The 288,358-nt window shown below is 41.2% G+C and overlaps 2 protein-coding genes and 3 pseudogenes across 11 annotated transcripts; 3 read left to right on the forward strand and 2 right to left on the reverse strand.

The window, feature by feature from the left end:
• The first annotated feature begins 515 nt into the window (after nt 1-515).
• On the forward strand, nt 516-164,207 carry ZMYM2 (zinc finger MYM-type containing 2). 10 transcript variants are annotated; one of them, XM_036296745.1, is made up of 27 exons: nt 517-759; nt 1,495-1,563; nt 51,769-52,273; nt 52,535-52,628; nt 67,397-67,682; nt 69,733-69,898; nt 70,685-70,897; nt 91,259-91,330; nt 97,551-97,701; nt 98,167-98,282; nt 101,912-102,028; nt 104,497-104,647; nt 107,520-107,692; nt 117,383-117,548; nt 118,203-118,237; nt 121,165-121,269; nt 123,598-123,727; nt 124,431-124,546; nt 127,041-127,212; nt 128,768-128,893; nt 129,950-130,044; nt 132,104-132,272; nt 132,454-132,605; nt 160,161-160,275; nt 160,910-161,161; nt 161,477-161,597; nt 163,321-164,207. In XM_036296745.1, the coding sequence occupies exons 3-27, from the start codon at nt 51,779-51,781 to the stop codon at nt 163,511-163,513; spliced, it is 3,981 nt and encodes a 1,326-aa protein (XP_036152638.1). In that variant the 5' UTR covers nt 517-759; nt 1,495-1,563; nt 51,769-51,778; the 3' UTR covers nt 163,514-164,207. The 10 variants fall into 10 exon arrangements, 9 of the variants coding, with proteins under 9 accessions (XP_036152640.1, XP_036152644.1, XP_036152638.1 ...); XM_036296742.1 differs by having other exon boundaries at nt 518-759; nt 51,769-52,628; XM_036296748.1 differs by lacking the exon at nt 121,165-121,269 and having other exon boundaries at nt 518-759.
• Nucleotides 22,607-22,843, reverse strand: LOC118649558 (annotated as a pseudogene).
• Nucleotides 164,208-181,145: 16,938 nt separating the features above from the next.
• Nucleotides 181,146-182,596, forward strand: LOC118650544 (annotated as a pseudogene).
• Nucleotides 182,597-218,756: 36,160 nt separating this feature from the next.
• Nucleotides 218,757-249,552, reverse strand: GJA3 (gap junction protein alpha 3). The gene is given in 6 exon segments (XM_036301735.1): nt 218,757-220,057; nt 220,060-220,248; nt 220,251-220,400; nt 220,403-220,488; nt 220,490-221,302; nt 249,376-249,552. Coding segments are annotated over 5 exon segments (1,383 nt in total). The 5' UTR covers nt 221,287-221,302; nt 249,376-249,552; the 3' UTR covers nt 218,757-219,896.
• A 6,275-nt stretch (nt 249,553-255,827) lies between these two features.
• LOC118651186 lies at nt 255,828-257,604 on the forward strand (annotated as a pseudogene).
• Nucleotides 257,605-288,358: the final 30,754 nt, after the last annotated feature.

Below are 288,358 nucleotides of genomic sequence, written 5' to 3' on the forward strand. Positions count from 1 at the left end.
GCCCGAGCGAGGGCAACCGGTCCGGCCTCAGTGTCTCGGACCGCCCCGACACAGGGAGTCCCCTGACCGCGGCAGGTCCCGCGGCTACGAAAGTCGGGCCGCTGACCCTACGGACCCGGTGGGGGCGGGGCGGGGGGCGGGAGTGAGGAGGGAGGATCGCGGCCCAGGCCACAGCCACCTTAGGGGCCAGGGAATGGAAATACAGGGGGCGTGGCTTACTCCTGACGGACAGCCTCACGGGCCATCCCTTCATGGGATTCCTGAAGGAAGACCGACTCAGCCAATGGACGCGCCCCAGGCACGCCCGGCAGGCCCTCGCCAGCCAATGGGGATGCGGAGGGCGGAGCGCGCTCGGGCTCAGCCCGCCGCCGCCTCCGCCTTCGCCTGCTCTCAGCGCTAAACCCGGGACTGGACCGAGCGGAGTTGTGCGCGTCGCCGAAGGGGGTGGGTCGGGGGAGGGGAGGTTCGTTCCGCGAAGCCGCAGCCAGAACCGGGTGAGGCTCGTCCCCGCGGTATTAGCAGTCCTGGCCCGCGGACGGTGGGGGTGGCTCGGTGCAGCGCAGCCTTGGGAGGTGGAGGCGGAGATGGGAGAGGGCGGCCTCTGGAGCCTCCCACCGGCCGGGGACTAACCCCCGCGGCGCGGCCGCCGTCGTCGGTGTGCGTCCTACCCGGGAAGCTGGTCCGGCCTCGCTCATGTCACGGCACCGTCGCATGCGGCCCCTTTGCCTGCGGGCTCGCTTGCGAGGCCGGGAGGGCCGGGTGAGGACGCCGGGTTGGGGGCGCTCGGCGGGGGCGCGGGCATTTTCCTTTCTCTCCGGGGGGGGGGAGGGGGTGGTGTGGCGGGGAAGGGGCGTTAGGTCTTCCCGCTCCCGGGACTGCGCCGGAGCTCGGGGTCTCCAAGTTTGGGGGTGAGGGTCCGCGTCCGCGCCGGGCCCTGCTCCGTGCTCCCCTCCCCGGCACTGCGTGGCCCTGCCCCGCACGTATTGTTTGGCTGGGTCTCTAATGGCGGACGGGGAGACAGCGCAGCCGGTCGCCGACTGCGGGGGTTGGGGGGGGACAAGTCTCAGGCCCAGGGCTAAGGCTTGGGGCAAATACGGGAGCTTTCAGCCCAGCGGCGATGTGAGCCGCTCCTAAATTGGAGTTGGTGCCCGGAGTGACGGGAGAGACCCCGGGTGGGCCCATTTGGGAGAAAATGCTGGCGTCGAGGCAACGTTTGCCCTTCCCCCGCTCTCTTCCCTGGGGCAGGTTGGATGCCCTCCACCTTCTCCCTCCAGATTTTGCATTTCACTTGGGTGTTGGGACCAAATTCATATTTTACGCCATTTTGCTCCGCTTTACGTACAAGGGATTGTTGGTCTCGTGTTGGGCAGTGATAACAGAAGGACCGAACCTCCTTGACCTCATATTCCCTTTTCTTTTTCTCGTGGGAAGGGCTGGTTGTCCTACCTGGATAGCTTGTTCTTGATACATTTCTCGTTTTTCCTCTTACCCCAGGAGCAGGAATCGCTTTGAACTCCGTGTGGTGAATTTTTGACAGAAAGTGAGAAGGAAAACACCCTCATTGTGAGTCCTTTGCCCCCGATTTGTCGCTCTTAGAGGAAGTTGTCAGGTTGTAGGTGTTCAGACCTGGATCTTGTCTGTCCAGGTGTTTTGAGGGGGAGGAGCTTTCCCTGGCGGCAGCTGCCTGGGTAATAATTGGGAGTGGGTGCTGCTGTTGCACCGCTGCAGATACTGCTTCTGCTGCTGCAACACAAACCTCAGGTCCTGCAGCTAGCTGCTCACATTACCCAGAGGTGGGTTGGTGGGAAGGAGGGCATATTTCTTGCGCCCTCTAGGGTTCCACAATGGGAACTGAAGTTATTTCGTTTTGGTATGCAAGAAACCATCCTTTACATTTTTTCTACCTTTACAATGGCAATTCATCGAAGGGATCGGAAAAATAGGAAGAACCATTTAACTTTTTGTTTGTGTCTGATTTAAAACTCATGCTTTTACTCTTAGGGTTCATGAGTTGGTAGGTCTCTTTCATGTCTTTGATTAGGCATAAGTCCACTCCTTTAGTACTCCTAGTTCAGCAACTAGTATGCTAATCACACCAGCCCATTGCTCTCTGAGTTCCCCATCTTCTGTGCTCAGTAGTCTTCACTTGAGTCATTCTTTTTTTTTTTTTAATAAATGATTTAAAATTTTTAAAATAGAGAGAGAGAAACATCGATTTGGTGTTCCACTTATTTCTGCATTCATTGGTTGATTCTTGTATACTGTGACTGGTGGTTTAACCAACAGCTACTTGGCCAGGGCTTCACTTGAGTAATTCTTAAATATGTTAACTGAGTTATGTTTAGTGCTTGTAATTTTGCTGATTTTAAGTCGGTCTGGGAATGTTCTAGATAATAAGACAAACATAACCAGTCAAAACCTCCCTCATTTGAAGTTAGTTACAAAATATTAGTGAAGTTAGCATTCTGGACACATTGTATCTCGAGCCCATTGACAGTTGATATCGTAACTTGAAGATCTCTGTCAGAGGTGAATCATAAGTTTAGCTTATACTTAAGTAGAGGCACAGGTGAGGTCCCTCAGCCTGGCCTGCGCCCTCTCCCAATCTGTGATCCCTCGGGGGATGTCAGACTGCAGTTATGGGATTGGGCGAAACTGGCAGTCCATTATCCCCCAAGGGATGTAGTGGTGCCAAAGCAGGAGGCAGCTGGAGAGGCTCCCATGGCCACAGCTGCACTCACCAGCCATGACCTGGCTTCTGGCTGAGCAACACTCCGGCTATGTAAGCACACTGACCACCAGGGGGCAGATCCTGTGTTGAGCATCTGCCCCCTGGTGGTCATTGGGTGTCATAGTGACTGATCAACCAGTCACAACGGTCCTAAGGGTCGCTTAGGCTTTTATATATAGAAATTATTAAGTCGCAAATGGGTCAAAAGACAGTTCATTGATGACATATTTGCTGAATACTCATTGTTAAAGATGTGAGGATGATAGCTTATATTAAATAGGTATCATTTAGGCGCAGTGCAGGACACTTTCATGTATTATTTCACTTAATCTTAACAGGTAGACTGGGGGTAATTAAAATAGTATGTATTGGCCTTGTCGGTTTGGCTCACTGGATAGCGCGTCGGCCTGTGGACTGAAGGGTCCTGGGTTCGATTCCGGTGAAGGGCACATGCCCAGGTTGTGGGCTTGATTCCCAGTAGGGGGTGTGCAGGAGGCAGCCGATCAATGATTCTCTCTCATCGATGTTTCTGTCTCTCTCCCTCTTCCTTCCTCTCTGAAATCAATAAAAATATATTAAAAACAAACCAACAAAAAAATTCCTTTTTAAAGAAAAATAGTATGTATTGAGCCCCTATTGTGTACCAGCACAATTGTAAGCTAAATTTTAAAAAAAATTTATTTAGAAACTTTCAAATTTATGATTAAGAGTAGTATATTGAATTTCTGTGTACCTATCATGTACATTTTGTAGTTTCCACAGATGTCCAAACTAATTTTTAACATGTATTAAGTAATTTAGTCTTCATGAAAACCCATTGATATAGGTACTATTTGTTTTTCTAATTTGTAGAGGAACAAAAATAATGCCAAAATGTCATTCTTGTTTTGCTTAAGGATTTAACTCAGAATTAAAAAGTATTTTAAAACACCAGTTAATGGAGTTTTAATATGCCAGTCAATAAGATACAGAGAACCTGACAATTTTTAGTTGACTTTGCTTAAATAAGTTCTTTATTATACTTAACATTTATTGGGCAGTTACTGTTAGGTGCTATTAGATGTACTTACAAAGTATCTTTACAGTTAAAATATTTTGCATAATTATGGCATCTTAGAGCATTCTTTTATTTTTTATTTATTTTTTAAAATTTCTTAAAAAATGGAGTTTTAGAGAGATAGGAAGGGAAAAAAACATTCATGTGAGAGAGTAACATTGATTGGTTGCCTTCTGCATACCCACTGACCGGGGATCGAACCCACAACCTTTGTATGTACCCTGACTGGGAATCAAACCTGTGAATGAAGTTCAACCAACTGGGACACTCTGACCAGGGATAGTGCATTCTTTTTTTTTTAAAATATATTTTATTGGTTTTTTATAGAGAGGAAGGGAGAGGGATAGAGAGTTAGAAACATCGATGAGAGAGAAACATTGATCAGCTGCCTCCTGTACACCCCCTACTGGGGATGTGCCCACAACCAAGGTACATGCCCTTGACCAGAATCAAACCTGGGACTCTTGAGTCCGCAGGCCGACGCTCTATCCACTGAGCCAAACCGGTTAGGGCAGTGCATTCTTAATAGTATGAATCACCCTCCCCTCCCACCTGTCCTTTTAACCAATTGGAGGAAACGTACAGCATGGTCCCTACTTTTCCATGTTCTAATGTTTAATTTCATGGGCTAGACTTTATACCTCATTTGATGAGACAGTCCTTTATCACTCAGATGTCACATAGGTGCTGACATATGGATGTTTCAGATTTTTCATGGATATGGAGCTTGATATAACATCTTGTACAATTGTTTATAGTCTATTTTTTTTAAATCCTCACCTGAGTATATGCTTTTATTGATTTTAGAGAGAGAGGGGGTGGGGGAGAGAGAGAGACAGAAACATCAATGTGAGGGAGAAACATCAATCACATCAATTGTTCACCTCCTGTTTGTGCCCTGACCTGCAACCTTGATGTATTGGGTCGACATTCCAAGCAACTGGCCAGAGCCTTAGAATAAATTTCTTTTTTTCTAGAATAAATTTTTGTATACCATTGAAAAATATTATTTAGAGTTAAAAGATGTGTGTATAGGGGTTTGCAAAATCACTTGATCACATGACTAGTTTGGGATTTGTTCTAACATTGAAAATTAAAAGTAATAAAATTTAAGGAAAATTCATGGTCTTTAATTTGGAAGAGGGTATACTGTTGGGGATTTTATTTTTACTGATTTGGTCAGTGTCCTGTAAGTATTATTATTCACTATTTTAAGAAATAATTCAAGAGTAAACTTTTGATATTAGAATAAATAGATAATGAATATGTAATAGATCTGGTTTTAACAAAATTAGTATATTTCATTATGTGTTATCTTGTTTTGTTATCCTTCTTGAAGAGTTATCAGATTATAGTTAGAGAATTTCAGCTATTTTTTTAAATACCAATAGGCTGCCAAGGATCAGGTTTCTCTTTGCTAGTGGTTCTGGATTTTTTTCCCCTCTCAGTATAGTTCCTAGTGAATTTGAAGTTAATTTTGTGAATTTAAAGTTTAAAAATATACACCTAAAATAATTACATATTGTTGTATGTCAGTTAAATCTTTAATAAGCAATGTGTAGAATATTTTATCCTTAAATTATTAAATATTTTAGTATGATTCTGTTATTAAAAGTTAATGTTAAATTTAATTTTAAGACACTTTTACTAGGTATAGAATTGTTGCAATATCAAATTAAAGAAATTATGAAAGGTCTATTGTAATTCTTGCAGTAAACTTATTTCTTTCTAACCATTTAGATTGAATAGGAAAAATACTTAAGTGCCTATTTTCAGTAAAATGGTTATCACATAGTTAGAGGTTACAAATAGAATTTATAAAATGTGACTAGCCTGGCCAGTGTTGCTCAGTGGTTGAGTGTTGACCTATGAATCAGGAGGGCACAGTTCGATTCCTAGTCAAGGCATATACCTGGGTTGTGGGCTTGGTCCTCAGTGTGGGGTGTGCAGGAGGCAGCTGATCAATGATTCTCTCTCATTATTGATGTTTCTAGCTCTCTCTCCTCCTCCCTTCCTCTTTGAAATAAAGGAAAGTATATTTTAAAAAAGTAAAAAATAAAATGTGACTAATTCAAGGAGACAAACTATTCAGGTTTTTGCTTTGCTTTCTTTTTACTATATAGCAATGTCATGTGTATATTACTTTTGTTATAGTAACCTACATTCTTTGTATGGATTTATTTTTGTCTGAATTTGGAACTGAAATTAGGTTTTCTAACTAAAAATATTAAAGAAACTTTTCTTGTAATGCTGGAACAGTTTTATAATACATCTTTTGACTAGGAAGAGTGTTTCTTGGATTATTGAGTTGGACTAAATAATTCAGGCTAATCAGGGCAGCGTATAAGTCATTTGTTTAACAAATTACATATTACAACATGTACTATATATCATGCATACAAAAAAGATGTTTTCTGTTAACAGTTGGCTAGCAATTTCTTTGCCTCTTTGCTCAGACAAGCATTACATGTTGACTTTGAATGGTACACTCCAGAACCCTAATTTGGAATTTGTAAGTTGTTGGTTAGGTCCAGTGTATGTCTTAGTGAATTGTGCTTTCAGTTCTATAGAATGAAGGAAATGTTAGAGTGGAAGTGAAAATTTAGATTAAATTAAACTTTTATTTTATCTAGTTGTTTTAGATTGATATTTGTATTTTTTTCTTTGAAGGTTGTCATATTTTATTTTAATTGTTCTAGTTTATTTTATTTCTGGCTTTAACATGTATGAGAATTCTTTTTCAAAAAAATAAAATCTTTATAGTAGAGAGTACTACAGATTTCTCCCCTTGTCTCCCCACACTGCCTCCCTCTATCCGTTTCCCTCCCCACCCCAGGCCTTTACCACCCGACTGTGTCCTTAGGTAAGATCGTTTGTTAATCTCTTCCTGCCCCCCTTCCCCTTTCCCTCTGAGATTCGTCAAATCTGTTCCATGCTTCCATGTCTCTGATTCTATTTTATTGGACCAGTTTATTTTGTTCATTATATTTCTTATTGTTCATTTTGATTTTTGGATTCAGTTGTTAATAGGTATGTATTTGTTGCCGTTTTATTCTTCATATTTTTGATCTCTTCTTCCCCTTCAACATTTCATGTAATACTGGTTTGGTGGGGATGAACTTCTTTAGCTTTTTCTTGTCTGTGAAGCTCCTTACCTGACCTTCATTTCAAATATATATTTTTTATTGATTTCAGAGGTGAAGGGAGAGGTAGAGATAGAAACATAATGATGAGAATCATTGATTGGCTGCCTCCTGCACGCCCCCTTCTGGGGATCGAGCCCACAACCCTGGCATGTACCCTTGATTGGAATTGAACGTGGGACCTTTCAGTCCTCAGGCCCATGCAGCCACTGAGCCAAACCGACTAGGGCTGGCCCTCAATTCTAAATGAGAGCTTTGCTGGGTAGTGTAATCTTGGTTGTAGGTTCTTGCTATTCATCACCTTGAATATTTCTTGTCACTCCCTTATGGCCTGCAAAGTTTCTTTTGAGAAATCAGCTGATAGTCGTATGAGTGCTCCCTTGTAGGTAACTAACTGCTTTTCTCTTGCTTCTTTTAAGATTCTCTCTTTGTTTTTAGCCCTTGGCATTGAAATTATAATATGTCTTGGTGGGTGTGGGCTTCTTTGGTTTTCTCTTGTTTGGGACTCTCTGTGCTTCCTGGACATGTAAGTCTCTTTCGTTCAGGTAGGGGAAGTTTTCTGTCATTATTTCTTCAAATAGGTTTTCAATATTTTGCTCTCTCTGTTCTTCTTCTGGCAGCCCCATGATGTGAATGTAGGTACGCTTAAAATTGTCCCAGAGGCTCCTTAAACTATTTGCATATTTTTGGATTCTTTTTTTTTCTTCTCTTCTGATTGGGTGTTTTTTGCTTCCTCAATTCCAAATCATTGATTTGATTCTCAGAATCCTCTACTCTACTGTTGAATCCTTATAAATTATTCTTTATTTCAGTTAGTGTATGCTTAATTTCTGACTGGTTCTTTTTCATGTCTTTGACACTCTCATTAAGATTCTTGAAAATCTCATTAAGATCTTAAGTAAACTTATAACCATGGTTTTGAACTCTGTATCCAGTAGTTTGCTTGCTTCCATTTTTTCCATTTGTGACCTGTTTCTTTGTCACAAATCAATGATGCTGCCTCCTGCACATGCCCCATTGAGGATTGAGTCTGCAACCCGGGCTTGTGCCCTGATTGGAATCTAACCGTGACTTTGTGGTTCATAGGTCGACGCTCAACCACTGAGCCCCTCTTTCTGGGCCTGGACCTATTTTGTTTGTCAATTGATTTTGTTCATTAGCTTCCACATATGTGAGATCATGTGATATTTGTCTTTCTCTGACTGGTTTATTTTTCTTTGTATAATAATCTCCAGGTCTCTCTATGCTGTCTCAAAGGGTAAGAGATCCTTCTTTTTCACTGCTGCATAGTATTTCATTGTGTAAATGTACCACTGCTTTTTTATCCATTCATCTACTGATAGGTACTTACTTGGGCTGTTTCCAGATCTTAGCTATTATAAATTGTGCTGCTATGAACACAGGGGTGCATATGTTTTTTCTGATTGGTATTTCGGTATTTGTAGGATATATTCCTAAAAGTGGGATCACTGGGTCAAATCGCATTTCCATTTTTAAGTTTTTGAGGGAACTCCATACTGTTTTCCAAAGTTGCTGCACCAGTCTGTATTTCCACTGGCTGTGTGCCTAAGGTTCCCTTTTCTCCACATCCTTGCCAGTACTTGTTGTTTATTGATTTATTGATGATAGCCATTGTGGCAGGTGTGAAAGGATAACTCGAGTTGTTTTTAATTTGTATCTCTCTGATCATATTGACATTGAGCTTTTTTTCATATCTATTATCCATCCATATGTCCTCTTTGGAGAAGTGTCTATTCAGATCCTTTGCCCATTTTTAAGTTGGATCATTTGTCTTCCTAGTGTTGAGTTGTATTAGTTATTTATATATTTTGGATATTAACCCTTTGTCAGATGTATCATTGGCAAATATGTTCTCCCATACTTTGGGTTCCCTTTTTATTTTGATTATGGTTTCTTTGCGTAGAAGATTTTTAGTTTGATGTAGTCCCATTTGTTTATTTTGTCCTTTGTTTCTCTTGCCCTAGGAGATATGTTGGTTAAAATTCTGCTATGTAAGATGTCTGAGATTTTGCTGCCTATGTTTTCTTCTAGGATTTTTATGGTTTTGCGACTTACATTTAATTTGGGAAAATTGGACAGGTACATGCAAAAAAATGAAACTAGACCACCAACTTACACCATACACAGGAATAAACTCAAAATGGATAAAAGACTTAATGTAAGTTGCGAAACTATTTTTGCCTGTTTTAACATTGTATATCCTGTTTCTTAATCAAATGAGTTTTAACACCTGCCTAGGAAGTCATTTCATTTTGTATCTCCAAATAGTTTTATGTTGCTCATCAAAGATAAGCTTCTGTTCAAGTTAATCTTTGTCTTCCATGACACAAACTCCTGACTTCTATTATTCCCTTGTTCTCTTCATTTGTATATCACCTTTTCATCCTTGATGTCCTTGCTCAGTGGTTTTTATCCAGTCTTCCTCCTAATTCGTTTTGCACTTAAAAGAAATATCACACAGTATCAGTAATGGCATCCTATGTTCTCAGTCTAATTTTGGTGTACTTATTTGAGGCATAATCAAATTTTAGTAAAGTTAAATTTGGTGAGATGCCATGTAGTGTGGTTTTAATTCTATTTTGGGACTTCACATGCAAAGAGGGAATTAGTGGGTCTTAATTTTGCAGCTTTTCTGCCCTAAATCAGTTTTTATCACTTGAGTGTTGGTAGGGGACATAAGTTTGGAGTCAGGTTGGTGTTCAAATCTGCCTTGCCCAGGAAGGAACTTTTGGTGAGATGAATGTCTTCTAAAACTAGATTGTGGTGATAACTGCATAAGTAGTATATAAATTTCTTAAAACTTACCAAAGTTTTCACTTAAAATAAGTAAATTTTATTGTATGCAAATTATCTCACCTATCTATCTATCTATCTATCTATCTATCTATCTATCTATCTATCTATCTAAAAGCCTAAGTGACTGGCTGACTGGCTGGTAGCTATGATGTGCACTGACCACCAAGGGGCAGACGCTCAACGCAGGAGTGGGAACCACAGGCATGGAAACATGGAACAGACTGATGAATCTCAGGGGGAGGGCGGGAAGAGATTAACCGAAGATCTTATATATATATATATACTAGAGTTCCAGTGCACGGATTCGCCCTGGTACATGGATTTCTGCACCAGTTTTGGCCCAGTCCCCTTGGCCTGGCCTGCGGGGATTGGGCCAAAACTGGTTCTCTGACATTCCCTGAGGGGTCCAGGATTGCGAGAGGGTGCAGGCGGAGGGACCCCAGATTTGTGCACTGGGCCTCTAAGTGCCTCAATAAAACTTTTGCTCTACTATTTACCAGTTGGTAATCTCTGATGAGTCATTTAACCTCTGAGTCTTATTTTATTCATTTGACATAAGAATATAGTGATGCCTGCTTTCCTAAACTTGCATATGAGATTACGATTAACAATAATATAGGCTATGTGACTGCCCAATAGTAGGTGCTCAGTTAACAACAGCTACAGTTATTTGTACAGACTAAACGTGAATTAGTTGCTACCACTGGTACAGTAAACTCACTGAATGCTCATCTGATAGTAAAGAGAAGGATTCTATCTTCCTCTTGACCAGCTCCCCACTGCTGGCTCCTATTTTTTTTTTTAAATAAGTCTTTATTGTTCAGATTATTACAGATGTTCCTCTTTTTCCCCCCCATTGCTCCCCTCCAGCTGGTTCCCACCCCACCCCACCCCATGTCCTTACCCCTCCCCAGACCCCCCCGTCCTCGTCAATAGGTGTAAGATTTTTGTCCAATCTCTTCCTGCACTGTCCACATCCCTTTTCCCCCGAGAATTGTCAGTCCACTCCCTTTCTATGGCCCTGATTCTATTATATTCAGCAGTTTATTCTGTTCATAAGATGTTTTATTCACTTGATTTTTAGATTCACTTGTTGATAGATATGTATTTGTTGTCACTTTGTTGTTCATAATTTTTATCTTTACCTTTTTCTTCTTCTTTCTCTTCTTAAAGAATACCCTTCAGCATTTCATATAATCCTGGTTTGGTGGTGATGAACTCATTTAGCTTTTCTTATCTGTGAAGCTCTTTATCTGACCTTCAATTCTAAATGATAGCTTTGCTGGGTAGAGTAACCTTGGTTGTAGGTTCTTGCTATTCATCACTTTGAATATTTCTTGCCACTCCCTTCTGGCCTGCATAGTTTCTGTTGAGAAATCTACCCTCAGTCCTATGGTTACTCCCTTGAAGGTAACTAACTGTTTTTCTCTTGCTGCTTTTAAGATTCTCTCTTTGTCTTTTGCCCTTGGCATTTTAATTATGATGTGTCTTGGTGTGGTCCTCTTTGGATTCCTTTTGTTTGGGGTTATCTGTGCTTCCTGGACTTGTAAGTCTATTTCTTTCACCAGATAGGGGAATTTTTCTGTCATTATTTCTTCAAATAGGTTTTCAATATCTTGCTCTCTTCTTCTGGCACCCCCATAATTCAGATGTTGGTACACTTGAAGTTGTCCCAGAGGCTCCTTACACTGTCTTCATATTTTTGTATTATTTTTTCCTTTCGCTTTTCCAGTTGGGTGTTTTTTGCTTCTTTGTATTTCAAATATTTGCCTTAATTCTTGGGATCCTCTAGTCTGCTGTTGGATCTTTGTATATTATTCTTTATTTCAGTCAGTGTATGCTTAATTTCTGATTTTTTTTTTCATATCCTTGAGGGTCTCACTAAATTTCTCGGAGGTTTCTAGAGGATTCTTGAGTAACCTTATAACTGTAGTTTTGAACTCTATATGCAGTAGTTTGCTTTCCTCCATTTCTTTTGTTTGTGACTTGTTTCTTTGTCTCCGCATTTTGGTTGCTCCCCTCTGTTGATAGAGTGGCCTTGTGTGGTAGATGTCCTATAGGGCCCAATGGCTCATCCACCCCAATTACCTGAGGTGGACACTCTTGGTGCACCCCTTTGTGGGCTTTGTGGACAGTCTTGTTGTAGTTAAGCCTTGATTGTTGTAGGTATCACTGGGAGGAATTGACCTCCAGGCCAGTTGGCTGTGAGGACCAGCTATGTCTACACTGGAAGAACTGCTGTGCTGGAAATACCCTTATGGGGCAGGACTTGCTTCAGTGGGGCTTTGGTGCTTACTGAGTCTGCCTCTTGAGTGTGTCCCTTATGGATCTGAGGAGTTGTAATCTAGATGGTCCCACTCTGACCACTGAGTACACTGGCTCTTGGATCTCCAAGGAGGTACAACATCAGCCACTGCCTGAGGCCACCCAGCAGGAGCTACAGAGAGATCTGCAGATTCCTCCTCTTTGTTTGGGGTTTGGAAGTGCCCATATGAGGCCCAGCTGTGAAGCAAGGTCGGCTGCTGCTGCTGAACCTTGGGCCCTCTTTTGGAAGCTTTGGAGCTCTCTGACCCAGCTGCAGTTTGACAGGTTTTTAGAGGGAGAAAGGCCAGGCCATTCACATGCAAAAGCTGATCTGCACAGCTTGGGTGGGGTTGTAAACTGAGTGGGGCGGGGTCTCAGGGAATCACCAGGGCCGAGCAAACAGCAATGGTTGCCTGGCAGCCCTGCCCTGATAAGTCCCTGGGTCTCTGTGTCCCGTGGCCCCGTGCAGGAACAATGACTGCTGCAAGCACCTTTGTGAGAAAGCCACCCTCACGTTCCGGCCGGATGCCAGACAGTCCAGTTTCTCTCTGTATGAGTCTGGGTCCCCAGTTTCTTGCCCGTTATTGGAGTTCAGAGCAGTCAGGAACTTGTATCTCCGTCCCGATTGAAAAAACAATAGCGTACCCAGCTCCCAGCCCCTTTTGCGCGAGCCTCCGTACCTCTGCACTTCTGCACCTCTGCACCTCCTACCCTCTTCAATGTGTTTTTCTCTTTCCTTCTAGTTACAGAATTTCCACTCAGCTTGCCTTCCCATGGTTCTGGATGATAATCATTTTGTCTTTTAGTTGTATTTTTAATGTGGTTGTGCTTGGCAGCAAGTTCAGGTGTTTACCTATGCCACCATCTTGGTTGTCAGTCAGCAATTGACATTTTTGATGCAAGTCTGATACTCTTGAGATCCCTTCCCTGTCCTTATAATTATAAAAGTATTCAGCTGATTAATGTTTGTATTCTCTTGGTCAGTGTATGAGATCAATTCACAAGTCTTAGGGTTCTGTATGATTAAGGGATGATGTGGTACAATGAATTGTATGTAGACTTTAGGTACAAACTAGTTTTGCTGCCTGTATGCCAGGTGTATGCCATAGGAAAGTTATCTGATAACAGAATAGTTTACTCATCTGCAAAATGGGGTCATAATACATTTAAGATATGCATTATAAGGTACATTTTAAGGTAGTTTTGATGAGCCTGGTACAATATATCTATAAATGGTACTTCTTATTGTATTAGATGTGGGATGAAATTGATAGACAAAAAAGTAGAACTCAAGTTATGAGGAGTTAAATAAAGGGGAGATATAAAATAAGACTTACTGAGCACCTTAGCTTCAGAGGCTTTCATACTACTAGATGATTAAAAAAATGCAAATTTCATTGAATTGTAAATGATTGGATATACTATTTACTTTCTTCAATTTGTTCATTAAGACAGAAAAAACAGATTTTCTTTGGTGTATATGTACAAAGGGCTTCTGAGATAAGGAGGAGCCTTTCACGAACTAAAAGAAGGCTTTTGCTAAACACAGATGCTTAATGAGCAAGGTGCAGAAGAGTGATCCTTAGGTGAGGCCTAGCATATAGTCAGGGGTTACATCAGGCAGGAATCTTATGGGTCAGGGGAACAATCTTACGTTTTCTCCTATGTACTAGGTGTACCAGTTAATAATGGCGGATTTTGTAATCAAAGAAAACACAATAATTTCAAAAGAAACATCAAAAGTGATTTATTCAAAGTAATATCCATCGCTAGCTACAGATTTTCCCCATCTTTCAGGTAATTTGTGGATACTGTCCCAATAGAACTTTTCTTGTTTTGAGGCAAACCATTCAGAGACCCAATTTTCCACTTCTTCGAATGTTTTGAAGTGCTGCTCAGAAAGTGCGTGTGCCATCATCGATCAGAACAAGTGGTAATCTGAAGGAGCAAGGTCTGGTGAATATAGCAGGTGGGTTAATACTTCCCAGGCAAGATCTTTTAACATGTCTTTAACTGGTTTTGAAGTGTGTGATGGTGCGTTATCATGAAGCAAAATTACTTTGCTGTGTCTTCTGGCCCATTCTGGTCGTTTCACGATCAAAGCGTGGTTTAAATTGATTATTTGTTGTCGGTAGCGATCAGTACTAACGGTTTCAACTGGCTTTAGAAGCTCATAATACACCACACCTTCCTGATCCCACCAAACGCAGAGCATTGTCTTCTTTCCGAAGCGATTTGGCCTTGCAGTCGATGTTGATGCTTGACCTGGATCAACCCATGATTTTGTGCGTTTGGGATTCTCAAAATAAATCCACTTTTCATCGCCAGTCACAATTAGACGCAAAAAAGACTGTGTTTCGTGCCGTTGAAGCAACATTTTACTGATGACTTTTTGGTTTTCCATTTGTTTTTCGTTCAATTGATGTGGCAACAATTTTCCTTTAAAATTTTTCCCATTGCTTGTAAACAATCAGATATTGTTTGCTGAGCAACGTTTAATCTTTGTGCAAGTTGTTTTTGAGTTTGACATGCATTTTTATCCAATAATGCTTAAAATTGTTGGTCTTCAAACTTTTTCGGCTGACCTGTACCTTCTTTGTCTTTCACATTGAAATCGTCACTTTTAAAGTGTTTAAGTCAGGGTTCACAGGATCTTGAGATGGAGCATGTTCACCATAAGCTTCTCGAAGTATATGATAACTTTTTCTTCAAAATAAAGTAATGAATTGAAACTTTCGCAAATACTCTTGTTTTGGCATGAAATTTGACATTTTTAAGCATAAAAATATCTGTGATGTTAACACCTTCAGAAAATTTGACATATGAAGTTTTGAAGCTTGCTGTCAATACAACTAAATAGCATACATATCAGATCGCATATATATCAACATATGTGTAACTCCCATCTATTGAAAAAAATCCGCATTATTAACTGGTACACCTAGTACACTGGAAAGCCATGGGAAAAGTAATTGGGGAATCTTAAAAAAGTAATCCAGCAGAAAAATAATAATTGCAAGGGCTAGAGGGGTGTCAGAAGATATAAAAGTGGGCAGTTTCAAGATTTATTTTGGAAGTAGAATAGAGTCTTGGGGATGGATGACAAGGCTGCAGATGAAGAGAGGAGAAGAAATTAAGAATGAACTCCAGTCTGGTTGCCGTGGATCAGTGGTTGAGCATCTGTCTATGAACCAGGGTGTTAAGATTCCATTCCTGGTCAGGGCACATGCCCGGGTTGTAGGCTCAATCCTCAGAGTGGGGCATGCAGGAGGCAGCCCATTGATTATTCTCATCATTTATATTTCTCTCTTTTTCTCTTCCCTTCCTCTCTGAAATAAATAGAAAATATATTTTAAAAAGTTAAAATTACTTGAAAATACCTTGGTGTTAAATTTTGGTCCTATGAGAAAAGAGATTATTTCTTACCCCTAGAAATTCTACACCCTAGAGATAACCTGAATGAATTAATTGGCTTATTTATTTATTTATTAGACCAAAAGGGATTTTTGTTTAGACTCTATCATAACCCTTAAGTAGTTTTTTAGAGTGTTCATTACTTGATTCCTAGCTTCTAAAGCCCTTAGTAGCCTTGTTTCAAATATGTTAAGAAAATTTTGTAAGTAGACTATATGCAGTACTAGGAAATAATCTGTTATGTCATCTTTCACTGGTCCCCTGGTCCTTTTCTTCACTTCTCCAGAGAGTAGTATTATCAATTTAGCATGTATTACTGCAAATCCTTTTATGTTGATATACTATCATGTACCCATAAGAATTTTATAGTAAAATTTGTGTGTCCATTTAAAAAATATGTATACTATATGTATTTTTCTACCGCTTTTTTCACTTAGCTGTATGTCTTAGATATTTTTTGGAGTTAGTACATAAAGATCTAGGTCCTTTTTTTTAAACTGTTGTGTGACATTTCATGGTATGGATGTAACACAATTTAGACATTTTATTGTTGAAGTAGGGGCCCAGTGCATGAATTCGTGCACCTTGAAAGGGACTAGGCCGCAAGGCTGTGGTAGGCTCAGGGGCGGGTCTTGGCCCATCCTCCATGACCCTGCCTGGCTCCTCCTGCTGTGGCCCCCGGGCCCCTGTCTGCTGGCAGCTCCGCTCCTGCTGCTGCCGCTCTCATGTGCTGATAGCGCCGGCCCCGCTCGAACCCGCTGACGGAATGGAATGATTGGGGCTGGCGCCAGCAGTGGGTACGAGCAGCGGCTGCTGCCCCAATTGTCCTTCAGGAGCAGGGGGAGGTGTAGAAGCCCTCAGGGGTGATCAGGGCCTGCAGCAGCTGCTCTCACCCACTGATGGAGCAGAGTGATCAGGACTGGCACCAGGCGCCGGCAGCCGGTGTGAGTGCCAGATGGGAATGCAGCACACAGGAGCAAAGAATTTTCAGTAACTATCAGTGGCTCACCTCGATGACAGCAACTGGCGCCTCCACTCATCTGCTCCACCATCACACCTCGGCCAATGCCCTCCATGTTCCACACACACCCCCTTGTGGTCAGTGCACATCATAGCTACTGGTTGTTTGGTTGTTTCAGTTGTTCCACCATTCGGCTATTTACATATTAGCCTTTTATTATATAGGAGTAGTGGCCTGGTGCATGAAATTCGTGCATGGGCTTGGGTGTCCCTCAGCCTGGCCTGCACCCTCTCCAATCTGGGACCCCTCAGGGATCGGGCCTAAACTGGCAGTCGGACATCCCGCTCGCAATCCGGGACGGCTGGCTCCTAACTGCTCACCTGCCTGCTTGCCTGATTGCCCCTAACCACCTTGCCTGCTGGCCTGCTCGTCCCCAACTGCCCCCTCCCCCTGCTGGCCTGCTCGCCCACAACTGCCACTCCTGTAAGCCTGATCACCCCCAACTGCCCCCCCTGCCGGCCTTATGACCCCCAACTGCCCCCCCTGCCGGCCTGATCACCCATAACTGCCCTCATTGCTGGCCTGATCATCCCCAACTGCCCGCCTTTCCGGCCTGCTTGCCCCCAACTGCCCCCCTGCCAGCCTGCTCACTCCCAACTACACCCCCTGTCTGCCTGATTGCCCCCAACTGGACCCCCTCCTGTCGGCCTGACCACCTCCAATGGCCTCCCCACTGGCCTGATCACCCACAGCTGCTGTCCCATCCTGGCCTGATCATCCACAACTGCCCTCCCCTCTTGGCCCCTAACAACCTCTACCTCGGCCTGCCACAATGGACTTGTCCAGAAGAACGTCCGGAAGGTCTCCTGGAAGGTCTCCCAGTCTAATTAGCATATTACCCTTTTATTATAGATAGAGTCCTGGTGCACAGGTGTTGGGCCAGCTGCTTTGCCCTGAAGGGTGTCCCGGATCAGGGTGGGGATTACCTTGGGGGTGTGGTGGCCTGAGCGAGGGGCCTCTGGTGGTTTGCAGGCTGGCCACACCCACATTTGGGTGGGGATCCCTACTGGGGACAGTGCCAGCCTGGGTGAGGGGCTGGGACCGTTTGCAGGCCAGCCACGCCCTCATGGGGTGAGGGTCCCTGCTGGGAGGGCATGGCCAGCCTGGGTGAGGGGTTCAGGGCTGTTTTCAGGCTGGCCACGCCCCCCAGTGGGGACTCCCACCCTGATGGTGGTGTGGCCAGCCTGGGTGAGGGGCCGAGGGCTGTTTGCAGGCCCCTCCCTCGGTGGCTGGCCCGGGCGACCCAAGCCTCCCGTGTGCTCAGGCTGGCTCAGTGGCCACCACCCCTCCTTCAACCGCTGGTCAGGGTGGGCGGGAAGCTTGGGTCGCCCCCTTGTTCCGGCCTGCTCCATGACTGCTGCCCACAGGCCCCTACTTCTGTGGCTGGCTCAGGCGGGCAGGAAGCTTGGCTTCCTCCGTTGCTGGGGGCAACCCAAGCCTCCAGCCCTCTCCAGGTGGCTTTGTGGCCACCACCATCTTTGTACCACTAATTTGCATATTCCCGCCTGATTGGCTGTGGGGTGTTGTGGAAATATGGTCAATTTACATATTTGTCTATTAGTGTAGATGTTTAGTCTATTTTCAATTTTTTGTTACAGATAATATTGCATAGAATATATTGTGTAGTAGTTTTTTTGGGTTCATGTGTGTTTTCTCCAGAGGAGATTCTGAGAGTAGGAATTGCTGAATCAGAGTATATACATATTGTATATTTTAGTAGGTATTGTCATAATGCTTTCTACTGGACCACTATGCTGACTGCATTTCCACTATTTCTATACATTCTCGCCAACACTGGATATTATTAAATAGTCAATTTAATTTTGTGTTCTTTTAAAGTGTGAATATCAATTATTATATATGTTATAACCACATACATTTTATTTTATATATACATATATATTTTAAATTCTCACAGTTGATATTTTTCCATTGATTTTTAGAGGGGGGTGGAAAGGAGGGAAGATTGGGGAAGGAGGGAGGAAGAGAGAGAGAGAGAGAGAGAGAGAGAGGGAGAGGTGAGAAAGACACATTGATTGGTTGCCCCCCTACTTGCCCTGACCTGGGCTCGGTGAGCCCATAATTGAAGTATGTGCCCTTGACCAGGAATCAAACCCAAAAGTCTTCAGTCTGTAGGCCAACACTCTAACCCAGGGTTGGGCAAACTTTTTGACTCGAGGGCCACAATGGGTTCTTAAACTGGACCGGAGGGCCGGAACAAAAGCATGGATGGAGTCTGTGTGAACTAATATAAATTCAAAGTAAACATCATTACATAAAAGGGTACGGTCTTTTTTTTTCTTAGTTTTATTCATTTCAAACGGGCCGGATTCGGCCTGCGGTACGTAGTTTGCCCACGGCTGCTCTAACCATTTAGCTAAACTGGCTAGGGCTATATGGTGTTCCTTTGCTGTGTAAAACATTTTATAATGTAATAGGAAAATTCAGTTCACTATTGTAAGAAATAGGAATAACTATAACAAATATGCAAGATTTTTATGGAGGAAGTTGTAAAATGATAGCATAGACCATACAAGAAAACTGGAATTGAAAGATATGCATACTATGTCTTGATGGAAAGACTTCAGTAAGGTAGAGACCCTAATCAACTTCCAGTATATATGCATATGATTACCAAGTAAGATAAAACAGGCTTAACTGTGAGAAGGAAGTCTCTTTCCTTTTCCCCCTGATCTATCCACACAGTTCTCTTCCCTAGAAACAAATAACTGTTGTCATTTTCTTAGATATTTATCTAGAAATACTCTGTGCATACATGTATGTATGTTGTGTGTATGTCTCTGTGTGAGCTTATCCATTGTTCTGTCCTTCATTTGCAGTTAATTTATGTTGAGGTTGTTCCCTATTAGTTTGTAAGTACATGTAGAGCTAGCTGCCTCATTGTTTGCAAGGCTTCATAATATTTCATTGTATGTCGTTATTGTCATTTATTTTATCAGTTGTCTCTTGAGAGACATTTAGGGTGTTTCAGTCTTTTTATAATGTATATCTTTTTCCATTTCGTTCTTAAAAACATTAGATAATATATTTGTAAGAAGGATGCCTAGAAGTGGAATTGCTTGGTCAAAGAAATATTTTTCAGTTGCCCTCCATAGAAATTGTACTAGTTCAGCCTTAGCTGGTTTGGCTCAGTGGATAGATCAGCGGCCTGTGGACTGAAGGGTCCCAGGTTCGATTTCGGTGAAGGGCCCATGCCTGGGTTGCAGGCTTGATCCTTGGTAGAGGGCATGCAGGAGGCAGCTGATCAATGATTCTCTCTCATCATTGCTGTTTCTGTCTTTCTTTTCCTCTCCGAAATTAAAAAAAAAATATATATATATACGTATATGTGTATATGTGTGTGTGTGTGTATATATATATATATATGTAAAAAAGTTGTACCAGTTCATACTTGTTTGCCCTATGAGACTCTCAGTACAGTTAAACCTTTTGATCTTGTACATGTGGTAAGAGAAAATTGGCAGCCCTTTTTTCTTAAACATTTCACACATTTAAGAGCATTTGTATCTCTTTTTCTACGGAACTGTTTTCCCTTTTTTTGCCCTTTATTCTCTTTGATTGTTGGTTTTATCTCATTGATTCCAGGACCTCTTTGTCTTCAGTTTTTTAGGGTATGCTTTGCAAATATTTTCTTCATAGTTAATCATTGTGCATGTTTGTGATTCCCCCCCCCCCCCATATGGATGTCTTCTATTTTTTTTCTTTAAAAAAAGTTCTGATAAAATATACTAATGTAAAATTTACCATTTTAAGTGTACAGGTCAGTGGTATTAAGTATAATAAAAAATCATCATTATTTTCCAGAACTTTTTCATCATCCCAAATAAACTACCCATCCTATATAATAAAAGCCTAATATGTTTGGAGGTTCTAGCAGGGGAGCGCAGCTACTCGTATACCCTTGACCGAAGACCGGTCCTCTCCTCGGGGGGGAAGGTCGTCCTCTTCGACCGAGCGCACAGCTTCGGGAGGGACGCACATGGATCGGTGAGGGAGGAGGGGGACACCCGCCTAGCCAGCCAGATCAGCCGAATCAACCCTGGCGATCAATGGGGTGACAGATGTCGCAGCCAGATCGCCTTCACATCCAAGCCTAATATGTTAAGTGTCCAGTTGTCCAGTCGTCTGTTCAACCAATCAAAGCATAATATGCTAATGATGTGCTAAGGCTGCTTAACCACCCACTATGATGTGCACTGACCACGAGGGGGCAGACAGTTGGCTGGTTGACCAGTTGCTATGATGTGCACTGACCATCAGGGGGTATACGCTCCGACTGGTAGGTTATCTTGGAATGAGCGAGACGGGCCGGACATGCCCTGGAGTCCTCCTTCAGTCCCTCCCGGCTGGCCATCCTCCCGTGTCCCTTCCTGGCTCTGATTGTGCACTGGTGGGGTCCATCAGCCTGGCCTATGCCTTCTTGCAATCTGGGACCTCTCGGGGGATGTCGGAGAGCCAGTTTCAGCCTGATGCTGCAAACCAGACCAAGGGACTCCACTGGTGCATGAATTTGTGCACTGGGAGTCTAGTTAGACAATAAAGCCCAATACCTCTTACCCCCAGCTCCTGGTGACTTCTAGTCTACCTTTTTATCTCTATGAATTTGCCTATCCTAAGTACCTCAAATAATTGGAACCGCCCTGACCGGTTTGGTTCAGTGGATAGAGCATCGGCCTGTGGACTCAAGGGTCCCCGGTTCGATTCTGGCCAAGGGCATGTACCTTGGTTGTGGGCACATCCCCAGTGGGGGGTGTGCAGGAGGCAGCTGATCGATGTTTCTAACTTTCTATCCCTCTCCCTTCCTCTCTGTAAAAATCAATAAAATATATTTAAAAAAAATAATTGGAACCATAAAATATTTGTGTCTGGCTTATTTCACTTAGCCTAATGTTTACAAAGGTCGCCTATATTGTAGCATAGGTCAGAATTTCTTTTCTTTTTAGGGCTGAATAACCTTCCATTGTATGTGTATACCTACATTTTGTTTTCCCATTTATCTGCTCATGGACATTTTGGTTGTATTTATCTCTTGGTTATGGTGCTATGAACATTAAATGTGCAAAATTCTTTTTGAGATCCTGCTTTCATTTCTTTGGATATATAACCAGAAGTGGGATTGCTGGATCTTATGGTCATTCAATTTTTAATTTTTGGGTAACTTCCATACAGTTTTCTATGGCTGCTGCACCTTTTTACACCCCCATCCACAGTGCACAAGGGATCATGTTTTTTCAAATAACCAACCAATCGACCTTTCAGTTTCTCCACACTAACCTTGTTGCTTTTGTTTTGATAGTAGCCATCCTAATGGATATGAGATATTTCCTGGTTTTTATTTGCATTTCCCTAATGACTAATGATGTTGAGCATCTTTTCATCTGCTTATTGGTCATTTTTATATTTTCTTTGTGGTTGGGCAAGTATCTGTTTAAGTTTTTTGCCCATTTTTGTTTTGTTGTTGCATTGTAAGAATTCTTTACATATTCTGGATATATTAATCCCTTATCTGATATATGATTGCTAATATTTTCTCTGATTCTGTGAGTTGTCTTTCATTCTCCGACACAGTGTTCTTTGCACAAAACTTAAAATTTTTTTTCAGCTTTGTACTTTTGTATGTTTTTCTATTACTAACTAGTAGTATCCTTTCTTTCAGGTTGAACCAACTTTCTTTAACATTTCTTATAAGGCTGGATTAATGATGAACTTAACAAAACATTTGTTTTTCTGGAAAATTATTTTCTTCAATTTTGAAGGAAAACTTTGTTGGGTAGAGTATTCTTATTTGGCAATATTTTTCTTTCAGCTCAAGAGTTTTTTTAAATGCAACATACAGACTTTTTAAACAAAAGTAACTGTTAAAGTCAACCAGGCACTTATATTAAAAGAAAAAGTAATTAGAAGAAATTTTATCTTAAACACCTTACAGTAACATATTGTAGTTACATTTAACTGAGCTCTGTTGCCGTGAAGAATTCAGCTCATGCACAGGTATGAATGAGTGATTTGTACATTTTTCAACTATTCAGGGAACACTACCTTATATACACATATACATTAAATTTGAAAAGATTTAACTGACGATTCCTAGTTATATTTCATTTTTCTTGATTTTTTGGAAGAGGTCATCTAAAGAGAAGAATATGTGGTTCTGGCTCAGGAATCATGTAATGAACCCAGCCTGGACTCTGGTGGACACCAAGTCTCCTCCACTCCTCTTCTGACATCAGAATGGTTTTGGGTACTTGTTTGGAAAGTTCTCTGGGTAACATGACATGCCACTTGTAGTGCTAGTTGAACTGTTTGTCCAAGTAGTAGATTTGCTTGTGGGCCATCCTGCTAGCAGGTTGGGAAGAGTCAAGCCAAGGCAACAATTTGACTACCTTGGCTCAAAATTTTAAATTTTGTTTTCTAGTTTATCTAATTTTTCTTTTGTTGCCTATGCTTTTGATGCCATATCCAAGAAATCATTGCCAAATCCAATGTCATGGCACTTCCTCGCTATGTTTTCTGTTAAAAGATTGTGTGTGTGTGTGTGTGTGTGTGTGTATGTGTGTGTGTGTATGTATGTATATATATATATATATATATATATATATATATATATATATATATGGTTTAAGCTCTTAAATGTAAGTCTTTGATCTACTTTGAGTTAATTTTTGTATGTGGTGTAAGGTAAGGGATGTACTGAAATCTTTTGTTGTGACGATTGACTTTTACTCATTTATGGTCTTAGCACCCTTATTAAATTGTTTGACCAAATATCTTAGGATGCGTTTCTGGGCTTTGTATTCCATGCCATTCATCTGTATATCTGTCTTTATGCCAGTATCATGGTATTTTGATTTGTTGTAGCTTTGTAGAAAGTTTTGAAATCAGGAATTGTGAGACCCCCCTCTAGCTTTGTTCACTTTTTCAAGATTTTTGTCCCTTGACATTTCATATGGATTTCAGGATGAGATATCCACTCTGCCAAAACATGCTTTGGATCTTGATAAGGATTGCATTGAATCTGTAGTTTGGTATATTGGTAGTATTGTCATTTTAACAATGTTTATCTTGTAATCCATGAACATGGATTTCTTTCCATTTATTTGTATTTTTAACTTCTTTCAGCAGTGTTTTATAGTTTTCATTGTGCAAGTGTTTCAACCTTTTGGTTTAATTTATTTTTATGCATTCTTTTAAATGTTATTATAAATGAGTTTTAATTTTTTTGAATTGTTCATTAGTGTATAGAAATGCAACTGATTTTTGTATTTAAAAAAATTTTAAAAATGTTTTTATTGATTTCAGAGAGGAAAGGAGAGGGAGGGAGAGAGAGAGAGAAACATCAATGATAAGAGAGAATCAGTCGATCGGTTGCCTCCTGCATAGCCTCTTGCACAACCCCTACTGGGGATCAAGCCTGCAACCCAGGCATGTGCCCTGACTGGCAATCGAACTTCATGACCTCCTGGTTCATAGATGAACATTCAAACACTGAGTCACATGGGCTTGGCTGGATTTTTTGCATGTTTATATATTCTGAAACTTTGTATGTTTTCTACATATAAGATTATGTCATCTGCAGAGATAATTTTATTTTCTTCTCTCATTTGGATGCCTTTTAGTCTTTCCTTTTTACCTAATTAATCTGGCAGGGACTCCCAGTACTGTGTTGAGTTAGAGTGGTGAAAGTAGGCATCTGTGCCTTGTTCTTAATCTTAGAGGAAAAGCTTTTGGTTTTCACCACTGAGTATGATGTTAGCTGTGGGTTTTTCCATGTGTGACCTTTATCATGTTGCAGAAATTGTCTTTTCCTCCTAGTTTATTGTTTTTATCATGAAAGTATTTGTCAGACGGTCCCTGCCCCCTTCCCATTTAGATGACCAGGTGTTTTTCCCCCTTTAGTCCATTACTTTGATTTCCTTATATTGAACTGTCATAGCATTCTGGGATAAATCCCACTTAGTCAATATATAATCTTACTATGCTTCTGAATTTGATTAGCTACTTTAGTTGAGGATCTTTACATCTATATTCATGAGTAATATTGGCCTGTAGTTTTCTTGTAATGTCTTCATCTGAATTTGGTATCAGGCTAATGCTGGTCCCATAGAATGAGTTAGGAAGTGTTCATTCCTTTCCAGTTTTTTTGGAAACAATTTGAGAGGATCAGTGTGAATTCTTTTTTAAATATTTGGTAGCATGTATCAGTGAAGCCATCTGTTCCTGGGCCTTTCTTTGCTGGGAGATTTTTTTCCTCAAAGATTTTTTTTTTTTTTAAATTGATTTTAGAGAGAGAGAGAAAAACATCAATTGGTTGCATTCCACATGTGCTCTGACCAGAATCGAACCCATAACCTGGGTATATGCCCTGACCAGGAATCTGACCGGTGATCTTTCGGTGCACGGGAAGATGCTCAACCAACTGACCCACAATAAACAGGGCTGCTGGGAAATTTTTGATGACTGGTGTAATCTTCTTACTTGTTACAGTTCTAAACAGATTCTGTATTTCTTACTAAGTTTTTGTAGTTTGTATATGTCTAGGAGTTTGAATATTATTATGGTTATCCAATTTGTTGGCATACAGTTACTTTCTGTATTTCCTTATGATTTTGTTTATTGCTGTAAAATTGATAGTGATGTCCTATTTTCTTTTTCTTTTTTTTTTTTTAAATACATTTTATCGATTTTTTACAGAGAGGAAGGGAGAGGGATAGAGTTAGAAACATCAATCAGCTGCCTCTTGCACACTCCCTACTGGGGATGTGCCTGCAACCAAGGTACATGCCCTTGACCGGAATTGAACCTGGGACCCTTCAGTCCGCAGGCTGATGCTCTATCCGCTGAGCCAAACCAGCTAGGGCGTGATGTCCTATTTTCATTCTGATTTTAATAATTGAGATTCTTTTCTTAGGTTAAAGATTTATTTATTTAATAATTGTTTAGTGTTGAAAGTATTACATGACCCGTTTTTTTCCCCCCATTGACTCCCTCTAGCCCGCCCCTACCCCTGTGCCAGGCCCTCACCGCCCCCTTGTCTGTGTCCATAGGCCATACTTATTTTCTACATATATATAGAAGATAAGCATGGGAGTTGACTGGCCGACTGGTTGGTAGCCATGGTGTGCACTGACCATCAGGGCCAGATGCTCAATGCAGGAGCGGAAACCATAGGCTTAGAAACTTGGAACAGACTGATGAATCTCAGAGGGAAGAAGGGAGGGGGTAGGGCAGTAAGAGATTAACCGAAGATCTTACATACATACTAGAGGCCCAGGTCCCTCGCTGTGGCCTGCGGCGATCGGCCCGAAACTGGCTCTACAACATCCCCTGAGGCGTCCCCTGAGAGGGCACAGGCCAGTCCGAGGGACCCCACAGGTGCACAAATCCGTGCACCGGGCCAATAGTATGCATATAAGGTCCTTGGTTGATTACTTCCCATCCTCCCACCCTCCCCTGCCTTCCAAGATTCTGCACTCTTTTCCATTCTTCCATGTCTCTGGATCCACTCCATTCATCGGTTTATTTTGTTACTTATGTTCCACATATAAGTGAGATCATGTGATACTTGTCTTTCTCTTACTGGGTTATTTCACCTAGCACGATACTCTCTAGGTCCCTCCATGCTGTCTCAAAGCGTAAGAGATTCTTCTTTTTACTGCTGCATAGTATTCCATAGTAGAAATGTACCATAGCTTTTTTATCCACTCATCTCCTGATGGGCACTTGGGGCTGTTTCCAGATCTTAGCTATTGTAAATTGTGCTGCTATGAACATAGGGGTGCATACATTCTTTCAGATTGGTGTTTTGGGTTTCTTAGGAATATATTCCTAGAAGTGGGATCTCTGGGTCAAATGGCAGTTTCATATTTAATTTTTTGAGGACACTCATACTATTTTCCATAATGGCTGAACCAGTCTGCATTCCCACCAGCAGTGTACTAGGGTTCCCTTTTCTCCACATCCTCACCAGCACTTGTCATTTGTTGATTTGTTGATGATAGCCATTCTGACAGTGTGAGGTGATACCTCATTGTCGTTTGAATTGGCTTCTCTCTGATGATCAGTGACTTTAAGCATTTTTTCATACGTCTTGGCCATCTGTATGTGCTCTTTGGAGAAGTGTCTATTTAGGTCCTTTGCCCATTTTTTAATTGGATTGTTTGCTTCCCTTTTATTAACTTGTATGAGTTCCTTATATATTTTGGATTGACATTTATTAGGTGTATCATTGCGAAATATGTTCTCCCAGCAGTGGGCTCTCTTCGTTTTGTTGATGGTTTCTTTTGCTGTGTGGAAGCTTTTTATTTTGATGTAGTCCCATTTGTTTATTTTCTCCTTAGTTTTCATTGCCCTAGGACCGTGGTCGGCAAACTGCGGCTCGCGAGCCACACGCGGCTCTTTGGCCCCTTAAGTGTGGCTCTTCCTAAGCCTTAGGAGTACCCTAATTAAGTTAATAACAATGTACCTACCTATATAATTTAAGTTTAAAAAATTTGGCTCTCAAAAGAAATTTCAATCGTCGTACTGTTGATATTTGGCTCTGTTGATTAATGAGCTTGCCGACCACTGCCCTAGGAGATGTATCTGTATACATATTGCAATGAGAGATGTCTGAGATTTTGCTGCCGATGGTTTCTTCTAGGATTTTTATGGTTTCATGACTTACATTTAAGTCTTTAATCCATATTGAGTTTATTCTTGTGTATGGTGTAAGTTTGTGGTCTAGTTTCCTTTTTTTTTTGCATGCATCTGTCTACTTTTCCCAACATACTTTATTAAGGAGAATGTCTTGACTCCATGGTATGCTCTTGCATCCTTTGTCAAATATTTATCAAGTATAATGTTTTGGATCGATTTCTGGGTTCTCTGTTCTGTTCCATTGATCTATATGCCTGTTCTTGTTCCAGTACAAGGCTATTTTGATTATAGTGGCTTTGTAGTACTAGTATAACTTGAAATCTGGTATTGTGATTCCTCCAACTTTGTTCTTCTTTCTCAAGATTGCTGTAGCTATTTGGGGTCTTTTTTGGTTCCATATAAATTTTTGGAGTATTTGTTCTAGATCTGTGAAATATACTGTTGTTACTTTAATAGGGATTGTATTGAATCTATAGATTGCCTTGGGTAGTATGGACATTTTAATGATATTAATTCTGCCAATACATGAATATGGTCTATTCCTCCACGAGTTTATATCTTCTTCTGTCTCTTTTTTCCTACGTCCTGTAATTTTCTGACTGAAGATCTTTTGCCTCCTGGGTAAGTTTATTCCTAAGTATTTTAATTTTTTTTTGTTGCAATGGTCACTGGGATTGCTTGTTTAGTTTCTCTTTCTGAGAATTTATTATTGGTGTATAAAAACTCTATCAATTTTGGGGTGTTGATTTTGTATCCTGCTACATTGCCAAATTCTTTCATTAAATCTAGTAGTTTTTTGGTGGAGTCTTTAAGGGTTTCTTTGTACAATATCATGTCACCTGCGAATAATGAGAGTTTTACTTCCTCCTTTCCAATAATGATGCCTTTTATATCTTCTTGTTGTCTGATTGCTGTGGCTAGGACTTCCAGTACTGTGTTGAATAAGAGTTGTGAAAGAGGACATCCCTGTCTTATTCCTGCTGTTAGGGGAAATGGTTTTAGATTTTGCCCATTGAGTATGATGGTTGGAATTTTAATTATGATGTTTCTGAGCATGGGCCTATTTTGATTCTTCTTGCTAGGGACTCTCTGTGCTTCCTGAACTTGTGTGACTCTCCTTCACCAGGTTAGGGAAGTTTTCTGCCATTATTTCTTCAAACACCTTCTCTTGCTCTGTTTCTTCCCTTTTTGGCTCCCCTGTTATGTGAGTATTGTTATGTTTTAGGTTTCCCCACAACTACCTTACACTGTCCTCCTGTTTTTTAATTGTTTTTTCCTTTTGGTTCTCTGATTGAGTGATTTTTTTTCAACCCTGTCTTTCAATTCACTGATTCAATCCTTAGCTTTCCCCTTATCTGCTGTGTATTCCTTCCAATGTGTTGTTTATTAGTGCTATATCATTCTTTATTTCCGACTGTTCTGTTTTCATAGTTATTGATCTCTTATGCTGTTTAATATCTTTACCATTATTGTCTGAACTCTAAATCAGATTAATTTCTTCATTTCATTTATCTCTTTTGGAGAATTCTCTTATTTTCATTTGGGTTTTTTTTCTTTGGCTCCCCATTTTGGGTGTCTATGTGTTAGATAGATCTGCTACGACTTATAATTTCTAGTGCAGGGTAATGTCAGACACTTTCTGATTAGCTCTGCCTACCTTGTTTGGGGCTATCAGTAATTCACAGCTTGTGGCTCCCTCTGCCTTGGCTTGATGCCTTTGGAAAGGACCAAGATGTGCACCAGCATCTTCTTTTTCTGGATCCATTCAGGCCCAGAAGGAGGTCAGGCAAAGACTCAAAGCCTTCAGAGATCCACCTCTGCCTACATCTGATTGTTATAAGTTTTGATTCGCCTTAGTCTATAGACCTCAGATTGGGGCAAGAGTTCTTCCAACAGGGTGTTGCGATTGCCTTTCCTACAGGCCAAAACCACCTGGGATAGCAAAGGTCTGCCTGAGAAAGATGTCTTCCGCAACTCAAGGGAATGACTTATCACAGGAAACCCGGGTGTCTGCCTTCTGAGCTCTAACTCTAGAGCCCCCAACCCTGGACTCTCTTTACACAGCTTTAGTCCACTCTGCCCTCCCTTTGCGGTGGAGCCCAAAGTGAATGGCTGCACAGGAAATTTTATGCATTGGCCCTTTAAGAGGATGCCTGCATTTCCAGTTGTCTCTCACTGGCAGACATCATTCCTGTTGCTTTTCTCAGCCAGGTCTCATGTAGGTACCTTTGTTCTGGTTCTGTGTGTTGGGGAGGCCAGCTTGGGGTTTAGACCCCAGATTTCTCTGTGGCAATGCCCCTCAGCTGATATATCTCTTTATATCAGCGGTTCTCAACCTGTGGGTTGTGACCCCTTTGGGGGTCGAACGACCCTTTCACAGGGGTCGCCTAAATACATCTTGCATATCAGATATTTACATTACAACTCATAACAGTAGCAAAATTACAGTTATGAAGTAGCAACGAAAATAATTTTATGGTTGGGGGTCACCACAACATGAGGAACTGTATTAAAGGGTCGCGGCATTAGGAAGGTTGAGAACCACTGCTCTAGACCTTCAGCTGCTGTCTGGGAGTCCGGCCACCCTTTCGAGACTCTGCACTTCCTGCCAGTCTCTGTTCAGTCTTCATTTCCCGTTTTTGGTTATGAGGGTTTTTTCCAGTTAGCCTTCATTTTTCAGGGTTCTTTCCAGCTAGCCTTCAGTTCAGTTTGGTCCTGGGAAAGAGTCAGTGTAGCTTCCACTTATTCTGCCACTATTCAATATTGTCTAAAATACATTTTCTTTTCCACAAGGGATAAGTAGAACTTTATTTTAAATAAACATCTGCACTCTGTACACAGCCCTTAGAGTGGGGCTCAGTCGTCGGCCCTAAAATAAATTTTTATTGATGTCAGAGAAGAAGGGAGTTGGATAGAGATTTAGAAATATCCTATATAACAAAAGCCTAATATGCAAATTGTCCCCTCAACTGGGAGTTCGACCACTTGCTGTGACATGTGCTGACCACCAGGGGGTGTCCTGGAACAAGGCAGGCATCGGCAGTGTGGCGCTTGCTGCGGGAGGCAGTGGAGGCGCTGCTGGTCCCAATGTGCCCCAACGAGAGTGGGACCTTGGCGGATGGTAGGGCAGGTGAGCAGGCGGTGCCAGGCCAAGGTGGGTGCTAATGGGGGCCGGCTCGCCCTGCCGATTATCCCGCAGATGGCGAAGAGCATCTGGCAGGCCCTGATTGCCTGATTGGGGCTGGGCTTCGGGCTGGGACTGGGGGTGGGTGGTGGTGACCAACCTCCCGTGGCACCTGGGCAGGGGGCTGAGACCTCTTGCCAGCTGCCTGGGGATGGGGTGATGGGGACAGAGGTGGGGTGAGAATGTGGGGTGTCTGCCGAGCTCACTTTCACTACCCCTGCTACCCTCCTTTGGGACACCAGGGCTCACACGCTGGGGAAGCCTTTGTGCTCAGGTGCCAGAGGCCGGTGAGGAGGCCGCCCCGTACCCGCATGGCCTCTTCCGGGTGAGTCGGTCTGCAGCTGCTGGGACCACAGGGGCTGGTTGGGCTCCCAGTGGGTTTGTGTAGGAGCCGGTTTGCAAGGCCGGCCTGGAGAGAGCGCACTGCCCACCCGGCTTCCATGCGGCGCTTGGGCAGTGCACAGGCCCACGCTGTGCCTTGGCCCATGACATCTGGCTGCACTCACTGTGTCTTCGTGTGGGGACTTGGGTGCCATGACTCAGGCAGAGGGGGAGCGCGTGGGGGCCCGGGGACCCAGGTGCTGCTCAGGACCCAGAGGTCAGCTGGGATCTGCCCTTCCATGCCAGACGCTAGCTATTTGATCGCTGGCCAGGCCTAGGGACTGCACCATTCAGAATTTTATGCACCGGACCTGTAATTAATGATAACAGAGAATCATTGATTGGCTAACTTCTGTATGACCCCAGGGGGGATTGATCCGGAAACCCAGGCATGTGCCCTTATTGGGATTTGAACCATGACCTCCTGATTTATAGGTTGACACTCAGTCACTGACCTAAACCCGCCGGCTTCGGTTTCTTTATTTTTTTTTTCAGTGTCTTTTAATTTTCTGAGGTCAGGTCTTTTGCCTCCTTGGTTAAAATTATTTATTCCTAGTTATTTTTTATTGTAATTGTAAATCAGATTGTTATGTTAGTTTCCTTTTGTGATAGTTCATTATTGGTGTATAAAAATGCAGCTGGTTTCTGAATATTTATTTTATATCTTGCCAAATTATTGCATTCATTTATCTGTACTAAAAGTTTTTTTTTGGTGGAATCATTAGTGTTCTCTATATACAGCATTATGTCATCTGCAAATAAAGAAAATTTTACTTCCTCCATTCCAATTTGTATGCCTTTTATTCATTTTTCTTGTCTGTTTGCTGTATAGTACTATACTGAATAAGAGTGGTAAAAGCGGCCGAAACCGGTTTGGCTCAGTGGATGGAGCGTCGGCCTGCGGACTGAGGGGTCCCAGGTTCGATTCCGGTCAAGGGCATGTACCTGGGCTGCGGGCACATCCCCAGTGGGAGATGTGCAGGAGGCGGCTGATCGATGTTTCTCTCCCATCGATGTTTCTAACTCTCTATCTCTCTCCCTTCCTCTCTGTAAAAAATCAATAAAATATATTAAAAAAAAAAAAAGAGTGGTAAAAGCAGACATCCTTGTCTTGTTCTTGATCTTAATGGAAACTCTTAGTTTTTCCCCATTCACTATGATATTGGCTGTGAGTTTGTGATACGGCTTTTATTATGTTGAGGTATGTTCCAACTTTGCTGAGAGTTTTCATCATAAGTGGGTGCTTGTTTTATCAGATGCTTTTTCTGCATCTATTGATATGACCATATGCTTTTTATCTTTTAAAAAAATATTTTTATTGGGAGAAACCAAGATGGCGGCATAGGTTAACGCCGGAGATTGCTGCCTCGAACAACCACTTCAAAAAACAACTAAAAGACGGAACGGACATCATCCAGAACCACAGGAAGGCTGGCTGAGTGGAAACTCTACAACTAGGAGGAAAGAGAATATCATACCCAGACTCAGAGGAGGCGCAGTGCTGAAGTGAAATACTCAGGTGCGGAGTGCACGCGGAGCGGGCTGGCGGCGGAGGGCGCGGTTGTTGTTTTCAATCGGGAGGGAGTCGCAGACTCTGAGCTCCAGATCCCGGCGAGTCTCTAGGGACCCAGACTCAAACGGGAGAAGCGGGACTGTCTGGCTTCGGTCGGAAATCGAAGGCAGCTTTCTCTCTGAGGTTTGCAGCGGTTGCTGGGACTCTGTGAGGCAGAGCCCCTAGGGATGGAAATGAGAGCAGCCATAACTGCTCGCTCCGCCCCGCCCAAGCCCTGCGCAGAGCCATTTGCCGGATAGCCTCAGGCAAACGCTAGATTAGCACCGCCCTAGAGATCCAGCACAGAAGCTCTCCCACTGCAGACATAGCTGACTCTCATAGCCAGTTAGCCTGGAGGTCAAATCACCCCCACTATTGCCGACAACAATCAAGGCTTAACTACAACAAGACTGCGCACAAAGACCACTAGGGGGTTCACCAAGAAAGCATAAAAAATGCGGAGACAAAGAAACAGGACAAAACTGTCAATGGAGGATATTGAGTTCAGAACCACACTTTTAAGGTCTCTTAAGAACTGTCTAGAAGCCGCCGATAAATGTAGTGAGATCCTCAAGAAATCTAATGAGACCCTCGATGTTAGGATAAAGAACCAACTAGAAATTAAGCATACACGGACTGAAATAACGAATACTATACAGACTCCCAACAACAGACCAGAGGAGCGCAAGAATCAAGGCAAAGATTCGAAATGCGAAGAAGCAAAAAACACCCAACCAGAAAAGCAAAATGAAAAAAGAATCCGAATATATGAAGATAGTGTAAGGAGCCTCTGGGACAGCTTCAAGCGTACCAACATCAGAATTATGGGGTGCCAGAAGATGAGAGAGAGCAAGATATTGAAAACCTATTTGAAGAAATAATGACAGAAAACTTCCCCCACCTGGTGAAAGAAATAGACTTACAGGTCCAGGAAGCGCAGAGAACCCCAAACAAAAGGAATCCAAAGAGGACCACACCAAGACACATCATAATTAAAATGCCAAGAGCAAAAGACAAAGAGAGAATCTTAAAAGCAGCAAGAGAAAGAAACTCAGTTACCTACAAGGGAGTACCCATACGACTGTCAGCTGATTTCTCAACAGAAACTTTGCAGGCCAGAAGGGAGTGGCAAGAAATATTCAAAGTGATGAATGCCAAGAACCTACAACCAAGATTACTTTATCCAGCAAAGCTTTCATTCAGAACTGAAGGTCAGATAAAGAGCTTCACAGATAAGGAAAAGCTAAAGGAGTTCATCACCACCAAACCAGGATTATATGAAATGCTGAAAGGTATCCTTTAAGAAGAGGAAGAAGAAGAAAAAGGTAAAGATACAAATTATGAACAACAAACATGCATCTATCAACAAGTGAATCTAAGAATCAAGTGAATAAATAATCTGGTGATCATAATAGAATCAGGGACATAGAAAGGAATGGACTGACTATTCTTGGGGGGAAAAGGGTGTGGGAGATGCGGGAAGAGACTGGACAAATATCGTGCACCTATGGATGAGGACAGTGGGTGGGGAGTGAGGGCGGAGTGTGGGGCGGGAACTGGGAGGAGGGAAGTTATGGGGGGGAAGAAAGAGGAACAAATGTAATAATCTGAACAATAAAGATTTAATTAAAAAATATTTTTATTGATTTCAGAGAGGAAGGGAGAGGGAGATAGAGAAACATCAATGATGAGAGAGAATCATTGATCGGCTGCCTCCTGCATGCGCCCTACTGGGGATCGAGCCTGCAACCGGGGCATATGCCTTCGACTGGAATCGAATCCAGAATCCTTGAGTCCGCAGGCTGATGCTCTATCCACTGAGCCAAACTAGCTAGGGCCATATGCTTTTTATATTTAATTGTGTTTATGTGGTGTGTGACATGAATTGACTTGTGGAGATTGTACAAACCATGATAACAGCAATAAATTTCTCTTGTTCATGGTGTATGATCTTTTTAATATATTGCTGAATTTTGTTTGCAAATATTTTGTTGAAGTTTTCTGTATCTATGTTCATTATGCATATTTGCCTTTCATTTCCTTTTTTTTGTAGTGTTTTTGTTTGGTTTTGTAATCAGTATAATGATGGAATGGTACAATGAGTGGGAGTCTTCCATCCTCTTGAATTTTCTTTTAGCCTCATGAGAGGATTTTTTTGGTATAGATTTTTAGAGAGATGGAGATGGAGAGAAAAGAGTAAAAGAGAGAAACATCAGTGTGGGAGATAAACATTGATGGGTTGTCTCACTCCTGTACATTCCCCAGCAGGAAATTGAACCTGCAACCTTTTGGTGTACATGATGACACTCCAACCCACTGAGCATGCCAGCCAAGGATTTAGTTTTTGGAATATATTCAGGATGGGTGTCATTCTTTTTTGAATCTTTGGTAAATTAAACTGTGAAACCATCTGGTTCAGGACTGGTGTTTGTTTCGAGTTTTTGTACTACTACATTTATTTCGTTGGTTGGTATTGGTCTGTTCAGATTTTCTTTTTGTTGAAGATTGTGTGTTTCTAGGAAATTACTCATTTCTTTCAGATGGTGTAACTTGTTGACATATAGTAGTTCATATAATCCTTTGTATTTTCGTTGTCTGTTGTCACTTACTGTCTTTCATTTTTGGTTTATTTATGTGTGTCCTATCTCTTTTGTTCTTGATGAATTATTGTTAAAGTTTTATCCATCCTGTTTATCTTTTACAGAACCAGCTCTTGGTTTTATTGAACTTTTATGATTTTTTAAAGGCTCCATTTTGTTTATTCTTCTGTCACCTTTATTATTTCCTTTCTTCTACTTGTTCCTTTTGGTGTAAGGTTAGATTTTTCTTGTGGTAGGCCTGTATTGTCTGAATTTTACTCTAGGTACTGCTTTTGCTGTGTCCCTTAGATTTGGGATTGTTGTGTTTTCATTTTAATTTGTCTTAAGGTGTGTTTTGATTTCTTCCTTGATCTCATTGTTAACACATTTATTGTTTAGTAGAATATCATTTAGTCACCATGTGTTTGTGTGTTTTTCAGTTGTTTTTTTAATTTATAATTAAAAAAATTTTTTTACTGATTTTTTAATATATTTTCTATTTTTTTTTTAAAGAGCAAGGAAGGGAGAGGGAGAGAAACATCAGACAACTGCCTCCTCCACGCTCTCCCCTGGGGATTGAGCCTGGAAGCTGGGCATGTGCCCTGACCAGTAATTGAATCTGTGACCTCTTACTGCATGGGATGATGCTCAAACAACTGAGCCATATCTACTTGGTCTGTTTTTACCATTTAATTGATTCATAGTTTCATATCATTGTAGTCAGCGAAGATGCTTGAAAATGATTTCAATCTTCTTAAATCTATTGATTTATTTTGTGACCTCACATGTGGTTGGTTTATCCTAGAAAATGTTCCATGTGCACTTGAAAAAAAAGTTCATTTTGCTGCTCTGTCGTGACATGCTCTAAAACTATCAGTTAAATTCATCTGGTTTCATTGCTTCTTGGCTTTTTGGCTAAAGTAAAGTGCAAATTGATCTGTTGTTATGTGTCATTTAAGGCTGCTGTACCCTTTTGATTTTCATTTTGGAACATTATCCAGTGATTTCAGTGGGGTGTTAAAAAGTCCCCTATTATGAGCATATTTCTATCGACATCTTCTCTATCCACTATTATTTCCTTCATATACTCAGGTGCTCTTGTGTTGGGTGCATAAATGTTTACAAGGGTTATATCAGTTTTTAAAAAAATATATTTTTATTGATTTCAGAGAGGAAGGAAGCAGGAGAGAGAGATAGAAACATCAATATGAGACAGTAATTGATTGGCTGCCTCCTGCACAAGCCACAGTGGGGATAGAGTCCACAATTCGGGAATGTGCCCTGACTGGTTTACAGACTCTCAACTACTGAGCCATGCCGGCTGGGCGGGTTATATTGTCTTCATGTATTGATCTCTTTATCATGATGTAGTGTCCTTTTTTGTCTTTAATTATAGCCTTTATAGGAATTACTACCACCCAGGTATATTTGTTCATTTGCATGAAATCTGTTTTTTCAACCCTTTACTTTCAGTGCCTGTGTGCTTTTTGGTCTGGGGTTTCTCCTATGTAGGCAGCATATATATGGGTCTTGTTTTCCTATCCATTCAGCAACACTATGTCTTTTGATTGGAGCTTTTATTTATTTTTATTTTTTATTTTAAATATATTTTTATTGATGTCAGAGAGGAAGGGAGAGGGAAAGAGAGATAGAAACATTAATGATGAGAGAGAATCACTGATTGGCTGCCTCCTGCATGCCCTCCACTGGGGATCAAGCCCGCAACCTGGGCGTATGCCCTGACCAGGAATTGAACTGGCGACCTCTTGGTTCCTGGGTCGATGCTCAACCGCTGAGCTACACCCGGCTGGGCTTTTGATTGGAGCTTTTAAATCATTTACATTTAAAGTGATTATTGGTTTGTAAGGCTTTATTGTCATATTATTCTTTATAATTATTAAGTTCCTCTTTTTGTTTTTTTTTCTTAAGTCCCTTTAGCTTTTCTCATAATATTGTTTTGGTGGTATTGAATTCCTTTGGCTTTTTCTGGTCTGGGAAGCTCTTTATTTGTCTTTCAGTTTTCAATGATAGCCTTGCTTCGTAAGAGTAGACTTGTTTATAAGTCCTTGTTTTTCATCACTTTGAGTATTTTGTGCCAATTTTTCTGGGGTCCTGTTTTCGATTCCAGTCAAGGATATGTAACTTAGTTGCAGGTCCTCTCTGGCTCAGGCCCTGATCAGGGCTCATGCAGGAGGCAACCAATAGATATGTTTCTCTCACATTGATGTTTCTCTCTGTCTTTCCCTTTCCCACTCTCCCTAAAACAAAAATTAATGGAAAAATATCCTCAAGTGAGGATTAACAACATCAAAAGATTCTCTCTTTGTCTTTAACCTTTGCCATTTTATTATTTTTTTAAATATATTTTATTGATTTTGTACAGAGAGGAAGGGAGAGAAATAGAGAGCCAGAAACATCGATGAGAGAGAAACATCGATCAGCTGCCTCCTGCACATCTCCTACTGGGGATATGCCTGCAACCCAGGTACATGCCCTTGACCGGAATCGAACCTGGGACCTTTGAGTCCACAGGCCGACGCTCTATCCACTGAGCCAAACCGGTTTCGGCATCCTTTGCCATTTTAATTATGATGTGTCTTTGTGTGGGTCTCCTTAGGTTTATCTTGTTTGAGACTCTCTGAGCTTCCTGGATTTGTATGTATTTTTAGGGAAATTTTCAGTTACTATATCTTTTTGTGTGAGGGGGTCACTATTCCTTCAAATAGTTTCTCAGTCTCTTGCTCTCTTTCTTCTCCCTCTGTCTCTCTTGTGATATGGATGGTGTTACACTTGGTGTTGTCACAGAGGTTCCTTAAACTGTTCTCATGTTTTAAAATGTTTTTTTTTTCCTACTCTGATTTGATTGGCTATATTTTGCTAACTTGTCTTCCAATTCATGATTTAATCCTCTGTTTTATCTAACCTACTTTTGTTTTTTTAATCTTCACCTGAGGGTATTTTATCCATGGATTTTCTAAAAGTGGAAAGGAGGGTTGGACAAGTAGGGAGGGAGAGAAAGAGAGAAACATCGATGTGAGAGAAATACATCTATTGTTGGTGTTTTGCACATTCCCTGACCAGGACCAGAGATAGAGTGTGCAACCCAGGAATGTGCCCTTGATCCTTTGGTGCGCACGTTGACGCTCTAACCCAGTGGTTCTCAACCTTCTGGCCCTTTAAATACAGTTCCTCATGTTGTGACCCAACTATAAAATTATTTTCATTGCTACTTCGTAACTGTAATGTTGCTACTGTTATGAATCGTAATGTAAATATCTGATATGCAGGATGGTCTTAGGCGACCCCTGTGAAAGGGTTGTTCGACCTCCAAAGTGGTCGCGATGCACAGGTTGAGAACCGCTGCTCTAACCACTGAATTATGCTGGCCAGGGCTATCTAACCTACTTCAAAAAATTTTTAAATTTTTAAAATATTTTTATTTCAGAGAGGAAGGTGAGGAAGAGATAAAAACATCTTAACTATAGATATAAAAGGCTAATATGCTGTGTCCGACTGGTTGCTATGACGCGCACTTACCATCAGGGGCAAGGTGTTCAACGCAGGAGCTGCTGTGACGCGCACTGGCCATTAACAGAGAAAAGGCACCGCGGACCTGGCACCCACAAAGCAACACTTTGCTTCCCCCAAGTGGGACATAGGCCTTGCCACCACCCCAGAGTGATAGCCTACCAATTTGCAGCAGATGCTGCCGAGACCCCATGGCGCAAAATGCAGCCCACAGCCCAGCCCAGTCTTGAAATGGTGGCTGTGGGAGCTGTTTAATGATGTCATGTAGCAACACCCGGCTTCCTCTTCCTAGTGATGACTAGCCTCCTTGCAGTGTCTTCAGCCCAGTAACATGACTTGCTTTATAGCCAGGTGCAAACATTTTACACGTTAACCAAATGTCTGTGAAGTGTTTTCCCATGCTTTATCTCATTTGATCCTCATAGAAGTCCTGGAGTAGGTAGATAGGAGACTTAGTAGAATCCTATTTTCTTTTCATTAGCTAGAAAACGGAGATTTAGAAAACTTAGAAACTTGACCCGACTGAAAGAAGTAAGAAATGGTGAACCTTGAAAATGACTTCAGGTTCTCTCACTGCACAGAATATAGTCAAACACTGCTGCAGTTAAATATTTTACTCATTGTTCTCCCTGTGTGATCTACAAGAATAATCTGCTTTGTGTTGATATTTACTGCTACAACCAGTATGCCACACTGGCCAGGCCTAACATAATTTTGATTCTTTCTTGTATATTCAACGTTTTAGATAATCTTTATTTCTCATTGGTGCATTTTAATGGTTTCTTTGTTATCTACATACTTTTTGATAATTCCCACCTGAGGATATTTTTCCATTGAATTTTAGATAGAGTAGAAGGGAGGGGGAGAGACAGAGAGAGAAACTTTGATGTGAGAGAGATACATCGGTTGGTTGCCTACTGTATGCTCCCTTGACCTCAATCAAACCCAGGAAACTTTTGTCCATTGGCCAATGCTCCATCCACTGAGCCAAACCAGCTAGGGATCTTGGTTATTTTTTATACTTATTATTTCTTTGTTTAAATTATCACTGAGGTCAAGCATTTTTCTCTAAAGTTCCTGGAGGATCCTTATAACTATTATTTTGAATTCTTTACCTGGTAGATTACTTGCCTTCATTTCATTTAGTTCTTTTTCTTTGGATCTTTTCTGTTTGTCTCATTTGTGTCATGTTTCTTTTCTCCCTATTTTGGCTGCCTCTCTGTATTTGTTTCTGTGTATTAGGTAGATCTGCTATATCTCCCAATCCTGGTAGGATGGCCATATGTAGTAGATGTCTTGTGGGGCTTAGTGGCACAGTCTCCCTGATGACCTGTGCTAGATGATTCTTCATTTGTTTTTAAATCCCTGATTAGCGAGTCAGGTTATTTTAAAAAAATCTTTATTATTGAGAGTATTAGAGATCCACCTCCCCTTCCCCCCGACCCCCGCCACCTTCCCTCCTCCATCCAGTTTCCTGCCCTGCACCTTCACCACCCTGCTATCTGTGTCCATAGGTAAGATTTTCGGTTAATCTATTCCTGCTCTCCCCTCACCCCCTGCCTTCCTTCAGATTTGTGAGTCTGTTCCATGCTTCCATGCCTCTGATTTTATTTTATTCACCAATTTGTTTTGTTCATTAAATTTCTTGGTCGTTTATTTTGATTTTTAGATTCAACTGTTGATATGTATTTGTTGTCAGTTTATTCTTCAAATTTTAGTTCTTTGTCTTCTTTCTTCTTTCTTCTTCTTCCCTCCTCTTTCTCTTCCTCAAGAATACCTTCGAAGATTTCATGTAATGCTGGTTTGGTGCTGATTAACTCCTTTAGCCTTTTGTCTGTGAAGCACTTTATCTTACCCTTAATTCTAAATGAGACCTTTTCTCAGTAGTTGTAATCTTGGTTGTAGGTCCTTGCTGTTCATCACTTTGAATATTTCTTTCCACTCCCTTATGGCCTGCAAAGTTTCTGTTGAGAAATCAGCTGAGAGTCGTATGGGCACTCCCTTGTAGGTAACTAACTGCTTTTCTCTTGCTGCTTTTAAGATACTCTTTTTGTCTTTACTCCTTGGCATTGTAATTATAATATGTCTTGGTGCAGACCTCTTCCGGTTCCTCCAGTTTGAGATTCTCTGCTTTCTGGACTTGCCTGTTTCTTTCACCAGATAGGGAAAGTTTTCTGTCATTATTATTATTATTATTAGTACCAGAGGCCCAGTGCATGGATTCGTGCACCGGTGGGGTCCCTTGGCCTGGCCTGCGGGTATTGGGCTGAACCGGCTCTCTGACATCACTTGAGGGGTCCCGGATTGCGAGAGGGCGGTTCTCGGGTGATGCACCCCAGAATTGAGCTCTCTCCTCTCTGGTTCCAGGTGCATCACCCAAGAACTGCAGCTGCCAAGTCACCGCATCTTGGCAGCTGCTGTGTAGAGAGTCTGCCCCCTGGTGGTCAGTGCGCATCATAACTACCGTTCAGATAGTTGAAGGGTTGGACGTTCGCTCAGGCTTTTATATATATATATAGACTAGAGGCCCGGTGCATGAAATTCATGCACAGGGTGGGTCCCCTCAGCCCAGCCAGCACCCTCTCCAATCCAGGACCCCTTGGGGGATATCCCTCTCACAATCTGGGACCGCTGGCTTCTAACTGCTCATCTGCCTGCCTGCCTGCCTGATTGCCCCTAACTGCCCCCCCCCCCCCGCCAACATGATCACCCCTAACCACCCCTGCCTGTTGGCTTGATCGCTTCTAACTGCCCCTCCCTGCTGGCCTGGTCGCCCCCAACTTCTTCCCACACCCTACCGGCCTGGTTGCCCACAACTGCCCCCCTCTGCCGGCCTGGTCGTCCCTAATGGACCCCCCCCCCCCCACACTGGCCTTGTTGCCCTTTACTGTCCCCCTCTGCCAGCCTGGTTGCCCCTAACTGCGCCCCCCCCTCACTGGCCTGGTCACCCCACAACTGCCCCCTGTAGTTATGGGGATTTCTCTTCCTATCTCTGGAATCCTTGGCAGGGCGTCTGGTGTGGGGCTGGGATCACTTGTTTCTCACGCGCATCTCTGCAAAGACGATGCCTCTTCCCATAAAAAAACCCAGCACACATAGGTGTCGGACCAGCTGTTCGGCACCTCTGCCCGTACTACCAGTCTCAGGGTACTTTCTACTTTACTTCTCTAGTTGTAGGACTTCATTTCAGCTCGATTTCAGCTGTTCTGAATGATGATTGTTGTTTATTTTATTTATTTATTTTTTCAAATCTTTATTGTTCAGATTATTACAGATGTTCCTCTATTTTCCCCCCATAGCTCCCCTCCACCCGGTTCCCAGCCCACTCCAGGCCTCCCCCTACTCTACGGACCTCATCCATAGGTGTAAGCTCTTTGTCCAATCTTTTTATGCACACCCACAACACCTTCCCCCTGAGAATTGTCAGTCTGCTCCCTTTCCATGACCCTGATTCTATTACATTCACCAGTCTGTTCTGTTCATAAGGTACTTTATTCATTTCATATTTAGGTTCACTTATTGATAGATATGTATTTGTTGTCACTTTGTTGTTCATAATTTTTTCTTCTTAGAGAATACCCTTCAGCATTTCATGTATTACTGGTTTGGTGGTGATGAACTCCTTTAGCCATTTTTTGTCTGTGAAGCTCTTTATCTGACCTTCGATTCTAAATGATAGCTTTGCTGGGTAGAGTAATCTTGGTTCTTTCTATTCATCACTTTGAATATTTTTTGCCACTCCCTTCTGGCTTGCATAGTTTCTGTTGAGAAATCTGATGACAGTCGTATGGGTACTCCCTTGTAGGTAACTTGCTGTTTTTCTCTTGCTGCTTTTAAGATTCTCTCTTTGTCTTTTGTCCTTGGCATTTTAATTATGATGTGTCATGGTGTGTTCCTGTTTGGATTCCTCTTGTTTTGGGGTTCTCTGCGCTTCCTGGACTTGTAAGTCTATTTCTTTCATTGGGTAGGGGAAGTTTTCTGTCATTATTTCTTCAAATAGGTTTTCAATATCTTGCTCTCTCTCTTCTTCTGGCATCCCTATAATTCGGATGTTGGTACGCTTGAAGTTGTCCCAGAGGCTCCTTACACTATCTTCATATTTTTGGATTCTTTTTTCTTTTTGCTCTTCTGGTTAGGTGTTTTTTGCTTTTTCATATTTCAAATACTTGCCTTAATTTTTGGGATCCCCTAGTCTGCTGTTGGATCTCTGTATTATTTTATTTATTTCAGTCAGTGTATGCTCATTTTCTGATTGGTCCTTTTTTTCATATCTTTGAGGGTCTCACTAAATTTCTTGGAGGTTTCTAGAAGATCCTTGAGTAACCGTGATTTTGACCTTTATATCTAGTATTTTGCTTTCATCCATTTCTTTTGTTTGTGACTTGTTTCTTTTCACGCATTTTGGCTGCTTCCCTGTGTTTGTTTCTATGTACTGGGTAGCTGCTAAGTCTCTTTCAGTTGATTGAGTGGCCTTGTGTGGTTGGTGTCCTATAGGGGCCCAGTGGCTCAGCCTCCCCAGTCACTTGAGGTGGACGCTCTTGGTGCACCCCTTTGTGGGTTGTTTGCATAGTCTTGTTGTAGTTAACCCTTGATTGTTGTTGGTATCACTGGGAGTTGACCTCCTGGCCAATTGGCTGTGATGACTAGCTTTATCTACACTGGAAGATTTGTTGCACAGGAGACACCCTTATGTGGCAGGACTTGCTTGAGTGGGGCTTTGATGCTCATTGAGTCTGCCCCTTGAGTGTGTCTCTTATGGATGTGAAGAGTTGTAATCTGGTATGGTCTCACACTGACCACTGGGTACACTGGTTCTTGGATCTCCAAGGAGGTGCAAAATCAGCCACTGTCTGGGGTGCCCAGCAGGAGGTACAGAGACATCTGCAGATTCCTCCTCTTTGTATGGGGTTTGGAAGTGCCCAGACGAGGACCAGTTGTGAAGTAACACAGGCTGCTGCTTCCGGCCTTGGCCTTCTTTTGGAAGCTCTGGGGCTCTCTGACCCAGCTGTAGTTCGACAGATTTTAGGCAGAGATAGGATAGGCCATTCATATGCAAAAGCTGACAAACACAGCTTGGGTGGGGTTGTAAATTTGGTGGGGCAGGGTTTCAGTGAATCACCAGGGTGGAGCAAACAGCAATGGCTGTCAGTCAGCCCTGCACTGGAGAGGTCCCTGGGTCTCCATGTCCTTCGCACCCGTGCAGGAGCAATGATCGCTGCAAGCACCTCTGAAAGAAAGCCACCCTCGCATTCCTGTCCCGATCGATGTCAGACAGTCCAGTTTCTCCCAGTGTGTGTCTGGGTCCCCAGAGTCTCACCCGGAACTGGAGTACAGAGCATGCGGGAGCTTGTATCTCCCTCCCGATTAAAAGAGAGCATCCAGGTGCCAGCACTTTCTGCACCTTCGTATCTCCTACCAGTCTCAATGCGCTTTCTTCTTTACCTCTAGTTGTAGAACTTCCACTCAGCCAGCTTTCCCGCTGTTCTAGTTGGCAGTTGTTCTGCCTTTTAGTTGTTATTTTGATGTGTTTTTGAGAGGCAGCAAGTATTAGTGTTTACTTATGCCTCCATCTTGGTTCTTTGCTAATTGTTCTGTATCTTAGTTGCAATTTTGATATGGTCATGGGAGGCAGCTAGTACAGGCATTTACCTTTGCCACTATCTTAGTTCTAGCCAGTCAGTTTGGATTTGACATTTCTTTCGTTTAAAAATGTGTTTTTTGAATATTGATTTGTGTTACTGCTTTATTGAATGGCTATAGTCTTTTTTCAATTAATAAGAGCTTTGCTATATACTTTTGTGTTTAATACCTAATTACATATTACATTGTAATTATCAATATTCAGATTATGACTTACCACTTCATTTGTTATAAATCACTTGGCTCATTTGAAATATAGTTTTGGAGGAGAGCTTGTGGATACCCTGGACTGTCAGAGAGTCGAATCAGTGGGTTCTAAAGCAAATTATGCTTGAAATGTTGGTGGAGGCAAAAGTGACAAAAAGCTGTCCGACTTTGGGCACAAAATGTGAAGGCCAGTTTCTTTGAAGAAGACAGTAGTTCTGGGGAAAATAGAAGGCAGAAGGAAAAGAGGAACACCAAATATGAGATGGGTTAACTGCATGAATAAAGCCATAGACGTGAGTCCACACGAGCTGAGAAAGGACTATTTATGAAATGACATTGTGGACATCACTCATTCATATGGTTTCCAAGAGTTTCAGCTGCCTCAATGCCTTGTAACACATACCACTTCCTGGCTGTGGTCTTGGGCACCTTGATTTTGAGGATAGGTTTTTAAAAAATCTGTGATTTTACTTCCATTTGTAGTTTTAATGTTTTACTGATATGGCTATTTGGTCATAATATTTAAATTAATGTTAGTTACTTTTGGATGAATGTACTTTTATTTTAAAAAATTTAAGTTATGAACATTTTGAATCGGATGTTTTTCAGCATATTTATACTTTCATAACTTTCTGCAATGGTAATGTTAAAAAGTTTTTTATGGCCCTGACTGCTTTAGCTCAGTGGATATAGCGTTGGCCTGCAGACTGAAGGGTCCCAGGTTTGATTCCAGTCAAGGGCATGTACCTTGGTTGCGGGCACATTCCCAGTAGGGGGTGTGCAGGAGGCAGCTGATTGATGTTTTTCTCTCATCGATGTTTCTAACTCTCTATCTCTCTACCTTCCTCTCTGTAAAAAGTCAATAAAACATATTAAAAAAATTATTATTTTTGCTTAATATTAACCCTTGAATGCCAACCAATATCCTTTAGGAACTGTGCTAAAATTGCCAAGGCATTTTTGCTGACTTTACAGGAAAAAAATTATGAATCACAAGTAAATGAAGTTACATATTCAAAAACTTAAGGAAACCTTTACTACATTGATATATTTAGCAGTATCATCATCACTAATAAAAGCAGCCTTAGAACTGGATGCCATTTTGAAGCTTGATTAGTGCTCCTGGCACTTTTGGCGAAAGAGAGGAGGAGCACGATTGCGTTCCCTGGCACTCTAGGGGTTAAGTGAGGATCTTATGAAGGTTTCTCTTAGCATTGTTTTACCTTAAAGTAGCCTTATTAAGGAGCTATCTTATACAACAAAGAGGGAATATGGAAATTGACCATCACTCTGCCACAGAGTAGGGGGTTTCCGTTACACAAGATGGCCGCACTCACAGTGGAGGCCAAGTTCTGGTAACGAGCCTTAACGAGCAATCAGCAGAGACCTGAGGCTCTGCCCCTCCTACCCCGCCCCCATGGGGCTTGACGGGATCTCAGGCTGTGTCCCCCATCCTGGCGCCAATCTGGGGGACCTCTGGCTGCACCCGTCACTCGGAAAGGCTTGATGGGAAGAACCAGGCCAGCAGACCTGAGGTCGTGCCCCCCGCGCTGGCGGGGCTTGACAGGGGACCTCAAGGTGTGCCCCTGTCCCAGTGCTGGGCTAGGGGACCTCAGGCTGCTCCTCCTGCCCTGGTGCCAGGCTGGAGGACCTGAGGCTGCTCCCCCACTTGGCGGGCTTGACAAGGGATCTCAGGCTGCTCCCTTTGCCCCGGCGCCAGGCCGGGGGACCCAAGACTGTGCCCCCCACCCCGGCGCCAGGCCAGGGGACCTGAGACCACGCCCCCACCCTGCGGGTCTTGACGGGGGACCCCAAGGTGCGTCTTCCCGCCCATGTGCTGGGCCTGGGGACCTCAGACTGCTCTCATCGCCGTGGGGCTTGACGGGGGACCTGAGTCTGCTCCCCCTGCCCCTTGGGGCTTGATGGGGGACCTTAAGGCAAGCCCTCCACCTGGAGGGTCTTGACAGGAGATCTCAGGCTGTGTCCCCCACCCGGTGGGGCTTGACAAGGGTGGGACCAGCTGGTCTGGATCTAGCCCAATGTGGGGGGTTGGCCAGGTCTGGGTCTTGTGTGATTTTGAGGTGCATGTGGATGGGTGGGGACTTGACTCTGGGTCCCGTGGTGCGCCCCAGACTCTGACAGGAGGAAGATTTTCATATACATTTACTGATTTTCTTTCATCTCTGACACTTCTATTATAGAGAAAGGGCAAATAGCAATATTAAAATATTTCCACTAATCCCTTTTAATGTGCATGAATTTCGTGCACTGGGCCACTAGTTTTAGAATAATGTGTATATAATATATTGTTTGAAAATATACTTAAAATGCCTTAATATTTGGAATGGAAATTTGTAGATCTTTGGATAAAGCACAGGTTTTTGAATAGAATTATCTATTTTAAGTAGATATAAGTGTATGTTTTGCCATTTTCTGTGATTAGTATGTCTTCCATCCTGACACAGACACAGCACTTGCTTGTTCTAAGTGGAACGAAGACTGATTTAAAAAAACATATATATTGATTTCAGAGAAGAGGGGAAAGGAAGAGAGATAGAAACATCAATGATGAGAAAGAATCATTGATTAGCTGCCTCTTGCATGCTCCCTACTGGGGATTGAGCCCGCAACCCAGGCATATGTCCTTGATGGGAATTGAACCTAGGATCCTTCAGTCCGCAGGCCGGTCCCCTGAGTCAGACCAGCTAGGGCATGAATATGGATTTTGGAATCAAGCTTTGTACATTGTATTTGAGTTCTGAGGTTGTTTTAGAAGTTTGGATAGTTTCAACTAATGTGCCTGACATATTGTTTTGTTATAGAGAAACTTTTATATCTATTTTATTTAACTCAACAGGGTTATTGTCACTGTTAAGTGAAAATAAAATAAAACCTTTTCTATTAATACTGAAATGAATTGGTTATGGTGCTCTCTAGATACTAGAACCTGGTTTAACCAGGATGATTAATGGTGAGAGAGAAACACGGTATATATAAAATAAAGGGACTAAGATTGTATATCTTGAGAATTAAATAATGATGTTACTTAAAAATGACTGGTTATTAAAGTAAACATATTGATTTTTTGGCTTATAGCCTTTCCATAAATACCTGGGACAAATGATACAGTCTATACACAGTATTTCATAAAAATAGTTGGCATACCCTTATTTAATGTCTGAAAAGTAGTTATTCTGTGTCCCTCTTGTATCAGGAGAATGGTGATTACTTAATTTCAATGCTTGATCAGCTTTATCTGATCTTCTCTTTTTCCCATTATTCATTCAGGTGCTTAAGCTACCTGAAATTCTTTGTTGATTAGTGCGGAACCTAAAATACAACTTGTTGAAAACTTCCTGACTCTTCCAGCAAACTACTCTGTTAATACAGTGTGCTCCTTCTAGGGTTTTTTTTTTTCCTATGAATTCACATAAAAATATATGTTTTAGGAAAAACATATTGTGCAAGTATATTTGGATTTTGGGGAATACATAATGTTGTAGTAATACTTTTGTGTTCTGTGACTATTTTTCAGTCTATAGTATGTTTGCAGGTCTTTCCATGTCAGGAAGATCTGCTTTTCAAAAAACCCTAACCCTAATATTTTCTTTCATTTTCCATCACCACTCTTATTTTAGCTGTCATCATCTCTCACCTGGACCAGTGGCCCTCTGGTTTTTTCTTTGTCCATGTAGCCATTAGAGTGATCTATTAAAAACATGTGTGAGATTATGTTAGCCTTTTGGTATAAATGCTGCAGTGCTTCCTGTTACGGCAAACTCCAGGCTGTTACCTTTAGAGAAGTCATGATTTCTGATGGCAGGCATGCTTACCTGTTTGGTTTATTGATTTTCCCAAGTGCCTAAGACAGTATCTTGCACATACTAGGTGTTTGGTAAATCTTTGTTGAATGCAATTAAATAATGAACTTGTTTTCCTTGGTGAGTTGTTGCTCTGTGTTTTTTTGTTTCATGTCATATTATTCTTTCTTACCTGCCTTGTTCCAGCCACGCTGGCCTTTATTCTGTTGCTTGATTTTTTTAAAAAAAAAATATATGTTTATTGATTTCAGAGATGAAGGGAGAGAGAGAGAGTAAAACATCAATGATGCGAGAGAAGCATTGATCGGCTGCCTCCTGCACGTGTCACACTGGGAATCAAGCCCACAACCCGGGTATGTGTCCTGACCGGGAATCTTACTGTCATCTGATTCACAGGTCGACACTCAACCAGTGAGCCACACTGGCTGGGTTCTGTTGCTTGAATTTACCAACCTCATTCCCTTTAGGCTTTTTTTGGCAGGAGCTGGAATGCTCTTCCTACGATTTTCCCATAGTTGGATCTTTCTTGTCATTTCAGATTTCAGTGTAAATGTCACCTGCTCTCATAGAGATATTCTCTGATCACCAATGAAAAGTAGTTATTTCTTTATCACTGTGTTGTCACTCTGTTTTTTTTAAAATGCTCTCCTGAGGATATGTTTATTGATTTTAGAGATGGGGGGGGGGGGTTGGAAAGAGAGAGAGAGAGCGAGAGAGATGGGAAGATAGACATCAATGTGAGAAACATTGATTGGTTGCCTCCTATACTCCTGACCGGGGATTGAACCTGCAACTTGTTTTGGTGTAGGGGACAACACTTCTCCCAACTGAGCCACCTGTCCAGGGCTCACTCTGTTTTTAAAATAATTAAATTTATCTTTAAAAAATAAGTGAGAAATCCTGTTCAAAAATTGAGAAAATGCAACAAATTAGACTGTGTGGAATTTCTCCATCCCTATGTCCCATCAGCCAAAGTGATATTGTTGTCTTCATCCTTCCAGAGGCTCTTCATAGCAACATAAGCAAATGACTCTATATATATATATATATAAAGTGTTCTTAACCCAATCTTTTATATTTTATTTTTTTATATATTTTATTGATTTTTTTACAGAGAGGAAGGGAGAAGGATAGAGAGTTAGAAACATTGATGAGAGAGAAACATCGATCAGCTGCCTCCTGCACACCCCCTACTGGGGATCTGCCCGCAACCAAGATACATGCCCTTGACTGGAATCAAACCTGGGACCCTTCAGTCTGCAGGCCGACGCTCTATCCACTGAGCCAAGCCGGTTAGGGCCCCAGTCTTTTTTTTAAAAAGTGGTCTATGGCCCGGCCGGTTTGGCTCAGTGGATAGAGCGTCGGCCTGCGGCCTGTGGATTGAAGGGTCCCAAGTTCGATTCCGGTCAGGGGCATGTACCTTGGTTGCAGGCATATCCCCAGTAGGGGGTGTGCAGGAGGCCGCTGATCGATGTTTCTCTCTCATCGATGTTTCTACCTCTCTATCCCTCTCCCTTCCTCTCTGTAGAAAATCAATAAAATATATTTAAAAATAAAAATAAAAAGTGGTCTATGTTGCTTTATTCGAGAAAGGATTACAAAGGGTTCAAGAATTGGCATTGGGGCTCTTAGACCAGGCTTTAAGACTTCTGCAACCAGTTTCCTCTCATCAGATAACCTACTCGATGAAAATGAGGCTGCATTTATAAACCACTTCAAATTCCCATCCATCAGATCTGAAAATTATATACAATCTATATTCTCCTGTCATTATTTCCCCCTTGTTTTTTCTTGCTGTTTTGTCTCTGAGATTTAGGTAATTCATGTTCAAGATTAGTTCTGCTATCTGTGCCTATGACCTTATCCTCTCCATTTGCTCAAGAACTTATTTTCTTTCTTTCTTGGTTCTTTACTGTTAACTGTGTGCTGTCTCTTTGGCTTCAGTACAGCCCTGTATATATAGTAGGTATTCAGAAAGTATTAGTTGAATATAGCAGAGTGGTGAAGAGTTTGAACTATTGAGTTATAAATGCCTGGGTGTGCATTCTAGGTGTGTGGCTTGGGCATGTTTGTTAGCATCTCGAAGCCACTTTAAAATGGGACAAATTTTATAGCTATATCAAGGGTTGTTTTGAGGCTATACCTAAAAAGTGGATTGTGTTTATTTCCTATAGTTGTAGCAAATTACTGCAAACTTGAGGGTAAACAAGTTTACTTAAAACAAATTTTTTCTCTCACAGTCTGGTAGTCAGATGTCAGAAATCAGTGATCCTGGGCTCATTAAGATGTTAGCAAGACCATGTTTCTTCTGGAGGCTTTGGGGGGAGAATGAGTTCCTTGCCTCTTCTACATTCTAGTGACTGCTAGCATTCCTTGGCTGCATCACCCAGTCTCCTCTAATCTACCTCTATGGTCACACTGTATTCTCTTGTACCTATACCAGTGATGGCAAACCTATGACACGCGTGTCAGAGGTGACACGCGAACTCATTTTTTTGGTTGATTTTTCTTTGTTAAATGGCATTTAAATATATAAAATAAATATCAAAAATATAAGTCTTTGTTTTACTATGGTTGCAAATATCAAAAAATTTCTATATGTGACACGGCACCAGAGTTGTTAGGGTTTTTCAAAATGCTGACACGCCGAGCTCAAAAGGATCGCCATCACTGATCCTATACTGTATTCTCCATCCAACTTTCTTTGATAAAGGCACCTATAGTTGCATTTAGGGCCCACCTAGGTAATCTTAGTTTCAAATCCTTAATCATATTTTCAAAGAACCCCCTGTTTTTTCATATAAGGTAACATTTATAGGTTCTAGGGTTTAGGATTTGATATCTTTTGGGGCCATTTTACAGACTAATACATATAGAGTGTTCCCCAAAAATGTATACACACTTTGAATAATTATTAATTTCAATGGGTTAAATTTGAAAAGAAAGAAACATTAATTGAGCTGTCAGAAAAAGGTGCCTGGCAAATAAAGATTTAAGCTTTCAGGATAGGGTGAAGAAAGAGTTCAGATTTTTTTAAAAAACATGTTTTTATTGATTTCAGAGAGGAAGGCAGAGATAGAAACATCACTGATGAGGGAGAATCATTGATTGCACGGTCCCCACTGGCAATCGAGCCTGACACCCGCGCATATGCCCTTGACCAGAATCGAACCCAGGACCCTTCAGTCCACAGGTGGATGCTCAAACTGGCTAGGGCAAGATTTCAGATTCTTACAAGGGTTTAATCATACAGCTACATGGGAGCCCGGGAGGATAAAAATCAGGGGTTATATATATAAAAAAAAAAGACGAGGTAAGGGAAATTAGGAACTAAACCATACTATTTTATTGAATACAGAGGGATAAATGTATAGCGCAGGGATTTTTATTATCATATTTTGGTTATTTTCCTGCTCAAGTGTAAGAGGGTTTATATGTTTTCAGTTTTAGTTTATAGAGCAAATAGTGTGAAGGAGAGGAGGTGGTGGAGCTGAAAATTGGATAATTACCTTTTTCTTATTGCTAGAGTTTCACATGTAAACTTTATGAAATGATTAGTGAATAAGAGAAGATCATAATGGATATCAAAATTTTCTGGGGTATTATATAAGAATCATTCTCATTTAGAATAGAAAAGAAAGGGAACTTAAAAAAAAAATTCCTTCAATTAGAGCAACATAAAATGTTATGTCCTGACCACTTATAATTTTTCTTTTTTCTATCTCCTTAACAGGTTCCTTGGCATGGACACAGGTTCAGTGGGAGGATTAGAACTGACTGATCAGACTCCTGTTTTATTAGGGAGTACGGCCATGGCAACTAGTCTCACGAATGTTGGAAATTCATTTAGTGGTGCACCTAATCCTTTAGTTTGTAGATCTAATAAATTTCAAAACTCATCAGTGGAAGATGATGATGATGTTGTTTTTATTGAACCTGTACAACCTCCCCCATCTTCTGCATCAGTGGTTTCTGATCAAAGAACCATAACATTTACATCATCAAAAAATGAAGAACTACAAGGAAGTGATTCCAAAATTCTTCCTTCCTCAAAAGACTTGGCTTCTCAGAAGGGAAATGTAAGTGAAACAATTGTCATTGATGATGAAGAGGACATGGAAACAAATCAAGGGCAAGAGAAAAATTCCTCCAATTTTATTGAACCTCGGAGACCTCCTGAGACTAAAAACAGAACCAATGATGTGGATTTCTCTACTTCCAGTTTTTCAAGAAGTAAGGTAAATGCAGGAATGGGTAATAGTGGTATCACCACAGAACCAGACTCTGAAATTCAGATTGCTAATGTTACCACCTTAGAAACAGGTGTAAGCTCTGTGAATGATGGCCAATTAGAAAATACTGACGGGCGAGATATGAACTTAATGATTACACATGTAACATCACTGCAGAATACCAACCTGGGAGATGTCTCTAACGGACTGCAGTCAAGTAATTTTGGTGTTAATATGCAAACATACACCCCATCTTTAACTTCACAGACCAAGACTGGAGTAGGACCTTTTAATCCTGGTAGAATGAATGTGGCAGGAGATGTTTTTCAGAATGGAGAATCTGCAAGTCATCATAGTCCTGGTAAGCCATGAGTGATATTCCACCCCATGTAAATGAATTTGAACTTTGGCTGTTGCTTTTTCTATTGTAGTAATTGCTGCCACCTTGGTTAGTTGATTTATGTAAGGTATATTAGTTCTATTGACTTCTAAGTTTGAAGTCTTAACTAATCAGAGAGTAAAAACACTTATAGTATTTCTCCATAATTATTAGAATATCAATCACAAACTTATATGTCTAATGGATTAAAAAAAATACTCTTTATATTCCACCACTAAATTGTAACAATTTGGCATTTTATTTGTCATGTACTCATTTTTTGCTTGTATATTTTTAGTTTTAGTTGTGTTTTTTAATGTGTAGAGAACAAAAAGATAAATAGCACACTTAAGGAAAAATATAATATGATGTAATTGCATTTATATTTGTTTTACTTTCTCTGTTAATTTTGACTACCTATCTGATTTTAATTTTTACTTAGCTTCTTATTATATTTTTTATATTTGAAAGTTGAAATTTTATTCTGTGGGTAGCTTTGCTCGGTGAAAACGTTGTAAGAATTCTGGCTTTCTCATGACCATGTTTGTGGGTGTCACTTTCTCTTTCACTTGTCCCTAAGCCTGTGTGTGTCTGTCTCATTCTTTCATCATTTTAGGCTCATTAGCAACTTTGTCAGCCTAGGAATTGTGTACAATAACAAGAAATGATTAAACTTAGGCTGTGTAGAATCCTATATAATAGAAGCCTAATATGCTAAGTGTCCAGTTGTCCGGTCAGCCGTTCAACCAATCAAAGCATAATATGCTAATGAATGCTAAGGCTGCTCAACTGCTTGCTATGATGAGCACTGACCACCAGGGGGCAGACGCTCTGACCGATAGGTTAGCTTGCTGCTGAGGTCCGGCCAATTGGGACTGAGCGAGATGGGCCAGACACGCCCTGGAATCCTCCTGTGGTTCCTTCCTGGCTGGCCAACCTCCCGCATCCCTACCCGACCCCGATTGTGCACCAGTGGGGTCCCTAGGCCTGGCCTGCACTCTCTCACAATCCGGGACCCCTTGGGGAATGTCAGAGAGCTGGTTTAGGCTCGATCCTGCAGGCCAGCCTGAGGGACCCCACTGGTGCATGAATTTGTGCACTGGGCCTCTAGTACTCTATGAAATGCTAGTCATATTTCTTTTTTTTTTTAATTAAATCTTTATTGTTCAGATTATTACAGTTGTTCCTTGTTTTCCCCCCATAGCTCCCCTCCACCCGGTTCCCCTCCCATCCTCCGCGCTCAACCCCCAACCACTGTCCTTAATTCATAGGTGCACGGTTTTTCTCCAGTCTCTTCCCGCATCCCCCACACCCCTTCCCCCCGCAAGAATAGTCAGTCCACTCCCTTTCTATGCCCCTGATTCTATTATAATCACCAGTTTATTCTGATCATCAGATTATTTATTCACTTGATTTTTAGATTCACTTGTTGATGGATGTGTATTTGTTGTTTATAATTTGTATCTTTACCTTTTTCTTCTTCCTCTTCTTAAAAGATACCTTTCAGCATTTCATATAATACTGGTTTAGTGGTGATGAACCCCTTTAGCTTTTCCTTATCTGTGAAGCTCTTTATCTGACCTTCAATTTTGAATGATAGCTTTGCTGGGTAAAGTAATCTTGGTTGTAGGTTCTTGGTATTCATCACTTTGAATATTTCTTGCCACTCCCTTCTGGCCTGCAAAGTTTCTGTTGAGAAATCAGCTGACAGTCGTATTGGTACTCCCTTGTAGGTAATTGGTTGTCTATCTCTTGCTGCTTTTAAGATTCTCTCTTTGTCTTTTGCTCTTGGCATTTTAATTATGATGTGTCTTGGTGTGGTCCTCTTTGGATTCCTTTTGTTTGGGGTTCTCTGCGCTTCCAGGACTTGTAAGTCTATTTCTTTCACCAGATAGGGGAAGTTTTCTGTCATTATTTCTTCAAATAGGTTTTCAATATCTTGCTCTCTCTCATCTTCTGGCACTCCTGTAATTCAGATGTTGGTACGCTTGAAGCTGTCCCAGAGGCTCCTTACACTATCTTCGTATTTTTGGATTCTTTTTTCATTTTGCTTTTCCGGTTGGGTGTTTTTTGCTTCTTCGTATTTCAAATCTTTGACTTGATTCTTGTGATCCTCTGGTCTGCTGTTGGGAGTCTGTATAATATTCTTTATTTCAGTCAGTGTATGCTTAATTTCTAGTTGTTCCTTTATCATAACATCGAGGGTCTCACTAGATTTCTTGAAGGTCTCATTAAGTTTATCGGCGGTTTCTAGAAAATTCTTGAAAAACCTTAAAAGTGTGGTTTTGAACTCTATATCCAGTAGTTTGCTTTCCTCCCTTTCTGTCATTTGTGTCCTGTTTCTTTGTCTCAGCATTTTTTTATGCTTCGCTGTGTCGATAGAGTGGCTTTCAGTGCTAGGTGTCCTATAAGGCCCAGTGTCTCAGCCTCCCCTATTACCTGAGGTAGACACTCTTGGTGCACCCCCTTGTGGGCTTTGTGGACAGTCTTGTTGTTGTTAAATCTTGATTGTTGTAGGTATCACTGGGATGAATTGACCTCCAGGCAAATTGGCTATGAGAATCAGCAGTGTCTATGGTGGGAGAACTTCTGTGCTAAAGACACCCTTATGGGGCAAGACTTGCTTCAGTGCGGCTTTGGTGTTCACTGAGTCTGTCCCCTGAGTGTGTCCCTTGTGGATCTGAGGAGTTGTAATCTGGATGGTCCCACTCTGACCACTGGGTACACTGGCTCTTGGATCTAAGGAGGTGCTAATCTAGCCTCTGCCTGAGATTATCCAGCAGAAGCCAGCTGTAAAGCAATGCAAGTTGCCCTGGGGCCTTATGCCAGCTGCAGTTTGTTAAGTAATTTTCAGATTACAAAGGGCTGGGCCTTTCATATGCAAAAGCTGAGAGCATGACCCGTTAGTTAATAAGACTACAGGGAACTTTTCCCCTCATTTTTTAATTACAGATTTTTCAAACACTCTCTAATAATTAGACATTACTATTGTAACCAAAAAAACAACAACACAGAATATAAAAGAAATATGACGAGAGAAACGAAGATGGCAGCATAGGTAAACACTGGAGATTGCTGCCTCGCACAACCACTTCAAAAATACAACTAAAAGACGGAACGGACATCATCCAGAACGGGGTCCCAGGAGGTCAACAGGACGGGCGGAGCGAGCAGTATGGCTGCTCTCAGTCCTGCCCTCAGAGGTCCCGGCAATCGCTGCGAGCGCCTCCGAGAGAAAGCTGCCCTCGAGTTCCGACCGATGCCAGACAGTCCAGTTTCTCCCGTATGAGTCTGGGTCCCCAGAGAATCGCCCGTAACTGGAGCATAGAGCTTGAGACTCCCTCCAGATTGAAAAAGACAATAGTGTCCTCAGTCTCCAGCCCTCTCTGCATGCACCTCCGCACCTTTGTATTTTACTTCCGTACCGCACCTCCTCTGAGTCTCGGTATGCTTTTCTCTTTCCTTCTATTTGTAGAATTTCCACTCAGCCAGCCTTCCTGTGGTTCTGGATGATGTCCGTTCCGTCGTTTAGTTGTATTTTTTTTTTTTCACACACACACACACACACACACACACACACACACACAAGTGGCCAGCCTAGTAGTTGTATTTTTGAAGTGGTTGTGCGAGGCAGCAATCTCCGGTGTTTACCTATGCCGCCATCTTGGTTTCTCTTGTCATATTTCTTTTATATTCTTTTTTTTTTTTTTTTTTTTTAAAATAATAATGACTAATTATTAGAGAGTGTTTGAAAAATCTGTAATTAAAAAATGAGGGAAAAAGTCCCCTGAAGTCTTATTAACTAAAGGGTCATGCTCTCAGTGGATGTCTTTCAGTCTTTTTCCTTTGTGTTTTTTAATCTGGTTGAAATGCAACTCTGTATAATTTTGATTCCAGTTTTCCTCCCATTTGTTATTACGTTGTATTTTCTCAAACCATTAACATATGAAAACAGTTTTAATGTCTGCATAATGATTGGGTATGAATATATCATTCCCATACTTGACTTTTTCCATATTTGCTATTATAGGTATACCATCAACATCTCTGTTCAAATTTCTGATTATTTCTTTGGAGTATATTGTCCTGTCTCCCTAAATATTGATGGTCTAAAATAGTGTCTGGTTTATAGAGATTTTGAAAGAAATGTCTTTCTTATTATTCAGTTTTGAAACATTTTCATGCTTTCGAAGACCCTTGACACTGTGTGTGTGTGCGCGCGTGTGTGTGTGCGCGCGAGCGCGCTTATATTTGTAGGGCATTTTTACGTTGCAGAAATATATTGTCATACTGCCTTCTGGAAAGTTCTTGCCAATTTGTACTACTACCAGTTGTATGTTAGAGCGTCTTTTATTGTAACCTTCCAGCTCACATAAAAGTTTAAGAAATGATGATGTTCAATTAGTTTTAAATTGGCTATTTTGTCTCGTAATTATAAATGTATAAAAATATGAGTATGAGAAAGAAAAATCATTCTCACCATTGAGAATGGTATATTTAATTCTAATCTGAGATCATAGTATAGGTATAGTTTTTCAAACTCTCCCCTCCTATACTACTCCTTTGAATGCCTAGTAATAAATCTTAAACTTTTGACTATGTCAAATATGTTTGATTTTGTTAATTCTCTATTTAGCTCGGGTCCAAGTTTTACTATGTAAATAGCTCTTTAGAATGTTCTTATTAATGTATCTGTGATACGTATTGCTTTAGGAATATTGCTGGTTAAAGGGACAGATTGTAAGAGTTGTGTTCCTCTTTACTCAAACTCTTACACAAGGCAATGTAAAGTACTCATGAGAAAAACGAAACATATACCTGCTCTTGAATTTATGAATCAGCTCTTATATTTATTTGCTGTTTTTATTCGTGATAGAGAGTTGTAAAATTTTGGCTATATGTGATACAGAGTTTTAAAATTTTGGCTCTCAGACTGATTAAACTGCTGTCCCATGATGTGAAATGATTAGGTACCTTCTAGTCCTAAAAGTTTTTTTGGTGTTGCAGGAGGTGAAATTTGAAAATAGGGGAAATGTAAGAGCTGAAATATAGTTAAAGGGAGCCATTACATTATTTATGTAGGGCCTAAAACTAAACTGAAAATAAAAGCACCAGGCTTTTAAAATCAAGTTAATAGATGCCTTAAGTTTAAATAGATTCCTTTAAGTATATATGGAAATGATAAGACTACAAATTGAAAATTTGTAGGGAGTTAGAATTTGTGTTGCAAAAAGCTATTCCTTCTAGCATATGTTCAAATATAGATTTTGTTTGAAGGCCTCTCAGAAGGTAGAATTGCCATTTCTTTCAGTGATTTCTTTCTTTGTCTTCAATATTATTGTTATCCATTTATTAAAACTGGTCAGTTACCCTGATGATAACAGAATAACAGGATCCAGAAAAAACTCTATTTATTCTTCGTATAAAGTATGTATGTTTTTTGGTGGGGGGAATTGTGGAGTAAAGTAAGATTTGAATAGCAGTGTATGCAGCCTGTTGAAACCATTAGTTATGGACTGGGTCAGCAATATGAAATAGCCTTCTTTAGTTTTTTTTTCTTTTTCCTTTATTGACTAAGATATTACAAATGTGTCTTTATCCCCCCAATGTCCTCTCATCCCCCCAATCCTGCCCTCACCCTCACCCCCTGTTGTCCACATCCATTGTTTATGCTTATATGCATGCATACAAGTCCTTTGGTTGATCTCTCCCCCTCACCCCCATCCTCCCCTACCTTCCCTCTGAGTTTTGAGCATCTGATCGATGCTTCTCTGTCTCTACATCTGTTTTTGTTCATCAGTTTATGTTGTTCATTATAATCCACAAATCAGTGAGAGCATGTGATATTTATCTTTCTCTGACTGATTTATTTCACTTAGCATAATGCTCTCCAGCTCCATCCATGCTGTTGCAAATGGTAGGAGTTCCTTCTTTTATACAGCAGCATAGTATTCCATCGTGTAGATGTACCACAGTTTTCTAATCCATTCATCTACAGATGGGCACTTAGGCTGTTTCCAGATCTTAGCTATGGTGAATTGTGCTGCTATGAACATAGGGGTGCATATATCCTTTCTGATTGGTGTTTCTGGTTTCTTGGGATATATTCCTAGACGTGGGATCACAGAGTCAAATGGGAGTTCAATTTTTAGTTTTTTGAGGAAACTCCATACTGTCTTCCATAGTGGCTGCACCAGTCTGCATTCCCACCAGCAGTGCACAAGTGTTCCTTTTTCTCCACATCCTCTCCAGCACTTGTCGTTTGTTGATTTGTTGATGATAGCCATTCTGACAGGTGTGAGATGGTACCTCATTGTTGTTTTGATTTGCATCTCTCGGATGATTAGCGACTTTGAGCATGTTTTCATATGTCCCTTGGCTTTCTGAATGTCCTCTTTTAAAAGGTGTCTATTTAGGTCCTTTGCCCATTTTTTGATTGGATTGTTTATCTTCCCTTTGTTGAGTTGTATGAGTTCCCTATAAATGTTGGAGATTAAACCTTTATCAGAGATATCATTGGCAAATATGTTCTCCCATGCAGTGGGTTTTCTTGTTGTTTTGTTGATGGTTTCTTTTGCTTTGCAGAAGCTTTTTATTTTGATATAGTCCCATTTGTTTATTTTCTCTTTAGTTTCCATTGCCCTAGGAGCTGTGTCAGTGAAGAAATTCCTTCGGCATATATCTGAGATTTTGCTACCTGTGGATTCCTCTAATATTTTTATGGTTTCCCGTCTTACGTTTAAGTCCTTTATCCATTTTGAGTTTATTTTTGTGTATGGTGTAAGTTGGTGGTCTAGTTTCATTTTTTTGCATGTGTCTGACCAAATTTCCCAGCACCATTTATTGAAGAGACTGTCTTGACTCCATTGTATGTTCTTGCCTTGTTTGTCAAATATTAATTGAGCATAGTGGTCTGGATCAATTTCTGGGTTCTCTATTCTATTCCATTGGTCTATATGTCTGTTCTTGTGCCAGTACCAGGCAGTGTTGAGAACAGTGGCTTTGTAATACAGCTTGATATCTGGTATTGAGATCTCTCCTACTTTGTTCTTCTTTCTCAGGATCCCAGCAGCTATTAGGGTTTATTTTATTTCCAGATGAATTTTTGGAGAGTTCTCTCTAGATCTGTGAAATATGCTGTTGGTATTTTAATGGGGAGTGCATTGAATCTATAGATTGCTTTGGGTAGTATGGACATTTTGATGATCTTGATTCTGCCAATCCATGAACACGGTATGTTCTTCCATCTGTTTATGTCTTCCTCTATCTCTTTTTTCAATGTCCTGAAGTTTTCTGGGTAGAGGTCTTTTACCTCCTTAGTTAAGTTTATTCCTAGGTATCTTAATTTTTTTGGTGCAATGGCAAATGGGATTGTTTTTTTAATTTCTCTTTCTATAAGTTCACTATTGGCGTATAAAAATGCCATAGATTTCTTGGCGTTAATTTTGTATCCTGCTGCATTGCCAAATTCATTTATTAGGTCTATTAATTTTTTGATGGAGTCTTTAGGGTTTTCTAAGTATAGTATCATGTCATCTGCGATGACAATTTTACTCCTTCTTTTCCAATTTGGATGCCTTTTATTTCTTCTTGCCTGATTGCTTTGGTTAGCACTTCCAGTACTATGTTGAACAGGAGTGGTGAAAGTGGGCATCCCTGTCTGGTTCCTGTTCTTAAGGGAAATGGTTTTAGTTTTTGCCCATTGAGTATGATGTTGGCTGTAGGTTTTTCATATAAGGCTTTTATTATGTTGAGGTATGATCCCTCTATTCCCACTTTACTGAGAGTTTTTATCAAGAAAGAGTGTTGGACTTTGTCAAATGCCTTTTCTGCATCAATCGATAAGATTATGTGATTTTTGTCTCTCAGCTTGTTTATATGATGTATCACGTTTATTGCTTTGTGGATATTGTACCAGCCTTGCATTCCTGGAATAAATCCCACTTGGTCATGGTGTATGATCTTTCTAATGTAATGCTGGATCCGGTTTGCTAGAATTTTGTTGAGGATTTTAGCATCTATGTACATCAGGAATATTGGCCTGTAATTCTCTTTCTTTTTGGTGTCTTTATCTGGTTTTGAGATTAGAGTAATGCTGGCTTCATAGAATGAGCTTGGAAGTGTGCCTTCCTCTTGAATTTTTTGGAATAGTGTGAGGAGGATTGGCCTTAGTTCTTCTTTGAATGTTCGGTAAAACTCCCCTGTTAAGCCATCTGGTCCAGGGCTTTTGTTTGCTGGAAGCTTTTTGATGACTGTTTCAATTTCATCAGTAGTTATTGGCCTATTCAGGTTTTTTGATTTTTCCTGATTGAGTTTTGGAAGCTTGTATTTTTCTAGGAATGTCTCCATTTCATCGAGGTTGTCCAGTTTGTTGGAGTAGAGTTGTTCGTAGTATTTTTTGACAATCCTTTGTATATTAGTAGGGTCTGTTGTTACTTCATCTCTTTCATTTCTGATTTTGTTTATTTGGGTTCTTTCTCTTTGTTTCTTGGAGAGCTTGGCGAGAGGTTCATCAATCTTGTTAATCCTTTCAAAGAACCAGCTCTTGGTTTCATTGATCTTTTGTATTGTTTTTTTGGGCTCTGTGTTGTTTATTTCTGCTCTGATCTTTATTATTTCCTTTCTGGATACTGTGGGCTTTTCTTGTTGCTCTCTTTCTAACTCTTTGAGTTGTAGGGTGAGATCATTTATTACCACTTTTTCTTATTTTTTGAGGTAGGCCTGTAGATCTATGAACTTCCCTCCCAGGACTGCTTTCGTTGGGTCCCATAGATTTTGGATTGTTGTGTTTTCATTGTCATTTGTTTCCAAGATGCTTTTTATTTCTTCTTTGATCTCTCTGGTAACTCATCAGTTGTTTAATAGCATGCTATTTAGCCTCTAAGTGTTTTTTTCTCAATGTTTTTATTGTAGTTGATTTCTGGTTTTATGCCATTGTGATCTGAGAAGGTGCTTGTTCTGATTTCTATTCTCTTGAATTTGAAGAGACTTTGCCTGTGTCCTAAGATATGGTCTATCTTTGAAAATGTCCCATGTGCACTGCAGAAGAATGTATATTCTGTAGTTTTGGGGTGAAATTTTTTGAAGATGTCAATGAAGTCCATCTGATCTAGTGAGTCATTTGGGATTGCTGTTTTTTTGCTGATCTTTTGTTTAGAGGATTTATCCAGTGGGGTCAGTGGGGTATTAAAATCCCCTACTATGACTGTATTGCTATCGATTTCTCTCTTGATATCTTCCAGAAGTTGTTTTATGTATTTGGGTGCTCCTGTATTGGGTGTATATATGTTTACCAGAGTTATATCTTCTTGTTGAATTGCTTCCTTTAGTATTATGTAGTGGCCTTCCTTATCTTGTTTTATGGCCTTTACTGTGAGGTCTATTTTGTTAGCCATAAGTATCGCAACCCCAGCTTTTTTCTCATTTCCATTTGCCTGAAAAATTTTTTTTTCTTCCCTTCACTCTCAGTCTGTGTGAATCCTTTGTTCTGAGGTAGGTCTCTTGGAGACAGAAAATATATGGGTCACCTTTTCTTATCCATTCAGATACCCCGTGTCTTTTGATTGGTGCATTTAATCCATTTACATTTAATGTTATTATTGAAAAGTACTTGTTTGTGGTCATTTTTATTCTTATTGTTTGTGTTTCTTGTCTTTTTGTTTCTTCTTTTTATAGCAGTCCCTTTAGCATTTCTTGCATTGCTGGCTTGGTGGTAATAAACTCTCTTAGCCCTTTTTTGTCTGTGAAGCTCCTGATTCCACCTTCAATTTTGAATGATAGCTTTGCTAGGTACAGTATTCTTGGATTCATTCCCTTGCTTTGCATCACTTTGTATATTTCATTCCATTCCCTTCTTGCCTGGTGTGCTTCTGTTGAGAAGTCAGCTGATATTCTAATCGGTGATCCCTTGTAGGTAACTTTCTGTCTCTCTCTGGCAGCCTTTAAGATTCTTACTTTGTCGTTGGTGTTTGCCAATTTAATTATGATGTGTCTTGATGTTGTTCTTTTGGGGTTCATCTTATTTGGCACTCTATGTGCTTCTTGGAGTTGTGTAGTTTTTTTCTTGCCAGTATCAGGGAAGTTTTCTGTCATTATTTCTTCAAACAAGTTTTCTATTCCTTGCATCTCCTCCTCTCCTTCTGGTACCCCTATTAAGCGAATGTTGTTTCATTTGCGTTGTCCCAAAGCTCCCTTAGGCTCTCCTCTTGCTTTTTAAGTTTTTTTTCCAGTTGCTCTTGTGTTTGTGTGTTTTTTCCTACCTTGTCTTTTAATTTGCTGATATGGTCTTCAGCCTCTTCTAGTCTGCTGTTTAAGCCTTCCATTGTGTTCTTTATTGCAGCTATGTCATTCTTCATTTCCTCTTGGTTCCTTTTCATGCTGGTGACATTCTTATTCAGTTCCTTATAATTCTCATTGAGTTGTGTGTATTTGTCATCCAGCTGTTTGAGCATCCTTATAACCATTACTCTGAATTCTTTCTCTGATAAGTTAGTAGCCTCAGTTTCATTTAACTCCCTCTGGTGACTCCTCTTTTTCTTTCCTTTGTGGATTGCTTTTTTGTCTTCCCATGTTTTGCTGTAATGTTTTAACTGTCGCTCCGATTGCTTTGCTACCCAGTTTCTTTTGGGTATGGTGCTACTGGTGTGACCTCTCAGGTCTCCTGGGCTTGGTAGTCTAGTGTAGCTCCCTACTTGAGCTATTTGGGTTCTCTTGATGTAGGCCTGTGAGGTGAAAAGGAGCAAGTGAGGTGTCTAGAAGTCAGCAGCCATGGAGGGGGTGTCCCAATTTTTGCTTTCTTGTGCCCTTGATTGAAATCATGCGTGCCCAACGGGGACTCACAGTGGCACCCAGAAGCTGTCTGTTGGGGTGGTGGGGCTTAGGAGGCTTGTGTTCTGGAAAGGCGTGACTGTGGTGTCCAGAGTTCTGTAGTTGTGTGGTGGGCAAACTCAGCTTTTGCTGCTGCCTCCATGGTTGGATACACGCGATCTCAGCGGCAGTTTACAGGGGCACCTGTGGTGTGTTTGCCTGCAGGGTGTACTGACACACTCTGAAGGGCCCTGGCTCTGAAGCCACTGGATTGCAGTGTCTGTGGGCAGCTATCCCAGAAGAGGGAATTCAGCATTTCTACAGCCCAGAAATGCACCCCTGTTTGTTTTAAGTACATGTCCAGCGGGGCTCACGGTGAGGCTCCAGGGCTGCCTGTGGAGAGGTTGTCTTGGGAGTCCTGCATGCTGGGAAAGCATGCAACTGTGTAGTGTCCAGAGTTCTGCAGCTGTGGGGTGAGGAAACTCAGTTTTTGCTGATGCACCTATGGAGGATAGGCGCTCATTCCCGGTGGTGGTATACAGGAGCACCCGCAATGAGTTTGCTAGCGCAGGCGCACTGAAGCACTCTGAAGGGTCCTGGCACGGTTAATTGAGGCGTCTTTGGGCAGGTATCCAGGATGGGTGAATTCAGAATTTCTACTGCCCAGGGGAGTGCGTCCCTATTTGTCCAAGATCGGACCCAGTGGAGGCTCACTGCGGCTTCCCAAAGTGCCCTGTGATAGATGGGCTCAGGGGGAGTGAGCAACTGTGGCAGTGCCTTTGCCGTGCGCTGAGCTCTGACGCACTCTGAGAGACCCTGGCTCTGAAGGGCCCTGGCACTTAAGTTGCGCAGCTTGGTGTGTGTGGGCAGTTAATCAGGCAGAGGGAATTCAGAATTTCTACTGGGGGGCAGTGCGCCTGTGTCTGTACAAAATCACACCCAGTTGGGGCGTACAGTGACTCCCAAGAGAAATCTATGGAGTGGTGTGCCTCGGAGACCTGCGTGCTGGAGACACGCAAATGCGATGTCGGAGGTCTGCCGCTGGGAAGGGGTGGCTGCACTTACTGCTGTGGGCGTGGTGCTCCTTTGGATGTGGAGATCCCAGGGTCTGCGAGTCTGCGGGTGGGCAGCAGGATTTTGGCTGGAGTGGCTGCTGGGTCGCGGGCAATATCCCAAGCCTGTCTGGGTGGTGGTGCTGATGAGTTCCTAGAGGCCGCTCTCCCCTTCAAGATGGCGTGGGCTCCGTGCCTGAGTCCCGCAGTCCCGGGAGTGCCGCAGCGGTGGTAATCTCTCCCTGTCCCAGAGAGCGTGGTCTCTTCTTTAGGTTTTTGTAGTAAAGAAGTTTCCCTGCCCCATAGGTGTGGCTCAGTGATTGAGTTTCTACCTGTGAACCAGGAGGCCTCATTTCAATTCCCTGTCAGGGTCCATTCCTGGGTTTTGGGCTCTAATAGGGGGTGTGCATGAGGCAGCCAATTAATGATTCTCTTTCATCACTGATGTTTCCTTTTTTTGTTTGTTTCGTTAATCCTCACCTGAGGATATTTTTCCATTAATTTTTAGAGAGAGTGGAAGGGAGAGGGAGAGGCACAGAGAGAGAAACATAGATGTGAGACAAACAAATCAATTGGTTGCCTCTTGTACGCACCCCTGATTGGGGTGGGGGATCGAACCTGCAACTGAGGTATATGTCCTTGATGGGACATTCCACAGGTCGACACACTATCCCTCGAGCCAAACTGGTTAGGACTCATTACCGATGTTTCCCTTCCTCTCTGAAATCAATCAATCTCTCTCTCTCCATACATATCCTATGTAATAAAAGCCTAATATGCTAAGTGTCCGGTCGATGGGTCAGCCGTTCAACCAATCAAAGTGTAATATGCTAATGATATGCTAAGGCCGCTCAACTGCTCGCTATGATGTGCACTGACCACCAGGGGGCAGACAGTTGACTGGTTGAGCAGTCGCTATGACATGCTCTGACCACCAGGGGGCAGATGCTCCAACCAGTAGGGTTAGCTTGCTGCTGGGGTCTGGCCGATTGGGACTGAGCTAGATGGGCCGGACGCACCCTGGAGTCCTCCCACGGTCCCTCTCCAGCTGGCTGACCAACCTCCCTCATCCCTCCCCAGCCCTGATCATGCACCGGTGGGGGCCCTTGGCCTGGCCTGTGCCCTCTCACAATCCAGGGCCTCTTGGATGTTGGAGAATCGGTTTTGGCCTGATCCCACAAGCCAGGCCGAGGGACCCCACTGGTGCACGAATTTGTGTACCAGGCCTCTAGTATGTGTGGCAGAGGGAATATATATATATATATTTATGTGTGTGTAAAAGAAGACTTTCTCCCTCTTTTTTTATAAAAAAAAAAAAATTAGTTTCCCTGAGTTTTGGCTATATTTGTACTTGCTATGGAAGGAAAGTAATGGCTTATCATTGGAAGTTCAGCTTTTATGTATGGAAGTTCAAAATGTAGAAGAAACTAGAAATGAAAAAAGTTATGATATCAAAGTAATGGAAATTAGAAGTGGTGGCCTGAAAACGTTTCATAATGAAAACAAGTTTATGCTGTTGGTAGTGTCATGAGAAGTCTGTGGTACTATAACTATGCAGAAGCTGCAGACTGCAGCTAAGTGCCGAAGCAGCTCACTATTAAAGATGGACAGATGAATACCTGCACTCCAGTGTTAATGAGACATGTACCTTCAATGCTATGATATGCTGAACTGTTAGCAGTGTAGAGCAATATGTTGGATTGGTTACTATATATATGTTGATTTATGTCATTTCTGTGTAACACTTTAATTTTATTTGCTATTATGTGGTATATTTAGAGGCCATGAAACTGAATGTATGTATGGAAACACTGTTCTTAAAAAGATGTTTTGAATATAATCATATATAAACATACCTGTATTATATTTGTCAATGATTCTGGTTGATCAAGATTTTATTGTACTTTTGTGTTGATGTATGTGTTCCTTGCTTATTTATTACTCTGCAAATTAGTTCTTCCTGTTTAAGAACTAAAGGCTAGCCATAACCGGTTTGGCTCAGTGGATAGAGCGTCGGCCTGCGGACTGAGGGGTCCCAGGTTTGATTCCGGTCAAGGGCATGTACCTTGGTTGCGGGCACATCCTCAGTAGGGGGTGTGCAGGAGGAAGCTGATCAGTGTTTCTCTCTCATCGACGTTTCTCTCTATCCCTCTCCCTTCCTCTCTGTGGGAAATCAATAAAATATATTTAAAAAAAAAAGAACTAAAGGCTAATATTTTTAGTGCTTCCTATGTGCTAGTCATGGTTTTTTCATTTTATGTTAGCATTCATATCATCTTGGTACCATTTCCAGCTTAGAGGAGACTTGGGCATAGAGTTTAAGTAACTTCGAGGTCTGATAAGTGATGGAACCTGAATGTCAACTAGTCATTTAAAATTTTTTTTATCCTCACCTGAGGAGTGAGGATATTAATTTTTAGAGAAAATGAAGGTTGGGGCGAGAGGTGAGGGAAGGAGAGAGAAAGTGAGAGAGAGAGAGAGAGCTAGAGATAGTGATAGAGATAGTGAGAGAGAGAGAGAGAGAGAGAGAGAGAGAGAGAGAGAGAGAGAGAGAGAGAGAGAGAAACGTTGATGTGACAGAGACACATCGATTGGTTGCCTCCCACTGAGTCGGGGAGGGGGAGTGCAGGGATGAGACTTGCAACCCAGGTATGTGCCCTTGACTGGGAATCAGACCCGAGACCCTCCTGTGTGCTGGCCGACGCTCTAACCACTGAGCAACTCCTGCCAGGCCTCAATCAGCCATTCTTCTCCAAAACATGTGTTTATTACCTTTCTGCTATGCTGCTGCCTTATTAATGTCTTATACTTGTACAAAATGAGAAGTTAAAACTGTTTCTCTGATACACATTTCATTGCTCTTTCTTGTGCTTTTTTTTTTTTTTTTTAAAGATTCTTGGATTTCCCAATCAGCTTCATTTCCTCGAAATCAGAAACAGCCAGGGGTGGATTCTTTATCACCAGTGGCCTCGCTTCCTAAACAGATTTTCCAGCCTTCTGCCCAACAGCAACCCACCAAACCAGTAAAAGTCACTTGTGCAAACTGCAAAAAACCTTTACAAAAGGGACAGACAGCTTATCAACGAAAAGGATCTGCTCACCTCTTTTGTTCTACCACCTGCCTTTCCTCCTTCTCTCACAAGCCTGCTCCAAAGAAACTGTGTGTTATGTGTAAAAAGTAAGGTTTACTTTTAAACATAATTCCATATAGTTGAATATTGGTGGTATAAAATTTTAGGAAAACTGTTAAAGTCTTAGAGACGAATTATTCTGTTTTCAAAATTGTTAAGCAAGCTGATTGAATCTTAAAGCTAAACTGAAATTTGTAATGATTTAGAGCAGTGGTTCTCAACCTGTGGGTCGCGACGCCTTTGGCGATTGAACGGCCCTTTCACAGGGGTCGCCTAAGACCATCCTGCATATCAGATATTTACATTACGGTTCATAACAGTAGCAACATTACAGTTATGAAGTAGCAATGAAAATAGTTTTATGGTTGGGTCACAACATGAGGAACTGTATTTAAAGGGCCAGAAGGTTGAGAACCACCGATTTAGAGGGTTCTCTCTCAAGCCCAGGTAGCTTATGATTAAAAGGCTTTCTATTTTATAGAGTTTGGTATAGATTTTATAGTTAATTTTGTCTGCAATCTTCATCGACTCCTTGAATTTGTAAAAATATATATTTATATTATTAATTAGATATAATTATTAGGCAGTTTATATATGGTTAGTCCTGTATTAAAATAGGTATGTGTTTATGTGTGTTTTGAACATTAACTCATTAGAATAGTCACTGTTTCAAGGTTCAGATACCAGTTTTCTGACGGCCTTGGAGAGATAGGATGCTCTCTTCTGCCAATTTTTCAGTCTGCCTTCACTAGTTAAAAATAAGTGAAATATGCAAGGTCAAATCAGGTGGATTTTCTTGTACCATGTCTTGGAGGAGCCCAAATTTGGGAAGATATTTTTGATCTTAGAATTTTGGAAAAGTCTTAGTGCTCCATACGAGTTTAATAAAGTCAAATATTGGAATAATTGTTATACACTTTTTAGATTGCTTTACAGTAGTAATAAAAGACTTACATGCTGTAATATAGCATCTTGAAATTGAGAATTGAAGGAAAACTTCAATGGTTATCAGTATTGTCATTTCCTAACATTTTTTAAAAAATCGGTTTTTATTAATTTTTAGGGAGAATGAGAGAGAGAAACATCAATGATGAGAGAGAATCATTGATTGGCTGCCTCCTGCATGCCCCCTACTGGGGATCGAGCCTGCAACCTGGGTATGTGCCCTTGAACGGAATTGAACCTGGGACTCTATCCTTTCAGCCAAACCGGTTAGGACTCCATTTCCTAACATTTCTAATTACAGTTAGAGAGCTGTATAGAATGGTAGGTGGGGCTATTTTTATTATGTTCCTGTGACCTAGATATCTCATGCTTTATACTTATCCCAAGTGAGGGGAATTGAATAGGTATTGTAACTTAATAACTCAATAAATTGGGCCTTGACATTAAACTCTATATAAATAATAACAGCCATTTTGTTTTTTAAAATGTTACCAATATCTGAAAGCCTTGTTAATGAGCTTAAGGATAAATTGGGTGTAGTGGCAAGGACTTAACAATATAAAATAGTTTGCTTGTATAGAAATTAAAAATGTCAGTTACTATTATGTTTGATTTTTTTTTTGTTAATCCTCACGAAAATGTGTATATATATATTTTAAAAAATTTTTAAATTTCTTATTGATATTTAGAGTGGAAAGGAGAGGGTGAGAGGGATAGAAACATCAACGGTGAGAGAGAATCATTGATTGACTGCCTTCTGCACACTCCCATACTGGGAATTGAGCCCGCAACCCGGGCGTGTGCCCTCACTGGGAATTGAATCCTGACCTCCCGGTGATTCATAGGTCGACAACGCTCAACCACTGAGCAATACTGCCCGGGCACCAAATGTATTTTTTCCATTGATTTTTTTTTTTAGAGAGTAGAAGGGAAGGAGAGAGACAAGAGAAACATGGATATGAGAGACACATAGTTGGTTGCTTCCCGGGGCAGGATCAGTCCTGCAATGGAGGTACGTGCCCATGACCAGAATCGAACACATGACTCTTTAGTCCTCAGGCCAATGCTCTAACCACTGTGAAAAACTGGCTAGGACTGTTTGATTATTTTTAAAAATAGAATTTTACTTTAAGTTGTTCCTCTTATTTTCAGAGATATAACTACAATGAAAGGAACCATCGTTGCTCAAGTGGACTCAAGTGAGTCCTTCCAGGAATTCTGTAGTACGTCTTGTCTGTCTCTCTATGAAGACAAACAGAATCCTACTAAAGGAGCTCTAAATAAATCAAGATGTACAATTTGTGGTAAACTAACAGAGGTTTGTACTTTTGTGCTTTATCACTTGATTTTAACTTTTGGAAATATTTTTAACTTTATATAGCAGTTATAATCTTTCATTAGTGTATACCTTAAAAGTGAGGGTATATAAAAATTGATCTGATGAGTATCCCATTATGTAATCTGATTCTCCCCTAGTGAGAATAATTTAGGAAAAATTAAAATATAATATGAATTGACTTTTTTCCTGAGGTTGGGAGAACTCACAGACAAAACCACCATGTTTAAATCAATAGGCTGACTAAATAAATAAGGCAACAATCTTGCTTAAGAAGTAGAACAAATGAAGTTTGGTAACTTCACATTGTTAATACGGTATTAAAGTGTTGGCATTTAATTAAAAAAAACTTGTGTGAGCATACCTCATTTGAGTGATTTGTAATAATGGTTCTCTCTCCTCCTTTTTCTAAAGTAGTGCACTTATTTATAGTTCCTTTTGGATTTATCTGAAGATTTCCAGTCTGTTTGTTTTAGAAGTTTTATAACAGCAATATTCAAACTGGGTTGTTTTGTATTATTTTTAGATACTGCTAGAGAACTTTGTAGTTATGTCACTGGTGGTCCTCTCCACACTATACATGTATTCCTTGGGTGTATAAAAATGATTCAAGGAATAATGAAATATGTGTTATATTTCGTTTTTGCTTAAACAAGCTTTTCACTAAAACATTAGTGAGGCATTTTTTTTCAATGGGAGTATCTTGTTATTTGACTACTTGTCATAATCATTTGCTTTATAAAATTTTGTTTGTTGTTTTTCTTTTAGATTCGCCATGAAGTTAGCTTTAAAAATATGACTCATAAGCTGTGTAGTGACCACTGCTTTAATAGATACAGAATGGCCAATGGTCTGATAATGAATTGCTGTGAACAATGTGGAGAGTACCTGCCCAGCAAAGGTGCTGGAAACAATGTCCTGGTGATTGATGGTCAGCAAAAGAGATTTTGCTGCCAAAGTTGTGTCAGTGAATACAAACAGGTAATTCTTAATCTGATCAAAACCCACCACTCTAAAAAACACACACAAAAACCCCCACCATTCTTCTGAATGTATTGTAAATGGCTCTAATTGTTTTCTCTAATAGCATTTATCAACCAGATTTTTCTTGGAATCTCATTCCATTATTGTCTTCACATCTCAAATAAATACTATAAAGATAATTGGATATAAATTGTGATGTTTACATAAAAAGGTAAATGCTATAAGAATTACTCAAGAATTCTCTTTTTTAAATATCTTGCCTTTATTTTATTTATTTATTTATTTATTTATTTATTTATTTTTCTTCACCTGAGAATAGCTTACTGATTTTAGAGGGAGAAGAAGGAAAGAGAGAGAGAGAGGGAGGGAGGGAGAGAGAAAGAATGAAACATTGATTGGTTGCCTCCCGTAGAAAGAAAGGAAGAAAGGAAAGGAAAGGGAAGGGAAGGGAAGGGAAGGGAAGGAAAGGAGGAAGGAAGATGAAGGAAGGAAGGAAGATTGGTTGGTTGCCTCCCGTATGCACCCCAATCAGGGATGAAACCTGCAGCCTTTCTGGTGTACCGGATGGTCCTTCAGTCAACTGAACCTTCTGGCTGGGGCATGATTTCTCTTTTGAATTTTCTTTTGGGTGGTTGTAAATATGATTTCTCTCTCTTTTTTTTAAATCCTTACTGAGAACATTTTTTCCATTGCTTTTCAGAGAGAGTAGAAGGGAGGGAGGGAGCAGGAGAGAGAAAGAGAGAAACATCAATGTGAGAGCGACACATTGACTGCTTGACTCCCTCTCACACTTGATTGGAGTGCAGGAAGTGAACCTGCAATGGAGGTATATGTTCTTGACTGAGAATCGAACCCTTGACTATTAGGAGTGCAGGCTGCCACTAACCATCGAAAGACATTGGCCAGGGAGCAAATATGATTTTTCACATTGTTAAAGCTAGCTTAGGACTGATCATCTCATTTACTTTTCAGTTTTAATGTTAATTAAAAAAAAATCTTTAGCTTTGTAAGTATTGCATATGTCCCCCTTTTTCCCCATTGACCCCTTCTAGGACCAACCCTCTCCCTGCCTCCGGGCTTCACCACCAATTGTCTGTGTTCATGGGTTATACATACAGTATATGCATACAAGTTCTTTGGTTGATCACTTCCCCCACACCCTCCACCACCTTCCCTCTGAGATTCTGCAATCTGTTCTATTGCTTTTTTGTTGGTGGATCAATTTTGTTTATCAGCTTATTTTGTTCACTAGATTCCACATATGAGTGAGATAATGTGATACTTGTCTTTCTCTTACTGGGTTATTTAGCTGAGCATAATACTCTCCAGGTCCCTCCATGCTATCTCAAAGAGTAAGAGACCCTTCTTTTTTATTGCTGCATAGGATTCCATGGTATAAAAGTTCCATGGCTTTTTTAACCCATTCTCACTGAGGGGCGCTTGGGCTGTTTCCAGACCTTAGCTATTGTAAATTGTGCTACTATGAACATAGGGAAGCATACATTCTTTCTGATTGGTGTTACTGGTTTCTTAGGATATATTCCTAGAAGTGGGATCCCTGGGTCATATTTAATTTTTTGAGGAAACTCCATACTGTTTTCCATAATGGCTATACCAGTCTGCATTCTCACCAGCAGTATACTAGGGTTCCCCTTTCTCCATATCCTCACCAGCACTTGTCATTTGTCGATTTGTTGATGGTAGCCATTCTGACAGGTATGAGGTGACACCTCACTGTCGTTTGAATTTGTATCTCTCTGATGATCAGTGACTTTGAGCATCATCCTATCTAATCAAAGAGAAACATGGTAATTAGCCGTACCTCCGCTACCCTTCCCATTGGCTAATCAGGGCGATATGCAAATTAACTGCCAGCCAAGATGGCGGCCGGCAGCCAGGCAGCTTGAAGCGAACATGAGGCTTGCTTGCTTCAGTGATGGAGGAAGCTAACGTTCCCCGCCTGCCACTGCCGGCCTCTGAGCTTGCAGTTTAAAACATTGTTACAAATATAGAAGCAAAACAAAACCCCAGAAACCTGCTTTCAGACAGCCAGGATCTCAGAGCTGGAGTTGAAACAGTGTTTCGATTATAGAATCCAAACAAACCAGATACCTGCTTTCAGCAGCCGAGGCCTAAGAGCTGGAACCAAGCCTCAGAGCTAAAGCTGGCCCAGAATAAAAGAAAAAGAAAAAACGGAGCGATTGGGAGCTTCAGTCACCCGCCAGCCTGAAAACAGCCCTCAGCCCCTCATCCAGGCTGGCCAGGCACCCCCGTGGGGACCCGCACCCTGATCCAGGACACCCTTCAGGGCAAACCAGCCGGCCCCCACCCATGCACCAGGCCTCTATTGTATATAGTAAAAGGGTAATATGCCTCCCAGCACCGTGATCAGCGGAGCCGCGAGGCCTCCCGGCACTGGGATCAGCGTGACGGGGCAGCGCCCAAACCCCCAGATTGCCCTGCGGTTCTGTGTGTGACGGGGGCGGGGCCACAACCTCCCTGTCCGCCCTGCTCTGTTCGTGAGAGGGGAAGGCACCCCAACCCCCTGATCATCCCTGCTCTGTGCTCGATAGGGGGGAGCTCCCCAACCCCCTGATCGCCCTGCGGCTCTGTGTGTGACTGGGTGTGGTGCCTCAACCTCCCCCGGCCCCCCCCCCCCCCCCCCACGGTCCCTGCTCTGTGTGTGATGGCGTAGAGCCATAATCTCCCCATCGGCCCTGCCCTGAGCGTGACTGAGGGTGGCATCGCAACCTCCCGATCCGCCCTGCTCTGTGCATGACAGGGTGCGGTGCCCCAACTCCCCAGTCAGCCCTGCTCTGAGCCCGACCAGGGGCTGCTCCTAGGGATTGGGCCTGCCCTCTGCCACCCAGGAGCGGGCCTAAGCCAGCAGGTCGTTATCTCCCGAGGGGTCCCAGACTGCGAGAGGGTACAGGCCGGGCTGAGGGACCCCCCCTTCCCTCCCCCGAGTGCACACATTTTTGTGCACCGGGCCTCTAGTATGTATATAAAAAGCTAACATGCAAAGTCTCCCCTCAGGAGTTCGATTGCTCACTATGACATGTGCTGACCACCAGGGGGTGGCATGAAATGGAGGAATACCCCAACTGACAGCTGGGGGAGGAATGCCCCGGCTGGCAGAAAGAAGGCCCCCATCGCTGACCAGGCCTAGGGACCCTACCCGTGTACGAATTTTGTACAATGTTCCTCTCTCTCTATATATATAAAAGCCTAAGTGACTGGCCGACCAGCTGACTCACTGACTGGCTGACCAACCGACCAACCAGAAGCTGTGATGCACAGTGACCACCAGTGGGCAGATGCTCAACGCAGGAGCTGCCGAGCTGTGTTCACTTGGCAGCTGCGGTTCTCAGGTGATGCACTGGAACCAGAGAGGAGGGAGCCCAATTACTTGGTGTGTCACCCAGAACAGCCTTCTTGCAATCTGAGACCCCTCGGGATGTCACAGAGCCAGTTTTGGCCCGATCCCTGCAGGCCAGCCTGAGGGACCCCACAGGTGCACGAATCTGTGCACCACGCCTCTAGTTTAAGTATAATATGCCAAAAATCAGGTAGAGGTCAAAGTGGAAAAAAACTTACGTTTTGTGTGTGTGTGTGTGTGTGTATGTGTGTGTGTGTTTTCTCTAGTCCTCAGTACTGATTGTATATTCAAGAAGATTATGATCGATTTAATTAGGGATAGCTATAGTAATAAAAGTGTAATATGCAAATCAACTGAATGACTGAACAGCAGAACGACCATCTGGACCACCTTCTGAACAACCACGCTATGACATGTACTGGCGCCAGGTCAGCCAAGGCCAGTGCGATGTGATTGGTCGGGGGGCCCCGCCATCGCCCTGCAGACGAAGGCACAGGCCACCCTCTGCGGGGCTATCAATGGGGGGGCTCTGCGATCAGTCGCCCCAAAGAGGGAGGCGCAGGCCACTGGCCGATAGGGCAATCGATGGGGGAGGGAGGACTCCATGATTGCCCTAAAGAGGGAGGCCCGGGCTATCTGGTTTGCAGCACTGTGGTGGGTGGGCAGGGGCCTCCCTCTGTGGGGCCATTGATCTGGGGGCCCTGGGATCAATCGCCCCGCAGAGGGAGGCCCAGGCCAGCCAAGTGATTGTACCTCACACCTGTCGCCTGCAGAAGGAGGTGACCGGTGGCTGGGAGGTTGGGGGCAGTGCCGCACAGATGGCAAGCAAAGCCCTGATAGGCCCTGATCACCGGCCAAGCCTAGAGACCCTCCTTGAGGGCTCCTGGATTGCGAGAGGGCGCAGGCTGGGCTGAGGGACACCCCCCCTCCTGTTCAGAGATTTCATGCACCGGGCCTCTAGTCTATATATATAAACGGCTAATATGCTAAGTGTTCATCCAGGTAAATCCACGTAGCAACGAGCGGCTTCCTCTCCCTAGTGACAACTAGCCTCCTTCCAATTTCTTCAGCCCAGGAACACACAACTTGCTTCATAGGTGGAAATATTTTACACTAACCAAATGTCTGTGAAGCATTTTCCTGTGCCTCATCTCATTTGATCCTCACAAAGGTCCAGGAGTAGCTAGATAGGGGACTCGATGGAATCCTATCTTCATTAGCCGGAAAACGGAGATTTAGGAAGCTTAGAAACTTGACCTGACTGAAAAGAAGTAGGAAATGGTGGACCTTGAAAATGACTTCAGGTTTTCTCACTGCGCAGAGTATAGTCAAACACTGCTGCAGTTAAATATATGACCCTTCTCCCTGCGTGATCTATCTTTTTAAAAAACATATTTTGTATTGATTTTTTACAGAGAGGAAGGGAGAGGGACAGAGAGTTAGAAACATCAATGAGAGAGAAACATCGATAAGCTGCCTCCTGCACACTTTCCACTGGGGATGTGCTTGCAACTAAGTTATATACCCTTGACCGGAATTGAACCTGGGACCCTTCGGTCAGCAGGCTGACACTCTATCCACTGAGCCAAAGCAGCCGGAGCGCTCCCCACGTGATCTATAATAATAATCTGCTTTGTGTTGATATTTACTGCTGTGTTGCTGACAATTACCTGAAAGAGAAGTTGGGGTGCTTCACTGGGCTGGAAAAAGTGTGGCTACATAAGAAAGCAGGTTTAATTAAGCAAGATTATTCTATATCTGTAAAAGGCTAAGTTGACTTGTGCATACGGGGTGCATATAAATCTCTTGCTGGCGCCAATTGCACATGTGTGTTTTGATCTGTCATTGTCGATTGTGAATTTGGTTGACACTTCTATTATAGAGAAAGGGCGAATAGCGATATTAAAATATTTCTTGTAATTCATTTACTTTCAGTGTGCATGCATTTGTGCACTGGGCCACTAGTTTTTTCATAAGTCTCTTGGCAATCTGTATGTCCTCTTTGGAGAAGTGTCTATTTAGGGCCTTTGCCCGTTTTTCAATTGAATTGTCTGTCATCCTTCTGTTAAGTTGTATGAGTTCCTTACATATATTGGATGTTAACCCTTTATCAGATGTATCATTGCCATGTATGTTTTCCCATACAGTGGGTTCTCTTCATTTTTTTTTGGTGGTTTCTTGCTGTGCAGAAGCTTTTTTATTTTGATGTAATCCCATTTATTTAGTTTCCTTTGCCCTAGGGCAGTGGTCGGCAAACTCATTAGTCAACAGAGCCAAATATCAACAGTACAACGATTGAAATTTCTTTTGAGAGCCAAATTTTTTAAACTTAAACTATATAGGTAGTTACGTTGTTATTAACTTAATTAGGGTACTCCTAAGGCTTACGAAGAGCCACACTCAAGGGCCAAAGAGCCGCATGTGGCTCGCGAGCCACAGTTTGCCGACCACAGCCCTAGGAGATGTATCCATATACATATGTTGACACGAGAGATGCCTGAGATTTTGCTGCGTATGGTTTCTTTTGGATTTTTATGGTTTCACGACTTTAAGTTTTTATCCATTCTGAGTGTATTTTTGTTAATGGTTTGAGTTTGTTTCATTTTTTTGCATGTATCGTCCAGTATTCTCAACACCATTTATTGAAGAGCCTCTCTTGACTCCATCGTATGCTCTTGCCTCCTTTGTCAAATATTAATTGAGCGTAATGGCTTGGGTGGATTTCTGGGTTCTCTTTTCTGTTCCATTGATCTATATTCCTGTTCTTGTGCCAGTACCAGGCTATTTTGATTATGGTGGCTTTGTAGTATAACTTGAAATCTGGTATTGTGATTCCTCCGACTTTTTTGTTCTCAAAATTGCTGCAGCTATTAGGGGTCTTTTTTGATTCTAAGTAAATTTTTGAAGTATTCTAGATCTGTGAAATATGCTGTTGTTATTTTAATAGGGATTGCCTTGAATCTGTAGATTGCCTTGGAGATTATGGACATTTTAATGATGTTATTTTTACCAACCCATAACACGGTATATTCTACAATTGTTTATATCTTCCTCTCTCTCTTTTTTCAACATCCTGTAGTTTTCCAAGTACACGTCTTTTGCCCTCCTTAATTTTAAGTTCATTCCTAAATATGTTATTTTTTTTTGTTGCAATGATAAGTGTGATTTTTTGTGTAGTTTCTCTTTCTGAGAATTCATTGTTGATGTATAAAATAGCCATCAGTTGTTAGGTGCTGATTTTGTATTCTGCATTGCCACATTTATTTATTAAATCTAGTAGTTTTTGGTGGCATCTTCAGGGTTTTCTATGTGCAGTATCATGTCATTTGCAAGTTATAAGAGTTTTGGATGCCTTTTATTTCTTTTTTTTGTTAGATCACTATGGCTAGGACTTCCTGTAACTATGTTGAATAAGGGTGGTCAAAATGACATACCTGTCTTGTTCCTTTTCTTAAGGGAAATGGTTTTAGTTTTTCCCATTGAGTATGATGCTTGGTGTAGGATTGTCATATAGGCCCTTTGTCATGTTAAGATATACTCCCTCTATTTCTACTTTGCTGAGAATTTTTATCATATATGTGTGTTGGATTTTGTCAGATGCTTTTTCTGTACCTATCAATATGATCACGGGATTTTTGTCTTTCAATTTGTTTATGTTATGTATCACGTTTATTGATTGACAAGTATTGTACTAGCCTTGCATCCCTGGAATAAATTTGAGTTGGTCATGGTGTATGCTCTTTTTAATATATTGCTGGATTCTATTTGCTAATATTTTGTTGAGGATTTTAGCATCTATGTTCATCAGGGATATTGGCCTGTAATTCTCTTTCTTTGTAGTGTTTTTATCAGGTTTTGGAATTAGGATAATGTGGCTTCATAATAAGAGCTTAGAAGTGTTCCTCTTGAATATATTGGAATAGGTTGAGGAGTATAGGTGTTAGTTCTTCTTTGAATGTTTGGTAAAACTTCCAGTGAAGCCGTCCCGACCTAGGGATTTTTTTTTTTTTAAATATGTTTTATTGATTTTTTACAGAGAGGAAGGGAGAGAGATAGTTAGAAACATCGATGAGAGAGAAACATCGACCAGCTGCCTCCTGTACACCTCCCACTGGGGATGTGCCCGCAACCCAGGTACATGCCCTTGACCGGAATCGAACCTGGGACCCTTCAGTCCACAGGCCGACGCTCTATCCACTGAGCCAAACCAGTTTTGGCTCCAGGGAGTTTTTTGATGACTGCTTCTATTTGCTCACTTGTGATTAGCCTATTCGGGTTTTCTGATTCTTTCTGATTCAGTTTTGGGAGATTGTATTTTTTCTAGGAATTTGTCCATTTTACCCACATTGTCCATGTCGTTGGCCTATAGTTGTTCATAGTATTTTCTTTTTTTAATATATTTTATTGATTTTTTAAAGAGAGGAAGGGAGAGGGATAGAGAGTTAGAAACATCGATGAGAGAGAAACATCGATCAGCTGCCTCCTGCACACCCCCCACTGGGGATGTGCCCGCAACCAAGGTACATGCCCTTGACTGGAATCGAACCTGGGACCCTTCAGTCCGCAGGCTGATGATCTATCCACTGAGCCAAACCGGTCAGGCCATAGTATTTTCTTAAAATCCTTTTTATTTCTGTGGTGTAAGTGGTTACTTCTCTGCTTTCATTTAATTTATTTGGGTCCTCTCTGTTTCTTGATGAATCTCTGTAATGGTTCATCAATCTTATTTATCCCTTCAAAGAATCAGCGCTTGGTTTCATTGATTTTATTGTATTGTTTTCTTAGTCTCTATGTTATTTATTTCTGCTCTAATCTTTATTATTTCCTTCCTTCTACTTTCTCTGGGCTTTTCTTATTGTTCTTTTTGAGTTCTTTAAGTTGTCGGGTTAAATAGTTTATTTTTAATTTTTGTGTGTTTTGTGGTAGGCTTATAGTCCTATGAACCTCTCTCTCAGGACTGCTTATGCTGTGTCTCAGATTTTGGATTGTTGTGTGTTCACTTTCATTTGTTTGCAGATCTTATTGGTAACCCATTCATTGTTTAATATCATGCTATTTAACCTCCAGGTGTTTGAAAGTTTTGGGTATTTTTACTGTAGTTGATTTCTAATTTCATTCCACTGTGGTCTGAGAAGATTCTTGATATTACTTCAGTCTTCTTGAACTTGTAGGGACTTGTTTTGTGTCTTAACATGTGGTCTGTCTTTTTTAATAACCCATGTGCACTTGAGAAGAATGTATATTCTGCAGCTTTGGTGTGAAATGTTCTATAACAGTGGTTCTCAACCTTCCTAATGCCGCACGCGACCCTTTAATACAGTTCCTCATGTTGTGGTGACCCCCAACCATAAAATTATTTTCGTTGCTACTTCATAACTCTAATTTTGCTACTGTTATGAATTGTAATGTAAATATCTGATATGCAGGATGTATTTTCATTGTTACAAATTGAACATAATTAAAGCATAGTGATTAATCACAAAAAGAATATGTAATTATATATGTGTTTTCCGATAGTCTTAGGCGACCCCTGTGAAAGGGTCGTTCGACCCCCAAAGGGGTCAAGACCCACAGGTTGAGAACCGCTATTCTATAATGTCAACTAAATCCATCTGACCCAGTATGTTCTTTAGAGTCACTGTTTCCTTGTTAAATTTTTGTCTGGAAGACCTATACAGTGAAGTCAGTGGGGTGTTAATTTCCCTGGTATTACTGTATGGTTGTAGATCCTCTAAAAGCTTTTTTATATATTTAGGTGCTCATATATTGGGTGCATATGTGTTTACTAGGGTTATATCCTCTTCTTGGATCGATCCCTTTCGTATTACGTAGTGACCTTTGTTGACTCTTGTGATGTCCTTCATTTTAAAGTCTATTTTGTCAAATATGAGTATTGCTATGCCAGCTTATTTTTCTTCCCATTTGCATGGAAAATTTTTTTCATCCCTTCACTCTCATCCTTTGTGAGTCCTATGTTCTGAAGTGGGTTTCTTGTAGACGCCATGTATACTGGTTGACCCTGTGCCTTTTGATGAGAGCATTTAATCCATTTACATTTAAGGTTATTATTGATAGGTATTTATTCATTGCTATTTTAATCAGTATGCCTAAGTTTCTCTATTTATTCTTCTTATTACAGCAGTACCTTTAGCATTTCTTGTAATCTTGGCTTGGTGGTCATGAACTCCTTTAGTTTTCTTTTGTCTGGAAAGGTTTTTATTTCACAGTCTATTTTGAATGATAGCCTTGTGGGAAATAATAATCTGGGTTTTGATCCTTGTTTTGCATTACCTTGAATACTTCATGCCATACCCTTCTGGCCTGAAGAGTTTCCGTTGACCAATAAAATAATAGCCTTTGGGAGCGGTTTTGTAGGTAACAGTTTGCTTTTCTCTTGCTGCCTTTTACAAAAGACTAGAGTCCCAGTGCACAAAATTCGTACATGGAAGGGTGTCCCTCAGTCCGGCCTGCACCCTCTCCAATCCGGGACACCCACAGGGATCGGGCCTAAACTGGCATTTGGACATCCCTCTCGCAATCCGGGACCGCTAGGTCCTAACCACTTGCCTACCTGCCTGCCTGATCACCCCTAACCGCCTCTGCCTGCCAGCCTGATGCCCCTAATGGCTCCCCTGCTGGTCTGATTGCCTCCTAACTGCTCCTCTGACAGCCTGATTGCCCCCTAACTGAGCCTTGGCTGCTGGGCAGCCACCATCGGCGGTTTTCCTGAGCTGCAGGCTGGCCCTGGGCGACTGGACAGCCACCATCCCCGGCTTGCCTGAAGCTCGGGCCGGCCTTGGGCTGCTGTGCAGCTGCCATCCCTGGCTTCCCTGAGCCTTGGGCCGGCCCTGGGTGGCTGGGCAGCCACTATCCCTGGCTTGCCTGAGCTTGCAGCTGCCATTCCTGGCTCTCCTAAGCCTTGGGCCAGTCCTGGTCAGCGGCAGCCGCCATCTGTGGCTTGCCTGAGCCTCAGGTAGCTGCTTTGGCTTTATCCGGATGGTCATCTGGAATACGTCAGCATACTACCCTTTTATTAGTATAGGTTCTTTGTTTATCTTTAATTTTTGGCAGTTTAATTATGATGTGTCTCGGTGTGGGCCTGTTTGGGTTCTTCTTGCTTGGGACTCTGTCTACTGTACTTGCGTGACGTTTTCCTTCACCTGGTTAGGGAACTTTTCTGCCATTATTTCTTCAAACATGTTCTCTGTCCCTTTCTCCCTCTTCTGGGACACCCACTGAATAAATATTTTTTTTTGTTTCATGTTGTCCCACAGCTCCCTTAAGCTGTCTTCCTGTTTTTTCCTTTTGGTTCACTGCTTGATTTTTTTTTCTACCCTGTCTTCCAATTCACTGATCAGATCCTCAGCTCTCCTGATCCGCTGTTTTTACTATATCCTTTTTCATGCTGTTTAGTTTGTTTACCACCATTATTCTGAACTCTATATCAGATACTTATCTCTGTTTCATTTATCTATTCTTCTGGACAATTCTTTTGTTCTCTCATTTGGGGGTTGATTCTTTGTCTCCTCATTTTTGGGTTCCTGTTTGGGTTTCTGACTATGTCTTAGATTTGCTACGCTTCTTAATCTCTAGTGCAGGACAGTGTCAAACGCTGTTTCAGACTACTTAGATCAGGCAAAGGTTCAAAGCCTCCAGATACCACCTCTGCTTGCAGACTGATTGGATTTAGTCTTTAGTAACCTCAGGCCAGAGGTGGGATGAGTGGTTTTCCAACAGAGTGGGGCAGTTGCTTCTGCCTGGAGGTTAATTGTTTTTCTCAGTCTATTAATGTGCCTCAGAAACTACACAGGGTGGGGTAAGGAGTTTTCCAATATGGAAGGGCAACTGTGTTCCCCGTGGCAAAAACCACATGAATAGCAAAGTTCTGCCTGAGAAAGATGTCCTCTGCAGGTTCAGGGAACAACCCAATACAATAAACGGGGGTGTCTGCCTTGTGAGCTCTAACCCCAGATCCCCCAACCCTGGCTTCTCCCCACAGAGCTGCAGTCCTGTCTGCCTTTCCTTGCTGCAGCCCAAGGTGAGTGGCTGCACATGAAATTTTGTGCCTTGTCCCTTTAGGAGGGTGCCTGCATTTCCAGCATCTGGCAGACAGCAACCCTGCTGCTTTTCACAGCTAGATGTTAAGTGGGCACCTTTCTCAGTTCTGGTACTCTCTGCAGGGTGGCCCAGCTTGCGGTTTATACCCCAGAGTTCTCAGTGGCAGCCCCCCACAGCTGAGATATCTCTCCAGAACTTCATCTGCTGTCTATGGGGTCCTGTCCATCCCTTTCGCACCTCTGCCCTTTTTTCCTGTCTCTGTGTGGTATCCGCTTTCCATCCTTGGTTATCAGGGTTCTCTACAGCTTGTTTTTAGTTGATTATTCTGGATGATTTTTTTTGTATTTTCATTGTAATTCCAGTTTGGTCCTGGGAACATGTCTTTGTAGCATCCATTTACTTTGTTGCCCTTTTAATCTCTCAAGGTTAAGTTTGATTTTATGATCTTTTGAATTAGTTTATTTTGAATTTATACTCATGATTCAAAAGTAAAGTGTACATAAGAAGATATACTCAGGCCCTGACTGGTTTGGCTCAGTGGATAGAGCATCGTCCTGCGGACGGAAGGGTCCCGGGTTTGATTCTGGTCGGGGGCATGTGCCTTTGTTGCGGGCACATCCCCAGTGTGGGGTGTGCAGGAGGCAGCTGATCAATGTTTCTTTCTCGTCGATGTTTCTAACTCTCTATCCCTCTCCCTTTCTCTCTGTAAAAAATCAATAAAAAAAAAGATATACTCAGAAAATTCCTGCTCCTATTTCTGTCTTCTCCTCTTGTTTTCTATTCATTCTCTTTTTTCCTCAATTAGATTCCTTGTTCATTTACTTTTTTAGTTGCAGTTATTGCTAGATGTGGATTTATTGGCATTTTATTGTTCATATTTTTTATCTTTTACTCTTCCTCTTCCCCCTTTTTCTTCATTTTAATGTTCATATTTTTTATCTTTTATTTCTCCTCCTCCTCCTTATTTCAGGGCTGTTTTCTCTGTGAATTATTTGTTTACATCTTTTACCCATTTTTTTTTGTTTGGGCTTTGATCTTCTCTTCCCTCCTCACCCCCATTTATTTGAACATTTATTTTTATGAGCAAAATGCATTGGTAATTTGTTCATGAAATAATTATTGACCACCTACTATGTTGCAGGTACTGCTCTTGTTGCTGGGAATGGAAAGTAAAGTAGACATAGTTCCTGCTTCATAGGATTTGCAAGGGGGAGGAATACTTTCAGTTTGTTAATATAAGGAAAGCTATAATGTTGATGGAAATGATTACACTAATGATAAACTCCAGGACTTTTTAAAAAATTTTTTATTGATTAAGTTATTACATATGTGTTCTTATCCCCACATTACCCCCTATCTCCCCCACTCATGCCCTCACCCCCCTGTTGTCTGTGTCCTTTGGTTAGGCCTTTATGCTTGCATATAAGTCCTTTGGTTGATCTAACCTCCAGGACTTTTGATGTTGCTGATATTGTTGGTATTGTTAGGAGTGCTAGCTTTAGTTAGTTTGCTTTGGTTAAAATTCAGGCCCCACCAGTTATCATCTATGTTCCAGGTAAATTAGCTTCCCTGTGCCTGGCTTTGTTTTCATCAGGTATAAAGTTGTGGACCTAGTAATCTGTCTCATAGTGTTACTAAAAAAATCAAATCTGAGTCTTTTGCCTTGATTTTTAAGATCCTACTTCTAGTAAATGAACACTACCAATTCTCAATCAGCTTATTTTGTATTCTTTCCTGTTTACTTTCCCCTTTCCCTTCCTCAAAAGGTAACCACTAATTGTGTGTTTTCATGGTTTGACTTATTTATAAATATTATGTAAACTAGAGACCTGGTGCACGAAATTCATTTACTGGGGTGGGTTGGGGGGTGGGAGGTGTCCCTCAGCCCGGCCTGCGTCCTCTCACAATCCAGGACCTCTCGGGGGAATGTTGGGCCTAAACCGGCAGTTGGACATCTCTCTCGCAATCTGGGACGCTGCATGCACCAGTGACCATACTTTTCATACAGGTGCAAGGCATCTTGCTGTTGTATGGGCAGCTACATTTTTTTGCCCTTATTATAAAAAGTAGTACATAACATCATCCTTTTGAGGCAGTAATACCATTTTCCCCATCTTCTGGGTGGTAAAACTGAAGCAGAGAGAAGTAATTGGCTTTGTCACACAGTTTTAAGTGTCAGAATCAGGGCTGACCACAAAATGTCCAAGCCAGAGTCCATGCATGTCATCACTGCATCATCCTGTTTTTTCAGTGTTAGAGTAGCCTTTCCAGATTTTAATTTTTAAATCTAAGAGACTGTTCCCAATATATAGGGTAGGGTCCCTAGGCCTGGCTGGCCATCAGGGCCATCTGTGGGGTGACCGATGGGTGGGGCGATTGGGGGGCCCCGCTGGCACCGGCCTTGGTTGGTGGCCTGGTGTCGCCTGCTGGCCAGCCCCGCCCCCCGCCACCTCCTGTTGCTTTCCTCTCGGGGCAGCTCCTGCATTGAGTGTCTGCCTCCTGGTGGTCAGTGCGTGTCATAGAGACTGGTCGTTCCGCCTTTCGGTGGATTTGCATATTACGGTTTTATTTTATAGGATGGCATTAATAAGTAATGAGATTTATCTATGATATATATAACTGTGATTGGATGCTCATATACATTTTTTGCCATGTAGAATTTTAAATTTTAATATTGTCAAACTTAATGGTTTTCTATTATTACTTCTGGAAATTGCTTCATATATTCTTTTCATTTCTAGGCTATAAAAGGATACTTTTCATGTTTTCTCTTAATGTTTGTAAAGCTTCATTTTAACATTTACATCTTTAACCCACTCGGAATTTATTTTGGTCTGCAGTTGAGTTGTGGGTCAAATATCTGCTTCCAAATGACTGACCTTGAGACTCAGCGTGTTTTTGATGTCAAAGTGTTCTTCATAGTGCAAGGGATTTCATTCCACTTATTACATCAGTATTTTTGTTAACTTTTCATAAATTTTTATCTTTCGTTATTTTAAATGACTTTTTTTCTTCCATTATTTTCATAAAGGAAAAAACTAAATCCTTTATGATTAAACATATAAAAGGTCTGTAATTTTTGTTGTGGTGGTGTCTTTATCAGTCTTTGGAATTAGGGTAATGCTGACCTAATACAATAGGGGTGGGAAATGTTCCATTCTCTTGTGACTTTTAGAAGAGTTTGAGAAGAATTCATGTCAGTTCTTTTTTAAAATGTTTGTCAGAGTTCTTCAGGGAAGCCACTGGTCCTGGGCTTTTCTTTGTCGCAAGGTTTGTGATGACTGATTTAACCTCTACTTACCAATCTGTTGATCTTTTCTGTTTAGTGTGGAGTTGATTTTAGTGGTTCCTCTGTTTTAAGGAATTTGTTTATTTCTTTTATGTTACCTCAGTTTTTGGTGTATAATTGTTCATAGTATTTAATTAGTTTTTTGAGACTTTTTTTGGTGGCCTAACGTACGATCTGTCCTGGAGAATCTTTTATGTGAAATTGGAAGACTATTTATTCTGCTATTGTTGAGTGGAGTACTTTGTCTGTTAGCTCTAGTTGTTTTACAATGTTATTCAAATCCTGTATTTAATTATTGAAATTTTGTCTGGGTGTTCTACCCATTATTGAAAGTGATTACTTAATAACCATTCTAGCTGTTATTCTACTCTTTGTCAGTGTTTACTTAGTATATTTTGGGACTCTGGTATTTGGTGCATATATGTTTACAATTATATCTTATTTTTAAAAAATCTTTTTTGTTGAAGGTATTACAGATATCCCTCTTTTATCCCCCCGTTCTTCCTCTCCAGCTCATTCCTACTCCTCCCCACCCTATTGTCTGTGTCCATAGATAATACACACACACACACACACACACACACACACACACAAGTTCTTTGATTAATCTCTTCCTGCCCTCCTTTACCCTTCCCTCTGATATTTGTCAGTCTGTTCCATGTTTCTATGCCTCTGGTTCTATTTTATTCATCATTTTATTTTGTTCCTTAGATTCCTTGTTCATTTATTTTGATTTTTAGACTCAATTGTTGATAGATATGTATTTATTGCCATTTTATTGTTCATGTTTTTAATTTTTTTCTCTTCTCCTCTGTCTCCCTCTTTTCCTTTTTGTCCTCCTCTCCTCCTCCTCCTCCTCCTCCTCCTCCTCCTCCTCCTCCTCCTCCTCCTCCTCCTCCCTTTCCCCCTTCTCTTCCTCTTCTCCTTTCTCCTCCTCCTCCTTTTCTTCTTCATCCTCCCTCTCCTCCTCCTTCTTCTCCTCATTCTCCTCCTCCTCCTCTTCTCTCCTCTCCTTCCAGCACCTCCATGATGCGAATGTTGGTATGTTTTAATTTGTCCCAGAGGCTCCTTAAACTATCTTCATATTTTTGGATTCTTTTTTCTTTTTGCTCTTCTGATTGGTTGTTTTTTGCTTCCTCAATTTCAAATCATTGATTTGATTCTTGGAATCCTCTAATCTACTGCTAAATCCCTGTAAGTTATTCTTTATTTCTTTTTTTAAAAAAAATATATTTTATTGATCTTTACAGAGAGGAAGGGAGAGGGATAGAGAGTCAGAAACATCGATGAGAGAGAAAGATTGACCAGCCGCCTCCCGCACACCCCCACTGGAGATGTGCCCGCAACCAAGGTACATGCCCCTGACCAGAATCGAACCTGGGACCTTTCAGTCCCCAGGCCGACACTCTATCCACTGAGCCAAACCGGTCAGGGCTTCTTTATTTCTTTTAGTGTATGTTAGAGTGTTGGCCCGAGCACCAAAGGGTCAGGGGTTCACTTCCCAGTCAAGGTTGGATCCCCAGCCCTGGTGGAGGCTTGTTCTGGAGAAAACCAAATGATGTGTCTCTCTCACATTGATGTTTCTCCCCCCTACCCCCCACTCTTTCTAAAAAATCAATGGAAAATATATCCTCAGGTGAGGATTAACAATAGCAAACCCCCCTCCCCAAAACTGTTCCTATATAGCCGAATCCTCTTTTATGTCATAATAAATTACATTTTAATTACAAGTTAAAATTTAAGCATTGTATGCCTATTAGAGATTTACCATTATTTTTGTATATTTGTCTTTAAAATCATTTAGGAAATAAAAAGTGGTCTTACAAACCAAAAATATAATAATACTACTTTTTTTATTTGCCCATGTAGTTATTTATATATAGATCTTTATTCTTTCCAGTTACTGTAAAGTTTCCTTTCATTTCAGCATAAATCTTTGGCTGTCTAGTATTTCTTGTAGGGTAGGTCTAGTGGTAAGAATTCCCTCACCTTTTACTTGGGTATGTCTTTTTTTTCCTTCAGGTTTGAATAATAGTTTTGCTGGATTTATATTCTTATATGAATGTTGTTTTCTTTCAGCATTTCACATAATGTTGTGTCACTGCCTTTTGGCCTCCATGGTTCCTAGTGAGAAATTGGTGGGAAATATTACTGAGAATTCCTGGTACCTGCTGCTCTCAAGATTGTCTTCCAACAGTTTGATTATAATGTCTCTTGTGTGTCTCTTTTGAATTTTTTCTACTTGTAACTGTGATTTTTAGTTTTGCAGATTTGTGTTATCAAATTTTTGAACTTTTTAGCCATTATTTCTATAAATAATCTTTCTACCCTGTTCTGCTTTTCTTCTGGGCCTTTCATCATGCATTTGTCTATCCCACAGGTTCCTTAGGCTTTGTTCACTTTTCTTCATTCTTTTTTTAGTTTTTGCAGATACCCTCTTTTATCCCCCATTGTTCCCCTCCAACTCGTTCCTACTCTGCCCAAGGTCTTCACCACCCTATTGTCTGTGTCCATAGATAATGCATATATACCAGTATATGCACATAAGTTCTTTGGTTAATCTCTTCCTGCCCTCATTCTCTATAATTGTAATTTTGGCCTTGTTACTGCTAGTTGTTGGTGAAAGACCTGACTCAATTCTCATCGTGAAAGGTAGGAATTGAGTGGTAGCGACCTTACTACTTCCTCATGGGTAGAAGTTCATGCTGCTTACTTGGCTTTTTCTGCCATCAACTTGGCTGGGTGCTGGATCACCACATTGAAGCCGGCTAAGTTACAAGTCTAGGCCTCCACTTGGCCTTTGCTGGTGTGGGTGGGTTAGTGCCACATTTTTTTCCTGTGGTGTTTGTATAGAGTAGAAGGTCTATTGTCTAAAAGTTTTCTGTCTTCATATGCTGGCATTTCAGTTGTACTTTTCCATTTCTTTCGCTGGTTTCAAGATTATTTTTGTCTTAATTTTTAAATTTTATATTTGTTAATTCTCACCAAGGATATTTTTCCCATTGCTTTTCAGAGAGACTGACATAGAGGGGGACAGAAGGGGGAGAGAAACATCGATGTGAGAGAGACACATCTACTGGTTATCTCCTGCATGTGCCTCCACCAGAGGTCAGAGTGCAAACTCACATCTCAGGCACATGCTCTTGACTGGGAATCGAATCTGTGACTCTTTGGTGCTTGGGCTGGCACTCTAACCACTGAGACACAGTGGCCAGGGATGTCTTTTTTTTAATTCAATTTTTAATTTTATTCAGTTTTTTTTAGAAATTTAACTGTGATTTGTTTTGGTTTATCCCTTCTAGGGTTTGCTTCGTTTCTTCTGTTTGTGGGTTACTGTTTTTTGTCTAATTTGCAACATTTTCACCTTATTGAAGTAATGTTTGTTGTAATTCTCCATTGTGAAGTTCCTCTGCTTTCCGTTTTCATGTTGTACTCTTTGGAATGAAGGCAGTCTCTCCTTTAGTATGGAGTATACAGATACCTGGGATTTTTCTGCATAGGAAATTTATCTCTTCTACATTTATTAATTTATTCAATCATTTATTAATATTAGTAGGAACTCATGGATATTTATTTTAAATATACTTTTATTGAGAGAGAATCATTGATTGGCTGCCTCCTGCACCCCCCCTAAGGTTTGATATTTTTTTAATTGATTTCAAAGAGGAAGGTTAGAGGGATAGAGAGAGATAGAAACATCAGTGATGAGAGAGAATCTATTGATTGGCTGCCGTCTGCATGATTGGGGATTGAGCCTGCAATCTGGGTATATGCCCTGACCAGGAATCTAACCATGGCCTCCTGGTTCATAGGTCGATCCTCAACCACTGAGCACCACGTCTGGGCAGTATTGATATTTTTAAGAATATGTTTTTACTGATTTTAGAGAGAGAGAGGAAAAGAGAAGGAGAGAGAAATAAACATTAGTGTGCTGTCTCCTTTATGGCCCCCTATTGGGGATTGAGCCTGCAATATGGGAATGTGCCTTGACTGGAAATCAAGCCAGCAACCTCTTGGTGCATGGGATGATGCTTAACCAACTGAGCCACACCAGCCAGGGCCTGATTTTGTTTTAAATTTTTATTACAGTTTTTTTCTTTTTCTTTTCAGTTTTAGAATTTCCATTTGGTTTTTCTTCTATCTTCAATTTTTTTTTTTTTTTTTTTTAAGTAAGAATCTCTATTTATTAAGTGGCTTTTGTTTCTTGCAATTTTATCATGGCTGCCTGTTTGTCAGTTCATTCTAACATTGCTGTACTTTCAGTGTTAGCATCTATTGATTGTCTCTTTCCATTTACAGTGTTGTTTTCCTGGGTTTTGGTAGGATAAGTGAGTTTTTAAATTGCAGCCTAGACATTTGGGGTATTATTATACTGTGGTTCGTAATTAAACCTCTGTTTTAGCTGTATTTCTTTGACACTGCTCTCCCAGGGGGAGGAATGTGCCACCTCATTATTGCCAAGTGAAGGTAGAATTCAGGGTCTCCATTTGACCTCTGTTGACACCAATGGAGGGGGAGGATATTCTTGTTATGCTGGGTGGGTGTAGGAGTATCTTCTTGCTGCTCCCCACAGAGCCTCCACTGACACCAAATTGTTCCACTCTAGTGGACATAAAAAATATTCTTCATTTTTTCATTAAATAAAATAAAAGTTATATTAAAATACTGTTTCATCTTCGATTTTTAAAATATTATTTTCATTTGTTTTTTATAATTCCCATACTAAATGTTAATAACTTACAAGTAAATAAATAGGGATCCGTGCATATGTTGTTACTGATAAAGGAGCACCATCCAGATATATTTGGAGACCACTATCCAAGACACTCTAATGCAGTGGTTCTCAACCATCTCCCTTTAAATACAATTCCCCATGTTGTGACCCAACCATAAAATTATTTTCGTTGCTACTTCATAACTGTAATGTTGCTACTGTTATGAATCATAATGTAAATATCTGATATGCAGGATGGTCTTAGGCAACCCCTGTGAAAGGGTCGTTCGACTCCCAAAGGGGTCGCGACCCACAGGTTGAGAACCAGTGATCTAGATGCTGGCACTGGAGACTATGAAATGCTTAACACTTTTCAGTTATTTTCATTTTCTTCAGAGTATCTTGATTTTCTGCAGACTAAGGATGTAAATTCATATGTGCTAGAAGCTGTCATATGTGCTTTAACATGAATTCCCCAAACAATCCATTTACAGACGATGAAAATTGTAATTGCATAACTTCCAAATCACTTAATTTAGAATACATTGAGATATCATTATAAGAATTATAGATTTTAATGAGATCTTGTCATGTAAGAGAAATAAGTGATGTTTTGCAAGGTCTGCTTATATCAGGTCAAATTTAAGACTGTATTTTTAATTCCTTATGCCATTACTATATTGTTTTATAATTAAGTTATTTTTTTCTATAGGGTAATTAAAATTATTTAATAATTCTTGTTTAAGTTGGGCAGTGGCACTGGGGCTACAACAGCTAGACATTTTTAAAAGTTGGAATGAGTTTGTAAGTCACAGAACAGGTAATTAAGAATACACTTTTACAGCTTGTTTATTTACTTTTCCATCTAGTAGCCTTTCTTTATATGTTTTTATAAAGTGTTTGAAAATCTCTTTTTAGGTAGGTAGCCATCCAAGCTTTCTGAAGGAGGTTCGAGATCACATGCAAGACTCTTTCTTGATGCAGCCTGAGGTGAGTAGGAATGTTAAGGCCTGACAATTTCATGCTGTTGTTACTGTTGTTACGGTATATCTGAACAGCCTGTGATTTCTTGAGTGCTGGCACACTTCGGACATATTGAGCTTCAGTTTTTGACCACCTCAAGGAAGTGAGCATCACAGTAAACTATGTCACGAGAACTTTTTATTTCCCAGTGCACATAAAAATAATGTTTTTATTATTTTTTAGAATAATAAATAGACTGCTCTGTAGTCTATTAAGTATACAATAGCATTATGTTTAAAAAAATGTACATGCCTTAATTAAATTATTTACTGCTAAAAAATGCTAACCATCATCTGAGCCTTCAGTGATCCTTTTGCTGGTGGAGGGTCTTCAGTTTGTAAAAAACTCAGTATCTGAATCACAATAAAACAAGATATGCCTGTATGTTAAAATTTGTTCACTTAAAATATATCAGATGATTGTTTTCTTATTTTATCTTTATGACATACACAACCTTTCTTATTTCATTAAATTTTACATGTATTTTTTGTTTGATAAGATCATTTGCTTTTAGGTATTTATGTTGCTATTATCAAATATACTTTTTTAATGCACAGTACCTTGTCCACAATAGGAATTTATTTATAGGATATCAAAGCCCGTCTCTTTAGTGCATGCTTGAAAGGTAAATAAAACCCTTTTAAAAACATAATTTTGAAATCTATATTCCCATTAATCCAAATGAATAAATTAGCACATGAATAATAAATGCATACAAGTAGATATAATTTTAACTGTAGTACGATGATCAAAATAATGAATTTTAATTTGATATAATACTGCTATCTCATTAATCTATAGACCTTATTCAAATTTTGTCTATTAATGTCCTTTATAGCAAATGGAAAAAAAAGATTACTTGTCTGGGATCCATGTAATCCAGGATTATAGGCTATTTCATCAAATTTTTTTTTAAAAATCTTTTTCCTCCTCTATTCCTTTGAGACCCCAATCCCAGATATATTAGACTTTCTGCTATTGTCTTATAATCACTATGGTTCTTTTTCCTTCATTTTGGAGAGTTTCTATTATTGTATCTTTGATTTTACTGATCTTTAATCAAATAAACGTAATCAAATAAAATACTGTGTATTTTTTATCTCAGATCTTGTATTTGTCATCTATAGAAGTTCCATCTGGGTATTTTTTATATCTTCTATTCCTTGCCTCATCATATTCATGTTTTTCTGTACTGATTTCTCAACTATGTCGGCATATTTATAATAGCTCTTTTAATATCTTTGCATACTATTTGCATTTGTCATTTCTAGATCTGTTTCTACAGCTTGACTTTTTTTATTTCTGTATAACATTATATTATGTTTTGTGCAATTTTTAAAAGCCATTTGTTTCATATCTTCTGTCTAGTTTCCTAGTTGTTAATGGTGGGAGGTTACATCTAGTCTCTGTTATTCCATCATGGCTGTGGATGGAAGTCCTATCTGCTTTAATCTGGATCAGTTCTCCAGTCTTTCATGACTTTGACATTTTTACATACTACAGGATGCTTTGTAGAGTGCTCCTCAATTTGGGCTTTTCTGATATTTTCTAAGGAATATATTGAGGTCATGTATTTTTTGACATCATAAGTGATATTGTATCCATTTTAGTGCATCACACCAGGAGGCACTTGATGTCTATCTGTTGACTTGGCTCACTTAGCTAAGGAGGTGTGGGTCGAATTTATCTAGGATACCATTGCTGTTCTTCCCTCTGTTTATTAATTTTTTTTTTTGGTGTATATATTATAGTCTATAAATATTCTGTTGCTCAATAGATGTTACACCGAATGTTTTTAGCATCCATTGTCAAATAGAAAAAATTTAAAAAATTACAAGTAGTATGTGTGAGTTGAAAGAAAAGTTATAAACTCTACAATAATGAAGAAAAGTAAAACACGATAGTTTATCAATATTTTAGATGCTTTTTTTCCTCTGTGTGAACATCTTCTACATAAAGAGATACTATTACAGTTTATTGAATAACTAAAGTACATATAAGGTTTACTTTAATTTATCTTTTAATCTTCACAGTGTAAAAATTTGTGCAATATCATGTCATGTTAAAGTTTTATCACTACTCTAATCAGGGTTCTTCACTATTTTCTGCTTTTGACTCCTTTAGTAATATGGATAGACCATTTATCATAAAATGCATAAAATAGAATATTATGACTAGAATTGATTAATCAAAAGTTATTGAAACATTTCTAAATATTTTCAAATGTGATACATACTTTATTAATGCACTAATAAAATATGGTAATAACTGCAGTGTTTTTTGAAGTAACGTTGAACATCTGTCTATATATATAAACACCTAAGTGACTGTACTAGCACAACTGATCGACCAGTCGTTATGATGTGCACTGACCACCAGGGGGCAGACGCTCAATGCAGGAGCTGCCCCCTGGTGGTCAGTGCACTCCCACAGCCAACCTCCTGCAGTCCCTCCTCCTCTCCCTCCCCCTGGCCAGCAGGCCCTGAAAGGCCTGCCGCCCACTCACTGTGGTGGCGGTGCAGCCGCGAGGGAAGGAGGAAGGGGGTAGGAGGGGAACTGCACAGTGGCAGGGCGCCAATGGTGGCATCGGCGTCTGGCATTTGTTCCTTCCGTGCCCGGCCTGGTGACCTTTGCCTTCTCTCCCAACCCCTCCAGGGCCTTCAGGCCCTGGGCTGGGATGGGGAACTGGGGGTGGGTGGCGGCGGACGTGGTCCCTTTCCCCGGGTGTGGGGGGCTGAGGGTCAGTTGCCAACCTCCTGCGGTCCCTTCCCTTCCCCTGGCCAGGCCCAGGAACCCCACCTGTGCATGAATTCGTGCACTGGGCCTCTAGTAATAATATTTTGAGCTAACTGCCAGTATAATGGAAAAAGCTGGGGATTTTTATTTTTGATGAAGTTGCAGGTTCAGTTAAAACTATTGTAGTTTGTTGCCTCCAATTAGAATGAAGGAGAATTCCACATTGCAGTAGATGTTATTGAATGTAAAGATAATACATTTTTTCCATGTAACACTGTGGAGCAAAGTTAAGTTGTAGTTGAATGTGGTTAGGAAGTAGGATCTGTTCTGAATATATCTTGGTGCCGTTTTCCTAGGTTAGATTTGTAGCAACAAGTATGTGAAATCTTTATCTCTTGAGGATCTACCCATGTTGTCCACTTGCTTGGTCAAAATATTCTAAATGAAATGTATTACATGTAAAAGAAAAATTGGGAAATTTTAAAATCCTGTAATGGTTGTTAATTTTGATATTAATGTGGAATTGGTTAAAATTAAAATGTAAGGCACCTTTTCTCAGTAGCCTGAAAGTGAGCCAATTTGCTATAAACTCCCATTATATTTACCTTACTGATAACTTGTTTCAATCAATTCTACCTCATGCTTTCCCCCTAAGTAGGTTTCTTTTCCCCCTTGCCTAAATGAGGGAATATATTACTTGTGAATTTGTTCTATTTAATTTCATTCATTTAAATTACATAATGCATATTTATAGGACACATAAAATTTAAATATGGCTATTTTGATTTTTTTGTTGTTGTTGTTGTTAATCCTCACCTGAGGATATTTTTCCAACAAATTTTAGGGAGAGTAGAAGGAAAGGGGAGAGACAGAGAAATACATTGATTTGGTTGCCTCCTGCCCGGGCTCCGACCAGTACCAGGGATGGAACTTGCAACCCACAGGCTCTTGCAAACCCAAGACCCTTCAGTCCACAGGCTCTATCCATTTAGCTAAACCGGCTCAGGCTATTACATATCAAGCAGAGAAAACATGGCATAAACCTTTATTTCTTTTTTTGCTGATGTTCTTCCATTAAATGGGACCTTCTGTTTTTGTAGTAGAGGTAGTTATGAAAGTAGCTTTGTTGAAATATTTTCAATATTAATGATTCTGTCTTTCTGATAGTACCTTTTCAAATAAAAGTATTTGTCAGTGTGGACCACTTGCTTATTAGCTTCTTGTTTACTTCACCCAGTTCGACTGATAATACTTTTAATTTTGTTACGTCTTCAAACTTACTATTCTACCAATAAAATCATTGTCAACTTGAAGAATGTTTCTAATGAAGTTAAAAAAATTTAATCCAAAATTAGATTAGACAGTTGGACTTCATTTATTGAATAATATATTGGTAAAGGAATTCCTCACAGGTGCTGCTACATGGAAGTCTTATGCACACATCTACTGGGAGTGATCCTGAGATACAATGGCAGGTGTCCTGATGTTTTTAGTATTCTTAATTTGTACTGTGGTATCAGATTTTAAACATTCTTTTATTTTCCATTTTTGAATTGTTTTCTTTGATTCCCCCCATCCCCAATATAACATTTAAATTATTATATAGGCCTCAAGAAAACATGTTGCCTTTCAAACACTGGGAGAGCTAATAATTAGATTTAATAAGTTATTTCTTTCTTGTTACTATTATTTTGTTATTGATAAGTATTTCTTTCTGGAGCATATGAGAAATTGAAGAATGAGTTGATTTCCACTTTGAAAAGTAAAATTTAGGACTTCCTTTAAGAGATATTTTAGTAATGGGAAATAGGCAGCAAAAATTATATTTTATGGTACCAGAACGAATATAACATACCTTCTTGGCACATCAAGAGTTCTGTTTTCTCATATCTGTTCTATTTATTGTATGCTGAAGAAGTATTTTTTATTTCTTTTTTTGGCTGGTGATGTTTTTACTTATTTTTTTTTGTTATTGTTTTTTACCTCCAAATTATTTATTGTCTAAAATACTTTTGTGCTTGTGAAATTTATCCATTTTATTTTATTTTTGGCTCGATTGTTGTGTTTCCTGACATTTGTTAGTTTTTTGTTGTTTTTTTAATCCTCACCCAAGGATATGTTTTTTCCTATTGATTTGAGAGAGAGAGAGAGAGAGAGAGAGAGAGAGAGAGAGAGAGAGAGAAGAGAGAGAAGAGAGAAAGGGAGGGGTAGGGAAGGAGGGAGGTAAGGAAGGAAAGAAAGAAACATTGATATGATAAACATCAATTGGTTTCCTCCTGTCTGTGCTCTGACTGGGGATGAAATCTGCAACCTAGATATGTGCCCTGTCCGAGAATTAAACCCGCAACCCTTTCTGGTGTATAGTCCAAGTTCCAACCAAGAACCACCTTGTCAGGGCCCTGACATCTGTTATTTATCCATCTGTGAAACATTTTGATTTCTTCTTATGTCATCATAGTGTACTAGATTATGTTGGATATGCAGATGAGTGAGATAATCTCCACATCAGGTGGGAAGGTGGATACAGTTATTTTGCAACATGATCTATGATATTTGATTTAACTGATGGTGACAGTTCTGTAACTGCTCAGAAGAGATCATAGTTGCTCTAAAAGGCTCCCTCCTCATCTTTGATGTCTAATTGTGACTATCAAGTAAATGTTTTAATAGAAACACACCAGTTCATCCAAACTGTACTTTTTATAAGACTATATATCAATAATTGCTTTTGCCTAGCAGTTCTCAAAGTGTACCTCCTTTATCTTCATATATTCTGTCTCATTGGTCTGAATTATATCGGTGTTGGCAAATAATTCATCCTTGGCCGAAGGATTGACTTCATTATTATCTGTTGACTAATTATTAACTTTAGTTAATAGCCAAAAATCATTTTGAAAGTTTTTTAATCTAAAAATTAAAAATTTTTATTATGGTTGAATAAGGTTATAAATGTAGTAGATAGGTGGTAAATCAGTTTTAAGAGAAATTCCAAAAGTGATTGCACATCAGCAGCTCAATAGAATAAGTATTTAACATCTTCAAATTATTTTCTCTGAAAGACTGTGTTCATTTGATTATTAATGCTTACATTTTTAGGTCCATTTAATTTCTTCAGTCACAGGATAAAGAAGTGTGTCTTTATTATAAACAGAAAACATTGTGTCTTTGATTTTCAGTTGTTATTTACCTCTCTGTAGGGATTCTGTTAAATTAATAGAGAAAACACTATTTTTGAAGGGAAGTTAGCTGAGATCATTACTTTTGTTTGAATCTGATTTAGCTGCATTGCACTTAACAGCTTGCATCCAGGTGAAGATTTCTGACCCACTAACCCCGATTAGAGATTAATAGAATTGTTTTGCAGAGAGAAAAGGTATAATGAAAAAATACAATGATTTTTTTTAGTTAAATTATGGTTTTCTTAATTATCTTTTTATGTTTCAAATTTTAGAAATATGGAAAACTGACCACTTGTACTGGTTGCCGAACACAGTGCAGGTTTTTTGATATGACTCAGTGTATAGGTCCTAATGGATATATGGAGCCATACTGTTCCACTGCTTGCATGAACAGTCACAAGACAAAATATGCAAAATCACAAAGTAAGTTTCAGGGATTTGGGCTGTTAAAAAAACTTTAATAACATGACTAATTTTCTAACTACTTTCCTTTAACTTTATTCTTGTGCTTGTGCTAATTACATAAATTTTTATTTTTTATTATCACACTAAACTATATTACTGGAAACTTTAATTATTAATGTTTTGATCATTCCATATTTCTTTTACAATTATTGAAGTCTGTCCATGCCTGTGTTCTTAGCTAAAACTTTTTCCATCTAAATATCTAAAACTGAGATTGTTTCATGTATCTGTGTGTTTTAGAGACATAATAGACTCTTTTAGGACAATACTTTTTAAGGTATAAATAAATAATTTTGGAAATTAAAGGATAGTTTACAGAAGGTTCCATTAAGAAGCTCTTCTGAGGGTAATTAAGATATATTAAAAAAAGACTTTTCTTACTTTATAAAGAAATCAGTTATGTATGTACCTTTTCTCTCCTAGGTTTGGGAATTCTTTGCCATTTTTGTAAACGAAACTCTTTACCTCAATATCAAGCCACAATGCCTGATGGAAAACTGTATAACTTTTGCAATTCCAGTTGTGTGGCTAAATTTCAGGTTTGTTATTTATTTTGCATAACCCTTACCCTAATAAAATAGACCTAGAAAATACAGTGTAATATGCTTTGACTTTACTTAATGTGCTAATTTTTTAGTTAGTTTTGTTTTTTAAAATATATTTTTATTTACTTCAGAAAAGAAGGGAGGAGAGATAGATACATAAATGATAAGAGAGAATCATTGATCGACTGCCTCCTGCATACCCCAAACTGGTCATTGAGCCCCAAACGTGGGCATATGCTCTGATGGAATTAAACCGTGACTTCCTGGTCTTCCTGGTTCATAAGTTTATGTTCAACCACTGAGCCACAAAGGCTGGCCAATCTTTTTAGTTTGTTGAGGGTCACATTGGTAGGTGGAGATTTTAGAGTCACAGCAGACATGGCTGCCCCCAGCTCTCTACTTAGAACTTTTTTGTTCGTTAATCTTCGCCAGAGGATATTTTTTCCATTGACTTTTAGAGATAGTGGAAGGTGGGGGGGCAGAGAGAAAGATCAAGATCAAAGTGAGAGACACATCGATTGGTTGCCTCCTAAATTTGCCCCGGGTGCCCTGATCAGGGCCTGGGATTTATGCTCTTACCATTGCACTACTGGCCAGGGCCTAATTGACTTTTTAATTGTATTTATGACATAGACTTTGTAGGAAAGAAAACACCAAAATTTAGCTCCATGTCTGATGTGTAGTATTTTCTTAGTAGATGGTTTGAATAACATCATGTGATTCTTATTGGGGAATTCTGTTTTATGAAGGACGTAGGTAGTATATTTAGCTTGGAAGTAATAAGCACAAACGTTTTCTTCATATATTAAAAATATGGCAGGTATAAAGGGGATTGGATTTTAATACAAGACCAGTTTTAAGGAGACATTTTTCATTTTGTTAAATGTAAAGGTCATCTTATTTTGGTAAATTGTAAATTTTGGCATATGGATAGCCTCAAAGAGTATTACTGGAAGTATTCAAACTTAAGCCTGTTGACTAGGAAGGATAGTTTAGAGAGGATTTAGCATTAGTTAGGTGGTCGGAATAGGTTTAGTACCTGCTCTGAAAATTTTAGGGTATTACACAAAATTTCTCACCAGTGCACAAAGCAGTGCATCATGAGTTCATTTGATCAACAGTTCTGTGTTGCAGGCATTGTGCTCTGTGTTAATTTATTTAAAATGAAAATGCAGTCTCGTATATATTGTAGTAGTTAACAGTTATTGCATTTAAGTTGAAGTGGTTTTGAATTCAGCCTGGTGAGAGTTATTTTTGTTAGTAGTTATATCCTCATCTGAGCTTAGGTGATTACCATATTCAAGATTAAACTTTCATTTTGGAAGTTGAGATATGGCCATTGATAACACCCTTAGAGTGGCAAGTACTGCTTCTGACTTGTTGGCTTATCCATAAAGTAGACATTAAGGAATAAGGAGTAATTTGGTGAGTGAAGGACAGTGTCTTTGGCATGCTGCTTGTCATAACTTTCTTTATTCCTTTTTGATGTTGGGTAAACTAAAATGTTAATGGAAAATGTTTTAACTATTTTTTTCTTTTGATTGAAACTTATATTGCCCAGGATTTGATGAGACCATTTGTGTAATAGTACATTGTATATTTTAAAGAAACACTGAATTTAGACTTTGACTTCTGAGGGATGCATGCAAATAAGCCTGTAGGCAGCCTCATTGCTTTGTGACTCTGTATAAAAGTAGTGCTAGATTGACACATAGAAAAGCAGCGTTTTTTACTTTTTCTTTATTTTAAAGCAAATCATAGATTTTGAACTATATGTCTTCATTAGATGATTTTCCATTCTGAGTTTTGAAAAAATAGCCCTGACCGGTGGCTCAGTTGGTTGAGCTTCATTCTGTACACCAAAAGGTTGTGGGTTCGATTCTCGGTCAGGGCACATATTTAGGAGGTTGTTTTGTTCCCAGTTGTGATGCCTACAGGAAGAAACGGATCGATGTTTCCCTCTCACCCTTCCTTTCTCAAATCAATAAAACATATCCTTGGGTGAGGTAAAACAATATTTTAAGAAAAGTTGTGAATAAATAATTTTAATGGACTTGAATTTTCTTAACAATAGTTAAGGTTAATGGCAGTTTTTATTTAAAAATTTTATTCATCTGATAGTTGCTGTCTTAAATCTGCATGTTTTATTTTTAATAACAAATTTTAATTGTGTAGAACAATGCAGAAATTTTAAAAATGATAAAGATTACAAAAAGAATAAAAATGCTACAGGTGGTTTTCTCTCCACTGCCACATTGAAAAGAATTTTATTAACTATTTCCTACATTCACAAGATACGTAATATGGATTAAAGAATGAAAAGTAAATATCATTGTACTCCCCCACTCAGATTAGATTAAAACTTTTAAAGCACATGTGTCCTTATATCTTCTTCTATGCTATAAATGGTTTTAACTTGTAAAATAAATATAAAAATAAATTCCTTATATCAATGCCAGTCTATAAATCTTTTTTCTCTAACTTTGTATATGAAACGATCCACTTTTACACGTAATATAGGCTGGCCCTGACTGGTGTGGCTCAGTTGGTGAGCTCGTCATCCCTGCACCTAGAGGTCACCGGTTTGATTCCTGGTTGTGGCACATACCTGGGTTTTGGGATCGATCCTGGTAGGGGGTGTGCTAGAGGCAGCTGATTGATGTTTCTCTTATCTCTCCCTCCTCCCCTCCCTCCTTCTTTCCCTTCCTCTCTAAAAATCAATTAAAAAAAATAACATAGATAGTTTTTCATTGATGGACTTAGGATGACAAAGATGGCAGCAGTGCAAGTGGGACTGGTCAGCTCTGTGTCAGCTGTTAGGGCTAGGTTTAAAATGAAAAATTTTATTTATTGATTGACTGATTTTAGAAACAGAGAGGAAGTGGGTGGGAGAGAGAAACATTGATTTTGTTGTTGCACTCATTCCTGTGTTCATTGGTTGATTCCTGTATGCCCTGATGGGATCAAACCTGCAACCCTAGCATATCAGACAATGCTTTAACCAACTGAGCAACCCGGCCAGGGCCTAGGGTTTAAATTTTTATTTACTAGTTCAGAACTTGGTTAAACAACTTCACTATTATTTGCTTACATTTTCTTTTCTATTTTCTGGTGCTTTTTTTACTTTTTCTTTTTTATTTAATCCTCACCTGAAGATATTTTTCCATTGATTTTTAGAGAGAGTGGAAGAGAGAAGGAGAGACTGTTGAGGTACATGCCCTTGACCAGAATCAAACCTGGGACCCTTCAGTCCGCAGGCAGACACTCTATCCACTGAGCCAAACTGGCTAGGGCTGCTTACATTTCCTTTTTTTTTTTTTTTTTTTTACATTTTTCTTAAAGAGAAAAAAGAAATCAGGATTGGTATGATCCCCCCCCCCCCTTTTCATATATGTTTAAAATTAGTAATCCTGTGATAAATGAATTTTAATTTTTATAAGACATACTTAATATAGTAGTATACATCTTAAGGACAAAATTTAGAAATGTAATTTTATGTATTGAAATACTTAAGCAGAATACATACTGTTTTCTGGACATAGTCAATATTTGACAGTTGTCATAAATAAAAATTCCAAAATCCATATCAGACTCAGTATATTTTGTTCTTTGTTTTGTTTAAGGCTCTAAGTATGCAGTCATCTCCAAATGGCCAGTTTGTAACTCCGAGTGATATTCAGTTGAAATGCAACTATTGCAAAAATTCCTTTTGTTCAAAGCCAGAAATCCTGGAATGGGAGGCAAGTCATATCTTGTTATGTATATTATCTAGTAAAATAATTATGGCATTTCCATCTGAGAATTTGTTTCCTAGTAGATAAGGATCAGTTTTTCAGATTTTGTATATCATTAAGAAAGAAAAGATGCTGTCATTAAATATGATGCATCATCATTTTTGAATCATTTACTTATGTGGGAGCGGCACTAACAAAAGACCTATTTTGTTTTTTTCAATGTAAAACAAAATTATTGAAGTCATATTCACTCTGTATTATGTTCATAATAGTGTATAGGGTGTCATCTATGCAGTATTTTCCCCATCTCTCCCTTATCTCTTCTCCTCTACCCCCCATCCATCCTAATAAATATTTTCTGTGAACTCTAATATCTTATATTACCCACTACCTGTAAAATAAAATTTGCTTATCATTTACCATATTGTCATTTAACATTTTATAATTTTGTTTTAATAACAGACTCCTAATATAAATCTATTTTCCCTTTTCATCATTCTTACCTTCACCAATTTATTAATTTACTTTGCCATATCTTTTTGCCATTAGCAAAAACTTTGATCACTAATTTTTCTTTCATTAAGGGGCAGTAATAGTGGATGGATAGATGGACAAGGTGGCCCTGGTTGAAAATTGCTTTTTGAGCACTACTTATCTTTGGCCCTTCTTTCTTTCACCTTTTTTTTTTTTTGAGAGCACATAGTATATAAAACTAGAGGCCTGGTGCATGAAAATTCATGCACTGGAGGGGGTCCCTCAGCCCGGCCTGCCTCCTCTCACAGTCCGGGAGCCCTCAGGGGCAGGAGGCGACCTGGCGATCAGGGGAAGGTGATGCTCCCATCACACCTCTGCTGCTGCCACTGCTGGCAGCACAAGCCTCGGCCGGCCCTGGTTCCCTGAGTCTCGACCAGCCCTGGTTACCTGCACCTCAGGCGGCCCTGGGTGACTGGGAGGCTAAGGGGACTGGGTGCGGCCATCTTTGAGGGGGGGGTGCAGTCAATTAGCATATTCCCTCATTGGCTGTGGGCACCACCATCTTTGGGACAGCATGAGGGTCAATTAGCATATTCCCTCTTTATTAGATAGGATGATACAAGGTGCAGTACTAACAATAGCTCCTGACCCAAAACTTATTAGTGGCTGTTGGCAAGTCTTAGGTGAAAGGAGATTCCCAGAAACTACACAATTTTTAAAGTACTTTGAATATATGAAATTTCATTATTTTAGCACTTTAGTCCCTAGAAAATTTTCTAGTTTGTTAATTTGATTGGTGTAATCTTAAGAACATTTAAACCAATCATTCTTTGAGACTGTTGAGGCACTCAGTGATGATTTTTAGTGACTAAAACCCTTTTTAGATCTTAGCAGGAAGAATGTTGAATGTCCAATAATTAGAAAGGACAAAGGATTAATGGGGAATGAGGAAATGAGCTCATGAGCAAGCACATAAGAATAGTATCATACAGGAGATAAATTGCCCTGATAATACTAGATGAAAATGATGTTCTTCTCACCCTCTCCATGTCAGCACCACCCTGCCTTTGCAGTCTTGTGCTGTGTTGCTTTTATTTATTTGGCGGGCAAATATTGGAAGGAATTAGGAAACACCATTAAATTGAATGGGAATTGTGCCTGACTCTCAGGTGATTGAGAACTTGGAGGGCCTCTTGCTTCTTGCAGTTGCAGTTTCTTTGTTGCTTTTTCTTTATAGTTGCATGTCCATGATGGGGCACCTTCCCACTGATGATTGCCTTACTATTTTAGTTACTTCCTAGGCTCTTTCATTTTCCTTATCTGGGTCTTCAGGTATCTTTGCTAGTGTGAGATAATTTAGACCTAGTCTACATCCTGGGAAACGCTGCTGCCCTGGAGGTTTTAACTTGTTCCCGACAACTGCATACTTGAAAAATCACTGGCACTTATGGGTTTGAGGCCAGGAGAAATAACTAAATAATTACTAACCTTGCTCTATTCAAGCGAGCCCACTCCACTCAGTCTTGAGCTTAGCAGCACAATGGGTAATGGCTCCATATTGAATATCTTATCCACAATAGGTCTGTTACTCTTAAGCTGTGATAAGAATGGGATTGAGCCTACTTGACTATACTTAACAAAATTATTTTTGAGTGAAAATGTTAATGTCATAATTTTCATCTTTTTGTTATATCTTCCATTGTTTTCTTCACATATCTCCAGTTCTATTAGCAACACTAGATTGCTGTATTGCTTTGGTGATGCTTGTACTATTTTTCTATAAGTTTTGGTTAGTTAATGATATTGAATTTTGTGGAGTTTCATCTAAATATAGCAGTGAATTAGGTGTCTGTGGTTTATTAGAAATGTATCCCCAAGGAAGATAACATTATATAGGTAAATGATTTAACTTGGTTTCTGTAAGCATGGCTTGTTTATTTCTTAAACTTGTTCTCGAGATGGTTGTCCTCTGCTTACCAAGGTTCCCATTATGCATTTAGAATAAAGTGCATCAATTCTGCAGCAGAACCTGTTCAGACGACTATAAGAAGCTGCATTGCATAGTTACATATTGCGAGTACTGTCAAGAGGAGAAGACTCTTCATGAAACAGTAAATTTCTCTGGCGTTAAGAGACCCTTCTGTAGTGAAGGCAAGTGTATATACAGTGTTGTTCATAACGTATTAATATTTAATATTCTTTTGCCAAATTATTTTCAAACTATTAAGTGTACATGTCCAAAAGAGCTGTACAATTTTAGTGTAGCTGAACATAACAAATTGAGTTTGCTTTTCTGTTGACTTGTTTTGTAAAAAATTTGGTAACATGCTTACCATTTCTGGGAAGTTTCTATAATAAAATCAAATCATTATCATACCATGTCATTTTTAAACATACAAATTATGACCCGAAAAATGACTTTTCCAAGTGGACAAGAATTCTTTTTTATTGGATCCATTTTTCTGTCTAGCATACTGCCTAGCCTACAGAAGTTTTCAATATACCAGAAAGAAAACTACCTGTGGCATTCCTAAATGGAGAAATACTCAGGTTTTCAATTTGGGATGCCAGAGAAACACTGACTTTTGTTAATAATGCATTTTGAAATTCTCTTTCCTCTCACACTTCTGCCCTGGGGTCCAGCAGCAGATTATAGCAATGGACTTCAGTCCTTACTCCATTTCTCCAGAGATAGGAACCATGATCGTCACTATGGGTTTTGGGCTCTTGTGCTTATTACTTTTCCCCAAATGTCACATTCTTGCTTGAAGTTGGCTTTCACTTTCTATTCTTTCTTTGGTCCCAAACACTGAACTCCCAGCTTTCCTATCTGCTATCCTCACCTATTATTTTCCAGTTAGTTATTTTTTTTCTTTTCCTGGATCCACTATTTCTAAGGATTTCTATTGCTAGTTAGGGCCAAGGAAAAGATTGGAGCTTCTTTTTGGCCGGAACCACCATCGCACTGTAATTTGCAAAAATGATTAACACAAAGGGAAAGTGGAGAAGCACTTGCTATATGTTCTTTAGGCCTTTGAGAAAACATGGAGTTATTCCTTTGTCCACATAAATGCGAATCTATAAGAAAGGTGATATTGTAGACATCAAGGGGATGGTCATTGTTCAAAAAGGAATGCCCCACATATGTTACCATGGCAAAACTACAACAGCCTACGTCACCCAGCATATGATGGGCATTGTTGTACGATTCTTGCCAAGAGAATGTATGTATTGAGTATATTAAACACTCTTAGGAGCTGAGATAGCTTCCTGATATGTGTGAAGGGAAATGATCAGAAAAAGAAGGAAACTAAAGAGAAAGGTTCAATAGAAGCGTCACCCTGCTCCACCTAGAGAAGCACATTTTGTGAGAACCAATGGAAAGAAGCCTGAGCTGCTGAAATCCACTATGAAGCCATGGCTTGATAAGTGTAAAAACATAAAAAGACTTCTGTATTGTTTAAAAGAAACACACAGTTTGAAAATCCTAAATTCCAGCAGTAGGGATGACAGCAGTACCAAAAGATTGCCAGTTTTTTCAGTATTATACATTTTACATAGAAGTTTGTATATGTAAGAGAGTACTGCTTATAAAACAAAGTATTCCAATTTTATAGGTTTATTTGGCACAGTTCATCTGGAATGAAAGGGTACTATGTTTATTAAGATCACAGCTATGATGAAAAATGACAGTGTTTCATTGAAAAGATTGATTCGGAATTAATTTAACCCTTTTTACACCTGAATTTTTGTGCAGTGACATTTTTAGTGATTCCTAAATCTGAATGTATTGGAATTAATGGCTAACATACATACTGGTGATCTTGTGCCCTTGGGATTATCTGGATTTTACTAAAATGAACAGATAAGTAGCAGCAAGTAGATAATTGGTGTTTAAGAACATAATTTTCAATGAGAGGGATGTAATCAGAGGGACTTAATCACTGTAGATGGGCAATAAAAGCTTAAAAAAAGGATTTGTGTCTTTTTCCTGTTTAATGTATTTTTTTTGCTTTTAACTGCATCTAATTTTCTATTGGAATCTGCCAGAAATAATGAAACATACCATCTGGTATTACTATCAAAATCTTGTTAGAAAAATGAAGCTAATAAGGTGAAATATTAAAAATAATTGTAAATATAGTTCAGAGTAACAAGTTATAGATTAATTGCTAAATAAATTATATAAGAATAATTAATTGCCAAAATATTATATATAAAACATTTGCAATTTAAGTTTACAGTTTGGAAAGATTTAAAGCTAGGTTGATGAGGACAGAGTTTGTGGAGGATTTCAGTAGATAAGGAGTGGAAGGTCATTCTTATGTGGCACAGCATGAGTCAAGTACAGAAGATTATTTAATCCGCAGATATAAATAAGATTGATATGTAAAAAATAAAGTAATGCATTTGCATAGTAGGTAAAATAAATATTTTACTGAAGGAATGGAATAAAAAAATGTTTTCTGTTTACAAGTCAATAAATCAGTTTTACATCCCTGACGGTCTTTGTAGGGTGGCAGACAAAAAGCCTAGAAAATTCCACTAAAGTGCCCACTTACCTGAATTATATCCTTAAGTTTGCTTTTGAGTGAAAATGTTAGTCATAATTCTCATCTTTTACTTGCAGTAGTCTACTCTGTTTCATTTACTAAAATGCCAATTTGTGGGGAGTTTATGATACTTAATAGAGCCTATAAGTCAGTTCTGAGACATTTCTAGATTTGAATGTCTTAGAATATTAATAATTTGAACCCACATGGTATCCAACATAATATTCCATGTCTTGTTTGAATTTTTACAGGTTGGTGTTAATCACAGGAGATTTCATAATTTTGACCAGGAGAGAAAAAGGACTTTATATGTGAATTTATAGAAAAATTTTAAAGCTAATGACGTATTTTCCATAAGCTCTTTCTCGCTCTCAAAAGTAGCTTTTAATGACATATATACCATAAGCTCATTCTCACTTTCAAAAGTAGTAGTTTTTTTTTTTTTTAATATTAAAACTTTTATTTTTCAGGCTGCAAACTGTTGTACAAACAGGATTTTGCAAGACGTTTAGGATTGAGATGTGTTACTTGCAACTATTGCTCTCAACTGTGTAAGAAGGGAGCAACTAAAGAATTGGATGGTGTCATAAGAGATTTTTGTAGTGAGGACTGCTGTAAAAAATTTCAGGATTGGTACTACAAGGCAAGTAATTAAAAATTTTTATGGTAATCATGACTTTAACCATTCTTTAAGAAAACACTGTAGTTATTACCATGATAAATATGGTAACTTACTTATTTTTTAAAAATGTACACATATTGAGTTTAGCCCAGATTATACAATTCATTAAAATTTTTGTCATTTGTAGTTTGTTCTTTATACCAAAGTAGCATTTTTACTTGTTTTATAACTTTGGCATTATTTAAAACTAGGATATACCTGTATTTTCAGTAGTGAAGCTCAACAAAATGAATTACTCTAAAATTTGTTTTCTTTATTTTACTAAATAGAAATATTTTTGGCGACTACTTAATAATCAGTGTTGAACATTATTAGGTAATTATTTTGGATACTTACAGTGTGTTTTACAACAGATTGTTCTCTTTTGCCTTTTAATTGTGGGTCTTTGGAGAATTTCAGATTGAAAGGATACTATGAATTTTTCCTGTTTTCTTTTGTATTATAATTAAAATAGAGAAATCTATTGGTTTCTTTTCTTTTTTGGGAAGCAAATAAATGTTTGGCAAAAGACCACACTGTTCTAGATGTTGCCATTTGTTACATTTTGCTATTTTAAAGGATAAGTGTACCTAATATTTTTATTTTATGCAGTGTTTAATGATTAAATTTCAGTGAGGTGGTGCATTTCAGAATATATAAGAATATGTTACTGAAATAACCACGGATAATTATCTATTTTTTAAAAATGTATTTTTATTGATTTCAGAGAGGAAAGAAGGGAGAGAGAGAAACATCAATGATGAGAATCACTGATTGGCTGCCTTCTGCATGCCCCCTACTGGGTATCAGGGCTGAAACCTGGGCATATCCCTTGACCTGGAATCAAACCGTAACCTCCTGATTCTTAGGTGGATGCTCAACCACTGAGCCACACCAGATGGGTTATCCGTTTATGTTTAATGTCAGTATTCTATACATTAAATACATTTTTATTGTTGTTCCTGATAAATCCAATACATATTTGGGTAATATGCACAGTAGCATTATTACATATTGTACTAAATTGAGTGTTTTGTCATATGGCAGCAATTTGTAAAGCAAGTAACAATGATTATTTTTCTGTAAAACCAATAGGAATACAACCTTAGAAATGAAAATGGAGTTGCCCCTCCTGCTTTATTATTGGCTTCTCCAGAGGCAGACAGTCAGACAGTCAAAGAATAACTTTCTTCTTAGTGCTTTCTACTTGAATCAGACTGTTTTCCTTCACCTTTCCTGAGTCCCTTCTATTTACTACTCCCTTCTACTCTCTGTCATCTTGAAAATGTGGTTGAGTCCCAACCAAATTATGATTTTTTGACCTTTCTTCTTCCACCTTTTTAATATAAGAACTCAAAAATTTAGGTTTTAGTTTATTTAATAGTGTGACCCTTATTAGTCAATCCAACTTTTATTAGAAAAATGATTCCCTCCCCCCAAATGGTGCCTCATCAAGGAATCTTAGAAAACTGTAACTAGCCAATCAAGTTGTCAGCTCATCTTTAGTCATGAGCATTTGCTGCCTAAATAGAGGAACACACATTGAATTTTCATTTTCTGTTATCTTTGTGCTTCAATTTGAGAGATATCTAGAATATAGATAACTCTACATTTTTATTTATTTTATTTTAAATATTCAATACTAGAGGCCTGGTGCACAAAATTCATGCACAGGGGGACGGGGTCCCTCAGCCGGGCCTGCACTCTCTCCAATCTAGGACCCTTCGGGGGATGTCCGACTGCCTCTCGCAGTCCGGGACTGCTTTCTCCTAACTGCCTGCCTGTCTGATTGCCCCCTAACCCCTCTGCCTGCCTGTCTGATCGCCCCTAACCACCTCTGCCTGCCTGCCTGATTGCCCCTAACTGCTCCTCTACTGGCCTGATCACCCTTAACTGCTCCCCTGTTGGCCTGATCGCCCCTAACTGCCTCTGCCTTGCCCCACACCTGGGACCCAGGATTCCCTCCTCCAGCCAGTCTCAGGCACCCTGGACCTGGGCTTCCCTCCCTCTGGCTGGCTGCAGGCACCCAGGACCCGGGCCAGCTTCGCCCAAGCATGTCGCACTGCTGGGGACCGTGGGCGGGCAGCTTCGCCTGGGACGCAGCCGTAGGCACCCAGGACGGCGGGGCAGGCGGCTTGTCCCTCTCCCGGGCTGCTGGTGCAGGTGCTGGCACCTGGGACCGTGGGGCGGGCAGCTTGTCCCTCTCCCAGGCTGCAGGTGCAGGCGCAGCCGCTGGCGCCTGGTACCATGGGGTGGGCGGCTTGTCCCTCTCCTGGGCCGCAGCCTGGCTGGTTTCCATTCCTCTCTTGCGAGCTCATTTGTGCCTGGTTGGTCCCCATTCCTCTCTCCCCAGTTTTGAGTGTCTGAGCTGTGAGTGTGTGATGACAATTTGCATATTAGTTCTTTATTATATAGGATACTTCTAAAATGTCTGCTTTGTTTCTTTGTCCCCCCTCCCCCCCAACAAGACATTTTGAATGATCTGGTCTATATAATGGTTTGGTTTTGGGTTAAAATAGTGGTTTATTGTATACTGTCTCTTCTAGATTGGAATAGAAAATCTGTTGAAATCATGTAACCAAAATATGCTGAGAATAAAATTGTATGTCTTCTCCCAGATTATTCTTTAGAAGGAAGTAGATTTAACTTTTCCTCAAAGTAACTGTTCCCAGGCATATTATGAAACCAGGTGGGAGCATAGTTCTTTTGTTCTCTTAAGTTTAAAGTTTTTGGAGAAAAAGGATTTGGTATTGTTATTAAATAATACCTAGGAGGTTGATATGTAGTGAAGATAGATCAAAATAAATAAAACTGTGTTTATTTTTTAGAAGGACAGAGATTTTACTTTTTCTCAAAGTAACTTTCGAAGAATACTACACAGTATTTCTTAAGAGAACTAATAAGCTTTTCTTAAACTTTTACTTCAAATTAAAGTTTGTTTGTTTTTTAACACAGATTTTGCTTTGTTTCACAAACTAGTATTAAGTGGTGGCAATACTAAATTCTTAAATGTGGAGGTCCTGTAATGTTTTACCAATGCAAAAGTATTTTTTTCTTTTTCGTCTGAACTGCTAAAAATATTGATCTCCCTCCCCCACCAGTACAATTATTCTTTGTTTTTGAAGTTACTTTTAGAAGGGGACTATCTAATATTCTTGCTTTAATATTGTGCTTTTTGAGTAACTGAATAATTCTTATTAATGCTTTGCATTAACCAATCACCTACTCTTTTATCACTTCATTTTAAAAAATGAATCACCCTATTGTATTCAGAAGATATACTGGGGAGTCATAAAGAATTTTTTTTAAATGACTATAAAACCCTCTATTTTATTTATGTTCATGGTTTACTTCCCCTGTCCCCTGTAAAACTAAGTTTGATTTTTATAATGGGGAACAGTGGATGTATATATATCAACGAAAAACCAGGCAGTTGAAACTGTCCAGTAAATGTAAAATATTACATCATTATAGTATAGGTTGAATGAACTTTTGTTATTGAAGAGATTCCTGTAGTAGCTGAGAGGTTGGATTAAGGTTTTATAATTAAGAGTTAGTACCTGCCTGTTATTTAGATTGTTTGAATCTGTGACTGTCAAACCCCCGACCCCCAAATGTCATATAGTCCCTGGTTTTCCACAGTGACAGGAAAACCACTAACTAAAGAAAATACTTTTAAAAAGTATTTTTTAAAAATATATTTTTATATTGATTTCAGAGAGGGAGAAGAAGAGAGAGAGAGAGAAACATCAATGATGAGAGGGAATCATGGATTGGCTGCCTCCTGTACGCCCCCTACTGGGAACCGAGCTCACAACCCGGGCATGTGCCCTTGGCCGGAATTGAACCCGGGACCCTTGAGTCCTCAGGCTGACCCTCTCTGTACACTGAGCCAAACCGGCTAGGGCTAACAAGTATTTTTTAAATAAGAGAGCTGAGTCACACTTTAGTTTTTGTGCTATAGAAATGTATTTCTCTTGTGATTGGGAAATAGTGGTGTTGGTGTTGGTGTTGGTAAGGAATGGTCATTAGTGATGTTTTCAAATTAGCCATCCTAGTTTTAGTTCAGTTCCAAACACATTACCTGGAGTGTGCATGAATGAATGTAAAAGAACAAAACAAGAACAAAAAGAGGTTCACCACTTTTGAATTTTTTATTATGGCATTAAATTTGGAATTAGTATTGAGTTCTGTTGTTATTCTTTTATCCTGAGAAAATATATACCAATTTTATTTCCCTTTGCAAATTGTCATTAATCTTGCTCCTTTTATTTTCTTTGGATAGAATCACCTAAATTTGTTTTGAACCTTCTGGAAGAAAGGGGCTTCAAGTATTGTTATTATAAAATCCAACTGTCTATAATTAACAAAAGAATGAAGTGATTTAATTGCTGAGATTCTTTGGGTGGAATGTTCTTGGGCCTCTGATATTCTAAATTATTGTGTAAATGGCAATATTAACATACATTAATGTTGCTAGAGAATCTAATTTCTCCATCGCTAGAGGAGTAGTGTTCTTGGGGTGCTGCTTGAATGAGTACTTCTGGAGGCTCCCACAGGAGGATGAGATGTGATAAAGGCTTTATTTTCATGGAGTTACATTCCTCGGTAAAGTCCCATGTCCCTTAACCCATTCCTGAAAAAGCTGCACCTGGGGCATTAGTAGAGCTGCTAGAAGCAAAGCCAGTGTCCAGAGTTTCCGTTCCATTGTGAAGTTGAGTCCCCTAGAGCATCAGGCTAGATTAAGTCCATTAGTCCATTGTGTGGGTCCCACATGGTCATGATCCACGTTGGGTGAGTGTGAGCCCCACAAGCCAGGAGTCAGGCTTGAGCAGCAAGGGAGCCAAGAGTGTTAAGAGGGCAAGAGAGTGAACTCTCTTTGTTAAGGAGTTTAAATAACAAATTTTCTTACCCTTGCAGTGGCTACACCTATTCTGGGCACAGTCTTCATCCCAGGTGTAACTGACAGATAAGCATTCTGCCACATCACCCAGACCTTATTGGGCATGTGGCTATTGTCCAGTCCCTTCCCCAGTTAACACCTGGAGAGTGTTAACTCCAGTTTCTTGGCAAAGCTGTATAAAGGGCATGATTCTCCCCTTTACTCCTTTCCTGTTAATAATAACCAGGTTATTAGCAGTATCAATTATCCCCTGAAAAAAATGAAACCTTTTGTAATCTTACAAAGGAGAACTTTGTGAAGGATATCACTAAGAGTCGATGAAATACTTGGAGTGTTTTATACAAATTGATTTGGCTTTTAGATGTTACATTGAGAACCTTCCTGCAGCATTTTACATTAGGATTTTGATTCTCTGGTTATTCACATTAACTCATTTTGTCTTTCCATTGTCTTTATTTTTTTATTATTTTTAAATTTTAATTTAATTTATTTATTTTTAATCCTCACCTGAGGATATTTTTCCATTGATTTTTTTTTGAAGTGTAAACAATACTAATCTATCTATAGTTGTCTTTATTAATTTTTTTTTTATTGTTGAAAGTATTACGTATGTCTCCTTTTTTCCCCATTGACCTCTCCCCGGCCACTACCCCCCCTCTCGCCCGCCCAGCACAAGCCTCCACCGCCCCAGTGTCCGTGTCCATTGGTTATGCTAATATGTATGCATAGAAGTCCTTTGGTTGATCTTTTACATCCTCCCACCTCCCTTGCTTTCCCTCTGAAGTTTGACAGTCCGTTTGGTGCTTCTCTGTTTCTGGATTTATTTTTGTTCATCACTCTATGTTGTTCATCATATTCCACATATGAGTGAGATCATGTGATATTCATCTTTCTCTGACTGGCTTATTTCGCTTAGCATAATGCTCTCCAGGTCCATCCATGCTGTTGCATATGGTAAAAGTTCCTTCTTTTTTATAGCAGTGTAGTATTCCATTGTGTAGATGTATCACCACACCACTTTTTAGTCCACTCATCTGCTGATGGGCACTTAGGCTGTTTCCAAATCTTAGCTATTGTAAATTGTGCTGCTGTGAACATAGGGGTACATATATCCTTTCTGATGGGTGTTTCTGATTTCGTGGGATATAGTCCTAGAAGTGGGATTACTGGGTCAAATGGGAGTTCCATTTTTAATTTTTTGAGGAAACTCCATACTGTTTTCCACTGTGGCTGCACTAGTCTGCATTCCCACCAGCTGTGCATGAGGGTCGCTTTTTCTCCACATTCTCTCCAGCACTTGTCATTTGTTGATTTGTTGATGATAGCCATTCTGACAGGTGTGAGATGGTACTGCATTGTCGTTTTGATTTGCATCTTTGGGTGATTAGTGATTTTGAGCATGTTTTCATGTGTCTCTTGACCTATATGTCTTCTTTCGAAAAGTGTCTATTTAGGTCTTTTGCCCATTTTTTGATTGGATTGTTTATTTTCCTTTTGTTAAGTTGCCTGAGTTTTCTGTAAATTTTGGAGATTAAACCCTTATCAGAGATAACATTAGCAAATATGTTCCCCCATGCAGTGGGCTTTCTTATTGTTTTGTTGACGGTTTCTTTTGCTGTGCAGAAGCTTTTTATTTTGAAGTAGTCCCATTTGTTTATTTTCTCCTTAGTTTCCATTTCCCTAGGAGCTGTATCGGTAAAGATATTGCTACAACATATGTCTGATACTTTGCTGCCTATGGATTCTTCTATGATTTTTATGGTTTCCCATCTTATGTTTAAGTCCTTTATCCATTTTGAGTTTATTCTTGTGTATGGGGTAAGTTGGTGGTCTAGTTTCATTTTTTTGCATGTATCTGACCAATTTTCACAACACCATTTATTGAAGAGACTATCTTGACTCCATTGTATGCTGTTGCCTCCTTTGTTAAATATTAATTGAGCATAATGGTTTGGGTTGATTTCTGGGTTCTCTGTTCAGATCCATTGGTCTACTATATACAGTGAGTGGCCAGATTATTATGACCACCTGACATTTGTAGACAAATTAGCCGTACACTGCATCGTATGGGATATGGAAGCCGAAGACCTGTTCGAACACCTTTGCTGTCTGCAGTTACCAAGATAAAACGGCTCCAATTCGCACAGGATCACAAGGATTGATTGGACAGCCGAGCATTGGAAAAAAGTCATGTGTCTGATGAATCACGTTTCCAGTTGCATCATGCAGATGGCAGAGTGAGAATTTGGTGGAAACAGCATGAAAGCATGCACCCCACATGCATGAGTACAACCCTTCAAGCTGGTGGGGGCAGGGTTATGGTTTGGGGGATGTTTTCCTGGCATGATGTGGGCCCTTTAATTCATGTGGAACAACGTCTGAATAGCACAACATACCTAAGTATCGATGCTGATCAAGTTCATCCTATTGTGTTGATGGCATATCCCAATAGAGATGGCTTCTTCCAACAAGACAATGCACCATGCCACGGTGCTCGTATTGTGCAGGAGTGGCTTCAAGAACATGAGAGAGACTTTACCTTGCTTAGGTGGCCCCCACAATCACCAGGTCTCAATCCAGTTGAGCATTTGTGGGACGAAGTTAAAAAAGCCATCAGGCAGCTGGTTCCACAACCATCAAATCTCACAGAACTGAACAGTGCTATTCATCAGGCATGGTGTCAGATTCCTCGCATCACCTTTCAACATCTCGTGGAGTCAATGCCAAGAAGAATCGCCGCAGTATTGAAGGCAAAAGGTGGCCCAACGGAGTACTGATGGGGTGGTCATAATAATTTGTCCACTCAGTGTGTGTGTGTGTGTGTGTGTGTGTGTGTGTGTTTGTTTGAAGTGAGCACGGTATTGAGAACATGTTTGAAGAAATAGTGACAGAAAACTACTGTAACCTGGTGAAGGAAAAAGTCACACAAATTCAGGAGGCACAGAGAACCCCAAGAAAGAAGAACCCAAACAGGCCCATTCGCAGACACATAATTAAAATGCCAAAAATTAAAGACAGAATCTTAAAGGCAGCAAGAGAAAAGCAAATTGTTACCTATAATGGTGCTCTCAGAAGGCTGTCAGCTGATTTCTCATCAGGAACTCTACAAAAGAGAAAGACATGAAGTGACATGAAGTATCTAAGATAATGAAAAGCAAGGATTTAAACCAAAATCACTATATCTATCAAGGCTATCATTCAAAATAGATGGTGAAATAAAGATCTTCCCAGACAAAAGAGGCTAAAGGAGTTTATCACCATGAAACAAGCACTGCAAGAAATGCTAAAGGGACTGCTATGATGCGAAGAAGAAATACAGAGAGCTAAAAACCTAGGCATACAGAATTAAAATGGCAATAAATAAGTACATGTCAGTAATAACTTTATATGTAAATGCTCCAAGCAAAAGACTTAGGATAACTGGATGGATAAGAAAACATGACCCATATATATATAGTCTACAAGAGACCCACCTCAGAACAAAATACTCATACAGGATGAGAGTCTCAGTTTCCCTAATACTCCTGCCTTGGAATCCTGTAACAGAGGGACCTGGAGAGTATTATGCTAAGTGAGATAAGCCATTCAGAGAAAGGCAAGTATCACATGATCTCACTCATATGTGGAATTTCAGGAACAAAATAAGCTGATGAACAAAATTGATCCAGAGACATAGAAGCATAGAACAGACTGTGGAATCTCAGAGGGAAGGTCTGGCGGGTGGGTGGATGGGAGTGTTCAACCAAAGAACTTGTATGCATGTATGCGTAACCCATGCATGCAGACAATAGGTTGGTGAAGGCCTGGTCGAGGTTGGGGGGGCTGGAGGGGGGAGGGGTGGGGGTATAGTAGGGGTCAGTGGGGGAAAAAAGGGGACATATGTAATAAATAAAGATTTATTGTAATAAAAAATTTAACAAAATGAAAATGGGCAAAAGCTTGGTAAAATGGGATCACTAAAAAATATAAAAATCTGTGTTTAGATTATTCACCATCATAAAGTTTAAGTTTTTATGTATGAATTTTAATTGGTTTTATTTTGTGTGTTAAATTATAGACTATTTAGGGGTGATTGTTTTCCTAGATGTGGGTCATATTAATTGTCTTAAAATATAATTGTTTTTTAATTATTTAAACATTGAGTGTTTTAAAACATGAACTTAAAGTTCTTTTTTTTTTATTAGTTAACGTATTAAAATTAAACTAGTGTATTTATTAAAGCTCTTCAAATTTATTATATTAAACTCTTGAGAAACAAAAATACTTCAAGGCAATATCCATGATTTTCTCATCAGAAAAGCTTAATTCAAAATTTATCTGGTCTTTTGCAACTTCTTTAAATTGATTTATTATCTGTTCACTAATCAGAGATTTCAGTGTATTATGATTGTATATTTACGTCCCTCAAAATTTATGTCCAGTATATTTATGTCCCTCAAAATTATTTTAAAATATTAATATATATTGTACCAATTTGGTTTACTATTTTCACTCATTTTGGTTATCATATCTTTGTAATTCTGGTCTTTGACTTCTGGTAAGTGTAGTAAAGGATTTTGAGCATGAGGAAAATGGCTACCTTTTTTTTCACTTTTATTGTGGATATTTATGATTTATATTATAGTTTTATTTTTTCTTCATTAAACATTGTTTTATCACATTTGGCAACAATTACTGATAAAGTTTTAGAAATCTTTTAAAATACATACATGACTTTTTAAACCTTGTATTTCATATCTCTGGTACCTCCCTTTTTTTTCTTTATTAAGGCTGCAAGGTGTGACTGTTGTAAATCTCAAGGAACTCTCAAAGAACGCGTGCAGTGGCGTGGGGAAATGAAGCATTTCTGTGACCAGCATTGCTTATTGCGCTTCTACTGCCAGCAGAACGAGCCTAACATGACAACTCAGAAAGGACCTGAAAACTTGCATTACGGTATGTCATAACTTAGAGTGTGGTGCAACTTGAAAAACCTGTACAGTAATCTTTAGTTTTACGGATCTGAATTCAAAGCACATAATAATAAATGAATAGTTAATTTTGGAGATAGTTTAACAACAACTTCCATAGTTTCTCTGTGTGGAAGTGTCCTAGATGATGTATTTCTTATTATTTAATTCTCTTTTAAATTTTTAATGTTAGTTGAAGAAATATAGTCTAGTTGGGGTTGCAGAGAAGCTTAGAATTATAACAAAAAATTATACAAGATTCATCTACCTATTATATGTCACCTGAAATTTGAAATGAAATTCATTTGTTGCAAATTGTATGAGCCTCAGGGTAGATTGGGAGGAGCAACAAAAGCCTTTTAGGAGCTGTGCATATCTTAAGAGTTCAATCTCAAAGGGACTGTTACTTCCAAAGTTGTGTGTGGTTTTCTGCGGGGACAAAATGGGACAAGAATTAACTCCACTTATTTAGCTCTGTATTTCAGCTCTCAAATATAATACTCTTTTCTAAAAATAGCTTAAAATATTTCTTTAGTAATTATTTTAAAACATTAAAATTTAATGACAAAAATAGATTAGGAAATTCTGAAGAAAGTGATATTTGTCTCATTTAAAATTTGTTTACGTTTTTATTTTTTAGATCAGGGTTGTCAGATGTCCCGATCCAAAATGATGGTAAGTATTGCTTAAGTAAAGTGATAACTATTGATAATTTTAAATGTGAGGATATAAAAAAATAATCGGTTCAATTTAATCTGATTGCAATAAGAAAAGATTCTTTACTTTCCTCTGTTAGGACAGTTGAAGTATTCAAATGAATTACCTAATACTAAAACAGGTACTTTCATACATGCTAAGGAATATAAAGGTGAATAATTATGGCCCCTCCCCACTTTGTGAAGCACCCATAATAGATGCATCTTTAAGACAGTAGCAAAAGATGTTTGAAATGATTGCCTGTGTCTGTTCTGGTAGCTGTAAGAAAGCTTCTAAACAGTTGAGTAGAAGATAGACTGGATGAAAAGGAATGATAATATGCAAAGGGCATGCATATTTGGCAAAACAGTTTTTTTTAGGTCCAAGCTTAAAGGGGAACCTGTGGTGGAATCCTGGGAAATAATGGTGAAAGGATGGGCTGAGCCAGATCATTAATGGCTTTGTGCATTTATTTCTGAAATAGGAATGTGAAGATCTATGTTGGAGCTAGGACTTGTGAATTTTTATTGATTTGAGATAGAGAGGGAGAAAGATGTGAGAGAGAAATATCGATCGGTTGCCTCCCACACCCACTCTGACTGAGGATTGAACCCAAAACCTAGGTATGTGCCCTGACCAGAATCAAACCCACAACCTTTTGATTTATGGGACGAGCCCCTTGGCCAGGACTGAATTACCTGATTTTAATATCAGGAACCTTGATTTATGCTGAGGAACATGAAGGTGATCACTCCCTGTTTTGTTATCTTTGTGCAGCTATCAGGCAACTTCCCAACCTTATTTCAAATATGTAAGTGTTTTTTATATATTTTTTAATTTATTTGAGAGAGGTAGGGAGAAGGAGAGCAAGATGGAAACATCAATGATGAGAGAGAATCATCGATTGGCTGCTTCCTGCACACCCCCTACTGGGGATTGAGCCCACAACAAGGGCATGTGCCCTTGACTGGAATCGAACCTAGGAGCTTTCAGCCTGCATGACGCTCTATCCACTAAGCCAAACCAGCTAGGGGCCCATGGCACTTTCGAGGTCACTTGCAGACATGTGCAGAGCGATGAAAAATGTGACTTGTGTAAATGCATCCTCTGCCAGGTTGAACAAGGTGAGGCTTTACCTTCTTGTCTTTCTCATTCCATAGTACACCAGTGTCCTTTTCACAGTCTATGATTAGTGCATTTTTTTCATATTTTTGTGCTTTTTGTTGGTGATTTGGCTGTTTAAAAGTTCCTCTGATCATAGCACTGAAGTGCCGACTATTGGGCCTATGTACCAAAATGCTGTGATGTGCCTTTTGGAGGAGATTCCTATGTTGTTAATTGAGCTTCAGTCAGTTAGCTGTGAGTTGAGGGTTCATGAATCAACAATATGGTACACCCAGAGAGAGGAACAAGAAATTGATCAGTCTGTATAGGACTTTAGCAACTCTAAGTGCTAAAGTCAAGTCTATAGTGTATAGTGTGTGGTGAAGCTGTGGAAGAGGTGGAGTAGTGATGACTTGTGGGTTCATGAGCTTACACCTGATTTCAAAAGCATAGTGAGCATCGCTGTTGTGAGACTTTAGCTCACATGTTACCTAGGGCAGGAAGATGTTAAATTCATTCTGCCTAGTGCTCTCTTAGCTCACACATCTTAAGACTATATAGAGTGAAACTGTTAAACGAGAGGCCAGGTGGGTTTTGCATATCAGGATGCTGTAGGAGAAGACCTACGTGTTATGAAGGAAAAGAGTTATATGGGCAAGCAGGTTTTCAGCACTGGTAAGACTGGCTGTTTTTACAAGGTCATTGGCAAACGAACCAATATAATACAAGTGACCTCCATCCAAAGCTCCTGATTTTAAATCATTCAGAGATTGTGCTATTGTGTGCCAGTGCCAAGGTTAATTTTAAGCACAAACCTTCACGGTGTACAGACCCCCACACACAGTCCATGAGCACTTCAAAGAGGAAAAGCTGAATTGTCTGCTATTAACTGGAGATGGGACCAAAAACGTTTGAAATATTTTCTGAGATTCTACAATTGCTTTATCCTAGAAGTTGAACACTACCTCTAAAATGAAAACCTTGCTTTCAGGGTATTATTATTGGATAATATATTTTGCCATGTAAGAACTCAAAAATGCCCATTTTAATTTAGGTCTTTTTTGCCCCCAAACACTTTCTCATCCAACTCTTTGATCAGGGCATATTGAAATCGTTTTCAAGGCCCACTTCATGAGAGCTGGTGAGGAGGCTCTCAACACCAATAAGGAAAATACTATGATGGTCTTCTGGAAATCACTGTATGTGACGTTATTGATTATGTTGGCACAGCCCAGGACAGCATCAGTATGCTTTTGTGAATAACTGTTGGGAAATTTGACCAGACTCTGTGTAAAAAATTTCAGTCTTTGAAGGTGTTACAGAAAATAAAAGAACAGTGTTAAAAACACAATGCCTATTATACACGAATAAGTGGAGAAGGCTTTGGGGACATGAAGGAAGAAGATGTGGAGTAAGTTTTGACAGAGAAAGCAGTAAAGCCTACTAATGAAGACCTGGACAAGATGGCAAAAGAAGGCATCAGATTAAATGGTGAAAGTCAGCTTAAGACCCCCAACAGCAGCCAAAATATTAGAATGGAATTTTGACTTGGGAAAGGTTGTTAATGACACAGAAGCATGTGATCCTATGCCTGAGCAAAGCCTTTATTTGAAGTGCCACTGTATTTGCACCTTACATTAAGACACTTAAAAGATGTGATGTGAAAAGCCCGGCAGACAAGGTTTAGTTAAAATTTGAAGCCATTTTTGGAGAGAAAATTGCTGACATGGCAAGTTGCCAGAGCCCAGCTTCTGAGGTAGCTGTCACCCTGCCACCCTCATTGATGTCTTCCTTGTCTGCAGAATAAGCTCCATCACTTCTCCTTTGGTGACTGTGGGGCGTGCCAAGGTCAAGAGATCTCACCCCACAGTGCATTGCCTGGTATACATCCTGCAGCTCTGCCAACAGTAAGGTGCTAATGTTCTTATAAAAATTTAAATGCTGAGTCTGATTTACATCAGACCTGATTTACATCAGGTCTGTGTACATATGTACTCACATTAATGAGTGCAAGTACTACTGTCCAGTATGTGTGTACTGCATGCATACATGTTTGTTGAGAGTTGATGACCGCTGGAGCAATTATACAGCAACTAGGGGCCCAGTGCACAAATTTGTGCACCTTGAAAGAAACTGTGGGCTGCGAGGCTGCGATGGGCACAGGGGCGGGTCTTGGCCCATCCTCCATACCCCTACTTGGCCCCTCCCACCGCGGCCCCCAGTCTCCTGTCTGCCAGCAGCCCCGCTCATGCCACTGCTGCTCCCATGTGCTGATGGCATGGCGCCGGCCCCACTTACACCCGCTGACAGCGCAGAGCAATTGGGGCCAGCGCCAGCAGTGGGTGCAAGTGGGGCCAGCGCTGTCAGCAGGTACGAGCAGCGGCTGCTGCCCTGATCGCCCCTCAGCAGCAGGGGGACGTAGAGAAGCCCTGAGGGGCGATCGGGGCCGGCAGCCGCCACTCACACCGGCTGATGGCGCTGAGCGATCGTGGCTGGTGCCGGGTGCCAGCAGTGGGTGTGAGTGGGGCTGGTGCTGGCAGCAGGTGCGAGTACCAGGTGGGACCGCAGCACATGGGAGCAAAGCATTTTCAGTAACCACCAGAGGCTCACCCCAATGACAGCGACAGGCGCCCTGCCTTGGTCTGGCGCCCCGACTCACCTGCTCTACCATCCCGCTGCAGCCAACGCCTGCCATGTTCTGCGCTCTGTTGCCTGCTGCTGATGCCCACCGTGTTCTACGTGCACCCCCTGGTGGTCAGCACACATCATAGCGACCAGTTGTTTGGTTGTTCAGTTGTTCCGCCGTTTGGTCTATTTGCATATTAGGATTTTATATATGTAGATAGATGCTGTAATCATACTGTTAAAAAGAAATGCTGCATATTATTATATATAAGAAATATGTATTATATAAAGTGTTTCAACAGAAACAAGATTATGTATTGATTTGTTAAAAATGTGACCAGATCCTGGCAGGAACCTACCCCTGTATTTCCTTTTAAAGCAAAGCTTCAGTGTTCATGGTTGACTGTGTAAAACAGAACTACAAGTGAACTGAGTGTGTTAATATTCTATATGTTTTCCCCCTGTCATTGGGTGATATGGAGAGCACCTTATCTTTAGTTCCTTTTGCACAGAGCTTCAGCTAATTTTCAATTTTGTGTTTTTTTCCCCAGTTGCAAATAATGCTACAGTGAACATAGTGAAAATATTTGAGAGACTATAAGTTTCTGAAATTACATTTGTTGTGACATGGGAAATATATGACTTAAAGTTTGGTAATATATTTGGTAATTTTTTTAAATCATCTTCCTTATCCTTTCAAAGTTAGTAACATGTATAAGCTGCTTATCCAACAGAGGGAGCTAGAGTATCACATCATAGACATACTAACTGCAGGAACTTTTTTCCTTCCTCAAATAAATTTAAGAGCCAAGTATTTTAAAAATTCTGACTCATAACCTTGGTTTTGTACCTAAAAATGAGGTGTGTTATTTTTTTTTTAGGTTTTTTAAAATATATTTTTATTGATTTCAGAGAGGAAGGGGGGGGGAGAGAGAGGAATATCAATGATGAGAATCATTGATTGGCTGCTTCCTTCACGCCCCCTACTGGGTGTCGAGCCTGCAACCCAGGCATATGCCCTTAACCAGAATTGAACTTGGGACCCTTCAGTCTGCAGGCCAACACTCTATCCACTGAGCCAAACCGGCTAGAGCTTGTGTTACATTTTTATTTATTTATTTATTTATTTAAAATGTATTTTATTGATTTTTTGCAGAAAGGAAGGGAGAGGGATAGAGAGTTAGAAACATCGATGAGAGAGAAACATCGATCAGCTGCCTCCTGCACACCCCCAGTGGGGATGTGCCCGCAACCAAGGTACATGCCCTTGACCGGAATCAAACCCGGGACCCTTCAGTCTGCAGGCTGATGCTCTATTCACTGAGCCAAACTGGCTAGGGCTGTGTTATGTTTTTAAAAGACATGCTGATGATATCCTTTGAAGGTAACGCAGATCTGTAGAATGATCAATTACTACTGCTTTGCCAGTGGCCAGGATAGATTCCTTTTATCCTAACTGATTCTACCAGATTAAGGCTATGGTAAACATAATATTAATAGCACAATTTAGTTTTACTCTTACTGTCTTCCCTCCACAGGCACTAAAAACCAGATTATCTATTCCCAGCAGGAAGTAATATAAAATAAAATATTTCTCTTTGCCTCTGTAGGGTTCAGCACCACCCCCTTCTCCAACACCCAACAAAGAGATGAAGAATAAAGCGGTTCTTTGCAAACCTTTAACAATGACAAAAGCTACTTATTGTAAACCTCACATGCAGACCAAATCTTGTCAAACAGGTAACTTTGGGGGAATTTGACTTATACACTTCCCTGTATTTATACCTCACTTAATGAAATTCCCGGTTTTCTCAAAAGTAGGCTATGAATAAATTTACTTTGTCATTTTCTGTTGATTTTGCCTATTGAATTTTAGACATTTCCTTGAGAATATAACATATTATTTTAAATCATTTATGAAAATTAATCTGTGATAAAGGTCTAGGATATAAATTAATGTTACCAGTGAAATAATGTCATGGCAAAATATTTTGGCGAAGACCCACTAAAGTTATAAGTACTCCCTCTGATCATCATCTCTAAGTGTGATCTGTAATAACAGCAATGCTGTTTCCTTCTCAGAATAAGATGAAATAATTCAAATACATATTTTCATCAAATTTAAATGTTAGGTATATTCTGATTTTTAGATTTAATCTTTTTGTGGGGGAATCTGTAAGTTGTCAGGAACTATATATTGTTTTTAAAGGTTGTTTTCTTTCTATGAAAAAAAAGCTCTTAATTCTGTTAGTATTCCCTATAAGACAACAGCTACTTTATTCAGTGTTTTTTTTAAAATTACCTAATTTTCTGAAAAGTGGGAATTTATTTTAAATGGGGACTGAGACACTTAAGTTTTTCTTTGTTACCACATTATTTTAACACTGAACGCTTTGTAGCAGTGCTAGTTAACGAGCTCCCTCATCGCATGTTGCATTTGCAGATGACAATTGGAAGACAGAGTATGTCCCAGTGCCTATCCCTGTGCCTGTATATATTCCAGTGCCTATGCACATGTACAGCCAGAATATTCCTGTCCCCACTACAGTTCCTGTTCCAGTAAGTTGGATTCAACTTATTTACCATTGTGAGATGTATGAGTCATAGGTAGGAGAGCTGTGCTGTTGCAGTTACTGCTTCAGTGAAGCTAGCAAACGGGGTTGAGTCGGCCTTTCTTCAACAGTTAACTTATGTATAGGTCTGTGCTTGAATCTCTGTTGGTGATGGCTTTGTGTAGAATTGGGTATATGTTCATCTTTGAGAGTGAAGTTCAGCAGATGCCTATGTTTGCTTTATTTCCATTGTATTTTATATTAGTTCATATTAAAAAAAATATTTGTGAAGCTGTTTAAGGCTTAGAACTGAAACATGGGTTAGAGTTGTATATCAAATATCATTATACTTTATTATAAATCATTTGTAGTACTTACTACTCTATATCAGGGCTTGTGTATTGTAGCCTCCTGGGAAACAGCTATTGGTTTCATTAAAATTAAGATGTAGAATTATCTGTAATGTTATTCCAGCTCTAAAATTGCTGGTAGTTTTTAAAAATACTATATCAGTTAATAATATATTAGATCATTAATCTTTACTCCAAACATGAACACTGGTGGAGATTTTTCTAGGTGGCTACTCTGTGCTTATATGTCATACTAGAGGCCTGGTGCACTAAATTTGGGCATGGGTGCGGTCCCTAGGTCTGGCCGGTGATCAAAGTGCGAGCGTCTTGTGTGGAAGGGCAGTTTCCAGCTGACCTCTGGGCCCTGGGCAGCACTGGGGCCTGTGTGCCCCCTCCGCCTGAGTCACAGCACCTGAGTCCCCATGCAGAGATGCAGTCAGCACGGCCAGATGCTGCACCCAGCGGCGCCACACAGAAGCCTGGCGGGCAGCGTGCTCTCTCCCAGCTGGTCTCGCAAACCGGCTCCTGCATGAACCCACGGGGAGCCCAACCAGCCCCTTCAGTCCTGGCGGCTGTGGCCTGGCTCACTTGGAAGCCCATTGGGGCTTGTAGTGCCTCCACTGCCACCTACTGCCAGTGCCTCATCACTGATGCCCGCCATGTTCCGCGCCGCCCTCTGGTGGTCAGCGCACATCATAGCGAGCGGTCGAACTCTCCGTCGAACTCCTGGGTGAACTCCTGGTTGAGGGGACAATTTGCATATTAGGCTTTTATTATATAGGATATTTTACATATCATATCATAAAACATATATACATATACATGGTGGGAGAAGCAGGGGGCTTCCATTTCTCCCTGTCAGCATGTCTGCATTACTCAATGCCTGGTGCTTAATAAATTTTAGATATTTTTCTTATAATCATTGTTATTCCCCAAGCAGAGTACTGGTTCTAGCTTCTATACTCCCATAGTACTCTTATATATAGTACTATTATAACATCAATCCTACTGCATCACTATTGCTGGTTTATATCTGCCTTTTCAACTGTACTCTGAATTCTTTGAGTGCGAAGAGCACTGCCTGTTCATCTATATATCTTCAGATTTTAATGCAGAACTTGGCAGATAAGCAGGCCATAGATAAGAAATATATTTAATCTCTCTTGCCAACTCTGATTGATAATCCTTGCATGAAATGATGTGTTGATGATAACTCAAAAGTTATTTTTCTTTAATTTTTATTTCAAAAGGCAGTTGCTTGTATTCTGGGCTTTCTTGTCATAGGTGACATGTTAGTCATGTTTTTGTTGTTGTTGTTTTAATCCTCACCTGAGGATATTTTTCCATTGATTAGAGTGGAAAGGAGGGGGAGAGAGAGGAAGAAATATCAGTGTGAGAGAGAGACACATTGATTGGTTGCCTCCTGCAGATGCCCCAACTGGGGCCAGGGATCGAGCCTGCAACTGAGGTACATGCCCTTGACTGGAATTGAATCTGGGACACTTCAGTCTTTGGGCCAATGCTCTATCCACTGAGCCAAACCAGCTAGGGCAGCATCTTAGTTTTGATAGGTGTTCTTTTCAAGGTTTTTATCCAATACTAGAGGCCCGTTGCATAAAATCCATGCAAGAGTAGGGCTTCCTTCCCCTGGCTGCTGGCACCAGCTTCCCTCTGGCCCCTGGGACCTGGGCTTCCTCTGGCCACCGGCAGGCACCCAGGACCCAGGCTTCCCTCGCAGCTCCAGTGTTGTCTGGAAGGTTGTCCGGAATAACATCCAGGAGGACAGCCCGTCTAATTAGCGTATTATGCTTTTATTATTATAGGTGGAATGATAAAGTAGACCATGTGTCAGAATAATTTTTACTTTAGAAAAATACTTTTAAAAATTTTTTTAAAATTGATTATAGAGAGAGAGGAAGGGAGAGAGAGAGACAAATATTGAAGTGAAAGAGAATCATCAATCAGCTCCCTCCTGCACATCCCCTACTGGGGATTGATCCTGCAACCCATGCATGTGCCCTGACAGGGAATTGAACTGGTGACCTTCTGGTGCATGGGATGATGCACAACCAACTGAGCCACACCAGCCAGGGCTAGAAAAATACCTTTTAATGTTGAGCAAACCTAACAGTAAATACTTTGGTGAATTAGGTGCCAGTCCCTGTTTTTCTGCCGGCCCGGGTGGACAGCAGCGAGAAGAACCCTGCAGGAGCTGAGGAGCTAAAAAGCAAAGCTTCTTCAGATCCTCTTGATACCGAATTGCTCACAATGACAGACATGATGACTGAAGAGGAGAGGAAAACAAATGCTGCTAACATCAACAGTGAGCTACACTGTATTACACCTTGTGGATGAGTGTGTTGTTGGTTTTTACTAAGTGCTGTAATTGTTATAGTATGTTCCAGGGCATTTTAATCCTTGGTGTAGGAGTGGGGGAAGATTGTAATAGAAGTGTATTTTATGTTAAGAGAGCCAAGCTATATCTTGCCAGGTGCTCTCTTATGGGAAGTCCAATTTCAAGGAGAAATTTGTAGGGTCCTTTTTTAAATTGTAAAAGGATTTGACTTGCATGATCAACTAAAAATTATTCTTGTTTTAATGGACTAGCTCAGATACAAAACTAATTTGTAGTAGGCTTTAATAATCCAAACTCTTATTTTGTAATAGTTATCCCCAATTTTGTTTTATTGATAATACTAATGTCATTTGCATGATCTAAACCAAGGTTTATTGTAACTTCTGTTAGGGCAGTGCTTGCCAAATGGTATAGCACGATGAGTGTGTTGTGGATGTTTCTGTCTCTTAGAATATTTCTTCCCCTTAGTCCTCTGGTAACAACAGTCTTGTTTCAATCATGAGCTAAATACCTTTAGAGTACAATAGAAACACTATACATTCTATATATTTTACAATGTGAGTATTTTTGAAGCACTTTGTTAGGGAGTTAAAAATGAATTTCATGGATTGAGACCAGTTTTTTTTATTTTAAAAAATTGTTTTAAAAATATATTTTTATGGATTTCAGAGAAGAAGGGGGGGGGGGAGAGAGAGAGAGAGAGAGAGAGAGAGAGAGAGAGAGAGAGAGAGAGAAACATCAATGATGAGAATCACTGATCAGCTGCCTCTTGCACGCCCCCTACTGGGGATCCAGCCTGAAACCTGGTCATTTGCCCTTGACCAGAATCAAACCCAGGACCTTTAGTCTGCAGGCTGATGCTTTATCCACTGAGCCAAACCAGCTAGGGCTCAGGTTTCTATTTTTTTAGTGAACACACAAAATGTCAGCTTAAATTCCCTTATAGAAAGAGTAGTATTTTGTGAAACCTTTGTTTCCTGTGTGGGTGTGCATGAATGCTTGTCTGTCTTTCTGTCTTCCACTACCATCCTGAACCTAGATAAAATGCATTTCTTACTGAGGGCTGCAATACAAAAACGCTTGAAAGCAACTGATCAAAATATTAGAAGACAGTTGTTTATAAGTATATATTGAATGACATGAAAAACCTAGGTCACAATTCAGGGAAAATGTTGAAAAATTGCAGTTATCCGTCCTCATTATTTTACTTTTGACAAAAAAATTGCTTTTAGAAATACTCTGAATATCAGAGATGATTTACTAACAAAGCATGCCTGTTAACTTTTGAAAAGGGCCAGTCAAAAACTTACAGGAGTAAAAGTTTTTGTGTACTTAAGATTATCTAATAATTATAAAGTTTATAGTAGTTAATTTCAAGATAGCTATATATACCTTTTCCTTTTGTGACATATTAATATAAGGATTCTTGTTTTGCATTTACAATGAACTGACTTTCTTTTGCCAGGTGTAGGTATTGTTGAGTTCTTTTTTGATTTCTAATGACAGTGTGTATTGATTACAGGTGTAATTATTGAGACTGACATAATTGGTTCAGATATCTTGAAGGACTCTGACCTAGAGACACAGTCCAGCATGCCTGATGTACCATATGAACCAGACTTGGATATCGAAATAGATTTTCCAAGAGGTATTCAAAGTGCTATTTTATTCTTTTAATATTAACCTATGGTTATGGAATTTAGTTAATGGAGTCATAATTGTGGTTATGATCATTAGGCATTTAGTGTTCATGTCATTGCATTTACTGTTAATATTTGTCTTTTATTTTTTACCCAAATAAAACTCAACAGTTAACTTCTTTTTTAAAAAATATATTTTTATTGATTTTAGAGAGGAAGAGAGAGGGAGAGAGAGATAGAAACATCAGTGATGAGAGAGAACCATCGATGGGCTGCTTCCTGCATGCCCCCCATTTGGGACCAAGCCCACAACCCGGGCATGTGCCCCTGACCAGAAAAATTGAACCCAGGACCCTTCAGTCTGCAGGCTGACGCTCTCTCCACCAAGCCACACCAGTTAGGGCAACAGTTTACTTCTGAAATGACTCATAGGATTGCTTTGTAGGGACTTAAGAATATTTTAGAGCCTTAAAAAAAAACTTTCTCAAAGTAATTCATTATATAAGATTTTGGAGATAGAGAAGGATAAAGAAGTGTTTGTGTATTTTTTAAAAATTTAAATAAAATATCAGTAGTAACTTTCTTAAGATCCTTTTGAAAATCAAGTTGACCTTCAAAGGGAAAAAGTATTATCAGGTCTTTTGTTATAAAAGAAATGGGTTCTACTTTCACTATTTTCTTAATCTATTGATGACCAATAAGCACATTGAATTGAATGTAAAGCATTTTATTTTAGGAAAGATTTAATAGATTGAAACAGATTTGTATGAGACCATTTAGATCTTACAATTGAATTTCAGGTTATAATAATTTTTCTGATACCGATTTACATGAAAATTTCATGTTGATATTCATTGTACATATTTGTTAAGAGTCTGAACAGGTTTTATCAGAACTCATAGGCCATGTTAGGTACAGAAGATCATTTATTCTCCACCCCAGCATAGGTTGTTCCCATGTACAGGTGCCTGTTTACATCCTTTGGCTATTTCTTTGTTGGCTGTGTTATATAACATAAACCTCTGCTATTACATTTGGAATAAAAGTTCTGATTTCTTTGTCAGCTGCTGAGGAGCTTGATATGGAAAATGAATTTTTATTACCACCTGTTTTTGGGGAAGAATATGAGGAACAGCCTAGACCTCGATCTAAAAAAAAGGTATAAAATTAATAGTATTTTTGCGTTTGGTTAATATCTCTATATAGTAATATATCTATACAGCTATAGAGTAAGGATACAGTGGTGCTCACTTGTGCCTGGGAATATGGAAAGATATTTTGTTTTCTAGATTTTAAGAGGTAAAGTCTTTATTACTTCATTTTTAGGTAATAAAAATGTCTCAGATTTAATTGTAACTTCATAGAAGAAGAGTAAATATTATTGCCACTTAGTTTTTTCAGTTTTATCTTGATAAAAGGTTGACATAGTTGCAAGTAAATTCAATTCTTTGACAGGAATTGAGACTATTTTCTAGGGAGTTGTTTTTTCCATCATCATCATCATTATTATTATTATTATTATTATTAAATATATATTTTATTGATTTCAGAGAGGAAGGGAGAGAGAGATAGAAACATCAATGATGAAAGAGAATCATTGATTGGCTGCCTCCTGCATGCCCCCTACTGGGGACCGAGCCCGCAACCCAGACATGTGCCCTTGACTGGAATCGAACTCGGGACCCTTTAGTCCACAGGCCAATGCTCTATCCATTGAGCCAAACCAGCTAGGGCCATCATTATTATTTCTAAAATATAATTTTATTGATTTCAGAAAGGAAGGGATAGGGAGACATAGAAACATCAATGATAAGAGAGAATCATTGATCGACTGCTTCCTGCACACTCCTTACTGGGGATGGAGCTTGCAACCTCAGCATGTGCCCCAACTGGGAATCGAATTGTGACCTTCCTGGTTCATAGGTTGATGCTCAACCACTGAGCCACACCAGCTGGGCTCCATCATTATTTTTGACTAGAGGACCGGTGCATGAAAATTTGTGCACTGGGGGGGGGGAGGGGGGGGTGTCCTTCAGCCTACCCCTCTCACAGTCTGGGAGCCCTCAGAGGATGTCTTACTGACCGCTTAGTCCCGCTCCCCATGGGGAGCGGGCCTAAGCCACAGTCTGGCCTCCCTCTGCAGGAGGCGACCAGGCTGATCAGGGGAAGGCACCGCCCCCATCACCCCGCTGCTGCTGCCACTGCTGGCTGTGGCTGCGGTGGCTGCAAGGCCTGAACCCATGGCTGCCTGAGCCCCGGGCCTCGCAGCTGCTGTGGCTTTGTCCGGATGGATGTCCGGAAGATGTCTGCCCTAATTAGCATGTTGCCTTTTTATTAGTATAGATGAGACTAATCAGTGATGTTGGAATATGCAGTTGATTATATCCAGTTTCATTTAAGCATATCAACACATAGGAAGACATCTCGGACATTAATAGATTCAGGTAGGCCAAATTAACAGGTGTAATTTTAAAAAATATTTTAACATCAACTTTATTTCTGATTTCCAACATAAATTAATGTCCAAAAGGGGAAAAAAACTTTCACAAATTTCCCCCAAAAGAAAGAAAATGAAAAAGGAGTACCCTGCAGTAGAATGTAGTTGGACTTTTACTTCACATCACAAAAATTAACTCAAAATGAGTCAATAGACCTGAATGTAAGAACTAAAAAACTCTTAGAAAGAAAAAAACTCTTAGAAGAAAACATAGGCCTCAGTCTTCATTACCTTGGGTTTCTTAGATATAACAGAAAAAGCATAAGGAACAAAAGGAAAAAAGATGAGTTGGATTATGTCAAAATTTAAAACTTTTGTACAGCAAACAGTGTCATCAAGAAAGTGAAAAGGAGTGGTCATTTCCTTTATGGTGGAATTATTATAAAGTTCTTCAATTTATCTTAAATTAATATTTATTGTCCTTTTATTTCAGATTACTAGTTTATGTCATATATTTATTTTCTCATCAGTGACTCACAGCAGAAGTTAATAAAATTTTATTGTACACAATGGTTTATGTAGAAATATGGCATTCCTGCAGATATATTTCAACACATGTTATAGGTAACTATTCTCAGATTCAGGAATACCAGTCAATTCTAAGAATAAAAATATATTCTCTTTAATTTGCATTTTTTGATTGATGGCTTACATAAAGTCATGAAATGATGTAGACTTTTTTTTTAAAAAAAGGAGATTTACAATGGTGTTTTACTAATAGGGAACCAAGAGAAAAGCTGTATCAGGATACCAGTCTCATGATGATAGTTCTGACAATTCAGAATGCAGCTTTCCTTTCAAGTATACATATGGTGTAAACGCATGGAAACACTGGGTCAAAACTAGGCAACTTGATGAAGATCTTCTGGTATTAGATGAACTAAAATCTCGTAAGTGTTCTGATTTTGTTTTCCCTACGTCCTATTTAAAACCAAGATTTTTGTTATTAACTACCTTTAACTTTTAAGTGTAGCTGTTACTTTCAAGTTCTTACATAGAATAAATTTCAGGGGCTTTCTTAATCTTAAGACAGTAAGTAATAGCAATTACTAATTTTTTATTTCTTCTTAGCTAAATTAGTAAAGTTAAAAGAGGATCTGCTGTCTCACACCACGGCTGAGCTTAACTATGGGCTAGCCCATTTTGTCAATGAGATCCGCCGACCAAATGGAGAGAGTTATGCACCTGACAGCATCTATTATCTTTGCCTTGGAATACAGGAGGTTAGTAATTTGCAGGCCAATTTTGAATATAATGTTAATAAGAAAGGTTGTTGTGGTAGTTCTTGGACAGAAAAATGTTATGCTTTAAGAATATTAAAGATAACTTTATGGAACATAATGATTCATTGCTTTATCAAGAAAGACAAAAAAGAAATTTAATCTATGAAAAAGATAGGATATTATAAAGGATTTTCTGAGCTTCTTTGTAATTAGGTATTTCTGCTATCATATGATATATTCTTAAAAATTACCACATTCTTCAAAACTCTGTACGAAAACCAAAAAGAACAGGCCACTCAAAACATCTGTATCTTTTGTAATACGCCTGACAAAGTTGTATGTTTGTTACCATACATAAGATAATGACATCATTCCCTACTACAGTCCCAGGTAAACGAATTAATACTCTGAGGCATGATGCAGATATGTATAGATCCATGCTGATATGCATGTGAACAGAGAATGTCTGCTTTCTCCACATAGTCAGTCTGTTTCAGTATAGACCGCTCATGTTTTTCTAACATGTTAGAGTAACTACTCATTAGTTCTTTGGAATCATCTTACTAAATGAGATCATTCTTTAGGGGTTTTAAATAAACTTCAGCTGCATGTCTGTGAATCTGGAGTGACTGTTTTCCATAGTAGGCAATAACTTCTGTTTCTGAAAAAATTGTATAGATTTGAGCCTAGAGGTCAGAAAGGATCCTTGCTTCACATCCTGTGTGTATGTAAATGTGGTAAATAATGGAAGCAGATCTTCTTATGCAGGGTTTTGTTTATAGACCTAAAATTTAATGTTAAGCTGCTAACAGCATATTGAAATAAGTTACTGAAAAAAAACTAGAATTGTCTTAATTTATATTTTATTTCTATTCTCTTCAGGGTATATATTTTCCAAAGATTATGAAAGTGGTGTGGGGAATTAACATATTAGCTGTACATTACTGTGTGTTCAAAGGCCATCACATATTTTCTAGTAACAATCTAAAAGAAACAGAGAGGTTTTGTTTCTTCTACTCCAACTTGATAGATTTACATGTACTTTGAGCTTCATATTTATTTGGTGATACTAGGTTCACCATTCTAAAATCCCAAAACATGAGAACTAAAATTTTCATGGAAACTCCTTTGACAGTAAAACCTGACTTGAAGAGTTGTGATGCTGTTTTCTTTATTATACTTTCAAAAAATATTCCATTTTAACCCAGCCAGTGTGGCTCAGTAGTTGAGCATGGCACTATGAACCTGGAGGTCACAGTTTGATTCCTGGTCAGGGCACATGCCCGGGTTGCGGCTCGATCTTGCGTTGTCGGGGGTGCAGGAGGCAGCTGACTGATGATTCTCTCTCTTAATTGATGTTTCTATCTCTCCCTCTTCCTTCCTCTATGAAAATATATATTTTTTAAAATTCCGTCTTAGAATATTAACTGTAGACTTCACTGTAGAATTGTTAATGTTTCTAAACAAGTGTAATGTGCTTCCCTAGACCAGTGGTTGGCAAACTCATTACTCAACAGAGCCAAATATCAACAGTACAACGATTGAAATTTCTTTTGAGAGCCAAATTTTTAAAACTTAAACTATATAGGTAGGTACATTGTTATTAACTTAATTAGGGTACTCCTAAGCTGGCCTTTGCTAAAAACGTCCTCAATCTGATTGAGGTACGTTCGCTGAGGTCGACCCCTTCCAACTCTCCCATTGCACTGTACGTGCATGCCCTCACGTGGTATTTTGTGGAAGAGCCACACTCAAGGGGCCAAAGAGCCACATGGTGGCTCGCTAGCCTCGGTTTGCCGACCACTGCCCTAGACCACGCTAGGAATGTTGTGTAATTATGTACATGGTCTGTGTTTCCACTGTAAAAGTCCAAAAATTATGAATTCTGAAACATATCTGGCTTCAGGGGCAGTGGCACAGGGTTTTAGAACTGTGTATATATTTTCCCTTCCACTTTTATTATGTTTTGTAGTAAAAAAGAGTAGGCATAGCATTTGTAAATATGCTAATTCTCCTTGGGAGCAAACAGGAGGTGGGTATTACTTCTTTGTGTTTGTACCGTGCTATCAACATACAGTAGTTCGCACTCACTGACCTGTCTGATTGCTGTGACTATTATACAATAGACCTATATATCAAATGTGTGTATAATTATTTAAGGTAATTTTTTATAAAGAGAACATATATGTCATCATTTTAGAAGTAGTTCAACTATTTTTACTTTATTTTTAATAATTAAAAAAAAATTTTTTTTAATCCTCACCCGAGGATATTTTTCCATTGATTTCTAGAGAGAGTGGAAGAGAGATTAAATTGCCTCCTACATGTACCCTGACCAGGGCCAGGGAGAAGCCTGCAATCGAGGTACGTGCCCTTGACCGGAATCGAACCTGGGACCCTTTGGTCTGCAGGCCAACGCTCTATCCACTGAGCCAAACCGTCCAGGGCAATTTTTAAATTAACAGTTGACGTACATTATATTAGTTTCAGGTGTATAACATAGTGATTAGATACTTATATAACTTACAAAGTGATCACTCTGATAAATCTGCTACCCATCAGATAGCATACATAGTTATTACAATACTAGAGGCCCGGTGCACAAAAATTTGTGCACTGGAGGAGGGGAGGTGTCCCTCAGTCCCACTTGTGCCCTCTCACAGTCTGGGACCCCTCGGGAGATAACGACCTGCTGGCTTAGGCCTGCTCCCGGGTGGCAGAGAGCAGGCCCAATCCCTAGGTGCCTGCCCCGCAGCTCCTGGTCGGGCTCAGAGCAGGGCCAATTGGGGAGTTGGGGCACCGCCCCCTGTCATGCACAGAGCAGGGCGGATCAGGAGGTTGCGATGCCACCCCCAGTCACAGTCAGGGTAGGTCCGATTGCGGGGTTGGGGCGCCGCCCCCTGTCACACTCAAGGCAGGGTCAATGGGGAGGTTGCAGCGCCACCCCCCGTCATGCACAGAGCAGGGCGAATCAGGGGGTTGTGGTGCCACCCCTGTCACATACAGAGCCAGCCGATTAGGGGGTTGGGGCGCTGCCCCCTGTCACACACAGAGCAGGGCCCATCAGGGAGGTTGGGGAGCTCCCCCCTGTCTTGCATAGAGCAGGGCCGATCAGGAGGTTGTGATGCCACCCTCGGTCATGCTCAGGGTAGGGCCGATTGGCGGGTTGGGGCGCCACCCCCTGTCACACTCAAGGCAGAGTCGATGGGGAGGTTGGGGTGCCTCCCCCTGTCACGCACAGAGCAGGGGTGGAGGTGTCCCTCAGTCCTGGCCGGGGGAGTGCCCCAACCCGCCCCCCCCCCCCCCCCCCGTCACACTCAGGGCAGGGCCGATGGGTAGGTTGCGGCTCCACCCCGTTGTCACACACAGAGCAGGGCCCATGGTGGGGTTGGGGCGCCGCACCCTGTCACACACAGAGCAGGGCCGATCAAGGGGTTGGGGAGCTCCCCACTATCAGGCACAGAGCAGGGCCGATCAGCGGGTTCGGGCGCCTTCCCCTGTCACGAACAGAGCAGGGCAGATAGGTAGGTTGTGGCCCTGCCCCCTGTCACACACAGAGACGCAGGGCGATCAGGGGGTTTGGGCACTGCCCCCTGTCACGCTTCTCCAGGGGCCAGGAGGCCTCACAGCTCTGCTGATCCCAGTACTGGGAGGCCTCGCAGCTCTGCTTGACACCGGGGCAGTGAGGCCTCGTGGCTCTGCTGATCCCGGTGCTGGGAGGCATATTACCCTTTTACTATATAGGATAGAGGCCTGGTGCACGGGTGGAGGCCGGCTGGTTTGCCCTGAAGGGTGTCCTGGATCAGGGTGGGGGTCCCGCTTGGGTGCCTGGCCAGCCTGGGTGAGGGGCTGAGGGCCGTTTTCAGGCTGGCGGGTGACAAGCTCCCAACATCTCCTTTTTTCCTTTTTTTTTTTATCCTGGGATTTATTTATGTTCTATGGCTGTCACTGGAGCTGAGAGCTGGCTTTAGCTCAGACCTCAGCTGCTGAAAGCAGGTTTCTGTGCTTTGTTTATCTTCTGTATTTGAAACTTTGTTGCGACTCCAGCTCTGAGATCCCGGGCCTGCTGAAAGCAGGTTTCTGGGGTTTTGTTTAGCTTCTATATTTGTAACAATGTTTCTTAGAGAGAAGCTCAGAGCCCAGCAGCGGCAGGCGGGGAACCTTGGCTTCCTCCGTCACTGGAGCAAGCAAGCCTCCTGTTTGCGTCAGTTGCTTGGCTGCCGGCCGCCATCTTGGTTGGCAGTTAATTTGCATATCGCCCTGATTAGCCAATGGGAAGGGTAGCGAAGTTATGGCTAATTACCATGTTTCTCATTTATTAGGATTCTTGACTATATTCCCTATGCTATACTTTATATCTCATGACTATTCTGGAACTACCAATTTGTACTTTTTAATCCTTTCATCTTTTTCACCGTCCCCGGACCCCCTCCTATTTGGTAACTGTCAAAATGTCCTCTGTATCTATGAGTCAAAAAAAAAAAAAGTCTGTTTAAGTTTCGCCTGTTTATTTTGTTTTATAGATTCCACATATTAGTGAAATCATCTGACAATTGTCTTTCTTTGTGTGACTTATTTCACCTACCATAATACCATGTAGTGTCACCCATGTTGTTGCACATGGCAAGATTTCATTTTTTTTTTTTATGGCTGAGTCATATTTTATGTATGCACCACTTCTTATTATATTGGCTATTGTAAATAATGCTGCAATGAATATATGGGACATATGTCTTTTCAATTTAGTGTTTTGGGTTTCTTCAGATAAAATATCCAGAAACAAAATTGCTAGATTGTTCTTTTTATGGCCTTTGGTTTTAAAGTCTGTTTTGTCTGGTATAAGTATTGCTACCACAGTTCTTTTTGTTTGTTTGTTTTCATTTTAATGAAATATCTTTTTCCATCCCTTTATTTCAGTCTGTGTGTGTTTCTTTTGATTTGAAGTGAGTCTCTTGTAGACAGCATATGTAAGGGTCTTGTTCTGTTGTCCATTCAGACACCCTATGTTTTTGTATTAGAGCATTTAATCTATTTGCATTTAAAGTAATTGTTGATTATTTATTGCCATTTTATTCAGATTTTTTTTTCTCTTTTTAAAAAAGAACATACCCCTTCACATTTCTTGAAATACTGATTTGGTGATGATGAATTCCTTTAGCTTTTTTTTTTTTTGTCTTGGAAGCTGTTTATCTGACCTTTGATTTTAAATTTTAGCTTTGCTGCATAATCTTGGTTGAAGGGTCCTTATTTTTCATCACTTTGAATATTTTGTGCCAATCTCTTTGGCCTGTAAAGTTCCTGTTGAGAAATCAGTTGACAATCTTAGGGGAGACTCCATTGTAGGGAACTGCCTGCTTTTCTCTTTCTGCTTTTAAAAATCTGTCTTTGTTTTTAACCTTTGGCCTTTCAATTACAATGTGTCTTTTTGTGGCCTCTTTGGGTTCATATTATTTGGGACTCTCTCCACTTTCTGGACTTACATGTTTATTTCCTCCACCAGGTTAAGGAACTTTTCCATAATTAATTTTTCAATATTATGTGAATGTTGGTGCACTTGAAGTTGTCTCAGAGGCTCATTATACTATCCTCATTTTTTGTTTGATTTTTTTTTTTTTAAGAGAGGAGGGGAGAGGGAAAGAGATAGAAACATCCCCGATGAGAAAGAATCATTGATCAGCTGCCTCCTGCACGCCCCCTACTGGGAATCGAGCCCGCAACCCGGGCATGTACCCTTGACCAGAAGTGAACCCAGGGCCCTTCAGTCCGCAGGCTGACGCTCTATCCACTGAGCCAAACCAGCTAGGACAATTCTCATTTTTTTTTGGATTTTTTTCTTTTTGCTCTATAGATTGGGTGTTTTCTGTTTCCTTTTATTCCAAATTGCTGATTTATTCTTCATATCAGTGTATTCTTTATTTTTGAGTGGTTCTTTTTTATGTTTCCAACTCAATTTTTGTGTTTCTTATAACTTTGTTGAAGTTCTCACTGAGGTTCTATCATTTCCTTATAACCAGTGTTTTGAATTCTGCATCTGGTAGATTGTTGGCCTCCATTTAATTTAGTTCGTTTTCTAGAGCTTTGTTATGTTCTTTCATTTGTGATGTGTTTCTCTGTCTCCTCATTTTAGCTGCTTTCCTGTGTTTGTTTTTATGAATTAGGTAGAGCTGCTGCATCACCCAGTCTCGGTAGAATGGCCTTGGGTAGTAAGTGCCCTGAGGTGTTACTGACATAGACTCCCGGTCACCTGATTTGGGCTCTCTACCTACTAACCAGTGTGGATTGTGTGCACCCTCCTGTTATAGTTAAGCCTTGATTGCTGTTGGCACATCATTGGGAGGGATTTGCCACCACACTGATCAGCTTAGAGGACTGGCTGTGACTACAGTGGAGGAGTTGCTGTGCAGAGGCCTACCTTAAGTAGCATTTCAATAGGGTTCTGGTGCCCGATTACCCATTGAATGTGTAGCTAGTAATGTGGTTGTGTGGTGCTCTGGTGTGCTCTGAAGCTGGCCACTTGGAGGGCCTCCCAGGAAGTGTAGGCCAAAATGATCTGTGACTTTTGCCCTTCCTGGGGTCACCTGACATGAACTACAAGGCAGTGTGCACAGGGCTGCTACCTTTGCTAGGCTTGGAGGTGCCCAGGAGGGCCAAGCTGTAAACCGAGGCTATCACTAGTGTGGGCCTGGGGCCACTTAGCTTAGCAAGAGGTTTAGGGCATGATGAGGCCAGGTGCTACTTGTTGGAGGTTTGTGAATCTTGTAGAGATTTTAGGAAATTCTGTAGCTTGAGCCAAGGCTGGCGTTTGTATGGAAAAGCCACTAGAAACAGCTTCAGTGGGTCTGAAAGTTAGGTGGATTGGGGTCTCAGAGAATCACCAGGGTGGGTTGAAGTTACCAGGTTGATGGAGATTCAGGTATGGTGCCAGCCTGCAGGTCTGTAGAGGGAGTTCTCAGCACAGGAAAAATGGTGTCTGCTAGCACTTTTGTCTGGCAGAAAGTTGGCCCTTAATATCAAAGCCAGAAAATTCATTTTCTCCCTGTATGTCTTGATGTGCCTTTCTAGCTGCTTCCCTAGTGCTGGAGCTCAGAGCCAGTGAGTCTGAGAAAGTCCTTGTGCAGACCCTGGGACTGCCTGGGACTCCAAGAGCCCTCTGTCTTAGCCACAATCCAGCTGGTTTCCTCAGCCAACAGTTATGGGGACTTCTCTTCTTGGAACTGGAACCCTGGGCTGGGGGCCCTGTTGTGGGCCTGGGACTCCATGATCCTCAGGGGGGACATCTGCAGCTAGGCTATCTCTTCTCATTTTAAACCGCCACATGTGGCTGTGGGACCAGCCTCTTTGGTGTTTCTGCCCCTCCTATAAGTCTCACAGTGGCTGCTTTGTTTTAGTTTTGATGTGGTTGTGGTAGGATAAGAGGCCAGAGATTACCTACGCACCCTCTTGACAGCCTAATTCAACCAATTTTAGAAGTGTTGAAAGAGCAATAGAGTTCTGCATATTAACTGAGGAGGAAGGAGAGAGATTGAGTTCCAAGCTCTTGTTCTTCTTGTTTTAATTCAACTGTAGTTTATGATATGTTTTGGTGTTTTGTATAATATTTCTTTAAAATTGCTTCTACTTGTGCCGAAACCGGTTTGGCTCAGTGGATAGAGCGTCGGCCTGCGGACTGAAAGGTCCCAGGTTCGATTCCGGTCAAGGGCATGTACCTGGGTTGCGGGCATATCCCCAGTAGGAGATGTGCAGGAGGCAGCTGATCGATGTTTCTCTCTCATCGATGTTTCTAACTCTCTATCTCTCTCCCTTCCTCTCTGTAAAAAAAATCAATAAATATATATATATTTTTTTTTAAAAAAAATAAAATAAAATTGCTTCTACTTGTAATTAAACTTAAAAACTAATATCTACATAATATAACTTTAAATCAGCAGTAATTAGAGAAAGACAGCACAATGGGGGTTTCTACCCTACCCATATCTAGTCTATCTAGTTCCTCTAACTCAGTGGTTCTCAACCTGTGGGTCGCGACCCCTTTGGGGGTCAAATGACCCTTTCACAGGGTTCGCCTAAATACATCCTGCATATCAGATATTTACATTACGATTCATAACAGTAGCAAAATTACAGTTATGAAGTAGCAACGAAAATAATTTTATGGTTGGGGGTCACCACAACATGAGAAACTGTATTAAAGGGTTGCGGCATTAGGAAGGTTGAGAACCACTACTCTAACTAGTCAAATAGTTATTCTCTGTTATTTCTTCTGTTAAATTTGCATATAGGGATACAATTGATTTTTGTATATTCATCTTACACTCTATATGTACCAATTCACTATTAGTTTTAGTAGGTGAGGTTTTGTTTTTTTTCCTTAGAATTTTCTACATACAAAATCATGTCACGAATGAATAAAGACAGTTTACCTCTTTCGTCCCAATCTGCATGTCTTATATACTTCTTTTTCTTGCCGTATTACATTGGTTGTTTTGGTTCCACAAAAAGATGAGTGTAAGTGGTGAGAGTAGAAACCTTTGCTTTGCACCAAATCCTTTGGGGAAGGTTTTTCTTCTTTCTTTCTCTTTCTTTCTCCCTCCCCTCCACTCCCCTCCCTTTTTGGTTTTTCTTTTTTAAGTAGGATGTTTCCTGTAGGTTTTTTGTAGCTTCCTGGCACTTGATCAAGGAAGTTTTAATCTATTCTTTTTTTTTTTTTAATATATATTTTATTGATTTTTTTACAGAGAGGAAGGGAGAGGGATAGAGAGTCAGAAACATCGATTAGAGAGAAACGTCAATCAGCTGCCTCCTGCACACTCCCTACTGGGGATGTGGCCGCAACCAAGGTACATGCCCTTGACTGGAATCGAACCTGGGACCCTTGAGTCCACAGGCTGACGCTCTATCCACTGAGCCAAACCGGTCAGGGCTAATCTATTCTTTAGTTCAGTGATTTTCAACTGATATGCCACAAGAATTTTTAAAACATGTAATACCTGATTATTTAGTCAGGGGCACTGACTTAGTTTCCCTAATATTGTCAAATGAAAAAATAACAATAGCCAATACAATAATAGCCATCTGGTGTAAGTGGCCTGTCTTTAACCATAAATATGTATTGTAGGTCATATAATAGAATTGCATCATATTGATCACATCACATAATAAGATTATGCCTGATTGATTAATTCTTGGTACCAGAATTCCTTACACACAGCTATAGGCACTTGATTTTTCAAAAAGTCACTTTGGAGCAAAAATTATACCTATATTTTTTTGTCAGATTGGCAAAAAATTGTACTTTTTGTAAATGCCACAGAATTTTAGTAATTAGATTGTATATGCCAAATGGAAAAGGTTGAAAATTTTTGCCTAAGTTGGTTGAGGACTTTTCTTTTTAAAAAATCTTTATTGTTGCCGAAACTGGTTTGGCTCGGTGGATAGAGCGTCGGCCTGCGGATTGAAAGGTCCCAGATTCGATTCCGGTCAAGGGCATGTACCTGGGTTGCGGGCACATCCCCAGTAGGAGATGTGCAGGAGACAGCTGATCGATGTTTCTCTCTCATCGATGTTTCTGACTCTCTATCTCTCTCCCTTCCTCTCTGTAAAAAATCAATAAAAAATATATTTAAAAAAAAACTTTATTGTTGAAGTATTACATAGGTCTTCTCCACCCCCACCCCCACCCCCCCTTAATCTCTTCCAGCCTGCTTCTATCCCCCTTTTGCCCCCCCTCTCCCTCCCAGCCCTCACCACCACATTGTTTGTGTCCACAAATTATGCATATTATGCATACAAGTTCATTGGTTGATCTCTTCCCACCCACCCTCCCCTACCTTCCCTCTGAGGTTCAACAGTCTGTTCATGCTTCTATGTCTCTAAGTCTATTTTTGATCATCAGTTTATTTGGTTCATTAGATTACAAGAGTAAGATCATGTGATATCTCCTTTTCATTCATTTGGGAGTTGTGTTTTTTTTTTGTCTCTTCATTTTTGCTGTTCCTTTGTATTTGTTTCTATGTATTAGATCAAACAGCTATGCCACCCAGATTTTTTGGGTTGGTCTTATGTAGCAGATGTTTTGTGGGACCCAGTGGTGCAGTCTCATGGGATATTTGGGATATTTGATGTAGTTAGGTCTTGAATGTTATTGTCCCATTCATTGATGGAATCTTCTCTCAGAGTGTTTGATTATGTGGCTTCCTCCGTACCACGTTGTGCCAGCCGTTGTGGACATGCTGACTGAATAGCATAAAATACAACAAGATAAGACACAACACAGAAAGTACAGAACACGAGTGTACACAAGACCTCTATGACCTCAACAAAAGTGACCACCAAAGAAAAAAGTATTAGGAAAGAGAAAAGAGAGCAAGAATGATAGGGAAAAAAGTGAATATGAGGAGAAAACACAACAAAACAAACAAAGAAACCAAATGGCACAAATAAAAAACACCCAGAAAAGGAGGGGTCGGGGGCAGAATTTCTAAATGAAGAGCTTAAATAAAGAAAATAAGGTGAAGGAATTGGATGAATAGGGGGAAGATTATAGTTTAGAGTAGAGGAGGGAAGAAAAGAAATGAGAATACAAGAAAAAAAATTTTTTTGAAGAGGAAAGACCCTAATTTAGTAAGTGAAACAAATTAAAAAATTAGGAGAAGAAGAAAAGAGCAAGAGGAAGAGAGGTAAAAAATGAGTAGTGAAGAAAAAGAAAGGGAAATTGAGGTGGAGCAGGGAAGAGGAAATTAGATATGAATAAACCAACAGAGACTAGAATAATCAATAAAGCAGAAAGATAAAGATCAATTTTAAAAGGGGAAAAAAGGAAAGAAAAATTAAGAAGAAGAAAGAGAAGGGAAAACTGTAGGAAAAAAGAGAAGAGAGGAAGAAAATGGTGGAAAAAAAAAAGACAAAAATAAAAAAATAAAGTGAAGTGGTGTTCCCTTCAGCCGAGTTTGAATGCCCCATGAGTTGGCTTAGGGCCTCACTCTTCTGTCTGCCAATTCTGGACTTCCTTTTAGATAGTTAGGTGCTAACCACTGTCAGGCACTGCCTTTTGCTTTTAGCACCCTGCTTGAAGCTCCAAGTGACCCACATGTCCACTGCTTGTGTCTGTCTGCCACAGGCTTTGGCTGCAAGCAGGCAGGGCCAATCTGCCCTTTTTTTTGCCTGTCTGCCAGCTGTCAATGTTAATCACTCCAGCCTGCCAGGGTTGGTGCTCTTTTGCTTACAGGGAATATGATGGGTGTTTTTTCCTGTCCCAGAGCTACTTTTCCACAAGTGGCCCAAAATCTTACTCTGCCCCTGGTTGAACAGAGGTCCTTGTATGGAGCCAAATGGGGTTGGCTGGTAACCTGGAGTTTTTATCATCTTGTTTCTAGAATAGCAGGGCAGCTGGCCCCTCTTCCAGTTCAGTTGCTGAGGGCTCCTGGAGACTATTCAGACCTGTAAGCTTGGCCTCTGCCTTTGTTTTCTCTGTAAAGCTCAAAATGCAGGGGGTGGTAGGCTTTATCACCTGCCCTGAAGCTGCTGGGAGGAGCTAGCTTCTCTGGGGAGAAATGGCCATTTAGGTTTGAAAGCCAAGAACTTTCCAATGCAGGACTCTTGGCTACTGGGGTTCCATGTCTCCCTGCCCTGCTTCCCACCCCTGCCTCTCCTCAGTCACCTCAAGTACGCACCTCCCTCTCTACGAAGCCTTGGGTGAGTGGTTGCAAGTGAAAAGTCCCATGTTCTGGGTTTAGAGAGTCAAAAACAAAAACAAAACAAAAACAATTTCTCTCCCACTAGCACCGGCTGCATCCCCCTTTCGCAGGGGTCTTTTCCACAGTTGGATGTTACCCTACCACTGAGGCACTTAGCTCTGGTGCTCAGCCTGGGCTGGGCTTCTATTTTTCTGAGGGAACGGATTGTTCCATAACACAGCTTCCTCCTCTCCCTTTCTGCCCACAGGCCTTCCACGCCTCTCTCCACTTCTCGCTGCGCTTCCTACTGGTCTCCAGGTGTTTTCTGTCCTTCCTTGCTATAAGTTGCCTCCTTAGCTGGGCCTCATTTGTTAATTCTGGGTGGATGTTCTCCACTTTAGTTGTATTTCCAGTCTGGCCCTGGAATGAGGTGCACTACAGATCTGCCTGTTCTGCTGCCATTTTCTCCTCTAGGCTTGAGGACTTGCTTTAATTTTTTATTTTGTTGAGCGTTTTTATCATAAATGGGCATTGAATTTTGTTAAACTCTTTTTTGCATCGATTGAGATAATGATATAATTTTTCTCCCTTATTTTATAAATAATGTTATATCAATTAATTAACATGGTAAACCAACCTTAAGTTCCTGGAGTAGACTCCATTTTATGATACGTTGTTCTTTATATATATTGCCTGTTGGATTGTTAACTTACTGTTATTGATTTGTGCAGCTGTTCATGAAGGGTTTTAGTCCATAGTTTTCTTATGATGCCTCCTTGGCTTTAGTATTCAGATAATGCCTGCCTCATAAAAATGAAATTTCCCTTCTATTTTCTTTTTTTAAAAATATATTTTTATTGATTTCAGAGAGGAAGGGAGAGGTAGAAACATCAATGATGAGAGAGAATCGTGGATCTGCTGCCTCCTGCACGCCCCCAACTGGGGATCGAGCCCACAACCCAGGCATGTGCCCTTGACTGGAATTGAACCTGGGACCCTTCAGTCCACAGGCTGATGCTCTATCCACTGAGCCAAATCGGCTAGGGCTAAAATTCATTTGTTCTTAAATCTTTATTTTTGAAAGTATTACATATGTCATCTTTTTTCCCCATTGACCTCTTCTAACCCACTCCTTAGCCCCAGACCTTCATCACACCATTCATTGTCTCTGTCCATTGGTTGTGCATGTATGCATGTAAGTTCTTTGGTTGATCTACTGCCACCCACTGATCCACCCAAGCCTTCCCTCTGAGATTCTACAGTTTTTTCCATGCTTCTATGTCTTTAGATCTATTTTGTTTGTCGGTTTATTTTGTTCATAAGATTCCATATATAAGTGAGATTATGTGGTACTTGTCTTTCTCTGAGTGGCTTATTTCACTTAGCATAATACTCTCCAGGTACCTCCATGCTGTCTCAAAGGGTAAAAGATCCTTCTTTTTTTTTTAATCCTCACCCGAGGTTATTTTTCCATTGATTTTTAGAGAGAGTGGAAGAGAGAGGGAAAGGCAGAGAGAAATATCAATGTGAGAGAAACACATTGATTGGTTGCCTCCTGCAGAAGCCCTGACCGGGGCCTCGGCCAGGGAAGAGCCTGCAACCAAGGTACATGCCCTTGACCAGAATCGAACCCGGGACACTTTGGTCTGCAGGCTGACGCTCTATCTACTGAGCCAAACGGGCTAGGGCAAGATCCTTCTCCTTTACTGCTGCATAATATTCCATAGTATAAACTTACCACAGCTTTTGTATCCACTCATCTACTGAAGGGCATTTGCGCTGTTTCCAGACCTCAGCTATTGTAAATTGTGCTGCTATGAACATAAGGGTGCATACATTCTTTCTGATTGGTGTTTCACATTTCTTAGGATATATTCCTAGAGGTGGGATCACTGGGTGAAATGGCAGTTCCATATTTAATTTTTTGAGGAATCTCCATACTGTTTTCCATAATGACTGCACTAGTCTGCATTCCCACCAGCAGTGTAGTAGGGTTCCCTTTTTTCCACATCCTTGCCAGCACTGGTCTTTTGTTGATTTGTTGATGGTAGCCATTCTGACAGGTGTGAGGTGATAAATCATTGTTGTTTTAATTTGCATCTCTGATGATTAGTGACTTTGAGCATTTTTTCAAATGTCTTTTGGCTATCTGTCCACATTGGAGAAGTGTCCATTTAGGTACTTTACCCATTTTTTCAATTGGATTGTTTGTCTTCCTTTTGTTAAGTTTTATGAGTTACTTATATACTTTGGATAACAACCCCGTATCAGATGTATCATTGGCAAATATATTCTCCCATACAGTGGGCACCCTTTAAATTTTGTTGATGGTTTCTTTTGCTGTGCAAAAGCTTTTTATTTTGATGTAGTCCCATTTATTTATTTACTAGAGGCCCGGTACATGAAAATTCATGCACTGGAGGGGAGGTCCCTCAGCTTGGTCTGTCCCCTCTCACAGTCCGGGAGCCCTCAGGGGCAGTAGGTGACCCGGCGATCAGGGGAAGGTGATGCCCCATCACACCTCTGCTGCTGCCACTGCCGGCAATGCAAGCCTTGGCCGGCCCTGGTTACCTGTGCCTTAGGCCCTTGGCGGCTGGGCATCTGCCATTTGAGGCTTGCCTGTGCCTCAGGCTGGCCCTGGGGGGCTGAGGGGACTGGGCATCGCCATCTTTGAGGGCAGGGCAGCAATTAGAATATTCCCTCCTTATTGGCTCTGGGTGCTGCCATCTGTGAGGGTGGGGCAGTCAATTAACATATTCTCTCCTTATTGGCTGTGGACGCCGCCATCTTTGTGATGGCATGATGGTCAATTAGCATATTCCCTCTTTATTAGATAGAATTTTCTCCCTAGTTACCTTTACCCTAGGACAGTGGTTGGCAAACTCATTAGTCAACAGAGCCAATTATCAACAGTACAACGATTGAAATTTCTTTTGAGAGCCAAATTTTTTAAACTTAAACTATATAGGTAGGTACATTGTTATTAACTTAATTAGGGTACTCCTAAGGCTTAGGAAGAGCCACACTCAAGGAGCCAAAGAGCTGCATGTGGCTCGCGAGCCGCAGTTTGCTGACCATGGCCCTAGGAGCTGTATCAGCAAATATATTGCTACAAGAGATGTCTGAGATCTTGCTGCCTATGATTTTTTTTCTAGCATTTTTATGGTTTCAGAATTTACAGTTAAATCTTTTATCCATTTTGAGTTTATTCTTGTGTGTTGTGTAAGTTGGTCATCTCTAATTTCATTTTCTGCATGTATTTGTCAATTTTCTCAACACCATTTATTGAAGAGATTGTCTTTACTCCATAGTTCCAGGTATACTCTTGGCTCCTTTGTCACATATTAATTGAATGTAATGGCTTGGGCCAATTCATTGGTTCTCTGTTCTGTTCCATTGGCCTTTATGCCTGTTTTTGTGCCAGTCCCAAGTTTTTTTGATTACAGTGGCTTTGTAATATAACTTGATATATGGTATTCTTCTTTAACTTTATTTTTTTTTTTCAAGATTGCTGTGGCTATTCTGAGTCTTTTTGTGATTCTAGGTCTGTGATTTAATAGGGATTGTGTTGACTCTATATATTGTTTTGGGTAGTATGGACATTTTAATGGCATTCTATCAATCCATGTACATGGGATAGTCTTCTACTTCTTTATATATTTTTTCATCTCTTTTTTCATTGTCCTGTAGTTTTCTGAGTACAAGTCTTTTACCTTCTTGGTTATGTTTATTCCTAAACATTAAAACATAATAAATGTTTTAATATTTTTGCTGCAATGGTAAATGGAATTTTTTTTTAGTTTCTCTTTCTGAGAGATCATTATTGATGTATAGAAATGTCATCAATTTCTGGGTGTTAATTTTGTATCCTGCTATATTGCCAAATTTATTAATTTATTAGTATTTTGGTGGAGTCTTTAGGGTTTTCTGTGTACAGTATTGTGTCATCTGCGAATAATGAGAGTTTTACATCCTCCTTTTCAACATGGATGCCTTTTATTTAATCTTCTTGTCTGATTGCTGTGGGTAAGACTTCCAGTACTATGTTGAATAAGAGTGGTGAAAGCAGACATCCCTATCTTGTTCCTGTTCTTTGGGGAAGTGGTTTTAGTTTTTGCCCATTGAGTATGATGTTGGCTATAGGTCATATATGGCCTTTATTGTGTTGCATTATGAACTCTGTATTCCCACTTTGCTGAGAGTTCTTATAAAAAATGTTGGAGCCCTGGCTGGTTTGGCTAAAGGATAAAGTGTTGGTCTGTGGAACAAAGGGTCCCAGGTTTGATTCCAGACAAGGATACTTACCTCAGTTGCCAGAGGCTGCCAATTGATGTGTATCTCTCACATCAATGTTTCTCTCCCTGTGTATCCCCCTCTATTCTACTCTCTAAAAATCAATGGAAAAATATTCTTAGGTGAGGATTAACCCCCCACCCTCCCAAAAAAATAGGGTGTTGGAAATTGTCAAATGCTTTTTCAGTGTCTATTGATATAATAATGTGATTTTTGTCTTTCAGTTTGTTTATGTGAAGTATCACATTTATTGATTTGTAAATGTTGTACCAGCCTTGTATTGCTGGTCATGGCTTGGGTCGAATCATTGGTTCTCTGTTGGTCATGGTGTATGATCTTTTTATTTTATTGCTGGGTCCAATTTGGTAATATTTTATTGATGATTTTAGCATCTATGTTCATCATGGATATTGCCCTGTAATTCTCTTGCTTTGTAATGTCATTATCTGGTTTTGGAAATAGGATAATGGTGGCCTCATAAGGAGAGCTTGGAAGTGTTCCTTGCTCTTGTATTTTTTGGAATAGTGTGAGGAGGATAGGTATTAATTCTTCTTTGAATGTTTGGTAAAACTCCCATGTGAAGGTGTCCATACCAGGGTTTTTGTTTGTTTTTATTTATTTTATTCTTCCTGATTGAGTTTGGAAGATTGTATTTTTCTAGGCATTTTCCATTTCATCCACATTGTTGAGCTTATTGGCATATAGGTGTTCATAGTATTTTCTTACAATCCTTTCTATTTCTGTGGTGTCAGCTGTCACATCAACAATTTCATTTATTTGAGTCCTCTCTCTTTGTTTCTTGATGAATCTGGCTAAAGGTTCATCAATTTTGTTGACCTTTTCAAAGAACCAGCTATTTGTTTTATTGATCTTTTGTATGTTTTTAAATTTTATTTTTAATCCTCACCTGAGGACATTTTTCCAGAGAGAGAAAGACAGAAATATTGATGTGAGTGAAACTGGCCAGTTAGAAAAGAAGAACGACATAGCACTAATAAAGAACACATTGGAAGGAATACACAGCAGGTTAGGTGAGGCCTGGGATTGAATCAGTGAATTACAAGACAGGGTAAGAAAAAAAAGCACTTAGAGAACTAAAATGAAAAACAGGAAGACAGCTTAAGGGAGCTGTGGAACACCATGAAAGTCCACAATATTTGCATCAGAGGACTACCAGAGGGGAAGAAAGTGAGCAAGGAAAAGAGAACCTGTTTGAAGAAATAATGACAGAAAACTTCCTTAATCTGGTGATGGAAAAAGTCACACAAGTTCAGGAGGCACAGAGTCTCCCAAGCCAGAACCCAAACAGGCCCATGCCCAGACTCATAATTAAAATGCCAAAAATGAAAGACAAAGAGAGAATCTCAAAGGCATCAAGGAAAAAGCAATTTGTTACCTACAAAGGAGCTGCCATAAGGCTGTTAACTGATTTCCCATCAGAAACTCCACAGGCCAGAAGGGAATGGCATTCAAGGTAATGAAAAGCAAGGATGTAAAACCATGACTACTATACCCAGCAAGGTTATCATTCACAATAGATGGTGAAATAAAGAGCTTCCCAGACCACACTACCCCCCCCCCCCCAAAAAAAAAGGCTAAAGGAGTTTATCCCCACCAAACCAGCATTGTAAGAACTGCTAAAGCGACTGCTGTAATAATAAGAAATGGAGAGGGGGTAGGGGAGGGGGACATATGCATAAAGAATTTAAATGGCAGTAATTAAATACTTGTCAATAATAACCTTAAATGTAAATGGAGCTGAATAGATACAAAAACATGACCAAATATATGCAGGAACCCTCTACAAGAGACCTACCTCAGAACAAAAGAATCACCCAGGATGAGAGTGAAGGGGTGGAAAATGTTTTCCATGCAAATGGGAAAGAAAAAAAACCAACCTGTTGTAACAATATTCATATCTGAAAAAAAAAAAAAAAAAAGACTTTTAAATGAAGGCCATCACAAGAGATAATAAAGGTCACTGCATAATATTAAAGAGAGCGATCCAACAAGTGGATATAAACCCTGGTAAATATATATGCACCCAATATGGGAGCACCTAATATAAAGAAAACTTTTGGAGAGCTTTAAGGGAGAGATCGACAAAAATAAGAGGGACTTTAACACCCCACTGACTTTACTGGATAGATCTTCCAGACAAAAAAATCAAGAAGGATACAGTGACTCTAAATGACACGTTAGATTAGATGGTTTTAAATGACAATTACAAAATATTTCACCCCAAAACTTCAGAATATACGTTCTCTAGTGCACATGGATCATTCACAAAAATAGACTACATGTTAGGACACAAAACAAGTCTCTGCAACTTCAAGAAGATTGAAATCATATCAAGAATCTTCTTGGATTGCAATGGCATGAAATTAAAAAACCAAACACTCAAAATATTTAAGCAGAAGGAGGCTAAATAGCATGTTATTAAACAATTTATGGGTTAACAATGAGATCAAGAAAGAAAGAAAAATCTTCCTGAAAACAAGTGAAAATGAAAACACAGCAACCAAAGGTCTCTGGGACACAGCAAAAGCAGTCCTGAGAGGGAAGTTCATAGCACTACAGACCAACCTTAAAAAACAAAAACTTTCAATAAGCTATCTAACACTACAACTTAAAGAATTAGAAAGAGAACAAGAAGTAAAGCCCAGAGTAAGTAGAAGAAAGAAAATAATAAAGATCAGAAGAGAAATAAATGACATAGAGACTAAAAAAACAATACAGCTCTAGCCGGTTTGGCTTAGTGGATAGAGTGGGACCAGAGGGTCCCAGGTTCCATTCTGGTCAAGGGCACATACCTGATGGGTGTGCACTGTGTATTCCTTCCAATGTGTTCTTTATTACTGCTGTGTCATTCTTCATTTCTAACTGGCCATTTTTAGCAGTTCCTATATTTTTTGCCATGTTGTTGAGCATCCTTCTAATCATTACTCTGAATTCTATATCTGATAAATTTCTTACCTCCAATTCATTTTGCTCTTCTTCTGGATAATTCTCTTGTTTCACTTGGCTGCCTGTTTGGGTTTGTATCTATGTATTAGGTAGATCTGCTGTGACTCCCAGTCTTTGGTGCTCTCCAGAGATCCTCTTCTACCTGCAGTCTGATTGTTAGTATCAGTCTTAATTAGCCTCAGGCTATTGACCACAGCAAGGAAATATACTCCACATGGTGGGGCAAGACGTTTTCCAACAGGGTGGGGCAATTGCTTCCCCCCAAAATTAGAGCTGCCTGCTTTGTAAGGTCTGCCTGAGAAAGATGTCCTCTGTAGTATGAGAGACTGTATCAGCAGAGAAAACCAGGGTGGCTGCGGTCTGAGCTCTAACACAGAGACCCCAACACTAGACCCCAACTCTAGTCCTCTCTGCTGGAGCCCAAGGGGAGTGGCTGCACACAAAATTTTGTCTGTTGGCCCTTTAAGAGGTGCCTGGATTTCTAGCTGTCTCTTCCTGGCAGACAGCAACCCTGTTGCTTTTCATAGCCAGATGTTATGTGGGCAGCTTTCTCAGTTCTGGTTCTCTGGGCTGAGGGACCCAACTTGGTGTTTATACCCCAGAGTTCTCAGTGGGAGCTCCCCACAGCTGAGATATCCCTCCAGAATTTCAGCTGCTATCTGTGGTCACCTGGCCAGCCCTTTTGCTCCTCCACACTTCCTACCATTCTCTATGTAGTCTCAACTTTCGGTCCTTGGTTATCAGGGTTTTCTCCAGCTAGTCTTCAGTTCATTATTCAGGATGTTTTTTGTGTAATTTAATTGTAATTAAAGTTAGGTCCTGTGAGAGTGTCAGTGTTGCTTCCAGTTACCCCACTGCCATTCTAATCCTTTCTATTAATAGATTTTGATACATGTAAGGTTCTTACATTCATTTCAATTATTAAAGAAGGCAAATGACCCAGTGGTGCAGTCTCTTTGATTACCAGGACTGTCCCTTGTGTGGGATATGTGGGCCCTCCTGTTGTAATTGAGTGTTTATTGCAAGTGGCCCATTCTTATGTGGGGTTCACCCTCAGGGTGGCTGACTGTGACGATTGACCCTGACTACAGTGTACAAGCTGCTGTGCAGGTGCTGACCACATGAAGCTCAGTAGATGCCTGCCGAGATCTTCCTTTGGATATGTTGCTGGTGAAGCCAATTGGATCCTGCTGTGATATTATATGAAGCTGGCCATTACCTGTGTTTGCTTTGGGGCCTATTGAGAGGGACTCTGGTTCAGGCCAAAGTCAGAAGCTGCCTGTGACTGGACCTGAGTCACTTTTTTGGAGCCATAAAGTGATCACAGTTTGTGACTGCCTCTGCTTGGCCTAGGTGTCTATGGGAAGGACCAGGGTTCACACCAAGTCCAGCTTTTATCAGTACAAGGCTCAGGTTCTGGTCAGCAAAAGTCCGAAGGCACCCTGAGATCCACCTTCCCCTGCCGTCCACCTGATAGGCTCAGTGGTACTTGAGTTGCATGAGGTAGTTTCTCAGTGAGTCCCTAGGAAGTGGTATGTGGTGTTCACCACACTGATACAGGTTCAAATTCAGTTGCCAGTGCTAAGTCTGAGACCACTCTATAAATGTCTCAGGGTATACCACCCACTGGCTGTCTGCACTTCTTTGTGGTGGTGCCTCAGGGAGTCATTAAGGTAGGCCAGCAGGTCCAAACAGACCAAGAGTTAGCCATGTGAAGGGAAGGTTTTACATTGGTTTGGTGTGTTAGGGAAAAATGGCCTCTGTTCTAGAGCCATCCAACTCAGTCTGTTCAAGATTCTCCTAGGAGTCTGAGCTCAACAAGGTAGGCCGCTGGGAGTTTGGAGGGTGGTGCTACTGGATCTCACTTGAGGGGGAGGTGCCAGTTAGGGTTGGTTCTGGAAGATGGGAAGAGTGACCCAAATATAACCATTGTTATAAGTTAACACTTCTTTGCAGGCTGTGAAACATCTTTGGCTGGTGGGATTGGGTCCAATGAGACTAGGGTGGTGGTATGCTGATCCAGCTAAAGGATTATCAGTTTTATTGATTTATTCAGAGAACCAGCTTTTGGTATCATTTTTAAAATGTTTTTCTGTTTTCTTTTTTAATTGAGTCTCTGACTTCTCATTTTCTGTTTTAATTTTTTCTAGTTTTTTAATATTGTTGATTTTAGATTTTTTTTCTTTTCTAGTAAAGCATTTAAACTTATAAATTTTCCTGTATGAACTACTTTATCTGTATTCCAGAAGTGTTTATATGTTGTCTTTTCATTTTCCTTAAGTAAAGGGAATTGATTGACCTCATAATTATAGGAAGTTGAATCTCTCTTTGGATTGCTTTTTATTTGGTGGGTTATTTAAATATTAGCTCTCCAAATATTAATAGAGAGTTGAGCTAAATGGATTATTACATAAAGAATGATAATAAATTATGTCTTTAAGTAAACTTAAAAATATTTTTTTTAAATGTAAAACACAGGTAACATAAAATTTACAATCTTCACTATTTTTTAAAATATATATATTTTATTGATTTTTTTTTTTTTTTTACAGAGAGGAAGGGAGAGAGATAGAGAGTTAGAAACATCAATGAGAGAGAAACATCGATCAGCTGCCTCATGCACACCTCCCACTGGAGATGTGCCCACAACCAAGGTACATGCCCTTGACCGGAATCGAACCTGGAACCCTTCAGTCCGCAGGCCGACGCTCCATCCACTGAGCCAAACCGGCTACGGCTTCACTATTTTTAATACCACAGTTCAGTGGTATTAAGTATATACATAATCTTGTGCAAACACCACCACCATCCATCCCCATAACTGTTTTTATCTTATAAAACTGAAACTACATCCATTAGACAATAATTCCCCATTGTCACCTGGCAACCACCATTTTAATTTCTGTCTCAGTAAGTTTACTACCTAGGAACCTCAATTAAGTGGAATCATACAATATATTTCTCTCTGTGACTGGCCTGTTGCACTCAGTATAGTGAATGTCCTCAGAGGTCATCAGTGTTGTAGCTTATGTCAGAATTTTCTTCCTTTTTAAAGTTGGTTCTTTATGGTCTGGCTGGTGTTGTTTAGTTAGTTGAGCATTGTCCCATGCACCAGGAGGTTCAATTCCTGGTCAGACCACATGCCTGAGTTGCAGGAGAGAGCTGATTAATATTTCTCGATGTTTCTATCTTTCTCTCTTTCTCCCTTCCTCTCAATCAAAACATTTTTACAAAAGTAAATAAAATAAAATTGGTTCTTTATGACTAAAATTGGTTTCCTCAAAAAAAAATTTTTTTTAATATATTTTTATCGATTTCAGAGAGGAACAGAGAGGGAGAGATAGAAACATCAGTGATGAGAGAGAAGCATTGATTGACTGCCTCCTGCATGCCCCACACTGGGGATTGAGCCCACAACCTGGGCACAGGAATTGAACCATGACTTTCTGGTTCTTAGGTTGACACTCAACCACTGAGCCATGCTGGCTGGGCGAAAAAAAGTTTTACTACTGAAATGTATATTGAAAAATGATTAAGTTACTAAATTTTATGTTTTGTGTACTTTTACCACAATTTTAAAAAGTTTCATTATTTGTTCTTATCATTGGACATATTTTCACACCTTTGGAGAAAGGACTATATGGTACGTGTAAGTTTTTAAAATAATCTGAAAATTCAGTGCAAAGATAAGCTATCTAAAATATACTTTCCAGAAACCATTGCTGTTTAATGTTCCTTCAAGAATGTGTTCAGAAATATAAGCTATTTTTGGTAGAGTGCATATTTTTGTTTGTTGTATTTATTGGTTTTGTTCACATGTGACAATAAAAATAAGTTAATGTCGAAGAAGTATACTTTCTCCGAATAGGTCTGTAGAAAGAATAACATCTTTAGTTGTAAGGACTAAGTTTTGTTCCAGAAGTACGTGGCCACTTCTGTATTATATAATGAGAAATTAAATATAATTATAGATATTGAACTGATATTTGTGAAAGGGGAAGTATGTACCATTTTTTCTCCTTCATAAACAAATAGCTGATTTTTCTCCTGATTGTATAAGGAATGATGGTTGTTGTTAAAAGTTTATAATCCTAGTTAATAAGAGCCTAATATGCTAAGTGTCCAGTTGTCCGGTTATCCGTTCAACCAACCAAAGCTAATGGCATGCTAAGGCCGCTCAGCTGCTTGCTATGACATGCATTGACCACCAGGGGGCAGATGCTCTGACCGGTAGGTTAGTTTGCTGCTGGGGTCCAGCCTATTGGGACTGAGTGAGAGGGACATACCCTGGAGCCCTCCCATTGTCCCTCCCCGGCTGGCCAACCTCCTACATCCCTCCCCGGCCCCGATAGTGCACCGGTGGGGTCCCTTGGCCTGGCCTGCACCCTCTCGCAATCCGGGACCACTCGGGGCATGTCAGAGAGCCAGTTTTAGCCCGATCCCCCAGGCCAGGCCGAGGGACCCCACTGGTGCACAAATTGGTGTACTGGCCTCTAGTTGTGAATAAAGCTGCTATGAACATTACTGTACAAGTCATTTACACATTTCGTTTTTCTTTGGAAAAAAAGTCTAGGAGTGGAATTATTGAGTATAGGGTATATGTATGTTTCTTATAAATTGTTTCCTGTTTTACACTTCCATGAGCAGTGTATGTGGATTCTGCTGCTCTGCACACTTGTCTACACTCAGCATTGTCATATGGAAATTATATGAAATACTGTAGTCATCATGATCATTCTTTCATATACTTTCTTATATGTGAACACAGGCCTTTCACCAAATTCATTGTAAGTGGAATTGTGGATGCCCTTTTTTCCTAATTTTCTCCACCCCATATGGTTAGCTAGGTGTGTATACAGCTTTGCTTTTTATGAACATGGAAGAAGATATATAGAAGTTACAATCAACTAAGAATGGGGAACCATATTATACACTTTTGTTTTTGTTTTTGTTTCTTTTTTTTTTTAAATTAAATCTTTATTGTTCAGATTATTACAGTTGTTCCTCTTTTTTCCCCCATAGCTCCCCTCCACCCGGTTCCCACCTCACCCTCTGCCCTTACCCCCCTCCCCCACACTGTCCTCATCCATAGGTGGAAAATTCTTTTCCAGTCTCTTCCCTCACCCCCCCACACCCCTTTCCCCCCTGAAAATAGTCAGTCCACTCCCTTTCTATGCCCCTGTTTCTATTATCTTCACCAGTTTATTCTGTTCATCAGATTATTTATTCACTTGATTTTTAGATTCACTTGTTGATAGATGTGTATTTGTTGTTCATAATTTGTATCTTTACCTTTTTCTTCTTCTTCCTCTTCTTAAAGGATACCTTTCAGCATTTCATATAATACTGGTTTGGTGGTGATGAACTCCTTTAGCTTTTCCTTATCTGTGAAGCTCTTTATCTGACCTTCAATTCTGAATGATAGCTTTGCTGGATAAAGTACTCTTGGTTGTAGGTTCTTGGCATTCATCACTTTGAATATTTCTTGCCACTCCCTTCTGGCCTGCAAAGTTTCTGTTGAGAAATCAGCTGACAGTCGTATGGGTACTCCTTTGTAGGTAACTGAGTTTCTTTCTCTTGCTGCTTTTAAGATTCTCTCTTTGTCTTTTGCTCTTGGCATTTTAATTATGATGTGTCTTGGTGTGGTCCTCTTTGAATTCCTTTTGTTTGGGGTTCTCTGTGCTTCCTGGACTCGTAAGTCTATTTCTTTCACCAGGTGGGGGAAGTTTTCTGTCATTATTTCTTCAAATAGGTTTTCAGTATCTTGCTCTCTCTCATCTTCTGGCACCCCTATAATTTGGATGTTGGTACACTTGAAGTTGTCCCAGAGGCTCCTTACACTATCTTCATATTTTTGGATTCTTTTTTCTTTTTGTTTTTCTGGTTGGGTGTTTTTTGCTTCTTCGTATTTCAAATCTTTGACTTGATTCTTGTGATCCTCTAGTCTGCTATTGGAACTCTGTATAACATTCTTTATTTCAGTCAGTGTATGCTTAATTTCTATTTGTTCCTTTATCACAACATCGAGGGTCTCACTAGATTTATGGAGGGTCTCACTAAATTTATCAGCGGTTTCTAGAAAATTCTTGAAAAACCTTAAAAGCGTGGTTTTGAACTCTATATCCAGTCATTTGCTTTCCTTCATTTCTGTCATTTGTGACCTGTTTCTTTGTCTCCTCATTTTGGCTGCTTCCCTGTGTTGATAGAGTAGCTTTCTGTGCTAAGGTGTTCTATAGGGTCCAGTGTCTCAGCCTCCCCAAATACCTGAGGTGGACACTCTTGCTGCACCCCTTTGTGGGCTTTGTGCACAGTCTTGTTGTAGTTAAGCCTTGATTGTTGTAGGTATCACTGGGAGGAATTGACCTCCAGGCCAATTGGCTGTGAGAATCAGTTGTGTCTACAGTGGGAGAACTTCTGTGCTCGAGACACCCTTCTGGGGCAAGATTTGCTTCAGTGGGGCTTTGGTGCTCACTGAGTCTGCCCCCTGAGTGTGTCCCTTATGGATCTGAGGAGTTGTAATCTGGATGGTCCCACTCTGACCACTGGGTACACTGGCTCTTGGATCTCTAAGGAGGTGCTAATTTAGCCTCTGCCTGAGGCTACCCAGGAGAAGCTATGGAGAGATCTGCAGATTCCTCTTCTTTGTTTGGGGTTTGGAGGTGCCTAGATGTGTCCCAGCTGTGAAGCAATGCAAGCTGCTGTGGGGCCGTGGACCTTCTTTTGGAAGTTCTGGGTCTCTGACCCAGCTGCGGTTTGTTAGGTTATTTTCAGATTGCAAAGGTACAGGCCTTTCATATGCAAAAGCCTCTGCACACAGCTTGGGTGGGGCAGGGTCTCAGGGAATCAACAGGGCGGAGCCAACAGCTATGGCTGCTCCTCAGTCCTACCCTAAGTGGCCCCTGTGTTTCAGTGTCCCGGTAATTGCTGCAAGCACCTCTGAGAGAAAGCCGCCCTCGAGTTCCAACCAATGCCCGACAGTCCAGTTTCTCCCCGTATGAATCTGGGTCCCCAGAGACTCGCCCGGAACTGGAGTTCAGAGCAGTCGGGAGCTTGAGACTCCCTCCCGATTGAAAAAGATAGCCACGTCCTCAGTTGCCAGGCCTTTCCATGTGCGCCTCCGTACCTCTGCACTTTACTTCCGCACCTCCTCTGAGTCTCAGTGTGCTTTTCCCTTTCCTTCTAGTTGTAGAATTTCCACTCAGCCAGCCTTCCTGTGGTTCTGGATGATGTCAGTTTTGTCTTTTAGTTGTATTTTTGAAGTGGTTGTGCGAGGCAGCAATTTCCGGTGTTTACCTATGCCACCATCTTGGTTTCTCCTCCAATAGTTAGGAATTTTTACTACCATTTTCAAATTATGCTGGCTAACTTCTGATAGATAGGAGTAACAACTGGTCAACTCAGATGATAGTACTTTAGTCTTATTATTTTTAATCCTCACCTGAGGATATATTTATTGATTTGAGAAAGATAAGAAGGGGGAGATAGAGAAACATCGTTTAGTTGCCTCCTGTACATGCCCTGACTAGGAATCGAGCCCACAACCTTTTTTGGTGTATGGGACAATGCCCAAACCAACTGAGTCATGGCTGGGACTAGTCTTATTTTTGTTTACTATATATACATGGCATATATTTTTCTTCCACTTACTTTTTACTTATCTGTATCTCCATATTTAAAGTAGATGTCTTGTAGACAGCATAATGTTGGGCCTTACTTTTTTTTCTTTAATCAAATCTGACAGTATTTGTTTTGGTATTTTTAGACTAACAAACTTTAAAAATAAAGGGCCAGAGGCCTGGCCTGTGTGGTTCATTTTCCCCGGTTTTGGGCTCAATCCCCAGTAGGGGTCCTGTAGGAGGCAGCCAATCAATGATTCTCTCTCATCATTGATGTTTCTATTTCTCTCTGAAAACAATAAAAACATATATATAAAAAAAGAAAAGAAGACACCTTTAAAGAATTTAAAGGAAAGGACCAGATAATAAATGTTTTAGGCTTTTCAGGCCATAGTCTGTTATGCAACCATTCACTCTGTCATTGAAGTATGAAAGCATCCTTGGACAATATGCAAATGATGAGTGTTTCAAGGAAACTTGATTTATAAAAATAGATAGTGGGCCAGATTTGGCTCAAGAACTCTAGTTCATTGACCCAGCTTAGACCTCTAGCTTAGACCTTTTACATTTAATGAACAGCAAGCATGTCAAATTCTCGGCTGGTAGGCCGCATGCCTCATTTAGTAACTTTTCATCCCGACCTGACCATTCAGAATTTTTCTTTAGTCATTGATAATTTAATTACTCTTACTTTCAAATGTAATTTTGTTTTCTCTATGTGCTATGTAATGAATACTAGAGTCAGAAATTCTGTATTTTATCTGACAGACCATAGATTCTCATCCAAGCAACAGAGTAATTGGTAACTTAAGATTCTTTATGATTTCTAGATATGTAGAGAAAGCCAGTAATCTCTCAGGTTTTATTAGTGTGCTTGTTTCTCTTAGACATAATCTTTGTTTAGTTTATTCTTAAATAATATAGAATACAAATAATATAGTAATTATTTATAATTAGCTGGTTTTCCTTCAAGAATTATTATTATTATTATTATTTTTTTTTTTTAGTATTTGTGTGGTAGTAATCGAAAAGACAACATATTTATCGATCCAGGATACCAGACATTTGAGCAAGAATTGAATAAAATCCTCCGAAGTTGGCAACCAAGCATACTTCCAGATGGTAATGCTCTTTTGAAATAAAGCTGTTGCTAACTTGCTACTGGGATTTTTCATTTTATAGAATGTACATTAAATATAATAAGGAAATAGTTTAAATTAGCATATTTTTCAGAGTACTTATTTGTGAACTCAATGGTTCATCTTTTGAAGAATTAGAAATGAGTATAGTTGATAACTAGTGTTTATGAAGAGCTTTGTAATAAATGTGGCCCTCTTTCTCTGGAGTAAGAAACTGGATATTTACTTCTTAAGCCTCTTGTGGAGAGTATGATGTAAATTTATCTAAGATTAAACCTCTGTTTTAGATGTGTGAAGTAAAAATGTTTATGAATGGAATCACCTATTTTTCTCAGGAATTGTACAGATTTAAATTCCTTTCTGACCATTGTCTACTTACCCTTTGGAATAGAAGCAAACATCCAGTCCCTTACAGCAGAAGTACTAGTTCCAGTCTCTTGTGTTCCCTAGCCTCCGTATTGCTAGTCTGCTGCATAGAAAATTCTGAAATTCATTCCAGTTGACCTGGTGTGAATGGAAGATGGCAATAGGTTTGTTCTTAAATTAACTCTGTCTAGATGGTAAATGAAAACTATTTTCTTGATTATAATTAAAAAAAATATTTCTCTCTATTTAAGGGTCAATATTTTCTCGAGTTGAAGAAGATTATCTTTGGAGGATAAAACAACTAGGCTCACATTCTCCAATAGCTCTTCTGAATACGCTGTTCTACTTTAACACTAAGTATTTTGGCTTGAAAACAGTGGAACAACACTTAAGACTGTCCTTTGGCACTGTGTTTAGGCATTGGAAAAAAAATCCTTTAACAATGGAAAACAAAGCATGTCTTCGATATCAAGTGTCTTCCTTATGTGGAACAGATAATGAAGGTATATAACAGATTTTTATTTGGGATTGTCTGTGATAGAGATAGCCAAACTTTGCCTTACTAAAGATTACCTAGGCCACTTGTTAAGAACCCTAGGACTGTCATTTTCATAAAAATAAGACAGGCTATGTCTCCTTAAAATATCTCAGTTCATTTTGTTTGAAAAATTATGAATTACCAGAAGCCACACTTAGGTCTCTGCAGGATACCTAATACCATTCTTTGGTAAAACAGATACTAGGACTGAATAGAGTGGGTAGTACTATCTTTCTTCAAGATTGGGCTTAGGAAGTTCACACGATTTTTATTTTTTAAGATAAAATTACTACTGGAAAAAGAAAACATGAAGATGATGAGCCAGTATTTGAACAAATTGAAAATACAGCCAATCCTTCTAGATGTCCTGTGAAAATGTTTGAATGCTACTTGTCTAAAAGGTAAGTGTTAATGATACTTAATTTTAAAATCATGTTAGTTGCCTTGAATTTAACATTAACAAGAAATGACATTTCCCACTGATCCTTCTTTAGATTTCTCACTTATATCTAAGTCCATTTAATCGTAACATTTTTAGTCCTATTATTATAAAATACCAGTTTATATTTTATACTTTAGGATTCAAGCATATGTTAAAAAATTGCTTTCTACTAATGAAATTACTACTTACTGTCTTTTCATAATCCTGTAATCTATTAAATTATAGCACTCCTAATGACTGTAAGGTAGGGGGCACAAATCTTTTTTGCAAAGGGTCAGGTAAATATTTTAGGCTTATTTTAGGCTTTTTTTAGGCTATAGAATCTTTATTGCAGCTTGTCAATTCTGCTTTTATAGCTAGAAAGCAGACATATACTATCTATATACATATATAAAAGCCTAAGCAACCGTCCAACTGGTAGCTAAGACATGCACTGACCATCAGGGGACAGATGCTCAATGCAGGAGCTGGCAAGCTGCTGTGATTTGGCAGCTGCATTTCTCAGGTGACACACCTGGAACCAGAGAGGAGAGAGCCCAATTCCTGGGTGTGTCACCCCAGAACCGCCCTCTTGCAATCTGGGACCGCTGGGTGGGATGTTGGAGAGCCGGTTTTGGCCCGATCCCCACAGGCCAGCCTGAGGGACCCCACCAGTGCACAAATCTGTGCACCAGGCCTCTAGTATATAAGTAACAGTCATGAATGTGTTACAGTAAAACTTTACACAAACAAGTGATGAGCTATAGTTTACCATGCTATGGACAAAAGGTAAGTTCAAAGGTAGGCTAGATAGGGGGAGAGGAAAATGAAATACATACATTTAAGAGAAAATTACCCCTTAAGAAGGTCTGAAAGATAAAAGTGTTCTGAAAGCACTATGCTTTTCAGCTATACCACTGTTTCCTCCCTAATCTGATACCAACAGACATTTAAAAATATTTTAAGCCAATGATGTTTAGAGACCATAAATTACTTTATTCTTGTCCATTAAATATGCACTCTAATTTTCAAAAGGTTAGCATCAATGTATTTTCTGATTCTTATATAATCAGTTTTATAAATTCTTGTTAGGTCCCCAAGTTAGCTCTCAAGAACCCATAAAAATAGTAATTTCACCTATAGCATGTTGGTAATATTTCTGATGATGGTTTGGGGGTGGCTCTATTTGGCTAAAACAGAAGCAGGATCTTCCCGTGGCAGTAACTATTTGTTAATCAGAAATTCCTATCTGAGTGTTAATCTTATTTTAAAAATTAAGCTCTATTGTATAATGCTGGTATTTTTATTTTATGTGCTACCATATTTCATCAATTCTAAGAAACATTTTTCACATTTTACTGCCTCTAAAACTGGGCTGCATGTTACAATTGATGCATTTAAAAATGATAATTGGCAGTGTTTTACTTGTTTAATTATTTAAAATAATTAAAATAATATTTCAAATAATGGTGTCTTGGATTCAGTGAAGAACATGATTTAAATTATAATGAAAAATAATCTTTTATCACAGAAATTAACTTTCAAAATGTCTGAAGGATAGAGTATTTAATGTAGGTAATGAGAAGCATATGCTCTAACATAATGTGGTTAGTGGTCATGGAAATATTCCTTAAAGAAGAACAAAAAGTTGTGGGGAATTTTGTACATATACTGTAAAATTGACTTTCTCCTTTCTCCTAAAGTCCACAGAATCTTAATCAGAGAATGGATGTTTTTTATTTGCAACCAGAATGCTCTAGTTCTACAGATAGCCCTGTCTGGTATACATCGACTTCACTGGACCGAAACACCTTGGAAAATATGCTTGTACGGGTTCTTTTAGTAAAAGATATTTATGATAAAGACTATTATGAACTGGATGAAGACACAGACTAAAAAGGAACATTTCAGAAGCATTTGGGATAAAACAGCATTAGATAGTCATGCTGCTAGATCTTTACTATGGAAAACATTTCAAGTTTACTTCTTCTGTTTTGAGTTTTGTAGCAGTGTACCCACACTGGGTATTACCATGTAAATAATCTGTGAGTGAAAGTTGCCATTATTCTATGTAGTTGTTTTAGTATACTTAAATACATTCAAATTTTTTTATTATTTATTTGATTAGGTATGTTTGTAACTTTTTACATTACAAAATATGAATGAGAATGTGCCATGTATAATTTTTTCCTTGTAGTAAGAAACATCCATATTGCACAATTCTACTGTTGCAACGCTTCCTTGAAGGAAGGGGGCTGGCTCTTTTACTGGGTTCTTGACCACATGGTTGTGTATGGGTAGCACTACTAAAAGTTTAGAACTTGGAGTGTCTTTCAGAATTTTTAAAATAAACTGTAAACTAATAGGCTGTTTTTTTGTTTTGTTTTGTTTTGTTTGGGGGGGGGGAGTTTTGTTTGTTTTATTTTATGTTTTAGTTACCGAAGCCTTACAAGGTTATGTAGAGAGAGACCATCTTCTGTACCAAAAATAGACAAGAGAATGCTGTCAATATTGGTGTACTGTAATGTGAATCTATACTGGTGAAAATAACTTTTGTTCCCCTTATTAAAACCTTAGTGTCCTTTTCTCATTTGTGGCTTTCTGCATCACTTCAGTTAATTTAAATATATATATATGAGAATAATGACATTGAAGACATGATAATTGAGACATTTTCTTTTTAAAAATGTCTGAAGAAAGTGTAAAATTTGGTTTTCTTTTTTATGCCAACTGTAAGTATCCAAAATCTCATTCATTTATAGAAGTTTGATTTTTCTGTTTTGCCCCCTATGGATACTGATCATGTTTTAATACCTGTGTAGTGCTCTAAAATGTTACCAAATTTATTAGAATTCTTGTGTCTGTCCTCAAATATGACTGATGCATACATTGGATGAAATTAATTTTAGAAATGCCACTCCTAAAATAGTTGTTATAAAAAGTCAGGCTAGTTTCAAAAGATAGTATCACATGTTACCATAAAGATTACCAGTGTAGTGATTCTGATGTTTGAGATGATTGATAAACAGAGAAAGAAACTGATAGATGAAGTTTATCTCAAAAGAAATCACGTTCGTTGTTAGACTGTTTGGCTTTTAAATTTTAATTACTTCTTATAGAAGACTGCATTAAAAAACTTTGTGCTCTGCATAGCAACTTATCCATTCAGACCTTTTCTTTCAGAACAATGTTTACTTAAGATCCTACCTTCTAGAGCAGTGGTTCTCAACCTTCCTAATGCCGCGACTCTTTAATACAGTTCCTCATGTTGTGGTGACCCCCAACCATAAAATTATTTTCGTTGCTACTTCATAACTAATTTTGCTACTGTTATGAATCATAATGTAAATGTCTGATATGCAGGATGTATTTTCATTGTTACAAATTGAACATAATTAAAGCATAGTGATTAATCACAAAAACAATATGTAATTATATATGTGTTTTCCGATGGTCTTAGGTGACCCCTGTGAAAGGGTTGTTCGACCCCCAAAGGGGGTCGCGACCCACAGGTTGAAAACCGCTGTTCTAGAAACTGAGCAAAGTGCTAGCTGCAGATTGTCAGAAAGAAATCCTTTGGCCAACTTCATATGGCATGCACATAGTCACGTTTTCTTGTTTCTAATTCCCCAGTCACCACAGTGACATTAGATTTCTAAAATTGCTGGGGGCAGGTATGAGGCAGTTGGGCTCTATTCCACAGTTGGTTAGGTTACGTCTCACATCCCTTAGACACTGCTCTTTTCCTTAGGATAAATGTTAGTATTCCAAAGAAATTTTCTTAGTCACGATTTGGAAAAATTTATAAGTGTAATCACTGTATATTTAAGTAGTAGTTATCAGAAATATTTTGGCATAAAAATTGCTTACTTCATAATACTCTTTCTTGTCTTCTAAGTTTGAGTAATGTTTCTGTCCGTTATTTAATTTTATATTGTTAACTTGATGGTCAGATAGTAACAAATCTGATAATATTTTACTAAAATAGATTACTCATTGTCTGTTGGATGAAGAAAAATGGGTAACATTTTTAAAATACGTAATACAAAAGTTTCTTCATCCATACTTCTTTTAAGAATTTTCCTATAAATGCATCTTGCTGATAGAAAGGTGGTTAACTCTAATTGTCTTTCCTTCTTGAAAGTGGTGCTGTAGTCCATCAGAGCAATAAACTTTCTCCCAAATGTCAACATGTATTTTACCAAATACCGCACACTTCTGCCGTGGTCCTACTATTCAGCACCCTGTCTTGCTATTTACATTTCCTTTTTTGTATATTTTAGCTTTTCTAAACAGAAATGGCTATATAATTTTGATCTTGATATGATTGAGGATTTAGAGCTCCTGGTTTTGTTTTTATTACAACCTAATGATTGATAACTTGACTCTCAGGTGAAAAGAAAAAAACAAACTATTTAATGAGAATTGTTTATTCTATGAAGCTTTATTTTACCTAGAATGCATTCATTGGTTTCTGGATCTCCCTATTTTGTGTGGTCATAGCTGACTGCTGAGAAAAAGGATAGCAGTTTCTTTCTGCTTCTTAGTAATTACTGATTATAACATCCTATAAATACAACTTTATTGCCTTTAGATGTCTATTAGAGATGCTGTATTTTTCTGTTCTGAGATTTTGCCATTTAAATTGAACTGATGAAAAAGTTTTTATACATATTGAGAGAAGTGAATTTTGCATGCAAATTAAATCTTAACACATTTTTTAGGCTTTTAACTGTATTAGGTAATATATTAAAGGATTTTTCTAGACAAGAAGTATTTTCGGGGTGGGGGATTTATTTCGGGGGGAACTATTTTGTTTAAATAGTTCATGGTTTTTCTTTTATTACATGGAGTTGTTACCAGTGTGTTAAACGTATTCATATAGGAAGAGGATGCATATTGTGCTGTGCATCCAAACTTTTGTCACTTTTTCTCATGGAATTTCCCTTTGTTCTGGCCAATTGTAATTTGGGAATGGAGTAACTTGTGTATGCATAGTATTAAGTATGACAGTATTGGAGAAGTCATAAAATTACAAATTTTTGATTTGTGCTACTCTAATGTGGGTTCGTTTCATCTGAGATTTTAAATAACTTGCAGTCTTACATCACTATAAAAATTTACACTTTTATTTTGCCAGTTATTTCCAAAATGTATTGTTATACATAATGCCACTTATGTTCTAAGTTAAGTTTCACTGTAGGATAATCTCTTTGTTCCCCTCAAACAAAAGTCATAGAAGTGTACATGAAAATATTTTTAAAGAATAAATTTCTTTAACTAAATTACAGTATGTTGGGGTTTATCCCCTTAGTTATTTTTAGAATAGTTCTTTGAATTTCAGTTATTCCATTCTGCTGTTTTCTTAGGAATAGACTATTTTTAATGCGTTTTCCAGTGTTAAGTACTTTTTTGTTGTTTCTGGGTATATCATACTTGAAAATACTCCTACTATCAAAATGTTATAAATTTAAAGTTGGTGTTTAGAACAGCTTAATTGCATTAGTCTGAGTCTGAGAGTAGAAACACCTAGAACAGTGGTTCTCAACCTTCTGGCCCTTTAAAGACCCAACCATAAAATTATTTTCGTTGCTACTTCATAACTGTAATGTTGCTACTGTTATGAATCGTAATGTAAATATCTGATACGCAGGATGGTCTTAGGCGACCCCTGTGAAAGGGTTGTTCGACCACCAAAGGGGTCGCGACCCACAGGTTGAGAACCACTGACCTAGAGTGATGCCTCATTGTGCTTTTTTCTTTACTTAGAAGCTAGATATTAGAGGGACACTTCAAATAAGCCGCTGTGGTCCTCTCCCTTATAATGAACTGGATAAGAGAGAGTTGTCCCTGAAATCTGGGCAGGTTAAACAAATTCACAAATTTAGGCCTTTTGAGGGAAAACAAACAAACAAAAACAAAACAAAGAGAAGCTAAGATTTAATTAAGAATAGAACCAAAGAGAGCGCCACAAACCATGTGAGTCTACCATGGGATGAGAGGTCACTGTGTCACTGAGGACAGTTGCAAATCCTAACAGCATAATTTCTGTTGTAGCACAGTGAAAGGAACAATTAGCTCTTTCTGAAACATGAGGTGCTTTATTCTGTCTGGGCTTCAATTTCTTTATCTGTGAAATGAAGGCATTGCCTTGATTTCTGAATCTAGAGTTTCAAATTAAGTATGGTTGGTATTGTACTTAGAGAATTAGTAGTAAATTTTACAGATGTATGTTTGAATCCTTTTATTTAGAAGTACATTGGAGAAGGGGATGATCTTTTCTAAAATAGCCTTAACACTTTATAAGTGCTCTTCAGATAACTACTCAGAAGTAAAGTCATGCAAATGAATTAACACAAAACTTAAACAACAAATCTTTGTTAACATATTTTCTCTGTGCCCCTACTGCCAACTGTGGTAGTTAAGGAGGAAGGGAAAATAAAAGATTAAGAAGACATTATGGCCGAAGCCGGTTTGGCTCAGTGGATAGAGCGTCGGCCTGCGGACTGAAAGGTCCCAGGTTCGATTCCGGTCAAGGGCATGTACCTGGGTTGCGGGCACATCCCCAGTGGGGGATGTGCAGGAGGCGGCTGATCGATGTTTCTCTCTCATCGATGTTTCTGACTCTCTCTCTCTCTCCTTTCCTCTGTGTAAAAAATCAATAAAATATATTAAAAAAAAAAAAAAGAAGACATTATGTTTCAAAGCTTATACCTTTGGGTGGTAAACAAGATACACTGTTGTGTGAAAATATAGAGAATATATTCATGGTAGTTTACAACAGGGAAGATTGTGAACACTCAGAAATACCCTAAAGAGCTATTGTGGTCTAGAGTAGGATTCATAGATTTACTGCCATCTGTATTTATATAAAACATTAGATTCCTGTAACCTTGACATCACTGGTTTCAGCTCTGTTAGAAATGGTCAGTGGAGCAATTTCTGATTATATTAAGGGTTCTGTTGTGATGGAATCAGTGCTCATCTCTGGCTTTCAGACCAACTTACTACAAGAGTAGTTAAAAATAGCACTCCAAGGGATTAGAGATAATTCCAAAAGATATTACTCTACATCAAATCAAGGTGTGTAATTCAATTTCTGGGTTATGTTGTGTGGATGGAACATACAAGGTTCAGTATATCTATCCATATATATTTCTTAATTCTCACCTTGAGGATATGTTTTTATTGAGTTTAGAGAAAGGAAGCGGGGGGTGAAACATACATTGATGAGAGAGAGAAACATCAATTGGTTGCCTCCTGTACGTTCCCCATCCAAGGATCAAAATCTGCAACCTAGGTATATGCCCTAATAGGGAATTGAACCCACAACCTTTAGGTGTTTGGGATGACGCTCCAACCAACTAAGCCACCTACCTGCCCAGATCATTAAAAAAAATTGATTTTAGAGAAGAGAGAGGGGGAGAGAGAGAGAGAGAGCAACATCAATGATGAGAGAGAATCATTGATTGGCTGCCTCCTGCATGCCTCACACTGGGGATCGAGCCCACAACCCAGGCATGTGCCTTACCGGGAATTGAACCGTGACCATTTGGTTCATAGGTTGTCGCTTAGCCACTGAGCTGCATTGGCCGTATTTTTTATATATTTTTAAAATATATTTTTATTGATTTCAGAGAGGAAAGGAGATGGAGAGAGATAAAGAAACATCAGTGATGAGAGAGAATCATTTATCAGCTGCTTCCTGCACACGCCACACTGGGAATCAAGCCCACAACCTGGGCATGTGACCAGGAATCAAACCGTGACCTCCTGGTTCATAGGTCAATGCTCAACCACTGAGCCATGCTGGCTGTACTGAGTTTTCTATGTTTATAAAAACTCCACTGAGGATCTTTTTTTTCATCCATAGCAGTTGCTTTTAAAAAATAGAATCTCAAATATTTTTTAGTCATGGGTGTGTTGTGGTGTGGTGTGGTGCTCTTAGCCCTCATAAGCAAGGTTAAGCCTTTCTATTATATACATTTTTATAGTTCTAAGTTGGTGTCAGCAGATGGCAGTAGTACATAGCACAGTTGCTTTTTTCTTGGTTTATGCTGTTATAAGAATACCATAATCCTTTATCAGAAACCCTTGGGGGTTTTAGAATTCAAAATTTCTCCCTTTTCTGCCCTGGCCGGTTTGGCTCAGTGGATAGAGCGTCGGCCTGCGGACTCAAGGGTCCCAGGTTCGATTCCGGTCAAGGGCATATACCTTGGTTGCAGGCACATACCCAGTAGGGAGTGTGCAGGAGGCAGCTGATCGATGTTTCTAACTCTCTATCCCTCTCCCTTCCTCTCTGTAAGAAATCAGTAAAATATATTTTTTAAAAAAATTCCCCCTTTTCAAAAATAAACTACATAATACCCTCAATAGGGCTGGGCCACCTTTATCACTAGCTGCAGTCATGTCATGGAACCAGTCATTTATTCATTTCAACAGATACTTGAGTGATTCTTCCAAGCACACTAAGCCAGGTGCTTGTTACACAATAGGATAGATAGCCCTCCTTGAAAAGACTTTATTCTGCAGGGGAGATGGGACCTCAGAGTAAGGTAGGGACTTAGGCCTTGTTGCACACAGTCTCTTTCATTATAAAGAAACCAATACTCGGGTCAAATACAAGGCCCACTTGTGAACCCAACTCTGACCCTAATGCAGTTCAGATTTCTATTACACCAATCTGCTTCTGGAGAGGAATAGGTGCCAACTATTTGAGGGTGCGGAGATACATGCAAATAGAAAACAATAGTGAACATCTTCCACACTGAAGGCTCTTAGAGGTTATTAGTGTTCTCGATGCAGTTTTTAATCAGTCATCATGCTGCAAGGGCAGAGTTAGTTCGCCAGAATGTAAAGCTCATAGGGTAAGGACTGATTTTCCTGCCGTGTCCCAGGTACCTAGAAAGGGTCCTGGCACATACTAGGTATTAGTAAATGTTTGTTGAGTGAATTAGTGATTATAAGTACTTTCAAGTTCAAGAATTTTGAAAATAAAGAAACCACTAAAAATATGAGGATTTATGATCCATGAAGTAGCACCTGATTTTTCGTGTGCCTTTGAGCACTTGTGTTTCTGTGTGTGTGTGTGTGTGTGTGTGTGTGTGTGTGTGTGTGTCTGATTTGTTCCTGTCACCTTCCCCTTATGAAGACCAAGGGGACCCGGATATAGGGCTTGACGACTTGTATAGTATACAAAGTATAAGCGCTTTAAAATCACTTGTGGCGCTGGCCGGTGTTACTCGATGAATAGAGTGTCAGCCTCCACACCAGAGGGTCTCGGGGTCGATTCCTGGTCAACATACCTGGGTTGCAGGTTTGGTCCCCAGCCCCTGTCAGAGCAATGTGTCTGTCTGTCTGTCTGTCTGTCTGTCTGTCTCTCTCTCTCCCCCTCTTCCTCCCTCCCTCCCTTCCCCCTTGCTCTCTTCCTGCCTCCTCCATCCTGCCTCCCTCCCTCCCTTCTCTCTGACAGTCAATGAAAAAAATGTCCGTAGATGAGGATTAACAATAAAAAAAAAAAAATCACTAGTAAAGTTTTTTAAAATGCAGATTTCTGATCTATGCCCTGGAGATTGACTTAGTAGATGTGCGGTGGGTCCCTGAGAGCTGCATTTTTAACATCTGGGTTAAAAACATACAGTCAAAAAATCGGCCCACAACTTAAAAAAAAAAAATGAACTAGAATTGAATGGAATAGAACATAATAAAGATATTTTTCTCATGTAACTTGTTTTATTCTCTTGTATTGAGTGGCAAATATATATTCCTTAGGCTTTTCAGTCGCATTCACTAAGAGAAACTTCACGTCTGTGGAAGGATTTGTTGTTAATTTGAACCTCCCATTTTGTTTTCAAATACCACTTTCTTAATTTTATGCACGCTGAGCTCCAGAGAGTTCACTATGGACACACATGCTTTTCATTTTGCCATAAGTAAGTGGCTAGTCAAAACTAATGTGGATTTTTTTTAGATAGACTTATTTCTCTGTCCGTTTTCCTTAAGTTTCAGGTTTTATTTTTCTTCAAGAGTGGTTATGGGAATAAAATCAATAGTTCAGTTATTTCTGTGTGAAAACCCATGAGGTATTGCTGGCATTGTCCCATCTTAAAGGTTAGTAGATGCCTAGGGTCACACAACTAGTAAGTGGTGAACTGTGATTCAAATTCAGGTCTTTATATGGGAAAGCTCATGTGTGCTCCTTAACCCCTTTACTGCTTACTATTAACAACATGAAATGGGTACTCCTCCAATCTGCACCGCCCCCTCCCATTCATGAACTGCTTTTCCATGCGAAAGTGCCAAGAGAAAAGTAACAGGTGAGAATGCAGCAAAATTTTGGAAGATAGAAAGCAGATGGCTAAGTGGAGATGGATTTAGCAGGGCCAGTGATGGCCACACCTGGAGCACTTACTCTGCCTGCCCCTCATTTGCACATACGCTGTTGCATGTGCCAAAGACAGGCCCATGGTCAACCCTGCTGTAGTCCACTCATTGTCTTGCTCTCCTAGATTCCTAACTCTCCTCAAATCTCAAATACTTCCTTCATCTTTAAGCTCAGCAAACCTTTTCTGTACAGAAACACAGAGCCAGTATTTTAGGCAACATGGAGGATTATGTAGGTACTTAGAAAACAAATTTTCATTTTATTGACAAAATTCAAAATGATAATTGAGTACAACTTTTTCTAATACAGGTCTAATGAGAAGGATGGATGGAATGCTTTTGGGAGGATTATCCAATGCGTAACTGGAATTCAAAGTTCACTATCAAAATTGATTGCAAATGTTCATTTATTAGATTTTATGTATTTTGTCTGAAAATATCTCTTCAAACATAAATACTGACAAATACTGTTATCAATCCATGAGTGCAAACAATCATCACTTGGTTCTATTAGATTCTTCCCTGGGTATTTGCCTTTCAGCATGTCACAGTGCACATTGATCACTTCCCAACTGAAGACTAGATGAAATCTCATCAACTGCACTATTAAAAGAATTTTGAAATATGGAAATTTCCTTCACACTTGCACTGACTTTTGGAAAACATTGCTGACCGTAGTTTGAGCTTGGAAAATATGCTATAAATGGATGTGGGTATGGAGGTGATGCTTTTAACCTACAGCAGGAGATGTGTGTGTGCAGCTCAAGCAACAGTTGTTGGAAATTACTGAAATACATTTTGTACGTAAGCACTGCTCTGCTTTGTAACTTTAGTTTGACTTTATTAAGAACTATGAAGAAGCCTGCAACAAAAGCTAATTTCCGAAGTTATTCACTGTTGAACAATAGTAGTTGAGTGTGGTTCTTCTCATTCAGAAAAATGTCATCTTGGCTCTGAATTCAAAACATCACAGTGCTAAACATCTTACTGCTGTGCTGTCAGACTTATTTGGTAGGGCAACTCAGGATATTCCACTTACCTGACATTCATAGAACCAATGATGGTTAAGGCTACAAGACTGAAATTCATCCTTGATACTACTGGTTCACATGTGATAGATTGAAAAATTTACACAAAGTACCTGCTGATGAATAACATCATGAACATTACATTTTAATGAAGACTTTGTCTACTTGCTACACATTTTTGCCACCCATCTTCACAGAACTTTTCGGGTTCTACTGAATTCATGTTTTTTCAACTTCTTTGAAAATACCCTTGCCTGTAGTTGTTAACCAGTCTATTTATAGAGATTAACTCAGTCACTTCAAACATGGCACTGACTCTTTGAAAAGACAACCAAGAAATATAGGAAAGTAAATCTTTTGACCCATCAAGGACTAAGAAAAACCACTTGAAAACAATTGTCTTGTTTTAAAACTTTTAAGTGACTTAGCTCTGAGCAACTCTTTTTGCCAAAAGGTTAAGCTTATTTTCTCTAGGTACGTTTCTTTGGCTGCTGCAATCAAATATGGCTTGGTGCATTTATCACTGATAACGGCCTGCTCAGCTGACAAAATGAGCCCCTTGGAAATTTACTTTGATTGCAGCCTCATTTGAGTGTTCATTTTTTTGTGAGGAAATTGTGTTGGAATGAGATAGTCCATTTTAGGATTTTTAATTTTTCTGACCATTATTCACTCCACCATCTCCCCCACCCCCTACCCCCACCCCCCCTGAGCAATGCCGGCTGGGCAATTGTTTAAAAGTCTATCAATTGTCCTAGCTGGTTTTGCTCAGTGGATAGAGCATTGGCCTGTGGACTGAAGGGTCCCAAGTTTGATTCTGGTCAAGAGCACATGCCTGGGTTGTGGGCTAGATCCCCAGTTGGTGTGCAGGAGGCAGCCAGTCAATGATTCTCATCATTAATGTTTCTACTTCCCTCTCCCTCTCTGAAATCAATAAAAATATATTTAAAAAACTAAATAGCCTGGCTGGTGTGGCTCAGTGGTTGAGCATTGACTTATGAACCAGGAGGTCACAGTTTGATTCCTGGTCAGGGCACATGCCTGGGTTACAGGCTCATCCGGAGGCAGAGGATCAATGATTCTCATTGTTGATATTTCTCTCTCCCTCTCCCTTCCTCTCTGAAATCAATAAAAAATAAGTAAAAGTCCATGTATGAAAGAAGCCATTTAGCCATTCCAGATTCCTCTCCCCAACCTATGCAGTCCTTCCCACACCTGTAGGAATCTGGAGTCTGAGACAGAGGGGGGCCTGGGTCTTGGATACCATCCATGATGGAGGTAGGAGTGAAAGGCTGTTGTGGAAATGTAAGAATTGAAAGTGAGAACCCTGATTCTTGAAGTCCAGGATGTTTGAGGCTCAGCTTCTAGACAACCTGGGGAAAGATCTAAGGACCCCTTTCTGAGTAAACAGACCAGCCAAGACCAAGGACATAGGTGCCTGCAGTTGCTGACATCACCTGCACAGTAAATCTACGCTGAACTTAGTCAGGAAAACCCATCCCCATAACTCCTCTTCAGGTGTTTTCTCGCTCAAATAAGAACGGACATTTCAGAAATGCTTTCAACATGAAAGGTGGATATCAAATAAAAGGGGAGATGGGAGCAAAAGCTACAATATAAGAAGCAAAAGAAACTAGAAATGCTGCTTAAAGGTAAACATACAGGAAGCAATCAGCGATTATGAAAAGGGAATATTAAACAAGAAAGATTGAAAATTAAAATATTCAGTAGAAAGACTGGATAACAAGGTTGGGAAAATGTGCATAAAGTCAAGCAAAAAGATGAAAAGGGGCAAAGTATGAGAGAGAAAAGGAATCTTAAGGTTCAACCCAGAAGTTGCAACATCCAACAACTAAGTTTCAGAAAGAGAGCAGAGAAAGTGCAGGGGAGGGAAATGGCAGAAACATAACATAGGAAAGTTCCAAGAACTGGAGAATAGGATTACCCAGATCAAAAGGGCACAGATGTCCAGAGTAATTCATTTAAAAAGGCTCAGCACTGCCTGCTGTGCTCAGTGGTTACAGCATCTGCCCCAGCACCAAAGGGTCTTGGATTTGATTCCCGGTCAAGGGCATATACTTGGGTTGCAGGTTTGATCTCTCTCTTCCTCTCCCTCTTTCTCCCTCCCTCCCTTCCACTGTCTCTAAAAATTGGGGGGGGGGGGGGGATGAATGGAAAAAATATCCTTGAGTGAGGATTAACAACATACATACATACATACATACATACACACATAGGCTCAGACCCAGATGCATCATTGTGTGAAATTTCAAAGATCAGGATATAAAGAAAAGATCCCAAAGGGTTCCACAGAGAACAAAAAAAAAATCCAAAAACATCACCTAGAAAAGATCAGGAATCATAAGGTCATCGGGCTTTCTAAAAGCAGTGCTGAATGCTAGAAATGAAGACACAATGTCTCTAAAGTTCTGGGGGAAATGGTCTCCAGTTTAGAATCCTAGATGCAGTCAAATGATGGCAATTTTAGATATGCAAATTCTCAGAAAGCTTGCCTCTTCCATGCCTTTGTCCAGAAGCCTCCCTCCACCAAAAAGAGATTATAGATGAGGAGAGAGGAAGATATGGCTCTAGGAAATACACATCCTACCTGGAGGAGAGGCATCGTGGGACAGCTGTGTCCCTAACCGTAGTGCACGGTTTGTCATTGTCCTGTTCCTCAGCTTTGCACCCACCCCTCTTTGCCCTGCTTCGTGATTTTGGACCTGGGCCCTAGGAACATTTCCTTCACCCATGTCACATGGTCAAGCCTTGTCAGTGGAGGGTACAGAAGGACGTCAGAAGAGGAATGGGGTTTTTCTTGGGTTTCAGGCTTTGATTTTCTTGTTTTCTTGGCAAATCAGTCAGCAGATCCTCAGTGGGCAACTTGAGTGTCACTGGCACCTCAGCCGTGGCTTCCTGGTCCAGCCTCAGCACTTCCTCCAACTTTTCTACCACCCAGCAGGACACAGCCACATCCTCTTTGCCTTGAGGAGGGGGCTCTTCCAGTGGGCCCTTTCTTGGCACTCTCCTCCCATCCTAGACATAGTAACTTCTCCCTACAACCGATATTTCTGTATTCTTTAGAGTTCTCTGTCCCTTTTTCTTAGTAGTCAATTTCCCAATTATTAGTTGATAATTCTTTCTTTTAAATTTTCTTCATTCATATTCTGGTGTCGTTTCTGTCTCCTACTAGACCCTAATGGACACACATAGTACCATAAACATTTCATCAAATGTGAGGTGGGGTTATATTGGGACAATGATAAAGGGAGACAGCTCTGGGTGGATATATGGAGGTGTGCGGTAGGAGAGCTAGCTCTTCTATGGTGGGACTCAGTGCATTACATTAAAAATGTAAAAATCCAAGAAAATGCACTAAAAGAAAAGTATGTTTAGAAATATGGCTTGAACAACCAGAAGGAAGCTAAATGATACGACAGGGGAGTAATAGGACAGAATCTGGAGTAGAACAGAAACGTGCTCCTTTTTGTTATATGCCTCTTAGTACTGCTTTATTTTAAAATTTAAATGTATTACTTAAAATTTTTAAATTTACTTACAACAGCCAAGAGGTGGAAGCAACCCAAGTGTCCATGGAACAAAATGTGATCTATCCGTACAATGGAATATTTGTTGTCCGCTGAACCTGTCTGGGTTTTCCTGAGCCTGCTCCTTAGATTAAGAAACAGTGGTTTTAGTTACATTGGTGGGTATTCAAGCAGCTCCATATCCTCATATTTCAAATGACTTGTGGGTATTTATAGCATCATTTACAACTATTTTCCCCCAATGTGTAAAAGAAAGAAAGGCTTTGTGATGGATTGCTGTATTTGAGTGACCCAGTCAGATAGTGACATGGGGGAGCACCAACAAAAAAGGAAATGGGTTTATTTTACAACTGAAATCTCACGTCTAGAGTAGCTCCTGGAAGTCCTCAAAACCTTGGTGAGTGTCGCATAAAGACTTTTCTATGAAGAAAACAAACCTTCTTCAACAAGCGATAATTGTTTAAATTCTCATTCTTCTCTTCTCTTCTCTCTCCGAGTCTGATGATGTGGACCAGAAACGTCTTTATAGAAATGCTTGAATTACAGGTCTGAGAGAATCATGTGGTCAAGTCCTTCAGCCAGACACTGATGCTGTTCGATGGAAGTGAGGGCTGATGGACACACATTCTGGTGATCTGCAGAAGATCAGGCTGTGAAGCAGAAAAGATACTAAAGAGTTTTTATATCATAGAAAGTAGAAAGGGATCAATCAGTTTTTAGATCTAGGACTTTTTAAATAACAGATTTTTGGATAATTCTCATTCTCAGTGAAATATTCTACTTTATTTTTATATTTATTTTTTTAAAGTTTTTTGTTTTTTATTTTTATTGATTTCAGAGAGGAAGAGAGAGATAGAAACACCAATGATGAGAGAGAATCATTGATTGGCTGCCTCCTGCATGCCCCCTAGTGGGGATTGAGCCTGCAACCCAGGCATGTGTTCTTGACCCGAATTGAACCCAGGACCCTTGAGTCCCCAGGCCAACACTATTCACTGAGCCAAATGGGCCAGAGCGAAATATTCTACTTTAGATTTTTAAATTTTTGGGGTCAGATTATTTTTTTAAAGTAAAAAAATATTAAATTGTAACCATAAGGGGAAACATTAAAAAAATCGTTATTGTTGAAAATATTACATAGGTCCTCCTTTTTACCCCATTAACCTCTTTGAGCCCGATTCATTCCCCCCACCTCAGGGCCTCACCATCCCATTGTCTGTGTCCATGGGTTATGCACATATGCATACAAGTTCATTGGTTGATCTCTTCCCACCTAAACTCCCCTGCCTTCCCTCTGAGGTTCAAAAGTCTGTTCATGCTTTTATGTCTCTGGGACTATTTTTGATCATCAGTTTATTTAGTTCATTAGATTCCACATATGAGTGAGATCATGTAATACTTATCTTTCTCTGTCTGGCTTATTTTCCTTAGTATAATGCTCTCCAGGTCCATCCATACTGTTGCAAATGGTAAGAGTTCTTTCTTTTTTATTGCTGCATTGTATTCCATTATGTAAATATACCATAGTTTTTTTATCCACTCATCTGCTGATGGGCACTTAGGCTATTTCTTAGTCTTAGCTATTGTAAATTCTGCTGCTTTGAATATAGGAGTGCATACATTCTTTCTGATTGGTATTTCGGGTTTCTTAGGATATATTTCTAGAAGTGGGATCACTAGGTCAAATGGCAATTCCATATTTATTCTTTTGAGGAATCTCCATACTGTTTTCCATAATGGTGCACCAGTCTACATTCCCACCAGAACTAGGGTTCTCTTTTCTCCACATCCTCTCCAGCACTTGTCATTTGTTGATTTGTTTATGATAGCAATTTTGACAGGTGTGAGATAATACCTCATTGTCATTTTAATTTGCATCTCTCTGATGATTAGTGACTTTGAGCATTTTTTCATATGTTTCTTGGCCATCTGTATGTCCGCTTTGGAGAAGTGTCTATTTAGATCCTTTGACCATTTTTTAATTGGATTGTTTGTCTTCTGTTAAGCTGTATGAGTTCCTTATATATTTTGGACATTAACTCTTTATCAGATGTATCATTGCCAAATATGTTCTCCCATACAGTGGGCTTCCTTTTCATTTTGTTGATGGTTTCTTTTGCTGTGCAGTTTTTTATTTTGATGTAGTCCCATTTGTTTATTTTCTCCTTTGCCCTAGGAGAAATATCCATAAGAATACTGCTACAAGAGATGTCTAAGATTTTACTGCCTATGGATTCTTCTAGGATTTTTATGGTTTCATGACTTATATTTAAGTCTCTTACCCATTTTGAGTTATTTCTTCCATATGGTGTAAGTTGGTTGTCTAGTTTCATTTTTTTGCATGTATCTGTCCAATTATTCCAAGACTATTTATTGAAGAGACTGTCTTGACTCCATTGTATGCTCTTGCCTCCTTTATCAAATATTAATTGAGTGTAATGGCTTGGTCAATTTATGGGGTCTCTGTTCTGTTCCATTGACCTATATGCCTGTTCTTGTGCCAGTACCAGGCTGTTTTGATTACTGTGGCTTTTTAGTATAACTTGAAATCTGGCTTTTGTGATTCCTCCAACTTTGTTTTTCTTTCTCAAAATTGCTGCAGCAATTCGGGGTCTTTTTAAAATTCCATATCAATTTTTGGAGTATTTGTTTTAGATCTGTGAAATATGCTGTTGGTATTTTAATATAAATTGCATTGAATCTCTAGATTGCCTTGGGTAGGATGGACATTTTAATGATGTTGATTCTACTAATCCATGAACACAGTATATTCTTCCATTTGCTTATATCTTCTTCTATCTCTTTTTTCAATGTCCTGTAGTTTTCCGAAAACAGGTCTTTTACCTCCTTGGTTAAGTTTATTCCTAAATATTTTAATATTTTTTTGTTGCAATGGCAAATGTGATTGCTTATTTAGTTTCCATTTCTGAGAATTCATTATTGGTATATAACAAAGCCATCGATTTTTGGGTGTTGATTTTGTACCCTGCTACATTGCCAAATTCATTTATTAAATCTAATAGGATTTTTTGGTAGAGCTCTCTATGTATAATAACATGTCATCTGTGAATAATGAGAGTGTTACTTACTCCTTTCCTTATGCCTTTTATTTCTTCTTTTTATCTGACTGCTGTGGCTAGGACTTCCAGCACTATGTTGAATAAGAGTGGTGAAAGCGGACATCCCAGTCTTGTTCCGGTTCTTCGGGGAAATGGTTTTAGTTTTTGCCCATTGACTATGATGTTCGCTGTAGGTTTGTCATATAAGATCTTTATCATGTTGAGATATGCTCCTTCTATTCCCACTTTGCTGAGAGTTTTTATCAAAAATGGGTGTTAGATTTTGTTGAATGCTTTTTCTGCATCTATTGATATAATCATTTGTTTTTTTGTCTTTCAATTTGTTTATGTGATGTATCATGTTTATTGATTTGCAAATATTGTACCAGCATTGCATCCCTGGAATAAATCCCACTTGGTCATGGTGTATGATCTTTCTAATATATTGCTGGATCCATTTTGCTAATATTTTGTTGAAGATTTTAGCATCTATGTCCATCAGGGATATTGGCCTGTAATTCTCTTTTTTTGTAGTGTCTTTATCTGTTTTTGGAATTAGGGTAATGCTGGCCTCATTAAAAGAGCTTGGAAATGTTCCTTCCTCTTGGATTTTTTAAAATAGTTTGAGGAATATACGTGTCAGTTCTTCATTGAATGTTTGGTGAAACTCCCTTGTGAAGCTGTCCTTACCTGGGCTTTTGTTTGGTGGGAGTTTTTTTTTATTACTGCTTCTATTTCATCAGTTGTTATTGGCCTATTCATGTTTTCTGATTCTTCCTGATTCAGTTTTGGGAGATTGTATTTTTCTAGGAATTTGTCCATTTCATCCATATTGTCCAGCTTGTAGGCATGTAGTTGTTCCTAGTATTACCTTACAATCCTTTGTATTTCTGTGGTGTCAGTGGTTACTTCTCTGCTTTTGTTTCTGATTTTACTTATTTGGATCCTGTCTCGTTGTTTCTTGATGAGTCTTGCTAATGGTTCATCAATTTTGTTTATCCTTTCAAAGAACCAGCTTTTGGTTTTATTGATTTTTTGTATTGTTTTTTGTTTGTTTCTATGTCATTTATTTCTGCTCTAATCTTTATTATTTCCTTCCTTCTACTTACTCTGGGCTTTTCTTATTTTTCTCTTTCTAATTCTTTAAATTGTTCTGTTAGATAACTTATCAGTTTTTCTTTGCTTTTTTTTTTTTTTTTTTTTTTTTTTTTTTTTTAAGGTACGTCAGTAGAGTTATGAACTTCTCTTTCAGGACTGCTTTCATGATGTCCCTTAGATTTTGATTGCTGTGTGTTCATTTTCATTTGTCTCCAGGATGTTTTTTATTTCTTCTTTGATCTCTTTGATAACCCATTCATTGTTTAACAGAATGCTATTTAGCCTCCATGTATTTGATTGCTTTTGAAATTTTTATTGTAGCTGATTTCTAATTTCATGCCATTGTGGTCTGAGAGATGTTTAATATAATTTCAATATTCTTGAATGTGGTCTATCTTTGAAAATGTCCCATATGCACTTGAAAAGAATGTATTATATTAGCTTTGGGGTAGAACGTTCTGAAGATGTCAATTAGTTCCATCTGTTCTAGAGTGTGATTTAGGATTGCTACTTCCTTGTTGATTTTTTGTCCAGAAGATTTATTCATTGATGTCAGTGGGGTATTAAGGTCCCCTACTATGATTGTATTGCTGTTGATCTCTCCCTTGATATCCTCCAGAAGTTTTTTTTATATATTTAGATGCTCTTATATTGGGTGCATATATGTTTACCAGAGTTATAGCCTCTTGTTTTATTGATCCCTTTAGTATTATGAAGTGGCCTTCCTTATCTCTTGTTATGGCCTTCACTTTAAGGTCTATTTTGTCAGATATAAGTATTTCTACACCAGCTTTTTTCGTTTTCATTTCCATTTGCCTGAAAAAAATTTCCATCCCTTCACTTTCAGTCTGTGGGATTCCTTTTTTCTATGGTAGGTCTTTTGTAGACAGCAGATATATGGGTCATATTTTCTTATCCATTCAGCTACTCTATGTCTTTTGATTGGATCATTTAATCCATTTACATTTATGAATATTATTGACTAGAGGCCTAGTGCACAAAAATTCATGTACTCAGGGGTAGAGGGGCCCTGAGCCCAGCCTGTGCCCTCTCACAGTCCAGGACCCCTCGGGGGATGTCTGACTAATGGCCATTAGTTGGACATCCTTAGCGCTGTCAAGGCAGTTAAAGCAGAGCAGACTAATGAACCATGTGCCAGCTCTAGTTCTGAATCTGATCTCCAGACTGTTTAAGAATCAACATCTCAACCCAGACCACAGTCTGGCTGCAAATTTCAGGAGCTTAAAGCTAAGCATTTTATAAAGAAAGATACTGCCACCATTTGGCCCCTGAACTGGCATAGCAAGTTATGTACCTGCAAAGACTGTATGAAAATGTATGGCGATCCAGATGTCCTGTTCCTAACAGATGAATATGACACAATTCTGGCTTATGAAAACAAAGGCAAGGTTGACCAGGCGGCTGACAGGACAGATCCTTTCATGGACACCCTTAACAGCATGAACAGAGTCCAACAAATGGAACTCATTTGTGAATATAATGACTTGAAGACTGAACTTAAAGACTATCTGAAGAGATTTGCTGATGAAGGCACGGTTGTAAAGAGAGAGGACATTCAGCAGTTCTTTGAAGAGTTTCAGTCAAAAAAGAGAAGAAGAGTGGATGGGATGCAGTATTATTGCAGCTAGAATGGAGTACGGCGCCTTCTCAGCCAGGTGGTGGAAATGCCACTTACTGATCCAGGAATAAAAGAGGCATATTTCACATTTGCTCCTCTTCCATCCTCTCTTTTAAGAGGCCTCCTCCTCTGACCTTGAGCTTCCCTCACTCTCCTTAACTGCAGTAGCCAGAGTGTTTATGCTGATTTCACAACCAGCATTCTTTCTGACTCAGCTAAAAGCAACTCATTCCACAGACTTCAGCCCCTACCACACCCCCAGTCTATCCAGGGTTATTTGCTTGTAAGTTTTAAGAAGTTTGAGTTGTTCTTGAGAAAATAAACTAGTTTCTTTTCTAATTTTTGGGTCTTTAAATCCTGAATGTGTCTACTCTGCCAGAGTTGTTGTCTTCTAGGTCCTGCTTTGGCACATCTTCCTGCAGCTAGAACCTCTCTAGGTCCCCTCACGCCTCTGATCATGGTGCCTTGGGTCAAAGCTTCCTCAAGCCTGGTCTGCTTCTTCTCCCACATCCCTCCTTTCTGAGATTTGGTCATGGCTTACAGGGGATCTCACAATTTGTTTCCTCTGGGCCCAACCTCTGGAGTGGCCAGGATTGATGGTTTTGTGGCTTGTTAAAGGCAGGGAGATTGGCTGATGGCAGGATTGAGGAAGCCAAACTTTGATAGGAATTTTACTAATAAATTTAAAGTGAAAATGTCATTCACAATTCTGCTGGCACTAGCATATTAGAATTTCAGAACTGTGGTGCTCACAGGGCTTCCTGGAGAAAACATGCCATACAGTAGTCCCTCTCCTGCTGCCTAGAAACCAGACCAGGTGCTACCCTGTGAAATCTTGGTGGTTTCCAAAGTCCTCTGGATTTCTTTATATTATCAGGGATATTCATAAGCATATATTAAAAACAAACCTATTTTGATATTGTTATGTTATGAAAATGTTATTAGAACCCTAATAAGTTATTTCCCCCCTTAAAAATATATAAATAAATAAAAATAAAAAGTGAAGTGTCATTTGCTTCAGCCAAGTTTTAATACTCCATGGTGTTGTTCTGTATGCCAGTTCTGAGCTTCCTGTTAGTTCTTAGGTGCTGGAGGCACTGCCTTTTGCTTTTAGCACCCTGCTTGAGGCTCCAAGCGATCCACCGGTCCACTGCTTGTGTCTTCTCCACAGGCCTTGGCTGCAAGCAGGCGAGGCCAATCTGCCCTTTCTGTCTGTCTGCCAGCTGTCAATTTTAATCACTCAAGTGTCTGTTTCTGACAGGGCTTTAGGCAGGGTTGGTGCTGTTTCGCTTTCAGGGAATATGATGGGTGTTTTTTCCTGTCCCAGAGCTACTCCTCCATGAGTGGTCCAAATATTACTCTGCTCTTGTTTGGACAGAGCTCCTTGTATGGAGTCCAATGGGGTTGGCTGGCAATCTGGAGTTCTTATCAGTCTCATTCCCAGAATAACAGGGAGGATGACCCCTCTTCCAATCCAGTCACTGAGGGCTCCTTGAGACTATTCCGACAGGTGAGCTTGGTCTCTGCCTTGGTTCCCTCTGTAAAGCTCAAAATGCAGGGTGTGGAAGGCTGTATCACCTGCCCTGACACTACTGGGAGGGGCTAGCTTCTCTGGAGAGAAATGGCTGCTTAGGTTTGGAAGCCTAAGAATGTCCCAATGCAGGACTCCTGGACACGTCTCCCTGCCCTGCTTCCCTCGCCAGCCTCTCCTCAGGCACCTCAAGCCCAAGACTCCTCCCTGCAAAGCCTCGGGTGAGTGATTGCAATTGGAAAGTCCTGTGTTCTAGGTTTAGAGAATAAAAACAAAGACAAAACAAAACAAAATGAAAACAATAATGAAACTGCGGCTTTCTCTCCTACCAGTGCCTCGCAGCTTTCCCCTCACGGTGCTGGTTTTTGTGGTGTAGCCTTTTTGTGGTGTAGCCTTTCTCGGCTGTGGTCTCAGGTCCAGACTCCTCAGCAGCCAGCAGCCCTGTGGCTTTTCCTTTTCACACTTGGATGTTATGCCTGTCCCCATGGGACATGGCTCTAGTGCTCAGCCTGGGCCGGGCTTCTATTTTTCTGAGGAAACTGATACTCGCATAAAGCAGCTTCTTCTGCTCCCTCTTGGCCTGCTGGCCTGCTGCCCTTCTTGATCCACTCTTCCTACTGGTCTCCAAGCATTTTCTGTCTTCCTTGCTATAAATTGCCTCCTCAGCTTGGCCTAATTTGTTAATTCCAGGTGGATTACGGAGGGCCCCAAAGCTTTGTATTTCCAGTCTGGCCCTGGGATGAGGTGCACAACACGTCTACCTATTTGGCTGCCATTTTTTCTTCCATCTCGAAGGAAACATTTTATTTATTTATTTTTCTTTATTTTTCTTTTTTTCTTTATTGATTAAGGTATTACATATGTGTCCTTATTGCCCCATTGCCCCCCCACACCCCCACTCATGCTCTCAGCCCCCTGGTGTCTGTGTCCATTGGTTAGGCTTATATGCATGCATAGAAGTCCTTTGGTTGATCTCTCCCCTTTACCCCCACCCTCCCCTACCTTCCCTCTGAGGTTTGACGGTCTGATCAATGCTTCTCTGTCTCTGGATCTGTTTTTGTTCATCAGTTTATCTTGTTCATTATATTCCATAAATGAGTGAGATCATGTGATATTTATCTTTTTCTGACAGGCTTATTTCACTTAGTATAATGCTTTCCAGTTCCATCCATGCTGTTGCAAATGGTAAGAACTCCTTTTTTACCGCAACATAGTTTTCCATTGTGTAGATGTACCACAGTTTTCTAATCCACTCATCTGCTGATGGGCACTTAGGCTGTTTCCAAATCTTAGCTATGGTGAATTGTGCTGCTATGAACATAGGGGTGCATATGTCCTTTCTAATTGGTGTTTCTAGTTTCTTGGGATATATTCCTAGAAGTGGGATCACTGGGTCAAATGGGAGTTCCATTTTTAGTTTTTTGAGGAAACTCCATACTGTTCTCCACAGTGGCTGCACCAGTCTGCATTCCCACCAGCAATGCATGAGGGTTCTTTTTCTCCGCCTCCTCACCAGCACTTGTCGTTTGTTGATTTGTTGATGATAGCCATTCTGACAGGTATGAGATGGTACCACATTGTCCTTTTGATTTGCATCTTTCAGATGATTAGTGACTTTGAGCATGTTTTCATATGTCTCTTGGCTTTCTGAATGTCCTCTTTCAAAAAGTATCTATTTAGGTTCGTTGCCCATTTTTTGATTGGGTTGTTTATCTTCCTTTTGCTAAGTTGTATGAGTTCCCTGTAAATGTTGGAGATTAAACCCTTATCGGTGATAATATTTGGAAATATGTTCTCCCATGCAGTGGGCTTTCTTGTTGTTTTGTTGATGGTTTCCTTTGCTGTGCAAAAGCTTTTTATTTTGATGTTGTTTGTTTTCTCTTTAGTTTCCATTACCCTAGGAGCAGTATCAGTGAAGAAAATGCTTTGGCAGTCTGAGATTGTGCTTCCTGTGGATTCCTCTAGTATTTTTATGGTTTCCCATCTTATGTTTAAGTCCTTTATCCATTTTGAGTTTACTTTAGTGTATGATGTAAGTTGGTGGTCTAGTTTCATTATTTTTTTTGCATGTATCGGTCCAATTTTCCCCACACCTTTTATTGAAGAAACTGTCTTGATTCCATTGTACGCTCATGCCTCTTTTGTCGAATATTAATTGAGCATAGTGGTTTCGGTCGATTACTGGGTTCTCTATTCTATTCCATTGATCTATATGGCTGTTCTTGTGCCAGTACCAGGCTGTTTTGAGAAGTGTCTTTGTAATACAGCTTAATATCTGGTATTGAGATCCCACCTACTTTCTTCTTCTTTCTCAGGATTGCTGCAGCTATTCAGGGTCTTTTTTTATTCCAGATAAATTTTTGGAAAGTTTGTTCTAGGTCTGTGAAATGTGCCATTGGTATTTTAATGGGGAGTGCATTGAATCTATAGATTGCTTTGGGTAGTATGGACATCTTGATTATGTTGATTCTACCAGTCCATGAACACGGTATGTTCTTCTGTTTATGTCTTCCTCTATCTCCTTTTTCAGTGTCCTGTAGTTTTCTGCGTATGGGTCTTTTACCTCCTTAGTCAAGTTTATTCCTAAGTATCTTAATTTTTTTGGTGCGATGATAAATGGGATTGCTTTTTTAGTCTCTCTTTCTGTAAGTTCATTATTGGTGTATAGAAATGCCATAGATTTCTTGGCATTAATTTTGTATCCTGCTACATTGCGGAATTTACTTACTAAGTCTAATAATTTTTTGATGGAGTCTTTAGGGTTTTCTATGTACAGTATCATGTCATCTGCAAATAAGGACAGTTTTACTTCTTCTTTTCCAATTTGGATGCCTTTTATTGCTTCTTCTTGTCTGATCGCAGTGGCTAGTACTTCCAGTACTATGTCGAACAGGAATGGTGAGAGTGGGCATCCCTGTCTTGTTCTTGTTCTTTGGGGAAATGGTTTTAGTTTTTGCCCATTGAGTATGATGTTGGCTGTGGGTTTGTCATATATGGCTTTTATTATGTTGAGGTATGATCCTTCTATTCCTACCTTGCTGAGTGTTTTTATCAAGAAAGGGTATTGCATTTTGTCAAATGCTTTTTCTGCATCAATTGATATGACTATGTGATTTTTATCTCTCAATTTGTTTATGTGATGTATCATATTTATTGATTTGCGGATATTGCACCATCCTTTAATCCCTGGGATAAATCCTACTTGGACATGGTGTATGATCTTTCTGATATAATGCTGGATCCGATTTGCTAGAATTTTGTTGAGGATTTTGGCATCTATGTTCATGAAAGATATTGGCCTGTAATTAACTTTCATTGTGTTGTCTTTATCTGGTTTTGGTATTAGGGTAATGCTGGCTTCATAGAATGAGCTTGGAAGTGTTCCTTCCTCTTAAATTTTTTGGAATAGTCTGAGGAGGATAGGTTTTAGTTCTTCCTTGAATGTTTGGTAAAACTCCCCTGTGAAGCCGTCTGGTCCCTAGCTTTAGTTTGCTGGAAGCTTTTTGATGACTGTTTCAATATCTTCCATAGTTATCAGTCTATTGAGATTTTAAGATTCTTCCTGATTGAGTTTTGGAAGGTTGTATTTTTCTAGGAATATGTCCATTTCCTCCAGGTTGTCTAGTTTGTTGGAATAGAGTTGTTCATAGTATTTTTTAACAATCTTTTGTATTTCTGTGGGGTCTGTTGTTATTTCACCTCTTTCATTTCTCATTTTGTTTATTTGGGTCCTCTCTCTTTGCTTCTTGGTGAACCTGGCTAGAGGTTCATCAACTTGTTTATCCTTTTAAAGAAATAGCTGTTGGTTTCATTGATCTTTTATATTGTTTTTTTGGTCTCTGTGTCATTTATTTCTGCTCTGATCTTTATTATCTCCTTCCTTCTGCTCACTCTGGACTTTTCTTGTTTCTCTTTCTAATTCTTTAAGTTGTAAAGTTAGATGATTTACTACCATTTTTTCTTGTTTTCTGAGGTAGGCTAGTAGAGCTGCAAACTTCCCTCTCAGGAGTGCTTTCATTGTGTCCCATAGATTTTGGATTGTTTTGTTTTCATTGTCATTTGTTTCCAGGATGTTTTCAATTTCTTCTTTGATCTCTTTGGTAACCCAATGATTGTTTAATAGCATGCTGTTCAGCCTCCAAGTGTTTGAATTTTTTTATTGTTTTTATTGTAGTTGATTTCTAATGTTATGCCATTGTGGTCTGAGAAGATGCTTGATATGATTTCAATCTTTTTGAATTTGGAGAGTCTTTGCTGGTGACCCAATATATGGTTTATCTTTGAAAATGTCCCATGTGCACTTGAGAAGAACGTGTATTCTGTGGCTTTGGGGTGAAATCTTCTGAAGATGTCAATTAAGTCCATCTGATCTAGTGAGTCATTTAGGATTGCTGTTTATTTGCTGATATTTTGTCTAGAGCAGTGGTCGGCAAACTGCAGCTCGCGAGCCACATGCGGCTCTTTGGCCCCTTGAGTGTGGCTCTTGCACAAAATACCGTCTTCTGCGCATGGGCCATGAAGTTTCAATCACACAGTACATGTGCGCCCGCACGTGGTATTTTGTGGAAGAGCCACACTCAAGGGGCCAAAGAGCCGCATGTGGTTCGCCAGCTGCAGTTTGCCGACCACTGGTCTAGAGGATTTATCCAGTGATGTTAGTGGTGTATTAAAGCCCCCTACTATGATTGTATTGTTGTCAATCTCTCCCTTGATATCTTCCAGGAGTTTTTTTGAATGTATTTGGGTGCTCCTGCATTGGGTGCATTGTAGAGCGCGACTATAGCATTAAGCCTCGTACTGACCTGTTGGCACAGCCACAAACAAGTCCCAGCTTAGAGGACACACTCCTTTTAGCATAATTAGGCTTGACCTTATGACGCTCCCTAGATCCTTCCTAGGTAGCTAATGGGCTGTGGGAGGTGCAGCAAGTGCTGCCAAAACAAGTGAAACTCACAAGAACATTGTAACTATGGTGACCACTACCTTGTTTACCTCTGGCTATAATAAAGGCTCAGCTTGCCTCTGAATCTCTCTCTGTGGCCTCAGCCAGGCACAGGAAGATCCACCTAGACCCAGCTTATTCTCTTTGTCATTTCTTCATCCTTCACTACCCTCACTCAGGCTTTCGAACCCTTGGCTGAGCTGGCTTGGCACAGTGCATATATGTTTATCAGGGTTATATCCTCTTGTTGTATTGATCTTTTTAGTATTATGAAGTGGCCTTCCTTATCTCTTGTTATGGACTTCACGTTGAGGTCTATTTTGTCAGATTAGGTATTGCTACCCCAGTTTTTTTTTCATTTCCATTTGCCTGAAAGATATTTTTCCATCCCTTCACTTTCAGTCTATGTGAGTCCCTTGTTCTGAGGTGGGTCTCTTATAGACAGCATATAAATGAGTCATGTTCTTTTATCCATTCAGCCACTTGATGTCTTTTGATTGGAGCAGTTAGTCCGTTTATGTTTAAAGTTATTATTGATAGATACTTGTTTGTAGCCATTTTTATTTTTTCTGCCTGTGTTCCTTTTTCCCTTTTTATTTATTCTTTTTACACCAGTCCCTTTAGCATTTCTTACATTGCTGGCTTGGTAGTGATAAACTCCCTTAGCCCTTTTTTGTCTATGAAGCTCCTTATTTCCCCTTCAATTTTGAATGGGAGCCTTGCTAGATAGAGTATTCTTTGATTCAGTCCCTTGCTTTGCATCACTTTGTAAATTTCCTTCCATCCTTTTCTGGTCTGATGTGTTTCTGTTGAGAAATCATTTGATAATCTAATGGGAGATCCCATGTACATAATGTTCTGTCTCTCTCTTGCAGCCTTTAAGATTCTCTCTTTGTCCTGAACATTTGCCATCGTGATTATGATGTGTCTTTATGTGGGTCTTATTGGGTTCATCTTGTTTGGGACTCTCTATGCTTGTATGACTTTTTTCTTCCCCACATCAGCTAAGTTTTCTGATATTATTTCCTCAAATAGGTTTTCTAACCCTTATTTCTCTTCCTGTTGTTCTGGAACCCCTATTATTCATATGTTGCTTCATTTCATGTTGTCCCAAAGCTCCCTTAGGCTCTCCTCCCATCTTTTAATATTTTTCTCCAATTGCAGTTTAGTTTTATTTTGAATCTCTGTTTTCTAATGTTGTACTCTGCTTCTCCTAGTCTACTGTTGTAACTTTCCATGGTGTTTTTTTTAATTGCAGCTTTATCACTCTTTATTTTTTCTTGATTTTTACATAAGTTGTTGATTTTTTCATCCATCCAGTTTATGAATTGTATGACCCTTATTCTGAATTCTTTTACTTTTTAAATAAATCTTTATTGTTCAGATTATTACAGATGTTCCTCTTTTTTCCCCCCCATAGCTCCTCTCCACCTGGTTCCCACTCCAACCCATGCCTTTACCCCCGCCACTGTCCTCATCCATAGGTGTAAGTTTTTTGTCCAATCTCTTCCTGCACCCTTCACACTGCCTTGCCCCCTGAGAATTGTCAGTCCACTCCCTTTCTATGCCCCTGCTTCTATTATATTCATCAGTTTATTCTGTTCATCAGATTTTTTTATTGACTTAATTTTTAGATTCACTTGTTGATAGATATGTATTTGCTGTTCCTTTGTTGTTCATAATTTTTATCTTTTCCTTTTTCTTCTTCCTCTTCTTAAAGAATACCCTTCAGCATTTCATATAATCATGGTTTGGTGATGATGAACTCCTTTAGGTTTTTCTTGTCTGTGAAGCTCTTTATCTGACCTTTAATTCTACATGATAGCTTTGCTTGGTAGAGTAATCTTAGTTGTAGGTTTTTGCTATTCATCACTTTGAATATTTCTTGCCACTCCCTTCTGGCCTGCATGGTTTCTGTTGAGAAATCAGCTGACAGTTGTATGGGTACTCCCTTGTAGGTAATTAACTGTTTTTCTCTTGCTGCTTTTAAGATTCTCTCTTTGTCTTTTGCCCTTGGCTTTTTAATTATGATGTGTCTTGGTGTGGTCCTCTTTGGATTCCTCTCATTTATTTGGGGTTCTGTGCTTCCTGGACTTGTAAGTCTATTTCTTTCATCAGGTAGGGGAAGTTTTCTGTCTTTATTCCTTCTAATAGGCTTTGAATATCTTGCTCTCTTTTTTCTTCTGGCATCCCCATAATTCATATGTTGGTACACTTGAAGTTGTCCCAGAGGCTCCTTACGCTATCTTCACATTTTTGGATTCTTTTTTCTTTTTGTTTTTCCGCTGGGTGTTTTTTGCTTCTTCGTATTTCAAATCCTTGACTTGATTCTTGAGATCCTCTAGTCTTCTGTTGGATCTCTGTATATTATTCTTTATTTCAGTCAGTGTATGCTTAATTTATGACTCGTCCTTTTCCATTTTTTTTTTTTTTTGGCATTCTCATTAAAATCCTTGAAGGTCTCACTAAGTTCCTCGGAGGTTTGTAGAAGATTCTTGAATAACCTTATAACTGTGGTTTTGAACTCCAAATCCAGTAATCTGCTTTCCTCCATTTCTTCCATTTCTGACATGTTTCTTTGTCTCCGCATCTTGGCCGCTTCCCTGTGTTGACAGAGTGGCTTTATGTGGTAGGTGTCCCACTGGGCCCAGTGGCTCAGCCTCCCCAATCACCTGAGGTGGACACTCTTGGTGCACCCCTCCGTGGGCTGGGTGCACAGTCCTGTTGTAGTTAAGCCTTGAATGCTGTTGCTATCCCTGGGAGGAAATGATCTCCAGGCCAATTGACTGCAATGACCCACTGTGTCTATAGTGGAAGAACTGCTGTGCTGGAGACACCCTTATAGGGCAGGATTTGCTTGAGTGGGGCTTTGGTGCTCACTGAGTCTGCCTTTTGAGTGTGTCACTTATGAAATCTGGTATCTGACCACTGGGTATACTGGCTTCCTGATCTCCAAGGAGGTGCAAATTCAACCACTGTGTGAGTCTGCCCAGCAGGAGCTACTGCGAGATCTGCATATTTCTCCTCTTTGTTTTCGGTTTGGAAATTTTGGAGCTCTCTGACCCAGCTGCAGTTTGTTTGATTAGGCTGCAAAAGGGCAGGTGATTCATTTGCGCTGCTGCACACAGCTTGGGTGGGGCGGGGTCTCAGAGAATCACCGGGGCGGAGCAAACAGTGATGGCTGTCGTCAGTCGTTTCCACAACTCCACTTGTCTCTCAGTGTCTCCGCGTCTCTGAGTCCCACGCCCCCACAGTAACAATGATCCCTGCGAGCAGTTCTGCAAGAAAGCCACCCTTGCTTTCTGACCCAGTGCCAGACAGTCTATTTCAGCCGTGGGCAAACTACAGCCTGCGGGCCGGATCCGGCCCCTTTGAAATGAATAAAACAAAAAAAAAAAAAAAAAGACCGTACCCTTTTATGTAATGATGTTTACTTTGAATTTATATTAGTTCACACAAACACTCCATCCATGCTTTTGTTCTGGCCCTCTGGTCCAGTTTAAGAACTCATTGTGGCCCTCGAGTCAAAAAGTTTGCCCATCCCTGGTCTAGTTTCTGCCCATAGGAGTCTGGGTCCCTAGAGACTCGCCAGAAACAAGGTCAGTGCTGTCGGGAGCTTGTATCTACCTTCTGATTGAAAAAAACTGCGCACCCAGGAGCAGTCTGGTTTGCGTGCCTCTGTACCTCCACTCTTGGTGCCTCTGCACCTCCTACCCAGCCTCAATGCGCTTTTTTCTTTCCTTCTAATTGTAGAACTTCCACTCAGCCAGCTTTCTTGTGCTTCTGGATGATCGCCATTTTGTCTTTTCATTGTAGTTTTAATGTGGTTGTGGGGAGTGGCATGTACAGGTATATTCCCTATGTCGCCATCTTGGTTGTCTCTCTGAATTCTTTTTCTGACATATTGCATGCCTCCGTTTCACTTAGCTCCTTTTCTGGTGATTCCTCCTTTTCTGGTGATTCCTCCTTTTCTTTCCTTTGGGGGTTTCTTTTTCTCCCCATTTTTGTTCTCACTGAAGAATCTAGGTGTCGAGTCATGCAGGGGCTGTTCCTTGGGTGGCAGTGGCTCCTCAGGCAGTGGTTGCTCCTCGTGTGGTCGCGGCAGCAGCTGCTCCTTAGTTGGCAGCGGCTCCTCTGGTGGGTGCTATTCGCAGCAGTGGTGGCTCCTCTGGCTGGTGGGGGGAGGCTGCTCAAGAGGTTGCTGCTCCTCGGACCAGGGTGGGCTGCACACGGCTGCTGATCCTTGGATGGGGGTGGGCTGCTCGTGCGGCCACAGCTCCTTGGACGTTTGTGGGCTGCTCATGGGGCTGCTGCTCCTTGGATTGGGGTGGTCTGTGTGCAGCTGCTGCTCCGCGGATGGGCTGCTCATGGGGACTGCCCATCCTTTGACAGGGGTGGGATGTTCACAAGGCTGCGCTCTTTGGACAGGGGTAGGTTGCTCGCAGGACTGCTGCTCCTTGGACAAGGGTGGGCTGCTCATGAGGTTGCTGCTCCTCAGACACGGGCGAGCTGTGTGTGCAGCTGCTGCTCCTTGGACTGGTGCAGGCCCCTCGCATGGCTGCTGCTTTTGGATGGGTGTGGGTTGCTGGCATGGCTGCTGTTCCTCGGATGGGTGCGGGCTGCTCATGGGGCTGCTGCTCCTCAGACAGGGGCAGGCTGCGTGTGGCTGCTGCTCCATGAACGGGGGTGGGCTGCTCTCGGGGACTGTCCCTCTTCAGATGGGGGTGGGCTCCTCATGTGGCTGCTGCTCCTCTGATGGGTACAGGTTGTGTGTGGCTGCTGCTCCTCGGACAGGGGTGGCTGTGTGGGGCTGCTGCTCCTCGGTCGTGGGCCAGATGCTTGTGTGGCTGCTGCTCCTTGGGTGGGGGGGTGGGGGGACTGCTCCTTGGGCGGGGGTGGGGGTGGGGGGGCTGCTCCTTGGACTGGGATGGGGTGCTTGTGCAGGTGCTGCTTCTCGGATGGAGGTGGGCTGCACACATGGCTGCTACTCATCGGACAGGTTGGGGGGCGGGCCGCTCGCACAGCTGCTGCTCCTTGGATGGGGGCAAGCTGTGTGAGGCTGCTGCTCCTTGGCCTGGGGTGGGCTGCTTGCGGGGCTGCTGTTCCTTGGACGGGAGCAGGCTGCTCATGTGTCTGCTGCTTGCGTGGTCTTAGTGCCCTGGGCTAAAGTGTTTGGCCAGTCAGAGGGGAGCGTGCTTTGGAACTCACAGGAGCCTGCACCCGGGGTGGCTGGCATCTCTGTGACTGTGGGACTGCAGCTGAGGTAGCAAGTCCCTGGCTGGGGTGGCTGTAGAGTCCCATGTGTTATCTGAGGGTACCCTTGGGTGGAGGTGAGGCTGGGATCCCAGTCACAGCAGCTCTCCCCTTCAAAAAGGCGAGGCCTCTGAGGAAGAGCCAGCTGCTCTGGGACTGTTTGCAATGGTAGCAGAGGCTGCCTAGTTAGGTGAGCCCAGTTAGACTCCCCCAAAGGTCCTGCAGGATCCAAGTGTGCCTCAGTCACACACACACACACACACACACACACACACACACACACACACGCCACAGGACCACACACTCTTTTTTTGCTGCCTCACTCACGCTCTCTCCCTCACTGCCACCTTCTTCCTGCCTCTGTAGTTGGATCTGGAGTGTTATTGACCCATTCATGGACAGAGTCTCCTTTCCAGGTGTCTGGTTATGTGGTTCACTCTCTAGCACATTGGCCAAACAGGATAAAATTCACCTCGACAAGACACAACACAAAGGGAACAAACACAAATGTACTCACGGCACCCATAACCCCAATATAAGTGACCATCAGAGAAAAAAGAATTAGGGGAGAGAAAAGAGAGTACAAATGATATTGAAGAAAGAAAAAATGGTATGAGAGAAAAGGAAAAGTAGAAAAAGAAAGAAAAAGGAGAAAAATATATATGGGGAGCAAACACCAGAGAACAAACAGGTAAACTAAAACATACAAACACCAAATTCCCACTAAAGAGGGTGCAGGCAGAATCTTATATACAGAAAGTAAGGTTAAGAATTGGATGAATATGGGGAGGACCTCAGTTCAATATAGAGGAAGTAGAAAGAAGATTAGTGGATAAGAAGAAAGAGAAAGAGAAGAAAATAATAATAATAATCCTATCTAATAAAAGAGAAACATGCAAATTGACCATAACCCTGACACCCTTCCCATTGGCTAATCAGCAGGTATGCAAATTAACTGCCAACCAAGATGGCGGCCGGCAGCCACGCAGCTGAAGCGAACAGGAGGCTTGCTTACTCCAGTGACAGAGGAAGCCAACGTTCCCAGCCTGCCGCTGCTGGGCTCTGAGCTGCATTCTAAGCAACTATGTTGCAATTATAGAAGCTAAACAAGCTCCAGAGACCTGCTTTCAGCCAGCTTTGGCCTCAGAGCTTAGAGCTGCAGTGATGGCAACAGAGTTTCAATAATAGAAGCCAAACAAACCTAGAAACCTGCTTTCAGCCAGCTTCGGCCTCAGAGCTTAGAGCTGCAGTGATGGCAACAGAGTTCCAATTATAGAAGCCAAACAGACCCAGAACCTGCTTTCAGCCCTCAGAGCTGGAGCCGGCTCTCAGCTCCAGTGACAGCTATAGAAGGTAAATAAATCCCAGAATAAAAAAAAAGAAAAAAAGGAGAGGCTGGGAGCTTAAGTTGCCCTCCAGCCTGGCTCTCAGGCCCTCACCCAGACTGGCCAGGCACTCCAGTGGGGACCCCCACCCTGAAGAGGGTGTGGCCAGCTGCAAACAGCCATCAGTCCGTCATCCAGGCTGGCCAGGCACCCAAGCAGGACCCCCACCCTGATCTGGGACACTTTCAGGGCAAACCAGCTGGCCCCCACCTGTGCACCAGGCCTCTATCCTATACTACAGGCAGGGTGGGACAGCACGAGCCACCATCCGGGCCCCATGTGCAGCCCTGGGTAGCGGGTCATAAGCCCCGCCCCCAGCTGGGACCTCTGTGTGCCACCTGAGCCCCCAGCTGGGACACCTGTGCCGCCTAAGCCCCACACTGCTAAGCCCCGCCCCCAGCTGGGACCCTATGACTATTGGAGAGCAGGAAAGTGCCACTGGGCCCTGGGTTGCTGTGGTGATCCGGCCATCGGTAAGTAGAAAAGTGCAGCCTGTAGGCAGCCCCCAGCTGCGCCTGATCCGGGAGCAGGAAAGCAAGCCTGGCCTGCGGGCAGCCCCAAACTTTCCCTGCTCCCCAGTTGCCATGGTGATCCGGGAGCAGGAAAGCAAGCCTGGCTTGCGGGCAGCCCCCAGCTGGGCCTGCTCCCTGGTCGCCATGGGGATCCGGGAGCAGGAGAGCAAGTCTGGCCTGCGGGCAGCTCCAAGCTGGGCCTGCTCCCCGGTTGCCATGGAGACCTGGGAGTGGGAAAGCCCAGCCTGTGGGCAGCCCCCAGCTGGGCTGGTCCCCAGTTGCCATGGCGATCCGGGAGCAGGAAAGCCCGGCTTGCAAGCAGCACCCCCATCCTGGCCATAGCTCAAGGGAGAGTACAACATGCAGTGGAGGCCAGGAGCCTGAGAGATCAACACAGAGGGGCTCCTGCTCCAAGCCTCCATGGTGTGGCTGGGGGCAGGCCCCCAGCAGACACACACACACACACACACACACACACACACAGTGCCTGCTCTGAGCCTCCAATGTGGCTGGGGGCAGACCCCTAGTGGGGACACACACACACACACACACACACACACACACACACACTTGGCAACTGCATCGAGCCTACGTGGCACAGCTGGGGGCAGGCCCTAGCAGATAGACACACACATACACACACACACACACACACACGGGACACCTGCTCTGAGCCTCTGCTGCCAGACTGTGGCCATCAGTAGGACATCCACTGAGGGCTCCCGGACTGTGAAAGGGGCAGACTGGGCTGAGGGAACCCCACCCTCTAGTGCACGAATTTCGTGCACCGGGCCTCTAGTAATAATTATAATAATAATAAATTTTAAAAATTGATTATAAGATAAAATAAAATAAAATAGAAAGATGGAAAAATAACATGAAAAAATAGAAAATAAAGAAACAAACAAAAAAAGGAAAACAAAGAAAAAAGATAACAAAATAATAAAATAAAATAAAAATGAAAAAGTGAAGTGTCATTCCTTTGGCTGGTTTAAGATCCCACTCTTCTGTACTGTCTGTGGTTTCTCAGTTTCCTGTTCCTTGGACTGAAGGCCTCCCTTTAGACCAGTCCCTGTGGACTCTCAGGGAATATATATATATATATATATATATATATATATCCTATCTAATAAAAGAGAAACATGGTAATTGGCATACAACCGCTACCCTTCCCATTGGCTAATCAGGGCAATATGCAAATTAACTGTCAGCCAAGATGGCGGCTGGCAGCCAGGCAGCTTGAAACTAACATGAGGCTTGCTTGCTTCAGTGACAGAGGACTCCAACGTTCCCCGCCTGCCACTGCAGGCCTCTGAGCTGCAAGCAACTATGTAACAAACATAGAAGCTAAACAAAACCCCAGAACCTGCAGGGCTTCAGCCAGCAGGATCGCAACATTGTAAGCAAAGGCCAGAAACCTACTTTCAGCAGCGAAGGCCTAAGAGCTGGAGCCCCGCCTCAAAGCTAAAGCTGGCCCAGAATAAAAAAAAAAGAAAAAAGAAAAAAAGGAGCGGTTGGGAGCTTCAGTCACCCCCAGCCTGAAAACAGCCCTCAGATCCTCACCCAGACTGGCCAGGCACCCCAGTGGGGACCCCCACCCTGAAGGGTGTGTGACCAGCTGCAAACAGCCATCATCCCCTCACCCAGGCTGGCCAGGCACCCCAGTTGGTACCCCCACCCTGAAGGATGTGTGACCAGCTGCAAACAGCCATCATCCCCTCACCCAGGCTGGCCAGGCACCCCAGTGGGGACCCCCACCCTGATCCAGGACACCCTTCAGGGCAAACCAGACAGCCCCACCTGTGCACCAGGCCTCTATCCTATATAGTAAAAGGGTAATATGCCTCCCAGCACCGGGATCAGCATGACAGGGGGCAGCGACCAAACCCCCTGATCGCCCTGCGGCTCTGTGTGTGACAGGGTGTGGCGCCCCAACCCCCTGATCGGCCCTGCTCTGTGTGTAACAGGGTGCGGCGCCCCAACACCCTCCCCCCCCCACCCCACGGGCCCTGCTCTGTGTGTGACGGGGTAGAGCCATAACCTCCCCATCGGCCCTGCCCTGAGTGTGAGAGTGGCGGCTCCCCAACCCCCTGATCAGCCCTGCTCTGTGGGTGATAGAGGGCGGTGCCCCAAACCCCCTGATGGGCCCTGCTCTGTGCATGACAGGGGTCTGCGCCCCAACCCCTTGATGGGCCCTGCTCTGTGCATGACAGGGGTCTGCGCCCCAACCCCCTGATGGGCCCTGCTCTGTGCGTGACAGGGTACAGAGTCCCAACCCCCCTGATGGGCCCTGCTCTGTGAGTGACAGGGGGAAATGCCCCAACCCCCTGATTGGCCCTGCTCTGTGCATGACAGGCGGTGGCGCCGCAACCTCCCCATCGACTCTGCCTTGAGTGTGACAGGGAATGGTGCCCCAACCCCCCAATTGGCCCTACCCTGAGAGTGACTGAGGGTGGAATCACAACCTCCCGATCGCCCTGCTCTGTGTATGACAGGGGGCGGCGCCCCAACTCCCCAATCGGCCCTGCTCTGAGCCCGACCAGGGGCTGCACCTAGGTATTGGGCCTGCCCTCTGCCACCCGGGAGCAGGCCTAAGCCAGCAGGTCGTTATCTCCCGAGGGGTCCCAGACTGCGAGAGGGCACAGGCCGGGCTGAGGGACCCCCCCTCCCGGGCTTCTAGTATATATATATATATATATATATATTTATATATATATATATATAGCCTTTGTACCACTCAGGGCAGAGTTTGGGTGTGGCTGTATTGGTTGCCTGGAGACTGCAGGAAGGGGCTATCTCTTCAGGAGAAAATGGCTACTTAGGTCCCATGTGTCAGGTATGACTCAGCGCCAGACTCGCAGCCACCTCTCCCGGGCCCTCTCCTCACCCCAGCCACTCCCCAGACTCCACAAGTCTGCTCCTCTTCCTGCAACTCAGCCACGGGTGAGTGTCTGTATCTGAAAGGTCCTATGAACTAGGTTCAGTGAAGAAAAGCAAAGACCACAAAGAGAAGAAAGAGCTGCGCCTCTGCGAGCCCCTCTCCTCCCGGCACCTCGAGGTCTGCGCAGCTGTCCTGAATGCCCCCTCTGGGCTCAGTCTGTCGTGACTGTGGACCCAGATTTAGAATTCCCTGTTACCAGCAGTCCTGCAGACCTCCTTTCCACAGTCAGACACTGTGCCTGACCCAAGGGACGCGGCCTCGGTTCCATGCGGTTTCCCTCTGACCCTCTGGGCTTGGAGGTCTCGCAGTTCTCCCCAGCCCAGATCCCTGATTTTACTGTTCTCCAGGTGTCCTCTGCCCTTCCTGGCTGCAAATTTGTCTCACCAGCTGTGTCTACTTTGCCAATTTGGGGTGGATGTTATTTGATTTAGTTGCTCATTCTATCTGCTCCAGGACAAGGCGCGGGACAAGCTTGTCTATTCCACCACTATTTTGTCTCTCTCAAAGGAGACATTTTAATGTAACAAATATACCTGACATTTCACCCTTATAGTACATCAAAAATTACCCCATGGGGTCCTTATCCATATGTTCATATTACTTGTATGTAAATATAACTATATTTACATTCCATCTTTTCATTGATGTATTACATTGATGTTTTTACATAGTTTCTTAGAGGAGTTTTAAATATATAAAATATTTCTGTAGTTTACCATGATACCCTTAAAAATGTTTTAAACCATAAAGTTATTGGGAAGGGGTGGCCATTCTGTTTTACCTATTGCTGTTGTTAAGATTAACATATCTATTAATACCCGCTAATGAGACACATGTCTAGACTAGTCTGTGAAATGGATAAAAACATACAAAAAAAGCACCCCACCCCCCCAAAGACTTCAGTGAATCTTTTCTTCAGGAATGTTAAAAACAACACCTCTTTGTCATTCATGCTTATTCAGTTGACTGATATTAACTGGATACCTGCAGTGGTCAAGGCATTGTGTGAGAAATAATCTAGAACAGTCAGTTCCTGCTCCCAACCTTGGGTGTCATGTGGGATGGGAAGGACACAAACTAAGTATCATGGGTCTGCAGGATAAAGGAACTGTTTTGGGCCACAGTGACTTAGGGAGATATTATGGAGGGAGTGGATTTTAAATTGGGGTTGAGAAATGGATAGGGAAAGACAGAAGACATTCTATATATCAGAGATTGACAAAAGCAAAGCCACTGCAGAAGGGAACCATCAAGCATGTTAGAGCAATGGGTGGTCCACATTCTTTGAATCACAGAGTTCACATGGGGAAATGGCCTTGGAACAGACAACAGCATGGATTATGGAAGGCCCCAAAGCTTTATTTAAATGGAAAGCCATAGATAGTTTTTAAATAGATGAGTGACTTCAAAACAGAGCTTTAAAATATTAATCTGAGTGGTTTTGTTCAAGATTTGAACCTGAGCCAGTGTGCAGGCAGAGAACACAGTTTAATGGCCAGGGAGTGGGTGGTAGAAATAGGAAGTGAGGGTTGTTAGGCAGAAGAACTGGGGCAAAAATGGGTACACTTTGCTCTTTTTTTTTTTTTTAAAGATTTTTATTGATTTCAGAGAGGAAGGGAGAGGGATAGAGAGAAACATCAATGATCAGAGAGAATCATTGATTGGCTGCCTCCTGCACGCCCCCTACTGGGGACCGAGCCCACAACCCAGGCATGTGCCCTTGACCGGAATCAAACCCAGACCCTTCAGTCTGCAGGTCGACGCTCTATCCACTGAGCCAAACCAGCCAGGGCAAGATGGGTACACTTTGGAACTGAAGGAGAGGAAGATATGAATGGTTATTCTGAGGATTTGAGTTTGAGAGGATGAGATGTCACACACTGAAAGAGGACTAGTAGGGGAAATAACCAGTTCTAGGCAGATCCTCAATACACCTTTGGACATGGTGAGTTTGGGATTCAGGTGTAATAATGAAGCTAAAGGGCAAGGTGGGGAGAGACTGGAGTTTGATCACAAAGAAATACAGACTTAGAAATGGATGAGATCTCAGAAGGAGAACTTTAAAGGGAAAATAATAAAGTGCGGAAATTTTGGGAATGACCACATTTCAAAAGAGAAAGATGAGAAAAATAGGGCACAACCAGAAGCCAGATGGTCAGCAAATATATTCCTGAGGGGTAGGAGTAGGGGCTGAAAAAAAGGGACAGGTCTAGGGTGTTAGATGCATGGGGGCAAATGAAGGTGTTGAGTTAAAAACTTTTTACTTTTGATAAAGTAACATTGCCTCCTTTTGAGAATTTGCTGATGGAAGGGAGAAGGGATACGAAGTCCATTTCCTTTTCAAGGCTAGCCTGGAAGTAAGCACTTCCTTTGTCAGAGGGCAATGCGTTCTGATTCCTACTCCTTGGAGTCCATGGAGCAGTGGGCCAGATGGCACCCACTGATTCTTCTCTATCCTGAGGAGGCAACGTTGGTTGCCTCTTGTCACAATACAGCCTAGGAACAGATTCAATACATCTGCAGAACTGGAAGGTTTACCCCTAATAGAGGAAATTTAACAGGAATTGAGTTAAAAACAAAACAAAACTCATTGTTAACACCTAAGCCAAAAGAGAAAGGGAGAAAATCCTGTTATATTTAGCCTTCTCAGAATGGTGGGTCTTACTGGCCAATGCACTAAATCTGTTTGCCTGTGGATGTTAGCAGAATTCCCTTTCCTCCTCATTCTTTCCAAACATCAGCCAATGTTGGACAACCTAATCCAAAATGCCCCAAAGTCCTAAGCCTAGTGACTCATTTAAAGAATTTCAGAGTTGAAAGGGACCTTAGAGTTCACTTTTAGATTATAAACAGGGATTGGCAGTCAAGACCTGCTCTGGCCTTTTTTGGGTTAAAGCTTTTTCTGGCTCACATGTACCTATGGCTGCTTTCCAGAGATGGTGGCAGAATTGAGTAGCTGCATTAGACACCATATGGCTTGCAAAATCTAAATTATTGTCCAGTTCTTTACAGAAAGCTTGAGAAAACTTGGGTTTTAGGGCTGGCTACCTATGGACCTTTTTCAACCTGGGCAAAGTCTAATGCTTTTAAAAAGCATCAGGAATACTTTTTGGAAGTCCGAGTTTTCTATCCAGTGGCTTTGGCTGGATTCCAGATAGTGTCTATTCATTTGGCTGTTGAGCTGGACTGGGCACATGGCATAAAAAAATTCTCAGACCTGACTTGTTTCTGCTCAATCCCTGGCCCTTTGAACTAGCACAATAAGAGTGCTGCAGTAAGCAGGGCAAGTAGGGCACACAGGAGAGTAATGTGAAAGCCAGATTAGGGGTGGCAATTAGAGGCCGGCGCGTGTGCTCAATGCCCTTTCGTGGTTACACGGTCTGAGCTCAGAGTACGTGTATTAGAAAACACATTGCCCAGCTCTTGGAGGCACAGAATTGATGACGGTGCATTTTAACGTGTTTTGTTCAAGCAAGTGAAGCACAGTCGTTTTGGAAAACAGGGAGGCTAAGCTGGAAAATAGCTGAAAATAAACTTTGTTTACTTTAGTTGGATGTGACACAATGCTCTTCTGATAGTTTGTGAGCATCAGAGTCTTTTGTTTTGGGACTGATGCAAAAATGAAAGTTATCTAACATTTGGTTAGTAAGTCTACCAAACTATCCTGCATTTACTCGAGTAAAGTGAGGTGAGAAGTCCTTCCAAGTGGTGAGACACGCGTCGCTGTGCTGTGGACAGGGTACTAAATCAATACAATCTTTTTGGGAAGCAACTTGGCAATATGCATCGAAAAGTCTGGAGTTTATCCTTTTACCTAACAATTCCACTTTTAGAAATTTGTCCTAAAGCAATCAGGAATGTGGAAAAGATTTATGTACAATGAGCATTATTTAAAATAGCCCCAATCTGGAAATATATGTCCAGCAATTGAATTCTGCTTAAATAAATTATTGTATATTAATATGGTGGACCATTATAGAGCTTTAAAATTACGACTTTAAAGAAAATCATAATAACATGCAGAAATGTTTATAATATATTAAATATAAAGTATCGTAATAAATACACAGTCTGACCCTAGTTTTGTATGTGCGTACACTTAGAAAATACCTCAAAGAAAAAACCTCAAAATGTTAGCAAGGAGTATCTGTAGGTGGTGAGATTTTTTTTTTTAATTGGGTGGTGAGATTTTAAATGTCTTATGTTTTCTTCATGCTTTTGTGTTTGTACTTTCATTATAATGTGTTTTGGTGTAGATTTTTTTTAACTTGAAATTTATTCGGCTTTTGAGTTTATGCATAGGCTCTTCCATTAATCTTGGCAAATGCTCAGCTGTAATATATTCAAATAAATGTCTGTTTCCTTTCTTTTAGTATATTGATTTGAGGTCCATGAGACTCTCTCTCTGTGTTCTTCATGTCTCAGAACCTCTTTTTCATCCTGCCATTTCTTTGACTCTTCATTCAACATACTAGATAATTTCCTCAGCTATATCTATATTGTTCAGATAATCAATTCTTTAGCTGTGTATTAAGTCTATCTATTGAGTTTTAAATGGCAATGATTATTTTTTAAATTTCTAGAACTTTCCTTTGGTCATTACAATTTCTTGTTCTATTTTATCCCCCGGGGAAAAATAGATTTCTTTATTTAAAACTGCTCTTCTATTTCTTCTGTGAAACTACAAGTTTACAAGGGAGGAGAGAATTGCCCCTAGCCCGTGCCTCCAGCCCCCCACCCATCACAATCCCAACAACCTTCCTCATCTCCCCACCCTCTTGATTTTGAATTGAGAAAAAAGATACCTCATTTCTGGGGAAATTGAGGAAAATACATACACAAGCACCCCAGCCTTTACTGAATATATTTTGCAATAAGCCCCTCCCCATCCTTTCCCCTCCAACGTGTAAATAGTAGTTTTTAAAAAAGATTTAAGGACATGTTACAAGGGAAGGTGGCATTTCCTCAAAATTACTGAGTCTAGCCCTGACCATGGGTTGTGGGAAGATGGAGAATAGGCCAGCCAAGCAAGCCCCCGACTGCCTCCACACCAAATGCACCAGGAAGCTGCCTGAACAAGCAAAGAACACCTGGGATTTTGCAAGCAAAGAAGAATACCTAAGAGATTTTATGGGTGCAGGCTTGGTGTCCTGCTAAAAGTACCTCCTGATGGATAGGATTAGAGCCAGGTGGGCCTCTTCACCCATTCTATTTGTTCCCCTTTCTCTTATCATGACCCTTTGGCTATCACCCCATAATATGGGGAAGTGAGAAATTAAAAAAGAAAAAACTCAACAAATGTATTAAAATATCTACTTCCCTAAACTAGATTAAAAATTAAGAACCAACCACTACCACCACCACCACCACAACAACGAAAACAAAAAATATGGATGAATTCCAGGGTTTCTTTTTCTTGAAAAGAAAAACAAAGAAAAGAAAAAAAGAAGCCCAGTCAACAATTCCCTAAAGTAGCAGAAACTCCCTTTGAGGTAGATATCTGAGTCAGACATTCTCATCCACCCATTGTCATCTGCAGTCCACCTAGGGATTCTAAGGGGTGGGGGAAGGAGAGTGGGGGAGAGTGTGGAGAGGGAGGGGGGAGAGAGAGAGAGAGAGAGAGAGAGAGAGAGAGAGAGAGAGAGAGAGAGAGAAAGAAAGAGAGAAAAAAGAATAGTTTACATGTATGTATGAGAGAGAAAGGGTCTGAAAAATAGGATTTTGGGTGTGTGTGCTTTTGTGTAAGAAAGGGGAAGAGAGAGAAAAAGACTGAAAAAAAAAGGAAAAGGGGAGAGACAGATCCCACTTTCCCCTGAGGGGACTCCATCCTCCCTGCCATGTCATCAGTAGGCCCAGTACTGAGTCTGGTGGGGGATGGGATGATTCCATTTGCACTTCTGTCTGTGCTTCTCCCATGTCTGGAGTTTGTCCTCTGGATGCCTGAATCCTCTTCAAGAGTCACCTTGTGCCCTGAGGGGCGAGATCAGTTGGAAGTGTCAGCATGAATGCTGTCTGGTCCCTCTGTTGGGTCACAGCCTCCTTACTTCTGGAAGGCTGGACATCTGCCCTCCCCCAAAGCTAATCCCATAGCCCTGGCTCCATCCTGTGTCAGGTGGACCTTGGTGGCTTGCTTGCTGACTCGTGACCTGTTAGCTTGGCCTCCACACAGCAGGGGCTCCACCTAAGCCGTGTCCAGGTGCTGTTCACCATGCACTCTCGGTGTCCCTGGGTGCTGGTGCCTAGTGAACTCATCCCACTCATTCACCCCCAGTTCCGGTGCAGGACATGGTGCACCTGGGCAAGTTTCCTTCAGCAGTCCAAGTGTTCGATGGTGTTGTTTGGAAGACATGCTGCTCCCTCCTCAAGCCCAGCCCTGCTTGCAGCCAGAGGCATGTGCCGATGCCCACCAGCTGAGAATCTGCAGCCCCTCTTCCTGTGGGTTTCTACTGCTCTATCTCACACAGGACACGTTTCTTGGACCTCCTCCAGGATCTGGTTGGTGATGGTCATTATATTCTGCATAATGTCCCTGATATCTTGCTTTCCTTGGCCTCCTGGGATCCCCACCCCCAACCCCACCAGAGTCTCCACCATGAGAGGCTTGCCAGGCTCCCAGGCTCTCCACCCACTAATCCCAGGCCCTAGCAGCCATGTCTATAGTAAGGAGTGGAACCCCTCCCTGTCCTGAACCCTCCCCCCATACTCACAGAAGCCACTGCTTCCTCTACTCCAATCCTTGCCCATGTCCCAGGGGGTTCACCTGGCCCTGAAGGGAGGTCGGGAGTATTGGCTGTCCCAACCCCCACCCCCAGGAGATGCTGGGCCCCTGGTGGAGAAAATGGAGCTGGAGAATCTCTTGTTCTCTGTATTTTCAGTCTTGTCTTTTAGTTTTTTAAACATAGTAAACAGTTATTTTACATTCTGTCTGATAATTCTAAAATTGGAAGGCTTGGTAAGTCTATTTATGCTGTTTGTTGTTTCTTTTCTCACTTATCTAGCCTCATTTCTTTTATGCATATGATAAGTTTTATCTGTGATCTGTGTAAGTGTAAATAAAAAAATGAATGTTTCTTACTCCTGGAAGGGAAAAGACCATTACTTCTCCCATAGCTACTCACTAGAAAATCAGTGAGTTTCTTTGAGATGAAGGATGATAATGGTTTCCTCTAGAGATAATTTACAGATGCTTTTCCAAGTTTGGAGACACTTTGTTTCATTCTCTTCTGAGAAATACAAACAACAAACCCTCATTCACATGCTGTGTGATCAGAATTTATACAATTTGAGTGGTCTGAGAAAAGATAAGTCAAAATATAGAACCAGATGGCAGCATATGTAAATGCAGATACTTGATCCTCCCACAACCACATTAAAATTACAAATAAACAACAGAAAAACCATCATTCAGAACCACCTGAAATCTGGCTGAATGGAAGTCCTATAACTAGAGAATTCATGAAGAAAGCACATTGAGATTGATAGGAGGGGCAGAGGTGTGGAACGGGCTGGTCCAACACCCATGTATGACATGATGATGATGATTATGTCTTTATTGTTGAGAGTATTACAGATGTCCCACTTTTTTTTCCCTACTTTTCCCAGGTAGGGGAAGTTTTCTGTCATTATTTCTTTAAATAGGTTTTCAATTTCTTGCTCTCTCTCTTCTCCTTCAGCACTTCCATGATGCAAATGTTGGTTGCTTGAGGTTGTCCCAGAGGCTCCTTATACTATCTTCATGTTTTTGGATTCTTTTTTCTTTTTGCTCTTCTGATTGGGTGTGTTTTGCTCCCTCACATTCCAAACTGCTGATTTGATTCTCAGCATTCTCTCCTCTACTGGGATTCCCTGTAAATTATTTTTCATTTTACTTAATGTATCCTTCATTTATGACTGGTTCCTTTTCATGTCTTTGATGTTCTCATTGATTTCCTTGAAATTCTCACTAAGTTCCTTGACATTCTCACTAAGTTCCTTGAAGCTCTCATTAATGTCCTTGAGCATCCTTACAACCATTATTTTGGAATCTGTATCTAGTAGTTTCCTTGATTCCATTTTAGTTAGTTCTTTCTCTTATAAGTGGCCCCTGGCCCAGCACTAGCAGCAGCTTACCAAGGTTCACAACTTGGCCTCTCCTGGGCACCTCCAAGCCCAACACAGTTAACAGCCATCTGCAGATCACTCTATAGCTGGTGCCAGGTGGTCCCATGCAGGGCACTGGCAGTGGCTGACTTTGCACCTCCCTGGAGGCTCCAGAGCCAACGTACCCAGTGTTCAGCTTCATACCACACCAGATTATAACCCTACCACATGCATGAGCAATACATTCAAGGGGCAGACTGGGAGAGCACCAAAGCCCACTGAAGCAAGTCTTGTTCCATAGGGGTGTCTCCTGCACAGCAGCTCTTCCACTGCAGTTGCAGCTGGTCCTCACAGCCAATTGGCCTGGAGGTCAATTCCTTCCTGTGATGCTAACAGCAATCAAGACTCAACTAGAGCAAGATTGTACACACAGCCTACACAGGGGTGCACCTAGAATGCCCATTTCAGGTGACTGGGGAGGCTGAGCCACTGGGCCCATAGGTCACCTGCTACACAAGGCCACTCTACCAATTCCAGGAGACATAGCAGCTCTATTTATATGCATATATGCATTACCCATGGACACAGACAATAGGGTGGTGAAGTCCTGGGGTGGGGTGGGATCTGGGTGGAGGAGCAAGTGGGGGTAAACTGTGGGTTGGACATCAGTAATACTTTCAACAATAAGGATATATTAAAAATAAAATAAAATAAAATTGTAGATATAAATATAGATAGATATAGAGATATAGATATAGATATAGATATAGATATAGATATAGATATAGATATAGATATAGATATCCAAGTATTCCTGAGTTAGGAATGCTCCCCCAGAACTCAAAACTAGACCTCAAAAAATTCCAACACAAAAAGTTCTAAAGAAGAAAAGCTCACAAAAATTATATCAGTAAATGCACAGAAAACAATGAGTGTCAGCAGAGAGAAATTACAGCTACAGATCCATAAAAACTGAAGATACTGGAATTTAGTATGTGAAAGCATAACATGGCGTTGGTCTTTTGGGGTTCATTTTGTTTGGGACTCTGTGAGCTTCTTGGATTTATGTGAGTATTTCCTTCCCTATATCAGGGAAGCTTTCTGTCATTATTTCTTCAAACAGGTTTTCCATTCCTTGCTCAGTTTCTTCTCCTTCTGGCACCCCTATTATGCGGATGTTGTTTCGTTTCATGTTGTCCCAGAGTTCTCTTAGGCTCTCCTCTTGCTTTTTAATTTTTTTTTCTAGAAGATGCTCTGCTTGGGTATTTTTTCCTACCTTGTCTTCTAGCTCACTAATGTGGTCCTCTGCTTCTTCTAGTCTACTGTTGATGCTTTCTATTGAGTTCTTTATAGCAGTGATGTCATTTTTCATTTCTTCTTGGTTCTTCTTCATTTCCTCTTGGTTCTTATACATATTGTTGAATTTGTCTTCCATTCTTTTCATCCACCTTATGACCATTTCTCTGAATTCTTTCTCTGACAGGTTGCTTGCCTCCATTTCTTTTTCTTGTGTGCCTGTTTTTCTTCCATATGCGGCTGTTTTTTTGTCTCCCCATGATCTCTCTTCTCTGGGTGTCTGGTTATGTAGTTCTCTCTCTCCTTTCCGTGAGGGCGTGCAGAGCTCCTCCGAATCCGCGTGCTCGCACCGCTTGGGGACTGGTGTTCCCAGGTTTGCAGCTGTTCGCTGGGTGCCATTGTTGTAGATTCATAACATGGATGTTTGAAGAAATAAAAGAGATTATTATATGGCAATCAAAATGGATTTATGAGACTAAAAAAGTAATAAAATAGAACTTTCACTGAAAATTGCAATGATTGAAGTTAGAAACTCAGTGGGTGGGTTGAATAGCAGATCAGGCACAGCTAAAAGTGAGTCAATCTGGAAACAGCCCAAGTGACCATCTGTAGAGGAGTGGATAAAAAAGCTGTGGTACATGTACACAATGGACTACTATGTGGCCATAAAAAAGAAGGAAATTTTATCTCTTGCAACAGCAGAGATGAACCTGGAGATTATTATGCTAGGTGAAATAAGCCATATGATCTCACATATATGGGATATAATGAACAAATAAACTGATGAACAAAATAGAAACAGGAATAGATTCATGAAACAGACTGACAACTGTCAGAGGAGAAGGGGTCAGTTGGGTGGCCTGGATGAAAGAAGGTGAAGGGATGAACCAAAGAACATAAATGCATAATCCAAATCACAGACAACAGTGTGGTGATGGCCAGGGGGAAGGGAGGGTTGGGGCTGGACAGAGGCTGGGTGGAGGTGGACAAAGTGGGAGACAATGGGGAATATCTGTAATAGTGTCAACAATAAAAATAAAGTAAAAACAAAAAAAGAAAATGTCTGATATAAGTTTAATTGTAGATCCAAAAGTAAAAAGGTAATATTTGAAGAGATAATGGCTAAGAAATTTTAATGTTGATGAGGGGCAGAAATCCTCACATTTAGGATGCTGAAATTAAAAAAGGAAATCTATGTATGAATTCAGCACAATAAAAGTGCTAAACATCTAAGTAAAGAGAATGTAATTCTTAAAAACAATTATAGGAAAAACAGAGATTAATTTCAATGCTATAACAATTCAACTTATGTTCACTTTTTTTACCACTATAATGGAGGTCAAAAGACTGAGGAATGACATTTTCGAAGTACCATTAGCCTAAATTTCTATATTAATTGAAACTATCTTGAGATTATAAGGATGAAATATATTTTAGATAAATAAAAACTGAGTGTTTACTTCACTAGAAAAATTTATAATGTAAATACTTCAGAAAGCAGAAAAAGTTCTGAGATGCAAGAAAGAAATGAGAAATATGATAAATCTAAAAAGTTTATATAGGATTAAAATGTTATATGAATATTTAGTAGAATTCTCTTGTGAAACTGCTGGAGCCTAGTGTGTTCTTTGTAGCAAGGTTTTTAGCCATTGGTTCAATTTATTTAATAGTTATAAGAGCATTAAGATTTGTTTTTTTCTGGAGTCAGTTTTAGTAATTATATTTTTCTAGGAATTTTTCATTTTACCTAATTTCTTAAATTTATTGACATAAAGCTATTCACAATATTCTCTTAGTATTTTACTGTTCATTACAAATACTATTTATTTTTAGCTTGTGATTGTTTTGTAAAAAAATTTGGTATAGCCTAGTGCAATTAAACTTGTAAATATCGAAGCAATTTTACTCTTAATGTATAGAGATTTGCTGGCACATGAGCCCTGGAGACATGCACAGGTATGTTTACAGCATTATTGTTATACTAGAGGCCCGGTGCATGAAATTCGTGCACTTGGGAGTGGGTCCCCCAGCCTGGCCTGTGCCCTCTCACAGTGCGGGAGCCCCACAATCGATCGCCCCAAAGAGGTAGGCCCCACCTACCCATCCAGGGCTCCTCGATGGATTGCCCCAAAGTGGTAGGCCGGAGCCAGAGGTCCCACTTCTGTGCCGTGTGGAGCCGCAGGACTCACCTCCATGCTGTGCACACAGCATTAAGCCCCTGCCCACCCGTGCATGCCTTGCCATGCATGCAGCCCCACCCACCCGCTGTGCACCCATGTGGTCCCTTATTGAATGGTGATTGCTAGTTATGGTGTGAGGGTGTCACAGCGTGAGGGTGTCACAACCACATAGACTTTTATTATATAGGGTTATCCTAAAGCTGAAAACAACATGGATGCCCATCAGAAGTAGAACAGATAATGAATGCAATGAATGTAGCAGTACAATACAGTGCACAGCAATGAAAATGAGCAAACTGCAGCTTAAGTCAACAATATGGATAACTCTTAGATGCATAATTTTAAGAAGCAAAAGCAAGTTTCATTAGAATATATAGACATGTGACCCATAGTGACATTTTGGTCAATAATGGACCATATGTACAAAGGTGGCCCTATCTATAATAATAAAAGCGTAATATGCTAATTAGACCTGACAGCCATATGACCTTCCAGGTGTCCTCTGGACAACCTTCCAGACCAAGCTGGGGCTGCAAGGGCCAAGCCCCTTGCACGAATTTCATGCATTGGGCCTCTAGTAAAATTATATTAGAGCTGAAAAATTCCTATCTCCTAGTGATGTTAGTCATCAGAACATGTAGCACAACACATTACTCATGTGTTTGTGGTGATACTGGTGTAAGGAGACCTACTGTGCTGCCAATCATACAATTACAGCACATACAATTACATACAGTGCATAATACTTTCTATAACAATAAAAGCATAATATGCTAATTAGACCAGACGTCCTTCTGGACATCCTTCCAGACAACCTTCCGGATGAAGCTGGGGCTGCGAGAGAAGCCCAGGTCCCAGGGGCTGGAGGGAAGCCGGTGCCAGCAGCCGGGGGAAAGAAAGCCTACTCTTGCACAAATTTTGTGCATCGGGCCTCTAGTATAATAATAAAAAAATGACATGTTACTGGTTTATGTATTTACTATACTATACTTTTTATTTTTAGTTTAGAGTGTGCTCTTTCTACATATAAAAAAGTTTGCTGTAAAACAGTAGTTGTGTTATGCCAGCAGCAGTTTCATACATCTTGTGTTTACCATGTCTCTTGATTACATTTTATCTTGTCCTTGATTTAATCTTGTGTTTTTTTATATAGTAACTAGAGGCCCGGTGCACAAAAATTTGTGCACTGGGGGTGGGGTTCCCTCACCCTGGCCTGCCCCCTCTCACAGTTTAGGAGCCTTCAGGGGATGTCCTCCTCTGTGGGAGGCAACCAGGCCATTCAGGGGAAGGCGCTGCCCCCATCACCCTGCTGCTGCTGCCACTGCCGGCCACCGCAGCTGCTGGCTCTCAGCCCTTGCATCTTAGCGCTTGCCCAGCCCCCCCACCCACTGAAGGGTGGGGGCCAATCTGGGGTCAGGCTGGCTGTGGGAGGGGTTGTGGGAGGTTGAGGCACAGCAGATTGCACCCAGTCCAGCCTCTGCAGAGGCGTGGCGCCAGGACTGGGCCTGCACCACTGCCTCTGTGGAAGGGGCAGCGCTGGGACTGGGACCGGGCAACCCCCTCTCCCACTGCCTCTGCAGACAGGGCTGCAGTGCCAGTCTTCTCCCTTCTCCCTTCTCCCGTGGTGCCACCTTCTCCTGCGGCTCTGCAAAAGGGACCATGGCACTGGACAGGCCCGTGCCGCAGCCTCTCCCGCACTGCCTGCCCTTGGCCCTCACAACAGATGTGGCTGCTGGTCCTCGGCCCTTGCAGCTGCTGTGGCTTTGTCTGGAAGGACGTCCAGAAAGATGTCTGGAAGACATCCGGTCTAATGAGCATATTACCCTTTTATTAGTATAGATGTACTATACAGGTTGTAGCCCAGGAGCAATTGGCTAGACCATATAGCCTCGGTGTGTAGTAAGCTATTCTGTCTAGGTTTGTGTAAGTGCCCTCTGTGTGTTCACACAATGACAAGATTGCCTACTGACACGTTTCTCAGAACATATCCCATCGGTAAGCAGTACATGACTGAATATGCACTGATTCTATTTACATTAAGTCCAAAATACAGTTAGCTCTTGAACAATATGCATTTGAACTTTATGGGACCACTTATACATACAATTTTTTCAATAAATACATACAGCATTGTAAGTGTGTTTCTCTTCTTTATGATTTTCTTTTCTCTAGCTACTTTATTATAAAAATACAGTAAATTATGCATGTAACATCCTATCTAATAAAAAAGAAACATGGTAATTAGCGTACGTCCGCTACCCTTCCCATTGGCTATTCAGCGAGATATGCAAATTAACTGCCAGCCAAGATGGCGGCCGGCAGCCAGGCAGCTTGAAGCTAACATGAGGCTTGCTTGCTTCAGTGACAGAGGAAACCAACGTTCCTCGCCTGCCTTGCCGGCCTCTGAGCTTGCAGTTTGAAACATTGGTACAAATATAGAAGCTAAACAAAACCCCAGAAACCTGCTTTCAGCCCGCTGGGATCTCAGAGCTGGAGTTGATACAGTGTTTCGATTATAGAACCCAAACAAACCAGATACCTGCTTTCAGCAGCAGAGGCCTCAGAGCTGGAGCCAGAGCTAAAGCTGGCCCAGAATAAAAAAAAAGAAAAAATGGAGCAGTTGGGAGCTTCAGTCACCCGCCAGCCTGAAAACAGCCCTCAGCCCCTCACCCAGACTGGCCAGGCACCCCATGCACCAGGCCTCTATCCTATATAGTAAAAGGGTAATATGCCTCCCAGCACTGGGATCAGCGGAGCCACGAGGCCTCCCAGCACCGGGATCAGCAGAGCTGAGAGGCCTTCCGGCACAGGGATCAGTGTGACAGGGGGCAGCACCCAAACCCCCTGATCGCCCTGCGGCTCTGTGTGTGACAGGGGGCGGGGCCACAACCTCCCTATCTGCCCTGCTCTGTTCGTGACAGGGGAAGGTGCCCCATTCCCCCCCCCCCCCGCCCCCCCCACGGGCCCTGCTCTGTGTGTGACGGGGTAGAGCCATAACCTCCCCATCGGCCCTGCCCTGAGTGTGAGAGTGGCGGCGCCCCAACCCCCCCCCCCCCCCACGGGCCCTGCTCTGTGTGTGACGGGGTAGAGCCATAACCTCCCCATCGGCCCTGCCCTGAGTGTGAGAGTGGCGGCGCCCCAACCCCCTCTCCACGGGCCCTGCTCTGTGTGTGTTGGGGTAGGGCCAAAACCTCCCCATCGACCCTGCCTTGAGTGTGACGGGGCTGTGCCCCAACCCCCTACCCTGAGTGTGACTGAGGGTGGCATCGCAACCTCCCGATCCACCCTGCTCTGTGCATGACAGGGGGCGGCGCCCCAACTCCCCAATCAGCCCTGCTCTGAGCCCGACCAGGGGCTGCACCTAGGGATTGGGCCTGCCCTCTGCCACCTGGGAGCAGGCTTAAGCCAGCAGGTCGTTATCTCCCGAGGGGTCCCAGACTGCGAGAGGGCACAGGCCGGGCTGAGGGACCCCCCTTCCCCCCGAGTGCACAAATTTTTGTGCACTGGGCCTCTAGTATAAAATAAGTGTTAATTGACTATATATGTTATCAGTAAGACTTTTGGTCAACAGTAGGCTATTAGTAGTTAAGTTTTAGGTAATCAAAAAATCACATGTGGATTTTTGACTGTACAGGATGGGTGGTTGTAACCACTGTGTTGCTCAAAGGTCAACTGTAAACACAAAACTAAACTATATTTACTATTTAGGGATACATGCATATATAAACCATAAAACAAAACCAAGAGCATTATTAACATGAAATTTTAGGATAGAAGTTACCTCTGATGTGGAGGAAGTGTGCTGTGATGACAAAGAGGCAAATGGGAGCTTTGTAGGTATTAGTAATATTTATTTATTTATTTATTTATTTATTTATTTATTTATATATTTTTATTGATTTCAGAAAGGAAGGGGGAGGGGGAGAGAGATAGAAAAATCAATGATGAGAGAGAATCATTGATTGGCTACCTCCTGCATGCCCCCTACTGGGGATAGAGCCCACAACCTGGGCATGTGCCCTTGACTGGAATCAAACCCAGAACCCCCCAGCCCCCAGGCTGATGCTTTATCCACTGAGCCAAACCGGTTAGGACAGTAATATTTATTTTTTAATCCAAATGCGGGATACTTGAGTTTTCAGCTTTTATTATTCTTTACATTGGATAGACAGATCTTACATATACTCTTTCAAGTGCTTAAAATATTGGGCAAAACAAATTTAAAGAAAAGAAGCAGCATCTTCAGCAACTCTAGTGCAGGTTAAATTTCTAGAACTGCGGATCTAGTTCTTAGGATAACCAGCTGCACTGACAGAGACACAGAGGGAGAAGGCCCTCCTTCTATATCCTAGCAATTGGCCTCTTGATGACTTTGTTTTCTTGAAGGACTTTTGATGTTTTGGTATCATTATAGTAAATGTATTATACCCAGTGTGGCAGGTTGATTTCATTAATGACCCCTGCCTGCAGCTGTGTTGTTTACCATGTGAGTCTGCAATTCTCACTGAAGAAAGAAATGATGCTAGTTCCCTACCCCTTAATTCTGATTTTGGTGGCATGTGTGACTTGCTTTGGCCATGGGAAGTTAGCACATGTGAAACAAGCAGAAGCTTGGAAAAGGGCTGGTGTGTCTCCACTCCCATTCCTCCTCCCCTCCCATTCCTCCTCCCCTCAAGAGCATGGCTTGGTCAGTCTTCTGGGAGATGGGGCACATGGAATAGAGCAGAGCTGCCCAAGTCTCTGCCAGTGATATGTCACCAAAAGCCAGCAACTTGTTAAACTTCTGTGTGAGCTTGGTCAGGATAAAAAGGTTGCCTGGAGCCCTGGTTGGTGTGCTCAGTGGTTAAAGTACCATCCTCTGCACTGGAGACCTACGTTTGATCTTAGTTGGCGTGTGTGTGAGGAAGCCGATGAATGTTTCTCTCTCACATCGATGTTTCTCTCTCTAGAATCAATGAAAAACATATCCCCAGGTGAAGATTTAAAAAAAGAAGAATAATAAAAAGACTGCTTCGACAACTGGCCAACCTGCAGGTGACCACAGTCCCAATGAACACAAACAGTCCATCCCAGATAAGATGGACCCCGTAGTCTTATAAATGAAGCAAATGTTTATTGTACACCACTGTTTGTTAGGCAGCATTGCTATGGCATAAATACCTGACACACCCAGGCTCCTGAAAGACTTTTCTTTTCCACTGAATTAATGGCCAAAATATGTAATCAAGTAAGTAAGAATTTAAAAACAGCATATAAAAAACTCAGATCTTTTTTGTGTATATTTCACGATTCCTCTATTTTCAGTATAAATATTTCTCTTCTGCCCAGCGGCATGGCTCAGTGATTGAGCGTCGAGCTATGAACCAGGAAGTCATGGTTTGATTTCCAGGTTGTGGGCTCGATCCCCAGTGTGGGGCATGCAGGAGGCAGCCGATCTATGATTCTCTCTCATCATTGATGTTTCTATCTCTCTCTCTCCCTCTCCCTTCCTCTCTGAAATCAATTTTTAAAAAGTATATTAAAAAATATTTCTCTACATATGTTCCTTTATCTGAAAAGAATTAGGCAGCTCTACCTAAATTCTTTTACTCCATTAGTGGTGTTTCCCAATCTATTATTTACCACTTTGGCAAACACTTTACAGCTCCTTTAGAAAGTTAAATAGGCACTCACTGTAAAGCTCAGCCATTGCATTCTTAGAACTGGAAATATGTCTCCATAAAAACTTGTACACAAATGTCCGTAACCTGGACACCATTTGGGTTGGTTAATTTCATGTGTTAAATTGACTGGGCCATGGGGTGCCCAGATATCTGATCTTACATGTTTCTGGGTATGTCTGAATGAGATTAACATTTGAATTGGTAGACTCAGTCAAGCAGATTGTCCTCCCTAATGTGGGTGGGCCCCAATCAGTTGAAGGCCTGAAAAGAACAAAATAGCTGACTCTCCTGTAAGAGGAAATTCTCCTGCCTAATGGCCTTTTCCCATGCCTTCAGCTCAAACTAATACAACTGGTCTACCTGGGTTTCTACTGGCCTTTGAATTGGAACTTATACCACTGGCTCACTCTTGAACAACATGGGAGATAGTGGTATCTATCCCCCGTGCAGTTGAAAATCCATATATAACTTGACTCTCCCCAAATTTAACTGTTGACCAGAAGCCTTACTGATAATATAAAGTCAATTCACACATATCTTGTAAGTTATATGTATTATATATTGTATTCTTACAATAAAGTCAACAAGAGAAAAAGTTATTAAAAAAATCATAAGGAAGAGAAAATACATTTTCAGTATTTATTGCAAAAAAATCCACATATAAGTGGACCTGCACTGTTCAAACTTGTGTTGTTCATGGACCAACTGTATGTATATATATTTCCGTTTCCTTTGGAGAACCCTAATACACCACCCATAAGTTCATCAACAGGTGAAGGGACAAATAATGGTATTCTCAGCAATAAAAGAAACACTACTAAAACTCACAACCATGAATAAGAACATTGAAAACATTATGTTAAATGAAAAAAACAAATAGAGAAGAGTTCATATTGTATGCTTCCATTTACATGAAATTCTAGAAAAGACTAATCAATAATGTCAGATAGCAGATTAATGATTGCATGAAGTTGGTGGTGAAGGAGAATTGACTAGAAGAAGCACAGGGGCCTTTTGGGGTGATATAAATGTTCTTGACTATGGTGATACACTTTTGGCATATCCATGTGGCAAACACAAATTATACATCAGTAAAGTTGATTTTACAGACAGAATTAGTCAGTCTGGCAAGGGGACATCCTTCTCTGATATCATATTCATTGATGCTTCAATCTATGTCAAATGAATTTAGATGGCCAAGCAGAATCCAAGCTTCGTTCATTCATTCATTCATTCATTCATTCATTCACTCAGTCATTGGTTCACTGTGAGGTGCCTACTATGTGCCAAACCATGATCCCGGTCTATTTGAGGCACAGAGGGGAGATGAGGATCAGTCTTCTATCTTACTTCTAGGCAGTAACACCAGCTCTTCTCACCCTTCCTCTCCTTCTCTCCATAAGTGACTCATTTTAGAGCTGACATGGCAAGTTAGAGTCTGGGCTGGTATCAGAACTTGGCATATTCTTGGCTTTTGGTCTTATACCAGTCAACCTCATATTTTCTCAAATACAACTGCCTGGATGTTTGAGTGGACTTGGTTTCCATATTTAACATAAAAACTCTGGAGCCACTGTTTCTGTTTGCACAAGTGAACAGCAGTTTAATCTCCAAGTAGTTTTTTCATTAGGGAATGCTTCCCCAGACAATTTTGAAAAGGCATTTAAAAATAGACTTAAATTGCGTGAGGTCTTCAATGCAAATGAATAGGACAGAATTCTTATCAGCTTTAGATGGATTTGGCAAATGGATAAGTTACAAATTGTTAGTATTCTTGTCAGCTGTTTGGGGTCTTATCCCAGCTAGCCACATCTCTGTCTAATAAAGGCAGTGATAAAAAAATGGTCTTGCAGCCAACAATATAGTGATCTTGCTTTTGTAGTTAAAGAATTCATTTATTAATGCTTTCTGTAATGTTAAAATTGCTTCTCAGACTCCAGAATTCATGAAAAGAGAAATGCTTGATCATAAATCAATTTTGTCAAATGTACTGTATTTAAAATTCATTATGATGGAAATGTATATTATTGCTGAGGATATTATGGTGTACCCTTTTGATATGAAAGAGGTGATACCCTGTTTAAGGACATAACTCATACCACAAAAATGGCACACTTTCCTCAAGAGTACTGAGATGCACCATTTGAGAAAGGCTACAGGCCATGTATGGGAGGTGAGCATTGTTCAAGCTGGAGAGGTGGTCCAGCCCATACCACAGCCAGCTGAATGCACTAATGAACTAGCTGCTTGAGTTAATCTGAAGACAGGAATCACAGTTTATTCAAACAGACTTTTAGCGGGTCAAAAAGAATCATCAGAAAAGTAAAGGGATTCATAAAAAGAAACAGATCAAATTGACAGTGGACGGTGTTCTGCTGAATAAGAACTACAATCGGTGGCTGTTGGAGGTGAAAAGTGTGATGAGGACCACACTCAGCACCACCACTGCTCATCGGCTCAGACACTGGCTGAGACAGAACAGCGTGTGTGCAGGATAGGAAATTCTGTCATGTTTTGGCCACACACCCACACAAATAGCCTTCCCTGTCACAGCAGCGTCCGTGTGGATGACAAATCAGGCACACACACAAAATGACCCATGCACTTACACAGGGAGTGAACCCACACACTTTTATTTACACTTTAGAAAGCTACTGCGCTGTTCACAAAGAATGGTTAGGAAACATGAAGTTCATTTGCACTGTTAAAAAGGTGTAGTTTATTCATCCACCTGTAAAAATAATTTTCCTGGCAGCAGCAGTTAACTTTTAACCTCCCATTTTAGAACTTCAAGTATTTGAAAGGCATTTAAGTTTTTCCCTGCTTTTATTTCATTTTTTACTTTCTCATAGTAATGGACCGACTCATGAAGTCAAAGCATTTATTTTTAAAAAAATTTCAAATCTTTACTGGTGGGAAAAGGGACAAATAATCACTATTTTGGTCAGTATCCATGTAATAGTAATACATTTCTTATATTTTTTTAGAAAGAGAGAAAGTGGGAAATATAGACCTATACGTACAATTCAAAGCAGAAAATAACAACAACACAAAACAAACAAAAAAACAACCACACAAAGGAGTGCCTGCCACATTACTGCTTCCATTTCTTTGTTAAAAGTGATCTCAAGTGTGGCTGCATTTCCACCTGCTTTCTTCCCAGCCCCCTCTGTGCCACCACCCACAAATCTCTGCCTCTGGGGGAGCTGTTCATTGTTATTTGTCATGAAACCTGCACTTCGATATCCTGGGCTTCACATGGAATTTCAGAATCCCAAATGACACTACATAGGCTTGCTCTAAGTTTCTTCTTAGTGCAGTTTGGCAAATATCCCAATTGAACTTCAACTCTGAGTTAAAAGTATCAAACATGGATAGGGCGAAGTGCAGCTATGAGCTTCTGGGCTGCCCAGAGGCTCCGGAGAGCTCAGGACAGAAAACCCAATGGCCCCAAACTGAAGTGACTGCGGACACCTGCCTCTTTATCATCCCAGAACAGCCCGCTACAGAGACAGAAACACCTGAGAAGGTCTCCTGGCTCAGGGCTCTTGGGTACCATGAATATCCTTAAAGGGCATCGGCCCCTGCACACCACTTTGCCCCCATCCCCATAGAAAGCATTGTCGCCCTCCCCACTCCACCTCCAGCGTTAAGGACAGCAAGCACTGACACAGAAACCTGACCTCTCGGGTGGTCTTCTCCCCCCACTCCAGCGCTCTCTGTCACTAGGCTCTCTAGCTGCTCAATGGAAGTGCACTTTGGTTTTGATGCTAGAAAAGTGGTGGAGACCACCACTAGATGGCCACGTCACAGGGTCTGGCCTGGCTGTTGCTGCCTTTCTGGCCTTGCTTGACCGTCTGGGGTCTGTGGGCAGCAAAGGTGGCATGTGCACCTCCACAGCGGGGTCACTGCCTGCTGCTGCTCATCAGGAGTCACTTCCAATCTGCTCTCTCCCAGGATGCTGCTGTCCCCATTCTCCAACACGACAGATTCTTTGCTGCCTCCTCTGCCCTCCTGAGGGGTCTGCAGGGGGCTGCCTGGAGGGGTAAAGGAGGAAGATGTGGACACAGGTGGGGAGACCTTCCTCACAGAATCTGCTGCCCAGGCTCCTGGTTGGCCCAATTCTGCTCTGTCATTATGAGGTGGTGGTTACTATTGTAGAATTTGTTAGGGTGGCCCTTCCCCTGTGTTTGGGAAAGCGCTGCCATGTTGAAGTCTGTTGCTGGTGGAGGGGCCCTGGAATAATGATGATTGTTTCTCATCCCAGGGAAGAGACAGAGAGCGTGTAGTAGAAGGGCACCCCAAGTACCAGTGTCTGTGGCCTAGTGGGAGGGGAGTGGGATCACATCCCCAGATATTGCTGCCCCCACCCTGGATTCAGCGGTGTCTGGGCCATAGTGGTTGGCCATGCCCTGTTTAAGCTTCTTCCAGCCCAGGTGGTATATCTCTAGCACGTTGAGTAAGAGGGACAGGCAGGCCACAACCAGCATGAAGATGATGAAGACGGTCTTCTCTGTGGGCCTGGAGATGAAGCAGTCCACCATGTTGGGGCAGGGCCACCGGTCACAGTGATAGAGCGGCTTTAGCTCAAAGCCATACAGAAAGTACTGCCCAGCGATAAAGCCTACTTCAAACAGTGTCTTAAAGATGATATTGAATATGTAGGTCCGGAGCAGTGCCCCAGCAATTCGGACCTTGCCCCGGTCGTCCCGCAGAATGAATTTGTCCTTCTGGCTGTGGTTCCTGGGCCCACACTGCCCATCGGGTCTGAGGTGTAGGCTGCCTCCCTTCAGCTTCTCTTCCTCCCTCCCTTTCTTCTTCTCTTCCATACGCATGATGTGCAGCACATGCCCCAGGTAGATGAGGGTGGGTGTGGACACGAAGATGATCTGCAGCACCCAGAAGCGGGTGTGGGAGATGGGGAAGGCTTTGTCGTAGCACACATTCTCACAGCCCGGCTGCTGGGTGTTGCAGGTGAAGTCTGACTGCTCATCTCCCCACACCTCTTCCACAGCAGCTCCTAGCACCAGGATTCGGAAGATGAACAGGACTGTCAGCCAGACCTTGCCAATGACTGTGGAGTGCTCCTGTGCATTCTCCAACAGTCTCCCCAGGAAGCTCCAGTCCCCCATTTCTTCAGACTCCAGCCTGTAAGGGGACATGCTTGTTAATAATTGGGTAGTACAGGTGAGCTGTAGTCCAGCTGCCAAAGGGGCAGGTGTCATTGTCCCTGAGGGATGGAATATCTGTCATTGGATGGCTGTCCTAACACTTCCCACTGTGGGATGTGCTGCAGAGCTCTCCACAGCCCTGTATGTTCATGTGTGTGAATAAGTTTGTGTGCACATGTACATGCACCTATGTTAAGCTGCATACACACATGTGCACACCTATACATGTGTTCACCTGTGCATGCATATACATGTCAGTGAAAACATGTGTGCATAATGTGAGTGGTTACATGTACAGGTGTGTGCATACCTGCCTCTGTGTGAGTGCAGGTATTGCACCTGTATACATTTTATAGTGCATGTGTGTTGCATGTGTGAAAAGTTTACGTGAACATACATGCACAATGCTTTCATATGTGTGTGTTCATGTGCACATTGTAATCTGTGTGCACGTGTCTCTGTGTGTACATTTTCATGTACATATGTGCATGTACCAGTGTGTGCACACACTTATGTACATGCATGTGTCTGTGCATATATACGTGTGTGGAGTGTATACCTGTCTCTATATAACTCTACATACTGCTCACCAACATGCCACATAGTCTACAGCACTGATGTGGTTCTGTAGTCACCCTACTCAAGCATGGATTAAATGAGAGAAACACAGGTTACTTAACAAGTGACTTTCCTAAGGGACACGGACCTCTCCCAGCCTCCTAACTCCAGCCTGGCCTCTTCCGGGCTCTGTCTCTGGGGCTTCCTGTGCAGCCGTCCAGTTCCTCATCTCACCTGTCCTGCTCACGTGAGGTTAGACTAGAGCAATGTTCTCCCAGATACTGCCGAGCTCATTCCACCTTCATAACGTCTGCCGTATTAATCTGTTACCTCTTCCACTTTTTACCTTCCTTTTGAATCTTTCTCTTTGCAAATGTTACATAGATGGTTCACTTTCTGTGCGTCCTTGGGCAGGAGCCTGTGTCTCTAACTGTAAGGTGGGGTCCATACTCATATGCAGTGAACTGCCTCTTGGGCAGAGGGAAGTAAGACTCCTGGGCCCACTTTGTGAAGATGACAGTGCTCCTCAGACACAGGGGACCAAGCCTACAAGGTATCCTCCATGTGGCCTCTGCTCAAACAGGTCAGATGCTCCAAACTGGAACCAAAGACAGCACCGCTGTTCTCACGGCCAGTCTGTGCAGTAAGGAACATGGGCTAGGCCGTGAGTATACATACAAGAATAAAGAAAACTCTATCATGTCGAATCTGAAAATGCTTAATAATACTAATTTTTAGGAATTGGTTTAAAGGCAAATAAACAAACAAAACTTTATTCCCTGTGACCTAAAAAAGATAGACAGATGTTAATCCTCTTTTCGAGTAAACTTCCAATGCTTTGTTTTGGTCATTTGAGCTCCATAGAGAAATCTTAATCTTCATGTATCCTACCAGCCTCCTTGCCCCATATAACTGCCATCCGCTCTACTCTGCATGTTTTTAGATATTAAGAAGTTTTCATTGAGAAACTTAATTATTGAACATGAAACCACCCACTCTCCAATGAAGGATGTCAGGGAATTATTCTAGGTTACAGCCTGCTTCTCCTCCAAGCTATCAATTCTGACTCCTACACAGACCCCATAGCCATCCCGCTGAGCTTGGAGGGATGCCTTCAGCCCCAGACTGTCACAAGATCCCTAACTCTGCCTTCGGCCCTAGCCCCTCCCTCCACCCTGTTGGACATCTGCCTCTGGGACACAGGACAAGAGCCATGGCCAGTGTGCACCCCCCAGGAGGACCTGGTCCAGCACTCTGGGCACCAAACTTCCTGTGGGCCCAGAAACATGACATTTATGCATTAGCACATGCTGTGTCTTCAACTTAAACACGGTCTCTATCTTGAGATCTATTTGTGGAGATGGGAAAATTCAGGAGAATAGGGAGCTCTATAAGGGCAGAGGGATTTCAGAGAAGTGTACTAATATTAAAAGGTATAGCTGGGGAGGAGTGCAATTGGAACTGGGCTTAGGAGATGTGGCTTTGGATAGAAGGGGGAGTGAAGGGAGTACCTTTTAAGAACAGAGCAATGTTCCTTTGTGGCAGGAATACGTGTGATCATGTGACTGACACAGGGCGTTGGATTAGAAAGCAGTGAATTTAATGGCTGCTTGTGCACATGGAGCTAGGCTGGGGCCATGTTTGCACACAGTAGGCATTCAGTAAGCACTGGTGGTGCACATGAACCGAAGAACTAGAGAGCCATTAACCCACTTAGAGAGGGGAGAGAGATGCTGAAGTGTTGTTCAAGAAAGAAGGTGCCATCTACAGCCCGCTGGGAGTCAGGAAGGGTGTGGTGGCCTTGGAGTGAGCATTGAAGACCAGGCTGGATGACAGGAGGGTTGAATGGAAAAGAGGAAGGACAGAGAAGAGATACTTTCTGAAGACAAAAAGAAAGCAGCGTGTAGTTTCTGAGCAGAGCCAGAGATGAGAGAGGTATGAGTGAAAGACAAATCTTACATGCCTGAGCCTGGTGAGCGGGAAAGTTATGGGGGGATTCAAAGAGAAGGACATTGGGAAGCAGTGCTAACTGAGGTTGGAAGGGGAGATGAGAACTTTGGTTTGGTGACTGTGTGGATTAAAAGCAGTGGTGGGAGATTTGAGTGAAAGTGACCAGCAGGAAGCTGGAGACCTGGGGTTAGAAGCAGTTGGGAAGAGGGTCTACAGGGTAGCACCTCCTCTTCTGGCATTACTGGGAGGGATTTACCCCTGGCCAATTGGCTGTGTAGACTAGCTACGACTATAGTGGAAGAGCTACTGTGCAGGAGATGCCCTTATGGAGCAGGGCTTGCTTCAATGGGGCTTTGGTGCTCTCCAAGTCTGCCCTTTGAGTGTGTTGCTCGTGTGTGTGGTAGATGTCATGTTTAGAGACAGATGTCATGGACAATGCAGCACAAGAGATGAAGAGAATACAGAACCGATTCATTGCCCTTGGTGCGTGTAAAGGTGGCCAATGTGTGGTGGGTGCTTCGTGAAGGGCACGCGATCTGACAAGGTGGGTGAGGGCCTGAGACAGAGCAGAGCTGGAGACCAGAGACCCTCCCTGGAGAGGGTGGCAGGAAGGGACCACCCTCAGTGTTTTCTGATGGGTTCTGCCAGAGAGTCCATAGTCTTTAAGTTTCATTAGGTTCTTGGACTTTGTGCCCTGAAAATTTGTTTTATCCTTTTATATTTTATTTTCATTATTGTTTCTCCTAGTCATCTGGCAACGTTCTTTTAGAAAAGTCTAACCGTGGGAGGAAAATGGTCAGGTAGATCCTGCATATTTGTAAAGATCAGACACCCCAGAGCCAGCAGATGCAAGGAAACCGGGAAGGGCTGGGAGGAAGGGCACCCAGGACCAGGAGAGTCTGACTCCCCTGCTGATGCCTTTTAGGTCTCAGAAGGCTTTTTCCCCTGAGAGCAGTCATCAAGAATGAGAACTGGGATGGCCCAGAATTGAGGAGGCATGTTATACATATTCATATATGCATAATGCACGTACACAGATAATAGGGTAGTAAAGGCCTGGGGTGAAGCAGGATCTGGGAGCAGGGGGCAATGGAGGATAAAAGGGGAAACATCTGTACTACTCCCAACAGTAAATTTTTTTTTTTCCAAAAAAGAAATAACAAGAATTTGAATTAGGAGAGGAAGATACAAACCTTTCCTTAGAAGCAGATGACATGGTGTGTGTTTTCCATAGAAATCCAAAGGACCTTCATAACCATGAGAACTAGAAAGCTCTTCCTAGCAGTTTGTTGGATATACAACTAATATATAAAGATAAGTTCCTAAGTATCAACAATAACAAGTCAGGAATTATAATACAAAACAATTTAGAACAAACATTATAAAAGCTAAAGTATCTAGGAATAAGCCTCACAAAAGATGTGTGAGATCTTCAGGGAAATCACCTAAAGCACCATTTCATTTAGTTATTTTTCCTGGAGATTTCTACTGTTCTTTCATTTGTGACATGTTTCTTTGTCTCTGCATTTTGGCTTTTTCCCTGTGTTTGTTTCTATGTATTAGGTAGAGCTTCTATGTCTCCTGGAATTGGTATAGTGGCCTTGTATAGTAGGTGTCCTGTAGGGCCCAGTCACCTGAGCTGGGCACTCTAGGTTCACTCCTGTGTGGGCTGTGTGCACTGTCCTGATGTAGCTGAGCCTTGCTTGTGGTTGGCATTACTGGGAGGGATTTACCCCTGGCCAATTGGCTGTATAGACTAGCTACGACTATAGTGGAAGAGCTGCTGTGCAGGAGATGCCCTTATGGAGCAGGGCTTGCTTCAATGGGGCTTTGGTGCTCTCCAAGTCTGCCCCTTGAGTGTGTTGCTCGTGTGTGTGTGGTAGAGTTATAATCTGGTGTATTTTGAAGCTGACTACTGGGTGCACTGGCTCTAGGGCCTCCAGGGAGGTACAAAGTCAGCTACTACTTGTGACCTTCCTGGGGCCACCCTGAACGAGCTACAGAGTGATCTGCAGATGGCTGCTGCTTGTTTTGGGCTTGGAGGTGCCCAGGAGAGGTCAAGCTGTGAACCAAAGCAGGCTGCTGCCTGTGCTGCGCCTGGGGCCTCTTAAATGTATGGGGCACATTGAGGTCAACTGCTGCTTGTTTGAGAGATTTTAGAAAAGTCTGAAGCCTGAGCCATGAAAAGATCATTGCAAACAGCTTGGGTGGCTGCCAATTGAGTGAGGGTGGGGTCTCAGGGAATTACCAGGGGCAGATGAAAAATGTGAGACAGATTGATGGAAACTCAGATATGGCACCTGCCAGTTGGCTCTGTGGTGGTGGTGGAGATCCTTTCAAACTACTGTCCCTGTGCTGGAGCTCAGAGAGAGTGAGTCCATGTAAGGCTGTGTGCTGGCCCTTTAAGAGAAACACCTGGGTCTCCAGCAGCCTCTGTGGCATTCAGACACTATTCCTGCTGATTTTTATAGCCCAAAGTTATGGGGATTTCTCTTCCTGGCACTGGAACCCTGGGCCAAGGGTCTGGTGTGGGGCTGGGATCTCTTGCTCCTCATGGAAGGCCTCCTCAGCCAAGATATTTCTTCCAATTAGAAAAACACCACACATGGGTGTCAAACCAGCCTGTTCCACATGTGGCTTCTTCTTTTTTTTAATCTTTAAATTCTTTATTAGTTAAGGAATTACAAATGTGTCCTCATTCCCCCCATTAACCCCCAGCCTCCCCCCTCGCCCCCGCCACTCAGGCTCTCATCCCCCTGTTGTCCATGTCCATTGGTTTGGCTTATATGCATGCATACAAGTCCTTTGGTTGATCTCTTCCCCTTACCCCCATCCTCCCCTACTTTCCTTCTGGGGATTAATAGTCTGATTGCTGTTTCTTTGCCTTTGGATCTGTCCCTGTTCATCAGTCTATGTTGTTCACTATAGTCCACAAATGAGTGAGATCATGTGGTATTTATCTTTCTCTGACTGGCTTATTTCACTTAGCATAATGCTCTCCAGTTCCATCCAAGCTGTTGCAAAAGGCAAGAGTTCCTTCTTTTTTACTGCAGCGTAGTATTCCATTGTGTAGATGTACCACAGTTTTTTAATCCACTCATCTGCTAATGGGCACTTAGGCTGTTTCCAAATCTTAGCTATGGTGAATTGTGCTGCTATGAACATAGGGGTGCATATATCTTTTCTGATTGGTGTTTCTGGCTTCTTGGGATATATTTCTAGAAGTGGGATCACTGGGTCAAATGGGAGTTCCATTTTTAGTTTTTTGAGGTTCTCCACAGTGGCTGCACCAGTTTGCATTACCATCAGCAGTACAGAAGGGTTCCTTTTTCTCCACATCCTCTCCAACACTTGTTGTTTATTGATTTGTTGATGATAGCCATTCTGACAGGTGTGAGGTGATACCGAATAGTCGTTTTGATTTGCATCTCTCGTATAATTAGTGACTTTGAGCATGTTTTCCTATGTCTTTCAGCCCTCTCTATGTCCTTTTTCGAAAAGTGTCTATCTAGGTCCATTGCCCATTTTTTGATTGGATTGTTTATCTTCCTATTATTAAGTTTCATGGGTTCCTTGTAAATGTTGGAGATTAAACCCTTATCGGTGATATCTTTGGCAAATATGTTCTCCCATGCTGTGGGTCTTCTTGTTTTGTTGATGGTTTCCTTTGCTGTGCAAAAGCTTTTTATTTTAATGTAGTCCCATTTGTTTATTTTCTCTTTAGTTTCCATTGCCCTAGGAGCATTATCAGAGAAGAAATTCCTTCGACATATGTTTGCGATTTCGCTGCCTATGGATTCCTCTAGTATTTTTATGGTTTCCCGTCTTACGTTTAAGTCTTTTATCCATTTTGAGTTTATTTTTGTGTATGATGTGAGTTGGTGGTCTAGTTTCATCTTTTTGCATGTATCTGTCCAATTTTCCCAACACCATTTATTGAAGAGACTCTCTTGACTCCATTGTATGCTCTGCCTCCTCTGTCAAATATTAATTGGGCATAGTGCTTTGAGTCAATTTCTGGGTTCTCTCTTCTATTCCATTGATCTATAGGTCTGTTCTTGTGCCAGTACCAAGCTGTTTTAAGAACAGTGGCTTTGTAATACAGTTTGATATCTGGTATTGAGATCCCACCTACCTTGCTCTTCTTTCTCGGGATTGCTGCAACTATTCAGGGTCTTTTTTATTCCAGATGAATTTTTGGAATGTTCATTCTAGATCTGTGAAATATGCCGTTGGTAATTTAATGGGGATTGCATTGAATATATAGATTGCTTTGGGTAATATGGACATTTTGATTATGTTGATTCTACCAATCCATGAACACGGTATGTTCTTCCATCTGTTTATGTCTTCCTCTATCTCTTTTTTCAGTGTCCTGTAGTTTTTCGCATATAAGTCTTTTACCTCCTTAGTTAAGTTTATTCCTAGGTATCTTAATTTTTTTGGTGTGATGGTAAATGGGATTGCTTTTTTAGTCTCCTTTTCTGTAAGTTCACTATTGGTGTAAAGAAATGCCTTAGATTTCTTGGCATTAATTTTGTATCCTGCTACATTGCCGAATTCATTTATTAACTCTAATAATTTTTTGATGGAATCTTTAGGGCTTTCTATGTACAGTATCATGTCATCTGCAAATAAGGACAGTTTTACTTCTTCTTTTCCAATTTGGATGCCTTTTATTTCTTCTTCTTGTCTGATCGCAATGGCTAGTACTTCCAGTACTATGTTGAACAGGAGTGGTGAGAGGGGACATCCCTGTCTTGTTCCTGTACTCAGGGGAAATGGCTTTAGTTTTTGCCCATTGATTATGATGTTGGCTGTGGGTTTGTCATATATTGCTTTTATTATGTTGAGGTATGATCCTTCTATTCCTACCTTGCTGAGAGTTTTTATCAAGAAAGGGTGTTGAATTTTGTCAAAAGCTTTTTCTGCACCAATTGATATGACTATGTGGTTTTTATCTCTCAGTTTGTTTATGTGATGAATCACGTTTATTGATTTGCGGATATTGTACCATCCTTGCATCCCTGGGATGAATCCTACTTGGTCATGGTGTATGATCTTTCTGATGTAATGCTGGATCTGATTTGCTAGAATTTTGTTGAGTATTTTGGCATCTATGTTCATGAGGGATATTGGCTTATAATTTTCTTTCATTGTGTTGTCTCTATCTGGTTTTGGTATTTAGGGTGATGCTGGCTTCATAGAATGAGCTGGGAAGTGTTCCTTTTTCTTGAATTTTTTGGAATAGTCTGAGGAGGATAGGTTTTAGTTCTTCCTTGAATGTTTGGTAAAACTCCCCTGTGAAGCTGTCTGGCCCCGGGCTTTTGTTTGCTGGGAGCTTTTTTTCTTTTTTAAATATATTTTATTGATTTTTTACAGAGAGGAAGGGAGAGAGATAGAGAGTTAGAAACATCAATGAGAGAGAAACATTGATCAGCCGCCTCCTGCACATCTCCCACTGGGGATGTGCCCGCAACCCAGGTACATGCCCTTGATCGGAATCGAACCTAGGACCCTTCAGTCCGCAGGCCGACACTCTATCCACTGAGCCAAACCGGTTTTGGCTTGCTGGGAGCTTTTTGATGACTGCTTCAATTTCTTCCATCGTTATTGGCCTGTTGAGATTTTTAGAATCCTCTGGATTGAGTTTTGGAAGATTGTATTTTTTTAGGAATATGTCCATTTCCTCCAGGTTGTCTAGTTTGTTAGAGTAGAGTTGTTTATAGTATTTTTTAACAATTCTTTGAATTTCTGAGGGGTCTGCTGTTATTTCGCCTCTTTCATTTCTGATTTTGTTTATTTGAGTCCTCTCTCTTTGCTTCTTGGTGAGCCTGGCTAGAGGCTCATCAATCTTGTTTATCCTTTCAAAGAACCAGCTCTTGCTTTCATTGATCTTTTGTATTGTTTTTTTGGTCTCTATATCATTTATTTCTGTTCTGATCTTTATTATCTCCTTTCTTCTGCTCACTCTGGGCTTTTTTGTTGTTCTCTTTCTAATTCTTTGAGTTGTAGAGTTAAATGATTTACTATCATTTTTTCTTTTTTTTTGAGATAGGCCTCTAGTGCTATAAACTTCCCTCTCAGGACTGCTTTCATTGTGTCCCATAGATTTTGGGTTGTTGTACTGTTATTGTCATTAGTTTCCAGGGTGTTTTTAATTTCTACTCTGATCTCACTGGTAACCCAATCATTATGTAGTAACATGCTATTCAGCTTCCAAGTGTTTGAGTTTTTTGGGTTGTTTTTATTGTGGTTTATTTCTAATATTATGCCCTTGTGATCTGAGAAGATGCTTGGTATGATTTCAATCTTCTTGTATTTGGGGATACTTTGCTTGTGACCCAATATATGGTCTATTTTTGAAGATGTCCCATGTGCACTTGAGAAGAACGTATAATCCGTGGCTTTGGGGTGAAATGTTCTGAAGATGTCAATTAAGTCCATCTGATCTAGTGAGTCATTTAGGATTGCTGTTTCTTTGCTGATCGTTTGTCTAGAGGATTTATCCAGTGATGTCAGTGGTGTGTTTAAGTCCCCTACTATGATTGTGTTGTTGTTGATCTCTCCCTTGTTATTTTCCAGGAGGTTTTTTATGTATTTGGGTGCTCCTGCATTGGGTGCATATATGTTTATAAGGGTTATATCCTCTTGTTGTATTGATCCCTTTAATATTATGAAGTGGCCTTCCTTATCTCTTGTTATGGTCTTCACTTTGAGGTCTATTTTGTCCAATATAAGTATTGCTACCCCAGCTTTTTTTTCATTTCCATTTGCCTGAAAGATATTTTTCCATCCCTTCACTTTCAGTCTGTGTGAGTCCCTTGTTCTGAGGTGGGTCTCTTGTAGACAGCATATATATGGGTCATGTCTTTTTGTCCATTCAGCCACTCGATGTCTTTTGATTGTAGCGTTTAGTCCATTTACATTTAAAATTATTATTGAAAGGTACGTACTTGGATTCATTTCTATTTTTGTGCCTGTGTTCTTTCTTACCTTTATATTTCTTCTTTTTACAGCATTCCTTTTAGCATTTCTTGCAGTGCTGGCTTGGTAGTGATAAACTCCCTTAGCCTTTTTTTTGTCTGCAAAGCTCCTGATTTCCCCTTCAATTTTGATTGATAGTCTTGCTGGATATAGTATTCTTGGATTCAGTCCTTTGCTTTGCAACACTTTGTATACCTCCTTCCATTCCCTTCTAGCTTCATGTGTTTCTGTTGAGAAATCATTTGATAATCTGATGGGGGATCCTTTATAGGTAACTCTGTTTCTCTCTTGCAGCCTTTAAGATTCTCTCTTTGTCTTGTACATTTGCCATCATTATTATGACGTGTCTTGGTGTGGGTCTTTTGGGGTTCATCTTGCTTGGGACTCTCTGTACTTGTATAACTTTTTTCTTCCCCATATCTGGGAAGTTTTCTGTCATTATTTCTTCAAATAGATTTTCTAATCCTTGTTGCTCTACTTGTCCTTCTTGCAGCCTTATTATGCGTATGTTACTTTGTTTCATGTTGTCCCGAAGCTCCCTTAGGCTCTCCTCCTGCTTTTTAATTTTTTTCTCCAGTTGCTGTTCAGATTGAGCTTGTTTCTCTGTCTTATCTTCTAACTCACTAATTCGGTCCTCTGCTTCTTCTAGTCTGCTGTTGAAACTTTCCATGGTGTTTTTGATTGTAGCTATGTCACTTTTCATTTCTTCCTGATTCTCGCATAGGTTGTTGATTTTCTCATCCATCCGGTGAATGAATTGTACAACCATTATTCTGAATTCTTTTTCTGTCATGTTGCATGCTTCAACTTCATTAATTTCCTTTCTTGGCGACTCCTCATTGTCTTTCCTCTGGGTGTTGTGTCGTCTCTTCATTCTGATTATCTCCCGATGGTTCAAACATGGAGTTGCATGGGCCTGGGCCGTGTGCAGTGGGAGCCTCCCACCACCCTAGTGTCACTGAAGAGCTCTGACACTAAGATGTGTGGTTGTTGTGGGTTGGTGGGAACCAGGCTCGCTCAGAGTCAGTGTTGTCAGCGCTCAATGTGGACTCGTACGTGCCCTTAGAATCAGGGACACTGCCTGCACCCTGCTGAAACAGAGACCCCCATGAAGCGTGTTGAAAATCAGCGCCCCCTAGTGTGCGCCAGGAGTCAGAGTTCCCCAAGAATCCAGTATCAGAGTCTCTGTTGCTTCGCTCGACCTCGCATTGAGAATCAGGGTCCCTGTGTGCCCTTGCACCAAGAATTGGAGCCATTGGCTCTTAGTATGAATGCTCAGGGAGTCAGGGATCTCAGGCGCAGGTGATAAGAAACACAGTCAAGTCACTGGTGCTTGGTGCTGCCTCCTGCCCAGAGAATCGGGGTCCCTGGGCCCCGGGCTACGCGGGACAAATTCCCGGTGTTCGGTGTTCGTGCGATTGCTCCCAGCCCAGGGCTCCTGGAGCAGGCAGTGCGTGCAGGACCAGTTCTCAGTGTTCGCGAGTTTGCTCCCAGCTCAGGACCAGTTCCAAGGTGCTCGGGCACTTCCAGGCTAAAGTTCCTGTGTCAGCACTGAGGCCCTGGCAAGGGGTGGGTCTATCAGTTACTATAGCACCTGCAGGTAGGGGGATGGGCTCTGTTACTCACGGATCTGCTGCGGGGATTTCTGAACTTTTGGTATCCGCAGGTCTGTAGCTGTGGTCACAGGTCTCTGTCCCCAGTGGCTGCAGGGTCCTGGTATGCGTCTGAGATCAGACTGGATGGTGCTGAGGCCAGGATCCTAGTCTCAAGCAGCTCTGTTTCCCAAAATGGCGTGGTCGCCGTGCCTGTGCTGGCTGCCCAGGAGTGTCTGCGCAGGGAGCGGGGCTCTGCCGCCTAAGACTGCCCGGTTTAGCAGCCCCTTAGAAGACCTGCAGAATCTAACTGTCCCTAGCTCATACACACACACCACACACGTCTACACACTCCTCTATCACTTCCTTGCGCTCTCACACTCTCTCCCTCCCTACCTTCCTGCGGATCGCCATTTCGGATTCTCCTGGATTCTTCTTTACTTCTCTAGTTGTAGATCCTCTGTTTAGTCAGCATTCAGGCGGTTCTGAATGATGGTTTTTCTGTATTTTAGTTGTAATTTTGATGTGGTTGTGGGAAGATACAAGTTTACCAATGCCACCATCTTGACCGGAAGTCCTGTCATCTCTTTTTCTTGTCTTCTTATTTTGGCCAGGACATCTAATGCAATGTGGACCAATTTTTTGGTACTATTATTGGATTTTACTGTGAAAGTTATGTTAGCCTGAAAAATTATAAATTCTCTAAATAAGCTTTTGTAAGAACCTCCTATAAATGAGTTTGGGGACTAATATTTTTTTAGTGTTTTTGGAAGAATACTGGATTACAAATTCAATTTCATTAACTGATACTGATATGTAAATGTTTGTTATTTCTTAAGTCAATTTAGCCAAATTTAGTTCATTATTTCTTAAGTCAAACTTTAAGAAAAATTTCTACTTAATCTAAGTTTCAAATTTTGCTGTTGTAAATTTATTCATAGTATTTTATTATGATTGAAACTATGTAGTAATTTTAGTTAAATTCCTTTGTTTGGTTCCAGATATTATTTATTCTAAGTTTCTAAAATATTAGTCTTTTTAGAAGTTTATCTTTTACTATAGAACCAACTTTGATAAGCTTAAAAAAGAATTAGAGTTTATTTTGTTATTTTAAACTGTCTTATCATATATGTTACATTTATAGTGTGTAAATAAATCTACAAAATAAATCTATAATTTTCTTTATTGTAATTACCGTTGCTCTAAGCCACTCTTCAGAAAGTGATGTACTGGTAGATTCATTTTCAGTTTAAGGATAGTTACTTTTCTTCCAGTCCAGAGTGTTTAAAATTGTTAAATATTAGTGATACCCTAATAATAGCACAGTTACTTAATCATACTAGTATAAATTGGAATTACTAATTAAAAGCAAATTAAGATATTTTTACTCTTGCTTAGTGAACAAAACCCCATAGCCTTATAATTATGATATTTTATTACTCTGCTTATATTACTGACACAAATCACATCTGTCAAAATGTTTTCTGTTTTCAGCAATAACAATTTCTATAGCATACATATAATTTTACTTTTCTTATTCAACTCTATTTCTTTTAGTATATAACCAGAAATCTCTTTTTAAAATGTTTTTATTTATTTCAGAGAGGAAGGGAGAGGGAGAGAGAGATAGAAACATCAATTATGAGAGAGAATCATTGATTGGCTGGCCTCCTGCACACCTACTCCCTCCCCCTTACTGGGGACGGAGCCTGCAACCTGGGGATGTGCCCTGACTGGGAATCAAACCATGACCTCCTGGTTCATAGGTCGATGCTCAACCACTGAACCATTCCAGCTGGGCCAGAAATCTTTTCTATGTTCTAGGATAAAAGATTCATTTTTAAAGCTATTGAGAAATGGAGTCTCATGAATAAATTAGCAATAATTCATTAAGATAATGAATGAAAAACATTTAATGATTTCTTACATTTAGTATCATTAGTTTGTTAACAGCAAATTTAATGCAAAACACTAATTCTTCAAATGAAAGAAAATGTAAAAATGAAGAAATTGTTCACACCTACCATCACTAAGTCATACCTTTGAAGATACAGAGATTTAAAAAAGCAAGCAGTAGAGTACTAACCTAGAAATCATGATAAAAAATTTTCCATCACTGTAAGAATAAAAAATTAAGATTAAATTTTATCCAAATTACAAAAACATACTGTTTTTTAGAGACATATGTATGCTGTGTATGGTCACATGATTTAGATATTTTCCCCTCTTCAATTAAGGAAACATTAATCAAACACTTATATATCTATGCCACTGAAGATACAAAAATAATTAGGGTATGGTTCCTACCCTCAGGATGTTCATTCACAATCTATGAAATAAGAAAATTTGTAAAAACCCAATCAAAATATAATATGACAAGTGCTACATAGTGTTGGTAATAGCCATAATCCAGTGGAGGGGGTGGGAAGAGGAGACTGGACAATAATTAAGATGAACCCAGGGTTTAGGGTCAAAGTGCTTCTCAAAGGCCTTTCCACTGTTTAAAATGTTTTGTTAATATTTTAGTGCATTACACAAGATCTGTATTTACTAATGTATTTATATACAATAATGAAGTAAAATACTAAAAATCAGTATATCCTTTTAAATTTCTGTTAGGTGCATTTCAAGTAATAGTAACATCTACAAGACCAGCTATTGGTTAAATCCTCTACATGCATGAGATTTTATAAAATAGCTGTGATGAGAGAGAGAACCAAGATGGGTACTTGCCACCTCTCACAACCACATCAATATAACAACTAAAATAGAGAACAATCATCATTCAGAACTGCCTGAATGCTGGCTGAATGGAAGTCCTACAACTAGAGAAGTAAAGAAGAAAGTACACTGAGACTGGTAGGAGGGGTAGAGGCACAGAACAGATTAGTCTGACACCCATGTATGTCTTTTTTTTAATCAGGAGGGAGATGGTCTCTGCAAAGGTGGCCCGTGAGGAGCAAGGGGTCCCAGCCCCACACCAAACCCCCAGTCCAGGCTCCCAGAGCTGGGAAGAGAAGCCCCCATAACTATGAGCTGTAACAACTAGCAAGGATTGTGGCTGAATGACATGGAGGCTGCTGGAGACTAAGGAGTTCCTTTTAAAGGGCCAGTGCACGAACTTACATGGTCCTGCTTCCTCTGAGCTACAGTGCCAGGGTGAGACACATTTGAGGAGGAACTGGATTGTCTGGCATTGGGGGCAGGAACTCAGGGATGGCTTTCTACCAGATGGAGGTTCTCGCAGGGGTCACTGCTCCTTTGCTGGGACATCCAGGTCACAGGGCTGACTGGCAGCCATATATGAGTCTCCATAAGCCTGGCTCACACTGTTCACTCTGCCCTGGTGATTCCCTGAGACCCTGCCTCACCCAATTTGCAGCCCCACCCAACCTGTGTGCAGCAGCTTTTCCACATGAATGGCCTGTCCTTGCTCAGGTTTCAGACTTTGCTAAAATCTCTCAAACAAGCAGAATCTGGGTCAGGGTGCTCCAAATGTATCAATAAAAGGCCCAAGACCCAGCACTAGCACCAACGTGCATTGCATCACAGCTGGGCCTTTCCTGGGCATTTCCAAACCCAATACAAATAGGAGGAAGCTGTAGATCTCTCTTTAGCTCCTGCCTGGTAGCCCCAGGCTATGGCTCAGGTTCCACCTCCTTGGAGACCCAAAAGGCAGTGGACAGTGTTGGACTATAGCAGATTACAACTCTACACATTCATAAGCGACACACCCAAGGGGCAGATTCAGTGAGTACCAAAGCCCCACGGAAGCAAGTCCTGCTCCATAGGGGTGTCTCCTGTACAGCAGCTCTGCCACTGTAAATGCAGCTGGTCCTCATAACCAGTTGGCCTGGAGGTCAATTCTTCCCAGTGATGCCAACAGCAACCAAGTCTCAACTACATCAAGACTGTGCTCACATCCTGCACAGGGGCGCACCTAGAGTGACCAGCTCAGTGACCAGCGCACCTAGAGTGACTGGGGAGGCTAAGCCACTGGGCCCTATAGGACATCTGCTACACAAGGCCACTTTACCAATTCCAGGAGATATAGCAGCTCTAACCAATATAAAGAAACAAAGACAGGGAAGCAGCTGAAATGCAGAGACAAAGAAACATGTCACAAATGAAAGAAATGGAAGAGAGGAAACTACTGGATTCAGAATTCAAAACCATGGTTATAAGACTACTCAAGAATCTTCATGAGACCAAGAAGGAACTTAGTGAGATTTTCAAGGATCTTAGTAAGAATACCAAACACATGGAAAATGACAAGTCAGAAATTAAGCATATGCTGACTCAAATAAAGGATAATATACAGGGATTGAACAGTAGAGTAGAGGATTCCAAGAATCAAATCAATGATTTGAACTTTGAAGAAGCAAAAAATACCCAATAGAAGAACAAAAAGAAAAAAGAATCCAAAAATATGAAGATAATGTAAGGAGCCTTTGGGACAACTTCAAGTGTACCAATGTTTGCATTATGGGGGTGCCAGAAGAAGAGAGAGAGCAAGATATTGCAAACCTATTTGAAGAAATAATGACAGAAAACTTCATCTATCTGGTGAAAGAAATAGACTTACTAGTCCAGGAAGCGAAGAGAACCCCAAACAAGAGGAACCGAAAGAAAACCACACCAAGACACATCATAATTAAAATGCCAAGGGCTAAAAACAAAGAGAAAGTCTTAAAAGCAGCAAGAGAAAAGCAGTTAGTTCCTACAAGGGAGTGCCCATAGGACTGTAAGCTGATTTCTCAACAGAAACTATGCAGGCCAGAAGGGAGTGGCAAGAAATATTCATAGTGATGAAAAGCAAGGACCTACAACCAAGATTACCCTACCCAGCAAAGCTATCATTTAGACTTGAAGGTCAGATAAAGAGCTTCACAGACAAGAAAAAGCTAAAGGAGTTCATCATCACTGAAACAGTATTACATGAAATGTTGAAGGGTATTCTTTAAGAAGAGGAAGAAGAAGAAAAAGATAAAACACATGAACAACAAAATGGTTTAAATACATATCTATCAACAATTGAATCTAAAAATCAAAATAAACAAATGAGAAATCTAATGAACAGAATAAACTAGTGAATAAAATAGAATCAGAGGAATGGAAATGGAATAGACTGACGATTTTCAGAGGGAAGGGGGTTGGGGGGCAGGAAGAGATTAAACAAAGATCTTATATGCATATGTGCATTTCCTAAAGACACAGGGTGTTTAATAGGGTGGTGAAGGAGTGGGACTAGGCGGGAACTGGGTGAAGTGGGGCAATGGGGGGAAAAGAGGGACATTTGTAATACTCTCAATGATAAAAATTTTTAAAAATGTAGAAAAAGTAAATAAAAGTAAATAAAATGGCTGTGATAAATACAGAGAATTAACTTTAAGTTTCAAATGTATAGTGTACAAGTTAAGAAAATGAATACCAACTATGTATGGTGTGAGATGGATAACTAGATTTATTGAGGTGATCACTTTCATAAGTTATGTAAATGTCTAATCACTGATTTGTACACCTGAAACTAATGTAATATTGTACAACTATAATTGAAAAATTTAAAAAATATTAAAAAGAAAATGAACACCACTTAAAAGGTAAGTATCATTCAAGAAAATTCTCAAAATTCTCTCTTACTGGCAAACCATGAACTTTTGTTAAATGCTCATATTCAAGACAGCTTTGAGCTGATTAAACTTTGCTGGTTACCCTTGCAGCACTGTCTAGTAGTTATAGTAGTGAAACTTCTATGAATTACTTCATAGGAATACCTGTGTCCCTTTTATTAGATGTTCATCTCAACGTGAACTAAACAGCTACACCCATGAAATATGGGCCAAATTAGCTGGTGTTTACTTTGAACACACTGACCTTTGGGAAATGAATTCCCTTTTCCTCTCTAAACTTTTACTGTCTGTCTTGCAATATTTCTCATAGCCACGATGGACTGCCAGTGAAGTGAAACACATATCGTAAGTCACCATCATTTTGATCATTTAGGTCTGGGAGACCAATGCATAATTCATGTTTCAGCTGTTTGTATATAACCATTTTTAAATGGCATATTTTGGTGATATCTTGATAAAATAAAAACTGAGGAACTTCACTAAAGCCCAGATGACAAACATTCATGAGTAGGAGCTCTGCATCCACTTATGTCCACTAGAGCGCAGACAGCAAAGCAAGTGCATGCGTGTCCCTGCCACTTGCTGGCAGGACAGCCCCTAAGCCTCTCCCACTCTTGTACTTGAACGCACAGTAACCAGCATATAGGTCAAGAATCAGGTCCTGGCACTTATCGCTAAAGGGTTTCTTTACACACACACACACACACACACACACACACACACACACACACACACACCTACCTTCCTTAAAGGGATGTAGGAGGCAACACGATTGCCTAATAAAACCAAGAAGCTGGGCAGAGAGCCTGTTGCTGCTGGACCAGCCTGGATTTTCCCTCCCTCCTTCTCGGTGGCCCTGTGCTCCCTAAGCCCCCAAGGTTTAAATAGTCCTTGGAGATCTCAGGCCTGAAGTTCTAGCAAGTCTGCTCACCCACCTTCGAGGGAGACATCCATAGGAAAGCATCCCCCCAACAACCTGCGCAGCCGCCGGCCAGCCCCTAGGAAATCTTTACTCAGCTGAGAACCGGGCTCTTCAGGAACCTCCAACCTCAGTTACCCCAAAGGGACCTCAGAGAGTCCCGAACCTCGCTCTGCAGCTCGGCTGCTCCCACAACTTCCCAAAGATTCCTAGCAATATTCCCAGAGGCCGGTTTCCAGCGAGCTATCAGGGCTCCCGGATCCCGGATCCCGGATCCCGCCCGTGCTCCGCACACTTACCCGCTGCTCTGGCCGGTGCCTCTCGAAATAGCGTTCCTGATGCCCTGGACCAGAACGTCAGAACGTTCTCTACCTGCTCACTGTGGCTGCACGCGTGCGCCCCGCACCAGGGCCCGGCCTCGCCGCCCCAGCGGCCATCCCCACGGCCCCCAAGCTCCGCTCCCGGGGCCACCACAGCAGCTGCCCCGGGCCCCGCCCCGCCCCAGTCCACAAGCGTCCGCCCCAGTTCACGCCCAGCGGCGCCAGAGAACCAAGGGCCCCAATGCGGGCTACACCCTGTGCCCACCGCTCCCTGCCTCCTGCTCCTCTTTTACACACCCCGCGCCCTGAATTCCACATCCTCCCATCCAACCCACTCCCACCCCATCACCCCACCAGCGTCCCTACCAGCGCCTGCCTCTCCCTCTCCCTGCATCATCCCCCATCACCGGTTCGGGACCAGCCCTAGTCTCCTCCCTCCCCTACACTCTCACGAGGCGAAGCAGGGTGCTTTGGTGGCTGCTGTCTGCGTGAGGACCCTAGACCTGAGGGCTACTGTCCCCGGTCAGCGGAGGGGAGGCCTGAGGGCACGAACCAGCGCGCGCACCCGGAGTGGTCTGGCCGCGGGCGGAGGAGCGCTGGCTACACAGTCCGGAGACTTTAAATAGAGCAGCCAGCCTGGCTCACCTCAAGCACAGTCACTGGGCCCACGGTCAGAGAGGCCCTTGTGCGTTTAAGAACCTGTTCCGACGCGCTTGAGACCTGGCCCCGCTGAGGGACAGGCAGGTCCTCGCGGTCACTCATTCTCACTGGTCCTGGTGACCGCGCAGGAGCACAGCCTACGCTGCTGGCCTCAGGGTAGAGGTATAACGTGTCTTCTTTCCTGCTCAGAGATGACATCCCGCACTTAGCTGGGCACCTGCGACACAGGCCAAGATCCAGGAGGGACCTGTTGTGACTCTGCCAGCCTGACTGGCTCAGCTAAGGCCCCTCTGCATTGCTTCGAATAGAATATTGCCATTATTTTAAACTTTTCATTAAATTGATTTGCATTAAAAAGCAAATACAGAAGCATATAAAGTTAAAAGCGGGAGTCCCATTTCTCAGCCCTGCTCAGAAATATGAGCATGAAACCCCAGGGTATTTCCTTCCAGTCTTTTCTATGCCATTGATATAGTTTCTACTGGGGGTCTTCAGGAACACAAAGCTAAATCATGAAAGATGGCAGGTTTTTGCTAGGAAAAGACCGGAGACTAGTGGTTAGTTTGGCGTCTTCCGTTTATTTGAGAAGCTGGGTAACCCATCCAGGGCTATATGCCACTTGTTCATATGACTGGGAAACCAGTTTCTCAGATTTAAGGGCCAGAGTAGAACCCAGAATGATGGGGAGCTGCTCACTGCTGCCACCTGCTGTCAGCAAGGGGCACTGCAGGTGCTGCCTGCTCCCAGGTCCCTGGGGCTCCCTCAGGATGGCAGGGCCCAGCCAGCACCAGCCTCCTTAGGGCCCTCCTGCGCCTGCACTGGCACACCCTCCCCTCCACAAAACCTCACCGCTCCATTGCTCTGGAGTTTGTATTTCCAAATGTAGCTATCTGGCTATTGTTGTTCTGTTAGGGTAACCATGAAAATGAAAAACACACATAAACATACACTATTTCCTCTCATAAGTGGTATAATGAGCAATATTAGCAAACTGCTATAATCTCATGGTTACAGTGAGTGGCTTGTCACCAGGTGCTTAGGTAGGTTTTTCCTCCGGTTTCTGTCACCTGGATTTTGGAATCTCACCATGTAGGCCTGAAAACGCCACCATCCGATGATTTCTTGGTCATCACTCATCTGTGTGTGTGTGTGTGTGTGTGTGTGTGTGTGTGTGTGTGAAGGGAGATGACTTATTTTAAAAAGCATTTTAAGTCATCATCTCATATTAACACAACAACTCTAAGATTCAGTGTTATTTGACTTTACTTCTCTTATATTGTTATTGTGAATGTACTTGAGAATGTACACGTGAAATTAGGTAATGTGATATATTTTATGCTATGTTTATTTTACCACAATATTTTAAAGTGAAATAAGAAAGAGATCTCTTTTCTCAACATTGAAAGACACTGACCACAAACATGTTAAAAAGTATTCTGGACTCAAGCACATATCAAACACTGTTGATGTCCCTATCCTATTTTATTAGAGCTCTAATGTACCAAAATAAATTCCTAAGCTTATACCTATTGACCATAAACATTAAACTAATCAGGCAAGTCTGAGCACGCAGCTGTCTTTCCCTGCCCCGTGAAAAAGAGTCATGTTCAAGTCTGGTCAAGTCATTGAGGGAAGTAGTACCAGAAAATCACTGCCTGGCACACAAGGTCTGTGTGGGTCCCTCTTGAAGACAGGAAGTGGTGGCAGCTGGCAGTCGGCATGTATATGAAGCACTTTTCAGCTGAGTGAGGCCCAAGGGTCAGGAGGAGGCTGGTTCTTTGTTCTAGTAGCCAAGACCGGGAGGAAGTTTCCCATAGGTCCCACTCTCCCCGGAACTCCCTTTCTGGAGTGCTGTGGCTCCCTTCTTCCCTGCTGGTCCCTCTCCCTCCCCTCCTCCTTCAAGTCCTCTTCCTCAGCTGGATAGGCTACCTCCCCTGCTGCCAACTCTCAGGTTTGCTGAGAAAATTCAGAATTTCCTGAGCTGACTTGATGAGGCACAAACTACTCCCTGAGGAATGAATAGTAAAACAGTGGCTACTTTCACAAGGATTAGGACTCTCAAGATAAGAGATCCCAAAGCATGTGTTGTCTTAAAAACCAAAGCAAAACCCTAGCCGATTTGGCTCAGTGGATAGAGCATCAGCCTGTGGACTGAAGGGTCCCAGGTTTGATTCTGGTCAAGGCCCCTTCCCCGGGTTGTGAGCTTGATCCCCAGTGGGGGTGTGCAGGAGGCAACCGATCAATGATTCTCTCTTATCATTGATGTTCTATCTCTTTCTCCCTCTCCCTTTCTCTCTGAAAACAATAAAAAAAATATATATTTTAAAAATAAAAATAGGTTTTTTTTAAGAAAGCAAAAAGCTTGAAAAATCATTCAGGCCTATTTTCACAGGAGAACTCCACCTTCAGAATGTGGGATGACAATCCCAAGGGCCCATCAACCGCATTGGTTCTGACTCTGAGCCCCTTTAAAATTGATAGTGCGATCTAAGCAGAGGGTGTACTTATAGTCTGGGTTGGATAAAAGGATACTTAGATCTTCTGTCATTAACTATGTCATTAAGGATGCCACCGCCCACACTGGTATAATCCCTTAGGAAGACTGTAGAGGTTATTCTCAAGCAGCAATTTCAAAATGTATTATCAACATCAATACTAATCTACTCTTTGTAAGCTTCTTTATCACTTCTGCCCAGCACCTTTACCTCTGAGAATTCAGGTAAATCTTACACAACCCTTTGAGTCTGCTGGAATTATTTCAGGTTCACAGATAAAGAAATTAAGTTCCTAGCAATTAAGAGACTTCCCCCACAGTTATACAACTTATAATAAAACCCAACTTTGCATAACTTTGTAAGAATTCAAGCTAATTTAAAAAGATATCGGTATGAGACAGCATTTGGCAGAGTAGCTGGCACAGAGGTGACCTCTGTAGATTCCATTGTCCCTTCTCCAGCACATCCTGTCATCTTTATGAGGCTATTTAAATGGGAGTGATCTTCTCCAACATCACAGATGAGCAAACTAGGCTTCAAAGACCCAAAGGGCTTGTCTGAAGTAACACAACTAACAAGTGGCCACATCCAGGTTTGAAAGACTTGGCCCTATTGTGATTTTGAAATGCATAATTCAATTTGAATATACAGTATACCCAAGAGAGCTCTCCTGTAACTTGTTAATTATTATCTTTCAATTAAAAAATGTTTAATGTTGACACTATTGCAGATGTTCCCCATTTTCTCCCCCTTTGCCCATCTCCATCCACTTCTGCATCCTCCTGTCTTGGCCTTCACCATACTATTGTCTATGTCCATGGGGTGTGTATATATGTTCTTTAATCCCTTCACCTTCTTTATCCAGTCACCGCCACCTCCCTCCCCTCTGGTACCTGCCAGTCTGTTCCATGTTTCCATGCTCCATGCGTCAGTTTATTTTGTTCACTAGATTCTAAATATTAGTGAGATCATATGGGATGGACCTGGAGGGTAATATGCCAACTAGTCAATTATTTTAAACTTCTCTAGTATTTCAACAACTGACTCACAATGTAAGTACATTCTCTGTTTTGGAAACACTCTAGGACCAGTGACTTTAACTAGAGCTCGTTTGAGAGGGAAGTATTTTCCAAAGATCTCCCTGCTGCAGGGTCAAAACTACATGTGTTTGAATATAAAATACTTATGCCAACACAAATAGAAGGAAGATGACCTACCATGGCACAGGCGCTCACCTCCTGCTGTCTGGAGGAGGCAGCCACGGGGACAGAGCAAGACAGGGATGGGTCCTGTGTTCTGAGCTCTACAAAGAGGGGACTGAGCTGTGCTCCTTAAATCCCCCTGGCGCCTGGGGTGTGCCTTAATTTTTGATCTCAGGCTGGTGATGCACCTCGTGGACTGGAGGCCTTAATTAATGGAGATCCGGGGTGTTGTAGGAAGTGGTGGTGACTCAGCAAGCATTTTTCCTTCACCTGAGTCAGTCCAAATCACAGCCAATACGGGGTAGGACAGGCTTGTAAAAAGGGCGTGGGGCCTCATCCTCAACCACCAGTGAAGAAGCAGACGAGTCCTCGGTGAAGAAGAAATGACATGTTGGTGCCTTGAACTCGGCGTAGGAGTGATTGGGGAAGCTAAGATGACGGTGCCGGGCCCTGAGAAGATGGCAGGCATAAGAAGCTCCGGTCCCTGCTGACGTAGACCAGCCACTAGACCCTGACCTGAAGGCTGGACAAGACAACCAGGGTCCAGGCCACATGGAGCTCAGTCAGAAATAGGCCTGGCCAGAGACCATGAGACTCCCTGGGAAACCGGAACCTCTTGTCAACCACGTTTTGGCTGTGGCCTCAGGAGGCAGCAGAGCACCCCTGGGACCACGGCCAAGCAGTCAGAGAATGTGAGATGCAGGCGTCTCCAACCCTAAGTTTTGGAAAGAGGTTTCCCTTTTCCGTTCTGCTGCTCAAACCCCTACTGAGCATTACCAGGTGCCAATTCTCCATGAAATGCCGAAGACCAAGATGAGGAAGACAACGGTGCTGCTGGGAAAAGCTTACATTCAGATAAAAAGTGAGACAGCAACTATAATGCAGCGGAAGACACTCCACCTGGGCCTCAGCCCTGCACTCATATTCCCACAAGAGTGCTCCTGGCTAAGTGGGATTTCAAAGTGCTCCTCCTCCTTCCTTCCCTCCCTCCCTGTTGCTCCTCTCCTCTCCTCTCCTTCGTTCACCCCTTTCCATGAGAGGACAGACCTCACTCATCCATGAGTTTGGGAGATGGAGTTGGCCCCTGAGTCTCAGCGCCCTCTGGTCCCTCCCATGTGGTTCTGGACTGCTCTGGGCTGTGGGGTCTGCTGGCTGGGCAGGCTGTGCCCCTGCAGAAGAGGCCAGCGGTCAACGAGCAGGCAGCTAATCCATCAATTTTGGAAAGAGGTATCAAAAGCCACTTTATCCTGCCTCTATAAAGCTGACATTTCATTCCCTTCTGTCCTGTGTCTTATTTCTCATTTTGTTCTGAACGTGGGAGGGAGCTCGGGGGTGCCCCACGGAGCCCTACCAGAGGCCTGTGGCTGAGTGGCAGTTTGTGAAAACCCAGAGCCTGGCCTCTCTTCCACTCCGCGCCGAGTGTCTGAGGGCCTGTACCCACAGAACAAAGGAAGGAGCGGTGCACTCGGCCTCGGCGGCTGGGGTGAAGACACTCCACCGAGGCCTGGAGCGGCAGGAAGAATAGACCCTCACCAGGCAGAGGAGGGGCAGTGAGGCGTGCTGGGCAGGTTGACAGCCTAAGCCGAGAGTGGCCCTCCCTGGGTGCCATGTGAGGACCTCCTGGAACTCGGTGCCAGCCAGGCCTCCTCATGGTTCCTCCCTTCATGGGACCAGACCCCCAAGTCAACCTCAAAGACCCTCTTACTTCTCACACCCTTGCCCAGAACCATGCTCTCTAGCTGAAGTCTACAGCCACCCTCTTCTGTCACCCACTATGGCCATGAAGGATGCTCTTGGTTTTCCTCGTTTCCTCACCCACCTCATGTCCCATCATTTCTGGAAGACTCTGATTCTTCCTGTCCATCCGGTGTGGTTGGATGCTCTCCCCGTCGTCACAGAGAGTAAGTGTCTTATCACCTCTGCCTGCCCTCAGGGGTCACGGTCACACAGCGACCGTCACAGCACTGCTCGCTCCCTCCGATGCAGCCCAGAGGCTCCTCTCTGCTTAGAACTTGCCCTGTTCAGGGAGTTCCTGACCAGAGAGACTTGGAGACACAGGCTGCTTTCTTTCAACCCTCACAGCAACAAATAGGTCCATTTTCTGAGTCATCGAGAGAAGCTGAGCTTCTAAGAGACAGAATGGAACCCAGAGAGTTTCAGGGAACTCCTTTTATTCCCTAACTCAGATATGCAGCACCTGGAAGAGTCAAGTTCACAGAGACAGAAGGTGTCAGGGTGGCTGCCACGGACTGGGGGCATGGGAGTGGGGAGGTGACCCTCCTGGTTTCTCAGCCCTTTAGTGGCCATCATCTCCGAGGGCCCCAGAGCCACCTCCACAACCCACTCTGGAGGCTGGATGGTAAGGACCAGTCCTGGCCAAGTGCTGGGGACACTGTCCGGTCAGTGGTGTGTCCCCTTCTCTGGCTCACCCTGACAGGGCTGACACTGTCACCATCTGCATCTCTCTGATGGAGACATTCCACCTGTGAGGTTTGCGGCTCTTGTCAGCACCTGAGAAAAAGCCTGAGACCTGCTCCATCCCTTGTGATTATGTACACAAGGCCCCCTGGGAAGGCAAGGGCCTACTCTGGGCCATGTCAGCCTCTCCCAACAGCACTGCACCATGAGCACCATCCTCAAATGCCAATGTCCCTAAAAGGCCAAGAGCTCTCGGTCCACTCGACTTCACTGTTGCCACTCACTTAGATCTCCTCACCCCCTCGGCGCCTCCCAGCCTCCCTGCCTACACTCCTCCCAGCTTCACCCCTTCCCATCCAGACCTCATGGCCACACCTGAACCCCTGGCCTCACGGGCCTTCGCACAGACCTCACACGCAATCCTGGTGCTGGTTAACTCTCCTCACCAGGGAAAAGCGCCTAACTGTGCTTGTCACCTACAGTCCAACCTGGGACTGACAGTCTGTTCTGTCATCCAAGGCTTTGGACATCTGGTCCCAGTCCACACTGCCAAACTCGCCTTTTATTGTTTCCCTAGTGAAGTCCTTCACACAGGCCAAATGGACCCATGCTTATGTCCCATTATCTTTTTATTTTTATTTTTAAAAAATATATTTTATTGATTTTTTACAGAGAGGAAGGGAGAGGGATAGAGAGTTAGAAACATCAATGAGAGAGAAACATCGATCAGTTGCCTCCTGCACACCTCCTACTGGGGATGTGCCGGCAACCAAGGTACATGCCCTTGACTGGAATCGAACCTGGGACCTTTCAGTCTGCAGGCTGACGCTCTATCCACTGAGCCAAACCGGTTAGGGCCCATTATTTTTTTAAAACTTGTGGTAAATACACATAACATAAAATTTACCATTTTTAAGTGCATGGTTCAGAGGTATCATGTACATTCATGTTGTTGTGCTACCAATCACCTCCATCCATTTCCAGAACTCTTTTCATCTTGCAAACGGAAACCATCCCCATTAAACACTGACTTTCTATTCCCACTCCCCCACCCCCTGGCAACCACCATGTACTTTGTATCCCTATAAATCTGACTGCTCTGGGTGCCTCATATAAGTGGAAGCATATAGTATCTGTTCTTTTGTGACTGGCTTATTTCATTGAGTATAATGTCCTCAAGGCTCATCTATGTTGTAGCCTGTGACATGATTTCCTAACTTTATAAGGCCGACAATATTTCACTGTATGTATAGGCCACCATATAGATCAATGGGTATTTATGTTGTTTCCATCTTTAGCCATTGTGACTAATAATGCTGTGAACATGGGTTTGCAAATATTTGTTCACAATGAGATCTCTCTCTTTTGGAAAAAGCAAGGCAAATGGGAAAGTTCATGCTTTCTGGAGATATTGTGATTCAAAATTGGCCTAAACTTATATTTTTTCTTTGGAAAAATAGATATTATAATAAGGTGACTGAAAAATTTGAATGGACTATATTAGGTGATTTCCCTCTCTAACAATATAAGAGAAGTAAAGTCAAATAACACTGAATCTTTAATGAGTTGTTGTGTTAATATGAGATGATGATTTAAAATGCTTTTTAAAATAAGTCATCTCCCTTCACACACACACACACACACACACACACACACACACACACACACACACACACACAGATGAGTGATGACCAAGAAATCATCGGATGGTGGCGTTTTCAGGCCTACATGGTGAGATTCCAAAATCCAGGTGACAGAAACCGGAGGAAAAACCTACCTAAGCACCTGGTGACAAGCCACTCACTGTAACCAGGAGATTATAGCAGTTTGCTAATATTGCTCATTATACCACTTATGAGAGGAAATAGTGTATGTTTATGTGTTTTTATTTTCCATTTTCATGTTACCCTAACAGAACAACAATAGCCAGATAGCTACATTTGGAAATACAAACTCCAGAGCAATGGAGCGGTGAGGTTTTGTGGAGGGGAGGGTGTGCCAGTGCAGGCGCAGGAGGGTCCCAAAGAGGCTGGTGCTGGCTGGGCCCTGCCATCCTGAGGGAGCCCCAGGGACCTGGGAGCAGGCAGCACCTGCAGTGCCCCTTGCTGACAGCAGGTGGCAGCAGTGAGCAGCTCCCCATCATTCTGGGTTCTACTCTGGCCCTTAAATCTGAGAAACTGGTTTCCCAGTCATATGAACAAGTGGCATATAGCCCTGGATGGGTTACCCAGCTTCTCAAATAAACGGAAGACGCCAAACTAACCACTAGTCTCCGGTCTTTTCCTAGCAAAAACCTGCCATCTTTCATGATTTAGCTTTGTGTTCCTGAAGACCCCCAGTAGAAACTATATCAATGGCATAGAAAAGACTGGAAGGAAATACCCTGGGGTTTCATGCTCATATTTCTGAGCAGGGCTGAGAAATGGGACTCCCGCTTTTAACTTTATATGCTTCTGTATTTGCTTTTTAATGCAAATCAATTTAATGAAAAGTTTAAAATAATGGCAATATTCTATTTCCATTTATTACCCCAGGAATAACAATAATAGTTGTAAGGAGACTACAAGTATCATGAACCTTCGTTCTCTTGTGATCAAAAAATAAATAGAAACTACTCATGCTTCTCAGAGGGAATAAAAAATATTTGAAGATCTTCTCCTGTGATATTTCTCAATTTAAAAACAACCAAACACGGAGTCTACAAAAGTACCACCACACACACACACACACACACACACACACACACACACACCACGTAGTTCCACAAGGGGAAGAGATTCCAGATGTGCCTGTGGACGCTTGGTTTTCTTTCTCCTGGGAACAGCTGGACAGGTAAACTCTCCGGGGCAGGCAGACTGCTAATCTGAACAGATCTCAGTCCTGATGAAAGCAGCCCGTGGAAACTGCTCCATGGGGATTTTAAAGCAACCAGGCACTCCGGTTTTGCCCCATTCCTCAATAAATCACCACTCATAAAGGGAGCTCTGGGCTCATTTTCAGCTTTTAGAATGGTCAACAGAGTTCAGCCCCCTAATACCTATGAAAGACCCCTGCGGGCCAGGCCCGTGCTGGACCCTGCAGAGTGAAGCAATGCAGAGGGGCCTTAGCTGAGCCAGTCGAGCTGGCAGAGTCACAGCAGGTCCCAATTATGCCCCATTTAATTAATTATCTGTTTAGACTCAGTGGGACAAACGCAGGTGACCAGGAGTCAGGATAATGGCCTATCCCCTGGTGCTTCAATGTCTAGACAGCTGAGTCGAACCGGAACACATAAACACACAAGACAGAATTAGTATGCCATCACACAAGGTTTATTTACCTATTCCTAGTGGGTCCTAGGCTCCAGGAAAGGCTACCCGGCGATGCAACACCGAAAGACGGATGAAGAAGACGGAGACAGACAGGTGGCCACAGTTGGTTCAGGCTCACGCAGCAGAGCAATCAGGGGCTGGTCTCGCGGAGTGACATGGTGTCCTCCTCTCAGCAGGCAAGAGACGTCCACTGAAGAAAAATCTTGTGCTTATATAGCCAGTAGTAAACAACTTGTGTCTTATCAGTGTGGGCCAGGCCGTGTGCCTTTGCTAGGAGCAGGGTGTTTATGCTTTAAGGGCTTAGGGCGTTTACATCAAAATAGTGGGGCATTCACATTTTGGAAGTTACAGAGTATTGGGGTCTTTACATAGCAAACATTTCACACATTAATCATTTCACACAATAATTATTTCCACACATTAGAGGGGTTTCCTTATGACCATAACATTATTATAACACAGCAGGTCCCTCCTTGATCTTGGCCTGTGTCGCAGGTTCCCAGCTAAGTGCGGGATGTCATCTCTGAGCAGGAAAGAAGACAGAAGTCAAGGGCAGGAAAAAAAGGAGACATATGTAATACTCTTTGTAATACTTTAAGCAATAAAGCAATTAAAAAACAAAAAACAAAAAAAACCCTCTACCCTGAGGCCAGCAGCGTAGGCTGTGCTCCTGCGCGGTCACCAGGACCATTGGGAATGAGTGACCGCGAGGACCTGCCTGTCCCTCAGCGGGGCCAGGTCTCAAGCGCGTCGGAACAGGTTCTTAAACGCTCAAGGGCCTCTCTGACCGTGGGCCCAGTGACTGTGCTTGAGGGGAGCCAGGCTGGCTGCTCTATTTAAAGTCTCCGGACTGTGTAGCCAGCGCTCCTCCGCCCGCGGCCAGACCACTCCGGATGCGCGCGCTGGTTCGTGCCCTCAGGCCTCCCCTCCGCTGTCGGGGCACAGCAGCCCCCAAGGCACCTTGCCCCGCCCTCGTGCCTGAGAGGGCTGGCGCTGATCTCAAGAACTGGGTTGGGTAATGCAGGTGTAGGTGGGGTAGGGATGCGGGTACTGGTGGGGATGCGGGTGCAGGTGGGGGTGGGCATGCGGGTGCAGTTGCAGGAGGAGGAGGGTGTGAGGATCTGCAAGGCGGGGCTGGGTGGGCTCGGGGTGTGGCCGGTGGTGGGCCTGGTATTACCTGGCCCTTCTTGGCCACTCCAGGCTCTGGCAGAGGTAGAGAAAGTTTCCACCTGGAGCGGCAGGAGCGCTGTTCCTAGGACCGAGGGCCAGCGTAGCGGGTAAGCGCAGGGTGCGGGCAGAACCCAGAACGGGGCGGGCCGGGCACAGTTGAATGGAAACCGGCCTCTGGGAATTCTGCTGGGAGTTTGGGAAGTTGTAGCAGTAGCAGGGCTGGTGAGCGGGGTTCAGGACTTTCTGAGGTCCTTTGGGCTAATTGAGGTTACTGTGCTGCTGGAGGTCCCTGCCGAGCCGGGCTGTCAGCTGACTAAAGATTTCCTGGGAGTTTGCAGGAGGCTGGTGGTGGGGGATGATTTCATGGGGGTGTCTCCCCTGTGGCTGGGGGAGCAGGACTTGCTCTAGAACTTCAGGTCTGAGGGCTCCAGTGACTATTTAAACCCTGGAGGCTTTAAATAGGGAACACAGGGCCACGGGGAGGGCACCCCCGGCTGGTCTAGCAGCACCGGGTTCTCTGCACAGCTTCTTTGTTTTGTTAGGAACGGTGTTGCTTCTTAAGCCCCTTTAAGGAACGTTTAAAAAGTAACCCTTTAGCGGTAAGTGCCAGGACCTGATTCTCGACCTAAATGCTGGTTACTGTGCGTTCAAGTAGAAGAGTGGGAAAGGCTTATCTGACCACAGTGATCCTTTCTTTTAGGGGCTGTCCTGCCAGCCAGTGGCGGGGACACGCATGCACTTGCTTTGCTGTCTGCGCTCTAGTGGACAGAAATCTACCTCGGATGCAGAGCTCCTAGTCATGAATATTTGTCATCTGGGCTTTAGAGACAAGTGGAGTTCGCAGTTTTTATTTTATCATGATATCACCCAAATATGCCATATGTATTTTACTCAAATATGGAATGTAATGAACAAAATGAACTAACAAGCAAAATAGAAACAGACTCATAGATAGAAGTAGGCTGACAGCTGTGGGTGTGGGCGGCTGGGTGGGAGTGTGGAAGCATTGAGCAAAAAAGAAAAAAAAAATTCTTGGACACACCAACAACAGTGTGGTGATTGTGGGGGAGGGAGGGAGTGAATGAGGTGGAGGAGGGTCTAGGCAGGATGGAAATTTGACTTGGGGTGGTGAACACACAATATAGTGTACAGATGACGTGTTGTGGAATCGTGCTGAAAGCTGTATAATTTTGTTATCCAGTTTCACCCCAATATATTCAATAAAAATAAAAAAATAAAAACAGTTATATACAAACAGCTGAAATATGAATTATGCATTGGTCTCCCAGACCCAAATGATCAAAATGATGGTGGCTTATGATATGTGTGTCACTTCACTGGCAGTCCATTGTGGCTATGAGAAATATTGCAAGACAGACAGTAAAAGTTTAGAGAGGAAAAGGGAATTCATTTCCCAAAGGTCAGTGTGTTCAAAGTAAACACCAGCTAATTTGGCCCATATTTCACGGGTGCAATTGTTTAGTTCATGTTGAGATGAACATTTAATAAGGGGAATGCAGATATTCCTGTGAAGTAATTCTCGGAAGCTTCACTACCATAACTACTAGAGTGCTGAGTAGGGTAACCAGCAAAGTTTAACAGGCTCAAAGCTGTCTTGAATAGGGCATTTAACAAAAGTTCATGGTTTGCCGATGAGAATGTGAATTCCTTGAATGTGACTTACAGTTTAAGTGATATTCATTTTCTTAACTAAAATAACTTTTATACTGTACATTGGAAAGTTAAACTTAATTCTCTATTTATCATAGCCATTTTACAAAGCCTCATACATACAAGGAATTGAAACCAAAATTAGGTCTTTTTATGGTACCATTACTTGAATATGCAGCTAGCAGAGAATAAATAGGACATACATATTTTGAAGATTTTATTCAGTATTGCACGTTAATACATTAGTAACACATAGTGTGTATAATGTACTAAATGTATTAAATAATTCTAGAGATTCTAACTTCTATCAAAATCCAGTAATAGTACAAAAAAAGTTAAGACCAATCTTAGGTATGAATAAAGACTCCAAAATAAAGTAATAGGAAATTGAATTTACCTCTTTCATCCCTTGCCCAGACTTTGGTTTTGTCCCTATCTTCCACTAAGTGGTCACTTGAGGTCCATCCTTGGCCTCCTTATTGTGAGATCACAGGGCCCCTTCTGGAAGGCTCTGAAAAATGTTGACATTGTTAGTCACCTTCTGCAAAGTTCTCCATATGTCTCCTCAATTCTGGGCCATCCCAGTTCTCATTCTTGATGACTGCTCTCAGGGGAATAAGCCTTCTGAGACCTAAAAGGCATCAGCAGGGGAGTCAGACTCTCCTGGTCCTGGGTGGCCTTCCTCCCAGCCCTTCCTGGTTTCCTTGCATCTGCTGGCTCTGGGGTGTCTGATCTTTACAAATATGCAGGATCTACCTGACCATTTTCCTCCCACGGTTAGACTTTTCTAAAAGAACGTTGCCAGATGACTAGGAGAAACAATAATGGAAATAAAATATAAAAGGATAAAACAAATTTTCAGGGCACAAAGTCCAAGAACCTAATGAAACTTAAAGACTATGGACTCTCTGGCAGAACCCATCAGACAACACTGAGGGTGGTCCCTTCCTGCCACCCTCTCCAGGGAGGGTCTCTGGTCTCCAGCTCTGCTCTGTCTCAGGCCCTCACCCACCTTGTCAGATCGCGTGCCCTTCACAAAGCACCCACCACACATTGGCCACCTTTACACGCACCAAGGGCAACGAGTCGGTTTTGTATCCTCTTCATCTCTTGTGCTGCATTGTCCATGACACCTGTCTCTAATCTCTGTTCTTAGCACTGTGGCCCTCACCCAGAAGAGGAGGTGCTACCCTAGACCCTCTTCCCAGCTGCTTCTAACCCAGGTCTCCAGCTTCCTGCTGGTCACTTCACTCAAATCTCCCACCACTGCTTTTAATCCACACAGTCACCAAACCAAAGTTCTCATCTCCCTTTCCAACCTCAGTTAGCACTGCTTCCCAATGTCCTTCTCTTTGAATCCCCCCATAACTTTCCCGCTCACCAGGCTCAGGCATGTAAGACTTGTCTTTCACTCATACCTCTCTCATCTCTGGCTCTGCTCAGAAACTACACGCTGCTTTCTTTTTGTCTTCAGAAAGTATCTCTTCTCTGTCCTTCCTCTTTTCCATTCAACCCTCCTGTCATCCAGCCTGGCCTTCAATGCTCACTCCAAGGCCACCACACCCTTCCTGACTCCCAGCGGGCTGTAGATGGCACCTTCTTTCTTGAACAACACTTCAGCATCTCTCTCCCCTCTCTAAGTGGGTTAATGGCTTTCTAGTCCTTCGGTTCATGTGCTCCACCAGTGCTTACTGAATGCCTACTGTGTGCAAACATGGCCCCAGCCTAGCTCCATGTGCACAAGCAGCCATTAAATTCACTGCTTTCTAATCCAACACCCTGTGTCAGTCACATGATCACACGTATTCCTGCCACAAAGGACCATTGCTCTGTTCTTAAAAGGTACTCCCTTCACTCCCCCTTCTATCCAAAGCCACATCTCCTAAGCCCAGTTCCAATTGCACTCCTCCCCAGCTATACCTTTTAATATTAGTACACTTCTCTGAAATCCCTCTGCCCTTATAGAGCTCCCTATTCTCCTGAATTTTCCCATCTCCACAAATAGATCTCAAGATAGAGACCGTGTTTAAGTTGAAGACACAGCATGTGCTAATGCATAAATGTCGTGTTTCTGGGCCCACAGGAAGTTTGGTGCCCAGAGTGCTGGACCAGGTCCCCCTGAGGGGTGCACACTGGCCATGGCTCTTGTCCTGTGTCCCAGAGGCAGATGTCCAACAGGGTGGAGGGAGGGGCTAGGGCCGAAGGCAGAGTTAGGGGTCTTGTGACAGTCTGGGGCTGAAGGCATCCCTCCAAGCTCAGCGGGATGGCTATGGGGTCTGTGTAGGAGTCAGAATTGATAGCTTGGAGGAGAAGCAGGCTGTAACCTAGAATAATTCCCTGACATCTGACATCCTTCATTGGAGAGTGGGTGGTTTCATGTTCAATAATTAAGTTTCTCAATGAAAACTTCTTAATGTCTAAAAACATGCAGAGTAGAGCGGATGGCAGTTATAATATGGGGCAAGGAGGCTGGTAGGATACATGAAGATTAAGATTTCTCTATGGAACTCAAATGACCAAAACAAAGCATTGGAAGTTTACTCAAAAAGAGGATTAACATCTGTCTATCTTTTTTAGGTCACAGGGAATAAAGTTTTGTTTGTTTATTTGCCTTTAAACCAATTCCTAAAAATTAGTATTGTTAAGCATTTTAAGATTCGACATGATAGAGTTTTCTTTATTCTTGTATGTGTACTCACGACCTAGCCCATGTTCCTTACTGCACAGACTGGCCTTGAGAACAGCGGTGCTGTCTTTGGTTCCAGTTTGGAGCATCTGACCTGTTTGAGCAGAGGCCACATGGAGGATACCTTGTAGGCTTGGTCCCCTGCGTCTGAGGAGCACTGTCACCTTCACAAAGTGGGCCCAGGGGTCTTACTTCCCTCTGCCCGAGAGGCAGTTCACTGCATATGAGTATGGACCCCACCTTACAGTTAGAGACACAGGCGCCTGCCCAAGGACGCACAGAGAGTGAACCATCTATGTAACATTTGCAAAGAGAAAGATTCAAAAGGAAAGTAAAAAGTGGAGGAGGTAACAGATTAATACGGCAGAAGTTATGAAGGTGGAATGAGCACGGCACAATCTGGGAGTACATTGCTCTAACCTCACATGAGCAGGACAGGTGAGATGAGGAACTGGACAGCTGCACAGGAAGCCCCAGGGACAGAGCCCGGAAGAGGCCAGGCTGGAGTTAGGAGGCTGGGAGAGGTCCGTGTCCCTTAGGAAAGTCACTTGTCTTTCTTGGTCTTATTTCCTTATCTCTGACGTGAGTTAAGTAACCTGTGTTTCTCTCGTTTAATCCATGCTTTTGTAGGGTGACTACTATACTATATTGGTGCTGTAGATCTTGGTTTAACCCACGTGTCGTGACTCACATAGACAGGTACACAATGCACACACATACAGATGTACACACACGAGTACACTATACAGAGATGTACATACACATTGTGTGAAGAGCTCTGCAGGACAGGCCACATTGGGAAGCAGTAGCGCAGCCATCCAATTATACTATATTCCAACTTTTATGTACAAAGACAGATGGTTGGACTTGAGCTCACCTGTCCTACCTGACTATTAACAAACATGTTCCGTTACAGGCTGGCAGTCTGGAGCAATGGGAGACTGGAGCCTTCTGGGGAGACTCTTGGATACTGCACAGGGGCACTCCACGGTCATTGGCAAGGTCTGGCTGACAGTCCTGTTCATCTTCCGAATCTTGTTGCTGGGAGCTGGGGTGGAGTCGGTGTGGGGAGATGAGCAGTCAGGCTTCACCTGCAACACCCAGCAGCCGGGCTGCATGAACGTGTGCTACGACAAAGCCTTCCCCATCTCGCACACCCGCTTCTGGGTGCTGCAGATCATCTTCGTGTCCACACCCACCCTCATCTACCTGGGGCATGTGCTGCACATCATGCGTATGGAAGAGAAGAAGAAAGGGAGGGAGGAAGAGCAGGCAAAGGGAGAGAGTGACCATGGCCAGAAGAATAGGTCCCTAGTGCGGGATGACCAGGGAAAAGTCCCCATTGCAGGGGCCCTGCTCCGGACCTACATATTCAACATCATCTTTAAGATGCTGTTTGAAGTGGGATTCATTGTCGGACAGTACTATCTGTATGGCTTTCAACTGAAGCCACTCTACCACTGTGACCGGTGGCCCTGCCCCAACATGGTGGACTGCTTCATCTCCAGGCCCACAGAGAAGACCGTCTTCATCATCTTCATGCTGGTTGTGGCCTGCCTGTCCCTCTTACTCAACGTGCTAGAGATATACCACCTGGGCTGGAAGAAGCTTAAACAGGGCATGACCAACCACTATGGCCCAGACACCGCTGAATCCAGGGTGGAGGCAGCAATATCTGGGGATGTGATCCCACTCCCCTCCCACTAGGCCACAGACACTGGTACTTGGGATGCCCTTCTACTACACGCTCTCTGTCTCTTCCCTGGGATGAGCAACAATCATCATTATTCCAGGGCCCCTCCACCAGCAACAGACTTCAACATGGCAGCGCTTTCCCAAACACAGGGGAAGGGCCACCCTAACAAATTCTACAATAGTAACCACCACCTCATAATGACAGAGCAGAACTGGGCCAACCAGGAGCCTGGGCAGCAGATTCTGTGAGGAAGGTCTCCCCACCTGTGTCCACATCTTCCTCCTTTACCCCTCCAGGCAGCCCCCTGCAGACCCCTCAGGAGGGCAGAGGAGGCAGCAAAGAATCTGTCGTGTTGGAGAATGGGGACAGCAGCATCCTGGGAGAGAGCAGATTGGAAGTGACTCCTGATGAGCAGCAGCAGGCAGTGACCCCGCTGTGGAGGTGCACATGCCACCTTTGCTGCCCACAGACCCCAGACGGTCAAGCAAGGCCAGAAAGGCAGCAACAGCCAGGCCAGACCCTGTGACGTGGCCATCTAGTGGTGGTCTCCACCACTTTTCTAGCATCAAAACCAAAGTGCACTTCCATTGAGCAGCTAGAGAGCCTAGTGACAGAGAGCGCTGGAGTGGGGGGAGAAGACCACCCGAGAGGTCAGGTTTCTGTGTCAGTGCTTGCTGTCCTTAACGCTGGAGGTGGAGTGGGGAGGGCGACAATGCTTTCTATGGGGATGGGGGCAAAGTGGTGTGCAGGGGCCGATGCCCTTTAAGGATATTCATGGTACCCAAGAGCCCTGAGCCAGGAGACCTTCTCAGGTGTTTCTGTCTCTGTAGCGGGCTGTTCTGGGATGATAAAGAGGCAGGTGTCCGCAGTCACTTCAGTTTGGGGCCATTGGGTTTTCTGTCCTGAGCTCTCCGGAGCCTCTGGGCAGCCCAGAAGCTCATAGCTGCACTTCGCCCTATCCATGTTTGATACTTTTAACTCAGAGTTGAAGTTCAATTGGGATATTTGCCAAACTGCACTAAGAGGAAACTTAGAGCAAGCCTATGTAGTGTCATTTGGGATCCTGAAATTCCATGTGAAGCCCACATTTTAAAAGAAATGCTTTGTCTTCATGAGTCAGTTAATTACTATGAGAAAGTAAAAAATGAAATAAAAGCAGGGGAAAACTTAAGTGCCTTTCAAATACTTGAAGTTCTAAAATGGGAGGTTAAAAGTTAACTGCTGCTGCCAGGAAAATTATTTTTACAGGTGGATGAATAAACTACACCTTTTTAACAGTACAAATGAACTTCATGTTTCCTAACCATTCTTTGTGAACAGCGCAGTAGCTTTCTAAAGTGTAAATAAAAGTGTGTGGGTTCACTCCCTGTGTAAGTGCATGGGTCATTTTGTGTGTGTGCCTGATTTGTCATCCACACGGACGCTGCTGTGACAGGGAAGGCTATTTGTGTGGGTGTGTGGCCAAAACATGACAGAATTTCCTATCCTGCACACACGCTGTTCTGTCTCAGCCAGTGTCTGAGCCGATGAGCAGTGGTGGTGCTGAGTGTGGGTCCTCATCACACTTTTCACCTCCAACAGCCACCGAATGCAGTTCTTATTCAGCAGAACACCGTCCACTGTCAATTATCCATTTGTTTTTATGAATCCCTTTAATTTTCTGACGATTCTTTTGTGATGAAAAGATTATGATTAATGTGAGCAGCTAGTTCATTAGTGTGTTCAGCTGGCTGCGGTATGGGCTGACCATCTCCTGAGCTTGAGCTAACCTCACCTCTGACACATGGCCTGCAGTCTTCCTCAGACAGATGGACAAGGAGAGGGAGGTAGGCCCCTCGGAGAATATTTAATTGACTGTTTTCTCAGTTCTCCCAGGGCTGGTGTGTAAGTACTGCCACTTTGGGTACCTGGGAGAGAAGGTCGCCATCACACACGGTAACCCTCGCGTTTCAGGCAGTGAAGCTGAGTTCTCCCGGCTGAGAAGGGCCACTAGAAAGTCCTAGTGTGAACTGTACTGTGTCAGTGAAGCTGTGGTTGTTTAGAAAATGCAATAGCAGTTGTCAGACAGGGAAAGTGCGGCTCGTTGAATGAGTGTGAAATTTATCCAGATTCTTAGGTTCCACCCTGGCGGCTGTTAATGATGATAAACTTTTTGGACCACAATTTGATACTGAGTGGGGTTGGAAGTGTGAGTGGCACTATAATTGTGTTTAGTCTTTGCATTTTAAAATTGGATTTTATCCCTATATGCCATGAAGAGGCCACACTTAGTTGACCACAGTCTACTTGGCCCACTCAAAGCCTGGGCAGGAGGTAAAATTAGATTCACCTCCTTGAAAAACCTATCATTTATACAGAAATTAAATTCTGCAATTGTGCCTGATTTCAATTCTTGTGGAAAATGAAAGCTCATCTTACACAGTGTTGCTCTTTGAGGGATCCATGGCCCTGAGAAGTGAGAAAGGTCGCTCTATATTCAACCCGTCATTGTAAGCGTCCAAATGGCAATAGAAACAGAAATCCCCTCTTCCTTTGGGCCAGATTCCAGATATTATTTTTTCTAACCTGTTAATTATTTGGAAATTTCACTGAAATGATTTTCCTCTTAATGTAAAAGATTATTTTTATCCCTATGTTTATTATTAAACCCAAATGCTATACCTCTGATATTTACACATATTTTTAATTTGTCACATATAAGGCAATTATGTTCTTCCACCCCTGCATTTAGAAGCCCAGTCACCCAGTTGGCACTGCACACTCTGTAAAAGTTAAGAAAGGTAACACATCACTGCATTCACAGACCCAAATCCACTTTTTAAATTAGAAATCATCTCTTATAAAATCACTTTCTCTTTTTTAAACTTTATTTGCTGAGTTATTCCCCCCACCCCATGAAATTGACAAAAGGATATCTTAAAAGAGAGAGAGAGAGAGAGAGAGAGAGAGAGAGAGAGAGAGGTAAAAATAGCAAGTCGGAATATTCTGATATTCCCTGGCTTTCTTTGATCTTTAAGTGGCTACATCATAGAGTTCTCATAAAAGAACACCTAGAATATGAACTGTGGATGCAATTCAAGCAGTCTTTTAAAAAGATTAACCTGATGAGATTAGGTCTCTTCTCAGTTTAGGCTTTTCTCCCTGTCAATACTTTATTTAATTCTTTAGTATTACTAAATAAAATATTTTTATTTTAAACATTTTCTTCCGATATTTGTAACAACTCTTTAGAAACTCTAATAAATCAAAGTTATAAATAAATATAGAAGCTTTCAAATTCTTGTATATATTCCAATATCATTTATAAACTTAGTCATATGCTCTTAAACATTTTTACTACAAGTCTAAAACTAATTACACATTTTACATGAAAACACTTTTTATATATATATATATATTTTTTATTGATTTTTTACAGAGAGGAAGGGAGAGAGATAGAAAGTTAGAAACATAGATGAGAGAGAAACATCGATCAGCTGCCTCCTGCACATCCCCCACTAGGGAAGTGCCCGCAACCCAGGTACATGCCCTTGACCAGAATCGAACCCGGGACCTTTCAGTCCGCAGGCCGACGCTCTATCCACTGAGCCAAACCGGTTTCGGCTGAAAACGTTTTAAATGAAAAACCTATTGCCAGATGTTTTAATATGCCAGATCCCCTTAAAGATGACAAACATACAATCTCCCAGCAGTTGACACGGTCAGAAGACAGGACAGGGATTGCCTGGAGTCAGGTTAATGAAGGAGTGACTGCAAAACAGATAAGGAAACTGTACTGGTGGCTACACAACTATAGACATTTTTCAAAATTCAATAACCTGCACCTTAAAATAGACTTATCATATGTTACTTATATGCCCACAACATTGACTTAAGGGGAAATATATATATATATATATATATATATATATATATATATATTATATATATATAAAATGTGTGTGTGTGTGTGCGTGTGTGCGTGTGTATTCATACACATGAAGATTCTCAATGGATATAAAACCTAAACTTAACACAAAAGGACTAAGTCTTCACTCTCATTGCCTTTACCATCTCTACATTTAATTCTATACAGTTTTTTTAAAGTAGTTGAGATGAGATCTGAGAGATGAGGTGGGAGGGACACCAAGCTAAGGAACAGGAGGGGTCAGTTGAGCTTCTCCATCAAGAGGTGTGAAAGGCAGAAGTAAGCAGTCAGATGGCACTTGAATTTCTGCCAGTTTTGGACCAGCTGTCACAAGATCTGCTGGTGGGCTAGGTGGAAACCGGGACTGCACCACACCTATATGCCTGGGGGACATAACTGAGTAAGGGGTACTGGCCGAGGGAGTGTATTAGTTTCCTGAGGCTGCTATACAACTCACCACAAACTCAGTGCCTTAAAACAACACAGATTTATCCTCAGACAGTTCTGGGGGCAGAGGTCTGAGGTCAGTGTTACTGGGATAACACCTAGCTGTTGGCAAGGCTAGTTCCTACCAGAGGCCCAAGGGGAAGACCTATTCTTATTCCATTTCTGGAGGTTGTGGCATTCCCTGGCTCCTGGCTGCAGCACTCCTCCACACCCACTTCCCTCATCTGTGCTACTGTCCAATGTCCCTTTGTCCCCTCTTATAAGGGCACTGGTGGTTACAGGATTATCTCTCCATCTCAAGATACACAACTCAGTCACTTTTACAGTCTCTTTTGCCATATAAGGTCAGATTTTCAAGTTCCGGGATGTGACATCGGTGAGCCCAGCAACAAGGAGTCGGCATTTTGGACTGAAGACGCACTTTTCATGACCTGCCTCAACAGCAGTGTGTTTAACCCTGATATTCCTCCACTTTGTATCCATGGTGTGATGCAGATAAAGTGTGTTTATTAGACAGATAGTGACAGGATGGAAGGGACTGAACCAGCTGGCCCGTATTCAATCCACAGATGGCTTCACATAACTGAAATGTTACTTGGAAGCACACTTTTAAAAATGTTACTAGCTAGGCCCCACTTCACTGCAAGGTCCACAGAGTGGTGCTGGCAGGCTTCCACTCACACTGAGCAGAGGAATGAGGGAAGCACCCCCATAATGGCTCTGGGTGAGCTGGAACCCCAAATGTCACACTGCAGGTGACCAGCTCCACTGAAGGTGGCCTCAGGCAGGTCATGCATTTGTCCATCAGATGCTCACCCCTGGGGCCAGATGGCTGTTGACAGAGCCCCTGGGGGCAATACAGACAGGGACCCTCTACCCAGGTAGGGGGTACAGATGGCATGACTGCCTCCTATCAATTACTGCTCAAGCAGCCTAGAACAAGCATGTCAAACTCAAAGGCTAACACGGGCCAAACAAACAAGGGTTAAGTCTATGTGGGCCGCAAAAAAACAAAAGCTTCAATTTTTATAGAAACATAGGTTTATTTTGATAGAGAAATGCTGAAAACAAAGGGCTGAAATAAATGAGTAATAGTTAACATAAAATAATAGAACATTTTAATAAAAATTAATATTTTTTCTTGAACATTAACTTACCAGATACTGTATAACTGCACAAATTAATAAGCATAACACAAATAAACTTATTTTCTTGTTCTCTGAAAGCGAAATAGTTCCTATTGCACACACCAAACAAGTCAGTACAAGACTAATGGTGTGGCAATCGGCTGCTAAAATATTCGCTGCTGGTATTAGTGGAGAGAAATGGCGCGCCTGAGCATAAGGCGCGTAAGGGAATTGGATGCAACACGATTATAGTAATCAGTCATTAGCGAACATTGTAGTTTGATATTAATAATGTGTAACTGGATATTGTAAAAATTAAGTTACAAAATTTTTATTAAAACAATTCTTACATATCGTTATATTGGCTAGGCAGCAAAAATATTTGGTGTGGGCCGCTAGTTTGACATGCTTGCCCTAGAATATCTGCTTAGGGACAGAAAGGCAGCCTTAGGGATCATTTCACTGGTCAATAAAGCAGAAAATGAAAGTTGTAAGAAGATTCATACTCTATATCCCCACCCCATACTCAATATAGCTATTTTTATTTATAGTTCAAAAGAAAATGTGTCGGACACACATCAGATTTTCAGAAAGTCTTTATTGAATGGACAAATGAATGACTATGGATGTCTTCTCTTCTAAATTGTGACTTCTGTCTACCTGGGTGTGTGCCCTTCAGACATAGAATAAGGGAGGCAGAAAATGAAGGAAGACAATAATTCCAGTTTAGGTTATTTCCTGAAACAACATGAGACCTGAAGTGCTTCTTCTGTGGTCTTGCTGTGGGTGTGTCTGATGCTGTGTGGCCTTTTCACGGGGTATGTCCAGTGTAACAGTTACTTACTGACACACAGCCAATTACTCAAAACTCAGGGACTGGAACCAAAACAACGTATCACCCTACTTAGAGTCTGTGTGGATTGGGGGTGGCTTGGCTGGGTAGGGCCTTCGGTGTTCTCACAACATTGCAGTTGGCTTCCCCCAGAGTGAGTGATTCACAAGAGAAAGCAAGGGAAAGCTGCCATGACTCTGTGACCAAGTGTCATTGGTCACACTCTGTCACTTTTGCCTCATTCTTTGAGCTATAAGAGAGTCACTTAGTCTGTCCACACTCAGCTAAACCTTTGGGGAGTGGAATGTTAAAGAATTTCTGGGCATTTTTCAAAACAGTACAGCCAGTCATAATCATAATAAAAGAATCCTATCATTTCCCAGCATGAGTATCCAATTTCAAATGCTGCTTCTCTGATGTTAGGAGCTATGTATCGTTTTAAAAAAATAAATAAATTATATCTATCTATATATATATAAAAATTTATTTCAGAAAGGAAGGGAGAGGGAGAGAGAAATAGAAACATCAATGATGAGAGAGAATCATTGATCAGCTGCCTCCTGCACGCCCCCCACTGGGGATCGAGCCTGCAACCTAGCCATGTACCCTTAACTGGAATCAAACTAAGGACCCTTCAGTGAGCAAGTTGACGCTCTATCCACTGAGCCAAACCAGCTAGGGCTATTTTTACTGTATTTACTATGTCTACTGTAGAAATGACCACTGTAGTGTATATCTTAATTTCCTTTTACTAGTACCAAGTTGAAGTCAATAGCCCTCCCCACAAAAGAAGAAAATGTGTCTCAAAACTCATTTAAAAAAATTAAACTTCATGCAAAATAGATTAGTCATTACTGGTTATAAACCTAAAAATTATTCAGAAATCCTTTAAGCATTTCCTCTTAGAATTCTAACATTTGCAAGCAGGAGGAACTTTAAGAATTTTCCTGATTCTTTAATCCAAACATAGGGTTACTTTACTGATCAGAAGACCTGATCTCGCTATCTGGTTCTTTAATTCTAACACCTTTGGGCATCTCTCACTGAAAGATTACTTTGATTTCTACCACCTTCTTTTTTTGTTAAATGGATGTATAATTGACATATAGCTTGTGTTCATTTCAGGTGTAGAACAGTATCTTCTTTATATTTGTCTCTATTATCAGATTTTTCAAAAATGAGTTAATGTTGCTTTCATAATTTTTAAAAGGCTATTTTCATTTTTGAAAATTAACTTCAGCCAGAAGAGAAATTTTTTTTAAGTCACATTTAATGATAGAAAAAAACCCAAATACCATATATTGTTTTATTTAAAAAAAATTTTTAATGGCTTTACTAGCTTCATGCATTCCACTTCAATAAAAAGTTTACTTAAAAAAAAAAAAAAAAGCAGCCCGAGCTGGTTTTGCTCAGTGGATAAAGCGTCGGCCTGCAGACTGAAAGGTCCCACGTTTGATTCTGGCCAAGGGCACATGCCCAGGCTGGGGGCTCAATCCCCAGTAGAGGGTGTGCAGAAGGCAACCAATCAATGATCCTCGCTCACCATTGATGTTTCTCTCTCTCTCTCCCTCTCTGAAATCAATAAAAATATCTTTAAAAAAAAAGCAGAGGTCACAAACTGAAGGCTAATGGGCCTAATCTGCTCTCAGAGGGCTTTTTCCGGCTGTGTGGAATGAGTTGTCAGTATTAAAGTGTGGGGCCTTGGGCAGGGGAGCAGCCGTGCTGCACTCCTCCTGGGCTGTGCAGGACGGGGGAGGGGTTCACTGTACGTCTCTGTCTGACAGCCCTGCCCCATTCCTCCAGGTACCCCATGTGAACAAAAAGAGGGCAACATAGCAGACCCAACAAGTTAAGGTGGTTACTCAACAGGCATGACAAGCCCACATGGGATGGTCTGATCACAAATTCCAACTGGGCAGGTCATCGTGGATAGTCACCGATCAGGCCTGTAGTTTCCTTAGCAAAAGGTCAATCTTTGCCTCAAGTGAGCCCTGAACACTGTTCTTCTGCATCTAGGATAACATACCTTTCAAATGTCAGAGTAATTTTCTTTTCCAGGCCCTGAGAAGGCATAACCTCAGGCACCAGAGCATAAGATTGCAGACGTCTCATTGTTATCTTGTTGCCCACATACCATCTCTGTGTGCTGTAAATGCTAAATGTTAACTCTCCCGCCCCCACCGATGTAAAAGTATGTGTGTCTCCATTTTGCTTTTTATCTGACCCTAGAGACTTCCCCATTTGCTTTCTATCTCCTCCTCAATATACCATGGATGGATTTCATGTAACTTCCTTATGTTTTCTCCTTTGATTCTACTGCATAAAATAAACAGCAAAACTGCATTTTCCACAGCATGTCCTCAGTCTCCTGAGATCTAGCTCTGGGCATGTCATAAAAATTTTGGCTCAGATAAACTCTTATAACATTTTTCTATGGGTTTGGATGTTCTTTTGTGGACTTAGTGACCTGAAGCCCCTCCTGGGTTATTCGCAGGGGGAGTGTGGTTCCTGCCAGGACCCTGCTGGCAGCCTTCACGGGGGGTTCAGAGTCACCCCTCCTTGCAGAAGGCACCTGTCCAGCAGCGATGCCCTTTGAAGGGCACTTTCCCAGGAGCTGCAGCACTCAGGCCACCTGGCTGTCATCATGGGCTTGCTGTTTGGTGCCCCTTCTACAAAGCAGTGCCTGACTTTCTGGTGAAGTGTCCACACTTTGATGCTACATTCCAGGTCTACAACTGACTGTTAATTTGGCTCTGAATTCCTCTGTGCCCTGGGAAGCCCTGGCCAGCCTTTTTCTAGATGAGATATTTTATAACTTTTAATACATTTTCAGAGTGGTGAGGTGCTGGGAGTGGCACTGGCCATGTGGTGGTGGATGGTAGATCAGTGCCCTGCTGTCTTGATGGTACTGCAGCAGGCACCACTTATTCATTGTAGCCTTTGCCATCTTACAGATTTTCTGGTATTTTTTTTATAAGAAAAAATATTGGAAACTGCAGATGAGAGCTTGGGTAACATGGGACCTGGCACAGTTCAGATGGGCACAATGGCAAGCTCTGTTCTCTCTATATAAATTGCTGGGCTAGTCCAGCGCTCTGCTCTGGAGCAGACTCAGCTTTTAGGAAAGTCTTCTTTGCTCTCTTAGCAGAGGGCCGGAAGTATGGAAACCATGCCTGTATTTTTGTAATTTACAGGAAAATGATGAGTAAAGTTAAAAGTTAAAAAGTGAAATGTTGGAAAATGTGTTAAGAATGGCATGTAAGCAAATATATATTAAGTTGAAAATGTGAATCCAGTGGATCTCAAAAATTTTAATTCAATTATTCGCCTTAGGTTGTCACTGAGGGTAAGTCTGTGTTCTTTGTCATACATAACTCCTCCTCCTCCCAAGAAAATCTGACCATGCATTTGGGATTAAAGTAACTGCTATCACTGATTCCTTTATTAACCATAATAAATGTCTTTAAAATTATAGTTTCTGGTTAATTTGTTTCTGAATAAATTAGAATAGAATAAAAAGTTGTATTTATTTTTTATCTCTCTTTTTTAAAAAAAATAATAAGTAGATTATCAACTAAATTTCTTTTTTCTGTTTAGTGAAGTGATCTGCAGAGGCACCATTTTTTTAAAATTATTTTTTCAATAGGAAATATGCATTCTATAGTAATAGTGATAACCTGTAGAAGTCCAATTCTGAACGTTGTTGGAATAATTCAATTTAAAGGCATAATAAATTTTGACTTTCCTTTTTTCATGTATTGTGGCAAATATATCTGCTTCCCCTCATATATATTAAATATTAGAATGTGATTGAAGTGAAAAACTATCATGTTTAACTTTAAAATTTCAAGGTTTATATTAAAAGCATCATTGTCTTCTTTCAGGTCAATTTGCGCCTCATCTTGGTAAGCAGAAAGACAAAAGAGCTCCTGTTTTCTCCGAATGACGCTGCTTCTGACATTGCCAAGCACGTGTATGACAATTGGCCAATGGGTGAGTGGTGTTTTTCCTTTTGAGAATGAATAATGTTACTTATCTATGCCCTTACCTTATTTCACAAACATTTTGAAAAAGTTTTAAATATATAAGAGATAAAAGAACAGTTAACTGAGGGTATAAGGCCCAAACGTAAAGGGGACCAATGTATGACCTCCCCCATTCTGCTCTTCAGCTACCTCACTGCAAAATGGTAAAGGAGTCTCTACGCCAAGTCCCTGTTTTTGACTTAGAACTGCTTGATGTAAATGAAAACTATTTTGTAAAAGTAAAACACAATGCAGCTAACATACACTTTCATATAAGTAAACCCATTTATACTGAGATACAAAGTAAAGGGAAAGAAAAGTTATCTCAACAGATTATAATACATTCTCTTTGGTCTATACATAGCCTATTTAAAATTGAGCTTGACACAAAGTTATTTTCTAATTCATGTCACTTATATGGTCTCTGAACTACTACAAGGTCAAGAAGGTATAAAGTCCATTTGTGCTTTGCATTTTTACGCCAGTGTTATGACACCAGAATTTTTTTGGAGGGTGTGTGTGTATCATTCCTTCCTTTCTCTGGCTCTTTTCTGTGTAATGAGACTGTCTTGCTGTCTTAAAGTGAATCTTTAGCTCATGTGCTTCCTTTGAATTTTCCAAACATTATCTTGACCTTTTTATGGCATGTACCATAATGATATGATTGTTTCAGCTGATTTCACTTAATTTTACTAGTCAAAGCAATTTGGACTTTTAAAGGACAAGACTTGTTTCAACAAAGAACACAGTATATACAAATGATTAAATTACATCAGTGTCTCTCAACCTTAAATAATATCTTTTTAGAGGAAAAAAATTCTTGTAAATTCCCTTGTGCTGAATTAAGTTATTTTTATCATAATGTTTATCTTAAAGATAGAAACATAAAATCCAGTTAAAACTCTTTATCCTTATTAGCTCATATACCATAAAACTAAAACAAATCCACAAGGAAAATGCAAACATAACTCTAAAACCAATAATATTCAAATTAAAAACATTATTATGCCCTAGGATGTATTTTTACTAAAACCAACTTAAGGCTTGCACCGTAAGTGTGTTACTGTTGGCTTTTCGTGCATGTGTTCTTGCTTGGGGAATGAGGACCCAGTCACCACAAAACCTTCATTCACACCGTGTACCAGATTGCCATTCAGCCTTCACCCAGCAACAATTGATTGATTATGTATTAAGTCAACCTCTGTTCTTTCGTTGTTAGCCTCTTAACAATTAAAGAAGTCCTACTTGGCACCAGTTAAATAATAATAAACTTAGACACATACATGGGCATTAAAATCCCAATACTATACTTGGTTATAAGGTAATTATTTGAATTATCTAGGTCATCTATTCCAGATTATCATTACAATGAAAACACAATTTAAAAATTCTTGAAGAGGATTTTCAGACCTAAAGAACATGTCTTTGTGGATACATAGATCTGAGTTTAAGGAACACTGAAGAAAGATCAAGTAATTAGATCTTTCTTCCCATTGGTAACCAAGGGTCAAGTCAGTGTTAGTCCTGAATCAGGGAGCTACTGAAGCTAAAGATTGTAGGTAAGAAGGGATTTCTGAAAAGATGAAGTGGACCTAAACTTGGGGCTCTTGGGATATTGGAATTTCCTCATAGCCAGGAGCCAGGCAGGAAAGATAGCTGTCAGTATGAAAAGCATTTTTGAAATACCTGTCTAGTAGTGATGTTTTACTAAGTATGACACAACATTACTTTTGTGATTTTGGAGGAAAAGGAGGGTAAAGATAGATAGCTTTTGACTATAGATATTGTAGAAAAGATCACACAAGACAAAAAATGGTAATGCCTCTCAAAAGTTTACTTTATTTGGGCAACATTATAATTTGAGGTAAAAGAAATACTTATATCTGCATAATTGTTTGACTTGGATATTAAAATTAGTTTTAATTCCTTAGAATATCCTGACTAATGGTAAACAAAGGTAAGACCCAAGTGCATGTCTTTGCCATAAATAGTTTCTCAAATGAATGAACCATCTACCAGCGTTGGAAATTGATTGTATCAGTCCTATGGTACTTATTTCCATAAAAAAAGTTTTTGAACTTGGCCTTTTCTCAATCTGCCAGTTGTAGTCAGCAATTTTAGATAATGCAAGGAATAAAAATAAATAATTTAATTTTTATTTTATATATTTAAGTTAAAAATTTTTAATTTTTAAAAATCTAGTTTTAAAAATTGACACTGGTTTTATAAAATTCATATTCATTATTTTAAAATTAAAGTTAAAAATCTAGTTCTAAATTGTATCACATAATGCACAAAAGGTCAGCAAATGTAAATATTTATTGGTGCTAATAATAAAGGTGTAGTAAATATTAAATCAGTCAAAGAAAATACTTTGTTCAGTTTATTTATTTATTTAATCCCCACCTGAGGATATTCTCCACTGATTTTTAGAGAGAGAGTGGAAGGGAGAGGGAGAGACAGAGAAACGTCAATGTGAGAGAGACACATCGATTGTCCCCCGACATGCACCCAACCAGGGCCAGGGATGGAGTCTGCAACCTGCAACCGAGGTACATACCCTTGACTAGAATTGAACCCGAGACCCTTCACTCCGCAGGCCATCGCGCTATCCAAAGAGCCCAAGGGGCTAGAGCTGTACAATATATTTTTAGAAGCAATTGGATTTTCTAGGTTTAATCTTACTCAGTTTAATGAAATATTGGTGTTTTTTAAAATCCTTATCTGAGGATATGCTTATTGATTTTAGACAGAAAGGGAAAGAGAGAGACATTGATGTGAGAGAGAAACATCGATTGGTTGCCTCTTGTACAGGTTCCCACTGGGGATCAAACCGGAAACCTAGGTATGTGCCCTGACTGGAATCCAACATGCAACCTTTTGGTATATGGGACAATGCTCCAACCAACTGAGCCACCTGGCTTGGGCTAGTGAAATATTGTTAATTTTTTAGGTGGAATAGTCAGACACATATCTGTTACTGGGTCAGAGATCCAAAATGTAACTTACTACATATATGTTACTGGGAGCTGAGCTGAAATTGCTCTTTGAAGCATTGTTCTTCTGCAGTTCTCTAAATTTCAGATCCTCTGAGAGGCATAGGGAGTTAGCATATTAAATCAGTGGTGTATGCAGAAATCAGGACACTCTGTGTAGATAATCAAATATGTGGCTTCAAGTTTCTGCAGTTCAAAAAATACTTTAAATGTTTTTAGATTATTTTTACCTGTGAATTAGATAATCACTGTCATTTGTTTTTATATCTATGAAACACATCTTGACCAGAAATATTCTAATAAACCATAATTTTGGGTGTGATGAATTCAGAGTAATTCATACAAAAGGGTTCAAGGCTTATTTGACCTTTCTTCTAGAAGAGGAGGGATCTAGGAACTCTAGAGTCAGACGGAGTGAAGGCTTGCTGGGGGAGGGAAGAGGGACAGGAGAAAAAGCTGGAGGAGTCTAGGGGAGGTGGAGGGGAAAGGGAGGTGGGAGAAATTACATTCACTTTTTCACTACGCAGTTTGTTGTGCTGAGTCACTGAGAGGCACTGGTTTTATAAAATTCATATTCATTATTTTAAGCACACACACACACAAAAGGCAAAATGGTTATTCGCTTTCTCTTCTATCACTTCCTCTTTGGGATATTTTAAACTAGTGTATGTGTTGAGAGTTATCATCTGATAATAGGAGCTTCTGTAAGAAACAAACACATCATACTAGAATTGTTGAGAAAGATAATGATGGAAATCTCAAATCTCTATCAAAATCAGAGCTTAATTATATCGACAAGCTAGAGAAAATTACTGACCCCATAGCCTATCACATGCCAGTGTCCTTACACCATCATGTTAACAGAGTAGTGTTTCATAAGTTTCTTAAGTCGTGTTTCAAAATGAACTAGTCTGTTCCTCATCCTGCCCACCAGTTCGTCTTTTGACTTTCCTTGTGCACTTCCCTAGCTTCCATAGTACCTTCTAATATATGGTTGGTTTGTTTTTTCAAATTTCTCCTGAGTATTTTGGGTAAAGTGAATTAAAGTTGTGTCTTCTGTAATGTTTATCAAATGGCTTCAAAAAGACAATAAAGTAATAAGTCACCATTGTCCAAAAGTAAACACAATTCTCTTTTTAAAATTTTTGTTCTCTAGTTTTACTGATGTATATTTTAATATTGGAATATTATAATATACTCTGTTAATTACTGGTAATTGGAATTAATTTTCAAATGATACTTCTTTTTACCTAGGATTAGACTTTTTCACAGCTCTTTTTTTTTTAACTTCAGGACTCTATTTTGGCACATGTTAGTTTTCTTAAAAAGCAAAAACTAGTCTTTCCGCAGCTCTGACTATTTAAGGAGAAGACTAGCGAGAAACGAGACTGCAATGATTGCATGAGTAGTGCCTGCTTTTACTGAAGTGGAAGCTCCAAGTGTCTTTCTTGATGTATTCTACCTGTTTTGATCAGAAGTTTAGAATAATGCAGTAGTATTTTAATTTTGTGTTGAAATACACCTAACAAGTTCATGGTTCTTTTTAGACTGGGAAGAAGAACAATTAGCAGCCCAAATATTCTATGACTTATTTATCAAGGATGATTTCTACATGGAAATGTCACATTAGGAGGTAATATTTGCCTTTGTAATGGGATTTAATGTCTGTCTCATGGCAGCATTATCCATTTGTTTGTTTAGTGCCAATGCCTGATTTTACTAAAAAATTATAACTTCAAACTCAAAATAAATTCTGCCTATTTTTTGATGTCCACTTTGTTAGGTTTAATGTAAGGTTTAATCTGAGATGTAAGATTTATTCTGACCAAAGCCAATAAATTGACCAAGACAAGCAGGGTAAAAGCGAAATATCACGTTTATTGGAAGCTCTTGGGTGAGGTCCCACGGTCTGGAGGTGCAGGCTGGGGAGTCACACCCGCCTACGCCTGGCAGAGGTTTTTATGCTGCTGTTGGACCAATCAGGTTTATCTGAGGTAGCTTGTGGCGGGTGGTTGATGAGCGGGTAGTTGGTGCAGCTGCACCCTGGCCATCTTGAGAAGTCTCCGGTGGTTATTTATTGGCCATCAGCACAACAGGATGCTCTGGTGGGTCCCAGGATGGCAGCTATTGTCCAGCAGGATGTGGCTCGGCAGTTCTGGGTTGTTTTGTTCCAGCCCAGTGGGTGGGATCAGGAAAGATCCTATTTTCCCAGCCCCAGATCTTACACACTTCTTTACATTTTGCATTCTGTTAAATTTAATTTTAACATGATGGTGTTTACTACCTTGTGAAATAAACTCTGTCCATACCTATTTAATAAATGTAATTTTATTTACTTCTGATAATATAATTTAAATGTAATATTTAAAGTTAAAGCCAGACAAACTAGGAAACATTTATAATTGGTTTTCAAATATAATGATGAAGGAATGCTTTCAGTTTGACTTTGATGTAATGGCCATTCATGCAAGAAAAATGAGTAACATTAGAGAGACAGTGTCATATAGTGGCTGAAAGAGCAGATTTTAGAGCCAGACAGTCCACGTCGCACCCTGGCTCCACTGCTCACTGGCTGTGTAACCTCCGGCACGTGCTTTGTGTCCCAGTTTCCTCAGAATAAAACCAGAGGCCCAGCAAGAGCAATCACTCCGATAATCTGCATCCCCACCCACCGCCCGGAGCTGCCCGCAGCGTTTGAACTCTCTTAACACTAGAAAGACTGAAACTTAGTGTATCCCTATATAGCCCAAAAGCAGTCAAAATGACTGCACTGTGAAAGAATAATATCGGAGCACTCTTCACTCGTGTTCCTTAGCTTTTCCAATAACTCCCTTCTCTTCGACATTTCTTTCATGAATTTAGGGGGCAAAAGAAATAAAATAAACAACTTATTAGAACAAGTATCACTGCATAAAGATTCGAATAACGAGTACTAGTTTAGCTTATTGAGCAACTGCAACTTATCAAGTATCGACAATTTATCATGTACTTGTATGTTATCATGTGACGGTAATTGAAAAAAAATGAAAACTGTTATTTCAATACAGAGCCGAACTGGTCATATAAGAAATTTACTCAATTCAATAATAAGAGTCATAATTTCCCCCCCAAGCAGTCAAAATGACTGCTTTGGGCAATATAGGTATAACACACATATATATACTGGAAATGAAGGAGGGGGAGGTAACTACAATTATTAATAAACGCATTTATATGTTGTACAAAAAGTCACAAAATTCTAAGACATTGTGTCCTTATATACATAATTGTTTTTCTAATTGAAATTAAAAAGCAGTCAAAATGACTTCCTTGGGCAATCTAGTGTTAAGGGTGATTGGGAGGGAGTTTCCAATCTCACTCCTTTTCCTCTAAGGCAGTGGTTCTCAACCTTGGCTGCACATTAGAATCACCTGGGAATCTTTTTAAAATCCTGATTTCTGGGCCTCATCCTCCGGAAATTCTGTTTCTTTGTTACTAATGTTGTGGCCCCACCCCATAACAAAGAAACAGAATTTCCGGAGGATGAGGCCCAGAAATCAGGATTTTAAAAAGATTCCCAGGTGATTCTAATGTGCAGCCAAGGTTGAGAACCACTGCTCTTAATGGTTTTCCTGCCCCTTCCCTCTTTCCCTATGTTGGTCAGGAAAGCCTCTGGCTGCTCCCCCCTCAAGGGCTAATCAGGGGAAGGAGCCTTTGACTTTGGCTGTAAAAGCACCTGTCTAATCACTGAGCTTATTAGGCCACCCAGAGTCAAATAAACATTTTTGGGGTGTGTGAAAATTTAGGTCTCTGATATTGAGAGGAAAAAACTATTGCTTTAAAATAATGACAACACCTATTTCAAATATTGTAATGAAAGTATGAAAAAGAAACCCTCACATAAAAAGGCTGCAAAAATGTAATTTTACTTTGAAGACAATAATAACTGAAAATAACAGGTTTATTTCAGGCCACATCCTAAAAAGGTAGCTGCTTTTTTATGTCTTAGGCCTATACAAAGGTCTTCAAAGACTCCTGACCCTGCCTTCTGAAGCTTTTAGGTTAACATGTTTGTCTTAAAAACTGTGAGGTGCCTAATTTTTAAAAACAACTGGCCACACCCCCTTCCTCAACCATATTGTCGCATCATCCAAGTTACACTTTATAAACAGCCTTGAAGTGCTACAGACGTGCAAAAAGTACACAAAGTGGGTAAACCACTTTGCCTTCGAAGTATATATTTAGTAATCACTTAGTTACATTTTATTTTTGTGAAATGAGAACTGATCGACCAAACCTTCCAAACAGACCCACCAGACGATAAATATCACCATATGTTTGAGTCACAGTACATTTGGGCATAAACACTTCAATTACAGCTTTGTGTTTAGTATCAAAAACCTTTCCTTGTGTGCGTGTTTTCGCTATAGATCCCTTGCTCTGGATTACACTTCAAAAACTGCCTATTACAGATAAAGCACCTTTCCAGGTACGCTTCTGAGAAACAGATGTATTTATGCACACAAAGGTGTGTGCACACCTTTTCACGCACAAACGTCTATATGACGCCTGCGCCGGCTCCCAGCACATGCCCACCGGGTGTGTGCGGCCGCGCACCCGGGTCCCGGCACAAACAGGCCGCCCCCGAACTCGCAGGAGCCCCGCCCCCCCCCTCCCCCAGACGTCGCTACACCGGCTGGGGCTGAACCTCTCCACCCCCGTGGCCCGGGGCCTGAGGCCCAGCGGCCCACGCCCGCCCCAGACGCTCAGCCTGGGGCTGGGCGCGGGGTGGGGGTGGGGGCGAGCGGCCAGGGCCGGGAGGTGCCTCAGAGCGCCCGAGGGTCTTTCTTTCTTCGCCCCACACTCCCGCCCCGGCGCCGTCCTGGCCTGGGCGAAGGGCCCCCGGCCCGCCCCCGCCCCATCTAGATTCCACATATAAGTGAAGTCATATGGTACTTTCTCTGACTGGCTTATTTCACTTAACATAATGCTCTCCAGGTCCAAGCATGTTGTCACAAGGGTAAAATTTCCTTCTTTTTTATGCCAAGTAGTATTCCATTGGGTAAATGTATCACAGCTTTTTTAAAAAAATCCTCACTGAGGATATATTTTAGAGAGAGAGAGAGAGAGAGAGAACAGATGACACTCCAACCAACTGAGCCACCCGGGCACGGTGTACCATAACATTTTTATTCACTCATCCACTGATGGACACTTGGATTGCTTCCAAATCTTGGCTAATGTAAATAATCCTGCAATGAACATAGGATGTATACATTCTTTAAAATTAGTATTTCGGGTTTCTATGGATAAATACCCAGAAGTGGAATTGCTGGGTCATAAGGCAGTTCTATTTTTAATTTTTTGAGGTAACTCTATACTGCTTCCCACAGTATACACTCAAAGCATTTAGAAGCGTGCTTGATGTGCACTTGTTAGCTACTACTACCCTTTTCAGGTGATTGGAGAAATGTAGCTCAACGGTGCCTCCTTGTGGTATATTTTCTACCATCAGGAGGGTTTGTTTTGTTAGTACTCTGCATTACCAGTCGCCTTGAGTAAAGGAATGCACACAGCTGGGGCATGGCTTAGTGCAGGTCGGAACATTTAAAAATGCTGCAGAAAACCACACCATGGGACAACAGAACTAATTACTGGGCCAGATGCGGTGTGATTACGTGCTAGTGCTAATCATTCCCCAGACATTGTTTAGGCTATAATTGTAGATATTTGAACCCACAACCTTTTTTTTTTTTTTTTTAAATATCAGTGAAATTACTAGTGTTTTCTTTTCCAACATATGGGCTATTCATAAAAAGTTTTTAAAAATAACAGTGACATAAGAAAAAAAAACTCTGTTAATTTAATTATAAGCAAATCTTGGTTAAAAGCATTTTAAAATTAACAGGGTGTTAATTTTCACATATGACATACAGATTAGAAATTTTGTCCATTGAATCTGAGATCTGTTAAACTGAGGGCCACAAAATTGAGGGCCACAAAATTGAGGGTTTACTGTACATGTATTTCAAAAGTATTGTGATAATTAGAAATTTGTAGGTAAATTAATGATCTACTTTAATATATTTTTGTTTAAATACATTTTGACTTTTTTTCTCTAAAACTAACATGAAATGTTTAATTTGTTTTTCCTTAAAGGTAAAATATTTTCATTCATTCCTTCAGCACATACTTATTCGTATGTGCCAACACTGCTAATCAATTGGAGATATACAGGGTTAACAAGATAGAACTCTTCCTTCAAGGTGCTCTATAATACATAGAAACAGATAAAATCCACTATTAAAATACTGTGTGATCAGGGCTGGAGTAGATAAGTGCAAATGATAAGTATAATAATATCAAGTAGGTAGAACATTTCAGGATAATTTTCACAAATACCACGTTTCAGTGGCAGTGTAATAACTGGTCTAAGGGGTGCTGCTACCTACTAAGAGATATCTGCCATTTCAAATACAGTTATTGGCTTGTAGTTCTTTTTATAGCTCTTTGTGTAGTTACATGGACCAACTCTTAGTGTAAGAATTGACTATTAGCTCCCTGGCTGCATTGGACATTCATTCAAGAGGGGCCATGTTTTAGTCTTTTTGTTTAGTGTTTGTGTCTACACAAGCTCTTGTACTGTTGATGGGTAAATGTTGAGTGAAGTTAATCTCTTGACTACATAAATGAATCTTGAGACTCCGTTTCCCTTTGTGAGCAATTTCCCACCAACTGAATTCTTTATCTTTTTGTTGTGCCCCACAGTTCCAACTTCATATTAAAGATTGTGGATTTGTGATAAAATCAAACTATTGATTAATTCCCACTTAAGTCTAAATTTTTACCAGTATATTTTGGAAAATTTTTTTGAATAATTAACAGACAGACTCATTTTTATTATTGTCGGTACTGTGGTGCTGCCAGTGTTTTCAAAAACAAAATAAACCATCTCTGGTTTTAGTGATTTAGGCGAATAGTATAGGAGCATAATCTACCTTTCAAGTTCATCAGTATATCTGGGTGTTTGATAAAGGTTGAGTAATATTCAATTATTTGGTTGTTTGGATGCCACTTTTCTTTTAGTCTTCCTTTGTCCTTGAATGTGGATAATGAAGAAGACAGCACACAGGGTCATAGCAGCTGGCTTCCCATATTCTAATGGCAAGTGTGGGGAAGGCTTCAGCTTGTGACTTTCTCTATAGCCCGGTGACTTAGATGTTGGGCCAACAGCTGGAAATCAAAAGCAGACAGATTTCTATTCAATACCAGAAGAATATTTGAACAGTGGCGCTGCCTAAAGAAAGAATGGACCTCCGTGAGAAAGAGTGAGGTCCTTGTTATTGGTGACATTCAAGCAGTGGGTGAATACAGCCATGGGTAGGGGTCAATCATTATGTTAAACGAGGAGACCTAGACATTCTCTGCCACTGTTGAGATTTTGTGGTTTAATAAGATTTAGGTGTAAATTTTTGTTATCAAGTTTCTTAAAACATAGCCCTGAATCCCCCTTTATAAAAATCTCAATTAGATAGAATTTCAAACTACTAACGAAAAGGTGTGATAACAGCCTCACTAATTGGGGATAAAGATCAGCTACAGGTTTGACGTTCAGTACATTCCAAATCAGTGTTTCCCAAAATGTGGATGAGCTGGTGAGCTTGAGACTCCCTTGGATACTCTTAACAAGCAGATTTCTGCATGCCCTCTCTCTCCCTCCCATCTCCCATCTTCTACTGAATCGAAGTCCTGGTGATGTTCATGTGAAGGTTGAAAACCTCTGTTCTGGATATTGTGCAGTTTCATAGCAGAAAGCAGAAGCATCCACAGTGAAGGAAATACAAAGCATTTCAGATCCTTGTACTCTCTTCCTTCAGCTTCTTTGATGCTATTAGTGTCAGTACCTATTCTTTCTAGTTAAAATTAAAATGGAGAAGAAAAACGATAGCCTCATCAGTCCAAGTTTTAGCTTCAAATGGCCAGCTTCTCAGCAGCTTTCCATGCCTGCCCAACATTTCTCTAAATTGCCATCTCAGTTCTCTGCCCTGTTTCCTGAGATCCATTTTCCTTGCTGTCTCAAAAGGCTGATGTTAATGATGGCCATGGTAACACATACTGATTGCTTTCTTTGTGTCAAGCCTTGGATTGTTTAATTTAGTCAATAGAACTGTTAAGGGGCAGGTGACAGAATTACTATTTCCAATTTAAGTGGAGGAAATTGAGGCTTAGGGAGGGGAGGTCAGTAACACACAACCCTTTTCACATAGTTGGTGAATAGCAGAGGTGTGATTTTTACTCAGGTCTGACATAGTAGAGTCAACAAGATGGTATGACAGTGATGCACAGCTGGGCATGTGTACATATTAAATTCAGTCAGGCTTTCCCAATACATTTAGTGAAAATTTTAATAATATAAAGTCTTATTTGCATCTTAATGTTAAGTCAGGCTTGGGAGATGATCCAAAAAAGGCCCTCCTTTTTCCATTATCATGTGTATTTATGGGCCATCATGCTTCATTTGAACTTCAGAAGTTAAGAGAATAGACCAAATAATGGCTGGTTAATTTTAAATAAGGTGGAAATTCAACCTGATTACATGAAATATTAATAATATTGAAGATAATCAGGACTCTTTTTTAATCCACCTGTTGACCATCATCCAACAGAGTAAGATTTAAAAGGCAGCTAGCAAGCAGGAGGATCATACTTGCTGAGTAATGGTCCTAAGCCTGCCTTCAGTTTGTAATTAAGGAAAAGCAAGTAGTTAGGGATGACAGAACTCAAAGGTCACAACGATGGAAATAACTCTAGAAGTTAGATATGCTGTATCTTCTAATTCTATATACAGAATAGCAAAGGAATGTTTGCTTAAGTGGTTCATGGATATATGGGTGTTTATGTTATTCTCTCTCTCTATGTCTGAAATATTTCATATTCCTGAATATTTGTTATTTATGAATGAGTAAAGCCTCTTAAAGACTTGATTAGAAAATAGTGATTATTAATAATGCCAAGACAGTGATTCTTTTCAAGACATCTTATAAAGAAACCTGTTTTCTAATTGAAGAATACAAGGTTGAGATTAAATGTTTAAAATTGTCATTTCTTCCGTTTCTAAGTTATAGTGGCCTGTTTAGTGCAGAAATTTTATTAGGTTTTTACAGGGGAGGAGAGGGGTTCATCTCCCCTGGTTGGGCGTAGCAGTTGGCCTCTTGGGGTACCGCTGGAATAAGCATTTCCGGAGGCCTCCCACTCGAGGATGAAATATGGTTGAAAGCTTTATTTCTATGGAATTACATCACTGAGTTTCCAAAGTTCCATTTCCCTTAGTCCAGTCATAGAAGAAGTGTAGCTGGAGTTTTAGTAGAGCTAAAATCAGAGCCAATGTCCAGAGTTTTCGTTCCATGTTGGAGCAGGATCCAGTCCAGCATCTGGCTAGTTAAGCTTGTGTTTTCAGCTGTAGTCCATTGTGTGTGGCATCTGCATGACCGTGGGCCATACAAGTGAATGCAAGGAAGTAAAAAAGCACATTGGGACTAACAAGAGTCCCAAGAAAACCAAGGGAGAGAATTTCTTTGTTTTGGGGATTGTGTATTTTCAAATTTCCAAGCACTTTCAATGGCCACAACTATTCTGGCCAACGACTTCTGTTCTCAGGTGTGACTCACAGTAAGCACCTTCCCTATACTCCCAACTTTATTGGGCATACATCTATCTCTCCTTTGTTGGATCCCTAGGGAGTGTGAAACTGTAGTTTCCTAATGAAACTGCCCAAACGACATGCCTATAATGTCTGATTCCCCCCTTTGCTCCTTTCCTCTTATTAATAACCAGCTAATTATAATGATATCAGGGTGACCAACATATAATTAGATTTAGAAATCAATGTCTCTTAATCTAAACTTTCTCTAATTTAGAAAAAATACATTTACACAATGGAATACTACCCAGCTATAAAATAGAAGGAAATATTACCTTTTGTGACAGCATCAATGGACCTGGAGATTATTATGTGAAGTGAAATAAGCCAGTCAAAGAAAGACAAAGATCTCACTTATACTGAAAGGGCGAGGGCTACGCCCTCCATCTTACCCCGGATCCTCCATTTTTGGGCAGCAGCCTTAGCCATGTGCTCGGCAAGGAGCTTCTTCCCGGAAGCCCAAGCCTCTGCTAGCCACACCTAGGATTTCTTTAAACTAACCAGTGACAATCAAGGGAAGTGCATGCCATAGACACAACCACAACCTGTGTAACAAGACCTCGACTTGCACCTGGCCAATCGGCAGGGCCCACAGTCCTCTCTCCTCCCCTTACTCCAACCCCCCTATAAAACCCCTCTTCCCACGGGGCTCTCACTCTCTCTCGGCCGCTTGCCGCTGCGTCGGCGAGTGTGGCGGATGGGGAGCCCAAGCTAGCTTGAATAAAGACTCTCTGCTTTTGCATCGGACTCGGCGCTCCCTGGTGGTCTCTTGGGGATCCTGAAATCTGGGCTTAACATTATGTGAAATCTAATTAACAAAATAAACTGACAAACAAAATAGGTCCAGAGGCATGGGTACATGGAACATTCTGAAAGCTGGCAGAGGGGAGGGAGGGATGGGGGATGAATAAAAGAAGGTGAAGGGATTAGCCAAAGTCCATAAAAGCATAACCCATAGACAAAGACAACAGTGTGGTGATGGCCAGAGGAAAGGAGGGGAGCCAGGGCTGGGTGGAGGTTGGCTAAGAAGGGGAAAATGCGGACATCTGTAGTAGAGTCAACAATAAAAATAAGGTAAAAAATATCTTAAACAATCATATAGGAGATATAAAACAGAAGACCAAACAATAATAGCAATGAAAATGTACTGACATTTTTCTTTAATAAAAATTTAAGTGAAACAAGGCTTTTAACATCATAATTTAGATTAATCTATAATATCTTAGAAAATACTAAAGAAATAACAGAAAGACATGGGCAGAAAACCATTTTTCTTGATATGGACAGTCCATTTTCTTATCGGGAGGTGCAAAGATCTTGGTAATTTCCTTCCAGGTCTATAATTCTGTAATTTATATACTAAATCTATACCTATATAAATATCAAATAGAAGTTGAAATAGTTTGCCTATAAGCCAAATATAAACAAAGACATTTAAAAAATCCTTCGACCTTTCTTATAGGCTTTAGGCAAAGGAGAAAGAAAGAGAAAAATTGGTTTCTTTTTTTCGTTCTTTATTTTTATTTCGTTTTCATTTAAATTATTTTTACTCTTTTATTTTTAAACTAGTGGCCCAGTGCATAAAATTTGTGTAAGGGGTAGGGGTAGTTTCCTCAGCCCAGCCTGCACCCTCTCCATTCAAGGACCCCTTAGGGCAGCGGTTCTCAACCTTCCTAGTGCCGCGATCCTTTAATACAGTTCCTCAGGTTGTGGTGACCCCCAATTTCATTGTTACAAATTGAACATAATTAAAGCATAGTGATTAATCACAAAAACAATATGCAATTATATATGTGTTTTCTGATGGTCTTAGGCGACCCCTATGAAAGGGTCGTTCGACCTGCAAAGGGGTTGTGACCCACAGGTTGAGAACCGCTGCCTTAGGGGATGTCCAACTGCCCCTGTGGGATCGGGCCTAAACCGGCAGTCGGACATCCTTCTCGCAATCTGGGACCGCTGGTTCCTAACCGCTCACCTGCCTGCCTGCCTGATCGCCCCTCACTGCCTCTGCCTGCCTGATCGCCACTTATTGCCCTCCCCTGCCAGCCTGATCTCACCCCCAACTTCCCTCCCCTGCCAGCCTGATTTTGCCCCCCAACTGCCCTCCCCTGCTGGCCTGATTGCCCTTAACCCCCTGCCAGCCTGATCTCACCCCCAACTGCCCTCCCCTGCTGGCCTGATAGCCCCTAACTGCCTCTGCCTCAGCCCCTACCACCATGGCTTTGTTGGGAAGGAAGTTGGACATCTGGAAGATGGCCAGTTGACCTGGTCTAATTAGCATATTACCCTTTTATTAGTATAGATAGATTATATAGGATAGGATTGCTTAAATGGGGGGCGGGGGGAGCTTTTTTCAGCAGGAGGAGATGCTCCTCGCAGAGAAAAATACATAATCCCTATATCTGGACTGATAGCCAGCCATATGCACTACACTGCCAAACTGGTCATTAAAAAATTGAACCACTTTCTTACACCTTACACAAAATAGCTGTTGCCCTTAAAACCCCTCCTCAGCCCCCACCTTAGGTTCTGCCTTCACAGTTCACCCAGATGAGGTTCTGATTGGTCAGTTTCTGTGCCAGTCAGCGTCAAAAGCTCCGCCTCCTAGGCAGCCATTGGCTCCTTGCAGTTCACCCAATTTGGTTCTGATTGGTTGGTTTCTATGCCAGTTAACATCAAAAGCTCCACCTCCTAGGCAGCCATCTTGTGAGGGCATGAGGGTTAATTTGCATATCACCTCTTTATTATATAGAATTATAGTTGATTTACAATCCTATCTAATAATAGAGAAACATGGTAATTAGCCATACCTCTGCTACCCTTTCCATTGGCTAATCAGGGAGATATGCAAATTAACTGTCAACCAAGATGGCAACCGGCAGCCAGGCAGTTTGAAGCGAACAGGAGGCTTGCTTGCTTTAGTGATGGAGGAAGCCAGGTTCCCCACCTGCCTTGCTGGCCTCTGAGCTTGCAGTTTAAGAAACATTGTTACAAATATAGAAGCTATACAAAACCCCAGAAACCTACTTTCAGCCAGCCGGGCTTCAGCCAGCAGGACTGCCACATTGTTTCAATTATAGAACAAACGCAGATCCCTGCTTTCAGCCAGCCGGGATCTCAGAGCTGGAGTGAGCAGGACCGCAACAGTGTTACAATTATAGAACCCAAACAAATCAAATACCTGCTTTCAGCAGCCGAGGCCTCAGAGCTGGAGCCAAGCCTCAGAGCTAAAGCTGGCCCAGAATAAAAAAAGAAAAAGAAAAAAAGGAGCGGTTGGGAGCTTCAGTCACCCGTCAGCCTGAAAACGGCCCTCAGCCCCTCACCCAGACTGGCCAGGCACCCCAGTGGGGACCCTCACCCTGAAGAGTGTGTGACCAGCTGCAAACAGCCATCATCCCCTCATCCAGGCTGTCCAGGCAACCCAGTGGGGACCCCCACCCTGATCCAGGACACCCTTCAGGGCAAACCAGCCGGCCCCCACATGTGCACCAGGCCTCTATTCTATATAGTAAAAGGGTAAAATGCCTCCCAGCACCGGGATCAGCATGACAGGGGGCAGCACCCAAACCCCCTGATTGCCCTGCGGCTCTGTGTGTGACAGGGGGTGGGGCCACAACCTCCCTATCCGCCCTGCTCTGTTCATGACAGGGGAAGGTGCCCCAACCCCCTGATCGGCCCTGCTTTGTGTATGACAGGGTGTGACGCCCCAACACCCCCCACCCCCCCACGGGCCCTGCTCTGTGTGTGACAGGGTAGAGTCATAACCTCTCCATCGGCCCTGCCCTGAGTGTGACAGTGGCAGCGCCCCAACCCCTGATCCACCCTGCTCTGTGTGTGACAGGGGGCGGTGCCCCAACTCCCCAATCGGCCCTTTTCTGTGAGTGACTAGGGGTGGCATCGCAAACTCCCGATCCACCCTGCTCTGTGCATGATGGGGGCCAGGGCCCCAACTCCCCAATTGGCCCTGCTCTGAGCCCGACCAGGGGCTGCACCTAGGGATTGGGCCTGCCCTCTGCCACCTGGGAACAGTCCTAAGCCAGCAGGTCATTATCTCCCGAGGGGTCCAAGACTGAGAGAAGGCACAGGCTGGGCTGAGGGACCCCCTGTGCCCCCCGAGTGCACAAATTTTTGTGCACCGGGCCTCTAGTATTATATTAGTTTGAAGTATACAACATAGTGTGTACTTCAAACAGTTAATTACATTATTGTTGACTATAACTCCTATACTGTACTTGATAATTTGTACTCCTTAATTCCTTTCACCTTTTTTGCTCATCCTCTTAACCCTTTTCTCAAAATTACATTTTCTTAATCCTTAATGACTTTTGTTTCCAACTAGAAGAATTCTAGTCTGAAGAAAAAAGCCCCATGGTGAAGTATTTATAACTGCCATCTTGATTTCTATAGTACTAGAGAGAATGGTATAAAAAATACCAAAGAATTATCTAATCATCAGTTAGAGTGGCAACTTTAGAATTCCCACCAGAGATATGGAAAAACTATATTTACTCCCTCAGCATAAGGGACAGAAAAGAAAGTGAGAGCATGAAATAATGATGCTTTGGAGGAAATAAATACCTGTTACTCCTAATTATTCAGTATAAACAGGAGAGAAAAAGAAGAATTTCCTTGGGAATTAATTTTTCCACTTTTCATTTGTTTTAATATAATCAACTCAAGGACATATGTCTAGTAGAGTGATGTCACGAAAGTCTGTGACTTTTTTGTACACAATATTGGTTCTGGCCTCATATCATAGAGTTGCTATGGTGATTAAATTAGAAGAATGCCTAAAAAGGTATCTGGCAAAGAATAAGCACTGCATATCAGTTTGTTTATTAAATAGATACAGGAATGGGCAAAAGTAGGTTTACAGTTGTTTATATGGAAAAAGACATGCAGGTTATGTTTACTACAATAGCTTTATTAACTCAAAAGAATGTCACAATGCAACTGTAAATATACTTTTGCCCATACCTGTATTTTTAGAAATCAGTTAACAATAGGTGTATTTCTAACAAAATCTACCACTTGCTACTTTATTTTTTTTTAAATATATTTTATTGATTTTTTACAGAGAGGAAGGGAGAGAGATAGAGAGTTAGAAACATCGATGAGAGAGGAACATCGATCAGCTGCCTCCTGCACATCTCCTACTGGGGATGTGCCCGCAACCCAGGTACATGCCCTTGACCGGAATCGAACCTGGGACCTTTCAGTCCGCAGGCCGACGCTCTATCCACTGAGCCAAACCGGTTTAGGCCACTTGCTACTTTATTAAAGTGAAATCAACTTTTTGGATTCATATAAATGGGTATATTAAAAACTACACCGATGATATTCTGGGGGAGGGGAATATTTCCCCTTTCTCCTCTTAATTCTTTTGGCTAGTGGCTTCTGTCATTTTAATGACAGAAGACAAATTAACAGTAAAAAATAGCCAAATTTAATTATGTATGTATGTAGAGAAGTTCCATAAGACTATGAGACCAGAGGATAGTTGGGCAGTTAAGGCTTATATGTCATCTTGAGCTAAGGAGAGGAGTGGGGTGTGGTAATTTAAAAAATTTCCCCAATTTTGTAATTGAAAACTTCCAAATCAACAGAAAAGTTGCAAAAATAGTCCAATGAAAACTCATATATCCTTCTTTCATCCATATATTCATCATGTTAACATTTTGTCACATTTGTTCTCTACATGTAGAGAGACACAGACACAAGTAATATAAAGAGAGAGAGGTTTGGGGGTATGTGTGTGAAAGTTCAGATCTTGTGCCTCTTTTATCTCTAAATTCTATGGCATATATTTCTTAAGAAATATTCAAGAAATTCACTTTATTTCCAGGAAATTCATTCACAATATATTATCTAGAATACCAGTATTGAAATTTCTGCAACTGTCCCAGTAATGCCCTTTAAGCTGTCCCTCGCCTCCCCCCGCATTCTAGGATGCAATCAAGTTTCAAGAACTTCAGTTAATTGTCATGTCAGTTTAGTCTGCTTTCACCTAGGCAGTGAACTTCGTGGCCCATGCGCAGAAGTCGGTATTTTGTGGAAGAGCCACACTCAAGGGGCCAAAGAGCCGCATGTGCTCGCGAGCTGCAGTTTGCCGACCACTGACCTAGGGCATGGAATCCCTGGCGTTTTTGTCTTTCTAGGCATTGCTATTTTTTTTTTTTTTGGTGATGGTGGTAGGGGGTGTTTGTTTTTTATTATGAAAGAAAAAATAATTCCTCAGAATTTTAACAAGTGAAAGGAATATTTCACACTCAGAACAGTCACCAGGATGCAAAATTACAAATGCTCAACACCAGTCCTGTGCTCCTCTCCTCTAAGAGCAGAGATGGGAAGGAGACAGTTGAAGCAATCAAGCAATTCTGTAAAACAAAGACTTCAAACTTCTACAAATATGATTAAAATCTAAACTTCTTTTGCTTTAAATTAAAAAAATATATTTCTAAAGGCTTGCTTTAGTGACATGCTAGTCTCCCAGAAGATAATCCAATACCCCCTTGTCAGTAACATACATACTCAAGTTGGCCAGCCAACTCATATTTCTAAACCCTAATGCATACAAGTCTTTACCAAAGCTACAAGGCTCAGGTGACAGCTGCTGCTAAAGTGTGCTTCTTCCTATTGGCTGACCACCCTCTCCAGATGAGTGGGTAGAGCACAGAGAAACCCTTAAATGGTAGTGAGGGTTTAATAGCCCCTAACAGCCAACTTTTCAAGCACCGCCACCCTCACTCCCCACTCAAAAGGGGAGCCTTATTTCTAAAAAGACTATTTGCCTCAAATTTGGCTCCTGGTGACAGAATGGATTTTCTCTTTTAGAAAAAGTACATATATCCATGCATGCGCATGCACACGCACACACACGGACATACACATACACATTTTTTGGTTTTTGCATTTATTTATTTTTCTTTATTGATTAAGGTATTACATATGTGTCCTTATCACCCAATTGTGCCCCCAAACTCCCCACTCATGCACTCACACCCCTGGTGTCTGTGTCCATTGGTTAGGCTTATATGCATGCATACAAGTCCTTTGGTTGAACTCTCCCCTTTACCCTCACCCTCTCCTACCTTCCCTCTGAGGTTTGACGGTCTGTTTGAGGCTTCTCTGTGTCTGGATCTATTTTTGTTCATCAGTTTATGTTGTTCATTATATTCCACAAATGAGTGAGATCATGTGATATTTATCTTTTTCCGACTGGCTTATTTCACTTAGCATAATGCTCTCCAGTTCCATCCATGCTGTTGCAAATGGTAAGAACTCCTTCTTTTTTACCGCAGTGTAGTATTCCATTATGTAGATGTACCACAGTTTTTTAATCCACTCATCTGCTGATGGGCACTTAGGCTGTTTCCAAATCTTAGCTATGGTGAATTGTGCTGCTAGGAACACAGGGGTGCATATATCCTTTCTGATTGGTGTTTCTAGTTTCTTGGGATATATTCATAGAATTGGGATCACTGGGTCTAATGGGAGTTCCATTTTTACTTTTCTGAGGAAACTCCATACTGTTCTCCACAGTGGCTGCACCAGTCTGCATTCCCATCAGCAGTGCAGAAGGGTTCCTTTTTCTCCGCATCCTCACCAGCACTTGTCATTTGTTGATGATAGCCATTCTGACAGGTGTGAGATGGTACCTCATTGTCATTTTGATTTGCATCTCTTGGATGATTAGTGACTTTGAGCATGTTTTCATATGTCTCTTGGCTTATGTCCTCTTTCGAAAAGTATCTATTTAGGTCCGTTGTCCATATTTTGATTGGGTTGTTTATCTTCCTTTTGTCAAGTTGTATAAGTTCCCTGTAAATGTTGGAGATTATTCCCTTATCATTGATAACATTGGCAAATATGTTCTCCCATGCAATCGGGCTTTCTTACTTTCTTATTGTTTTGTTGATGGTTTCTTTTGCTGTGCAGAAGCTTTTTATTTTGATGAAATCCCATTTGTTTGTTTTCTCTTTAGTTTCCATTGCCCTAAGAGATATATCGGTGAAACTATTGCTTTAGCATATGTCTGATATTTTGCTGCCTATGAATTCTTCTAATATTTTTATGGTTTCCCATCTTAAGTCCTTTATCCATTTTGAGTTTATTTTTGTGTATGGTGTAAGTTGGTGGTCTAGTTTCATTTTTTTTGCAGGTATCTGTCCAATTTCCAAACACCATTTATTGAAGAGACTGTCTTGACTCCATTGTATGTTCATGCCTCCTTTAAAATATTAATTGAGTATAGTGGTTTGGGTCGATTTCTGGGATCTCTATTCTGTTCCATTAGTCTATATGTCTGTTCTTCTGCCAGTACCAGGCAGATTTGAGAATAGTGGCTTTGAAATACAGCTTAATATCTGGTATTGAGATCCCACCTCCTTTGTTCTTCTTTCTCAGGATTGCTGCAGCTATTTGGGGTCTTTCTTTATTCCAAATGAATTTTTGGAGAGTTTGTTCTAGATCTGTGAAATATGCTGTTGGTATTTGAATGGGGAGTGCATTGAATCTATAGATTGCGTTGGGTAGTATGGACATTTTAATGATGTTGATTCTACCATTCCATGAACATGGTATATTCTTCCACCTGTTTATGTCTTCCTCTAACTCTTTTTGCAATGCCCTGTAGTTTTCTGAGTACAGGTCTTTTACCTCCCTAGTTAAGTTTATTCCTAGGTATCTTAATTTTTTGGTGCAATGGTAAATGGGATTGTTTTTTAAATCTCTTTCTATAAATTCACTATTGATG

The sequence above is a fragment of the Myotis myotis genome, unplaced genomic scaffold, assembly GCF_014108235.1.
Source record: "Myotis myotis isolate mMyoMyo1 unplaced genomic scaffold, mMyoMyo1.p scaffold_m19_p_3, whole genome shotgun sequence".
NCBI classification, from domain to species: domain Eukaryota; kingdom Metazoa; phylum Chordata; class Mammalia; order Chiroptera; family Vespertilionidae; genus Myotis; species Myotis myotis.

Bases quoted from the DNA above. Each gene is read 5' to 3' on its own strand.
- ZMYM2 (XM_036296742.1), top strand. From the start codon at position 51,779: ATGGACACAGGTTCAGTGGGAGGATTAGAACTGACTGATCAGACTCCT. The intron at 117,549-118,202 runs GTATGTCATAAC...TTTATTTTTTAG, and splicing joins ACCTGAAAACTTGCATTACG to ATCAGGGTTGTCAGATGTCC. The intron at 124,547-127,040 runs GTAAGTTGGATT...TTGGTGAATTAG, and splicing joins CCACTACAGTTCCTGTTCCA to GTGCCAGTCCCTGTTTTTCT.